Source organism: Canis lupus, chromosome 15, assembly GCF_011100685.1.
Source record: "Canis lupus familiaris isolate Mischka breed German Shepherd chromosome 15, alternate assembly UU_Cfam_GSD_1.0, whole genome shotgun sequence".
In the NCBI taxonomy this organism is placed as follows: Eukaryota; Metazoa; Chordata; class Mammalia; order Carnivora; family Canidae; genus Canis; species Canis lupus.
The window spans coordinates 12839074-13122114 of NC_049236.1; the positions used below are offsets into that span (position 1 = coordinate 12839074).

The following is a 283041-nucleotide window of genomic DNA, read 5'->3' on the forward strand; positions in this document are numbered from 1 at the left end:
TTTTTGTTTTTTTTTTTTGGTTCTAACTGGTCTGTTTTTTAATATAATATTTTATTTAAATTCAGTTTGCCAACATATAGTATAACACCCAGTGCTCATCCCATCCCATCACCTGCCCTCCTCAGTGCCCGTACCCAGTCACCCCATCCCCCCACTATCCCCCCCTTCTGCAACCCTGTGTTTGTCTTCCAGAGTTAGGAGTCTCTCATGGTTTGTCTTCCTCTCTAATTTTTCTCCACTCGATTTCCCTCCTTTCCCTTATATAGTCCCTTTCACTATTTCTTATATTCCCCATAGAAGTGAAACTATATGATTGTCCTTCTCCTATTGACTTACTTCACTCAGCATCATACCCTCCAGTTCCAACCACATCGAAGCAAATGATAGGTATTCACCCTTTCTGATGGCTGAGCGATATTCCATTGTGTATATAGACCACATCTTCTTTATCCATTCATCTGTCGATGGACATTGTGGATCCTTCCACAGTAAGTTGTTTTTTGTTTTGTTTTGTTTTGTTTTGTTTAAGATTTTACTTATTAGGACGCCTGGGTGGCTCAGCAGTTGAGTGTCTGCCTTCAGCCCTGGGCGTGATCCCAGAGTTCCAGGATCGAGTCCCACATCGGGCTCCCTGCATGGAGCCTGCTTCTCCCTCTGCCTGTGTCTCTACCTCTCTCTCTTTGTGTCTCTCATGAATAAATAAATAAAATATTTATTTTTTAAGATTTTATTTATTCTTTCATGAGGAACACACACACAGAGAGAGAGAGAGAGAGGCAGAGGGAGAAGCAGGCTCCATGCAGGGAGCCCGATGTGGGACTCGATCCTGGAACTCTGGGATCACGCCCTGGGCTGAAAGCAGTTAGTTTTGACCTGCCTGAAGGCACATGTGTCTGAGCAAAGGCTCAGACCCAGCTGTAACCAAATCAGAATCCTTTGTTCTTGACTGCTGATACATTCAAACCCTCCTGATCCTTGAGCTTCCTTTCTTGGGCCAGGTCCTTTCAAGCCAAAAAATGCTCTCACCACCTCAACCTTCCACCTGGGGAGGGGACTCGGGAACTTTGATCTTTTCTGATCCTTCTCTCTGCTGCTCCCTCCTGCCACCACATTTCAGGGGAGGGGACTGAGGCCACGTCTTTTCTGAGGGCGCACTGTGGTTGGCTTAGAGGGTCAAGGTGACTCCCGCTGTGTGGATGTCAGCAAGGGAGGATGTTTCTGAACCAGAAATCAAGACACGTAGTCTGAAAAACGACATGTTCTTTTTTTTTTTTTTTTTTTTAAGATTTTATTTTTTTGAGAGAGAGAGGAAGAGTGTGCACGTGCAAGAGCACAAGCGATTAAGAGGGAGAAGCAGGCTGCCCATCGAGCAGGGAGCCAGATGCAAGATTCGACCCCAGGACCCCAGGATCATGACCCGGGCTGAAGGCAGACCCTTAACCAACCGAGCCACCCAGGTGCCCCAAATTACTTGTTCTTATTTCATTCATTTCTTTCTCTGAAAAGTTTCATCAGAGTAATCAAATCATAGAAAGTTTTGTGAGTACATAGAGCCTTGAGGGAAAGACTATTACATAAAAATGATCACAAAGGTCAGCCCCAAACTGATCATTTCTGTTCAAATATGACCCAGATATTTTAAAGAAGAGCTCTCCCAGGCCCCCTGGGGCCGGTGGTAACCACGGTTCTACAGGAGCCCCACTGTCGAAGGCTGTCCCTTCTCCCAGGCCCTAGAGGATGCCCCTCTTCCCGGGAGCAGCCCCCACTCTGAGCCTCTCCCCCATTCCCTGCCTCCCCCTCTGTAATGGGCCACTTCAGAGTTGAAGTTGCGCCCACCCCACCGGTTTCAAGATTCTCAGGAGAAGTCTGGGTCATCTGTGTCTGCCTGGCCAGGCGAGTGAACAGCAGGTGAATGAATGAATGAATGAATGAATGAATGAATGCGTGGCCCTTTGGAGGGAAGGGAACGTGGCTTCCCAGCTGGAATTCATCTCGTGCTCCTGGCGTTCTCCAGTCTCGCAGCCCCAAGCGATGGTGGGGCCTCTGGCCTGTCCTCTCGGAGCTGGTGGGCAGGTCCAGGGTAGGGACAGGGCCTGGCCAGCCTCTTCAGCCCCCGCGCTTAACCCAGGAAACTGTGCCCAAGAGACCTACAAGGCTTACTGCAAGAGGAGGGATGGGGACTAAAGGGCTGGCGACCACCAGTGGGGCGGAGAAAGGTTACCCTGTAAGTGTGAGCACTTACAGGGTAACCTGAGGAAGAGGAAGGGAGCACCTCTTCCCAGTCCCGTTCCCTCCCTCCCCAGGCTGGGCCTAGAAGGCAGGGCCGGGTGGCCCATCTGGAGGCCCTGGCAGGGCAGAGGCGGTAGGGCCAAGTGACCACTGTCACCTGTGACTCCGTCCCCTGGAAGGAGAGGACTGTCCCAGCAACCAGACCTGCTGGGCAGCCCCGCCCTCCCCTGGGTAAGCTAGCTTCCTCAGGGGTCAGTCCACCCTCGGCCTTGGGGTCAGCAGGGTGGAGAGGAAAAGACCGGGCTCCTGCCCCGACCTTGCTGCCACCTCCACATGCCCGCGGTGTGAGATGGGGCAATAGGAGAGGTGCCACCTGCGGGATGAGGTTGAGATATGGGCACACTGGCCAATGAGGGGGCACTGTCGGCTGGCACCTGCCCCCACTGCTCCCAGAGGCCGGGACTGCTGCCGCAGGTAGAGAGCAAAATGGCCCAAAGGGCGGTGCCCTCCTGCCTTCGCACCCGCTTCCTTCCTCCCCAGAGAGCGAGGGCCCCAGCCTGCGTGACCTCCACACCGCGCTGGGCCCGTGCACACCGTGGACACCTGCACAGGTGCGGCGTTCAGAGGAAGGGTTAACCCCGGGGCAAACTGAAGCCTGAGAGAGCAAGGAGGCAAAGCCACGTGCTCCCCCCAACCTTGGTCTCCAATTTCAAGGCCAACCAAGCTTTGAAACTCAGGACACTGACCCCACATCATGCCTTCCCCAAAGCACAGCCCCCCTTCCTGCTCCTGGGCTGGGCAGGGGCCTCCTGTTGGGCCTGCTGGCATCCTACCCGCCCGCCCCCCCACCTCAGTGACAGTGGGCTCAGGCCCAGGCCCACCTCCTCCGCACACCCGCAAGCTGGGGCTGCTCTACTTGGAGTCAGCGCACTCCCGTGGATTGCAGGCGGCCACCTGTTGGAAAGTCGCACGAGTGGGGTATCCCCCTCTAGACTGAGACCCTTGGGACAACCAAACCCATATTCTATTCACCTCCATGCTGGTTGACACCACCGAGCCACATAGTCTGGTTCAGAGCCCCGTGCTGAGGAGGGACGCAGAGAAGGTGTATCTCCTCAAGCTCCCTGCTCCAGGCCTGTTTCTTCCCTAGATGGTTGGACTAAATCCATGGTTTAAAAAGGCCAGGCGATAAGCCCGACACAACCTGCCTGCCCTCACTGCCTCCCTGGCCTCATCTCCTATATTCCAGCAACACTGGCCTCTCTAGTTTTCCTTCAAGACATCAGTCAGCCCTGCCGCAGGACCTTTGCACCTGCTTTCACTTCCTGGTGTGGTCTTTCCCCAGGCTTCTCTATGGCTCTCTCTTTCGCTCCTTCAGATCTCTCATTCCCTGACCACGCTGTTGAAAATTGTGCTACCCTCCGCCTCAGAATTCTCCGTCTGCCAATTCTGCTCTTTCTCTGATGCATGTATTGGCATCTTATGTTTTTGAGCAATGCTAGGCTGTTAGCTACCTCAGAATTACCGAGGGAGCTGGTTGTAAAATGTAGACTCCTGGCCTCCACCATGCCAGCTACAACAGGATCTCAGGGGTCGGAACCAGTTATTTTTGTATTTTATGAGAGCTCTCTAGGTGTTTCTGAGGCACCGACAGGGTTTGGGAACTGCTGTGAAATATCACTGGAACAAACTTAGGTCGCCCGAGCTGGGACATCGTGGAAGTCCAAGCCTCAGCCTCACTGGGCTTTCATCCTCACTCTACAGCCTCCCCTCTAACCACACAGAGCTCTGCTCTTCTGTTCTCCCACCAGAGCATGCCTTCCGTCTTTCCGTTCGGCTTCTGTTCCGCTCTTCCCTCTCTTCTGCTGTCCTCTCTCATCCTTCCAGCTCGTCCTCTGAGCCACTGCTGGTGCCACCTTCTGTGGGAACCCCGTCTGCCCCCTGCCTCAACCCCTCACCCCACATCAGAGCCTGTAACGTCTGCGTCTGTGCCCAGAGGACCTGCACGGGTCTTCGGTAGAAGATTGTCATCAATTTTCAGATGCATGTCCTTCTTGTAGACCATGACTCTGGTTAAGGCAACGATTCAGTGGGATTCCTCGATATTCCCAGCACCCCGCGCGGTACCCAGCACGTGCCTAGTGCTTCATAAATGCCGAGGGCATGAGTGAACGTCATGGTGAAGGCATGGGTGCTTAGGTGCTTGCTTGGCAAGGTCAGAAGCTGCAAGGTTGGTAAGATCTGTCCTCAAACTGACCCACCATCTCCTGGGCATCTCAGCCCAGCTGACCTTTGTTTCCAGCTCAAGTCTGCTCCTACCACGGACCCTGACAGGCAACCTCCTACCTGCCTGTCAGTGAGTGACCAGCCGAGCTGGGAAGCCGCCCCTGCCAGCTCGCCTTGCTCTGTTTCAGGGACAACCCAAGCCTTCTGCTACAAAGGATCTAGACAGCAAAGCAGCCCCTGGGAGATCTTTTGTTCACGGGGAGGAATTTCTCTTACTACCCCCAAGTCAGGTGACAGACACAGCCCAACGCACCGCAGGATATAATGGGATTTATCCCAGAAGGCTTCCAAGCAGAAAGGAAAAACAGCATTCCCCCCTGCTCCCCCCCCCCCCCCCCCCCCCCCCCCCGCCACAAAGCAACAGGACAGCTCTGTGATTGGCACGAACTATCAGAGATCACTGGGTACAGCCTCTTAGCCCTTCAGGTGGGTGGGTGGATGGACGAGGAGGGCCAGCAGAATCCGGACACTTGCTAAGGTCCCAGGGCCGCTGCAGGACTCAACCCCTTTCAGTGAGAGGTCCTTACCCTGCCATCCTTCCCCACCTTCACCCCTTCCCTGCCAGAGAACGGCTGGACTTCCTCTTAATGAGAGGCATGATTTATGTCGGCTGGGCCCAATTAGCGCCAAGCTCTCTCGGGCCGCCAAGTGCCCCGCCGGCCAGCAGCTGAGGCCTGTCTGGCAGGACATATTTGGATGATGAAGCCATGCTGCGTGCTAAACTCGGCGCAGGAAAGAGCAGTTCGACTTGGATGCCCACCAAAGGCTGCCAGGCTTGGCTCCCATCCACGAGTTGGGCAACAAGGCTGTCTGGCGGGGGATGAGGGCAGTGCTTCCCTGGCAGGAGGGGTGAGGCTGGCCTGAGAGAGCACCACTCGGGGGCAAGATGCCTTCCCTGGGGCTTGGCGGGGCCCAGCACAGGCCTGGGGTGGGGGCCCCTGAGATGGGAGCCAGGGAACCTGCACTCAGACGCAGCCCCTCTATCAACTCCTTGATGACCCTGGGTCTTGGTGACCCCGTTTATCTTCCTCTCTAGGCCTCAACTTCTCCCCAGTACAGTAGGAAGGAATACTTGCCTGTGTCAGGAAGCACATGAGGAACATACGAGACAGCCAAACTAGCACCCACCCTTCTAGCCTCGGATTTCTCATCCACAAAATGGGACAAGCCTCGTATCAGCCTCCCAGAACTGGCTGGTGTAAGAATTCAAATGCAGGGCCAGGGAACGAGGGCCCCATCAGCCGTGACCTACCCCTCCTATAATTAGTGTTCCACCTCTGATTCTCACTTTTCTAACATGCATTCTTTGCCTCTGTTGGTGTGAAAATCAGATTCAGAAACTGAGGCTCTGAAAGTAGCTCGCATGAGCCAGTACAACTAAGAGGTCAATTTGGGTTCTGAATTTGTGTCTGCTTGACCAAAAGTCCATTTTCCAGCTGCAGGGTCAGCATCTACTCACCACCTCCTGGCTTTCAGACCCTACATTTCATGGTGGTTGGGTGGGGATGCAGCTGAGAGCTGGGCCAGAGCCATCAGGTATACCCACAGACACAGGCCCCGGGTGCCAAGACCCAGCTGCAAGAGAGAAGACTAAGAAGGCAAGGACTGGCATGAACTCCCAGTGAGCGATGTGCAGTCCCCAAGACGTGGCCATAGCCCCGGACCCTGTCCTGCCTGCCCACTTGCATGCCCACCCATCCCAGGCCACTCGTCCCCTGTCCCGGGCCATCCTAAGTCCTCCCTCTTGTACAGGGTGAAGCTCAGGCTGGAACAAAGAATACATTGACCAGCTCTGTCACTGACTTTCTGCAAGACTTTGGGCAAGTGTTTTCAAATCAGGGGCCCTCAGTGTCCCTTCTGGAAAATGGAAATGCCTCGCAAACGGATTGGCAAACTGATCTGCCTTGCAAACTGATCTCACAAAAGGATTTTTTGGTGCCTATAAACTTTCGGGCAGTCAGAAGGGCTGACTCCTCTTGATTTTGGGCTTCTTTCTGTTTCTTCAACATCTCTTTATAAAACAAAGCAAAGACTCTCCCTTTCAACTATTAATGTCTCTGGACACCGAGCTGGGGATATAGAATGCAAGTAAATGGTCGAGGAGCCCAGATACATCTGCGGCTCTTCATCTGCACTAGGAGGAGGGCAGACCAAGGCCCCGGCCAAGCCCTGAGAGCACCTGTGCCTGCAACTCCCAGAGAAATAAACACGCTCTGGAGAGGGAAGCCAATGGAAGTCGGTAAGCTCAGAGGGGCTTGAGGGATTTGTGGATATTTCAGCAGATTATCAATCCATTTGGGAGAAGTTATGGGTTGCTTGGTCCCAATTTGGCCTAGATATATAAAAAGCTGCCCATGAAATGCCTTAACTTTCTGAACCAAGCCTGCCACCATCCCCTGCTTCCTATCCTCTCTCCTTCTGAGGCGCTAGGACCCACATCTCTTGATTTATTCTAGTTCCACCACACGCTCCTCCCATCCCAGGACTGAGCATGCAGAAGGTGCTCCAGAGAAGCTCCATCTGTGATCCTCAGGCCTTGCCGTCAGGGCCCCAGGCGGACTCTGTAAAGCTTGGATCCTCCAGAGCCACTCCTGCTCTGAGCCAGTGGCAGGTGTCCACTTTGGCTAAATTCATATACTCTGCAGCCCATGGATTCCAGGAAGGCTGGTCAGCTCAGATGTGATTCATCCCAGCCACACAGCCTCTGGGTGTGACTTCCATAAGTATGTGCTGGAATGCACGGACATTCAGAACAGGGACATTAAGAAACACCCTCATCCAATCAACTTATAAATGAATACATGTCTGTTTATTAATCAGCAGATGGTGTCTTTCTAATCTCCCAACTGCTGGGCGTGGGGCACCCAGAGGAGCTGAGACAGAAGGAAGAGATATGTGAGGATGGAATGAACACCAGTTTACAAAAAAGTTAGTCAATGGATGGGGAAAAAAAGGTCAAAGGCAGAAAACAAATTTAACCCTTGGTATTATCATAAAGAATTAAAACACGAAGATTTCCTAATTCCATAAAAATTTCTTACTTTCCTAGACCAAATTTCACACTAACCAAGCCTCATCAAATAAGCCTTATTATGCTCATTTTATAGATGGAGAAAACTGAGGCAACGTGCAATAAGGTGACTTGCTCCAGTATCTTGTTAACAAAACCCTTAAAAGCCAATACGCTTTTGAAATCATTGAAGGTCATCAATTTGACCAGTTTTATTCCAGAGGGAAGATGATGTAAAAAGAATCCTAAAAAGATTGATTTTGATTGAATCATTAATTAAACTTCCTCCCAAAATGTCTTCATAGGAGATTAAAAAACTTTGTCTTATGAAACTAAACCTATGGCTATTTTCCTCTGAAAATTTTCCTCTCTCTAATTTTATTTTAAATGGCTCAGTCCCCAGGTTCTATTCTTAGTCTTCCTCTTTTGTTATTTTACACCTCTTTCTAAATTGTCTCATTTGCATGGTGACTTGAAGTATATCTCTCAGTTGTCCATCTCTACCATGGATTCTTCTAAGATTTACACCGGCATGTTCTTACTATGGGTATTTGGTTTGGCTATCCTGACAGCTTAAAGCTAGACATGGCCATTTACCTTCCCCAGGTAATACTGTTCTTTCTTTCACACTCAATCATGGAAGAGAAGGAAGGAAGGAGAGAGAGAACAAAGGAAGATGGATGGTGCTAGAAGGGTCCTAAGAGTTTGTCTAGTTCGGCCCTTTGTTCTAAAGATGAACAAACTGGCTAGATAGAAACAGACCTGGAGTTGGAAATCCTGGTTTCCTGACATCTGGTCAGGATCTTTGTAAGAGCAGAGAGGCAGAGCACTGAGAAATGACATAGGGAAGGCAGAGGGCCAGGGTAGAAAGCTGGGCCTTTGCTTTAGCACACTCTTCACAATGTGTGGTCATATTTGTCTATTTACATGTGTCTTTGCAGCGTCAGCTCCATGAGACCAGAGACTATGTCATGTCCACTACTATATCCCTAGCACCCAACACAGGACCTGCATACAGAAGGCACTCACTAAATATGTGTACCATTGGGATCCCTGGGTGGCGCAGCGGTTTGGCGCCTGCCTTTGGCCCAGGGCGCGATCCTGGAGACCCGGGATCGAATACCACATCGGGCTCCCGGTGCATGGAGCCTGCTTCTCCCTCTGCCTATGTCTCTGCCTCTCTCTCTCTCTCTTTCTGTGACTATCATAAATAAAAAAATATATATATGTGTACCATTCATAACAGCAGCAACATAGAAAGTATCTGGGGGTAAAAAAGGAGAAAAAAAAAGAAAGTATCTAGGAATTAAACCAAAAATACTACATAGAAAAGAATATGTAAAAGACTACTATATAAAAGAATATAACACCAATATAAAACATAGAAGTTGGGGATGCCAGGGTGGCTCAGTGGTTGAGTGTCTGCCTTCAGCCCAGGGCGTGATCCCAGAGACCCAGGATCGAGTCCCACATCGGGCTCCCTGCATGGAGCCTCTTTCTCCCTCTGCCTGTGTCTCTGCCTCTCTCTCGGTGTCTCTCGTGAATAAATAAATAAGATCTTTAAAAAAAACATAGAAGATGACCTGAATTAGTTGAGAGACATATATAGGCAGTCTCATAGGCAGTCTAACTTAGTATTAAAAACAAGTCCTGGGGCATCTGGGTGGCTCAGTTGGTTAAATGACTGACTCTTGGTATCAGCTCAGGTCATTATCTTAGGGTCATGGGAACAAGCCCTGCGTGGGGCTCTATGCTCAGCTGGGAGGCTGCTGGAGAGTCTTTCCCTCTGCCCCTCCCCGTGCTTACACTCATTCTCACACTCTCTAATATAAATAAAAAAATCTTTTAAAAAAATCCTTTCCCTGAAATCAATATGAACATTTAATACAAGGCCAATCAAAATTCCAGTTGATCTTTTGAGAAATCAATACACTCACTCTAAAATGTATATGGAGGAATACAAATGCATTTAACCTAAAAAACTTTAAGCACTAAAAAAGACAAATGAAGAGAGAAGAACTCACCTTTTTAGATATTGACATGTTACAAAATCATGGTAATTACTACCTTGTAGTACTGGCACAAGAATGGATAGACCATTGGTATAGAACTGAGAACTCACACTCACACATGTGTCATGCTTGATATTCTCTGTTTACCCTTCTAGAGTTTTTCTTGCTCTACTCTACTCTTGCTCCAGAAGTTTGGCCTCTGCATTAACCATACTCCCTTGCCCTGTGATTCCTCGTTGAGTTAGGCCATTGAGAGGCACTGGAGCGACACCAGAGAGGAAAGGAGATACCGGGTAGTTATGTCCTAGGTCTCTCCTAGCTAAGCTGCATGTAGCCTCTTTTAAAGATGAGAAGAGGAAAATTGGATCCCTTATGAAATACCACATACATACAGAGGTGGTATTATGAGGATCAAAAGGACAAATATGAAAGATAAAAAATAAAGTTAATAGAATAATGATAAAGTTAATAGAATGCAAAAATATAAAATTAATAGAATATGTTGAAGAATATTTTTGTTACATACATGGGGAAGAATTTTACAAAATGTAAAAGGAAAACACAAAGAACTAAGAAATAAGGGGGAAAAAGATGAATTGGATTTCATTATTAAAAAAAAGATTTCTGGGGTACCTGGGTGGCTAAGTCAGTTAAGCATCTGACTTCAGCTGAGGTCATGATCTCAGGGTGTTGGGATTGAGCCCCACGTCCGACTCCTCGCTCAGTGGGAGTCTGTTCTTTCTCTCTCTGCACATCCCCCTGCTTGTTCTCTCTCTTCCTCTCTCTCTCAAATAAGTAAATAAAAATCTTTAAAACAATGAAATAAAAATAAAAAGAGATTTTTTATCAATGAAAGGTACTATGGAGAAAATGGATGAATGGATGAATGAATGAATGAATGAATAAACAGAAGATTCACAATGCTTAAAACTGACAAAAAATTAACATTTAGGGGTGCCTGGGTGGCTCAGTCCATTATGTGGCTACCTTTGCCTCGGGTTATAATCTCATGGGTCCTGGGATCAAGCTCTGTGTCCAGCTCCCTACTCGGTGTAAAGGCTGTCTCCCCCCCTCCATTCCCATCTCTCTCTCTCTCTCTCTCTCTCAAGTAAATAAATAAATAAAATCTTTTTTAAAAAGATTAACATTTAGAAGATACAAGAAATTCCTGCAAATGAACAAGAGAAAACTCAAAGCAAAGGATATGCATGCAATTTTCAGAAGTGGAAATCTTCAAAAGATAAAAAGTATAGGGAGAGCTGCTTACAAGCATTAGTAATCAGAGAGATTTAAATTAAATATATAATGAGATATCACTTTCTATAATTTACACGAATAAAAATTAGAAGGCTGGATAATGGCAAGATTTGCAGAGATATAGGATTCCTTAACTCCTTCAGGCTGGCAGGATTATGAAGTGGTGGAGCCATTCTGGAGAACATTCTCTATCATATAGTCAAATTAAGTATATGCATATTTTATAATTCAGCTATTGAGCTCCTGAGTATGCATCTTCCCCCAAATTAATCCAAGTTTATAGGAGAATATGTATAAGGATGTTCACTGCAGCATTATTTGTGGAGTCAGGGAGTTAGAGGCAACTTGGAAGACCATCATTCAGAGAGAGTGAACAGGTAAAATGTATGGGATACCACCATTGCATATTATATAGCAGTCAGAAGGAATGGAAATTGATTGTAGAGTGTATTCTTTGGTGCAAAAAAGCAATCAGATTAACAGAAAGATACCATTTATATACATTAAAAATACATGTATACAAAACAGCAATGTATATTTTTAAGAACACATACAAATGAAAAATATACATTAAATTACTAATAATGAGGATGAAGAGGGAATATCATTGCAGGTCCATATGATCATCTCAATAGATACCAAAAAAAAAAAAAAAAAAAAAGGTGGGGGGGAAGGTTGTGGGAAACAAAGGCAAAATTCAATTTTTTTATATACTTGCAAAGTACAATCAAAAATTGAAAATTCTAAAGTGCTATTTATAAGAGCATTAAAAAGTATGAAATACTTAGGAAAAAATGTTATAAAAGATATACAGGTTATATATGCTGAAAATCACAAAATATTGCTGAGGGAAGTTAAAATGTAAAAAATGATAAGCCGTGCTTATGAATCATAATATTATTAAAGATGTAAATTCTCCCCTGATTGATCTAGAGATTCATTGCAATCTCAATCAGAAACTCAGTAGGATTTTGTGCAAAAATCGACAAGCTGATTCTAAAATGTATATGAAATGCAAATGATTAAGGTAGCCGAAGAAATTTGAAAATGTAGAACAAAGTTGGAAGATGTACACTGCCTAGCTTTATAACTAATTATAAAGCTAGAATAATAAAAGCAGTGTGGTGTTGCTGTGAGTATAGATATATATATATATATATCAATGGGACAGAATACAGAGTCCAAATATAGGTCCACACATGAATGACCAATGATTTTTTATAAAAGTGCAAAGGCAGTTCAATGCAGAAAGGATAATTTTTTCAATACATGGTGCTGGACAATAGATATTCATTTCAAAGAAGAAGAAGAAAAAAAAAGGAGGAAGAGGAGGAAGAAGAAGAAAAGAATAAGGAGAAGCAGAAAAAGAAGCAGCCACTGCCCTTGATCCTTACCTCACACCTCATATAAAATTCAACTAAAAACGGATTACTAACCTAATGGTAAAACCTGAAACTATAAAACTTCTAGGAGAAAACGGAAAGAAAACCTTAGTGACCATAGGTTAGGCCAAGATTTCTCAAGACACAAAAAGCACAAATTATAAAACAAACCAAAAAACCTGATAAATTGAATTTCTTCAAACGGCACTATTCAAGAAATGAAAATACAAGTCGTGTCCTGAGAGAATATATTTGCAAAACTATGTTTGACAAAAGATTTGTGAACAGAATACTGAAGAGGTTATCACAACTCAGTAGAAAGTCAAATAGCCCAGGTGTAAGTGAGCAACAAATTTGGACAAAGGATTCACTAAATAAGAATGTCAAAAAAGGGCATGAGAAGATGCTTAACATGATTAGTCATTGGAGAAATTCACATTAAAACCACAATGAGATACCACTTCACACCCACAAGGATGACTATAATTACAAAAATGGGCAAGGTCAGGTGTTGGTGAGGAGAGAGAATGACTGGAGCTCTCCTAACACTCACATCATGTAAAATGCCTGACACAGTGGAGATGCCCCACTATGTTATCAATTAATTAATCATAACAACCATTAGGAATATGAACTATGCACAAGGTTAAATGAAAAACGCAGGCACGATCTCCACCCTCATGAGGCTTCTAGCCATACTCTCCCCTCTATCTGGATAATCCTTTGAATTCAGTGTCTTAAGAACTGCTGTTTTCCTTGTCCTGAGCTAATGTTTTATGCTATGGCTGGGAACAGTGATTACTCCAGCTGCAGCAAGTCTGGAAGTCTGGAGGAAAAAGGCTCTAGAACTGTGAAGAAATGGTTGGTTGATTTGGCTAGACCTCTAGCATGAGCTGCTGATTTGAGAGGGGAAGAAAGAAGTGGGACTGCTGAACACTCTGGACAAATTAAGGAAAAAGCTCTGAGACAGAAAATTCAACTAAGAGGGGGCACTTCTGCCCCTTGTAAGACTGATGGCATTCAAAGGGCCTCTGCTTCTGGACGGAGGCAGCTGTGGTAGAGTGAAGGAAAAGATCCGGAGTAGAACAGCTTAGCACCTGTAAGATTCCGGACCAAAAATGTCATAGCCCTTAGCTTCCGGTCCCTTGGCACATAGATGGCAGATGAATGACTTGTAAATCCAAGAATGAGAAAACTATAGAATACTGGAAACAACATTGATTCTAGACACAAGGAATCTTTACATGGTGATCAGGAGAGTAGAAACAGGCACAACCTTCTGTATAAGGAATGGAAGAAAGAACAGTGAATCTATGAACAGCTATGATGAGGACGCTGGAGAAGACTGGCTCCATGTCATCCCAAGGGTGGAAACCAGAACCGAGTGGTTATAAGATATGTAGATGCACACCTCAGGCAGGCAGCTGCAGACTCGATTTATGGAAGTTTCTAAACGTTAAGAGTTGCTTAAAAGTGGAGTTGATTACCTCAGAAGGTAGTGAGCTTCTTGTCACCAAATGTCACAAGCAGCATCCAGGTAGGATTAATGAAAGGATGTATCAAACATAACAGACGCAAAGTAGAGAATCCAACCCAAATTCTGAATTGAGAAAAACGGAGTTTTTAATTTGAATATGATGAGTTTGAAAGGAAAGTAGGGCATGCAAGTCAAGGAGAGACAAGGGATACATTTGGAAAGTCATCATGAAAATGTCACTCGCTAAAGAAAGTCAGCAGACTCCAAACCATTACTGGTTTTGGTAAGTAAAGCCAAGGGATTCCAAATATTTACAGAAGCGTGCTGGTGGGTGCCCTCAGAGCCACTGCCAGCTTGTCTAGTGCCTCGTGGAACCCAACACAGACGCAGCCCCTTGCCACTGGCTGGATATCACCGCATGGTCACCTCCTCAGCAGAGCGCCCTTGTGCACAGCACAACCTGTCCAACTACTTCATACACGGGGCCTAGAGGCCACCATGCCCTAGACACTCACGGCTTCTTCATAAGGTGTCCATGTTGCAGATGACTCGTGCTCTTTTATAACTATTCATGTACTTATTTATGCATGTATTTATTTATTGGGAGAGAGAGAGAGAGAACATGAGCAGAGGAGTACGGGAGGAGGAGCGGGGGGCGGAGAAGAGAGACAATCTTAAGCAGACTCCAAGCCCATTGTGGAGCCCTACACGGGGCTTGATTTCATGACCCTGAGATCATGACCTGAGCTGAAACCAAAAGTTGCCCAACTGACTGTGCCATTCAGGGCCCCTTATAACTTTTTAAGAAGAGCATCAAAGTGTTTATCCTAGGAGAGGAGATACTTTAGAGTCCACTTCTTATTAGTATTATCCTATCTTCTTATTAGTATTAGTATTATCCTATTATAGTAATAACCCTATCAGTAATATTCACAGCCCTTTACATACACTAAGTGCTTTCACATCCATCAGCTTGATCTCCACACCAAACCTGTGAGCTCTGCATTGCTGTTGTTTTGATGAGGACACGGAGATCTGGAGGGATTAAGCTAGGAAGTGGTGAAGCTTTTTCTCATATGGCATGTATTTTGCAGTTACAAAAATTAGTATAGAAATACATTCACTAGGGATGCCTGGGTGGCTCAGCAGTTGAGCATCTGCCTTTGGCTCAGGGCATGATCCTGGAGTCCTGGGATCGGGTCCTGCATCGGGCTCCCTGCACGGAGCCTGCTTCTCCCTCTGCCTGTGTCTCTGCCTTTCTCTGTGTGTCTCTCATGAATAAATAAATTTAAAAATCTTTAAAAAAATAAAAAAGAAATCATACATTAACTTGCACAAACCACATTGGTCCAAGGGCCCCAATAAAAGGAAAATGCTGAAAAGTACGTGGCACTCCTAGATTTAGTTGAACCACCAATAACCCCACTTAACCCATTTATACTGCATTTAGCTCTGCTTGAGTCCTGTGGACAACCTCTGTAATTTCTCTATCCTGCCCCTGCCCCAATTTGGGTTGGATTCTCTACTTTGCGTCTGTTATGTTTGATACATCCTTTCATGGGCCTCTCATTCTGATGAATCCCAAATTTTGGCCCCTTTTGATGATAGCCTTTTGTTCTTGGCCCCCTTCTATGAAGACACTGCACAAATGGCTCTACTCTGAACAGCCCCCTCCTCTCACAGGGAGCTCCCCTCTTTGAGACTGTCTCGAAGGCAGCCCTCATCTGTTGACGGATGCTATTGCCGAACCTCTGCCTCGAGCGTGCTTTTCAGCTGTTCGGGTGGGTTACGTGGAGTCATCCACGGTCTCTCCCAGAGGCTCCCTTATGAACAGAGAGAGATGGTTAATGGGATTAGATATCCAGGCTACGAGGTCGTGCTCAGCCTGGACCGGTGCCCAGGGCTAGGGGCCGACGGTGGCTCAGGTGAGGGTGCCAAAGTTCCTGAGGAAGTACTTGCTTCACAATGGCTTCATTGACCATATGCATCACTCACATGCTTGCAGCCTTTGCTCCTGAACACAACAGCTGATACGTCCTGACCAGGATTCGCCTGTCCATTGTTCTTGGGCGATGCTTGAGAGTGACTTGCTCTCTCTCGTACTCCTCGAGGCCTTCTCTGGTGGAGCCCTCTCTCCCCGGGATCCCAGGTTCCCTGCTGCTCCAGATCCTTCACATGAGCAAGCCAACGCGCTATGTGACCCCTGTTCTAGAAAGCCTCTCCACTGCCCAGCCCGCTACTTTACCCTTTCCCACAGCCTGAGAAGGGGTTGCCTGAACTAGCTGTTTCTGCTTCCTCTCCTCCCTCTCTGTTCTCAATCTCCTGAGTTTCTGTCCCCAGCAGCCCACTGAAATGGCTCCTGTCAACCTCCCTGTGGCCAAAGCTAACGGTCACTTTCCTGGTTTCTTTCACCAGATTATCTTGCCTTCTCTCACCTGGGTTTTCTCCTACTTCTGTTGTTTGGGGTGGAGGCTCCTCTCTCAAACTGGAAACCATCAGGTCCTCTGGGCTTAGACACAGGCTTCCTTCAATTCTCAGTCTCTGTCTTTCCGATGGGCCCTTAGCTTTAAATAGCATTGCTATCAACGGAGCCCAGAGGTACCCCTCCAGCCCGGACTGCTCTGCTGGAACCCATGCTCACGTGTAAGCTGTTCCCCTAACACCCTCACGTGGACCCCAATAGGCAGCTCATACTTCACGTGACCTAAAACTGGATTCTTGTTACCCTCCCCTCTACTCCCTCAGCCTTCCCCTCTCAGTAAATGCAGCCAGTTGCTCAGGACAAAAACCCGAGTGTTCTCGATTCCTCTGGCCCCCTCACCACCACTCACATCTGCCACAAATGGTTCTAACACTGTATGATCCAAATCTGCTCACTTTCCTCATTTTACCACAACCTCCGTGGTTGGAGCCACCACCATCCTCACCCCCCAAGTACTGCCCTGATGCCCTGACCAGGCTCCTGAAGACCTCCCTTGCCACCTGAACAACCTCCACTTTACAATCTGATCCATCTTCTAAAGATGTAAATCAGGTCATTTCACTCTTCTTTAAAACCTTCCTCTGGCTTCTCAGCAAAGCTAGAATTCCAGCACCTTCCTTTGAACCACAAAATCTCACTTCATCTGGCCTCTCCTATCTCTCTGGGATCTCTGAGAATTTTCTCCCCTGGGCCCTACATGTCTGGCTTTGCTGGACTTCTGTCTGTTTCGCTGAACACACCAAGCTGGCTTTCTCTTTCAGGAATGCTCTTTCCCCAGACTTTTCCTGGCAAACTCCTCCTAGTTCACCAGACCCTCTATCACTTCATTGTGACCACTGGTAATGGTTACTGCTATATTATTTGTCTTCATTAAGTAGAAAGTAAGGTCTGTGTGAGCAAAGACTCCATCTCTCCTGCTCACTAATTCTTTAGCACCGAGCTTGATGAGACTCACAACACACGCGTTGCATGCATGAATGAATGAATCCTCTCATGCTCTTTCAGGAGCCACCATCACTCTACCAGATGCCAGGCACCGAAGCAGGCATCTGCTAAGCATGAGCTCCGTCTAGCACGGGGCAGGCTCTGGAGCCATACTGCCTTGTTTCAAACCTTGGCTCCGCTGATGACTGGCTGTGTGACTTTGGGCAGGGTTTTGGGCCTCAGTTTCCTCATCTGTAACCTCGAAACAGCAACTCTGTAAGACGGAGAATCTCAATCTCAGTATGATTGGTATTTTGGGTGGGATCATTCTTTGTTGTGGCAACTGCCCTACTCATGGGAGGATGCCTCACAGCATTCAGCCTCTACCCACTAGATGCCAGTAGCACCTTCCCAGTTATGATAATCAAAAGTGTCCTTGGGTATTGCCAAACGTTCCCGTGGGGGCAGAAAAGGCAAAACCATTTTCTATAAGGCATACACTTCAACTTCTACTGACAGATATGAAATTGGAAGTCCTCAGAGCTTATATAAATGGCTCAAACATTTTGAGGACGGAGCCACCACCATCCTCACCCAAAGCACTGCCCGAGGGTCCCAAGGGATACAAGGAGAGGGAGCAGGGATTCCAACTCCTGTCTTTCTGGCCCCACAGCACATGCTCTTTTCTCCACGGCTCCCTGTGCTCCTGGCCCAAGCCCCCCTTCCCTCTCCCTGGTCGGCTCCCACACTCACAGATCCGTGCTAATTACATAGCAATGTAAAACGTTATATGTGGTTTGTTATTTTATATCCAGGAACATGGGCTACAGCCTTCATTACATAAAGCAGCTGTGTGTATACATGGGGTCTAAGTGCTACTTAGTGGTCAGCTCGATGGGGTATTTTGTTTCAGGCATCACATTTCTTTTTCCCCTTTCCATACTCCTATTGAATCCTAAAAGGAGGAATACAGACTGGCACAGCCCGGGCTAGAGTGAAAGGCAAAAGCCTCCTAAGGGACAATCATCCCAAGCCCTAATTAGGTTGGGAGAGACAGTCCAGGATGTACCAAATGCCATGTGAAAGCGTCCTCCAGTGATTGTGTGTGTGCGTGCGTGTGTGTTCAAAAGGCACACACAGTCAGCCCATGCCACCTATACCACCTTCCCATCTGTGTCTGAAAAGAAGCAAGTGCTTTCCTCAAACTGTGTGACTGGAATATGCCATGTGTCCCCCCTGAGACTCTGTTTCCTCATCTTTAAAATGGGAGTAAAAATATCTGTCCCACAGTGTTGCTGATGCTTTAAATAAAGGGCCCTGCACAGAACTGGTCTACAGCAACCCCTAGCTGCTTTTCCTTCTGCACTTGCTAATACCCCCGAGCATGCCACCCAAGCCCCCACTCCAGCCCGCTCTCAGCGCCAGCCCTCTTCTCCAGCCAGGATGTTCTATTCCCAGGCCCACCTCTGTCCCCTTTGCTTTCTCTTTCCAACTATTTAAATGCTATCTTTCCTTCACCACCTCATTCAAATCCCCACTGCTCCTGGAAGATGTCCTTGACACTCCGGTTCTCACTGGCTTCTCCTGGACTCTTAAAATACTACATCACTCACCTGGCACTTAAATGCATTGTAACTAGTCACCTGAGTATTTCCATCTTATTCCAAAATTGCAAGTAGCCAGAGGTCAGGACTGTATTCCTTCATGCCTAACACTCTATATAGTACACGTGGGGACCCCATAAGCATTTGTGAATTAACAATCAATGCATAGCATTGTTGTTGTGTCACTGAGGCCTGCACACACATCTCCTCTAGAAGCTGACATGTAGTCGCTCTCAGCCAGCACCTGCAATTTATGCAGAGCAAGCTAAGAAGGTTATAACCTCTGAATGGCAAAACGAAGGGCTTTCCGCAATCATGTATGGCTTTTCCTGCTGTAGTCTTATTTCCAATCCTTCCCAACGGTTCTCAAATGCTAGCTCTCCCCCATCATCATTCACAGCTCCCCAACTACTTCAGACACTTGTACTTTTTCATGCCTCCGCGCTCACTTGTTCCCACTGCCTGAAATGACCTTCCTCTTCTCATCCTTTCTGCCCAAATCCTGCTCATCTTTAAAGGTCAACTCAAATATTACCTTCTTGCAAAGTCCTTTGCTGATTTCCTCTCTCCTAAGGCTGGCTTTCTCTCAAGTTGCTCCCCAAACACACACACACCCCATATGTCTCCCAAATCACACGATTTGCCTCTCTCTCTCTCCCTTACTGGATTGCAAGCTCTTTGAGGGCACCATCTGAGCTGATTCCTCTGTGCTCTCCATACCTCCACTGAACTGGACCACAGGTAGGCTGTTCATTATTTTTATTTTTTTAAGTGTGTTTTAATTTTTTTTTTTTTTTTTTTTTTTACAAATGCCATCTTGTACAGCAACTTCAATCCATATTCTACGACCCTGCCTCTATTTTCACACTTCCGTGAGGGAATGCCCTTTTCTTTCTTTCTTTCTTTTTTTTTTTTAAGATTTTATTTATTTATTTGATAGAGAGAGCACAAGTAGGAGAAACGGCAGGCAGAGGGAGAGGGAGAAGCAGGCCCCCTGCTGAGCAAGGAACCTGATGCAGGGCTCCATCCCAAGACCCTGGGATCATGACCTGAGCCAAAGGCAGACACCCAACCGACTGAGCCACCCAGGCACCCCAGGAAAGCCCTTTTCTGAATCATCTCGGTATCTGGTATCTACTTCTTTTCATCACTCCAGACTGTCTTAAGCACTGCTGACGCTGCATGGTCCTGGAATCTGCTTTCCTCCTCCCCCCACCTCACCTCTTAAGCAGTCCTGTCTTTCAGTCTTCAAGGATTAACTTCCAGACAAGGAAGGCTGGGATGGAGAACGCAGAGCTCTGGGTGAGTGAGAGATGGGCACACCTGGGACAGGAGTTGAACTGGAAGTCAGGCCAGGCTGGGCCTATTTGAAAACACCAGCAGGGCTAGCGACCCAGGCCCTGGCCGGCCACGGGGGCAGCCCTCAGGCCCAGAGCAAAGGGCCTCCTTTGCTCTCCTGCTCAGCTGAGCAGGGGAGCCCCTCATCCCCTTCCCTGAGAGACGCCCTTTGACAGAACCCGGGGCTCCTGGATCAGCTCAAGAGGCAGATCTTGTTGGTTTAGTTACGCTACAAGGCTTCTGTGTCTGCCTGGGCTGTTACAACCTACAGATTCCTGGTACCCATCTGATTGAACAACTTAATTAAATTGCAATAAAAAGAAAGTGGGCCGGATGTGCACTGGGAGAGGAGGCAGGTGGCTGACCATGGCCTGCTTCCTGAGCCCTGTGCCTTTCTCATCCTGCCTACAGGCCCCTTGGCAGCCAGTGGCCATGGGATTCTGAATTCTAGTGTTGGACACAGAAGACCCTTAAGGGTTATCGGCTCTATGGGCTTGTTCGTACCCACACGGGGAACTGAGGTCCAGCAAGGCCAATGGAACCCTCCCAAGCTGCTCAGTGAGACATTAGCAGAAGCACGGTGGATCTCCAGGATTTTAGGACTGTTCATCTAGAGCTGCTCTCATGACACTAGGTGGGGGAAAAATGTTGGAAAACACTAAGACCGTTTTTCTTTTCTTTTTTTTTTTTATAATATCTTTTTTAAAGATTTATTTATTTATTCATGAGAGACACACACACACAGAGGCAGAGACACAGGCAGAGGGAGAAGCAGGCTCCATATAGGGAACCTGACGAGGGAAGGATCCCTGGTCTCTAGGATCACGCCCTGGGCTGAAGGCAGACGCTAAACTGCTGAGCCACCCAGGGATCCCAAGACCGTTTTTCTTGAGGAGCACCCTCTCCTGGGGCCCCAAACTTGTTTGTTCTTTCTTTTTGGTAACAGCTTTATGGAAACATAATTCACATACCATACAAGTCATCCATTTACAGTATATAATTCAATGGTTTGTAGTATGTTCACTGCATTGTGCAAACTTTACCACAATTAATTCTAGAGTATTTTCATTATGTCCCAAAGCAACCCAGTAGCATTCAACCAAGGTCCCTCAAGCTCCCCATTACTCCTAACCCTTATCTACTACTAATCTACTCTCTGCTTCTATTATTGCTGCCTCTGACACTTTATAGGAATAAATCATATCATATATGCCCTTTTGTGACTGGCTGCCTTTATCTAGTGTCATGTTTTCAAGAGTGATCCGCACTGTAGCATGTCTCTGTACTTCATTCCTCTTTCTGGACAAATAACATTCCAGCATATGAACATATCACATTTTGTATGTCCATTCATCTATAGATGGACTTTTGAGTTGTTTGTCTCTTTTAGTTATTTTAAATAACACTGCTACTTTGTGAGGATGCATGTTTCCAATTTCTTTTCCACCTAGGAGTGGAAAAACCTGTTTGTTCTTGCATCTTATTAACAATATCAGTAATAACGCTGATGGAGATCCAAAGTATTATTGCACACATAGTCTCAGAAAAATCGGATAGGAGGAATGCCTGAGTGGTTCAGTCACGATCTCGGGATCTCGGAGTCATGAGATCGAGCCCTAAGTTGGGCTCCACATTCCACATTGAGGGTGGAACTTGCTTAAGATTCTCTCTCTCTCTCTCTCTAAAAAAAAAAAGACAAGAATGGAGAAAGAGAGGCACTGAGAGGTTAACTGTTTTGACGCTGGTCACACAGCCATGAAGGAAGAAGTCATAGCTGGCACTCATGACAAATAGCCAATGAAACTTTGATAATTTTAGAAAACAAGCCTTGGAACATTTTAAGAGTCACACACCCACATATTCACATGCACCATCATTCTAATTATATGGATCCATTTCGAACCTGACCAGGTCCTTCTTTATCTTCTGTCTGCCTGTGTCTCCTAATTCCCCTTGAAGACCATCACTCTCCCTCTCTGTGCAGTGGACTCCTCCTCCCACCTCCCAGCTGGTTCACCCCAACCTTAGGAAGCACAGTGGTGGCTCCGTAGGGAGCTGTGGAGCACCGAGGAGCCAGGCTCTTTAGCAGGCTTCTCTGGTCACAGTGAGTTCTCAGGCTCTGTGGGTGGGAAGCATGGAGTGCACCGTTCTCTCACAGCACCCGGGTGCTCTGGCCTGCTCCGCATCTGTCGCCAGATGTATGCTTGGCTGAGACTGAGGTTGCTCTGGATACCTCCTTGGTTGAACCCTCCGAGATTGCCAACATCAGTTATTTCTGACCTACGAAATGGCAATCTTGTGTGGTCCAACCTGCAAGTCTTTGGCGTTCCCCTCCTTTCCTTCCGTGTTTTGCCCAAAGGCCCAAATTTCACGCTCTGGAAGTCTTTCTGCTCCTCCAGGCCGGCCCAGCCCAGTCTTCCTTGCCCAATCTTCTCCGTTGTCCAGCTGTCTAATCTGGTGCCTGAAGACAGGAGAGCTCCAGAGCGGTGGGGAGGCACTGGGCCGGGAGTCAGGCCACCTCTGCACCGCCTGCCTGACTCTCTGAGCTCTCTGCCCCCAACTCACGACCTACAGTCATGTCTCTTAAGGGAGCACTTTGGCTCCCGCCAGACTCCCTGTCACGTAGGACATGTGAAGTACCGACTCTCCGCTGTGGCCAGAGGACACACAATGTCAGCTCCTGCCACCGGCCTTTTGTTCCAGGCCCGTCCACCTGCTTGCAGTCCCCTGTGGGCACCTATGTCCCCTCCTCTGCACCTTATCACCTGCTCTCCCTTCACCCTGCCGACTTTGTGCAGCTCCTCCACTCAGCTGCCCAGGACTGGGCATTCAAGACGGCTCCCAGGAGTCTTGCCTGAGCCTCTGAGCCCCTGAGGTTAGCAGACCTTCCTCTCTGTTCCCGTTGCACAGTGCCTCCTGGCACTCCATTGCCGGGTGGGCTCCTGACGATTCTCCCTAACTCGGACTCCAGTCTCTGCTGCCAGCATGGGGCGCATCAGTGAACTTCATCAACCGGAACTAGGGGAGGGTGCCTGGGACTCCGCTTCCCCACTTTCTGCAAATGGCCCAGAAGCCTGGGCCCTGTTCTTTGGTTTCTTCTAAGCTTCATTTGACTCTGGGGAACAGAAGGTTGCTTTTAAGGGCTCTTTCAGTTCCTACGGTGTAAGGATTTGGGGTATGACTCTTCCCTGTTCCCAGGCCATTCGCAGGCGCCCCGGGCGGGTCCGAGGAAGTCCCGCGAAGACTGTTGAAATGCAAGAGGCCAAGGAATCGCGAGGAAGATTGCCCGGTGTTTTAATGCAGCTAGTGTTGGCCGAGCACCTACTAAGCGCGAGCCAGGGTCAGCCCGGGGCGGTGAGACGCACGGCGGTAGCGGCCCCTGCGCGGCCTCCCTCCCCCGGCGCCTGCCCCTCCGCCGTCCCGGCCGCAGCTCCCCGGGCGGTGCGCACCCCCGCGCCCCGCGCCCCGCGCCCCGCGCCCCGCACCCCGCACCCCTGCACCCCGGCTCTGGGCCTCGGCCCGGGCGCCCCCTGGTGGCCGCGCGCGGGAGCTGCGGGCGGCGGGGCGCGGGCCGGGGAAGGGGGAGCGCGGGGGAGGAGGAGGCGCGGGCAGGGGCGGGGAGGAAAAAGTTGCGCTGGGAAGTTCGGAAAGTGGGGAAGTGGCCGCTGCGGGCCGCGCCGCCCTCCGCGCGGGGCGGCGGGCGGGGAGCCACGGGAGCGGGCGGGCGCCGGCCATGCCCCGCAGACCCCGCAGACCCCGCCTCGCCGCGCCCCGACGCCCCGCGGCCCGGCCCGGCCCGGCCCCCCGCCCCCCGCCCCCCGCGCCGGGTCCTCCCCTCCCCCGCCCCGGCGGCCCCAGCCCCCCGCCCGGCCCGGCTCCGCGCCGCGCTCCCGCCCTCCTCCCTCCCTCCCTGCCGGCCGCGGAGCAGCATGGCGGAGCCCGGGCAGCGGCCGCGCGGCCGCCCGCCGCCCCTCTGAGCCCGGCCCCGGGGCAGCCGGGCGCCCCCGCCCCGCCGCCCGCCCGCCCGCCCCGCCGCGCCCGCCGCCGCCGCACTTGTCCCGCCGCGCGCCCCCCGCCGCGCCGCGCCCCCGGGACCCCCGGGACCCCCGGGACCCCGCGCCCCCGCGCCCCCGCGCCCCGCCCGCCCCGGGACCCCGCGCCCCCGGGAGCTCGGCGCGGCTGCGGGGCGTCGGCGCGCGCTCGGAGCCCGGGGCCCCCCCGCCCCGCCCCGCCCACACGGCTGCCGGCGCCCCGCCGCTGCAGCCCCGCGCCCGCGAGGAGCCTCCGCGCCCCGTCCCCGGCAGGATGCTCGCCGCGCTGGCGGGGCCGCTGCTCGCCGCCCTCCTCGCCGCCGCCCGCGCCCGCCCGCAGCCCCCGGACGCAGGACAGTGCCGGCCGCCCGGATCGGTGAGCGCGCCCGCCCGCCCGGCCGGCCCGCGGGGACGGGGACGGGGACCGGGACGGGGACCAAGACGGGGACCGGGACGGGGACCGGGACGGGGACGGGGACCAAGGCGGGGACCGGGACGGGGACCGGGACGGGGACCAAGGCGGGGACCGGGACGGGGACCAAGGCGGGGACCGGGACGGGGACGGGGACCGGGACGGGACCAGGACGGGGACCGGGACGGAGACCAAGACGGGGACGGGGACCGGGACGGGGACCAAGACGGGGACGGAGACCGGGACGGGGACCGGGACGGGGACCAAGACGGGAACGGGGACCGGGACGGGGACGGAGACCGGGACGGGGACGGGCCCCCGGGACGCGTCCTCCCCGCGCCCCGCCTGCGCCCTCCGCCCGCCCGCCGCCCGCAGCGCACCCCGACCCCGGCTCCGGTCCGCCCTCCAGCAGCCCCGGTCCCCGCGCTGCCCTCTCCCCTGCCCGCGCTCCCACCTAAGGCACACTTTCTCCTCCTCCCTCTCCAGCCCAGGCCCCCGCACCCAATCCCCCAACTGCCCCCATTTCACCAAAAGGGGGGAAGATTCCAGAGGAGAGGAAAGGGAAGCGCCGGGGCACGCTGGCCTAATATCTCCTTCGGGGTTGAATAATTACTGGTTCTCTTAATTTTCCTCCAACTGCGGAATTCCTTGCCTTCTCCCAGTCTCCCTCCCTCAAAGTGCCAATGAATGCATTGAAAATGACACTGAGTCGGAGGCCAGGGAGCCCGAGAAGGTTGTGTAGGGTGCTCACCCGCTGCCCGGCAAGCCGAGAGTTAGTGGACCTTGGGCAAGGTGCACCTCCGCGTCCCCCTCCTCCTCCTCCTCCTCCCCCTCCTCCTCCTCCTCCTCCTCCTCCTCCTCCTCCTCCTCCTCCTCCGTGCGGAACAGGGAGGCGAGGGCCAGCTGGGAGCTCGGACTTAGTCTCTCTCCAAGGAGCTGGGACTCACGAGTTGGGGCTGTTAGTAAAATAAGGTACCGTCCCCACCCACCCGGCCACACACTTTTCATTTGCGCCGGAATCCGAATCCGGCAGAGAAATGTTATGAGTTGACCTCGGGCTTGCAGGTGGTCAGTGCACAGTGCAGGGGCTTTTCTGGTTGGAAACGGAGTTTGCCTGAGAGAAATGATAGCCTCTTTCTCATGCCCGGGAAGCCCTGGTCCTATGCTAGATCTGGAGAAAGGCCCCCCGTGTCCAGGACCCCTCCAAACGCCCCTCATCGGAGCTTCAGTCACAGAAGGTGACAGAGTTGGGGTTGGAGGCCAGGTGGAGCATTTCAGGGGAGCAGCCGGAAGCCCCAGAGTATGTAGGGTCCCTGGGACCAATTCTGGGGAATCTTCGCTCCCAGAGCAGGGCCTCGAGGCTGTAGTTCGCCTGCCGCTTTTAAAGCGCTTTCTCATCTGTGCTGGGGCAGGGTAGCCGACACCCAGACCTGCCCTCCAAACGGGAACACCGCATCCCCCCGATGAATGGGAAGTAGCTGTTTAAATAGGTGTGCTATTTTTAATAGGTGTTCTGCTTTCAAAGTGCTCTTGGCATGTATCTTCTAATGGTTGGATTTAAAAGTTATATGACTTCCTCCCTTCTTGCCAGAGCAGGACTCTCGGTCCCCCTCTCCCCACCCTCCGCATGAAACACCACCGGTGAAGGTTTGGCTTGGCCGAGGGCGAATGTTCTCAGGTGCTGAGGTCCTTGGCCCTCGCGGGGAAAGCTAATCCTGACTCCTTCGTTGCCTGCTTCCTCTGTGCCTGGCGCTGCTCTTAGGGCTCGCTTGTATGCGTAGTGTCTTTTCAGCCTCCCCTCAGGTGGCTGCTCTCACCCCCATTTCACAGGCAGGGAAACTGAGTCTGTGGGAAGTGGAACAGTGCGCCGAGACGGAATTTGAATCTGGATCTTTCGGCTTCCAGAGTCCTTGCTCTTTCCCTGCCCCACGTGGGCCCCTGCCTCCCACCCTGTCCCCAGCTGCTTCTCTGGCTGCTAACCCGGTTTCCCCCGCCGCCTTCAGCCTCACCGCCTGCCTTCTCTCCCACTGCAGCAGAGGGAGCTGAACTCCTTCCTGTGGACTATTCGGCGCGACCCCCCGGCCTACCTGTTTGGCACCATCCACGTCCCCTATACCCGTGTCTGGGACTTTATCCCCGACAACTCCAAGGCGGCCTTCCAGGCCAGCGCTCGCGTCTACTTCGAGCTGGACCTGACCGACCCGTACACCATCTCGGCGCTGGCCAGCTGCCAGCTGCTGCCGCACGGGGAAAACCTGCAGGACGTGCTGCCGCGGGACCTCTACTGGCGCCTGAAGCGCCACCTGGACTACGTGAAGCTGATGATGCCCTCGTGGATGACGCCAGCGCAGCGGGGCAAGGGGCTCTACGCCGACTACCTGTTCAACGCCATCGCGGGCAACTGGGAGCGCAAGAGGCCCGTGTGGGTGATGCTCATGGTGAACTCCCTCACGGAGACTGATGTGCGCTCCCGGGGGGTGCCCGTGCTGGATCTCTACCTGGCCCAGCAGGCCGAGAAGATGAGGAAGAGCACCGGGGCCGTGGAGCGCGTGGAGGAGCAGTGCCACCCGCTGAATGGGCTCAACTTCTCCCAGGTAGGCCCTCGGCGTCCCGGGGCCCGGGCAGCCCCTGTGTCCTCTCTTCTGATTGCCTTCCTCCTTCCGTGGCCAGAGCCCTGGCCTTCTCCCAATGGGAGAGGCTCTTTCGGGCAACGAGGCAGCTCTTGGGCTGCTTTAGTGGTGGGCGGAGGGCAAGCTGGTATGCGCTAGAACCTGGGGGTTAGAGTTGGGGTGATGGCTTCTGTCTCAGCGGTGCTACCTGTTGGGATATCCAATCCCCACTTGCCGTGCTTGCCTGAGCAGAAAGAATTTTCCCGGGAGCATCAGAGTGAGGAGAACAAGAGTGAGTTGCAAGTTCGCGACCAGCCATGCCGAGGCCCTGGGGTCTCAAGGGCAGGAGGCTGTCCTGAAGCTGCTATGTGGGTCACACCTGGGCAGCAGCATATACGTACGGGGGATGCATACAGGGAGGGCAGGGCAGGGCCAGTGGACCTGACGTCCCGTGGCTCTGACTTGCTGCATAAGGTTAAGCACTGCTGAATGGCCCGGGGCCTGGAGTGGCTCTAGGCGACCCTCGGACTGCCTCCCTAGGCCTAGGGAAAGTCAACAAGGATAGTTTTGGGGTTAATAATTTCAGAGAAATGTGTTCACTTAAAGGTTGACAGTTCTGATTTCCGAGCCTCAAGAATGGGGCCAGGGAGAAGGGAAGAGCTTCGGAGGTTGAAAGTCTCTGGCTGCCAGAGACCTGATCCAGCAAAATGTCATTAAAAGCCCTATCTCCATGGGCAGAGGTCACTTGCAACTCATTGGCCCCAAACTCCACCCTGAGACCCTGGGAACAATGAGTTCACATCTGTGCCTCGAGAACAGGCTGTCAATCCCGCGATGCGGGGGGCTCCGTGTCAGGGCTGGTGGCTCCTGCAAGGAGGCCTCAAAACGGGGCTTGGACCGATGCCCTGGGTGAGGTGCGGCCCCCGAGGCGGGCTTCTCCGTTCAGGAGACAGCCTCATAAGTTGGCCAGGCTAGAAGCTCTACCACCGGGACCAGACTTGCTTGCTGCTCCCGTGATGTTGCACCTCTTCCCCAGGGAAACAGCGGCAGAAACCGATCCCCCTTTGGAGATCTTCTGGCCTTTGTGTTTCCAGGGGAAATGCAATATTGTCCCCGGGGAGGTAAGAAGCCAGATTGATTTGCCGGCCAAATGAAAGGCGAGTTTGTTGGTTCTCCTGCTGGCTCTCCCATAATTGTGGAGTCCTTACCCAGAGGGCCCCGGTGGCAGGAATATTGGGGCAGTTAGTCACGCCCCGCAGGGTTCTGACTACGCCTGACTCCTTCTCCACGGGGGAAAATCCTGTGCATTCTCTGGCCCGGGCGCTGAAGCCTCTGAACATACCGGCTTTCCCCTTCTGAAGTGACTTTTCCCTTGCCAGCCTCGGGAGCTGATATTATCTGTGTCAGGCTCCCCAGCGCTCACCGCCCATCTCATTTTGGAGGCAGGTTTGTGGGAGGCCTCTCTGCTCAGAGACCTCACGTCTGGCCTGGATATCTTCTTTAGGTCGGGGAGGTGGGGCATCCAACATCACTGTCCACACCCTCTTTGTACCAACCACAGAGGAATCCGAGGAGAGCTGGAGGGAGCATAGAAACCCTCTGGTTAAAGAGCCCCTGGCTTTAATCTGTCTCTCTTAAAACAACAAAACTATCTTTCCTCGGTGTCTGGAAGCACTGCTGTTCAACCAAATGACGGCTTCGGTAGGTTGAAAACATTTGCTGGAAAGTGTGTGAAGTTATGTTTTAGGAAAAGTTCCTGAGAGCCATTTATCGGCCAGCAAGGAGCCCGCTGACAGTCTCCAAAGCCCATGTTTGAAGATCAAACGGACTCAAATCTCTGGTTTCAAAAACGCGCCCACCCCATCACCAGCCTGGGCCCGCTTTTAAAATTGTTCTTGGGTCTAGCTCCTCAAGAGGGCTGCAGGAAGCAAGTCCAGAACAAAAGAAAACAGGACTCCTCTCGGTTCCCTAATCTGCACACCCTTCACCACCTGCCAGAGTGTCCGACCCCGCCAATTTGTCCTGTTATCATTTTGGAGCGAGGTGCTGAAATCTCTCCTCCATCCCCGTGGGCAGCTGTGGGCTAACTGGGAAGGGAAGGATCCCGGAGCTTGGGCGGATGGGGGTGTTAAGGGTCCTCAACCCCAAAGTCAGAAATGAGCAGCCTTCTCAGGAAAATTGTATGTGCGCGTGCACAGTCTGATAGGAACATCTGTGATGCATTATTGTACCGAAATATCTGTTAAGTGCATCAGATTTTTATTTTTTCTTTCCTCTCAGCATTACTGTTATTGCAAAATATTTGGTGCAGGGAAACAATGAGAGAGGAAGGCGGGAAAAAGAAACCTTAAAAGTTTTAGAAAGCCGTTTTTGTGAGGAGCTGGAATTTTAGTTTTAATTTTAGTATTTCTCGAATTTTTATATTTTCTTCTAGGCAGAAATACCACATTTTTCCTTGCTAAGTGGAGAAAGAAAGTGTATATTTTAGGATTCCACGGGTAGCGAGGAGCCACTGAAAAAGTCTCTGGTCTCTGATTTCAGCATAAACTCAGAGTGCTGGAGCCAACATCAACGTGGGTTTGCAGTGTGACCTTGGGCAAGTCAGTTCTCCTCTCTTGGCCTGGTTTTTCCTGCCTGTGAGCTGAGATGCCAAGATTAGGTCATTATTCAAGCCCCTTCCAGTTCCAACATTCCACGGGACAGTTATAATCAATTCCACCTGCCGGGCACCCTGCACTCAGGAGGCATGCTTTTCCATTTGGTCGGATGCTCTCTCAGGTGAGCACTCAGAAAGGCTGGGTGACTCGCCCAAGGTCACGTGGCTAATGAGGACCAGAGCCAGTCCCCCTGGCCTTAAGCGAGGCCTTCATGCTTCCTGCCGCCCCATGCTGACTTCGTTTTTTCATGTCCTTCTGCGATTCTTGCTTCAGTCCTTTCTGCTGTTTCTTTCTCTCCGTTAGAGCCAGAGGGCTTAGATTTTTAGTTCTTGGAGAGTTTATACTTGTGGAGCAAGTATGTTGTTTGTCTCATACTGGAGCTGGAGCGAGAATGGCAGAGGCCTTGATGTATGAGACAGCTTACACAGTGGCTGAGAGATAGCCGACTTGCTTCTAGGTTTCAGTCCCTGCTCTGGCTCTAAAGCCAATGACTCATGCAGAACTTCATGTTGCCATCTATAAAATGGGGCAGCGGTGACCAGCCTTTCACTATTGAGCTGGGTTTGTAAAGCTCTGAGCAGACACTATTTGTGGGAGGTGATAGAACGTGTAAAATGCTACCTCGACGTAGGTCCTGGGCGTGGAAAACCGTTTGGGCCGGCTCCAGGACAGGGAAAGAGGAGGGCCGCAGGGGAAGCCTCATGTGTGCCCTGTTCGAACCTTCTCCACCAGCCATGGCCCCTGCCCATCCTTTGTAGAACAAAGCAAAGCTGGAGTGGGGTGGCAGCGGCCCCTGCCCTCAGGGACCTGGGGATGCCTGGGCCTTGAGTCCAGATCTTGTGACAATCTTGGGATCTGCAGATTTCAATCGGCTGTGCTGGCTGCCTCCCGCCTGAGACTGGCACTGGCTGCCACTAACAAGCAGGGCTGATGGAGCAGGGCTGATGGAGCAGGGCTGCGCAGGAGCTGTCTGTCTCCCTCTAGGGGGCCTCAGTCCCCCCCACCCCACAGTGGAGGCCCTGGATGAGAATATGGCTGAGTCCCATACTTCTCCCCGGCCTGAGATAGCAAGGGCCCTGCCATGCTGTACTTTGCTGTGGTTTAAACAGACATGGCAACATTACCCATCCCATGTGTGTAAAGCCGGAGCACTGGGGCACAGCTGCCAAGGGCATCCAAAATGTGTGTAACATTCTTCAGGGCCCTCACTAGGGAGTTAGAAACCACAAAACCATCATTGATTGAGCTCTGTCTCCACATGGGCATGCATTAAACCTGGTAGAAGTACATCCTCTGTGATCAAGTCATATCATCATGTCTCTTTCACAGACAATAAGTAAGAACGTTGTCATGTGGCTGTGCTTGCACAACCAGGCCAGTGGACTCAGGAATCCAGCTCAGGTGTGTCTGATGCTAAAGCCCAGGCTTTTCAGGCTTCTGAAAGATGAGTTTATTTTTGTTTTTCATAGTCAGATGGCATTATCTGGTGATGTGTGTGTGTGTTGGAGTTGGGGAGATCTTTTTTTTTTTTTTTTGCTAAAAAATGAGATAGAATAAAATACGGTAGAGATTATTGAGAAGTGCCGGAATGGATTTTCTTTTTGACTTACAAATTGGATCTAAAGTTGATTCTAAAATAGGAGTTCCCAAAGACATTCTGGGCATGAGTTGTTTCCTTGGAAGGAGTCCCGAGCTTTCCAAGGCACCATTGTGAAGACGTGTCCTTAACACTGCCAGTTGAATAAGGAAGGGTCTCCTTATAGTCAGAGTGCCTGTATTTATATCCTGAGGGGCTAGCACATGTTATTAGGTGCTTGATCAATATTTGGGGAATGAATGAATGAATGAATGAATGGCTGAATGGTCAGAAACCATGATATGCCCACTCCCTCCCTTCCTCCATCCAGCACTGTGGAATGAATGAATGAATGGAGCCACCGTGAAGAGTCTCCTCTTTGAACTTTAATAGCTCCATGCATTCCTACAGGGACACAAAATGTTGGATCAGGGGTGCCTGGGTGGCTCAGTCAGTTAAGCATCTGCATTTGACTGACATCATGATTCTGGGATCCTGGGATCGAGTCCCATGTTGGACTCCCAGCTTGGTCGGAGAGTCTGCTTCTCCCTCTCCCTGCTGCTCGCCCTACTTGTGCACGCTCTCTCTCTCTCTCTTTTTCACTCCGTCAAATAAATGAATAAAATCTTTAAAACAATGTTGAAATCATCAAGTGGAGAGTTCCCATACAAAGCAGGCTCTAGTCCTGACCTCATTCCTACCTCGCCTGTGACTGTGGGCTAGTCCTTTCCCTCTCTGGGCCTTGGTGGCTCCCTCTGTCCCTTGACCGTAGGCCGGATGATTTCCAGGATCGGCCCAGTTCTGACCGCTCTGGTGCTCATCTATGGGCCCCATATCCTGAAGGCCTGGGGCCGCCCGGGTTTTCTTGAGCCTGGGCGGGGCTGACAGTCTAATCTTCGGCAGGCCGCTGCTGATACCTAATTATCTGGAAGCCTGTTGGTTCCGGTGGGTGATCCTGCTGCCTCCCACTGCCAGTCTGCGGAGCGGGGAGCCCAGCCTGCTGTGGCACAGCCCCTGGACACCTGCCCAGCCTCGGAGCCTCTCCTTCACTGGGGCTCCCCTCCCTCCCTCGCTTCCTCACTTCTTCAGGTTCAGCCAGAGCACCTCCCTGTGCTGGGCCAGTGCAATGCTGGGGGCACACCCGGGAATGGCCCTAGTATTTAGCTGCGGAGGGTTCACTGCCCAGCCAGGGAGAGTGAGTATTCTTAGCCCCATGTTACAGCCCTAGCAACAGAGGCCTGTGCGTTGGTGTCTCCAGTGCCCTGGTTCATCCACACCTCACAGGGAGACTCACAGGGGCCATGCTGAGCCCTCTTCTCTCCAGAGGTCACCCAGAGAGCACGAGCCTCTCAGTCCGTGTTGGATCAAGCTGGCCCAGTCTGCACCGAGTAACCCAGATCCCAGACTGAGAAACACGGTTCTTCGGGCCTCGTCTCCACCCTGCGCTGCCGCAGCCTGCCACACCCGCTGTGGCTCCCACTGGAGCCCTGTGGTTGGGAGCTGTTCAGCAAATGTCTGTCGCATGGTATGGAAGTCCCTCTGGGGACCCCCTAGCGTTGACCCCTAGGCGTGCATAGTCTCAGATTCTTTGTGCGCAGGGAGAGAGCTGTTTGCAAAGAGCCCCCGCTGGCTCGGCAGGCCTGTCCGCTCTCTCTGACCTGGGTAACTCCGACTGTAACCGCTGAATATATTTTCCTAACGTTCAGGGGGAGGAAAACAAGCCCAGAAGCAGACACACAGGATGGTTTAGGTACCACCATCAAAGGAGAGTCAGGCTGTAAAGCCAGAGGTGACCAAGATGTCATGAAATATTCTAGTCTCAGAATCAGAAGCTCACAGCGTGAAGCCTTCCACACTTAGACACACTCTCTGAATCATACGCCAGGACTCCGAGGCTCAGGGAATCTAAGAATGGTGAAATCTTAGAACATTCGGCTCAGAGGCATTTTTTGACTCGAAGAATCTTCACATCATGAAATCCTAGCCTCTGAGCTTTGAAGAATTTTCAGCTCATAGACACAGACTTCTAAAATCTTCGAGCTGGACGGGACCAGTCTTCCAGAATTCCAAGAAGCCCCATCGGCAAACACATTGATCTTCCCACAACCCGCCAGCCCGATCCCAGGCCAAAGGGAGAAGAAAGCCTGAGCGGGGAAGCACTTTGGGACGGAGATAAAAATGGGAGTGTGCCTTTGTTAATAGTTCCCATTTGGACCTCTCTCGGAGCCAGGAAGAGGTCGCCTGGTAATGCAGCTTTCCGAGGGAGGAAACCGAAGAATGCGAGGAGAGCCACGGCCTGCCAGCCGGGCTGCCGACGCTCTTCCCCCCTCGAGTTTGCTTCTAAGTAGTATCCACTTCACTCTCTTTTATCCCCCATCACTGGCTCTCTGTCCGCCTACTTAATCCACAGGCAGCTGGTGGCCCGGCCTTCAGTCGTGCTCAGCGGCTGCCAAGCCGTCTCGCCGAGCAGCTCCTCCAGGATCACAGGCTTTTAAATCTGCGCAGTATATCCGCTGGAACACAAAACTGTTGCCCCAAGCTTGGAAACGCTGTTGCTTTGCTGAGCCCCCTCCCTCTCCAGGAATTTCCTCCCTTTCTCTTCTAATTCCGAATCCTGTGAGATTTCCAAGGCTCCGCTCAAAGCTGTGCCTCCTCCAGGAAGTCTTCCCAGAATGCTCCTCCATCTAAATCGGCCTGGGAAGTCAGTCCAGAGCTTTCCCTGATAACCCAGCCTCGTATGTTCTTTTCCTCCATGGATTTTTTTATGACATTTTATGATACTCTCTCAATATTTATGTATTTTACTTCATGCTGTAAATATTACTGAAACAATCTTTTCTTTCCTAATAGAGCCCGATTCAAAATCCAGCTCCACATAAGGCTCACAATTGACTATAAAACCAGACAGAATGTGCTCCAGTTCTGAAGTTGTGGCTTTGTGGGGTGTTCTGTGGCTGGGGTGTGGGCAGCTCTGGAGGCTGACAAGAGGCTGCTCTTGGCCTCTGTATTCACAGAAAGCCCTCAGACCTCCTACCTGAGTTCAGTCCTGCTGCTGGCCCATTTGGTCAGGATTTTGTGACATCCGTGGGCCCTATTGGATTTCTCTCTCTCCATCCTGGAACACTTTGTTTTCTCTTCCTCATCTGGTACTTGCAAACAAAGGCCTCTTTTTCCCTCCCCTTTACTACCCAGAGCACACATGAGCCTCTCCAGGCTCACCACCCTCCCACTTTATTGTCATTTTAAAATGTTTAATTTTACCCCTTATTAGCTCCTCTGGCTCTGGGCCCCCGTGATGCGGACTTCTTCTAGTCCTTGCTCCCCTCCCCCCCCATCCCTGGGCATGCCTCCACCCGTGTGCTGCTGCTGTTCCCTCTACCCGAGAACCCTTCCCAGTTTGTATTGTTTGGCCGTCTCTGACTCCTGAGGAGTGGTGTGGATTCCTGAGGGCAGTCATTTTAAAAGCCTGGACTCTTCAGATGCCCCTTCATAGCCAGACTTTTATTCGTGGTCACCAGATTGTACCTCGAGGGTGGATACCGTCTCATCCTAACTCAGCAGTTTGAGTTGAGGTGCAATGATGTGATTGGCTTTCAGCATTGTGGGTCTTTTTCATTTACTTATTTATGTATTTTCTAAATTGAGGTATAATTAACGTAACATTCAGGTATACAGCATACTGATTCAGTATTTGTATATATTGCAAATAGTTTCGTGTCTTAAAAGGATCAGTGGGTGTCTTAGTCTGCTGACTGCCGGAATTACAAAATACCGTAGACTGAGCCGCTCAAACAACAGAAATTTACTTCCCAGCAGTTCTGGAAGCTGGAAGTCTGAGATCCGGTTAGGAGAGGTGGAGAGAGCAAGAGAGAGAGAGAGAGAGAGAGAGAGAGATGAGTTGAGTTGAGTTGAAAGTGGGAGAGAGGTAGCATTCGATGGAGGGAGCTAAGCCCTCAGGAGGAGGACCTCACCTTCACAACCTCTTCTAAACCTAATTATCTCATGAATACTCTTTCTCCAAATGCTGTCATTGTGGGGGTTAGGGCTTCAACATATGAATCAGGGTGAGGGAGACACATTTGGTCTGTAACAGTGGGTGAGTTGCACCTGGGGCCCCCCTGAATGCCTGAGTGCCCTTGAAAAGAGCCTGCAGGTCATCAGCCCAGGCTTGTGCAAGTCAGAGCCCTGGGCCACAGCCTGGGACTAGTGGCACCTGCTGCAGGAGTCTATTCCTCCCCTGACTAGGCAAGGTGGGGGAACCTGGCAGCTTTCAGATCAGTACCTGACCACCTCCTCCCTCCCCTGCAGGCAGGGCAAACACTCCCCTGCCCTGAGTGCTGAGATCTTGTCACCTTTTATTTGTGGGGTTCACTCTTTTCTTCCCATTGGGTCGGGAAGGGCAGTGTGAAGTGTTAAAATCTACTTCTCATTTGCTGCTAAATTGTAAGCCTCTGTTTTTTGTATAAAGCTTCCTCCCTGCCTCCGTCACTCCGAGGAACATTCTGGTCTGATTCTACCTTTAGAAATAAGAATTAGTCTTTATTTACACAGCAGTGGCACAGACTGGGCTCGGGAACCCCCACCACTGCAAGCCTCCAGGCACTGGCCGGGGACAGCCCAGGGCTCCTTCAGCGTCCAGGATCATGCACTTCTTGGGAGTGTCGGTAACCTGGGCCTCGTTACAGGACCTTTCCGTGCCTCAGTCTCCTCATCAGTCAACTCCATCCAAGTGCTGTGAGGATTTATTGATGAGTGTGAAGCACTGTAGTGCAGTGCCAGACACAGAACTCTGCACTCGGTAAACACTAGCTCATACTTATTATTGGATTTTTAAATTAGCATGAGAAATGTTTTGTAGCTCCCACTTTGTGCCAGAAGTTGGGATCTGTGCTGGAGATGGAAATGGAAGCAAGGACGATGATGCCATTCCGGGCCGGCAGCTGCTTCCTGGCGGGGAGGAGGCTTGGGGGGAGCAGGGTGAGGGAGGTCTGGGGAGGTCGCCGGGTAAGGCGCTGGGTGGGGGCGCAGCAGACGCACCCTTCTCAGCCCTGAGGACCTGGGAAGGCTTCCCGAGGGCGGTCTCTCCGGAGTGCAGCTCTGAACGAGCCAGTGTGCGGCCAGGCTGCAGGGTGAACGCCCGGGGGCCGGCGGTGCCCCCCGGGAGCGGAGCGGGAGCCGGAGCCGGAGCCGGAGCCGGAGCCGGAGCCGGAGCCGGAGCCGGAGCCGGAGCTGCAGCCGCGCGTCCCACCGTCTGCGGGGCCGCCCCTCCGCGGGCCCAGGGGAACCGCCGCGAGCGCAGGGTGGAGCCCGGCCGTCGGGGAGCCGGTGCCCCGGGCTGGGTCCTGAGCAACCCCCCCCCCCCCCGCCCCCGGTCCCCATCCGGATCCCGGGAGTCCCGGTGCAGGTGTCCTCGGTGCGGGGGCGAGGTCCGGGCGCTGCCCCCCTGCACCTGCCCGGCCGCCTTGGGGGTCGGCACCTGCGGTACCTCGGGGCGAGCCCCCCTCCCCCACCCCGCCCCCGCCCCTTCTCCCGATCCGGATCTCCCAGTGCAGGTGTCCTCGGTGCGGTGGGCGCTGCCCCCCTGCACCTGCCCCGCCACCTGGGGGGTCGGCCCCCGCGGTACCCCGGGGCGGACCGCCCCCCGCAGGCCAGCCCTGCCCAGAAGCGCAGGGCAAAGATAAAAGGAGAGGCCTTTTTTATTCCTCTTCCACTGCTGCTGCTGCTTCTGCTTAAAGGACTTACCTGCTTCCTCCCTGTTAAGGTTATTGGAAGTTTCCCGGCCAGTGTCATCTCCTGGAGCCTTAATGCACCTTCTGGGCCGATCGTAATTCAAGTCTCAGTCCCATCTTAAAGCCCGTGTTGAAAAGGAAGATGCGGGCAGAGAAAGCCTTTTGGAAATCTCTCTGGCTCAGCCCTCAGCCTTGGGTCGCAGGGTTTCCAGGTCATGAACTGCTCAGCCTTGGGTTTGAGAGAAGACAAACCCATAATTCGAACCATTTGCTTGCACTTTGCAGTTCCCAGTCTTTGACCTGCTTTACCTCTCTTCCTCCCCTCCCCCACGAGGACGCCTCTGAGGGCCTGGAGCATCCTTTGGATTATGAGACGTTTTTGAGCACCAGACCTGCTTGCTTTTGCGGCTGAGATGTGTGTCTTGAAGAGCTGTGGCTTGCTCTTAGGAAGGGTAAACTGAGACACTTATGACCTCAGTGGTAATAATACTTGGTCCTTGTGCTTGCCCTTGACTGGGATGTTCAGTTGACCCAGAGTCACATAACCCCCATGCCTAGGCCTGCTGGTACTCTAGCAGGTGATTTTATATGACTCTGCTTCCGTCCGTGTAGTTTTGTGGGGAGGGTGGTGAGAAAGGAATGCAAGATTCTTGATGGAGATCTTGCGTGTTGAAGCGGATCAGAGCCATGGAGATGGGAGTGGAAAAAAGCCATACGGGGAAGAAGGAGGATTGTTAAACAGAAGTGCCAGGATGGGAAAATGCCGAGTGGGAAACAGAGACAGTTGAAAAAAATTATTAAATTTCCTTACTACTCACAGCCCACTGACGAGTCCTTGAAACAGGCAGAGTGACCTTCCTCTACGGACTCAGCTGCCTCCATGTGGACACCTTGCTGAGGGCAAAAGGCACACTTAGCCCCCATCCTGTAAGCCTGTTTTAACATATAAAAATTCCTTTAAATTGTCCTTAATTTCTAAACACTCCCCCCCAAGATATGTGTTGGCGATCATCACCCAAGCCTATGACCCATCAATATACATCCGAAGGGTCTCATGACTAAGGTTTTATTAGATGGTAATAAATGACCTTTTCCTAACAATAGCTAGCCCCCTCAAGGTCCTGGAAACCTTGTTTCCAAAATTCCTTAGAGACTTAAGCCATCCTTAACCCCCTCCCAACTTGTAGGTGTATAATCCCCACCCCTCACGACCCCATTGAGGCTCTTTCTGCCCATGGGTCCTGTCCGTGTGCTTTAATAAAATCACCTTTTTGCACCCAAGACGTCTCAAGAATTCTTTCTTGGCCATCGGCTTCGAACCCTAACATTCTTTCCTACATCACAGAGGGCATGCAAAGAACAGTGTTTCTACCCCTCCCTCCGTTAACTGCATTCTTCCCTTTCCTATCCCGCTCCTGAGACAGCCGTTGTTATTCAGTGCCCATTATGTGCTGGGCCTCTGGTGTATCACAGAAAATTCCTAAAACGGTCCTGAAAGGCAGGTATTATTTTCATTATTTTGAGGAAATTGAGTCTAAGTGCTTTGTGCAAAATGGTGGAACCAAGGATCTGTTCTTAGATCTTCCGATACTTTAAGGGAGAGACTGGACTGGAGTTGGAATTCCTGCTCTACCGCTTTGGCTGCAGAACTGGGGTATGTTTTCACACCTGAAGAAAGGGGTTCACATAGTATTCCACACCGCCCCCCCCCCCACACCCCCGCCGTGTGTTGTGAAGAGTAAATGAGGTAATGCATATAAACCGCCTCGCTGTGCGCCTGGCACGAAGTACGAGGTGATGAATGTTAACTGTGCTGGTTGAAGTCGTGGTCATTTTCGTTGTTGTGATTGGCTCATTTTCACACTGTCTTGAGGGGAGACCCAGCCCGTGGAGAAGATGGCCCTTGGTCCCTTAGGCTCTCATGCACTGAGCCACTGAGGGTCATCCAGAACAGGGATGGGTGTGCTTGGCTGACCTGATTGGAAGCGTGTGGCCCGACCACCCAGAGTGTGATCATTTTTTGCTGACCATCTGTGGTGTGTCATGTCTGACTGTATCCCTTCTGGTTTGGCTTCCCTGTGACCTCCCACTGCTTCCCGGAGTGAGGACACATCAAAAGGAGGGATCGAGAAGTTTAGGCTGGAGACCCAGGCTCAGGGCCCAGCTCTTTCTCGGGTTTGATCATGACCTGGGGAGATCCCCTATCTCAGTGTCCTTTCCCTCAGCGGTTGAATGTTAATAGCAGCAAGTCAGAGTTGTGGGGAGAATCAAGGGATAAAGCCTGGGAAGGACTATCTTAACCTCCAAGAGCTCTGTGCCCTCTGTGGTCCTTGGTGTACAAGTGTTTTACCTCCTCTCTTTCTCCCAAAGAGAACTACAGGTTTCTCCTGCGATCCAACGGGGGAGAGTTCCTGCGGTGTAAGCAAGGAAGCAACTATCATTAATTTACATGGAAACATTAGTGAGCCCTCCTAGAAGCAGAGAATAACCTCTCAAACCTTTTCTGATACCTAAGGACCCACCTTGCTAGTGGATTCCCAACATAAACTGAGATAAAGCAGTTAGATGCTCACAGGCACAGTCCGAAGCTATGGTGGCTTGGTGCTGAGATGCTGAGTGTGGGTGCAGGGAAGGAGCACGATGGGGCCTCTCTGGCTGCTGCTTTGAGTGCTCACCGCCTCTCATGCTATTTTCACTTCTTGCCCCTTTTTATAAAGAAATCCTCTCCGGAATTTTTTGTTTTGGGGGGGGGGGGGCGGTTGTGGAAACAGGTACTAATGTCGGTCTTCTGTAAAAGAAAGGTGGTATAAAATGAATTTTCAAATAGCAAAGGGATGCCCTACCCTGTAAATGCTTAGCGAATTGATTTCGTTATTATGAAGCTGTTCATCCATTCATCCATGCCTTCATTTGTTTGTTGGGCAAGTACTACTGGGAACTGCGCTGTGAGTCCCCGTTCAATATGCGACAGGAGCTGGACTGAATCAGCTCCTACCTGTGTGTCCTTGTTAAGCACTGACTGTGAGCCTCCACCTGCGTGGCACCTGGGCCTTGTGGGGGCTCCGCTACTCTGGAAGCATCTGCAGATGCTACCAGGGTGGAGGGACTGCAGCCTTGCTGTCCAGGAACTGTCTTTGCTGGTGAAGATGTTCCATTTGTAGACAGTAGGTGACCCCATCCTTATCGGTACCTGGCTCAGCTTTAGTATAATGCCGCCTGAGCTCGGTAGTGAAGGACCAGTGGTATCCCCGGGTTCAGGAGGAACAGCACGTCCAGGGCTGGCGCTGGTGGTGATGTTGATCCCACCGGAGGGACTACCCTTACTCACATGCAGAGCATGTTTGCAGGGGGCAGGGAAGACTAGGGAATTGGCTGGAGGCTCATGGGCCACATCATGGTGACTTCACAAACCAGTTAAGAAGCTTGGGCTTAATCCAGAGTGTGTTGGGGGGGGCAGTGACCCCCACTCCCAACTTTGCAATTCAATCATTCATCAGACAGGAGCCAGGCCTGCCTGGAAATTCTCAGGCCCCTTGGCTGGAGGAAGGAGCTGCCGTATGAGGGTCTTTGCTCTCATCAGATCCAGGATGTTCTCACTACTGAGCCAGAGGAAGACTCTCAGCTTCTGGAATAGGAAGGAACTTGGGAGTGTTTTCTCTTAGAACTAGATCCTAAAAGTACCTGGCAGCTGAATGAGACCATCTGTAGTTACATATTACAGGGTCTTTTGTGGGGGAGCCTGAGACCGTGACCAGCATTTCTAGGACAACATGTCCCTGCATTCCATGTGACCCTTTTGATGGCTGACTTTCGGGATTCCACGTGTTCAAAATAGGGATGGAGTGAGGCAAGTGGTTCCTGAATGCTCCCCAAGCAAAAGTGGGGTGTCAGGGGGATCTGCAGTCTACAAATGGTCCTTAAATAGTGAGAGCACTGGGTTAGGAGTCCAGCAGCATGACCCGGGCAGCTCCCTCCCCTCACAGACAGCTGTTAGCGGGTGTGAGCGCTTGGTAGACCATAAACCGCACCCCTGCTGCTGCAAAGCCACTTTCTAAACTAGCTCTGACCTCACTGGGAAAGGGCATTTTTAATTTTATTGTCTTTTATATGTTTATATGTCTGTCTCCCCCATAGACTGAAGTTCTTTGAGGGCAGGAGCCTCATCTAATGAGTCTGGCTTTGCCTAGGGCCGGACTGCAAGTGTGCACTCAGGGATGCTGTGTGTAGCTGTAAAATTACCAGCTACATCTACACATCATCGCCTGAGTATCCGGGTGGAAAACAGAAAGTCCCTAACCGCACCCCACATTGTTCCCAGATTTCCAGATGTTTGGTTCCAAGAGGCTAAGCATCTAGGCAGTGGCCTGCATTTCCCACTGCGGCACCCTGGCGTTTGGCACTCAGTGGTTGGGCCTCTGGCCCTCGTGTTAGGGCCACCTCTGGCCGGGCTGTGGTTTCCCGCTGGTCCTTCATTCCCACAGCGGCCCTCGGGGCTCCCACTGGGCCACCCCGTGGGTGAGAGCCGCTTCTCCCTGGGTTGGAGGGATCTTCCCACCCCCCCTTCCTCACACTTCCGTGCTTTTTCCAGGGCACAGAACAGAGCTTCTGTTTGCTGGTCATTCCGTGATCCTCACACAATATAAATGAAAGCTACTAACACCAATAAATTCAAACCATGTGTAGGCACCGGGGAGAGTGGGGATGTCAGAGGCCTGCCGTGTGAGGTGCCGTCAGCTCTGACGGCACCCGAGCTGATTTGTATATGGGAAAAGTAAATATCCAGAGTGGTAAACAGCCTTGGGTCTCTCATCATCGCTGCAATTTGAAGGCATTTAATAGGAACACACACTCTCTGCCTCTTATAAACAAAGTGAGAGTCTCTGTGTGTGCTGACCTAAATTCTGCATTTTTATCTTTGGGAAAGTGAGCCAGTCATTCTGATTGGGAGACCACAGGCGGTCTGGACTGTCGGGTTGAGTTCTTCTTTCTGGTTTTGGCAGTTGGTCTAGCACTTTTGCTTTGCAAAGGGCCACCTTTTCATCTCTCTTTGGCCTTAGAGCAGATGAGATGGGGGGCCATTCTCACTCCTGCACTCGTGAGGGCCGTGAGCCCAGAGGTAGACATCGACTTGCCCAAGACCACACAGCAGATCCAAGCTGAGCCAGGACACCTGCCTTCTCCCCTCCGCCAGAACCCTCTAGCCCTCCAGTCCTCTTTCCGTGAGTGATACTTCTGTTCTCTCTAACTTAGCGTCCCAGAGACCTCTCATCAACCCCTCCCTCATTTCCTCTGTTTCCCAGGGTCTGCTGGAGGCTGGCCTTCTGCTGGGCCCTTGCTTCCTCAGCTTTTCTATTCAGGCCATTCATGTGTTCAGGAGAGAGCCCAGGGACGGGACCAGACAGTCATGGGTTTGAGGTTCTGGTCTCTGCCTGTCACCTGCGTGGCTTCCCATACATACCTTCTCTGAGCACCTCAGTTTTCATGTATGTACAATGGGGATGGGAATACCTGCCCTCTTAGGACGGCCGTGAGGATTGAATGGAGCTCTCATATGTGAGGATGCCCAGCCTTCGCAGTGACCGGTGATTCACTTCATCCCACTTTCCTTCACCTCGGGACACTTCCAAGTGTCCTCCTCATTGTGCATTAAAAATGAATCCATCCTTAAAATTGCGTGAAACAACCTACGTCAGGCACCCCTACACAAGGAGTGTATGTCATACGGGTGAAGTCTGAGTCAGGTCGGTGGATTGTCTCAAGGCCACTTTCCTGATTTTGATATCGTACTATGGTCATGTAAGCTGTTGGGGGAAACTGGGTGAAGGCTATTAGCTCTTACAACTGCATGTCAATCTATAATTATGTCAAGATATAAATAAGTTTAATTAAAAAAATTAATTAACCTTCCCACACACTCGTTCCCTCACTCATTCGTCCGTGCCCGCTGCCTGCCAGGTACCGCTCCAGGTACTAGGTGTGGGTCAGTGAACACAGAAGGAAAGAATTCCTGCCCCCACCTCCCTCAGGCCTTTGCTCAAATGAGGTCTCCCCATGACCACCCTATTCAAAATTTCAAATCACTACCTCGAACTCCCCATCCTTCTTCCCTGCCTTTTAAATCCTGCGATGGCACCTGTCACCAATTGGCATTCGGTGTATTTTACTTACTTAGTTATTTTTTGCTCTTCACCCAATCCTTGGAATATCAACCCCTTGAGAATCGAAATCTCTTGTCTGTATTACCTGTATCCTTAGCACCTGGAACACGCGTGGCAGGTGGCAGGCGGTCAGCTAATGTTTATTGACTGAGGGTGACAGACAAGAAGCAGGGTCAGGGGGTCAGGGTGGGGTGAGAGCTGAGGGAAGGCAAAGCAGGGCTAAGGGTGGGCGAGATGATGGAAGAAGCATCTCCATTTCTGTCTAGCGTGGACCTTCTGCAGACCTCGCAGGCCTCCCCGCCGTGTGAGGGGGAGGGTCCTGATGTCTCAGACTGTAACCCATCATTAAGGCTGTCTTCCTTTTAGTCACGCTCCAGATGTTTCTTTGAGCCCTAAGTGCCGGACCCTCTAGAGCAGGTAGGGAAGGACCCTGCCCCGGGAGGCTTGCGGTGGGTGGGAGAGACAGACAGAAAGGCAAACCGCGTGTGAAAAGGAGGACGGAAGGCAAGTGCGAGAGCTAGGGGAGGACTTCCACTCCGGGGGAAGGCTTACTGTAGCCCAGGCCCTTCGGGAAGGAGGAGGTGTTGATTCCCGGCCTTAAGAGTCTGGGAGGATTTCAAAGTTTGTTCTGGTCCAGCTGGGCTCAGCTTGCCGAGTCCTCTTCCTTGTCTCTGCTGGGGGAAGCTGCAGCCCTCATCAGACTGCTCCCTGCAGGTGGACCTGGACACCCTGGCTCTGCTTGTGTCCTGATCTCTGCCCAGAGCGCCCTCTCTCCTTCCTCCTGTCTCTCTAAATCCTATTTCTTCTTCCAAATCTAGCCTGGCCTTTCCTGCAGGAAGGCTTCCTTGATTGCCCCAGCTCCCACGCTTGGTCCTCTCTGGACATCTGTGCCATTTGTAGTCCGTACCATACCATTTGACCCCCGGGGAGAGAGTTTTGTGTTGGGCCAGCTTCACTGTGGGTGGCACTTTGAACCCCCATCTAGGAGAGGAGCTCGCCTCTGAGCCCAAGTAGTACTTGCGGCTGGATTGACTTAAGAGCAGTGGGAAAATGTGATTCATCCTCAGAGAGGGCAGGATTTGTTATTTTTTTCATTGACCCTAACTTTCCTCATTTTGAACCACTGGAAGTTCAGTTAGGGGAGGGCTGACGTCTGCCGTCACAGCCTTTCAGGGTGTGCGGTTGGCAAAGCAACACTGTACACACGGTAGCCCCGGACCGTGAAACAGACTGCAGGAAATCCTCTCTTCTGACGTTACTACTGGCGTCTGTGTCAGTGAATTCTTACAAAAAGACAGGAAATACCTTTCCATGCAAGTATCTTAGTTACAGTCACCTGACATGTGCTTGTTAAATAAAATTTTTAAATTTTAGAGCAGTTTTTGATTTGCAGAATTGTTGAGAAGATGGTACCCAGGTGGCCCTGTTATGGAGATCTGACGTTAATATGGTACCTTCCTCATGGTGAGTGCACCAGTACCATGCGCTATTGTGAACCAAAGTCCGGACTTCGTTCTCTTTTCCTCCGTGTTCCCCTAATGTCCGTTTTCTGTTCCAGGATCCCAACCAGGATACCATATGGTTTACTGTCTGTCATCCTGCCTTTGACTTCTCTTGGCTATGACAGTTTCTCAGACTTCCCTTGTTTTCAGTGACCTTGACACTGGGTATTAATCAGACGTGTCCCTCAGTTGGGACTTGTTTTGGTGTTTTTCTTATTATTGGATGGTATGCATTCAAGGGAGGAGGACTGGAGATGAATAAGGGCCCTTTTCGTCCTATCATATCAAGAGCACATACCATCAACGTGGCTTATCATTGTTAACATTGATCTTGACCACCCAGCGGAGGCAATGTTTGTCCGGTTTCTCCACCGTGAAGTTACTCTTTCCACCCATCCTTCCGCGCTGTACACACTGGAAAGCAGTCACTATGGGCATCCTGTGCCTAAGGAGTGGGAAGTTTTGCTCTCCTTCAACTGATGCGTTTTGAATAGTTGCTATGTCTTGAGCCTTGAGCGCTGTTAGAGATGCTGAAAACATAACAGCGAATGAAACAGAAAAGATTTTTGTCCTACATGGGAACTTTTATTTGAGTGAGGATTTTTTTTTTATTATTATTTATGATAGTCACATAGAGAGAGAGAGAGAGGCAGAGACACAGGCAGAGGGAGAAGCAGGCTCCATGCACCGGGAGCCCGACGTGGGATTCGATCCCGGGTCTCCAGGATCGCGCCCTGGGCCAAAGGCAGGCGCCAAACCGCCGCGCCACCCAGGGATCCCATGAGTGAGGATTTAATAAGGAATAAATAAGTAAATAATTTCAGAGTGTGATAGGACTATAAAGGGAAAAAAGGCAGTAAGTTAGAGAGAGACCAGGGTGCAGGGGCAGAGGGAGGAAGCAAGAGAGAAATAGCTGCCCTGTTTTCTCGGGCTCTGGGAAGAAGGTGCCTTTCTCGCTGAATCTTGGGGGATGAGGAGGAGCAGCCATGAACGCCTGGGGAAAGCCCATTCTGGGCAGAGGGGACAGCAGATGCCAAGGCCCTCGGGCTTTGTTGAAGGAACAGATGGAATGTGGTGACCAGAGCCCTGTGTGCACAGGCCTGTCAGGAGGTGGAGGAGAGAGGAGGTGGGGTGAGATCTTGCTGGACTTTCCGATTCCAGGAAGGTGTTTGGATTTTCTTCCAACACTTGAAGCCATTGGTTTTGAAGCCGGGGCGAACCTCTTTGCTTTCGTACATAGAAGACAGCTTTGGCCATGGTGTGCAGAAGGGGCTCTCCCCGGGGGCAAGAGCCGAGGAAGTTGGGGGGCCATGTGGGTGGAGCCGAGGCAAAGTGGTGGCCTGGACCTGCCTGGAGCAGGTGACGGCGGGCGGGGCTCACGTTTGGAGGTGGAACTGACTGTGTCTGATGAGCCGCTGGGGGAGAGATCTGCACAACTGGTGCATGCTTGCACCTTTGGGTTCGTGGTAGTGCTGGAAACTGCAGGTGGGGGAGGCTGGGGAAGGAGCGAGTGTAGATGGTAGAAGTACAGACACTGTGGGTTCGCCAGAGAAGCCCCACTGGGATGCTGTTCCTGGGGACCAGTGCTGGCTGCACCCTGGGCTCATCGCGGACCTTCGAGGAACGAAGAGTGTTCTGTTACTGCCGACGTTGCCTTTCTCTGCAGCAGTTAACACTGGCGAAGCACGAGAAGCAGATGGCAGGTGTCTGGGTGTGGAAAGTGTACCGGTTCCCGAGGGGCCTGGCTGCCCGCTGCTGCCTGCTGGGCATGGGCCTGGCACGGTGTGCGGGGCCCTCGCGCCTCTCCCAGCGCCCAGCCCGGGGCAGCCCATCTTTTCCTGTCCCAGCTGCCCCTGGGTAAGCAGGTACTGGTTGGAGTTGAAGGACGTCTGCAGTGAAGCAGTCAGGAAGTATTTGTTCAACTCCAGCCACTGTGTGACGCTGTCTTAGGCGTGGGCTGTGGTCCCGGTGTGGGTGAGCAGGGAAGACATTAACGTAGTAAGGTGACAGAATGTGGGTGAAAAGTACACAACACGCACAGCTGGCCGCCGGAGAGAGTGCACATGTCCCCAGGACACCCGGAGGCATCAGGGAGGGCTCCCTGGAAGAGATGGAAGGAGAGCTGAGGGCACCTCTAGGCTGTGCAATCAAGGCTTCTGTTAGGGAATTGGAGGGAGAAAGGGTTGGAAAGGTCAAATTATGGCCCATGTACCAGGAGCTGAGGGCAGAACAGGTGCTCGAAGACTGTTGGATGAGGGAGTGTGTGGAAGGTAGGTCACGGCGCTGCCTGGAGGCCTCTGGCCTGGGCTCAGGAGCTGTCCCTGGGGGGCCGTGGGGAGCCAATGCCGGCTGTAACCAGTGTCGAAGAAAAGTGGAAGGAATCAGACCCTGAAGACAGACTTTTGAATTTCTAGCCAGTATTTAATTTATTATAATAATAATGATACTGCTCATAATAACAATAATTTTTATAACTACTTAATTAGCGTTATTTTTGCCAGGAAGGCACGGTTGGTTCCATGCTTGGCCCCGTCTGTGTGTGATTAGGGGTTATTGACGGAGACGACGAGGGGCTTTTTTATCTTGAGGTTTCGTTGTTTGCTTTCCTCTGGGCCTCTGCTGAGTCTGTCACACTGCTGGCTCTTTCATCTGTGTGTGTTCCCTGAGACACCACAAGGCGCATGCTCTGACGAGGTGGATATGCCAAATCCTCGCTGTAACACTTAATCACTTGGGGAGGTCTCACTCTGGGGCAGGGGTGGGGGGTGGGAATGGAAAGAAAAGTCCAGATTGCTTTCATTAACTGCATTTTTCTTTCTGGGGTGGGGTGGGGGCTTTGGTGGAAACCTCGGTCTTGGAGGCTGTCTCCAGGAAATCGTGAGAGAGAGACCGAGGGGGTTGCGGTGTCTTGGGCACCGGTAGGCGCTGACCACCTGTGCTGGGCCTGGTGCTGGGCTGAGTGCTGTAGGAATGCAAGAACGCCACCTGTCTTCCCGCTAGGAGGTAGTGGCTATGAGGGCAGGGGGTTGGGGCCAGGTAGGCCTACCTGGCCCAAGGTGAACCTCAATAAATTCTCATTGATTGGATGAGCCTTGAACCACATGGTAATTAGCTGTTTTAAGGATTCAGACTGGTGAGCGATTCCGTCCTACAGGATTCACTACCTGGGGCATCATGGACAAAATGGTGCTCCAAATAGGGCTTGCTCCAAGGCCACCTGCCTCCCACTGTTGCTTCTCCCTACCTTGTGGATGAGAGAGCTGGCATGCAGGGGGTGAAGAGCTTCATGCATACCACCAGGAGAGCAGGGATGTAACCGAGTTATTCACCGGTCTGGCCCAGGGTCTGCATGGTATTCCTACACGTATGTGTTCTCAGTGCACACGTACTGAATGGGTGAAGTGTTGGGGGGGAACCGTACTGGAGGTCCTCAGAAATTAGGGTATGTAGCCATGATACAAACTCAGGCCTTCCATTTCCAAAGCCTGATCTCTTTTACCATCTGCCCAGCTGCATTAGGCAGAAATGGGGTGTTAAATTAGATTACTACTAAAAAAATCACTCTCCAGGCTCCAGTGATGCAGGGTTTGGCCATGTGACTTGCTCTGGCTTCGTGTCGGGGAAAATATTTACTGGCTCCTGGACTTTGGGTTCTATCATGTAGACTTGCCCTGGCCAGGCAGATGTTAGTAGACATGAAGTGAGCACTCTCTCATGCCTCTACCACCACGAGAAGAGAAGGCCCCACGTGGCTGCTGCCCCTCTGGGTCCCAGAAGGAACACAACAGGTCTGAGCCCAACCCACGACCAAGATCCAAGACCAGGTGGATGCACAGCGTGAGCCTAGCCACACTCAATCCCCATCAGCCAGCTCCTAGGTGACCCACGGTGAGAAGAAGTGACTGTTGCTTTGAACTGCAAAGTCTTGGGTGTTTTGTTACACAGCAGTAGCCGGCTGGTACACTTGAGAAGGGCCTCTCTGGCAAGGGCTGGCCCATAGGTAATGGAGGGAGGGAAGGAGGGATGAGTGGGGGACCGGGGATGAGGCTAGACGTGGAGGTGTCATCTCAGTCTTGGAAGGTCTTCAGTGTCAGTGTAAGGAGCTTAATCATTTCTCAGGAGGCAGTAGGAGGCGCTAAAAGTTGTTGAGTATGGAGGGATGTGAGCCAAATCAACTAAAGACAGATAATTTGAAAAGAAGTGCACAAGGGTTAAAATGACGAGAAAAGGAAACCAAGGTCAAAGGGCGTGTTGGAAAGCTGCAGTTCTTTGCTGCCTGCTGTACCCAGAGCCTGGACTGTGCCCCTCCCATAGTAGGTACTTAATAAATATCTGTTGAGTTAATAGATGTGTAACGAAATTGCCCAGGGGTTTGATCATGAGAACTTAAGATGGGGGAAGCCTCTGATAATTCAACCATTGGCCCATTCATTTGTTCACCAGTGTTTGTTGAGGTCTTCAAGAGGACAGGTGAACCTGGGTCAAGGCTGGACCGAGTCTGAGGAGAGGCCTGCAGGATCCTTCCCCGTACAGTTTGCAAGAGGGGTGTGGCCAACAGGGAGGAAGGGCAGGGATGCAGGAGTGAGGAATAGTGGGGGAAGTAGAGTCAGGCATGGGGAGGGGTAGCTCCAGGGTGGGTGTGCACCCTGTTATTGGTGGTGAGGACACAGTGGGGGTGGATGACACCACTGTGGGCTTCCCCTTGACACCTGGCAGCGTTTGTTGCTTGTCCTGCTGAAACCCACGCCTGGTTCTGCAGGGACCACTAGTTTGTGAATTCTGATTATATTTGATATATAATTTCGGTCGAGATGGTCTGATCTTTTCAGGCTTTATGCCCACACCTTCATTCATTCGTCTGCCTGGGCCAGGCCCCAGGCTGGGTGTGCGGGAGGCCCCATGACAGAGACAGTGCCTGGCTTAGAGGAGGGCATAAGCCAGTCATCCACAAGTCCTTACAGTGTGACTTTACCAAACTGTGGCCCCCTCCCAGCCTGTTTTCTCATCTGGAATGGCCACCCCAGGCCTGGGTTCAAGTCCCAAGTCTGTGCCTTCCTGCTGTGTGACCTTGAGCAAGTCCTGATTTGACTGAGTCTCTGAAAGGTGGTGTGGTTCCTTTCTTGCACCGTGTGAAGATCTTGCGGATGGCATGTGTGACAGAGGTGTCCGCTTGTTAGAAAGTGCCTGGGCAGCCTGGGTGGCTCAGCGGTTTAGTGCCACCTTCAGCCCAGGGCGTGATCCCAGAGTCACAGGACCGAGTCCCACGTCGGGCTCCCTGCATGGAGCCTGCTTCTCCCTATGCCTGTGTCTCTGCCTCTCTCTCTCTCTGTCTCTCGTGAATAAATAAATAAGATCTTAAAAAAAAAAAAAAAGAAAGAAAGTGCCCAAGGCTGGTTGAGGTGAAGATAAGCCCATTGCTACCAGCTGCATCCTGCTTGTGAGAACAGACTCACCCAGTGACCTTTTCTTTGCACCTGTCCGGAGCAAGAGACATCAAACCCCCACCTGTGGATCTGTTGGGGCAAGAAAAACAAACAAGCAAACAAAACCTCCAGGCTTCAGTGATAATAGTCTGGCCTTGGAATGGTAAGCAGAGCCCATTTCCTATGTTAATGAGGAGTCTACAGTAGAGGCTGCCTGAGATCTTGGGTTGAGAATGATTGTGACTGGGCACTGAGGGGGGCACTTGACGGGATGAGAACTACATGTTGGCAAATCAAACTTCAATTAAAAAAATATATATTAAAAAGAGAGAGAGAGTGATTCTGAGGCTCCATTGCCCGGGACACAGGGCTGCGATGTGTTGATGGCAGACACAGTAGACACGGCCAGGGGCACACGGGCCAGGTGCTTGCCAGGCCTGACACCTTTCTTTTGGGCCCTCCAAATGGATCGGACACCCATTCATTTCTCATTCACTTAACAAATTATTACTGATGCGTCTGCTCTGTGTTGGGGAGCGTCCTGGGTGCTGCAATTTCCTCTCTGGAACAGAAGGATGTTCGGGGCCCTTGTGCATCTTACATTCTAGCAGGAACAGACCGGCAGCAAGTAAACATAAGAAGTGAGTAAAATAGTGGGCGGGAGGTGATATGTGCTGTGAAAATGGAAGTACCCTTGAAGCACCCCTATTCTGACCCCCAGAGCAGCATATTTCCCCTAACTGTGGCAGGTGTTTCTGCCTCTGGGGCTCATACATGCTGAGCCACGGAGGTGATTCCAAGGGATGTTGTTGTTGTCTTGGAGCGTGTGTGTGCACGAGTGTGTGCACACCAGAGTGTGAGTCTGTGTTCTTGAGCCCAAGATGAATGACTTTGGGCTAAACATTGTTTGGCATTGATTGTACTTCCCTGGCTGCCCAGATCACTAAGTTCTTGTTCCTTCGTGGGCACTCGTGCCCAAGTCCTGGCCCCTGGCAGCTGGCTTGGGGGTCTGGGGACTCCAGCGATGGAGGGATTAAAGCCACAATTACTGTCCTAGGAGCAGCCTGCAGCTTACCTCCTTGGGCTCTCTAGGAAAAGGGTTTACTGAGCAAATTAGAAATTAAAATAAATATGCATGAGGAAATGTGCATCTGGGTCGTGAACGTGGATTTATCATAAGGCAGGGATGTTATTTGTTTTGAATCAAATATTAACATGCTAATTTCAACAGTTCTTATCTCTCTGAGAGCAGGTCATGTAAGTGTCTTTTAGTCAAGTACTTTCCCTCCTAGTTCCAGTTACCATGGGAATCAGCCAGCCGGCGCGGTGACTGTGCATAGAGTCATCAGCATCACTGGTCCTTGAACACCACATTGCACACTGAGATAACACAGTGACACCTCACTTAGGCAACACCAGTTTAAACTGAGCTCTCCCACCCGAAGTGACTTCTCTTAGATAATGAAATCATGACACTTAGGTATCATGATGTTAGCTGACATACTCACTTTGGATGAGAAGATTTCAAAAGTATGTTTGTCTCATTCAACAGCAGATTCCTCAGTTGGAGAGGCAGGGTCACCTCTGGTGGCTCGGCCATCACATGAAGGGGTGCCTGTAGAAGGTGACCCCAGGCCACTCTCATTCCCTAGAGTCTCCGAGTCCTGCTGACCATTTCTCTACTCCCCCATCAGAGGCAGGCTGAATGTTTTGACTTCTTACTGGATTCAGCAGCCTTTCAACTTACTGGCTGCTTTTAATCTTTTGTGAACTAGGAAGCTGGAGAATCAGGTTTACGAAAAGTGAGTCCAAAGCTAAACCAAATCATTTCAGATGAGACTACAGAAGCATTCTTCTAAGAGTCAAGTGCATGAATGCAGCATGCTGTCAATTTTGTTGTTTGAATATGCATTCTGAACGTGGGGAGTTACTAGATATGCGACTTCTGGATACACAAATTATCATCGTGTGTGTGTGTGTGTGTGTGTGTGTGTGTGTGTGTGTGTGTATCGGGGAGGGTGGTGTTGGTAATGAGTTAATTTGGTTTCTATAGGGCCCTCTCTTGGCACAAGGGTCCAGTGTGTTTCTTCATGGCCTGATTAGTAGGTCAAAGCTTCCAGAAGGCTGATTTCAGCTCCAGAAAGGAGGAATTTGCTAATAGAGAAGTCTGGTCATAGAATGGTTGCCTTGGGGGGACCATGGGTTCGTATCACCAGAGGTGTTCTCACAAAGGCCAGGTTACTTATCCAAGCACATGGGGAGGGGGCGGGGGGGGGGGTAGATTTAAACATCTGTTGAATGACTAGTTTTCAAATCTTTAAAATTTTGTTAACTTTGTTAAAGTCTAATCAGTGTGTGCTAAACTGTATATATTTGAAGGGTTGGCCTGATTGGTTTTTTAAAATCTGTTTTTAAGGGGCACCTGGGTGGCTCAGTTGGTTGACCATCCAACTCTTGATTTTGGCTCAGGTCATGATCTCGGGGTTGTGAGATCGAGCCCCCTGTTGGGCTCCATGCTGGGCATGCAGCCTGCTGAAAATTCTCTCTTTCCCTCTGCCTCTCCTCCCCTCCTTAAAAAAAAATAGATAAGCAAAAAAGAAAGTCTGTACTTTAGATGGGCAAGGCTATGTTCTCCAGACGTAAGTCTTCGTGTCTGCTGCCTGCTACAGTTCAGGTTAGCGATGGTTGTGGACAGAGTGTGTCCTTCCAAAATTCATATGTTGAATTCTTAATCCCCAATGTGATGGTATTTGGAGAAGCCGCCTTTGGACCATAACAAGGTTTAGATGAGGTCCTGACAGTAGAGCCCTCATGATGGGATCAGTGCCCTTATAAGTAGAGACAGCAGATAGGCTCTCTCTCCCTTTCTCTCTCCCTCCGCCTCCCTCTCTTTCCCTCCCTCCCTCTCCCTCCCTCCCTTCCTCTCTCTCCTTCTCTCTCCCTGTCTCCCTCCCTCTCTTTCTCTCCTTCCCTCTCTCTCTCCCTCCCTCTCTCCCCTTCTCCCCCTGTCTTCCTCCCTCCCTCTCTCTCCTTCTCCCCCCTTCCTTCCCTCTCTCTCCTTCTCTCCCCAGTCTCCCATCCTCTCTCTCTATCCCTCTCTCTCTCCATCCCTCCCTCTCTCTCTCCTTCTCTCCCCATCTCTCTCCCTCTCTTTCCCTCCTTCCCTCTCTCTCTCTCTCCCTCCCTCCCTCCCTCTCCTCTCCCCCTGTCTCCCTCTCTCCCTTTCTCTCTCTGAGTCGGGAGGCCACAGCCAGAGGTGGCCATCTGCAAGCCTCACCAGAACCCAGCCCTGCCGGCACACTGATCTCGCACCTCCAGCCTCTAGAACTATGAGAAGACATACTTTGTTGTTTTGGCCACCTCCTCTGTGATCTTCTTTCTGGCAGCCTGAGCGAAGACGGTGACCCTCTTCCCCGGGTGTGGCCCAGTTACTGAGCTTCATGTGGGGCGTCCACCCTGCAGTCTAGGAGGCTCCTCCGTCTACCATTTTCACTGAAAGCTGAGTGTAGGTGTGCTTCCCCTGGCTCCTAAGGTGAGATCTTCATCTTAAACAATGAAAAAAAATGGATAACGTCTCATTTGCTGTCAGATGACAGCTGAGCAAGTCAAGTGCCCAGCTGTAAGGCCATAAATACTGACAAGCATGGGCCGCTGCCTTCCAGAAGGCTCTGGACTGTACGTGTCGGTGCTGTGGAGCAGCGCCTGGGTTCCCCTGGCCTGGCTGGAGCTTCCAGATGTCACAAGGCACAGCCCTGCCACCTCCCTGTGTTTGTGGCTGACTCAAACCCTCAGACCCTATGCTGATGTTCAAAAGGATTTAATAGGCCTCTTTGTAAGCCATGCCAAACAGTTGTTCAAGTGACACGTATTGCTTCATGTGGCTGTGATGCTGAGTGTGGCTTGGGCTTGTTGTTTGGTTGACTCCCCGCTCTGTAAACACTGAGGAGTGTCTGCCTGTAAAACCATCTTCTTGGTGGATTGGGGAGGGTGGAGAGCAGAGAAGGCTTCCTTCCCTGCTCTGTTCTTCAGGGCTCGAGGACTCTCCCAAGTTTCCAGATCTGTTTTGGAGCACCGCAGCACTCCCTGACCTCCCGTGCCCAGGCTTGGCAGTGAGAGGTGTGGGGGACTCCCGCTGACTCCAGCCACCCTGGACCACACTGTCAGGAAGGCAGGTGGATCCCACCTCCCCATGTACTGACATGGGGGGAGGGTGTGGAGTCACACGTAGAGATTGGGGGCCTTTGTCAGACCCCGCCCAAACAGACTGCCCCCCCACCCAAGGTCAATTTCTTTCCAGGGTTGGGGAGGGGTGGGGGAGGCCAGGGTAGCCAACCTAGGGACATGGGAGGGAGGGGACAGTCAGTGTCAGCTGTCTGGAGGTGAGCCCAGGGGGCATCTGGCTGGCCTTCTCTCTGGCCTAACATTCTCCACAGGAGTTTACAAGACTGTCTGGCCCCAAAGGGGATTTTTTTGTGAGGAGGGGGATGCTTAATTGAAAGCATGGGTCTCTAATCTGGTCCTGGACCCTGCCAGACATGTCCATCACTTTGTCATGTGGAGATGCAGCCTCCAGTTTCTGGGAAAGCCAGACTTCCGCCCTCGTTGGAACCCCTTACACCCTCCCCTCCGACAGGGGCATCTCCCCACCCCAGCAACTTAAAAACCTACAACATGGACTTGATGCTTGAGTTGAACCTATTTGATCAAGTCCTGGAAGTTAAATCAAAGGCCGTTGAGGAGGAATCACGTGCGGTGTATAAAGTCCCCGAATCCACGTCTAAACAAAAAGACTTATTCTTTGAAGACCAGGCTGGCTCAGCACCCTGAATGGCAGGAACGGTGCTAAAGAGTCCAGTAGAGCCCTGGGATGAGGGATATGGTGTCTGCTTGTGCAAGGGGCAGCAGCCTCCGGGGCCCCTGGCCCATGCAGTACCGGGTGGGGTGTTGTGGTCCCCTGTGCGTGGCCGCAGGTCAGAGGCTGTGAGCTGTGAGCAGCCCTGGCCCGGGCCCCAGGCTCCCCAGCTTGGTAGAGGATTCTAGTTGAAATCCTAAGGCTAGGGGAACCCTGGGTGGCTCAGTGGTTTAGCGCCTGCCTTCAGCCCAGGGCGGGATCCTGGAGTCCCGGGATCGAGTCCCACATCGGGCTCCCTGCCTGGAGCCTGCTTCTCCCTCTGCCTGTGTCTCTGCCTCTCTCTCTCTCTCTCTCTCTCTCTCTCTCTCTGTCTCTCATGAATAAATAAATTCTTTAAAAAAAAAAAAAAAGAAATCCCAAGGCTGTTCAGTACTAAATGAACAAGTAAAGGAATATTATATTTATCAGAAGCAAAACTGCAGAGAGAACTCAAATGGCACGTTTTTACCCCTCAAATATATTGATATTCATGGCTCCACCTGAGGTAACAACCTCTTTCCTGATCAGAAGCCTGGACTGGCATCTCAACAAAATCACTGGGGACAGGGATGCAGCTTAGCAGGGAGGTTTTTCAAAACATGACACTCTACCGGGTCTGGGTGGGAAGATCTTTGCTCAGTACAAAGTTTAGAAAGCGTGTGGCCAGCATTTCGGAACTCTTAATGAAGCCTGCGTCCGTCCCTCAGCAACACTAAGGGTCATCTCTGCCAAAGCCTCCAGCCCTGGAATTGCAGAGCGTCCAAGGCTTCGGGTCTGGAAAGCGCTCAGCCCGCCCCAGGAATCGCCAAGGTGCCCTGGGTGCCCTCCGCGCGGCCGCAGGTAGTGACTCCGCGTGTAATGTAACCAGAGCACTCGTTTTTCATCTGTTAATTTCCAAATTGGCTTGTTAAATCTATACATTCCAGAGACTTGGGCCAACATTCCAGGGAACCTTTCCACGGACACTCAGAGCAGGAGTTCTTTTCAGCAGGATTTGTTTAAGCAGAGGGAATGTGAAAAAAAAAAAAAATTCTCCGAACAAACGCTCTTCCTCTCGCAGAGGGAACCTCGGATGGCAGCGTCGTTACCAGGGCCCGCGTCTCTCGGGCTCTCTCTTGTCCCTTCGGCTTCCCGCGGGGGCTCGGGCCCCCAGCCCTGGGCCCAGCCCCAGCGCCCTACCTCCGTGGTCCTTAAGCTCGTGTCCACGCAGCCCCGCCGGGGGACTCCACGCAGGCCACTCCCGGTGTTTCCTTCCACGCAGTTGCTGTCGGGACACAGACGTGAAAGTGTGTCTGGAGCCTCAGAGCAGTGGCCTGGAGAGGTGACCGTCTTGCTGCCAGATGGGCACGTAATGCGCCGCACATGTGAGCGGGGCACCGGGGGCTTTAGCTGGAATTCACAACCGCGCGAGACCTGGAAGCAAATAAATAAATAACCCAAGTGTTCAAAGGCCGTTTATCAGCGCAGTTTATCTCCACCGCTGAATGCCAACTCTTTTTTCCCCCAACTTACCTCTTCCAGTCCTCTGACCTTCAGAATTCTTCCCACTTTCGGGCAAATTGGAGTTGCTTTGGGTCTTCCTGCCCTTGCTTAAAGGAGCGGCCCACTCTTCTTCTCCGAAGTGCTTTGGTGGGGAGATAATTTTCCTTTTCCCCCAGGAGGCACCTCTAGGCAGTGGGGAGGCAGCAGAGATGGGTCCTGGCACCCCTCAGCATTCTGGTCGATTTGTCACTTGTCACCTGGGGCAGGGGTAGTAAAAGTTGTCCAAGCCTTGTCCAGATGTTGCCTGCTGTCTGTCACTATTTTCAACAAGCACGTTTCGAACACTTAACAGGTGCGCAGAGCCGGGCACCTGTCTGCAAGGTGGTCCCTGCTCTAAGGAACCTGTTAATCCCCGCCTGGGAGAGAGCCCATCAGATAAATGCAGACCTGTGTTTTGATCCGTTCATGCTCACTGTCCTGGGATGGACGCAGTGGCAGGCATATGGTCAGTATTTATTGAATGATGGAATTGATATTGAAATTACAGAAATTTGGTTCCAACTAGGAGGTAAGACAGTGGCCAGGCTTACCTGTTATAGCTGGACAGTAGGCCCACCTGCATGGTGTGTCTTGTGTGGCAGGAATAGATACCTGCTCCTGAGGGTGTGCAGCCCTCCTGGCGGGAGCCCTTGAGCAGGAGCCAAACTGCATCGCTGTGTGCAGTGGCCACGCTTGGGGCGGGGCGGGGGCATGGCATATGGGGACACACAGGGGTGAGGAGCACACACTGAAGCCAGAGTGCTTGGGTTCATGTGCTAATGTCACCACGAGGTACCAGTGTTCCTGTCCCCTCATCTGTAAAACGGAGCTGTGTGAGTAACTACTTCAGAGAGTTGCTACGTAGCCGAAATGATTCAGTATGTGTAGAGTGTTTAGAACAGGGTCTGGTACATAGTAAATACTAATTACCTATTAGCTCTTTTTCATGTTTTTATTATGAGGAGAGGGACGGGTGTCAGGACCTGAGGGTCCAGGGAAGCTGTTGAGCAGCTCAGTTTCCGGAAGAGTGAAAGGGTGGGAAGAGGGAGAGCTGCAGTCAGAGATTGTTCTGTGGGCTGTGGTCAGTTTGAGTTGAGTCTCTAAGGCTGTAGCTTTCTGTGGCCCTCGGGTCTTATCTGGTGGGTGGGTTTCTACAGTGGTGGAGGCAGGGGGTCATAGGTGAAGTCAGGTGGCCAGCAGCCTCCTCCTGGTTCTGAGCAGCAAGTACCTACTTCCCCCCACCCACCCACCCACACACATGCACATGCACGTGCATGCACTGAATTGCAGGGAGTGTAACAACTGGCATCTGGCAAACTGGCAAGATCAGGCTGGGCAGTCTAGAGCCAACCAGGTAGGCCGGGATCCAGTGATTTGTCTGAGTGCCCGCTGGGAAGCAGAGGCAGAGGCCTGGTAGAGGTTGCCTAGTGTTTCTGGCAAGCACAGCTGAAATCAGGTGTGTGGCAGCCGACCACGCACCCTGCCCATGGCACGGCCGATCGGTGGACTCCAGGCCTGGCCTGAGGATCATGGGAGCAGAGCTCCCAGTGACCCACATCCGAATAGGAGGCAGGGGGAGAGGAGGCCTGGAGACATCCGAGGCTAGCTAGTCAAGGTAGAAGGGGCTCCGTGGAGGGTGTGAGTTGAGATGGCTCCTGGGGCCATTGGGACTTGGAGGACTAGAGCCGAAGCATTCAGGGCAGAGGTAGCCAGTCCAGTGAAGACTGAAAGGGCGTTGTGTGTGACGAGATCCAGAAATATGATAAAGTCATGTGCCTGGAGCAGAGTGATGGCCTGAGAACCTGGGGAAGAAGCCTGAGATTAGATTGAGGATCAAGGCTGGGGCGAGGGAGCCTTGGAAGCCAAGCTAGTGATGAAGAGCCAGTGGGCATGATGTGAGCAGACTTCTATGAGTCAAGTGGTGGCCCGGAGTCTCTGCTATTCTCTGTGTCTCTACTGGAGACACTTGGATCAGGAAAGAGAGGCAGGGCCCTGGAAGGGCGGAGCAAGAGCGTGGGGCAGGAGATGACTAGAGGCAGTTGGGGCAGTTATGAGCTTCATCTTTGTAACCAACACCTGCAAAGCAGAGGTAGAGGCCGAGGAACAATGAGGAAAGGAGAGATGAGTGAAAGGAGAAGCCCCCTCCAGGGGCTCATAAGCTACTTGAGACACATGGGTGGGGGCTGTTAGGAGGCGAGGCCTCTGTGGGAAGAAATGAATTCCCCTTCCCTCCTGCAGGACTCGAGGCAGGTGTGGAGGGCCCCACGGACAGGCTGCCCGGGAGTGCGGCCCCTGGGAGTGGGGTCTGGGCTGGAGATGAGGACTTGGGAAACCCCGCAGCAGAGCTGCGAGGCCATGGGCGGGAAGGAGAAGATGGAGAGAAGGAGAGGAGACAATGACAGCAGTGGCCATTCTCGGGGCCAAGCAGAGGGGAGGGGGTGCTGCAGCCCGGGAGGCCGGGTGGTAGTGGCCATGCAGCTCCTGCTGTGCCCTGCCTGGAGACCTTCTGCAGCTTTGTCCCAGCTGGCCCCTCTGCTGAAATCCCTGTTCACCGACAGACATGTGCACACGTGTGCAACACCACAGAGCCCACGGTGCAGGCAGGCACACAGCACGGCACTCAGCTGGTTGCAGAGAGTGACCCCAAGCAGGGAGCTGGGGCACATACAGGCCTGAAAAGCCCAGTGGGGGTGCTCAGCCATGGCCTCGAGACCCCTACCTTCATGGAAGGTGGGGGGACACACCCCGTGGTTCCAGCTTCTAGAACCACACCTTCATCTCCAGCTGCCCTACACCGACTGTCCACCTGTCCCCTTGCCTGCCTTTTCCTTGGTGTCTCTTGGTGTCTGCAAAGGTGTCTGTAAAAGGGGTCTGCAGCCTCTTGAAGCTGTAACCTGAACTCCTGTAGCTGGGCGCATGGTAGGCTCTCGGAAAATGCTCTCCGACTGCATTGTGGCATCCTGTAAAATGAGAGGTGTGGACAGAGGGGAAACTGAGGAAGAGCGGAGCTCAGGGTGTCTGGTTCTCTGAAGTCAACACACGGAAGGGAGGCCGAGCCATTGGGTGGAAAGCACACGGGAGTGAGAGGCAGGAGCCCTGGGTGGGAGCTTCGCCCCTACTCAGCCACCAACCCCAGGTGAGGTAAGAGAAGAAACTCACATTTCCTGAGGATCTTCTCAAGTTGAGCATGAAACCTGCCACTTCCAACAGGCTGCAGTGTATTTCATTAATCCACAGAGCAGCCTCATTCAGACACTGGTTCATGGTCTTCATCTTACTTAGGAGCATTGGGTAAAGTTCCAAGAGGTGAGGTGACTAGGTCAAGGTCACAGAGCCGGCAGGTTACAGGTCGCCTGGTCGTGTGTTTCCTATTTGCCAGCAAGTCTGATTCTCACCCCAGTGCGGAGCTGCATTGCTCTCTGATGCCTGGCCATCCGTGGCCCCGCGAGCTGCTGGACCTAGACGAGGTCTTCTTGTGTCAGAGAAGAAGCAAGAGTGCACCTTCTGGGAGGTATGGAGTGGGAGGGAGTCCCGGTCCTGTGGAGCCCTGTGATCCTAAGAGCCGGGACCGTGTGACTTGAATACGCAGTGTTTAGGCCCAAACTCTGTCTTCGATGCCTGGAAACATTTGACGTGATGTCATGAATTGCTATGAAAGTGTCTCTCCAAAGCTCCAAGGAAGGAATTAGGCTTTTGCACGTACGTATGTGTTCAATTTTCAGCTGTCCTGATTTCTCTCAAAAAGCCGCTGGTTATTCCTCGGAGTTGGTCCAGGTCCCTCTGTGTTTCATCTGCACTGGGACAAGCCTGCACGCCTGACTCCTCTCGTCCCATTTTTCCGGGCTGTTGGCGCCGGCCTCAATGGCATTTTTCAATCACGCGCTGTTAGGAGCTAAGACAATGAAAACACAGCAAACATCCCCCAACCCTGAGTGATAGCAGGGGGTTGCTGGGGTGCCTGCGGACTGAGCTGGAAGCTGGGGTGGGGTATGAACCAGGCAGTCTCTCCAGCAGAAGGAGGTTGTAAGAGGAGACCCCGGCTTTCCTCATGGGAACTAATAGCAGGAAAGGGCCAGCAGAGAAAGATGACACCTGCCTCAGGGAGGTCACTGTGTCCCCAGACAGGAGACAGGTCGTGTGGGAGAGCAGTTCTGGAAGCATGGAGGTAATTGGTCTTACTCACTAGGAGCTCAGCAACTATGAAGAGTGGGTGAAGGCACAGCTCCAGGAGCCCTGGGGATGGCTCTGCTCTCTGCAGTGTGCATCCTGCCCTTGACAGGCTTGATGGGCATGTGCATGAGTCTGAGAGTGGGTGATGGGTGTGGTCGAGGGCCTTTAGTGTTGGGGATGGAGTCTAGAGGAGGAGGAGTTTGACTCATGGAGAAGAGGAGAAAGAGTGTTCTAGACAGAGGGAGTACCAGCTGGTGGGTGGGACCAGTGTGAGGCAGCTGGTCTATTCCTGGTAGGGGGCGAGTATGGGCTCGGCTGCCTTCTGCACCCTCCTAAAGGTCGCCAGGTGCCTTCATCCAGGGTGTCCGTGGAACCCAGCTGTTAGGCTGGGTGGTGGCGGGTGTGAGGATGGCTAGATCTGCAGAGGCAGGGGTGAGCTGGGTGGCTTCCTGGAGGAGGAGGTATACCTATGTGGAGCCTCAGGGAAGTAGATGGTTTGGACGAAGTAGGGAAGGAAAGCAGGGCAGGAGCCCCATAAGAGCACAGAACCAGGGGCCAGATGAGAATGTGACGTGGAGGGTGGGCAGGGGCCGACTGAGGGGCACTTCACGGTGCCATGTGGCACAACGTCTGGCACCTTCCATGAGGCCGTAGCTCACTCCTAAGGGGGGCCGTGAATGCCGGGCATTCCTTCCTGGGTCAACAGTAAGCTCCTGCAGGAGGCTCTCTGGGCGGGCCACTGAGGACGCGGAGTGTCTGAGCCAGTGTCCGAAGACCCGGCTCCTGTGGCACCGGGCAGTGGCCTCCCCGCTCCGTGCCCCAGCTCAAGCTGGAAAGCAAGGATACTGGGGGACCTCTGGCACCCTGTGATCACCCCACCTCGGAACGTGCCCGCTGCTCCCGCGGGGAGGTGGGGCGCCGCGAGCTCAGTGGGCACCTGGGAGTGCGGACGGCCGTGAAGTGGCTCGGGGCAGAGCCCCAGGCAACAGGGGCCCCAGAGCTGCGCCTTCTCTAGCGTGGTGCTCCCCGGGGGCTGCCCTGGCCCCCCACCGCGTGTCCCTTTGATCTGGGGACAGCAGGCCCACCTGCAGGACTTCCCGAGGCCCAGGCCCGCTACCCCCGGGTGCCCGGCCCGGGGCTGCCCACGCGGGGCCACGGCATCCCGTCCGCCCTGGGCCCGGGGTCCTGGCTCCGCGCTCCGTGCTCGCCGAGGTTTATTTATTTATCATTTGTTTGGAGTGAAATGGGAGAGAATCGAATCCAGTGGGCTGTTTTAGCCGCACTTGGCGAGAAGAAAGGCATGTCTGTTTCTCCCGAAAGAATCCCCTGCATTGTGCCGGGCCCCTCGGTTGGCTGCAGACAATGCCCTCCTTTCTCCCGTGCGCGCCCGGCGGCCCTCGGTCGGTCCGGTGGGCCCGCGCTGCCCGCTCGGCTTGGCTGCCGCAGGGACACGCCGAGGCCCCGACCGGTCAGGCCATCCGCGCCCGCCTCCTGGGGCTGCCGCGCCCGGGGGCCCGCAGGCCGCTCGCTTGGGAGCCGGGTCCCCGGGCGTGTGTGCAGCGCGTGCCCCGTGCCAGGCACTGGGCCCCAGGAGGTGAAGGCGCCCCCGCAGCGAGGCTCACGTTCTGCGCCGCCGCCCGCCGCCGCCCCTGCGCCTTCCTGGCCCTCGTGCACACGGAGAAATGAGGTGCGGCGCCGGCGGGTGACTCGCCAAGCCCACACGGCCGGGGGGTCAGTGGCCGAGATGTGGGGCTGCGTCTTTTCACCACTTGGGTAAAGAATCGGTGGGTCAGCAGAAGCTGAGGGTGACCTCGGCGTGCCCCGTCTGCTTGTCCGCGGTCTCTCTTCCAACCCACTGGCCCAAGCCACTCACCTCACGCAGAACAGGATCAGAGTCTAGCCTGGCCTCCACGTACTCCCTGGTGGCCTCCTCAGCTTCACAAATGCTTCTACTTTGCTTTCCCCTCTTTGGTCTCCTTTCAGTTTTGCAGTTTCTCCTTTAGCTCCACAAACTCGTTTCTGTCTCAGGGCCTTTGCACTTGTCTCATCTGCCTGACACTTTCTTCTCTAATGTTGGGGGGGCTGGTCCTTGACAGGTAGGGGGAGTGCATTGCTCAAATTAAATAGTCTCCTCCCACCCACACTCCTTAACTCCTTACCTTTCTGTCCCTATCTTTATATCATTTGTCACTTTGTGAAATCACAGTACTTGTATACTTGTATTTCTTCCCCCCCCCCCCAACCAGGATGTAAGCTTGCCCAGTCCGTTCTAGGATCTTGGTAAATATGTATATTTTTAGAATGAATGAATGAATGACATCTGAAATGTGTCTTAATTTTCAGGGACTTTTTCTCAGAATATTTACTGTTTCCTTTGGTAAGTTTCTGGGACCTCGAGGACATAGATCTGAAGAGCCAGGGCCTAGAAAGGTCTAGTGATAGTGTAGGCTCACCAGGGGAGGCCAACAGAGTTGTGCAGAGAAGTTATGTGACCACGCTTCAGAGTCAAACCAACAGACTGTGGGACCTTGAACAATTTACTTAGCTCTCCATGCTTCCATTTTCTCATCTGTAAAATGGAAATAATAATGGTACCCCCCCCCCAAAGATGGTTTTGAGAGCTAAGTGACTTGATGTATAAAAAGTACTTAGAAAAATGCTTGGCCCCTGACAATATTAGTGTTATCTATAATCACTGTTATTGATATTATCATTCATTAGCTCATTTTATTATTAGTAGTATTAGTAGTGGCAGTACAGTTATTATTCCTAGTCAGCTCTGATATTTATAGCCCATGTACCCTTATGTTAGTCATGGGGATGTATTGAAAAAATACTCGTCATGTGCTCTGTGAGGTCATGGGAGCTGAAGACTGATGGACAGAAGGGAGTCTGGGGTGGGAGAGAGGAGTGAGGAGGCTTGGCTGGGGGTGGGCTGGGACCAGCGAGGGGAGGTGATTCGCAGCCAGGGAAATGGGGAGTGTGTACCTAGCCAAGAGAAAGGAAACATCTTAGAATTTCCAGGGAGGAATACAGAGATTAAGGCACCAAAAAGGAGGGGAGGGAGACAGAGCATCTGATTTTGCCACTTGGGAGGGTCTTGGAACCTTATGGAGGAGCAAGGAGTTTGTATTTCCCTTCCCAACAAGCCCAATGCCGAGAAAAGGATTAGGGGTGAGTCCTTTGAGCTGGGCTTCCACTCTGTCACCCTCCTGAAAATCCAAATGTGGTTCTGGTTTTTCAATCCAAGGAGTGGAGAGAGGCAGGGAGGTCTACGCACTCGAGGTCTAAACCCGAAGGCCTTCCTGTACACCATGTCCCCCTGCCCTTTGGTCAAGAGCATCAGGAAGTGAAACATTAATGGCCGGAAAGGTATGTTTACCTCCAGGTGCTCCAGGTGCTACAGGTTGGCTGGGGCGACAGGTTTAGAAGTTTGATTTGGACTCCAGCTTACCTTTTATGAGGCCGTTTTGCTTAGGGGTCTTTAGCTCCTATCTGCTCCCCCTAAAGGACATCCCTAGCACAGCATCATCCAGAGGATGCCCTGAGGATAACAGCGCCTTTGTCCCCAAGATGCCAAGAGTTCCTGTCCCCACAATCCCAGAGCCCATCTCTACTATTTCATGTGTTTGACCCCCAAATTGCAGAGCCTGTGTCATCAGCATTTCAGGACTTGCAGCCTCAAGATTGCAGAGCCCATGGTTAAGATTATCAGATTAAGATAGAGCCCGTGTCACCGAAGACCTATCAGGTCTCCTCTGTCCCTTGCCTCTCTGCCCGAGGAGTCCTGGACTAGGAAGCAGGGCTGACCCTGGGACTGCTTTCTGGTGGCTTGAGATGAATCTCCACCAAGTCATTCACCTGGCTGGGCCTCGGTGTCCTCACCTATAAAATACGGATGGCAGAGGACCTCAGAGGGTGCCTGGGAGGATGGGGAAGATAGAGTGCTGGGGAGGAAAGTGCTTTGCAGATGTGAGCTATTCCTGTTTTAGTGCCTGTCAGCCCTGCTCAGCGTCAACATCGTGACACTGGAAAATCCAGCTACGTGCCCTGCTTGTCTTGGCTTTCATTTGCTCCATGGGCCGTGTCCACCCTTTGCTGTTTACCCAGATTTTTAACTCAATCCACTCCTCGGCTCCTCCAGCCCTCTTGTCTGGTTTCACTGTTTGCCGGCTTTCCTGGGCATGTTCCAGGAGTGCCCAAGTCAGGATTAATCCCTTCTCTGCTTTCACCTCCTCCGTTCATGCCTCTGTTAGCGCCCGCTACAAAGCTGCTTTGTATACAGTTTATACACGTATGTGTTAATTATGTTATTATGCTAATTACCTCCTGCCTCCATCACTTGTGGGTCTTTGGTGTCTAATAGCGTTGACTGACCTTGGGCCAGGTCCCTGGTCTTTCTGAATCTCAATTTCCTGACTGCTAACCTGGGGAAAGTAACACATACCTCATACAGTTGTGGCGATTAGCGAGGAACAGAAAACCAGCCTTAAAGCATTTAAAGAAGCTGGCGGCACTTAGTAGGCACTCGTAAATATTAGGAGAAATGACAAAATAAAGTGGGAGGAACGCAAGCTTTGAAGCGGAGTTCAAGCCGCAGCTGTGCCCAGGCGAGTTGTGTGACATTAGGCAGGCTACTTAACTCTCCTGGACCTCAACTGTCTCATCCTTAAAATCCTTAAAAGTGGCGTAACAGGACTGCAGCAAGCGTTAGTACGAGAGTGAGTAAAATGTGTGGAAAAGAGCAGACAATTAGTAAATGGAACCTGTCGCTGTCTCGCTTTACCTCCTTGTGGAAGAAAGCTGGTCTTATTTATCTTTGTGCACCCGTTGGGCTGTTTGGACGGCACAGCTTAGTCTCCGAAATGGATTAATTAACAAAACTAATAACTCAGGTAAGAGACTGCAAAGAGGGAAGAAAGGGACAATATAACGCTGCATGAGAACGGAGGAGGGAACTCGTCCCAGCTCACTTCTCGACTTTATGAGACCAGCATCATCCTGGCACCAAAATTAGACAAAAACATTACAAGAGAACCATAGACTAGTATTCCTCATTAATGTGGGTGAATCAAAAATTCTCTTCTAAATATTAGCTGACCAGATCCAGTGATATAGAAAAGGTTACTCTTATCAGAATGAAACGGGGTTTTCCTGGGAATGTAAGGCTGCTATAATGTTCAAAAGTCAAACAGTTTTAATTTGTTTAAATTAACTTGACTAAAGGAGAGGAAACCCCTATGATGATCTCAGTAGATGCAGCAAAAGCCTTTGATGAAACTAAGCACCATTCATGATAAAAACTCTCTATAAACCAAGGTAAGAAGGCACTTTCTTGATCTGATAAAGGATGTCTACAAAAAAACCGACAACTAACATCAAACATCATGGTGAAGATTGAGTATTTTCCCTATGATCAGGAATAAGGCAAATCACGTATCTGATGAAGGACTTATATGCGGAATATATAAAGAACTCTCAAAACTCAATGATAAGGAAAAAATATGATAAAAAATGAGCCAAATAGTCTAACACTTCTCAAAAGAAGACACAAAAATGGCAAATAAGCACCTGAAAAAATACTTAACATCTTTAGTCAGTGGGCAAATACAAATTAAAACTGCAGCAAGATGTTGGCAAATTAAACTCCAATAAAAAAAAATGCAGGAGGATCCCTGGGTGGCTCAGCAGTTTGGTGCCTGCCTTTGGCCCAGGGCGTGATCCTGGAGTCCCAGCCTGCTTCTCCCTCTGTCTGTGTCTCTGCCTCTCTCTCTCTCTCTCTATCTCTCATGAATAAATAAATAAAACCTTAAAAAAAAACTGCAGCAAGATATCACTGCATACTTATTAGAGTGGCTACAGTTCAAGCTGACAATACCAAGTGTCGGCGAGTTTATGGACCAACTATAATTCTCATACGTTGCCGTTGGGAATGCAAAGTGGTACGACCACTCTGTCAAAACAGCCTTGCAGTTTCTTATGCTTGCCATACTTGGAAGTCCTACTTTCAGGTATTTACCCAAGTGGAACCGAAAGCTGTGTTCCCATGGAAACTGTATGCAAATGTTTGTAGTGGTCTTATCTGTAATGACCCCAAACTGGAAACAACACAGGTGTCCCTAACCTGGGACATTGATACGCTGACTGTGGTGCATCTGTACGATGGGATACTGCTCAGCAATGAAAAGGAAAAAGCCACTGAGCACTGCGGATGAATCTCAGATGCACTATGCAAAGTGAGAGAAGTCAGACGCAGAAAGCTGTACACTCTGTGATTCACTTATGTGACATCCTGGGGAAAGAAGCAACTGGAGAGATAGAAAATGGTAAAGCTGGTGGGGGGTGGGGATGGGCTCACTGCAGAGGGACACAGGCAAATTCTCTGGGGTGTGGGAACTGTTTTAGATCTCAATTTGGGTGGTTATGGGACTGTAGGTGTTTATCAAAATTCAGAGAACTGTACACTAAGAATATGTCTTAATGGTGAAAAGGGGAGAAAAAAATGATCCAGGAGCAGGTTAGTCACACTCTAAGGTCCTCGGTAGGCAAATGGTTTACTCCGGAGGTTCCTTCCTCTCCCTGGAACGTTGTTGCCTTCTACCCGTGGCTCCTGCTCCCCGCCTTCAACCCCCAGAGAGCTAAAACAGAAATGCAGGTGGAGCCCCTCCTTTCAGAGGCCCCCCACTACCTGTGCTGTGAGATGCGAGTCCATCCCATGGCTCACTAGGCCCTCTGCCATCTGTTCCCTGCCCACCTGGCTTCCCAGCCCTGCCTAAGCTCCAGAACACTCAAGTGCTTTGTATTTTCTGCCCAGGTCAGACTGGCTCCCACATCGGTGCCTTTGGGGCCCCAAACCTCTTATTTCTATCTTTTCAACCCGGGGTCTCCCTGAGATGCTTCCTCCTGGGGAGTCCTCCTGGTTCATAGCTGCATACTTCCTCCTTGCTGTTCCCAAATTGCTCTACTTGTCACAGCTCTGATGGGTGGCCGTGGCCACGTGCTGCTCACATCGCCCTTCAGGGGAAAGCCCTCTGCTAGGGAAAGCGGACAACTGCCAGCCTCCAGGCCCTCAGGCCTCCAGCCACTGCGCCCCTTTGAGCCAAGTCTGTGCTCGTCCCGGCAGCCCCAGCCAACGGAGCACAGCATGTGCGGGGACCTCGCCGTGCCTGCGCAACCCGCTCTGTGTGCCGTTTTGTTGGGCCAGCTGAGCCTTCCTCTAAAGGGCTTTGGTCTGTTGCTCCTTCTCTCAATCCTCCGTGGCTCCTCCACCCTCTCTCTTCACCGTGAACAACCCACACTCAAAGCTGTCCCCGGCTGCTCGGCGCCCCCTCCCTTGGCTGTGTGCAAGCATCACCTGCAGTAAGTCGCTCATGCATCTACCTCTGTCTTGGCTTCTGCTTCCTGAAGGACTTCTCATGGTTATTCCTTCTCCCGTGGGTCTTGACTTCTTCTTTCACTGGCTCTTAACTCATGCATTTGTTCAACAAACACTTCTCAAGGCCCAGCGTTCCCAGGGCCCACCTTCCACAGCTCTCTTGCCAGAGCACCCAGCCGGGTCCTGCTTATCTGCCTTTGCCTCCCGCAGCCCAAACACACACAGGAACTCCGTGCCCTGTGGCCCCTCCAGTCCTGGGCTCACGTACCCCTGCCCTGTCTTACGCCCTAGGTAGCTTCCTCCTTCTGGGCCTTCTGTGAATGAGTTCCAGGTGGTGGCACCAGGCCCTGGTGACTGCTCATGACAGTGCACAGCATATGTTAGGGTGCAGAAAGTACTAGTTGGGTGTCTGAGTGACTCTCATATGACTGTTGTCCAGATTGATCAGAAGAGATAATACAGGTAAAACAATAGGCATGTGGCCTGGCAGGCAGCAGGTTCATGGTAAAGGCTTATGGTCGATTTCCAGTAAATTCCACTTTATATCATATCTCACAAATTGGAGCTGATGTTTCCTTCTTTTTTTTTTTTAAGATTTTATTTATTTATTCACGAGAGACACATTGAGAGAGAGAGAGAAAGGCAGAGAGAGAAGTAGGTTCCATGCAGAGAGCCCGATGTGGGACTCGATCCCGGGTCTCCAGGATCACGACCTGGGCTGAAGGCGGCACTAAACCGCTGAGCCACCCGGGCTGCCCTGATGTTTCCTTCTATTGTGTTCTGTATTTTGTTTTGTTCATCTCGTAGGGTTGGAAAAGACAGTCGATGAAACCTTCTATGCCGTTTCTTTCCTGAGACACAGGACACAAATGTGCATGCCTCAGGCAGGGCCAGTGCAGCAGTCTGTAGGCTGGAGACCTAAGTGCTGGCTCTGCCAGGAGCTTATCCTTCTCTGGGCCTCAGTATCACTCACCATCTGTAATAGGGAATCAGACTGATGTTCATTACTCTCCCGGAGCTCAGGTTCCACAATAAAGTCCAGAACCAATAGAAATGAACTTGGATTTACTTTCTGCATTGAGATTATTTGTGCTTTTTCCATTCCACCTGCTTTCTCCAAGAAGGCTGAGAGTTCATCTCAATAAACACTTTATAATTTGGCATTAGTTGCATTTTATAATTTACCTGTGGGGGGAACAGAGGCTTTCACCTGCATTTGAGATTTCTTGTTAAAAGTGGGGAAAGCAAATCAATGTTGATTAAATATTAGCTGTGTGCCGATGTCCTTGTGTAGAGATTTTGTGTACATGCTCTCACTGAACCTTCGGAACCCCGTTCCAGGGAAGCCAATGTTATCCTCGTGTTTTTGACTGGAAAACCAAGACTCAGAGAGGGAAAGTAACTTTCCTAATGGCTTGGAATGACCCAGTGATTGAATTTTGAACCCACTGCTCCCTTGCTCCAAAGCCCATGCTCTTCTTTTGAGGTCAAGGGCTTTTGCCTTCAGGCTTTCAAAGAAAGAAAACAAAAACCCAATAGGTAACTCTAAACTAATTAGAAATGACAACTTAGTGAGTGCTTGGGCATCACGAGTAAGAAAGAAGCACGTGCCCTCAAGGAGCCGGCCTGGTTCCGATCCCAGCTGTGCCCTTACTGGCCACCTGCTGTTGGGCAAGTTCCTCAACGTCCTCTGCTCTCATCTCTTCATCTGGGAAATGGGTACAATACTAGGAACTACTGCCTAGTTGCTGTAAGTATTAACCAAGTTAGGATGCGTAGAGAGCTTATAGCAGTGCCTGCCCGGTACCTAGAAAGTGTGCCAGAAGCGTTGGGAATTATCATCAGGAACGTTATCATCATTGTGGGCGTGGCCATCGTTATTTTGATCCAAACCTGGGACTTGGCCGATATGTGCTGGCTCTTCCGTTCTGGAGGGCGCTAGGTGGGTGGCAAGGGATGTCCTTCTGGGGTCCGTCATTGCAGCTGTCAGGCCGCGGTCCAGCCCGTTTGGCTCATGGAGAGGGACGGTGCGGCGCCTCAGCCCTGCTTGGCCAGGGAGGCCCGAGCTTCCTGGAATACCGCTGGATGATTCCTGGAGCAGGACCCTGCAAATGTATAAACACCCCAGCTGTGGAGACACTGCCTCCTCTGCTCCGGCCCCGTCGCCCTGCCTGCCCCTTCCAGCCCTGGCCTTGCTCTGGCTGGAGCGCGCAAGTGCTCAGGCTGTGAGCCCAGGAACCGCCCTGCTTCCCCAGGAGAGCGGACGGTGGAAAACACGACCAGGAATGGCCTCCCCGGGCCCCTTGGCCTCCCCAGTGAGTCAGGGAGTCCGGGGGCAAAAGGGGCTGGGAAGGGTCGTTTCAGACCAGTTCTCCACTCCCAGGAGCCAGGGAATCTGGCGGCCTTACCTCCCGCCTGCCCCCCAGAGTGTTCATGCCGACATTCACTGAGCTCCCACGTTGCACCAGGCAAAATGACGTTGCCGATGAAGACAGTGGCATCCCATGGACTAATATTTGTCAAACGCTTAGATATTCTAGGCATTGTTCTAAGAACTTCACAACTGCACATTCCTTTAATCCTCACCCTAAAACCCAGGGGGACGTTCTGTATCCGAGTTTGTAGATGAGGAAGCAGGAGCACAGAGGTGGAGCAGATTCCCGGGGGCACACAGCCGGTGAGCGGCAGAGGGGACTGCAGCGCAAGGCCGGGCTTCATGCTGCTGCGCCGTGGGGCCCTCAAGAGAGCAGGGCAGGCTGATGAGCCCTTCTCGGGCTTGCTTTCCTCCCCCAGGCAGCCCTGGCAGGCAGGCAGGGACTATTAGCCGGTGGATAAAGGGGGGACCAGAGCTGTGAAATGACGTGGCCGGGTTCGCACAGCTAGTCTGTACTCAGATTAAATTGGACTCGGGTTTGCTGGCTCTTAGCTGAGTTTTTCCTGCACCCGGCTCTGTGTGTGTGTGTGTGTGTGTGTGTGTGTGTGTCCACAGATGTGCCCGCGCAGGTTTCTGTGTGCTCACAAGCACGCGTGTGTCTGAGTGTGCAGGCCGGTGCGTGCGTTAGAGGGGAGGCGGGCCAGTTGGGAGGGTAACGAGACACAGTGGAGGCAGGCGGAAGCTCAGAGATTCCTACCTGCAGACCTGGGCGAGCATCCTGGCTCTCCCCCCGAGGTTCTGGGACCCTGACCCGGTCCCTTGTGCTCTCCGCCGCCGTCTCTGCGTTAGGGTGAGGGATGGGCAGGGAGGGTCTCTGGCACGGTCTGCCGCCCAGGGGCTGGGGGGGGGACGGGGAGGTGCCCCAGGAACAAGATGTTTGGGACTGAATCAGACGGCCGGCAGTGGGTAAGTGTGGGCAGGGAGTGTCATTCATACGCCCCGACTGCTCTTCTGGGCCGGAGTCCAGGAATAGCTGTGGTGAGAACTACATTTTTAAAGTGGGTCTTAATGTTTTTCACTGCTGGAAAATATGCCATTATGGGCATTCTTCCCCTCCAAATTCCTGGACTGCATGCCCCCCAAGCTCCCCTCCCACACTGCTCACTCTCTTTGCTCTGACTGAAGCCTGTCTATTTATATTCATGCTTGCCGCCCTGCTTGCCGCCACGGTGTCCCTTGATTGCACACACGAGAGCCGGCTCGGGTCTCATTGCTGTCCGTGTCAGGAGCACGTGATTGGGGACGTGTGACTTGGTTCGTGACCGGGCAGCAAGGTCCTGCCCAGGAGGCCGGGCTGGCCGATGGGAAGGGGGCCCAGAAGCGGGGCGTTGGAGGCTTCCGGAGCTGGCACCACTGCTCTTCAGGTCACTGGAGGGATGTGTGGTGACCGTCCCTGTGGGTGACAGTGGAGACATGTGGCCTCTGCATCAGGTAGACGTGCTTGAGCTCAGTCCTTTCCAAGGTGCACAAACCTGGGTGGGCTCCTCTATCATTCTGTGCCTCAGTCTCCCCATGAATGGAAATTGAGATAATACTAGTCCCTAGTTTCCCCAACCTATGCCATCATCCTTTCGAGATGCTCATAGTCGGCTGGGGTTGGGGGGGGGACGCGTAACCACCTGGTGCCTGTGAGAGGAGGGGAGTGGGATCTTGCTGCACTGGAGTCTGGGTGCCTCAGTGCCAACATCTTTCATTCCATCTGGGGACCAGGAGAGGATTGCCAAGCCCGTTCCTTGAAGAGTCAGAGTCGGCAGGACAGGGAAGATGCCTCGGGGTGTTGTGAACAGAGCAGCAGAGAGTGTGAGCAGAGTCCCCCTGGAGAGGTGGTGCCCGGGGTGAGCGGGAGCCTGGTGCAGCTGGGGTAAGGGGCCATCTGGGGTGGTGTGGGCGCTCTGGCTGGAAGAGGAGTCGGGCCACAGTGGCCTTTCAGTGACAGGGCTCTTCCTGAGGCCAGGCACAAGGTTTTTAACTTTGCTCGGATCTCAGAGGGACCAATCTGGGTACCATGTGGACGGTGGACTTGAGAGGAGATGCTGGAGGCAGGAAAGTCAGGGAGGAGGCTGTGGAAGGGCCCAGAAGAGGGGCCCTGAAGTCCTGGGCTAGAGCAGGCCCTGATACATAAGATGCTCTGCATACAAGTTGGAGGGAAAGCCGTGGGAAGGAGGAGACCGGCTGAGTCAGGAGTGGTCCTCGGGGGCTTCAGGTTTTCCATCTGTAACAGTGACATTGAAATAGTCTCGTGATGAACATCAGAGCTAGACTCCCGGCCCACTTCTCACTCCTTGGACGACTGGGGTGAGAACGTCACCCTCAGTGCCGCTGTGATTTTGGTCCTTGAAAGGGCAGGACAGTGGTACCTGTGTGAGGGGCCTGTGAGGGGCCGAGGAAGAGATCCCGACAGCGCAGCGCCTGGCGGTAGCAAGCCCTCACGCCTGCTCCCCCTCGTTGCTGTGGTTTACTGCAAGCCTATTTATTGTTATTATTACTATCCTTTAAAATCTTCTCTTAGGGGGCACCTGGGTGGCTCAGTGGGTGAAGCATCTGCCTTCAACTCAGGTCCTGATCCTGGCGGCGTGGGATTGAGCCCCGCGTCGGGATCCCTGCTCAGCAGGGGTCTGCTTCTCCCTCTGCTCCTCCCCGCCCCTGTTCTCTCTCTTGCAAATAATCCTTTCAAAAATTAAAAAAATATAAAACCTTTTCTTGCCATTCCATGATTAGCGCAGTGTTCATGCTGCGCTCCCGCAGGAGCTCACCTGTCCATCCTTACCTCCTCGTCTCCCATGCCCCAGGCTGCTCCCCCAGTGCCTCTGTGTCACATTGGCTTCTCTTGGGTTTCGACTCCCAAGACTTCTAAACTGTCTGCCACCAATCCCATCTCCCCACTCCAAATCCTGTCTAAAGTGGAGTTGACTGGTAAACGGTAATGAGAGAATCTTGGGGGGCATTAGGATTCGGAGGCTCTTACAGCGTGATGTCCAGGTCTTGCTCCCTATCTTCCTCCTCAATGCAACTACCCCAGGCACGGAGCCTGCAGAGCTCTTTTCCGCCTCTCGATCTTTCCCTAAGCTGTTTCTTCCTCCTGACACGCTACGTCTGTCTGTCTGCCTCTTTCTCTCTCACATGCACAAATGCACACACTCTGACTTTTCCATCTGTGGGATCAGAACCTGTCAAAGCCAGCCTCTCATCCCACTTCTTCCAAGAAGCCTTCTCTCCTGCTGTGTGCACGCCCACCCCCCCCACCCCCCCACCCCCGCCAGTGCCATTTGCTTCATGCATGAGTTGAATTGAATCCAGCCCAACTCCGTTCCTTTACAGATAGGGACCCTAAGGAGGGTGGGAGACCCTCTGATTCCTTCCCCAACCCCAGTCCCAGAGAGCAGGGTTCGTGTGGGATTCCCCTGGGCTGTCAGGAACATAAAGTCACAGAAAACACTATTTCTTGAGGCAGGAAAGTGTCTTTTCCTAGTGGCTCCAGAGAGAAGACAGACCGAGGCACGCATCTTCGTGCACCCCCGTCCGCCTGCCGTTTGTGCTTAACCCAGGGTTCAAGACAGAAGGGACTGTAGTTTTCAGACAAACAGAGGAGAAGGCGAAAAGGTTTATGGACTGTTCCAGAGAGGGATGGCGCTGGGCCTAGAAGAGCCCAGAGCTTTTGTGGCTCTTTCATGCTGAGCTCTCTTCTTTCTCACTCACCCCTCCGCTCTGACCTCCACCTGCCCTGCCCTCCCTACACCTGTGGTGAACCCTCGGTGTAGACATAGCACCCCGAAGAAAGAGTGAGCCTGTGAGCGGGGCCATGTGGCCCTCTCTGTGTGGCTTCTGGTCTTTTCCAGGCCCGGGTTCCCTTTCGCCTCACCTAATTTCCCTCAAGCTCTGCTCTGTGGGCCCGTGCCCGGGGTTTAGTGGCTACGATATGTAATTTAGGTCTCGTTTGCGGCTGGCAAAAGACATAATGAGTGGTCGAGTCAGAGAATGGTAATCTTGTTGGAGACCGCTGTGGGGTTGGGGTGGGCGCTGGGGGGGGGGGTTCCCCGTTTCCTCTTGGAAGGGGACGTCGTGACAGATGTGTGCCCCCGTCAACAAGCCTTCTCCACGTCTGGGCTGTTCGTTTCCTCTCCCTGGTGTCTAGGTTTGAGATGTTGCCCTCCGTCAGCTGCAGATGGTGAGAGCTTCGCTCAAGGACAGTTGGCACCATAAAGGCGGGAGGCAGGAAGATGGGCCGTGCGAGGAGATGCCTCTGGGTAGACCCTGGCCCAGTCTCCCTCGCTGGGGAGCTCCGTGCTCCCACCGGCTGCAGGAAGCTTGTTTTTAAAAATCCTGTCTTCGTTAGAAAAATAAAAGTGCTGGGGCTGGTCTCTAACTCCCTCTAACCCCCCTCCCTCCTCTGGGCCCGTTTCCTCGTCTGTAACAATCCCTGCCCACTGATGAAGGTGTCGTGAGTGGTCTCCGTGCACTTATTCCTTACAGCCTTCCAGTGTAGTGGGTGCTCCTATCGTCCCCATTCCACAGATGAGAAAACTGAGGCGTTGAGTAGTTAACTTGGCAGGATCGCACGGCTCGTAAACGGGAGACACAGAATACCTTTGACAACGAGGGAGTGCGGTGGATTTTCTTTAAGCTCCTTCTGAATCTAAAATACAGCGACTGTCTAATTTGTAAATGATCTTTTCTCACGCCTCCTCCTTTGTCCGTGTGCCATCCTGCGGCCCCTGGAGTCACCCTTCCTGCCAGTTCTGCTTGTTCTTTAGGACGCGGCTCTTCCACGAGTCCCCACGGACGTTCCCAGCCCCAGTGAAGATCCTGGTTGGCAGCGGGTCCCTGTGTGTCCGTCTGTCTCTCCGCTCACACTGGCCAGCTCCCTGTTCTCCTTTCCTCTTACTTTCCCACTGCAGCTCCCGGTGAGCTCGGAGCTGGAAGGGGGCCGGACCATGGCCGTCCCTCTGGCTCCCTCCACCCTAGTGTCGGGCTGGCCTTAGGGTGGACAGTTGCTCGATCCACACTCTTCGTGAGTTTGTAAGTGATGAAGCAGCCAATCGGTGATCTCAGTTCCGGGGAAGCCCATCTTTTCTCCCTGACCCTTGGGCTGCAGGAGCGTCGCACCCTCTGCGTACAGCTGGTCTGTTGCTGGGAAGGGCTCTCTCTCCCCTGATGTCACCTAAGGGAGAAGGAGAGAGAGCTCATGATTTCTGAGCCCTCCGGGTGCCAGCGCCATCCTGGGTGCTTTCCCTGTGTTCTCTTCTTTGCTCCTCCCCATCCTGGGGAGCAGCGGCTCGCAGTCCCATGTTTGCATTTGAGGCTTGACGCTGATGTTCTTTTCTTCCGTGGCTTTAGTCCCCAAATCCAAAATTACAAGACATGGTGGGAACTTTGGGATGCCTCTTCTGGGCCTGAGAAATCATTCGGGAGATAATGGTTTAGATATGAAATATTGGGATTTTTAGGCCATTCCGGTGACATCAGTGGCTCGTGGGAGATGATATTTGAAATTAGGACTAACCCAGAAAACTCTGGTCTCTCAGTCCCCTTAGAGATGTGGCGTTTTTCTCTGCAGTCACGTCCTGCTTGCTCGTTAAGCGTGTGCTCCCTGCTTTTTTCAGGGCACCCAAATATGCTGCCAGTAAAAGGAAAAATCCTGCCAGTAATAGGTGTCTGCCCTCATTGTATTGCCTACAGCACGACTTTCTTCATGTGAACTGCACTCAGCAGCCAGGTCCTGAGCACCCACCTTGTGTGGGGTGGGACCTGCCCCTGCCTGCCACCCGCAGAAGCTCGATTCCAGAGAAGTGCGGTATGGGGCAGAGGTGTGGAAGCTCATGCCATGAGCTTAACATTTGGTGCGTGGATCTTCTTCTTCTTCTCCTCTAAGATTTTATTTATTTATTCATGAGAGACACACAGAGAGGGAGGCAGAGACACAGGCAGAGGGAGAAGCAGGCTCCATGCAGGGAGCCCAACGCAGGACTCGATCCCGGGTCCCCAGGATCACGCCCTGGACTGAAGGCAGACGCTCAACCGCTGAGCCACCCAGGTGCCCCGGTGCAGGAATCATCAGAATTCAAGTCTAACTCCGCTGCTTGACAGTTGTTTGACCTTCCATGAGTCACTTCACCTCTCTGAGCTTTTGCTCCCTCCTCTATAAAATGTGGATAAAGACAGTTTCTCCAGCCGCACAGGGATGGGGGTGAGAAGTAGGCAAGATAAGGTACATGGTGCACTCAGCGCGGGCTCTGGCAAAGAGCGGAGCCTCGGTCAGGAGCAGGTGTGATCATGGGGAGCTGTGCTGGAGAGGGCTTAGGGAGCAGAGTCACTAACCACCTGCTGGGGGCCCAAGGGGGCCTGTCACAGGAGATGATGGGAAAGCTGCCTCCTGCAGGCTGAGTGGGAGTCTGCCAGGAGAGAAGGGCATGGGCGGGGTTGGGCTGCCGTCTCCAGGTTTCACTAGGAGCCGCATCTTCTACTGCTCCCAACGCAGACTCTGCCTTCTATTTTGAGAGGAGGGGAGCAGGCTCCTGCGAGTGGCACCTTGAAGGCTCTTCAGGATGCAGGCGATGCCCGTGTGGGACTCTTACTGGAACCTCGGGCCACCAGGATGCTCCTCTGGCAACCCAACTCTGAGTCCTGCGTCTGGCTCTGAACGTCCCCCCACCCCCACCCACCTTGGAAATGTGGCCGATGACGAAACGGAGACATCAGTCCCGCTTGTGGCTCCATCCACGTTGGAAGCAGATCATGGGAATTTTCTGAATCTGGGCCCTGAGCCAGAAGGCATTTATAATCAGACATGGAGCAATCATTAGAGCAGAAACAATAAATTACAACAGCACCAGAGAACTCCCCAAAGCCACTCACGCGAGTGGGAATCCGGGGAGCAGGATGCTAGCAGGCGGCCAGGGGCCCTCCCGCCCCGCCGCACTCAGACCACGTCCCCTTGCACTGCGGGCCCCCGGGGGTGGGGGGGACACATGGGAATGGGGAGGGCTCGTCCACTAGAGCTCCTTCAGGGCCGGGCCCCGGGGAGGCGGGCGGTCAGCCCCGTGTGCTGGGGAGAGCCGGAGACATGGGAATCAGACCTGCTGGGCAGGTACAAAAATGGGGGGACGGCAGCAAGACACTGCCTCTCTCCAAGACCTGCTTCCCTCGTCTGTAAAGTACAAATGATACTTGCCCCATCTTCCGGGATCACTGTGAAGATGAACCTGTTACACCGAGCCCAAGGCCTGGCACATGCCAAGTGCTTCGTCATGTCAGTTCCCTGCCGCCCCTTCCTTCCACCCTCTATCTGTGCTGTGCTGCGGGTCACGATTTAAATTTAAACCTAGCTGAATCGGTTTCTCAGTTGCTCCAACACATGTCAAATGCTCCATACCACGCACAAATGTTGCGTGGTCACCGTATTAGACAGCTTGGGGGCAGACCATTCACATCATCGCAGAATGTTCTATTGGACGGTGCTGCCTCCACGTCCATCTGCTACTTGGGAAAAGCTAGCCCTAGCACATACTCATTGGAGCAGACCTTGGGGTTATTATATGTAGATTATTGAAACCGTCCTGTCCCTCAAGGAGCACACACGGTCTACCAACTGAGGTGTGCAGACAGCGCGAGCAATGCCAGGATGCTGGGCCCAGAGGAAGGGCGCCTAGAAAAGCCTAGAGGGAGGTGGGGACGGTTCTCTGGAGGGACAATACCTAAGCTGGTCTATAAAGGATGGAAGGTGGAGAGTGACATTCCAGGTAGAGCGGCCGAGGGCATTTCCAGACAGAAAGCTGAACACGTAGTGCGTACGAGCCCTGCAGTCACTTATTCCTAGGAAAGCCTGGAGTGCCAGGTGGGGACGGACAGGAGACAGGCCGCATCAGGAGGGTCCTGCCTGCGGACGAGGTTGCAGGCGGAGCCCAAGGGCCCTGCTGTAGCTGCCCCCCTCCCCGCCCCTGCTTGTACCGAACCACTAAGCTGAGACCCATAGAAGTTTGTGGTGTGACCCAGGCCTAAACTGCTAGAAGTATCCATCCTCTGGGACAGTCACTTGGCAGCTGACAGCTTGTGTATCCTTCCAACAACCCTGTTGGACAGGGGTAGTTAATCCCCACGTGAAGATGAGGAAGCAGTGAGTTGCCCAGTGTCGGCCTGCCATCCGGCGGGCTGGCCGCCTGGGACCTCTCCTCTCCAAACACCAGAACCCGCCACGTTACAGCTGCGCACCTGCTTGGTCACCTGGTCCCTTGCTCACACACACCTTCCCTTGCCCTGTGGATTTTTCTCCTGCGCATATCCTTGGTCTCCCCTGTATCAATCCCCCTCTAAGGGTCATTCGGCATGCATGGGTGTCACAGTGTCTCCCATCTAGAAACAACCCTCTAGATTCAACCCCACCCCCACCCCCGCCAGGCCCTGGCCCACCTCTCAGCTTCCCTCTCTAGCTAAGCTCCTCTAGTGACACACCTGCCCTCACTGCCCCTGGCTTACTTCCCACTCCCCACCCCTTCCCAGCCAGTTGCACCCCTAGTCCATCTTCACTGCTGCTCTGACACCACTTGGGTTAAAGCCACTAGAGGACCTCCGTTTTGCCACATTGAAGCATGCATCATTTTAGTCCTGTCCTTGGTGGCCCTTCTTTTCTGCATTCCACGGTCCTGAACACCGTGTTTGTACTCCCAGTTATGCCGCCGTCTCTTTCTGTCACCGACACAGGCAGAGGTCTTAGGGCTGATGGGGCCAGGACTGGTAAGGACCAGTAAGTGGTGGAACGAGCTGGCGCCATGCTGATCACTCCTGAGTTAATGTCTTTATTTTTATTTTTATTTTTTGAGTTAATGCCTTTAGCCCTGAGCTCTAGACTAGTGTGTTCAGCTGTTGACACGGCAACTCTCCCCAGATGCCTCTCAGGCATCTGGGATTTCACATGCTAGTAAAAGAATTCTTGATGTCAGGCACCCCTCCTGCACCTTCCAGGGCCCCCCAAGACTTCATCTAGGTGAATGGCTCAGGCCAAAAACCCAGAGCCATCTTTGATCCCTCTCTTTTCCTCTCCACTCCTGGATCCAAACCATCAGCAAGTCCAGGCAGCACTGCTTCTCCCTAAATTCTGACTCCTGTCTCTCACCACCACGCCCCGTTGCCACCCTCTACCCCGGCCACCTGGCATCTTAGTTGCAGTAGCCCCCCGAAGGGTGCTTGCTTTGTGCTGGTTTCCCTACCGTTTCTTCTCCTATGGAAACTATAGGGATCCTCATTCATCCCGGTCACAGTGCTCTCCTGCCTTATAAGCCTTCTGTGACTTTTTTTTTTTCTTAATTTTTATTTATTTATGATAGTCACGGAGAGAGAGAGAGGCAGAGACACAGGCAGAGGGAGAAGCAGGCTCCATGCACCGGGAGCCTGATGTGGGATTCGATCCTGGGTCTCCAGGATCGCGCCCTGGGCCAAAGGCAGGCGTCAAACCGCTGCGCCACCCAGGGATCCCCTTCTGTGACTTTTTAATTCACACTTAGAATACGTGCAAAGCCGTCTCCAAGGGCCTCCTGTGATCTGACCCTGCTGGATCTCACCACATCCCTACCCTCCCCCCCACCCCAGCCCCTCTGTTCGCCTACTCCAGTCTTGCTGGCTGCTTTGCTGCTCCTGGAAAGTTAAGAGCCAGCTGATCTCCTTCCCAGTCCAGGGCCCTTGTGCTTACTGTCCCCTGCCTGGCATTTTCTTTCCCTGGATCATTCCATGGCTGGCTCCCTCCTTTGTTAAGGCCTCTCTAATCAAATATCAACTTTCCAGAGAGGCACACCCTTGGAAGGTAATACCTCTTTCACTCTATGTGCCTTTATTCTGCTTTATTTTCTCCCCTGATGCTTGTCACTACTTGGCCATCGGGTTACCTATTGCCATATAACAAACCGTCCTAGACTTAGTGGCTCAACAGTCCTTCTATTATGCTCATGATCGGTAGGTTTGGGATTTGGACAGGAAGCAGCTACTCCAGATACCATCCTTTGAGGTCACCCAGGGGTGTTCAGCTGGCAGCGGGGCTGGTGTGGAGAATTCACAAAGGCCCACTCTAGAAGGCAGGTACAGTGGAAGGCTGGGTTCTCCCCACGTAGTCTCAGGCACTCTCCACGTGGTGTGTCCAGATTCACAGCTGCACTTCGCACGCGGTGGCTCCAGACTCCAGGAGTGAGCATTCTCAGACACAGGAGGTGGAAGTGCCAGTGTGCCTGAGTCCCGGGCCAGAAAACTTCCACCAGTGTCTCAGAGAAGTCACGGAACCCGCCAAGGTTCCGGGAGTGGGGCTGTAGACCTCACCTGTTTGGGGGGAGGAATGTCGAAGCCTTGGTGGCCACCCTCAGTTTGCTGCATCTGTTTACTCTTAGATGTCCCATGGAATTCATCAGGATGCAGGCTTCGAGAGGGCTGAGACCTTTGTCTTTTTTTTTTTTTTAAAGATTTATTTATTTATTTATTTATTTTAATTTATTTTTTATTGGTGTTCAATTTACTAACATACAGAATAACCCCAGTGCCTGTCACCCATTCACTCCCACCCCCCGCCCTCCTCCCGTTCTACCACCCCTAGTTCGTTTCCCAGAGTTAGCAGTCTTTACGTTCTGTCTCCCTTTCTGATATTTCCCACACATTTCTTCTCCCTTCCTTTATATTCTCTTTCACTATTATTTATATTCCCCAAATGAATGAGAATATATAATGTTTGTCCTTCTCCGACTGACTTACTTCACTCAGCATAATACCCTCCAGTTCTCTTAATTTGTTTCCTATAGTTAAAAGTGTCTTATGGTTTGCCTCCCTCTCTGTTCTTTATGGATTTTTTTAATTTATTTTTTATTGGTGTTCAGTTTACCAACATACAGAATAACCCCAGTGCCCGTCACCCATTCACTCCCACCACCCGCCCTCCTCCCCTTCTACCACCCCTAGTTCGTTTCCCAGAGTTAGCAGTCTTTACGTTCTGTCTCCCTTTCTGATATTTCCCACACATTTCTTCTCCCTTCCCTTATATTCCCTTTCACTATTATTTATATTCCCCAAATGAATGAGAACATATAATGTTTGTCCTTCTCCGACTGACTTACTTCACTCAGCATAATACCCTCCAGTTCCATCCACGTTGAAGCAAATGGTGGGTATTTGTCATTTCTAATAGCTGAGTAATATTCCATTGTATACATAAACCACATCTTCTTTATCCATTCATCTTTCGTTGGACACCGAGGCTCCTTCCACAGTTTGGCTATCGTGACCTTTGTCTTTTATTTTCTGCTTTACCCCTAGCACTTAAAGCAGCCCCTGGTGTGTAGGAGGGATCACAACAACTGAAGAGTGAACAAATGAATGAATGCATGGTTTTGTGTAGAATAAGCCACTTATCTCGTGTAGGTTTTGATTCATTATTTAAAAATATCTAGATGATTTTTCTTCCTTGGCTTTTTTGTGTAGAGTGTTCTAGAACAGGGGAACATTAGAGAGCCTCCAACTGAGCCCCATGAAGGTATGACCAGACCCTTCTCTTCCCCCACGCCTCCTGCCCAGACACACCTACCTTCTGTTTGTTCCAGTTGGACAGGTATGCTGACAAGACCCATGGGGTGTGGCCTTGGGGAGCACGTGAGTCCACAGGTGCAGGATCTGGTCCCAGCTCTGCTCACAAGCTGCTGTGGGATCCTGGGTCTGTCCCTTTCCCTCTCTGGGCTGCACTTTTCCTCTCTACAAAGTGAAGGACTTGAAGTGACCCTGAAGACACAGGCCCCTGAGTGGGGGAGAGACAAGACTTGGGGAACTAGAAGCCTGAAGGTGTTTTGGGGGGTTAAGTGATTCTGGGAGGGGGGCCAGGGGATGAACGGACATTAGGCTCATGTATATGCTCCATGTGTATGCTCACACAGCTGGTTTCGAGTCTCCTGCGTCCACCAGCAGCCCTGAGGGGCAGAGCAGGGCCAGGAGGGTGGACAAAGCAGGCCCAGTTACCATGGCTCTCTTCTCTCCCCCACCCCAGAAACGGCGAGTGGTGTTCCTTTTTTTTTTTTTTTTTAAGATTTTATTTATTTATTCATGCGAGACAGAGAGAGAGAGAAGCAGAGACACAGGCAGAGGGAGAAACAGACTCCATGCAGGGAGTCTGATGTGGGACTCGATTCCAGGACCCCATGATCATGCTCTGAGTCAAAGGCAGGCGCTCAACTGCTGAGCCACTCAGGCGTCCCTTCTTTTCTCTTTCTTTCTTTTCTTTCTGTCTCAGGGTGTGGAGCCGGGGAGCCGCTGGAGTCAGCCAGGAGCCAGGCCCTGATCCAAAGGGATCAAGGTGCAGATACCCAGAAAAATGCCACCGCCCCTCAGGAAGGGCTGCGCACTGTGCTCCTGCCTGCCCTAATCTCTGGGGCTCAAATTTTGTCAGAGCCAACACTTCCCTCATAAGTCACCTAGCCTCCTGGCCTTTCTCTTCTTTGGTGTCTCCTGTCAAATGCCGAAAGGCATTCAGAAAATTGAACCCTAAACGTCAGCAGACCGTGGCTCAGGGGCCATCTCTGGGAGGGAGGCAGAGAAGGTCTCGGTGGGGTTTGCAGGGAACTGGAAGAGTCTGCAGCTCAGCCTCTGCTCCACACCTGAGCACCTCCCTGGCCGGGTGCTAGGGGACTGGAGATGAGGGACGGTCGTTCCCCTGAGCATTGCGGGGTACGTGTATCTGGGTGGTTGGAGCTGGGGGCGGTGGGAGTGAAGTCCACACAATAAGCAGCTGCTTTCGTATGGCGTCAGTGCCAGGGATCCTGGGAGAGGGCCGTTGGCTCGAGGAAGACAGAAAATAAATACACAGGCAAAAAGCAGCAGGAAGAGCATACAGGTAGAGGCAACAGCACATGCAAAATCGCAGAGGCAGAGAGGCATGCGGGGGCAGGCGCCCGGGAAAGGAAGGCGCCCAGGCCGAGTCTGAAGGGGGGCCCGGGGAGAAGGTGTTCCAGCCAGAAGGATCAAAGTGGGCAAGGGCACAGGTGTGTGAACCACCACAGGGGTGTGTGTGTGTGTGTGTGTGTGTGTGTGTGTGTAGGTGAGGACGGGGAGCCGAGTGGGGCAAGGACAGAAAAGGCGGGCCATTTCGGTTGGCAAGCCAGTGGCGTAGGTATGCGTGGAGGGGGAGGGGGAGGCCTCCGGCTGGAGGGGGGGATGCCGGAGGGGAGGCACTGGTGGCGGTGTGCAGAGTGATCCAGGGTGATCCAGGGTGGTCTAAACTTTAAACTGAAGATGATCTTTAACGTTTAGAGCCTGGCTGCCTCCCTGCCTACCTTGTCCCCTCTTCTCAGTCCAGTGAGTGTGCAGATGTTATTGGGGTAAAGTGTTCAACAGGCGTCTTCTGTTACGGGTGGTCCCCCATTTCCCTAGTGGGGGGTTCATTGTGACAAGAAAGTAGCACCCCCTGTGGCTGCTGGGCAGTCGGCCCTCAGGGGGCGGCTGCGAGCATGAGGACGGGCTTCCTTGCAGCCCGTGTGGCCGAGGAGGATATGGGCCACATACCCTCCCTGGAGGCTCCCTGGAGGGGTGGCTCACCCCTGGGAGGCCCGTCCTCATGCCCGCAGCCGCTCCATGAAGCACTGCCATGCTCCTGCTCTCTGGCATAGCTTCAGGCTTGTTGACTTGGAAGGGAGAAAGCACTGGAAGAGGGAATGTTTGCATATGGCTTTACAGGCCTCGTATTTACCCGCATTGTCAGGGAAACGGGGCTGCAGGGCTGAGTCACCCTGGGCAGGAAGACTACACCTGGCACCTCTGGTGGTCTGAGCCCACCCAGCCCTCGGGGCCGCTGTGAGCTTGCACCAGGCCTCCTGGTGGCAGTTGAGCATCTGCCCCCGCTGGTTCCCCTGCCAGGAATGCCCTCGGGGCCTCCCCACCATGCTTTGCACCCACCTCCATCTTTCCTTCCCGTGACTTGGCCTGCAGCATCCGATCTAGCCCTTGCCTGACATCGCACCTTGTGCATATACACGGATGGCAGGGCCTTGTTTGTGGGTAGATTTTGGTTTTCATCCACTTCTTGAACCTAGGAGCTAGCACTTACAGAGCGTGTGCATCTCGCGGCTCCGTATGCAGGCAGCGCTTAGAAGAGGCTGTCCTCATGGGCTCTCTGAAGCAGGGGGGCCGGAGGAGGGAGGCGATGGGGCCCAAAACTTTGCACCAGCCTGCAGGACTGCACTCCCCAAAGAAGTTACCTTGGCTTCCTTCCTTTATAAAAATGTTTGGAGGCTGTGCCACACCCACCGTCCTCTCCCTCTCCCCGAGCCCTCTGTGCACACGGCCACTGGGCAGCAGTGGCTTCGCCTCCCAGCCGGGAAGGGACCCGCCACCCAGCTCTTAGCACAGCCTGTAGCTTCTTCGCACCACGATGGGGCCTGGGGCGGTCTGGGCGGTCTGCCAGGGGACAGCTCAGAGAAGGGACAGGCTGGCCCCTCCGGCTGCCAGGGCCAGCAGCCCCGTAGGCAGGAGCGCCCTGGCAGGTCGGGGAGGGCAGAGGCATGAGGACTCCTTCGGGGAGCCCTTGCCCCCTCTGGAGGCTCCAGCAGCCTGGAGGCCCCAAGACTGAGGCGCCGTAGATGCCGTGCTGCCGTGTGATGTCAAGTGGCACTTCCCCAGCGTCATCCTGGGCCTGGGTGCCTTTTCCTCCGAACGTGGTGAGCAGCCCATAGTGCGGAGACCCGTCTTCCTCTTCGGGCCCCCTTCTGCTGCACCATGGCGGGCTCCGACTCGGGGGACTCTTGCTTCTCCTCGCTCTAAAAAAAGATAACGCTCATCACATGACCTGATCCACGCCCTAAACAACATAACGCCAATGGCTTAGCGTGTGCGTGATGTAGCAAATGCTCAAGGAAGTGGTAACGCCATCTCTCGCTCCCCCAAGAAGAGACGTCATAGAAGCAACTGAGTGGCTCCGAGACTGTCTGTGGCCCCGAGATCGCATCGAAACCAAAGCAGGCCACGAGGCCCCGGCCTCCTTGCGCCCCGTACCGTGCAGCACACAGTGGGGGATCAGGGTCCGTCCGAACCAGAGCCGGTGCGTGCTCAGCCGTCGTTTCACCTGCTCTCAGCGCCCGGTTCTCGCCTCTCACGAGGGGAACTATTAACCAGGATTGTTCTCAATATAAAATATAACAACTCTTCTTTCTCTGTTCTTTCCCTGTTCTTTCTCACCCCCTTTTCAATTTAATTTCCTGTGGCTTTTTTAGTTCTGCTCAGTTTGAACAGGAGCGAAGGCTCCTTGACGTGCTGCGCCATCTCCAGAGCCTGTGCCGGTGCCGTTCTCACGAGCTGTGAGCAGGCCAGGGCATGGGGTACAGGTGTTTTGAGGGAAAGGAACAAGAAGCAGTTGGAGGTAGGACCAGTCACAACTGCGATCATGAGGGGTTTCTGGCCTGTTTTATGTTGTAGAGAGGCTGAGATGTCTGGACGGGGTTTCAGGGAGGTGTGGTCAGTGTTCTGGAAACATCAGGAAGAGGTGCGGTTACTTGCTGGGCTGGATGACTTCTCGGGAACCACAGACTCAAAGCCACCTGAGGTCACAAGCTGACATGTGACCCTGGCCCCAAAATGAGCCTCTGGTCACAGGCAGAGCTTTGCCATTTTCACAACTACGGGACCACGGCTGAAGAAGGGTGAGGCTGGCTCCCTGCACCCTTCCCGCCGCCAGGCAGGAGAGCACTGATCCGGTCCTTGCCACCACCCACAGGACCCCCCCCTTTTGTTGAAAGGAGGAGCTGTGCAAGCGGAACTGGGGGAGGAGGCCCTGAGTAGTTTATATATCCTGTCCTTGGTTACCCCTGTTCCTCTTTCCGGCTAGGTGCAGGCAGGATTGCACTCTGAAAATGCCATGCCGTTTGTCTGGCAGCCCAGCTCGGGGCCCCAGAGCACCCACCTCAGCGGGGGGCCACAGGAGAAAAGGCGAGGACTAGAGAGAGGACGGACGGGCTGGGGGCCTGCTCCCCCAGGGCTGCCTCTCTTGTTCTCAGGGAAAGCTGGCTGGGCTTGCGCTCCTTAGCCGAGCGTGTTCCAGGGTAGGAGTCTGCGTTCTGAACACGGACGTCAGCTGGAGCGAAGAGCTTCCCGGCTCACAAAGCACTGCTATGTTGTCTTGTGCTTTGATCCCCTGTCACGGTCACTGTGGGGAGAGAGTAAACAGGGCAAGTGTCACCCCTTCCGCCCATGGGAGCCCAGCCAGAGCGCTGGTGCAGGGGAGGCCACCGTGTATTCCACAGCACGTCCGTAACCCCACCTCGAGTCCTCGGACCCCGGGCTCTGCAGCTGCCCCTCTGAGTGGGAGTCTGAGGACTGAAGAAGGTTTGGGAAGTTCCAGACCATAAATCCCAGGCACCATGTGCATTAGTCAGGTTTTTCTAGAGAAACAGAACTCTGATGGTGTTTCTCTAGAAACAGAACTGATAGGTCTCCTTTTCCCTGGAGAAGCACACACACGCCTGTGTGTCTGCGGAGAGTGAGGAAGAGAGGTCTGTTTTAAGGAGTTGGCTCACCTGATTGTGCAGGTGCCAATCCAAAATTTGTAGCTTAGGCTGGTGGCAGGGGCCCCGGGAAGAGTTGCCGTTTGGGTCTGAAGGCAGCCGGCCGGCAGAGTTCCTTGTCCATCCAGGGAAATCAGTCTTTTTTCGTTTAAGGCCTTCAGCTGATCGGATGAGGCCCACCCACATTACGGAGGGTGATCTGCTTTATTCAAAGCCTGCTAATTTAAAGGTTGATCTCTTCTAAGAAAATACTTTCACAGAAATAAAATAATGTTTGACCAGGTATCTAGGTACTCAGCCAAAATCAATACACAAAATTTAACATCACATCATTTTACATCTGGAGAGCCAATGATAATGGAAAATACCTTTTCTCAACCTCCTTCCCCCAATCCTCTGACAACCTTGTGGAACAGGATTAATCAGTTCATCCAGTAAATATACCACACTGAGTCTTGACTTTGCACCAGGCACTGGGTTAGGCCCAGCAAGTCACCCTGGTCCTTTTCCTTTTGAAAATCCAGTGGTAAAGACAGACACGGAATGAGTAATTACCCAAATCTGTCCTCGTAGTGTCCAGAGTGGTGAGTCCCACAGAGCACAAGTAGGACAGGGTGTGTGAGGATGACTGGCATGGGACCTGGACTGGGGTCAGGGTTGAAGGGGGCTTCTATGAGGTGGTGACGTTCAAGCTGAGCCCTGAAGGACAAGCAAGGGGGGCAGGGGGAGGGGGAGGAAGAGAGGGTTTGGGGCCAAGGAGCCATGCAGGTGAAGGCCATGAGGTGGGGAAGGGTTTAACACATCTGAGACTTGGTGGGAAGCTGGAGGGTTCCACAGGTTGTGCGCTGTGCAAATGAAGGAGAACCTGTTTGAGGCCAGAGAGGAAGGCAGAGCCTGGCCTCCAAGCTTTGTGGGCCCATTTGGAATCCCTAACTGTGGTCTGAAGACCCAAGAAGCCCCTGAAAGGTTTGAGGCAATAGAGTCACATGAGCAGATTTGTCTTTTTGGGCAAGTTGCGCTCAGTGGACTGAGGAGGGTGGACTGGAAGGAGTCAGAGTAGATGAGGGAACCTTAGGTGGTAATTGCAGACCTCCAGCAGGGAGACCACGGTGACTTGAGCCGCGGAAGCGCCGTGGGAATGAGGAGCAGAGAAGACATTTGAGGAGTGTCTTGGAGCAGAATCAATAGGACCCCATGTTTGGACCCGGAAGATGAGGCAAAGGGAGGCATCAAAGCTGCATGCAGTTACCCCCCGTTTATAAAGTGGGGCACGGACAGAGACCTGGCATTTCGCCCAAGCTTACCCAGCCAGTGATGTGCGAAGCTGGGTGCAGCCGGGCCCACTGTGCTGCTCCTCTGGCACGTTTCTGGCCGGCTGTCTTCAATCCAGCTGGTCCACCATGGTGCTAATATGGCTAAAGCTTAGATTCCACGTGGTGACCCATCGTGTCCATTCTGAGTCCTTGACCGCCAGCTGGGAGTCCTTGACCTTCAGCCCCAACTCCGGGAGTAAGCTGCGGCTGCAGCCGAGGACCAGGCAATGCCCACCTGACCCCAAACCAGGCCTGGACCCTGTCACCCATTCAGCCCTGCTCTTGACCTCTGGTGACCTCCCACTCAAGGCTTCCTGATTCGTCTGGACTCCATAGATAGCTCGTGGCCGCTCTGTGCCCGGTGCTAGGCTGGGCTCTGCACCCCAGCTCTCTAGCTGGCTCGCACTGCTGGTCACCCGGGGGGCCAGAGGACGGGGTGTAGAAGCTGCTCATTGGCCAGCAGCACGGAGCTCTGGGGGCCTGCAGCAGCGCGGGCAGCAGAAAGGGCAGTGGGCAGCCCTAGTCTGAACCCCGGCCCTGCCACCTGCTAGCGGTACAGCCCCGGGCAGCTTCCCTGGCCTCTCTGAGCATGTTTGCTTACTGTCGGCTGTGGATCCCAGGACCTATCTATAGCTGAAGTATAGCTCAGAGATATTGTTTGTGCAGAACCTAGCATATATTAGGTTCTCCATAAACATCAGCTCCTTCGAGGTTTCTTTGTGCTCATTTATTGAACAGCCACTGTGTATATGGATGTGGGGTCCTTTACTGGATGCTAGGAGGTGACAACCGGAGCCTCCTGGCATCGTCAGAATTTCTAGCACACTCCGCTGCACGTAGTATATGCTTTGCAAATGAAAAGGGCCCAAGACGGTTTCAGAGGCAGTTGGCTTCACTGAGCCCCAGACTATCAATTTTTCGGGAGCATCTTTCCAGCATACAACAAAAATCCAATTTGTTTTAAAATGGAGTGGAGATACTGCTGCAGAGTGGGCGGGAGAGGCGTTGGTCTGGGCCCCTGGAGGGGGACAGTGGCTCTGTGTTTCCTCTCCTGTGATGAATGCCGTGCACGCCACAGTCCAGAGACTCCTTGGAAGCCTGGGGGGCGCTGGGAAGAGTCAGGAAGGTCGTAGGAAGCTTCCGTTTGGCCCACTGGCCACCCCAAGGACTTGCTTTCTTACCCTGCCAGCCCGTGCACTTCTGCATCTTCAGAGATCATCTGTAGCCCAGATATGCCTCCACTTCTGGGAATTCATAGGTCAGCCTGACCCAGCCATCGGTCCACCCCGACCCGGCATACCTGGGGAGTCTGGAGATGGGGTGAGACACCCCCTGGGGAGAAGTTTCCCCGAGCTCCGAGCACAGAAGAAATGCCAAGGTCCAGTTTGAAAGACGCTGGGTGAGTGAGGCTGGCCATGCGGGGTGCAGCATGCCAAGGATGTCCACCTCAAGGGCAGAGCTCATTCCTCTAGTAGTCTCCATCGTCAGGGCGGGCTGTGCAGTGGAAGGAGCACTGTACCTGGAGTACAAGAGGGTGGATGGAGGTTCTGGATGCATCTCGGACTCTGTGTGAACTTGGAAAAGGCCCCCACCCCCCACCCAGCTGGGCCATCATAAAATCAGACCAAGTGATGCCTAAGAGGTCCCCCAGGCCTCCCACCGTGTCATTCATTTGTTCATTCTTTCTTTCATTCTGAAGCACCTGTGACACACAGCCCTGGGCTCGGTGTCACAGAACATAGTGTCCCTGTCCTTCACCTTACAGCCCAAGCTGGGGACAAGCACTGCCGGGAAGCTGAGCCCAGGGCACGGTGTGGCTAAATTCTGTTTCTCTTTGCTTTGACTATGAGACTTACTTCCAGAAACCAGACTCAGAAGACCAGAGTTTACCTTCTCCAGAGCCATCCTGAGGGATGATTTTCAGCTTCCGAAATAGCTTCCAAAGAGGCGGTGGCCCCCAGGGCAGGGTGGGTGGGGAAGCTCCTAGACTGCCCCCCACCTTCCCATAGGCCACCTTCCACAGGCAGCACCCTTTTTGGATGGAAATGCTCTGACTCAGAAACACATGGTCTAGATCACGCATCCTTTTGCGGGGGGAGAGGGGACACTTATCTTAACCTAGGGCACTCTTGACCTCTGGTCTTCTGGCGACTAGGCCTGTGGGCCCCCAGAGAACTAGGGTTGGCTTGCTGTGACCTTGGGTGCATCACTTCCCCTCTCTGAATCTCACTGCCTTCACTGTACTAGAATGATAATAACACTTGCCTCTCCCTGCCCCTCCGGATGCTGAGTTCTTAGTATGCGCCAAGTCCTAGACATGCATTAAGCCACTGTCCTCAGGAAACCCTATAATACAGATACCATGGTTATTCCCATTTGACTATAAAAACACCGAAGCCTCACACACAACTAGAAAGTGGCTGACCGTGTCTCAAAGGCATTGGGCTTTCTGTCAAAGGGCTGTGTAGGGAGTGAGGGCCTATCAGCTTTGTTCCTGGATCCCTTTCCATCCCCTGTCCCCCATTAGCTGGGGAAGCATTCTCTCCGCAGGCACTGCTTGAAGCCTTCTCCGCACCTCTTCAGCCATGTAAATCCTCCATCCTTCCTGGCCCAGCACCAGCACTCTCCCCACCCCCAGGGATACCTATCCTCCCTCCTGAGCTCCCACGATTCTTGAGAAGCAGCTGCACACACTAACTCATACCGTGCACTCGGTGTGCCATGTGGAGGGACCGTTTACAGAAGGGGATGGGAGGAGTGACCCCACACTCCGAGCTCCACAGCTCAGGCACAGGGGCTGGCATGGAGATGTGGCCTAGCTTGAGGGGGGCCCAACATGGAGTTCCTTTCCCTTGGGTCATCCTCCCTAGTGCTCTGACTGTGCATTGTTCCAGGAGAAAGTCTGGAACTGTCTGATCTGGCCCAGTCCTCTCGTTTTTCAGATAGGGAGACTGAGGCCCATGGAGAGCACTGATTTCCCCCAGGTCACCTGGCAGGTAATGGCTGAGCTGACTAGCACCCCAGTTGCTTTCTCTAGCTTCCCTGGGAGGGATTTAAGGACACTCCTACCTGCCTCCTGCTACCTGCCAGAGGACTGCAGCCTCAGGCAGCCCCCAGGAAACTTCACTGTTTGGCTCACGAGAGATTGCTGGAGCTCCCTATGGCGAGAGATTGCTGTCTCTTTGGAGAGCTTGCTGCGGGAAGGGCCAGGTGCATGCCCCTCATTTATTCGCCCAGCCAGCCAGCCACTCACTCCTTTATTCACCCTTTCATTCTCTGGTCCATCTCTTTGTTTATTTACCTAAGTTTTTCACTTGCTCCTTTAATCATTTATTCACGGGCCCACTTAATTGTCGATTGATCCATTCATTTAACAAGCAAATGCAGAGCACCAAGCGCATGCTCCCTGGGGAGACTGATAATCAAACAGAATGATCCTTTCAGACAGGGTTGGGGGTGGGGTGGGGGGCAGCCTGGAGGCGGGCACACTCCCAGGTGGGGAGGACTTAGAGGAGCCTCCCAGCAGAGGTGGCATCCAAGCTGGCTTCCAAGGCTGAGCCGGAGTCCTTCTGGTAGGAGAGGAGGAAGGACTGTCCCTTAGCTCCTAATGAGGTTCTCTGGAGCCCCTGGGCCTGCACTGCCCCAACCCCTCAGCCCCCATCAGCCCGGGGAAGCAGGAAGCAAGGTGCAGGCTGCCGCCCGGCCGCAACTCCTGAGCTGTCCACCTCTGGCCTTGGCTCCGCAGCTGTGGTCGCTGGTTTTCCCCAGGCTGTGTGGGGGTGCAGGAGGTGATGAGCCTACTTGGGTGCGAAGAGCTTGATCTTCCTCTCCAGCCATATCTTGGCTTATGGCCAGTCTTCCAGATGATTATCTGGGGTGCATACGTCCATGTGGCCTCCTCTACTACTGCTTGTCTGCCTCAGAGGAAAAGGAAGGGAAGGAGAGTGGGAAGGAGGAGGAGTAAAGTCACCAACAATGTCTTTATCTGGTAAGGTAGCCGTGAAGGCCACTGTGTTTGGAATCAGACAGGCCTGGATCCAGATTCTGCTCTGCTGCTCACTGGCTCTGTGACCTTGGATGGGTCCCTATGAACTTGTTTCCTTCTCTGTAAAGGTGACGAATAGCATCTAACTGGAAGCTGGATTGCATTATTGACACGCCCATTCAGACACACCATAGGGTCCCGAAGCACGGTGGGAAATGTTTTATTATGCATCCACTTGCTGCCTGGTTGTCTAGCCCGTCCAGGGTGTTAGAAGCCCTCGAGGTGTGGGTGTCCACATAAAGCACTCACGGCCCAGCCATGAGATTGGCAGGCGAGCCTGCTCTTTTTAGGCAGCCCGAAGAGCCTGGGTCTGGGGCCCACTCGAGGCACTCTGAGTAGCCATGGAAGGCTCTGGAGACAAGGCGACATCCTAACCAGGCCTTGAAAGCTGAATAAAAAGGGTTTTCCTTGAGTCCACACTTCCAGGGGAGTGTTTGGGATTGGTCCTCTGTGTGCCGGACAGAGTCTGACACTTGGCTGTGTGGCTTCTGGATGCAGCTCCTGGCTCTGCTCTGCAGGAGCTCCAGGGTAGACGTGGTCAGATTACTGGGCCTTTGGAGCCCGTTTCAACCTCTGTGAGTTGGGAAAATAATACCCACTTCATAAAATGGTTATAAGTGTAGACCTTAAAGTGGGTAAAGTGTTTCAGCCAGTGCCTGAGACATAGTAGGAGCTTCAGGATGTGACGCTTATCATCACGGCTGCAAGTGGAGGGGGGGGGGAGGGGAAGCTTGCAAAGGGGATGGAGAGAAGGCAAATGGGAAGTGGGCTTGACTAGGGGAAGGGAAGAGGGCCGAGGGAGGGCGTTAAAGGCAGGGCATTAAAGGCGGGAGGAGAAGCCTGCCCTCCTGCCCTGGCTCTTGCAGCCTAGAGTCCTGCAGTCTCCCAAGCACCCCCTCCTCTAGCTGGATATAATTTCTTGCCATTTGCACCAAATTTTGTTCCACTTCTCTTCCTTCAGCTGTTGCTCCTCACGCTGTATGGGATGGTTATAGTCTCCCTTTCCACCTCAGCTTTGACCTTCCTGGCTCTGAAGGGGCCCCCTACTCCTGAAAGCCCTCTTTGATGGACCCTGTCCCTAGTAGCGAGCCCTTCCCTTCCTACATGCCCCCTCTTCACTCCTTTCACACGGGTGAGCAACCACCTTTGGTCTATTTGCTTAGCTTCCCCTTCACCAGACTGTGAGCCCCTTGAGGCTGAGAGCCTGTGGGGCTCATCTTTGTGTCTCCCTGGCTCCCAGCAGTGGTGAGCTCCTTATAAATGCTCGGTGGGTGTTTGAATGTTGAATGAATGAATGCACAAATGAATGAACAACTGCGAGGGGGACAGGGGAGCAGGGGAGGCTTCGATCAGGGCTTGTCCTCAGCACTTTCATCTCCTCTGTTGCTTCCTGTGCTCCCCCAAAGCCTGTAGCCCCTCTGCTGGTGAGGGGCTGGGTCTTGGCTGTGCTGGGGATGCCATCCCACTCGCGTTTCCCTTCAGGGCTATCTGCGGCCTCCTCTGCGACCCCAGGGCCTTGCAGACCTGCAGAAACAACCCCCCCCCACTCCACCCCCTACCCCCAAAACAAACACAGCCACTGCCAGAGAGCCACAAGGGCTGGCAATGAGAAACAGGTGTCTCCCAGAGACCTACGAGGCAGGCGGTGCGGCCGCTGGGGGTCACCACCTGGGGGCACAGGGTTGTGGGCATGGCAGTAGTCACCCGGAATGTTCGGCTCCCAAGGCCCAGCACCGGGTGCAACGGCCACCTCACACCCTTGTCACGGGAGACTGACTGACAGGGACCTCCCCTCCCAGGCCAGGAGACCCATGGTGCTCTGGGTCCAGCTGGGTCCTCACTGGGGACAGCTCGTGGGGGACAGCTGGGCATGGACAGAGGCCTGGCCCGCAGGCTCCTTCCACAGTCTCAGACCTCTGCCTCGCTCCAGGGAGAGAAAGAGCACGGGTGTCCTAGTCCCCTGGCCTCAATCCCTACTTCGCCCCTTAGAAGCTACGTGAACCCAGGCAGCTTATTTTTCCTCTGGGCATCTTACTCTACTCACCTGTAAAATGGGTCAGTAAAGACTTTCTCAACCGGTTGTGGGCGGGAACTAGGAGAGGTAGCTTACACACGCATGCGTGCAGATGACCTCAGTGCAGGGCCTGGGCTGTAACACATGTTTGCTAAAAGCCAGCCCCCATCCCTCTGGCTCCATCACTAAGGAAGTGTGTCTGAACTTAGGCCGGGCGTTCTCACCTGTCCAGGCCTTGAGGGAGAGTCTGTAGTTGCCTCTTCTCCCCTGACCCCTTGAGGCCCAGGCCTAGGGAGCTGCTTCTCATCTGCACGCAGGTCAGCCCATCAGCTGCACCTCCAGGCTTCTGTGTGTGACCGTCCCTCTGCCTGGAATGCCTTGCCCCAGTGGTCTCACTCCTTTCAGTCACAAGACCTGAGTCCTGAGCCCTCCTAAGGGCCAGGCACCGATCTGAGCACTTGGAGTACAGAGGTGAACCGGCCCTGCCTTTTGCTCCCAGCACCCCTGCCCCTTGCCCCCTGCCACGTCTGCCTGGGACATGTCATGGTACGGGGTGGGCTGTGTGCACATCTGTCCTCCCAGTGACTGAGCTCCCGGAGGGCAGGGAGCATGTCTTCCTGGGACTCCACCCACAGCAGCGGGCACGTAGGGCCGCGTCTGATTCCCCACAGCACCCCAGCATCCAGCTGGGAGCCAGGGAGGCTCAGGGCCCAGCCAGTGCCCATGGGCTGAGCAAGTGAAGGGTCCTGGCAAGCTCGGCCCCCCTGTGGCTCATACCAAAAGGGTAACTCCATCCACATGCCCCCACCGAGGCCAGTTTCAGATCTGCTGGCTCAACCTCACATGGGCACTTTCTCTCTGTGAAGGGGGCCGCCCAGTCCAGACACTCTGGAAGGTTCGGCCGTGGAGGGAGCGAGGCCAGTGGGTGCTGGAGTGGTCTTCTGTATTTGTATTGGAAGCAGACTCCTTGCACGCCAGTGCTCGCCCCTGATTTCAATTATCCAATTGCACACTGCTGCTAAAATTGCCCGTGGGCAAAGGAGCTGGCTCCAGGCCCCTTCCTTCATTAATTCCAACAGTCCATCATGCTGTGCCCAAGGAGGCCCGCTCTCCTCCCCAGGTCACCGGGACGGGAACCTGAGAGAAGGAGCCGAGGGGAGGAAATGTCCCAAGGAAAACATTGGTGATGGGGAGAGCTTTCAGGTTGGACCCTTCCCTCCTCCTGACACTGTGGAGTGTGTGGCACGCTTGCACTCTCCGGGCTGGTTCTGGTTTTCAGAACCCAAGTGACAGTGAGAGGCGTTTGTGGCTGTCGGCCTGGCTGTGAAGATGAAACCAGGGATAGCTTGCCCGTGTGAGCGCACAGGAGGTTCTTTCTCTACCTCCCCAAATTCCTTTATTTACCTGCTTATTGCTCTTCCTGAAGTTTCAATCAGAAAGGACAGATCTGCTTCCTCTCCTGAGGTCAGGTGGGATGGGAAGGGAGCAGGGACGCGGGAACTGCTCTATGCCAGACAGCTTGATAGGAGTTCATGGTCCTAGTGTGCCCGCCACTCCATGTGTTCCCGTGTTGCGTCTGTGCCGGGGCCTCAAGAGACCCCCCCCCCAAAAAAAAAGCAGCCACGTAGAGCGTCATCAATGAAAGTCCAGTGGGGAACGGTAGACACCTGACCTAAGGATGAAGGACAGACTAGATGCCACCTAAGCCACCAGCTGGATCTGCCAGAGACAGAGCTTCCTACTGGGCATCCCTCTACCATTGAAAATGGTATCATTTAGGCCACTCCCAAGCATCCCTCTTCTGGTGGGATAATCACTGGAAGCCATACCGGCTTATCCAGCCAAGTGGGTTTATTCCAGCCGAATCCTCTTTCCAGCTGGCAGGGCAGTTGGAGACAAGGCTGTGCCCTCCCCATTGCTTGTGGGTGCTAAGGGGTGAGTGGGCCTGTGTCTGGCCGAGGAGGTGGGAATGGAGCAGAGGAGCCTCCAGGGCTCACGGAGGAACAAACCGCTTTCCCCAAATACCTACAGGGGGCCTGGAGCGGAGGGTAAGATTGGCTGGCTCTCTCCGAGGGAGCTGGGCCTGCTGGGGAAGAACTGAAGTGAGATCTGGCTTTCTTGCAGCCGAGAGCTGCCGGGCCCTTGGGGGTTAGTCAGCAACGGGCGCAGTGGGCAGGGGCCTGGCCTCTGCAGGGGCTGCTGGACTTAGGAATGCTGCCCAGGCTTGTGGCCCGGACAGGTCATCTGCCTCTGAGCTCTGGACCTCCACGCTGCCCCTCGGGGAGGGTAACGGCTAGGGTGTGTGAGATGCAGCACTCCCCGCCCCGACAAACACAGACATCCGTGCCTGGGAGGAGGGACTTCCCCTGTGGCACAGGCCCGGGTGCAGAGAGGCCACCTTGGAGGCAGTCAGCCGAATGACCGGATGAGACCCAGTGTCCCATCTCCCCAACCTTCGGCGGCCCCGTCAGCCCTCCCTGCCTCTGGTAAATACCCTCCCCATGAGCTGGAGCTCTGCTGCTCCAGGAAATGTTGTTACAAATTGTTTTTCCACCAGAGCACATACTGGATTTTCCATGGCACCCCCAGCACATTTTCGGGAAATCCCAGGTGGTGGGGATGGGGGCTGAGACCCTCCAGAAAGGCCAAGGTCCCGGCAAACCAGAAAGACGGCTGGGTTTTATTTAATCATAAGTGCATATACGTCTCAACCTTTGAATACTGGAAAGGAAAGGAAAAAAAAAAAAAAAAAAGCCCAGCAAACCAAAAAAACACACACATCGCTTTGCTTTGGAGGGTAATTACTCTGAATTCAGTTAAACCAACTTGCTCTAGCTAACTAGATTAGTTTACATCTTGTGGTAGAAAAAGAAATACAAATTACTTAGATTGCAATAAACCATGTTTTTCTAACTAAATAGATTAGTTTATATCTTGTGGCAAGGAACAAGAAGGAGAACGGCTCAGAAATGCCTGTCGCTCGCTCCTGCCCACTCACTCATCCAAAGAAGCGTGTTTTCTGCGTGACCTCTGGCCCCTGAACCCTGTGCCTGCCTCAGCCCCCTCCTCCAAGACGCCTAAAGAATTGAGGCCGGGCAAAAGAAAACAAAACTACCTCCAGCCCAGTCGTGGTGATGAGGAGGCCAGACGGTTCTAGCGTCGGCCCACCCGCACAGACTGCAGTTAGGCCAATGAACATGGGCTTGCTGGCTGCCTACCCTATGCAGGACAGAAGGCTGGGCACCGAGGGGCAGGACAGTGGGCAGGTGGGCATGAAACCCACGTAGCCGCACAGGGCTCGTTCTGATGCTCCGCTGTCACCATCCTGCAGTTCTTAATAATTTAGGAACATGGGGCTCTGTGCTTTCACTCGGCCCTGCAAATTGTGCAGCAGGTCCTGGAGGGGAGACAAGGGAGAGAAGAGACTAGGACCTGCCCTCCCAGGAGTGAGTAGCCTTGTAGGGGACAGGCCATGTGTGGTTAGTGTGGAGGAGGGGGTATTTGCCTGTAGGGAATTGACAGTGCATTGTCTTAAGTGATTCCAGAAGCTGCAATGACCTGAGGGGTCTTTGGCCCTTTTTCCCCTGCAAGGGCAAAAGACACATTGCTCCCAAATGTCTGTGTCTTTCTATCCTAAGATGCCTGGGCACCAGCAGTTTCTAAGGAGACTTGTCTTGGTGGGTGTCTCTCCCAGGCCGGTCCAGAGTGGTTCTGCAAGGGGCGCTCCAGTGAAGAAAGTTCCTTTTAACCATCAGGATGCAGGCTATGTGCCTCACTGAGGTGTCCCCCACCACGCATCTCTCACTGGGTTGTCTCAATGAGCTTATAAGGCCATTGGGAGGAATATGGACTCAACCTAAGAGTAGAGTGGCTTTAGGTGATGCAGCCCTGTCTTCTCCTGGGTACGAGTCCTAGCTGGGTGGTGGCTGCCCCAGGAAGGACGCGGCCTCCTTCTACTTCTCCGCCGCAGGAGCACGGTCTTCCACGCCGGGGGCTGCACGCTGCTGCACTGGCGTTCCAGGCCGGGGCAAGGAGAGGGCCAGGCGGGGAATTAGACCCATCATACTGTCACATCTTATCAGCCACAACTGGAAACTTGTCCACGCCACGCCGCAGGGGAGATGGCAGGGGGGTCTCTCCCGGGCGACCGTGTGCCACGTGCGGTGTGGATACGTGTGTCTCAGTTTTTGGAATGAGACCGCAGGCTCAGGAGAGAAATGACTTGGTCCGGGTGGTGTAGCACATGGGGCTGGGCGTTCTCGAGTACCCACACTGCTTTACTGCTCTGGCAGTGTGAGCCTCAGGAAGGAGCCTCGTGGACGCCAGGGGAGCAGGGGAGACAGCGCATCACCCCCCGCCCCCCCGGGCAGGGCCACCGCAAGGCGGTACATTCTTGTACTCCCCGAGGGACGGTGTTCTCACTACTTCCCCGGGCCATCCTAGAACCTTGTCAGCTATTAATTATTACTCTTCCAGTTCAGGGGATAATGACAGGGTGGTCCTGGGCAAACAGAGCCATAGCGGCTGATTGGTGGGGTCCCTGACCCGGGCTGGGGAGTCAGGAAGGGCCTTCTGAGGACATCACACTTTGGGGAAGTCAGCCTTGGTGAATGAATTGGAGTTATTTCCTAGCCCTTTGACCTTGAGCAGGTTATTTAACCTCTGTAAACCTCACTTTCTTCATCTGTAAAATGGGCATAGTAGGTGTCCCTACTTCATGCAGCTAACGTGAGCATTCTAACGTCTCTGTAGGTATTTAATAGATGCCAGTTATTGGTACGAGCACACCCAGCAGAAGCTCTGGCAGGAGCAAAAGCAGAATGGTGAGAGATGCACAGGCCACTCAGGAGGCTAGACAGGGAGATGGGGGTTGGGGCAGCGGAGGAGACAGAGGGTTTAGGAAGATCTGCCCCCACGTCAGCCCTTCTGCAGGCCTCTATCAATGTCCCGGGGCTCTGCTAAGCAGGCTTGCTCCTCCAGTCTGGATGGAGAACGGGCTTGTGTGTGGCGGAACTGGCTCCTCGTGAGCATGGGCTGGGGCAAAAGCCAGAGAGGCTTGGAGGTGAGCTCTCCACATAGGATGGAGGGGGACAGGGATAGAGATGGTGGGGGGAGACTGGAAACAGGAGAGAGGAAGAGGTGGGGGGACAGAGAGTAGGAGCCAGGACAGCGACCGCCCCACTGCCCCATTTGGGATGAGGAAGCTGGGGCTCTGAGGACTTTGTGGCTTAGTTCACCCAGTTCGTGATGTGATTCCGAAGCTTTCTCTTTCTCATTTTCTTCTCTTAAAAAAAAAAAAAACCTCACGCGGATGGGTCTGTATTATTATAGAGTATGTAATCTTTATAAAAGGCATAAACAAAGAATTATAAAATTCCACCATCTGGTGGGATAACCACTGTTAACATTTGATGAAGATCCGTCCTGACATTTCCCCCATGCACATCTACGTCTCTCCCGATATATGTGCATGTAGATGAATAGGTATTTGTGAAAATGGGATCATCGCTGTACACGCCGTCCTTCATTCAGTTCACTGTACATCCTGAACATTTTCCCACCGCACTAAAAACGTACCCATGCCCATGCTATCGTTCCTAGTGGGCACAGAGCACGCTGAGAGCACTTCCAGATCTCCATAGGCACATGGAGAGAACACTGATCAACATGACTTTTTAATGAGAAAGGAAAAGAAATCCAGAAACTTTGGCGCAAAAAGGCAAAAACTAAGCAGCCTTCTTTTCCTTCTCCCGTGCCAGTACCATTCACCTGGATCTCCTCTGCAGGGCGGTGGGGAGCAGGGGTGGCTCTAAGCCATTCCGCCTCCGCTGAATCTTTTCAATCACCTAACTTATGGCTAAAAGGATCCCCAAAGCACATTTCTTTAAGTCAGCTATTACACAGAGGGGAAAAAGGTCAAACAAAACATCGTGAGGGTTTTCCTGCCAACTTGCTTTCTGGAACAAGGACTCCCTCTGCATTTCTCGTGGTCTCCAGGTGCCTGGGATCCTCCTCCTTCAGGTGGACCGAGAACGAGAGTGAGCATGGGTGCACCCTGGGGCACTAGCTTCTCCCTCCTTGATGTGGTGTGCTGGAAAAAGCACCAGACCCAACAGTGAGACAAGTCAAGTCCAAATTCTGGCTTCTCCCCATATTTCCAAGATAACCTCAAGCCCTGGTTCATGTCTGAGCCTCAGTTTCCTATTTATTAAGTGGAAGAGATACAGGGAACGTGAAGGATGGTTGGTGGGGGTGTAGGGCAGGGAACAGAATGGTGCTCAACAAATAGCTTTTGAAACTCTTGTTAGTTTCCATTCTCAGAGAATGTTCTTTAAGAGAGGTGGGCCCACCTGTTCTTGGTTAAATATTCTCTTTATTCAGTGGCTAAAGAGAGCTTGGAAATCAGAATCCAGTGACCATAGACTCCCTTGTAAAAAGCCGTGTTCGTGGCACAGCCCAACTAATGGACAAGTTCCCCATCATGAAAGCGTTTCCAATAAGCAGGAAGCGTATTTGCCAAGGTGGCTGGGGCCTGGCGCCCCAGCAGCTGGACGTTATGGTGGCCTTGCCTGAACGGCCACGCTCTTGCCCTGGGAACTGATGTGTTATTGGAGTCAGCGCTGGCCAGTACGCACATTGCCGCCTGCCATGTGCAGGCGGGAAGCCTCCAAGCGTCCTGCAGTGGACAGGCCCCAGTTGTCTGCAGAGAGGGCTGAAACTGGGCAAGAACTGAGTGTTCCTAGGGCACATCGCGCCTGTTGCCAGAGGGGACCAGCAGCACAAGGGATTGGTGCCCCTGCCAAGCTCTTGGCTACCCTCAAGAGCCGGGCCAAGGGACCTGTGTTTCTTTTTGCTGCATTATTAAGCTGTCTTTTGCTTTGAAGGTTCCTGGACCTGTCATAATGCTGGCCATCCTAGCCAAGATTCCGGGCCCCTGTTCCTTTGAACTACAGGGACAGCTTGGAGAAATCCCGCTTTCCCTGCGGGGCAGTTGACAGCCGGCTGACAGCCCCCAGCCAGGCTGCTACCGAGAGGGGTTGCAGCCGTGCAGGTCCAGACTTGGGGAATCGGTCTTGTCCCCACGGGGAGGCCCATGGAGCCTTGCTACCTTCAGACGCTATTAGGGGCAAAGAGAGCTGAGAGCAGGGGACGAAAGGCACAAGTAAGACTGCGATCAGAACTCCTGAGTTCTCGGAAAGGTCTCAGCACCCCTGGGAGCGGGCGTGGAGCTGGGTGCTAGGTGGCCTCCCTGCATCAGCTCTCCAGGTACTCGCCGCTCACCTTCAGCATGTTCCTTCATTCCATTGAGCTTCCGTTTTCTCCCCCACACAGTGGGGGAAATAATGGTGCCCTCTTAGGGTTTGCCATCAAGATGAAACGAGTTAGGAGTCTCCTCGATGAGTCCTGAAGGCACTGAGCACCGTGCCCAGTCAATGGCAAGCGCTGCACTGGGGATGCTGTTCCTGTGCGTCTCACAAGGCCCCCCCGAGCTGCATTGGAATGGGGGTGCTCACGGCTGGGAGTCAGCAAGCCTGGCTTTTGGTCCCTGCTCCGCTGCGGGCCTGTGGTATAACTTCAGGCAGCTCCGTGCCCCTCTCTGAGCGGTTATTGACTCGTTTCTCGGCCCAGAGATGGAGGATGGGAGTAGTGCCGTGAAGGCCTCTAAGCCCAGGGGCATGGTGCCCGGGTCTGAGAGGCAGGGGCAGGGGGTGGGGGCTGGTAAGATCCCAGGCAGGATCAGTAGGCCGGCCTTGCCCAGAATTAAAGCCTCTCCTTTTGTCCCTCTTCTCTTTCCCCCTGAGACTGGTTTAGGAAGTTGCAAACATGTGAGGTGACTCCTCCCAAATGTGTGTGCCATGTGCTCCCAACGTATATGCCAAAGAGACCAGGGGCTGGGCGGCTGCTGGCAAGGGGAAGGATACAGGGGAGGGCGGGGAGCAGAGGGGGGATGGAGAGGCAGACAGGCAGAGAGGGAAGGAGAAAGGTGAGAGAACTCATATAGCATAGAGCCGGAGACAGCCCTAAAGAAGGTAGAGGGACACATTTCCCATCTGAAATGGAAGTGCAGGCGGGGGCAGTGGGTGGCTGGGGAACCGTATGGATGCAGGGTGCTAATTCGCTGCTGATGTGTGGGAGGGGGAGGTGTGGGCTTACTCCCTAGAGAACTCGGACTGAAGCACCCCAAAGAGCACCAAGGAGAGCAGAGATCTTCCCACCCAGACATGTGGCTAGCACCTCCTTCCCTGTCCCCAGCCACCACGGGTCTGGCCCGGCCTGCTCCTCTGGGAAGCTGGTTCTCATTGCTCCTCCCACCAATGTTTTCCCCAAGACTTGGAGCGTTTGAGAAAACCAAGGAGTGGCCTTTGAACTTAGCAACCATTTACGGAGAACCTACCGCCCTCCAGGCATGAGCTGAGCACTTACACATGTGTTGCCTCACTTAATTTGATCTTTCAAGCTCCTCTTGCCTGTGAATGTCTGATCTGGCACTTTCTCTTTCTCTCTAGGTCCATACTTGTGTCCCCTCCACCTTGACTGTGAGCTCTTCCAGGGCAGGCTCGGCCTTTGGCCTACCTGTGTGTCCTTCAAGACCTGGGCTCTAGCTTCAGCGTGTTGACTCGCTTCTGTTGAATTAAATCCAGGGGCGCGTGGGAGGCTCAGTCAGATAAGCGTCCTACTCTTGGTTTCAGCTCAGATCATCATCTCAGGGTTGTGAGATCGAGCCCGGTGTTGGGCTCTGCTCTAGGCTCGGAGTCGGCTGGAGATTCTTTCCCCTCCCTCTCCCTCCCTCTTCGTCCCCCTTGTCCTCTTCCCCTCTGCAGCCCCCAACCCCGGTCCCATGCACATGTTCTCTCTCTCTTAAATAAATGAATAAAAACTAAAAAAATTAATTAAATCTAATTAATCTGCAGGCTTCCTGAATTCAGTTTATATGATTTGCAGCGTTAGGAGTCAGCTATATTGGGAGAGGGGGTGGAGGAGATCATGTTTTGAGGCAGAGTACATGGTATATGGAGGACGATGCCTGACTCAGGTGGCAGGACGGCATTCACGGTGGGATTTCTGACACGGGGGCAAGTGCAGTGAGGAGTGATGGGGGCATTCTGGCAGAGGGGAGGGCGGGGATGCGTGTTGGGAGAGAGCCCTTCACTGTTCACTGGGTGGTGGTGGGTTTGGCTTTCTGGGGCGCTCCTCCATCCTGTGCCGCTGCGCTGGAGGAGAGAGGTGACAACACAGTCTCCTAGAGCACCTGGTCACACTGTGAAAGTGAGACTCGGCTGAAGAGTAAGGGTCCTGGGATCCTAGGCACTTGGTTAGAGGACCTTCTGTCTCCACTGCTGTAACCACAGTAGCATGGTTTCTTGCAAGGACTGGGGATTTGCTCCAATCAGAGTTTGCCTGAAAAGGGAAAGGACTCACAGTATAGACATCTTCACCCACAGAATAAAATCTAAACTTCTCTGCCTGGTGTCCCCAGATGTGGACCCTGCTGACCGTCCTACCATCACCTCCTGTGCCTCCTTCCCTCCCCCTGTGCCCGCCTTGCTGCTTCCCCTATACTCTGTGCTCTCCCATCCTAGCCTTCGGTCACCCTGCTCTCATCTCTTTTAATGGCCTCCCTGATCCTGACCCATTACCACATCCTTCCCATCCATCCTTAAGGTCAGGCTCAGATGGCTTCTCTTCCAGGATGCCTTCCCTCATTTCCTTGCTGCAAACAGCAGCCTCCCTTCAGTACCCTGTTATAGCTTCTGCATGCCTCACGTTATTTGTTACTCAAGTTAGGTTTAGGGGGAAGGTGCTCATCATTTTCTTTTCCCCAGAGTGAACTCTTGAAGGAGCTCCAAGGCCCGTAGGGCATGCTCAGTGACTGTGGGTAAGGGAGAGCCACTAACTCAAGGAGGCAGACAGATCCCATAGCCTAACAGCCTCTGGCACAGCAGGGGTTAACCAAGGGTACATGTGATCAATAAATATTTACTGGGTGTTAAGTGTTTAGCCTAATGCAGGATTTAACAGCCATTTTCATTTATGGTAATGGGAGGCATGTGCGACCTGGGGGATTTGGGGAGGGAGCTCCCTCCACCTGCCTTCAGACCAGTTTCAGAAACCCCTACCCCCACCCCAGACTCCAACTGCCCTCTGGAGGTGGAGTTTCAGCTTCTAATTCTTTTCTTGGGTTCTCAAGCCCTGACTACACACCCCGGGCAGCTCCCAGTGCCTCATGGCTCCGTCCTCATGGGATCCTCACCCCTGGCCTGTGCTTGGCTCTGTACTGGGCACTGGGGACACAGAGGAGAGGCAGACACAGCTCCCTCCCCCAGGGAGCCCCTCATTTCTCACCTCTGCCCCGAGAAATGATTGCTAGCCCTTTCTCTTGCACTGCAGTTCACAGCTGAGTCAGAAGACTTCGGGCTCAGCCTTGGAGGAGGATCAGCAAAGCTGGATCTCCAGGGAAGAACAGGGCATAGGGGTGTGCAGCAGCCCTTGGTGCATATGTGCAGAAGCCGTGGGTGTAGGGTTGCAGAGCCCCCAGGTGCAGGTGTAGAGAGCCCCCAGGTGTAGGTGTGCAGCAGCCTAGGTGGAGGTGTGCAGAGGCCCCAGGTGCAGGTATGTAGAGGCCCAGATGTAGTTGTGCAGAGGCCCCAGGTAGAGGTGTACAGCAGCCCAGGTGAAGGTGTCCAGAGGCCCCAGGTGGAGGTGTACAGCAGCCCAGGTAAAGGTGTCCAGAGGCCCCAGGTGGAGGTGTACAGCAGCCCAGGTGAAGGTGTCCAGAGGCCCAAGTGGAGGTGTGCAGAGGCCCAGATGTAGGTGTGCAGAGGCCCCAGGTAGAGGTGTGCAGAGGCCCCAAGTAGAGCTGTACAGCAGCCCAGGTACGGGTGTGTAGCAGCCTAGGTGGAGGTGTGCAGCAGCCCAGGTGGAGGTATGCAGAGGCCCAGGTAGAGGTGTACAGCAACCCTGGTGAAGGTGTGCAGAGGCCCAGGTGGAGGTGTGCAGAAGCCATGGGTGTAGGGTTGCAGAGCCCCCAGATGCAGGTGTACAGAGCCCCCAGGTGTAGGTGTGCAGCGGCCCAGGTGGAGGTGTGCAGTGGTCTAGATGTAGGTGTGCAGAGGCCCCAGGTGGAGGTGTGCAGAGGCCCCAGGTAGAGGTGTACAGCAGCCCAGGTACAGGTGTGCAGAAGCCCAGGTGGAGATGTGCAGTAGCCCAGGTGGAGGTGTGCAGCAGCTCAGGTGAAAGTGTACAGCAGCCCAGGTGGAGGTGTGAAGCCGTGGGTGTAGGATTGCAGAGCCCCTAGATGCAGGTATACAGAGCCCCCAGGTGGAGGTGTGCAGCCAGGTGGAGGTGTGCAGCAGCCCAGATGTAGGTGTGCAGAGGCCCCAGGTGGAGGTGTGCAGAGGCCCCAGTAGAGGTGTACAGCAGCCCAGGTACAGGTGTGCAGCAGCCTAGGTGGAGGTGTGCAGCAGCCCAGGTGGAGGTATGCAGAAGCCATGGGTGTAGGGTTGCAGAGCCTCCAGAAGCAGGTGTACAGAGTCCCCAGGTGTAGGTGTGCAGCGGCCCAGGTGGAGGTGTGCAGCGGCCCAGATGCAGGTGTGCAGAGGCCCCAGGTGGAGGTGTGCAGTAGCCCAGGTGCAGGTATGTAGAGGCCCCAGGTGGAGGTGTGCAGAGGCCCCAGGTGCAGGTGTGCAGAGGCCCCAGGTGCAGGTGTGCAGAGGTCCCAGGTAGAGGTGTACAACCCAGGTGCAGAAGTGCAGCGACCCAGGTGTCGGGGTGTGCAGACCCCCAGATGATATGATGTACACCATCAGAGTGTACTCTCCAATACACGGCACAGGGCTAGAAGCTGAGATAGGCAGCACTCGACTGGGGGCTGGACCAGAGGAAGCCTGGGGGCTGTGGGAAACAGGGGGACATCTCCCTCCGCCTGGGGACAGCGTCTCGAGCTGAATTGTGAAACCAGCCGGAAAAGAGGGAAGTGACATTTTAGGCGGAGGGTATGATGCATACCAAGGCCCAGAGACATGGAAAAAAAATCGGTCATGTGAAAGACCATGATGAATTTGTGACGAGATCTGTGCCTTCCTCTGTGGTGGCCACGAGCCGCATGCACTATTTAAATTTAAATTGGTTACAGTTTAATTGGTTAAGTTAGAATTAAGATTCAGTGTCACAGTCACAGTCACACTAGCCACATGTCAAGTGCTTGCCGGCCTCGTGGGGCCAGAGGCAGAGCTGCATTACAGGCTTTCCAGCCGCGAGGCAGCTGGAGTGTCCGGCGCCGGCCTGGGATCGGAGTAGCTGCGGGTCAGCGGGAGGGGCCTGCAGCGGCCCGGGCTGTGGAGGGTCTTGAGTGGCGTGAAGGACTCGGGCCCTCCGGGGGAGGGAGGGCAGCGGCTCTTCGCTCCCCCTCCGTTTACGCAAACAGGGAGGCTGCTCACTGGTGCCCCAGCGGCTTTATGAACTGGTCTGTGCCCCAGGTCCCTGGTTACCAGGTGGATACCGAGGACCTGGCCCCTGCAGAGGGGTCAGAAGCTTCCCCAGTGATGTATGTCAAGGGCCCGTGGGACCGCAGCAGCCTCCCCACGCCGGCCACCAGCTCTCAGAGAAGGCTGGGCAGGGCACAGGAGGGTGCAGCCTGCCGGGCCAGGGGAGCCGTGGGCAATGGCCCACTGAAGGGCGTGCTGGGTGGTGGGAGCGGCCGCCTGGTCCTGGGGTGCCCTCCGCCTCCTCGCCCCCGAGATCGGTTTCTCCCCGTGCCGTGCTTAGCTCCAGCGTCACCTCCTCAATGAAACCTTCCCTGATGGGCTGAGGAGCCTTCCGGGTTTCAGCGGGAACTGGTCCCGCAGACGTCTCCAGCGCCTTAGCCAGACTTGGGTCCGGGTGGGGCCAGACCTGCCTGTCACCCTTGCACTCCCTGGCCCCAGCCATGCTCCTCCTCTCTTCCCCGTGAGTGTACCCCTGTTGTCACCCCTCTGCGTCCAACTACCTGTTTACATCTCCGTGTCCACCGTTAGACGGTGAAGCTCTGCTGTTCCATTCCCACGTCCCGGAGCGAACGAACGAGCAGCGGTGGGAAGGGTGGAGGCAGTTCTGTGACCCCCCGCCTAGAGGCAGAGGATTTGCGGGGGGGACAGAACCGGGAGGGGACCAGGAGGGCTTCAGGGATGTGAAGGAAGGCCAGACAGGTGCCTGGCCCCGGCTCCCCACTGCCGAGCCGCGAGGTCTTCTCCCCTGCATGTGACCTGCGTGGTCCCCTGCCTGCTTCTGTTGGGCCCCGGCCCCGCCTGCTGATCGACTGTTGCCGAGAGGATATCAGCAGATCCCTTTATTTGTCGGGCTGGCTTCTAGGCAGAAGGGTCTGCTCCAAGTGCCACTTGGTGACTCGTGCAAATTGTTCCTGACAGCCCCACAGAAGGCCAGGCCATCTGCCTTGCCCTTTCGCAGGGCGGAAGGGGCTGGAAGGAGAGATATTAGGTTTCCACTTCAGTCAATACTTTGATGTTCAAAGCTGTTTAATATTCATTAAACCAGCCCTTCAGTTGTAATTGCTGTCATTACCCTCCCTTTTATGATCGACTGTAAATGTTATGGGACAGACGGGCACAGCTATCTTAATGATGGAGGGTTTTGATGATGGTTAAAAGGTTGAATAGAACCCCTTCAGTCTGTCTCCTTACTCTTCGGTGCTCACTCCCACCACTTTCTGCTTTCTTTTGCTCTTAAAAGATGCTGTTTGGGACGAGAGAGCAGGACGGCTCCAGCAGGGTCATGGTTAGTTAATTTTACAGAGACAAAAATCAGGTCCTGTGGTCTCAGACTGAACCCAAACTCCCCCCCACACCTGGGCCCAGCCCCCAGGTCAGGCACTGAGCCCTGACCCCAGCCTCGGCCTTGACCCTCGCCGTGTTCTGAGCATCAGGAGAAGGAAACTAGGTTTTCAGAACAGGTTTGGACCTCAGAGACATGGGGGCTTTTGCTCTGCAGAGGGGTGGGGCCTCTGACGGGGACACTCACAGGCTTTGGGGTCAGACCTGCCTTCAATGCCAGGCTCTAGCCTCATGATCTGGGCAGTGGCTGAGCCTCTGCAATGTTCAGTTTGTTGATCTATAAAGAACAAGGAGTTATACTACCTACCAGTAGAGTCACCGTGGGGACCCCACTCCCTAACAGGTGTGCAGCTCCTGGCAGAGAGCACGTGTTCAGCCAATGCCACTTCGCAGCACTCTCACCAGCCCCTCGAGTTCCCACAAGAGCAGGCTGGCCCTTTGCTAAGAACCCCACGCCTGCTGTGAGGGGGGCCAGTGGACTGGCCGGCTCCTATGACATGAAGGGCAGGGTGCCTCTTCCTGCCTCCCAGCTCTCAGGCTCCAGCAGTGCCCTCAGGCACCCTCTTGGGAGCTTCTCAGTGTCACAGGTTGCCATCGCTGGCAAGCAGCCCCTGAGAGAGGTTCGTGTGCCTAGTGTTTATTAGCGAGGCCCTTGGGATCAACACCTCTGTCTGGAAAAGGGGTCGGAGAGGAAGCAAATCGGGTGGAGGAGATGCAGGTCTAAATTGCCTTCCACGGGGAAGCTTGGATCTGAGATTGCTGGTGGTGCCTTTGTATACCCGCCTCGGTCCGTCCTTGGCTGCGGGGTGTGCTCTGGGAAGGCCAGGACCTGGGCGAGCGGGCCCTGTGGCTGAGGCAAGCCCCAAAGCCTACCTTCTGACAGCACTGCCCGCAGCTGGGGCAAGTCTTTCATCAAAGAGGCATCTGGGGTCTGCATCTCCCTTGACTTCCACAGCCAGGACCCATGATTATTCCCAAGTGCTTCCCTTGGAACACTATCTACCCACCACACCGCGTCTGGGCAGTTCTCTGGAGGATCTGCACATACATGCATACATGAAACACTCTTCCTTCCACTGCACAAACACGCAAGGCTTATCCAAATCCTTTCTCTCTTCAAAATGCTGCAGTATTTCCTTCTCTAGACAGCCTACCTTGGTTAGGAAAGACAAAATCCGTCTCTCACTTCTCCAGAGATATCTGGGAACAATGCCAGGAACACAGATTTCCTTTTCCCAGGAGTGGGTTATGGAGTGGTTCTCCGGGATGTTCAGGTGACCTCGGCATAGCCTTGGTTGAGGAGACCAAAGCACTGGAAGGAGCTGGGCTAGAAGCAAAGGCAAGTTCTTCTTGCCCTGCTGTTCTGTGACCCCTGCGGGTCCCACTCTGGGTGACCTGCTTCTCTAGGTGTGCACGAGCACGTTACGGAGCACGGCCCAGGCCTTCTCTGTGTCTTAGGAGGTCCCTGGGGACACTTGATTTGCTGAGGCCTGTGTGCTTGCCCAACTTCGTCGGGCAACGTGGGAGATGCAGCCCTGTACTCATAGGAACCCCAGCCTGGAGTGGAGGCCAGATGGAAACAGAGGCCTGTAGCCCAGCGGGACAAGTTCAGCAACAGGCAGATGTACAAGGTGAGCCCCTCTGTGCCCAGCTCCGGGTCTCACATCCAGCATGGTTAGTTACATCACGCAGTCACATCAAGTAAGTGGGGGCTTGCCAAGGGGAAAGCAGATGATCGGAGCTTTCTTCTCCAGCAGCAAAAGGAGAAATGTAGGTGATGAAGGCAGTGAAGGAAGACTTGCTCAGTGAATGAGCAAAAGAATAGTGAGTGAATGAGTAAATTAATGAATGAATGAGTGAATGAGCGAGTGAATGAACAAACAATTAAAGAAATCTGCAACTGGGTAGAATGGATCCCCAATCCTTTGTCTCAGAATGCAGTATTCTTTGGGTTTGGTTTTATCTTATTTTAATTTAATTTAATTTTAAAGATTTTATTTATTTATTCATGAGAGATAGAGAGAGAAAGGCAGAGACACAGGCAAAAGGAAAAACAGGCTTCCCTGCAGGGAGCCTGATGCGGGACTCGATCCCAGGACCCCAGGATTATGACCTGAGCCAAAGGCAGACGCTCAACCACCGAGCCACCCAGGTGCCCCATTCTTTGGGTTTTAGATATGCATATCCATCTATCTTTTAGCACCCCCTTTGGCCTGGGAACAGCACCCATAATCAAACACATTAATGGTTGTGCAGCAAAACATGCATATCCAGAAAAAGTAGGATAGATCAAGACCCCATATAGTCTTTTGTAGATTCAGGTCAGGTTACCAATGACCAGTGGTTCTTCAGAGCTTCTTGGCTGCTGGAACTGCCAATAAGGGAGTGAGGGCCAGGGTTGTTTCTGGCTTCCTAAGTCCCCTTGAGGATGTAGAGCACCTACCAGACCCTGACTGCGCTGCGCATGCCTCCCTGGCTCCCTGCAGCCCCTGAGCTGGGCCCCAGCTCCCTGGGTCTCTCCTCCTCTGCCTCCAGGACAACTGAGATCACTGAGATGGGAGTCTCCCATCAGGTCTAATCACACGTCCTTAGCATTCTAAAGGCACCTGCTAAGTGAGAGGGTAGTGACTCACAGTACAGGCAGAGCCAGCCTGGACACAGGAATTGGGGTGGCCACCTCCTGGGATGGGGAGGTTGAGCCTGTCTTCCCAGTCTGTCCAGGCTCAGGGCTCCAGGACTGCCGTCCACACTGACAAACGGCCCTTCCGCACCACTCTCCAGAACCACGTGCCCAAGCCAGGGGCTGCAGGCTGTTGTGCATGGGCCCTTCCTTTCCCTCATTGGCTCATTCGTTCACTCAACCAACACCATTCTGCGCATGTACTATGTGTCCACGGGACTGGGTGGTGGTGGTATGATTATTCAGTGACTTGGGCGGTATGGATACTGAAGGAAAACCCTTTAAGGATCAAAGTAAATTGCAGTTATTTTTTTCTCGCATCGAATCAATATCTAATTCTTGTATTTGTATAGGATGCTGTGGTTTGCAAGGCATTTTTTCAAGTGTTATTTAATTCTTACCAACAACTGGTGAAGGAGATGGGGGCAGGAGGGTACATGGGAAGAGAAGCAGTGGATGCAGGTTGTGATAGGGTGGGCCCACCTTGCCTAAAAGGAGAGCTATCTCTTCCTCGGATGCAATGTGCTGTTTACCAAAACTTACATCAAAACCCTTCTGTCCCGACAGCCTCCCTCTGGGGGCCGTCCACCTGTGGAAGAGTCTATTCTCAGGACACACCTCTGAGCCTCCCTGCTTCCTGGCTCCCTCCCTGCTTCCTGGCTCCGTGAGCACCTCCTCATCCGCCAGGGGCCATCCTGCAGGTTACTGCTCAATGATGGTGTAAGAAATAGCAGAAATAGCCGTACAGCTGCCTAAAGGCCCCAAATGCACAGCTGCCCCAGCTCTCTGATCTTCCCCCCACGCCCACCCCACCCTCCAGCTGCGCTGGCTTCCTCGCCCTGTCTGGCCTTGGGGCTTCGCACCGGCTGTTCCCCAGGCCTCAATGCACTGTTCCTGCCCCACCTTGCCCCCTTCTCCCTGGTACCTCCCCTACCCCCACTCAAACGGGGTACATATGATTGATGTGTCACGTCCTCTGTTTACTGTGTGTCTCACCCCCTGACACACAATAGACTGTAAGATCCAGGAGAGCAGGGATTTGGGCCTGTGGTGCACTATTCCAATACCTAGAACAGCATTCAGGGGTTCAGGATACATTTGTTGAATTAATATGCGATACCTTCCTTGATGCCTGAGAAACTTTACTTAGTGCCTTCCTCCTCTGTCTGTGATGATTTTATATATGTGTGTATATATAAAATATTTATGTTTATAAACATTTATAAAATTCATCTTTATAAAATTTATGTTTTTATATATTATATATCATATATTGTGTATTACATAATTTATTATATTTTTTATTTTTATTTTATTTTTATTTTTTAATTTATTATATTTCTAACACAATATTAAATATAGTACATAAATTAAATCACATAACTATTTATAAATATTTGTATTTATGAAATTTATAATACATATTTATTATAAACATGAATAAATATTTTACATATCTTTTAAATGTTCCTTTCAGCCTTTCAGCTCCAGGCTGGGAGCTCTGGGAGGGAGCTCAGTTTATTTAAAAATCCTGCTACGTGGTGGAGCGTAAGGAAAGAAAACCAGTGTGGAGTGCCTCCTGAGGACACTACTTTTACTGGCACTCTCTTGTTTAACCATCATGAAAAATCTTTTTAGTTCATTGCTGTGGTCCCCACTTTTCAGATGGGGATATTGATGCTAAGGAAGGGGGAATTTCTTACCCAAGAAGAGGCAGTACAGGGCTGAAAGGGAGAGCACCTCGGAGAGGGCAAGCCCAGCCCGTGCCTAGGATGCAGACAGGCCGGCTAACCCAGGCACCCAAGCCCCAGTGTGGGCTGCAGTGCCCACTCTTGCTACAGCATCTCTGGGAAGCAGGTGTTGGCATCCGACACCTCTTCTACCCTCACCTCCACACCAGGACCCCTGCTTGCTTGAGGCCGCGTAGACCATGGCAACAGGAAGAGGGCGAGATTAGCACTGGCCAGAGGGAGCCCTGGCCTGCCCCGTCAGCGGGCCTGGGCCATCCTGCCTGCTGGAGGCTCGCAGCCCATTCTGTGCCTCCCGAACCCGCCCTCCTGTCTGTAAGGCCAGAGCCCTGAGCTCCCCATCCTCGCTTTCCTCTGGGCCCTAGGCCAAGCCTCCCCTGGCTCCCCTCTGCCAGCCTGTGAATGTCCCTTTGTGCAGCAGCCCTGACGCAAGGTCCTTCCTGGGGAGGTGTTATTTTAATATATTAAGGGCAGTCATTTTATTTCATAAAGATAGCTTGTTCAGAGGGGCTTGGCGGTGGCCCGGGAGAGGTTGCACTTGACATGCAGGGGACAGCCTGTGGTCAGGGGCTGGGGATCACCACGTGCGCCTCTGTAGCCTTGTGCTGGGTGCTGTGCTCCAACAACCATTGCTGGAGTGGATCCCGACGCCTGGGGCCCAAGTACCAGGTAGCTTTCCCCTCCCCCGGTGGGGCACGTCCTAGTGCCAGGGAATAAGGGCAGGCCTGAGGGAAAGCAAACACTGGTACGATGAGGCCGGGCTGCAAGGTGGGGGAGCGGGCTCTCTCCCAGCCCGCCTCCCCACGGTGCACCCTGAGCATGCCTCTGCCGTGGGCCCCCAGCAGGAAGGAGGATGACCCTAGGGCTACTGCCATTCCCAGAGACTCACTCCAGCCTTCCCAGGGAGGAGTGCTGAAAACAAATGAGGAGTGAACGCCACCTCCTGCCACTGCAGGCCCCACAGCCACGCCAGGGTGATGGACAGGGTGACATAGTCTGAACGAGGTTGGTTCCAGGACACCCCTGGTTTGCTGCCGAGCAAAACACCTGGTCCTTGAGGGCGGGAGACATAGAGGGAGCCTCACCAGCTCCTCTCCTCAACAAGGAGCCTTTCTCCGACTGTGGTGGGAGGGGGCAGTGGGGTCCAGGCCCGGGCAGTCCCAAGGCACCCTCTGCCAGGTAGCGGGGTTGTTGAACTTGGAAATGTGAGTGCTTCCTTCTGCTCAACAGGCCAGTCCACAGCTCTCTGCAGCACTCACACAGGGTGACCAGATACAGGCCGTGCTTTGTGGTACCTTCAGTGAGAAGCGGGTGCTGGGCTGGGCCCGCCAGCTGGGGGTGGGGGAGCGGGCCACACAAGGCCATCCGCTGTCCCTGAGCTCGTCCTCTGCACCTCAAGCTGCAAGAAGGACTGTCCCCTGAAACCCCAGTGTTCCTCTCCTGGGAAGTCCCTGGAGAATGTTAATCAAATCCACATCCTCGGGGTGGGACATGGGCTACGGGAGCTGATTGTGTCCCAAGGGACCTCTGAATACCTGTCAGCCCTTGAAGATGCACTTCTGTTGGCTCTTCCCTTGCCCTGTCGTGGTTCTTCACTTTTCTGCCACCATTCCTGGGATCACGTCCCAGATTGGCTGCTCGAGTCCTCATCTCGGGGTCTGTTTTGGGGGAAGCCAAAGGAAGACAGACTAGACCTCTGTCTTCATTGCTTATATGGTCTCCTCTTAGTGGATCTCAAGAAAAATCTGCTCACTGACTAGAAAGACGTGCTCCTTTTTCTAATTCACCACATCCCACCTGCCCTTCCTGGAGAAGCGGGCTGAGACGATGGCCGGCGTGCCTCCGTGCTCCTTCTGCACACCCGCAGAGCTCCTCGGTCCCCCATCTCGTGCAAGGACAGCATGACACAGGACTTCAGATATTCCCAGCGTCCCACCCCCTGAGCCCAAGTCCCAGGGGAGGGAACTTCCCACGTCCCACAGGCATGGGGTCGTGTTGGTAGAGGCTGGGGTTCCCAGCATCCCATGACAAAGGGAGCCACCCGTTGTCCTGATGTTGCCAATTATGTCAAATGCTACTAATAATAAGAGCTGCTAACACGCGCGAGGCTCTTTGTAGCTCATGAAGAAGCACTTCCCACGCATTTCAGTTCATCTTTACAGCAGCTCCAAGGGCCTGCGTTACAGATGCTAAGGTTCAGACTCAGAGGTGAGAAGTGACCAGGGAGGAACACACAGCTAGCAGATGGTAGGGCTGGATCCGGAACCGGAGCCTTTGACCCCAGGGTCCTTTTATGCAGTAATATGCCTCTGGTCCAGATGGCCTTTGAAGTGTACGCCGCCCGTCACGTTTGTGGCAGATGGGAATGGGCAGTGTCGTTCTTATCAGTTATTGGCTAGTCTTCCTCTCCCTGGGGCAGGAGGAGCAGGGATCACCATTGCTCCCATTTTTCAGGTGGGCACATTGAGGATCCCAGTGGCTCACACCGAATATCTGGTGGAGCTGGGATTAAAGGTCAAGACCCCGGCCGGAGTCCTGCTTCTCCTGCTGGAGATGTGACAGGGGCCTCTCTGAGGTCCCACAAGGCCTGGCATCTTAGGCACAGTCCAGATGCTCAGAAAATACCCGTAGCAACACCATAAGGACCAGCCAGCCCATCCCTTGCGCTGGAGGCTTTTCCTGGTGCCGATTGTCCCCAGAGCCTTTCCCCTCCATGTGAAGCTTGCCAGGTGATGTGGCTTCCTCCAGTCCCGGGGTCTGTGTGGAGGACGACTGCAAGTGACATGCTCTTCCTGGAATCCACTAATTGTGCTTGAGATCCATTCTGTGCCTGCTGCCAGGACCACCCCAGAGATCACAGAGCCATGAGTCCTCATGCTGCCAGGACGCAGCCCCCTCCATTCACACATGGGAAAAATAAGGCTGAGCAGAAGCCCAGGGGCCAGGCTGTGGGCCCTCCACCATTGTGCTGTGCCATGACCAACACAGGACCTCCCCAGGCTCGGGGAAGAATGACGGCAGGAGTGGGAGCCAGAGGATAGCAGCGTGGGACGACAAGGTGGGCTGGAGTAGCAGGCTTTTCCCCGGTCCCACCCGTCCACAGTGGCACTCTGTCGAGGAGGAGAAGGGGACTATAGAGGAAATGCAAGAAAGGCATGCGTCCTGCTGTGGATGGGCCCGTGGGCCTGGCGGTCCCCTCCCCCTGGAAGCCTCGCTCCCCTGACAGCCTTCCTGACCACCATGTGTCCAGGGGCTCACGCTGGTCACAGTCTGTTCCCTTGTCCTGCCCTAGTCCTTGTGGCTCTTGTTGCTAGTGGGTATTATGTAGCTCAGGGACGATGTGCTGGTAGGTGTCTGCCCTGGAACGTTGTGCTGTGAGGACAGAAAAGGTCTGTCATGTTCTGTGCTATGAGAACGGCCAGCGCTTGTTGAGCACCTACTACTGTCCATAGAACTCCATCTGATTGATTCACTGAATCCCCTTAAACCAGTGGGGTATGTATCATTAGATCTCCATTGCACAGATATGGAAACTGAGGCACAGAGAAGTTAAGTAACTTGCCCTAGATCTCGGGACTAAGTTGAGAGCCAGGATGTGAAGCAAGCAGTTTGGCTCTCAGTTCTAGAATCTTTGCTCTTCTTGCTATGTGTGTCCACAGTACCTTCACCCCATATTGCCTGTTGCCGCATCCCTGCCACGTAGAACAGGGCCCCGCATATACTAAGGACTCACTAATATTATTTGAATTATCAAAGCAAAGAAAGAATATGAATGAGTGGATGATTAATGAATATAGGCTGAGCATACAGGAAGGGCATAATTAATTCTCTGAGAGTGGATCCATGGCATGCTACTGGGGATGGCTGGGGTATGAGAGACCTGTCCTCAACTGTGAAGACACTGCCATGCCTGGAGGATCATTGTCTCCCCAACCACTATCGGAACCTGTCACCCAAGCCAGGACCCCGGAGCAGCCCTCCCAGAACCCAGGAGGTCCCCCTTCTGATGGATCCCGGCAGTTCACGAACTGCTGAGCCCCTGGGGACTTTCTCATAGCTTTTCTCCTGTAGTCCCTGAAACAACCCTAGGCAGGTAGCGACAGGCCTTGAGCACTTATTGAGCACCTATGTATCTGGTGGCTTCTCTGCAAGGCACGTGCCGTGACACACTAAACCCGGGTGCTCCCCTCAAGGAGCTTACAGTCGAGCTATCGACATGCTATTGGGTAATTAAAATACAGGTGGAACGTGGTAGGAGCCAGGGAGCAAAGGGAGCCTAAGCCAGCCTGGGGCTGGTGCACACGAGCCGGGCTTCCTGAATAGGCAACAACCTGGGGAGTCACCTCCGCGAGGCTATTCCTCATCCCACATCACGCGGCCAGGAAGCGGTGGAGTGAGGATGTACCCTGGAGCCTGACTTCAACGTGCTGGGAGGGGAAGGGCCTGGGCAAAAGCCTCCGTCCCAGGCAAAGCCAGGAGTGGGCATGAGGAGCACAATCCCTAGAAAACAAATCCTTTTTTTTTTTTTTTAAGGTATTTGAAAATTGTATATATATGATCAATTGAATCAAATTGTGAAACAAAATAATAACAAGAGGTCAGTAACTGTGTCCACTCCACTTGGTAACCCCCAGGGAGGTGAGGCCCACCGGCTGAGGGGCCAGCCATCTGGCCCCAGTGCCTCCCATGCCACCCACACCATCCCACGTGGACTCCATGGGACTTCCTCCGCTGACCTCCCCATGCCTTTCACAGGGTGCCTGGAGCCACCGGCGCCTTTCATGTAATTCCACAGCGAGCATAAATCAGTCCCCACCAGCTCACCTCTTTTCCCTTTCTTATTCCTCTAGGTGCCCTCATAAAAGTTTAAAAGCTCTGCATGTCAGACTGCACTTCCCAGGGCCCTAAAACTACAGACCGGGTTCCTACCCGCTGTTTCCCTGCACTGGCCCTCCAGGAGCTGCTGGAGGAGCGCTTGTTTCCTCCAGATTCTGGGCCTCCTCCAGCTGTTATCACCTCCTCGTCCTCCATTCACATGAGGACTGCGGGGGTCCTTACCCCCCTCAACCTATCAGCAGCCTTCCCCAAAGCACGTCCTCTCCTGAGCATCACCTCCTCCCCGCTCTCCTCCTACCTTGCCAGACACTCATGCTGGTTCCTGTTCATCCTCCTGACTCTAAACTTTGCAGGGTCCTAGGGCCCAGTCCTCGGCCCTTCCCACTGTTGTCCCCATTCTTGTTCTGCACCCAGGGTGTCTACATTTCCCGACCTGAGCTCCAATGCCCATTTGTACGGGCTGCCTCACTCTCAGCCCCGCCTGTGGGCTAGAATCTCCCCTGGGGGCAAGTGCACGTCTCAAGCTTAACCTGAACCCAGATGGGTGGTGCCCCCGCCACTGCATCCTCGGGGCTCCTCGCCTCAGCAGGTGGCAGCTCCATCCTGCTGCTCCTTCCGGCTGGAAGACTTAGGGTCATCTCGAATGCTCCTTCCTCCCATATCCCGTGCGCACAGTCGACCAGCAGATTCTCTCACGGTCACGTTCTGAATATGTCCAGACTCCACCGCAGCTCACCGCCTCTCTGCGCTGTGACGCAGCCACGCTCACCAGGCAGTAACCAGTCTCCTAAACGTCCCCTCCTGTCCCTCTTCACCCAGCCTGAGTTGGCGCTCCCCACAGAATAATAATCAGAATAATCCATCAGAACTTTACGTCTGATCCATTCAGCTTCTCTGTCCAGAGCTCCCCGTGGCCTCCTGATTTTACTCCTCACCGAAGCCCTAGGCTCCCTGTGGCCTGAGAGCTCCTGCCTAATCCGATCCCAGGATCATCTCCTGGTCCTGACCCCTTCCCTCCATCTCCGGCCACACTGGTCGCTGCTCCTGCTCAGACACACAGAGCACAGTCCTGCCTCGGTGGTTGCACTAGCCTTTCCCTCCCCCAGATCCCGTGGGCCCCAGCTGGTCACGTGACCCACACCTTCAACCCAAGCTTCTGTTCAAACCTCACTTTCTCAGGGAAGCCCTCCCTGCCGGCATCCCAGGCCCCGTGATGGTCTTATCTCTGCACCTTGCCTATGGCCCCTAGTGCCTTTTACTACCTGACTTGCATATTTATGAGTTTATCATCTGTTCCCCCACTAAAATGTAAACTCCAGGAGAGCTGGGACCTGGTTCTGTGCATCCCTAGGTGACCAGTGCCCGGGCATGGTCCTTGACCGTGTTCCTAGCTGGCACTTCTGTAGCATGACTGTGTGCACTGAGAACTATTCTAAATGCTTTAACTGTGAGCATGATTACTTTAGCCTTCTCAACGAACCTCTAAAATAGGTACTAGTGTTTCCCCCACTTTCAACTTTGCAGTTGAAGAAGCTGAGGCAGAGACTGAGGAATTTGCCCTCTCGTCCCACAGAGCCGGGCCTGGGACTCCTAACCACTGCACCCTCTGCCTCTTCATGGTGGCTGACCCAAAAATAATCTGTTGGATGAAAGAAATCCAGCCAGTGAGCATCTGCTGTATACCAGGCTCTAAGAATATTGAGGGCAGCCATGTAAGCGTCCCTAACATAGCAACCCGCTTCTTGGAACAAAGATGTACTTGAGATTCCTCGCCGGACCGTAGCCTTCTAAAGCTGGCCACAAGCATTTTGTTCTCCAGGGCCCACAGTAGGTCCCCAGTGAATGTTGACTGAAGGAATCCACAAGTGTTAAAAGAGACAGTGGGAGGCGAGGACGTCTAGATTTGCTTAGGGGATTCCCAAAGGCTCCTCTGGGGGTCCGTGTGGGGTGAGGGTTGGAGGAGGTGGTTGGCCTGGAAGTCAGGCCCATCGATCCTCTGGCAGCACTGTGGGTGCTCGGTCACCGCACGCCTGGGCTCCCTGAGCCGCAGGAGCCTGAGGGAGGGCCTCCCCGCTGTCTGCTCACACTGTGGAACGTTGACCTCAGGGAGGACCACAGCCACACGGCAGGTCCTGGGACAGCAGGCTGCGAGGGGCCCGGTAGCAGAAAGGAGGTCAGCAGGGCTGGTGCACAGTGGACGCTGGCGTCACCTCATCTGCCACCAGCCTATCCGTGGTTCCACTGCTACTGTAACTGCCACCCCCGTGACCCCTGCCATCACCCTCATGCCATGCTGGCCAGCAGTGTCACCCACAGCACAGTGACCGCCGCTACTTCCGGGGCTCTCGCTGCCCTGACCCCTTTCTGTCACTCCTGCCAGTCCATCCGTCGTGAGCACAGCGCCCTGACTCCTGACTCTGTCACCCAGCTCCGCCGCACTTATGTCTCCCATTTGCAGCCACAGCCTCTGATGTTCTGGTGACCACCTGCTACGAGCTGTGGCTTATGAACACAGGTGGCATGTCACGCGGCTTACAGACAGACTGGCGCTGTGCTTGCTGTGAAGGCCGCAGTGGGTTGGCGAGGTGGGCAGGGAGTCTTGTACTGCCGATGAAAAGGAGACTCACATCCCGTGAGGCAGAGCCATTCGGCACCTTAGACGGTGCCACCCAGGAGTAAAACACTCAGAGGACAGGAAGAGCCAATTGTCGAATTTACAAAGGGCCTCCTCCAGGTCGGATTCTGCACCTGCTGCGTGTGCAAATTCGCCCATTTAATAAGACGTGAATGTTGTCACCCCCAGATTTGAGGCTCAGAGGGTAAAGGTTGTTCCTGAGGTTGCCCAGCGGGACATTGGCAGGGCACCGTCTGGCTCCAGAGCCCATGCGTCAGGGGTCAGGGAAGATGCGTCAAGGTGGAAGCATTTCTAGTCCAGGATTCTGGAGACCTCCATAGTCATGCTCCCACCTAACCTTGGTCTCCGATTCTCAGCAGCTTCGGATCTCTGACCTCACAGTAAACCTCTCTGGGTTTTATTTGGACCATCTGCTGGACCGTCTGCCTCGCCTCCTGCACGTTTGCTCAGGGGGAACCGACAGTGGCCCGGGTCAGTGTTAACACTGTAGGGTTCCATCCACCCCTGGCATTCTGAAGTATCAGTACCCACCGCCGATGTGGCTGAGTGTTGACACGGCACGCACCACACTGGGCAACCCCACACGCTCTCCGGCCTTTATTCACCGCCAAGCCCAGGATGTGAGAGTATTAGCTGGTCCCAGTTAACAGATAAGGAGACCCGAGCCTCAGAGAGGTACCGTGAAGTGAAGGAGGACACCCCACTCCTGCAGGCCAGGGCTGCGGTCTCAGGCAGGCTCCCGGTTTCACATCCTGGGCAGCCTCCATCCATACTTCCACTCTGATCGATACTAAGCAGCATGGTGGCTCTCAGAAGGATCACCATCACCTGGCGGTCATCCTACGCTGTGCACTGGCCTCTTGCTGTGACAGTCTCCGCCCTCAGGTAGGACGCTGTCTCCTGGGAGAGACAGCACACAAGTCACTCCAGAGAACGAAATGGTGTGAAGAGTGCTGAGCACACCCAGGAACAGGAGGGACCAAACCTAGGGGAAGCCAAACAGTGTGACAACAGCCCCCACATTTGGGTGGCTTCACGGCTCCCACATGGATATTTCTGGCTGCCCCGGGGAAAACTCAGGGCACTCATGTGGACAGAGTCTCTGCCCTGGGCGGGGACACCTGGGCAGCCTCTGTGGGAAGGGGCGGTGGAGATCACACAGGGGATGGTCTTAGGGCCAGGTTTGCAAGTAGCCTCATGTTCCTCTGACCAGAATCAGTCACGTGGCCTTGCCCACCTGCCAGGGAGGCTGGGAAGGCAGTCCAGCCGGGTGCCAGAAAGAAGAGGACGGGCGTCTGGCGGGCAGGTGGCAGTCTCTGCTGCACCCAGTTTGGAGGTGGTCAGGAGCGATTGCTTTAAAGGGGAGACTAGGGGATCAGGTCCAGCCTCTCTCCGGGCAGCACCCGGCCCTGATGGGCGAGCAGCCCCAGCCCCCTGCTCCTCCCAAGGTCCCAAGGGGCACAGTGCCTGTGGCTGACAACTGGACCTTCAAGCCCAAAGTGGGGGCCTCCTGCAGGTGGAAGGGCCCCTTGCTCTACTTTCAACGTGTCCGAGGAGGAAATCCTCCGGAGCTCTCTCTGGAGAGAACCCAGAATCCAGATGATCCTCCCCAAGGGTTTTAAGGCTCCTTTGCCACTAGAAGCTGCCTTTCATACCCGTCAGGCTAAAGATTTTAACCCGAGATTTAAAAGGACCAGAGATCAAAAGCAGATGCTCCTGGAAGACACTTGGGCCTGCCTGGCCGTCTGGGGACGTGGTTGTGGAGGAGAAGACAATTCATCACGGAACCCCGCAAGCCCCCATTCAATAATAAACAGATGTATTATGGGGGGAAAAGAAAGGGATGGGTGTCAGCCCCTTGATTCATTTGTCTCCCTCTCAAAATCACCTCCGTCCCGGGCTCCGGAGGGCAGGCGCGGGTGCTTTGAAGCGGAGACATCATGTCAGGGAAATGGAAACATTTCACGTTGTAAATCCTTGGGGTTGTCAGAGAAATCCTAATGAGAGAGGAAGCTGCCGGGGGTGGTGGGGAGCACCCAGGACTGGCTTGAGGGGAAGGGCCTAAAGGCAATTCTGGGAGACAGGAACCTGGCCCCTTCCCTCCTGATTGATCCTCTCAGCGCCCTTCTCCAGCCTGAGAAGAAGCAGACGTGTTTCCCCAGGGTGCCCCCGCCTGCGGGACTACCACTGGCCCTCGGTGCCCTTGGCAGGAGCCACGTGCTATGCTCAGATTAAGGCTGTTTTATTGGCTTTATCGTGTAATCACTTCCCCCCGCCCCCAGGGCTTCCACATCTTTACTTACGGTGAAGAATCTGAAGACACTGTGACAAGTCATAGGTTTAAGTGTGATTACCTCCTAAGACAGGGTATCTCTTGTCTCTGTTGAGGGGAAACTGAGGCATGACGCTCAAGCCGCACCCCACTCAGAGCCACAGGTGAAGGCTCTAGTCATAGTAAGCACATCCTTGCAGACAGCTGACAAAATGTCAAGGGTTAAGACTTGGGCTCTGGGGTCAATCAGCCTTGTGTGTGGAGTCCCAGGTGTACGGCTTGGAGCTGTGTGACCTGGGAGGAGCCACTTAACTTCCCTGGGCCTCAGTTGTCATATTGCAAAATGGGAACAGGGGCAAGAGGAATGGCTGCCCACCCTAATCCTGGGAGTTCCTGTGTGTAATGATGTGCTCGGCCTGTTGAGTAAATCATTCCTATTATTTCTTCCAAATCTGCCCCCAAGGTAGACCCACACTGAAGTGTGGATCATTAGCACACTACTTTTATGGAACCGAAGCTCAGACAAGGGAAAAACGTATCCACATTCACACAGGGAGCCAGAAGCCAGCCCCCCGAACCCCCACTCGGGGCATCTCCTCCCTCCCCCACTCCTGCTTCTGTGGTCTCAAAACTTGACCAGGTGAGATGGATGATGGCTTGGAGGTGCAGAAGGCTGCAGCAGGGGACCAATTAGAGGTCTAATAGGTAGGTAGAGACCCAGACCAAGGCGGTGGCCTTGGGGAGTGCAGAGGAGAAAAACCAATTTGAACAACTATTTAGAAGGTAAAAATCCCCACTCAGCCATTTCTGGCTAATTCACCACAATTTGTCTCTGGCCCCGAGCACATGGCCTGGCAGTGAGTAAGCAAATAATACATTTTTTTTTTGATTGTTGAAGAAATGGAAGAATGAATGAATGGGTGAATGAATGAATGGATGGGTAATTCAAAGAGGCAGAGGGAGGACTCACAGATGACTTCCAGGTGTCTGGCTTGGCGTAGTCACTGAAATAGGGAGCACAGGGAAAAGAACAAAATTTGGAGAGTGATTTATAATAGAATCAGATAACTTTTAAACCCCCTTTGTGTGCAGGGTCCAGAGGCTATAAATTCAATTCTGTCCAATCAAGCGGACTTGGACTAACACCACCAGGTGTCCAGCATGAGCACTTGGAGGGCCAAGCAGCAGAGTGTCTCGTCTGGGTGGATGGCCAGGACTTCGGGGGTTAGGTGGGCCTGTGGTGGTGGACGGACAGCACAGCCCCCGGAGCTTAGGGGAGAGGAGCTCCCTGGAGGTGGGTTGGTCACAGAGGGCTCCCTGGAGGAGGCAGGACTTGAACTGCTGGGTGGAATGACGAACTGGACTTGGGAGGAGATGGAGCACTTGAGGGCAAAGGTTTGGACCTGAGGATGGGTCCTGGGCAAGAAAGAAGTGCTTTGTATTCATCGCAGCATCTCTGACATCCAGGAGGGCACGTGGCATTGAGCAGGCAATAATGCACTTCAAAGTTTCTTTAATTCAGTTCTATACTCTTGACCAGTAGCAGCAAAACAATGATTCTCTTCGGCTGTATGCCTGAAGGTTGAAGGCATTCCAGACCCATAAATATTATTTCCAAAACCAACTGGTGCATGAAACTAGACTTTGATTAAATATTACAACCAGCATTTGGTAATGGAGCATGAGACTGTCATTTATCAGCAAGAAATGTGGACATAATAATTCATTAGGCCCCTTTGAGCTCTCTCTGAGCGGAGCACTCGGGACAGAGGGGTCCTGGAGAGGTTATGTTTTGTTTGGGCTGTTTGTGGGGCTCCTGTCCAACTGCTCCTGAAACCGTGTGCTCCCTAGGAGCCCCCAGGCTGTCACCCTCCAGGTGTTCCGGCCACTCAGCCACATGGAAGGCTCCCATTCGTCACCACGGGCTCCCAGCCTTCCCCCTTCGAGGGTGATTTGGGGGTAGGGTGCGTATGGAAGCTTCCCCAGCTTCATTAAACCCTGTCCCCTCCTGCCATCAGAGGACCTGTTCTCAGACGGACATGTCGTCCGTTCAGTCAACAGTACTTCACAGCTATCAAGTGGCCAGCGCTGTGGTGGGCACTGGGGACACGTGCAACAAAAGAAGCACAGCCCTTGCCTTCAACAGACCCACTGCCCAAAAGGGGGTCTGCGAGTAGGTAGACAGTACACAGTGCTGCAACATGTAAGAGCGAAGGCACCACGATGGCACCACGCCTGGCACGGGAATCAGGGAGGGCTTCCTGGAGGAGGTGGGCACTAAGCCGAGGCCCAAAGGATGTACGGGAGTTGGTTAAGCGATGGGGACAGAGAAGAGTGTTTCACAGAATAGCATGTGACCTCTCTGGAGTTGAGGGGAAGCATGGTGCCTTTGAATGGCTAAAATAATTCAGAAGTATTAAGTTTAAAGCAGGAGCCAAGACTGGAGAGATGAGCTAGGGCTACTTCCATGAAGTCCTGGAACCTTATCCTGTTTGGGAGTGTGGACTGGCCGGGAGGGTCGACGGCCCTGCTGTGATTAGGTTTGGGACTGCAGAAGACGCCCCTGGCCGCCGTGTGGGACGGGCAGTAAGGACTGGCCCGGCCGCCATCCGAGCGCCTGGGATGAGCCAGATGCCTGTCACACCGTGCCCCTGGGGACCACCGGCAGGTGCGTGGGTGTGGGAGCTGAGAGTCAGGGTAGCTAGGGTTTGCTTCTGGAACTCCGGGCGGCTTCAAACCATGAGAGCTGACTTCTCGCCCATACCATGTGACTCACAAATCAGCCGTGGGCCTCAGAGAGCTGCTGTGTAGACCAAGGGGAAGGAATGAGGACAGGCAAATGTCATGCTGATTTTAAAGCTTCACCGGGAAGTGACACCATTATCTCCATCACATTTCATTGTCCAAAGCCATGGCCAAGTCTGTTTTCAAAGGGGGCGGGAAAGTGCTGCCATGCTCGGGGAGCCTGGAGAACCAGACTATTCGTGGACGGCCCTAATGAGCAGCACCATGCAGCTTTCTCATTACGTAACCACCACAAGCATCACTCTGCTGCTTTTAGAATTTATTTCCGTGTACCTGGTCACGTTCCATCCTCCCACCAGCCCAGAGAAGCAGGCACAGTCGTCCTTTCCAAGCCACCAGGCTCACTGTCCTAAAATCCCCACGGAGCAAGAATTCCGTTTCAGAAACATCAGAGCTTCTGGGAAAGATGGGCTGGGTGTGGACCTCCCAAATGCTTTGTGCATATTTGTTACTTTCCCTAAAATGAGCAATTAAAGCAACTTGCTAAATAAAGAGAAAGTCGATGGCGTTTACACATAGAAGTGAGACCCCGTGGAGTCCAAACAGGGGGTTTGCATTTGCCACCCCCTGTCGGAGTGGTTGAAGCATCCACCTCCCTGTAGTTGGAACAAGATGACTGTAAATGCGTTTGGCTCTGGTGCAGATGCTACATGTATCCTGGGGCATTTTATTTTTTCGGGGTCTGGTTAACCAGCCAGATGTCCTGATCTTGTGACACAGCTGAGGGCTTCAAGCTCCTGGTCCCTCCAGGTTTGCAGACACAGACAGCCCGAGCCACCTCCCCATGAGGCCCCCAGGCCCAGGGCCACGCTCCCTTCTCGGCACCGAGTCTCCTCCCCTCCATCTTCTCTCAGTTTCCCTCTTCTCCTTCCTGGCCCCTGGTTACGTCTCCGTCTTATTGCCAACAGGTCTGAGTGTCAGTGGAATTAAAATTCCTAGATGACTTAAAATGAGCAGGGACACGGAGCCCAGAAGTCTCCCGGTTGGAGCCGGAGAACCGAGGCCGTGTGGGATTCGGGCTCTGGGAGAAGCCGCAGCAGGGGCTGCATCCCACCTGGGGCCTGGCCTTGCAGCAGGTAGATGACTCCCTGACCCTCCGTTCTGTCCCGCACGGCCTGGGCACCGAGACGTGAACGTGAGCCAGGTGAGGTGCAGGAGGCACTGTGGCCTACGACGCAGTGGGAGCTGCGCCAGCGCCAGTTAGTATGTGTCGGTGTGTAAAGGCACACTCACGCCTCGGGAGGGAGGCCGGGCTACCAGGTGACTTGCCTTTGGCTGCTCTGTGACCACCAACTAGAGCAGCTGCAGAAACAGCTTCTTCTCTGAGACCCCCCTCCCCATCCCCGGGCCCCTACCTCCCTCTGGGGACCTCCTGAGAGCTGCCTCTGCTTTGCACCCCGCCCCCAGGTGCCTCTTTCTGCACCCCCACCTGCCTCACTCCTGGAAAGAAAAATTTTCCCACAACTACCCCCTTATGGCTATTTGGCCACAACCTGATGGGGGGTCTGCACACCGCTGCCCCCCCACAGCAGGTTGCTCAGCACATTAGCTTTTGCGGAGCTGTCGCTGGTGAGACCTGCGTGGGCCCCCATGTAGGCGTCCCTGTGTCACACGCACGCAGACGCCCCACGTGCACAGCAAGGCCAACAGGCTGTTCAGTCTGAACCAAACATGGGACAGGCCTGCATGGTCCAAGCTGGGTCCCTGTGCTGGGGGGTGGGGTAGCCGAGGACAGACGCCCCCCCCCCCCGCCCCGCCCCAGCCCCGCAGGACTTCTGTAGGGGCGCGGGGAGAGCGGGTGAGGCACGAACCTGGGACGTCCCCGCGCGGTGGCAGCCGCAGGGGGTGCGAGGCGGGCGCTGGTGCCTTTGGAACCGCGTGTGAGCTGGTGTTCGCACAGGGAGTGGAATTAATTAAGCGCCGCGGGCCTCCTCCGTGGCTGAAAATAACCCAGCCAGGCCCCCAGCAGCGCGGCCTGTCCCTGCCCGCCGCGGCCCGGGATTCGTGCGGCCGCCACTCGCTCCCCACGGGCAGCGGCTTGGACGGAGCCAGGTGTCCTCCGCCCGCACACAGCCCACCCAGGCCCCGGAGCCTGCGATCGGGTGGCGGGGGGGAGCCCTGGGGAGCACGCGGCTTGCTGGCCCCGCTGCGCTCAGGCCCCAAGCACCTGGTCACACACCCAGACTCACAGGGACCTGCTCCGATGGGCTTTCGGGAACTGCCTCTGTCTGCTCCTGGACCGACCTTTGCTGGAAGCGTGACCTCAGATTTCTTTTCCTTCCATCCTTTCCCATTTGCCCTGTCCACCCCTTCACCCACCCCCACCGACCCTTCCCTTCTTATATCCTGATGGGGGTGGGGCAAGGTGGGAAATAGGATCCACAGACTTGTTCAACCCCACATTGGTTTCTGTCTTTCTTTGTTCCTTTTTCTTCTTTTTTAAGTAGGCTCCACGCCCAATGTGGAGACCAGTGTGGGGCTTGAACTCACAACCCTGAGATCAAGACTTGAGCTAAAACAAAGAGTTGGACACTTAACCAGCTGCACCACCCGGGCCCCCCACTCTTTCTTTCTTTTTTTTTTTTTTTTAAGATTTTATTTATTTATTCATGAGAGACACAGAGAGAGGCAGAGACACAGGCAGAGGGAGAAGCAGGCTCCATGCAGGGAGCCCGATGTGGGGCTCGATCCCAGGACTCCAGGATCAGGCCCTGGGCGAAAGGCAGGGGCTAAACTGCTGAGCCACCCAGGGATCCCTCTTTCTTTCTTTTTAACTGAAGTATAATGGACATACAAACTTGTGTCAGTTCAAGGTGTAACATGTTGATGTATTTATGTATTGCAATACGATTATTACCTTAGCTAGTGAACAATTCAGATCTAGTCTCCCTGCGACTTTGAACTCTCATTGCCATGCTGTGGGCTTCTTTATCGACGAGTTCCAGCTTGTACCCTTAAACAACATCTCCCCAATCCCCGTCCCCTTCCTCCCCCATCACCCCCCAACAATCACCATTCTACTTTCTGTTTTTTATGAATTCGGCCTTTTAGATTCTACATATAAGGAATATCGTATGGGATTTGTCTTTCTCTGTCTGACCTCTCTCTTGGCTTCGTGTCTGAACCTTTTTGCCATCGTTGCCTCAGCTGTAAAGTGGGATGACAGCCGTCCGAATCTTGTGGTGTCCTTGTGAAGACACAAGTGAGAAAGCAGTCATAAAGTCCTTTATGGACTTTCCAAAGCTCTTCTGGAAAAATGGGACATTCAAATATATCCGGACACACAGAGACACACAAGGACCAAACGGCGCAGGGGAACACGCAGGGACCACAGATCCCTAAGCACAGGGGCTTGCAAACAGACCTGTGTGTACCTCACACGCATGCCCCCTTCTCACACGCATGCAGGCACATGACCGAACCATGCGGAGCTGAGGGGAACCAGAGACGTTCTCGGCCAAGGAGGCACTACTGTGCGGCGTGGTTTCTAGCCACCTAAACACACAGACTCCTCTGTAGGTCATGGGCCTACAAGCCAAGAACCAGCCTCCTCAGCCTAAAGTTAACGACCTTCCGTGCTCTGCCTCTGCCCCCTTCTCCCCCTCATCGTACCCCCACACTGCTCCAGGGGGTCCCCCACACAGTGCCACTTGAGTTCTAAATGATTGAGAAATGAAATGATGGCCCATGGGGGCCCAATATAACCTTTTTGCTGAGAAAGTTCAGATTGAGGCTTATAACTTCCTGCAAGATGTGAGACCTCCTGATGATTCCAGAATGGGAGAGATTAACCACATAGTTCCAGACAGTGCCGCAGACAACAGGCACCCCACCCTGAAGGTCTGGCCAGGTAAGTCTTGGGGCCTGGAAGGCACAGAACATGCGCACATGCTGGCCCCCGTGACCTTCCCCATGCACCACCACCTTCCAGCCTTCCCCGAAGTCAGAACAGCTGCTGCGCCCTGCCCTGCCCTGCCCTCCCATGGCCCCAATTCTGACCGCGCATCAGTCAGTGGCTTCTGCTGAGTAGCAATGTGGCCTCAACTTGAGGCTTAAGACAACACTGATTATTTCCTAGCCCCCATGTGATTATTGTTTTCCAATTTAAAAAATAAAAATAAAGGCCTTCAGGTCCAGGGCGCCTGGCAGGCTCAGTCCTAGAAGCATAGGACTCTTGATCTTGGGATTATAAATGTGAACACCATGTTGGCTGTAGAGATTACCTGAAAATAAAATCTTAAAAAAATAAATAGAAATAAACAAACCAATGAATAAAAACCTTCCCCCAAAAGGAATTTTGTAGTTATTGATTAGTTGATAGATTTATTCATTTCTTCAAGGGGCTCCTCCTCTCTAGGTGTTTGGGGAAGGGAATGGGGAGAGAGGGCAGATGAGGAATAGATGCTGATTTCTGAAATGGGAGCTAAAAGGTGCAACCAGCCCTTAGTCTGACGTGGGGGTGGCCTCCCCATGGTTCTCTGCCCACATCGGGGTCACAGGAGCACAGCCCCATGCCATGTGGACCTCAGGGTCCTTCACCATCTGACACCTGCCCCTTTTTGGGCTCCCCGAGGAGTTATAGATAACATTTGAATTGGCCATCTCTCTTTGTTTTGTTTTGTTTAAGAGTTTATTTATTTATTCATGAGAAACAGAGGCAGAGGGAGAAGCAGGCTCCCTGCAGGAAGCCCAATGTGGGACTCGATCCTGGGACTCTGGGACCTATCCCCTGGGCCGAAGGTGGTAGGCTCAACCACTGAGCCACCTGGGTGCCTCTTGGCCATCTCTCTTTAAATCCAATTACAAAATATAAATTTATTGTAGAATTAGAAAAGTACAAATATAAATTTCCAGTATATCTTTTATATTATACTGACCAGGTCCAGTCCGGAGGCCTCTTCACCACTTGCAGGAATCTCGCTCTTCACCACGTTGTCACCACCGGTCTGTGTTGGTTAGACTTTCTTTTGTGTTTGTTTTCTTTGCAAATAACGTAATAAGCAACTATGAACCTGCCACTCAACCCAAGAGCTAAGATATTACGAGTGACTCGCGTCTACCTATGTGTTCCTTCTCTCCTGGTCCCTGTCATCCCAGAGACAACTCTGTGTTATATTTTGTTATTTATTATTCCTTTAATTAAAAAAATACAGTGTCATATAGATGCTGTGCGTTGTAGGAGTCTACCTGTGTCTTTAAACTCCATCACAAAAAATAAAATAAAATAAAATAAAATAAAATAAAATAAAATAAAATAAAATAAAATAAACTCCATCACAAAGGGAATGACGGGCGCCGTGCATATGTTTCTCGGACTAGCTTTGTCATTCAGTGTCCCAGCCCTGAGAGCTGCCCCGTGTCCTTGCCTGCGCCCGCGGCCGGCCTTCCTCCCGCCGTGGGGATGCTGCGTGATGTGCCGTGTGGTCATGATTGCCTCCTGCTAGCCTACTCACTTCACACATTTCACAAACATGTTCCTAGCAGCTGTGTCATTATTTTATTTATGGAAGACTATCCTGTTATCACTTCCCTCTTACTGACTTTTGGATTACATATAATTTTTATCTATGATGCTCCCACAACATCCCTTCTGGTAATTTCTGCATGCCTCCCAGGCCTTTCTTTTAATGGAAGAAGCCTTTCCTTTTGAGCTGCACAACTGCTGGTTCAGAAACTATGCATGTTTTAAAGGGTTTTAATAGGAATGGCAAAATCATGCCCAGAAGGTTTCTGCTAATCCCTGATTTCCCAATGCCAGCCAACTCCGGAGCATTGTCATTTATTAGAAATGGGCAAGGGGGCGGGTGACACGTGTCTCTGTCGTTTTCAGAGGGCCCACAGCCGTTGTCACTCGAAGCTGGATGTGCCCTGAGAGTGGAGCGTGCACCCAGACACCACTGCCCCCTCTCTGCCACCTTCACCCTCCCGGGGCCAGACTGGCCTTCTGTGAGCTCTTGCAGCACGCTGAGCTCCGTCTCCACGCCCCCCCCCACCCCCCAGGCCTTCCCAGAGGGTCTCCTCCACCAGAAGCCCCGCCCCGCCTCGCCCACACCGATGATGGGGAGCTGAGTTCTGGTCCTTTGTGCCTTTCCTTGAACTCTACCATCCAAGAGTCCTTTGGGGAGGTCTGTTCAGTGTGTCTTGCCTGCACCAGGATTATTGCTGTCTCTGATTAGATCCCTTTGTGACACTGAGCACAACTTGTAACCTATATTTATTTGTCTCCCTCCCCCACCTGCCTGTAATCTTAATGTGAACGGAGGCCGTGTGTGATTCATCCACTACCACACCCACTTAGCTCCTGGCACAGAGTCAGGGCTCCACACAGGCTCGTTACTGGAGGAATGATCGACGAACGAATGAATGGACGAATAACCTAGCATGTAGCACAGTGCGTAGTGCGCAGTTGGGGTCGTATGTACCTCTTTAATGAGAAAGCAGAAAAAAGGACTGAGCACCACCCCCAGAGCTCTTGGGGTAGGAGGCAACACTGCCTGCCCTTTGAGACCCCCAGCCCGCTAGGCACCACGGGCCAGCGCTGCGCTGGGGTGATTTCCGGGGAGCAGGCCTGCAGCGTCCGCTACATGAACCGGTGACTGTCTCCAGAAGGTCCCAATGCTGGGGAAGCAGTGGTTTCTCCTGTCTCGTCCCACCACCCACACGGCTTCTGTGCACTTAGCCTGTCACCCACGCACAGACCACTTGACCTGCTGACATCATGACTGAGTGCTCCGGGGATGGGATGGGCTGGCCAAAGAGAGTCTGCCCTGGGCCGAAAGTCGGGAATAGGTACAGTTCCTGGGTGGCCTGGGTGGGGGTCCCCCTCTTGGGATCTCCACTCTGTGCTCTCAGGCTCATGGCAATTGTGATGTCACGTGGTTCGGAGTTGGGGTTCACAAGGCTCCTCGTGAGTCATTTTATTTGCTTCTTCCAGCAGCTCTAAGATCTCAGGGCTATTCACCGGGTTGAGGCTTAGAGAGGGCAGCTGACTTCAAGGTTACGCAGCTACTCAGTGACAAAATCAGGCTTGTCCGAACACAGACTCTTCTCTTCATTCCTGTTATAGCAGGAGTAGTGCAGTGGATGGACTCAGTGCCTGCTGACCTGCTGACCTCTCGGGGGTGGGGGCCCCTACGGGGCTGGGGGGACACCGTGGCCTTCTGCGTGCCATCAGTCCTGCTTTTCCATTGTGGAAAAGTATACCCATCTCTCTTGGATTTGATTTGTGACATTATTCGTTCACGTATTCGTATTTCATAAATATGTATTGACTGAGTGCCCACGTGGTGCCAAGCACAGTAGAAGGTCGGTGGGCGGCACAAACGTGAATGGGTGTGCACGTACAGAGAGGCCAGGCCTGCGGCCAGAGTTGCTTCTGGGCTGTGACTGGGTTCAGATGCCAGCCAGGCTTCAAGCCCAGAATTCTTGGGTCCTCGGGGCACTGAGTGTAGTGACCTCCTCATGGACCGTATCAGTCACGCTGTTCTTAGCTGAAGAGCAAGCCTGGTGGCGTCTAAGCTGTAAGCTTTAGGCCTTATGGGCAGCGTTTTCAGAGCCGTGTGTGTGTGTGTGTGTGTGTGTGTGTGTGAGGGGCGGGGAGCGGGGGCGTACTGGACGCTCCCTGCCCTCACCAGAATAGCAGACACGAGGCTTGCAGGAGACTCAGGGAGATGTCTCAGTGGAGCACTAACGAGCCTTTAACAGCCTGGAACAGAGTGTTTCCTATGGGGGTGCTGACCTCCCTTTAACATGTAAGGTTCGGTCCCCCCAGAGACACATTCCCAACTCCCAGTCTGCACCCACGCGTCCACGGTGTGACCTCCCTCGGCGCGCAGAGCCCTGGGTGACGGCACTAACTCAGGCGCCTGAGCCCCCAGGTCCTGAGAGCCAGATGCACAGGTGTGGGTGGCGCAGCTCCTGGGCTCAGAAGCAGTGAGCGAGGAGTCGAGAACCGCGGCTCCCTCTGGACCTCCGTCTTAGCTCTCAAACGGGAGGGCACGGAGGATTGAACTGTTTTCTCCCTGGGGTCCCTTCTGGTTTTCAGTTACCCTGTGTCTCGTAGACCCCGAATACCCAGGCGGGGACGTGTTGCCACGGTCTCCCATTATCCCACGTGTGTAACCAGTCTTCTGTTCTTTCTGCGAACAGTCTTCTGTTCTCATGAGCGGCGTTTGCTATGTCGGGGAGATGCAGGGCTGGGGACAGAGGGGCTATTCCCATTCTGTGGTTGGGAAAATTGAGGTTCTCCCTGGACCACGCAGCTCCTTGAATAGCTGCTGGGCTCGAGCAGGGCCTCCCACCCATCCCTGCACTCCACGCTCTGCCGAGCTACCCGGGTGCCAATCTGAAGCATCCAGGAGGCAAGGGCCAGCCGAGAGAATTTGTGGGTTTGTCTCAACCCAGCCCAGCATTAAGCCTACACGAGGTTTCTCATTCAAGGGCGGGCCACTTTGTGAGCGGACCGTCCCCCTCCACCTCGTGCCCCGCTGGTACATCCCTCTTGTCTTTTATTTTTTTTTAATTTTTATTTATTTATGATAGTCACACAGTGAGAGAGAGAGAGAGGCAGAGACATAGGCAGAGGGAGAAGCAGGCTCCATGCACCGGGAGCCCGACGTGGGATTCGATCTTGGGTCTCCAGGATCACGCCCTGGGCCAAAGGCAGGCGCCAAACCGCTGCGCCACCCAGGGATCCCCCTCTTGTCTTTTAAAGTCCAACCCACAAGTCCACCTCTTCTGACCTCCTTTGGCCCATGAGTTGCTCCCTCATCTTCCACGTTGCAAGTTGGAAATTTAGCCCCGTGCCGCCTGCCACAGTGCTAGACAAGGCTCTTTCTGCAACTTTCCGGTTTTACAAGCTGTGCACCCTCCCCTGACCTCTTGGGCTGGCAGTCTTCTTTCTCTATGAAAGGTCATAGCCTGGCCATGCCCTGCTCTGAGGCATGTGACAGAAAGCTTTCCTGTCACTTTCCCCCTGGCATCAGCATCCTCTTGTAGCCCGTGTCCTTATGTAGAAACCCAGGGCTTTATCTTCAGAAGGAAAAAATGCAAAGACCAACTTGATTTAGGATCACAACGGGTCCCAGGCTCGCTGCTGGCATTCCCCCCTCGCATTCACTCTTGCAGGCCTGACGTAGTGAAATAGCATCCAGGCAGCTTTCTGGTCCCCAGGGCCTGGCACACCGTAGCTGGTTGGTGTGGCGCTTTCCCAGGCTCTGCAGGGCCATGGAGGTCCTGCATTATTTGAAATGTGTTCGGACCTTAATAGTTTTCCACTTCTAGTGGGAGATCAGTTGCATGGTCTAGACAGGGGAATTTGGTGGTGTAGACACGTCTGGAAGATGATGCTGTGTTCTGAATCCCAGCCAGCACCCTGCTTCCTTCGCCCTGGCCCCGTGGGTTTGCTGCTTGTAGCACAGTCCCTTCTCCCCAGCCATGCACTAACTGCTGCCCCTTCTCCTTTTGGTTGTAAAGAGTGTGTGTTTGGAGCTCTTTGGATACTGAGCCAGAAATGGATGCATCCACCCAGTAATTCTGGTGAAGAGAAGCCAACAAAGGCTATGCCTGGTATCAACGTAGCAGGCATGTTGGGTAAACCCTTTTGTGGCATTTAGGTAAACCTTGTGCTTCCCTCTTCTCCATTCTGGATCCTGGGCTCAAACATGGGAGGCATCATGGTGTGCCAGGTGCAGGAGCCTTCAGCCCCACTCCCAGGCTGGATGTCTCAGACCCGCAACCCTGTACTGCCTTCCTTAGACCTTCCTTCTCCAGTCTTCAAGCTTCTCAAGGGTTTCTCTAATCCCTGAGGGATCCAGGCTCTCCTCAAGACACATCTTTTCTTTTGAGATAAAGACAGTGGCTTCTAGGGCAGCCTGGGTGGCTCAGCAGTTTAGCACCGCCTTCAGCCCAGGGCCTGATCCTGGAGACCCGGGATAGAGTCCCATGTCAGGCTCAGGCTCCCTGCATGGAGCCTGCTTCTCCCTCTGCCTGTGTCTCTGCCTCTCTCTCTCTCTCTTTCTCTCTCTCTCATAAATAAATAAATAAATAAATAAATAAATAAATAAATAAATCTTAAAAAAAAAAAAGTGGCTTCTAAGGACCCGTTGGCAAGGACCTCTGTGACACCTTTCTGGGACCTTTGCAAATGCACCTTCACCCTCTGCCTTTTATGGCTCTGCTGCCCTCAAACAGTTCTCTTACCTTGCAAAGCCTCAATTTCTTCTTGTGTAAAATGACACTTCGTGGGGCTGCTGAGAAGCCCGTGGGGCAAAGGGCAGAAATGCCTGCAGTCTCACCAGGTGCTTGTCAGAGAGGAGGCAGGTGCGGGCAGCCCGGCCACCAGCACAGCCAGTCGTCAGGAACACGTCCCGGGCTCCCGGGATGCCCACTAGGGCTGGAGCACACGGCAGGTACGATCCCTTCCCAGAGCAGTCCATGGGAGAGGGTCCTCAGAGAGGCAGGGCTGCGGTGCTGGCCGGGACCTGGTCAGCACCAGGATAACTGCTGTGGGCCAACATCGTATGCACTCGCCGCGTTCGCTGCCTCAAGGAGACACACCACTGGATGCTCAGCTCCCCATAGTTAATCATGAGAGCAAACGCTAATATGGCCCAGTAGGCCAGGCTCTGTCTTACTCCTTTAAAATGTATCGCCACATTTAACCTCATCAAAACCCCATAAGGGAGGCCTCGACATTGTCCCCAATTTACAAATGAAGATGCGGAGGCACAAACAGGTCAAGGCACTTGCTAACCACCGACTAGTAAGTGAATCTGCGCAGGCAGCCTGGCTGAGTCAGATGTTAACACCAGGACAAGCGGCTTTAAGAATATTCTTAGCGGACACGTCAGTCCTTTGACTCTCTCCCTTTGCTTGTCCCTTAGCCTTACCCTCTTTTACCCCACCCTGCACCTCACCCCAGCCAGACTGCCTCCCCTTCCACCTCTGCGCAGCTGCCTCCTGGGGAGCAGAAGCAAGTACCTGGGCGGGGAGTCAGGATCCTTGGGGTCTAGCTCTTTCTGGCCCTGCTTCTAGTGGGGCCTTGAGCCTAGCGTTTATCTCTTCATCCAGCCACTCGTTCCTCCAGACATGATTCTTTCCGAAATCCCTGGGTGGCAGGGACAGTGGCAGACAGTGGGCTCCATGAGGCCAAGGGATGCAGCCGCCTGGTCGAGGTCATCTGAAACTATAACAACCTGAGTCGGCCTGGAGGTGGAGCGGAAAGTCATCCAGGAGGCCGGACGCGGGGCCAAGGGACTCAAGCTAGATAGCGCACAGCAAAATAGGAGCCGACGGAGTCAGGGCTCCCCGGAGAGGGTGGGAACAGCACTGCTGTGACTCCTGGGGGTTACGCTCCTCCTTGTGGTGGGATGGCATCAGGTGGTGGGGACGTCATCTGGTGCTGGGGATGGCAACGGGTACTGGGAATGGCATCTGGTGCCAGGAATGGCATCAGGGCTTTGGTGACAGCATTGTATGGTGGGGACAGCATAGGGTGCTGGGGACAGCATCAGGTGGTGGGGATGGCATCAGGTGGTGGAGACGGCATTGGGCGCTGGGGACGGCATCGAGCAGTGGGGCGGTATAGGGTACTAGGGATGGCATCAGGGCTTTGGTAACAGCATTGGGTGGTGGGGATGGCATCGGGTGCTGGGGTGGCATTGGGTACTAGGGATGGCATCTAGTGTTGGGGATGGCATCAGGTGGTGGGGATAGCATCGGGTGGTGGGGACAGCATTGGGGCACTGGGGACAGCATCAGGTGGTGGGGACGGCGTCGTGGCAGTGGGGATGGCATTGGGGCACTGGGGACGGTATTGGGGTGATGGGAATGACATTGGGGTGGTGAGAACGGTATCGGGGCGCTGGGGATGGCATCGGGTGGTGGGAATGGCATCGTGGTGGTGGGGATGGCATCATGGTGGTGGAGACAGCATCGGGGTGCTGGGGATGGCATTAGGTGATGGGGACGGCATTGGGCATTGAGCACGGTATCAGGATGTTGGGGACAGCATCAGGTGATGGAGTTGGCATCGGGGTGCCGGGACGGCATTAGGGTGTTGGTAATACCATTGGGGTGCATTGGGCTTACACATCTGGGTGTCACAGGTTGACATGCACCTGGACATAGAGCTGCCGTGCTTTCCAGGAGCCCATAGTCCCAGGGGTCCCACGTAGACACTTGCTCCCCCCAGGGACAGACGTGGAATGCCCCGTATCCCAGATATCCCTAGAGGCAGTGCAGTGCACAGAGGCAGAGGCACCCAGGGGCCCTCTTGGGCTCTTCCCCCACCTCAGAGAGGCCCCTGATTACTACAGAGACCATTTTGCCTGTGAACCGAGATCCAGGCCTTGCTGGTGCAGGGAGCTAATGACGTCCAGAGGCCTGGGAGGAAGGGAGTGAACAAGGAAAGAGAAAGCAGGGGTGGAGGCTAGAGGCCAGGACCCTTGCGCAGGCCCTGGTGCTAACCTGCCTGGGCCCTTGGGCACCACCACCTTCTGTGGGCCTCATTCTCCTCATCTGTGGAGCAGCAAGCAAAGGGGCAGGACCAGCTCCCCCTGACGCATCTTCCCAACCTGCCCTGACCTCCCCTCCCAGCGTCTGAGCCGCCTCTGTGCGTCTTGGGTGACCAGCCCACCAGGGTGCAAGGGCCTCACCCCAAGGAGGCCAGCAACCTTATTCTCTTCCGGCCCATCAGGGTGGAGGGGGGGTTCTTTTCCTTTCTTTCTTTTAAACAACAATATAATTTTTTGGAAAGTGAGTGTATTTCCTTGCTGCCTCTAAGCCATCTTGCCGCTCAGCAGATTTCAGACCCCATCCAGGTCGGGTCCTGCTTAGGGAGGGAGAGTGTACAGGAGAGGGTCTGGGAGGGGCCCTTCTGATTGGCAGGTGTGCAGGGGCTTCCTGGGCCTCTAGGATTTCACGCCCCTCCCCCCCAGCTCCTGCTCCCTATCTGGCTTCAGCTCTGGTCACCCTCTGCCCTTACTATGGGTGGCCTTGGGCAAGGCACCTGGGCCTGATGTCACTCAACCATCCCATGGGAATAATGGCACCTACTTCATAGCCTTGTTTGTGAGGATTAAGAGCTAACCCACCTAAGCACTGATGATCTTGTCCAGCCTGTGAAGAACGACGTGCAGAATGTGAGTGCGGCTCTGGGCGCCGCGGCTCTGGGTGTGGTGCTGCTCCAACCCTGGGAGCGTCCCCCCGCTGGCCTGGCCCAAGCAGGTCAGGTCAGTGCCTCCTCGGCTTCCACATGTGCCCTCCCTGCCTCTACGCCCTTCCTTGTGTCATCTGCCCGGAAATCCCTACCCATCCGTCAAGACTCCATTCAGGCGGCTCCATCCTCTTGGACATGAGCAGCGCATGGAGGGTGTCTCCTGCTCTTTTGGAGCACGCATGGTGTCTGTCATGCTGTCCAGTGTCTCTTCACGTGTCCGTCTCCCCCACTAGACTCCGAGCTGCTCCAGGACAGGGCCCATGAGGGACAGGACACCTGTCGCGTGTCTCCCATATAAGCACAAGGCCTAGGGCAGGGGAGGCAGGCGATATTCACTCCTTTCCTCCCATGTGTGCTGGAGGACAAGAGGGGAAGGTGCATGCAGGTGACGCCCATGCATACAGGTGATGCTGTGCACACAGGTGATACCCGTGCACGGTGCCCATGACCATGGTGAAGGGACAGACAGGGGCGGGTACTGGAGAGAGGGAGTTGTGCGGATTGAGCGTGAGGAGGGTGGAGGTAGGAAACTGAGGAAGACGGCAGGATGAGGCTGTGGCATTCAGTTCCTTATGAAAGTGGTTCGGAGGTCTAAACGAGATGCCGGGGCAGAACTCCCCTCCGTGTGCCAGTCATCACCTGCCCCAGGCACCGTGGCCTCTGTCTTGGTCAGTCCGGCTGCTGTTCCAGGCTACTGCAGACTCGGGGGGCTTACAGGCAACGGAAATGATCTCTCACAGCTCTGGGGGCTGGCAGGCTAAGATCGAGGCACTGGCTGATTCCACGTCCGGTGAGGGCCTACTTTCTGGTTCCTAGAAGGCTGCCTCCTGGCTGTGTCCTCCAGTGGTTGGAGTGGCAAGATGCCAATGCCAATCATGAGAGCGCCTCCTCATGACCTCATCACCTCCAAATACCATCACATGGGGGATGAGCTTTTAACATTTGAACTTGGGGGGAGGGGTGCACTCAGTCTACTACAGCTTCTGTCCCCCCATCGGACACCCACTGATAGACTAGGGCCTCCAGGATCCTATTGGTGTGATGGGCTGGATCTAGAGAAAACTGCCCCCTCCACAACCCTGCTCTCCTTCCCTAGAACAGCCATGGGGACCCAGCTCTGGTTACCTCTGTGGCCTTCAAGTGCTCTTTGGTTTGCCTTGATTTCTCAAACCGTATGTGACGGGGAGGGAATAGATGCCATGTGTTTCTGATTCAGCTCCCTTGTGTTCAAAGGCAGTGTGATTCTGAGTGATATCTGATGGCCTTTGAACCTCAAAAATATGTTCTTCAAGCCTTCTTTTCCTGCCCTCTCTGCCTTCTCTTTGAGAAAGAGGAAGCAGCCCCAGCCAAGAATTGGTCAACTCAACAACCCCGGGAGACCTTGCAGACCAGTTCTTGCTGCACCTTGCTGGGTCGCTACCCCTGGGAGGCTGTGGGCATCCAAGACGAAGACCAGAATGTGAACCAACACAGCACCACTTCCACTCACAGACTCTAGTGGCGCATACCTGCCTGTCCTAATAGTTGCGACAGGTTCACTCTCCAGTGCGTGATGGGCCTATTGCTCAAAATCAGAAAATATTTTGTTGTGTTTTATGTTAGACAAGTCTTGAGATTTTTCCTTTTATTTCCCCTGCTTATCATAGTGATATCGGCCCATTCTTTTAATAAACTAGTCCTGAGACCCAACTACATGGTAGGCGATGGAAATGTGAATATGTGTAAAAACAGCTCCCATCCTTCAGGTGGAGGAATGGACACTTGAGACAATCCCATGACGTGGGGCTCTTGGGGATGAACATGGATAGAAGATGAACCGAGCTCACTTGGGGGAAAGATAGAAGGAGGGAAGACGAAGGGGAATCAGTTGGGGAATCTTGCAAGAGGCATTGAACTTCCCCTGCCTACTGGGTGAGGCTCATGGGCAGCTTCTAGAGTGAGGCCCCAGGAAGTAAGGATGGTTGGGATTAAGAGTTCTCTGGTCACCAACAAGTATGAAGGACATCTTGATTTTTACAAAAATGACCAAGGATGTCTGCCCAGCTGGGGAAGGTGAGGCCTCACAGTTCAAAATCCCCATCTGCTTCTAGGCTGATCACAGCTGAGCGGAGTGACGTCCCCCGATCTGGGCCACGCATTCAAGTTTACATTCCATGATCTCAGTTCTTGTTCCTGCCAGCATTCAGAAATGTGTACGGAGCACCAGCCACATGACAGGTGCTGTGCAACTCTGGGAATAGCGATGTGCAAGGTCAACAGGCCTTGGCTTCCTAAAACATCTTGTTCAGGAATTCATGTTATTTTAAGGAAAGAATGATACAATCCCTCTAGATACCAAATGCCATGGGGTTTGGGGACTGCTGGGTTTCTCCACATTAACATTTTCTGTAAAATGGTTCTGGTCCCCATTTCATATTAGGAAGGAATTCAAGAGAAAGGGACAAGGAAATGGTGGGTTGTTTTTGCCAGTTCGCCTCCTATCCCCTTCCGATAAAAGCATTTCCTCTTCCTGCCCTTGAGGTACTTAAGGAAGTCCAAACCCCATTGAGGGCCTCCAAAATTGGAGCCTCCCAAGTGTTTTGCCCCTGATAAAGCATCACTTTCAATGGTTCATCTCCAAAAGTTTTGTTATTGATTCCAGCCACATTTTGCAATACTCTTGTTGGTTGCTTGTATTCAAAAACAGGACATTTCACGTTGGCTTTTTTTTTTAGCCCATTTCTCATTGTTTCCCACATATTTCCAGTGAATGAAGAGATTAGTTAGTGCATCGTTTTTGTTTTTGTTTTGTTTTGTTTTTTTTCGTGAAGGACAAAAGTTAAACATCCTGTTCTGACTGCAGAGAAACGTTAAGGTTTCTGGAATCCATTAAAATCCAACATGTCACAGGAAAGTTATTCTGCAGCCTGCAGAAATGCAATTTTACACTTCAGATGTCCATTGAGCATGTTTGCCTGTCCTTGGAAAGGATCACCAATTTCTTTCTTCACTCCCTCTGTCCGTCCCTCCTTCCTTCCAGAAAAATGGAAGGGAGCCAATGTATGTCATGCTAAGTACTTTACAAACATTATCTTATTTAATCCCCCCGAACAGCCCCTTCTGAAGCTTAGACAAGCTGACGAACTTGACCCGGGTCGCCCAGCTAGGAAGCGCCAGAGGCAGCCTTCCTCTTATTGCACCTTTAGCCGCCTGCTCCTCCCTCCGTGCCACTCCCAGAGTCACACCCTGATGCCACACTGGGTACCCCCTCCCCTGTAGGGAAAGATGTGGATGCAGGAGCCTGGACGTTGGTGCAAGCCAGAAAGGGACTGACATTTTTGCCTTCCCTCTCGGCAAAAGACCGTGTTTTCTCATTTGTAAGCGGATGTGCCACTGCAAACATTACAGCCAAGAATGATTTCAGAGCATCTGGGTCCACACTCCAGGGCAGCTCTGTAAATGCAGTTGTCATTACACATTTTACTTCCCTGCAGGAGATAGGCAGGTGGCTCTGAAGTCTGACTCTATGGCTGAGTGTAGGGAAAGCTCCTACCAGCTGGCGAGGGGCAGATTGGCTGTGACAGGGCCTGAGAAGGAGGGTCTAGCTGGCTGCAGCTTTGCAGTCAGATCTGGGTCTTTGAAATCCCCTAATAGCCTGTGCCTGGACGTAGAGGCCCCCGGGGCCTTTCAGCCTGCCTTCATTTGGGCGCTTGTTAGAAAGTCAGGGAATAACAGGCCTGGACGGGAAGGGTGGGGTGGAGAGGGGTCCACTGAATTGCATCACAGACACAGCCAAGTTCTAAAGCAAAGGAGGAACACAGCCAAGGGGCCTCCTGGCTTATCCTTCACCCTCGTCCCAGCACGTGCCTTGGAAATTTTCCAGGACTCTCCTGGACTGGGAAGGGTTTGGGAGGTCTGTGCTGGTGATAGTGGGGTTGGCAAACAGGGAGCCCTGTCCCAGCTGGGCCACTCACCATTTTGCAAGCTTCAGAGAAACTGAGCCGATGTCCCTCTTCCAGAGCACAGCCTCGTCCTTGGGAAGCGGGCGGGGGGGGGGGGGGGGGGGGGGGGGGGGGCTCCCTCTTTGCCCCCACAGTGGCCCTGAAGGAGGTTGGGTGTAGAGAAACAGTCAAGGCTTCCAAAGTCAAATTATATCTCTTGAGCCTTCTCTGATTTCCTAGGGATTCAAGGCCCGCTTTGGGGACTTTCACTGAAATGTGTTCTCTCTGCTGCTGACGATCCTAGCCAGCCCTGAGCTGAGACACTGGCCCCTGCACCCACCTCCCGGGACAGTGTCTTCTGAGTGACGGAGCACCGATGTCAGGAACTAGTTCTGTGTGGCGCAGTTCATTCCCTGAGGGTTTTTTTTTTAATGTCAGGGCTGACCTCCTGCCACCCTGGAGGCTCCCAAGCATGTGGACGAGGCTCACCGTCCTGTTTGCACACAGGGCTGAGGACAGGGTCAGTGCGAATGATTTCCTTGACCTGTGATGACAACTAACAGCAGCCGTAGTAATAATATGTACTGTGCTAGGCCCTTACAAATGAGGAGACTGAAGGATAGGAGAAGGAGGAAAGCTGCTAGGTGACGGGTAGCAAGTGGAAAGTTGAGACTTAGCCCAAGCCCCTGGGATTCCGAATCTGCCGCATGCACAGCAGAGTCCCCCAGCCCCCCAGTGCCCCGGCCAAAGCCTGTCTCTCTCTCTGGTCTGCATTTTAAACTCACAGCGTGAGTTTAAAAACTCACCTCTGCTGGCCAGAGGTGCCACTGCCATTCACAGGCAGTGACAGGAGCCCGGGAAGCAGGGCTGGAAACAACTGGTCCAGACTCATTACAAATGAGAAAAGGAGGCTCAGAGAGAGGCTGAGAACTGGAGCCGGGCAGAGGACCAGTGTCTCCTCAGTTTCCACAGCTGCATTTCCTGGACCCTCTGGGGCACAGCCCGTGTCATGAAGTTTTCTTCTTTTCCATCAAGGTGAACCATGATGTGTGTAACAAAATCCCCCCAAACTGTGAAAGCTCCGGTGAAACTTTGTCATGAGCACTGATGAGCTGAGTCAACCAAGAGCCCACCAGCAGGCCATCTACCAGCGTGGGGTGGAAGGTCAGTAGTTGTCAAGCAGCATTGCAGGAAGGAGAGACCGTGAGCAATGACAGGCCAGGCACCGGAGGGAGGGCCACCCCGAGGGGGACTCTGGGCCTCTTGCCCCACTCCTGCTTCCTGGTCCCAGCTGCAAGCCAAGGGGACCCCCACTTGGGGAGGGGACCTGGGCTGGAGGGTGATGCTGAGGGCAGGAGTGTCGCTCACTAGAGGTGCTTCTGAGAAGGGAGCAGATTGCTAGACCATACACCCAGGCTGCCCTGCACGCCCCTCCCTCCCACCAGCAGCCAGGCCTTCCTCTAGACCCAGCCTGCACCCCAAGATCTATGAGCAGTGGAGGCCACAGCCAGGGGTCAGCCTGAGATGGGATGCCTGGGGCAAAGGGCAGTCAGGGTCCTCCTGCACATCCGGGGTGGGGTTCAGGAGGGGCTATTTGATAGGAAAGGGGAGGCCTGGAGGCTGCTGGGGTAACTGAGTCTCACTTATTCGCTGAGTCTTATGCACTGTAGACTGTTTTAAACCCCTGGCCTCTACCAACTTGATGCCAGTAGTGTACCCTCCTCCATTTGCGACAACTAAAAACACCCCAGACATTGCTGAATGTCTCCTGGGAGCAGGAGGATGGACACCACATTGCCCCCAGGTTGAGAACCACTGCTGTGGATAATCAAAGAATTTCAGCCTAGAAGGGAGTGTTGAGGTCACCTAGGCCGGAGCGACTAGAGTCCTGGTTCTGCCGGAAGCAGCAAACCTCTCCAGGCCCGGTCTTCTCCCTGTAGCGCAGGAGGGTAGAAAGAGATGCTCACAGGGCTAATGTTCCACTGATCGATGATCGATGACCGATGACAGCCTCATTTGACTAACCCAGGCTGGGGCCCCAAGGCGAGAAGGTGCCTGCTGTCCCTTGGGGTCCAGGGCTCATCCGTTCTCCGTGTCAGTCACCAAGGTCCAGCAGTTGGCACTGTTTCCCATGCAGACTCACCCGCCCCCCGCTGGTGTGTACGGCATTGTGTCTGGGTGCTCAGCGCTGTGCCAGGAGGCGCTAGTTAGGAGACAAGGGGGAGGAGGAGACAGGGCTGTTCCAGCAGGTTCCACTCACCGGGGTCTCACGGCTGCCATGCATGGCGGGGGGCGGGGGCGGGGGGACTTGCGTAGCTGTGCTCGTCTGGAGGGAGGTGTGGGTCTCAGTAGAAAAGAACTCTCTGCGAAAGGCGACTTAGCTGAGCCATTGGGAAATAGGAGGGGAGTTTAAGGAGAGGGAAAAAGCGGGAGTGAAGGCACGAGGCAGCGATCTGAGCGCACCTGCGTTCAGCTCGGAGGCAGCTCAAGGCCCGAGGGCCAGCGTCTTTTTTTTTTTTTTAAATATTTTATTTATTTATTAGAGACACACAGAGAGAGACAGAGACAGAGGTGGAGGGAGCAGCAGGCTCCATGCAGTGAGCCGACATGGGACTCGATCCCGGGTCTCCAGGATCATGCCCTGGGCTGAAGGGGGCGCTAAACCGCTGAGCCACCCGGGCTGCCCGAGGGTCAGCATCCTGCTCAGCGTCACGCCCCGGCTCGGGCTGGTGCTCAGGGGGTGCCATCCCACAGAGCAGACTCCCATCTCCATCCCCCAAGCCCCCAGCTGGGTTGCCCCTCCCCGAGCTGCAGGTCCCCCTGTGGGCTGTCCCCCCAGGTCGTGTGAGGGCTGAGTGAGCTCCTGGGCACCTTTGGGTTGGGTCATCTCAAGGTGCTGCCCGGCGTCAGGAGTGGGTGTTGCCATCCCAAGCGAGGTGGGGTCGGCACCCAGAGGGAGGTGTTAAGGCGGGAAGGTGCGGAGGACTTCAGCCTGGGGCGCGGCTGGGCGAGCCTTGCCTATTCAGGCAGGTGGAGGTGACAGGGAATGTGCCACTCGGGGCAGGGTGCTGTGACCCCTGCCTCCCCCACCGGCACGGGCAGCAGCCGTGGTCGGCCCCCTGGGGCTGGGCCTGCGTGCCTGCTGGTGCACGCAGAAGCTCCCCTGACCCCAGGGCCAGGCCAGGAAGGGGCCACTGCAGGGACACTTCTGAATTCCTTGACCCAAGCTCTACAAGTCGAAACCAAGACAGGGAACGCCTAGGGGCACATGAGCCTGCTCTCAGCCCCGGTTGTTGGGAAGAGGTGTAGACGGAGGGTAGCAGGTGGAACGAGCTCTGGGCTGATTCTGGGTGTAGGGGCCAGGGTCTGGCCAGAGCTCACCGGGTCGGCTGGGCCCCTGGTTAGCCATATGCGTTTCCCAGGCGCGTGTCGGCTCTGGGTAACCGCCAGACCACAGCATTGGCCGTGGGGGGGGAGGGGCTTCCCTGGCAGGGAAGAGAGGGCGGGAGGGGGCAAGAGAAAGCATGGGCCTGCAAAGCTGGGGTCTGCCGAAAGGCAGTGCGATGCCAGCCTCGCGACAGGCAGCCCCACGTCTCCAGAAAGTAGGGACCCCCCAGCAGGAGCCCCCGTGTTCCTCACCAAGTGGAGCAGAGGCCATGGGCTGCTGGACTGCAAAGAGGGCCTCCTCCCGGGGCCCAGGAAGGATGTATGAGTGGGTGCGCATTGCAGGGAGGGTAGCTGTGGCTGCGTTTGGTTCAGAGAACAGACCAGGCTGCCCCCTGAGCAAGCCACCACGGTGCCCACGCCCAGGCAGGAGCTCCCCCCGCTGCTGAGCCCGTCCACCTCTCTGGTCCCCCTCCAGGCCACCAGCCTGAGTCCCACCCCAGGGCCAGGGCAAGCCCCTCCTGCCTGGCCAGCTTCCAGAAGAGGCTGAGGCACCTGCCATCTGAGGCAGAGGGAAGACACCAGGGGCTTAGGGGGCAGGGCGGTCACGTTTGAATCTGGATGCGCACAAGCCATGCGACTTTGGCAGTCTCCTTCCTCTGCTCAGGCTGGCCTCCATTGTCTGACACCGGGGATAATAAATCTTACTTTGCAGGCTGTTAAGAGTATTAAATGAGATATAAAGTGGCTGGCGCAGTGCCTCACACACAGAAACCATTAGCGGCAGTTACAAGTTCCTGAGCTTTCGCTGTGTGGCAGAAGCAATGCTAAGAGAACTTAAGGACCGTCCCCTGTCCAGGAGGCCGGCCACTCGGGGCAGGGGCGGGGTCCCAGAAGAGTTCTGTCCCTTCATGCCTGGAGGCCGTCCCTGCACACGGCCTGTGCCGGGCGGGCCCTGGCACCCCGACGTGGATCAGACCCGGAGTCGCTGGAGATCACCTGAAGGGACAGCCGGTGAGCAACAGGCTGCAGGCAGAGTGCCAGGAGGACTCTGGGGAGATACACACAGTAGGTACTGAGAAGGGGCCCTTGAGCCTCCCCGATGAGGGGCATATGGCCCACACCTAGGAAGATGAGTTGGAGGGTTCCAGATGGATACGTGCCGTAGGGCAGGGCCAAAGCTGCAACGGGTGCTCTGGTGCCGAGCGTGTGCCCGGGCCGGGGCACCTGAGGAGGCCGCAGCCTGGGGAGGTGAGCACTCGGTCAACAGCCCGTGGAAGTAGCTTCGGGAAGGAGGCAGGCTCAGGACACCACAGGCCGCAGATTACGGAGCACCTGCTAAGGGCCCAGGTCTGAGAGAGGGAGAGGCCACTTCGCCTGCCTCGCGCCGAGATGCAGAAGGTGCCTTTTCAGCAGTCCTGTCCGAGCCCAAAGTCCGCAGAGAAGAAGCAGTACCGCCGCCGTGCTCACAGCAAGCTGTTGAAACTTTGCCAAAATGTCCAAACTCTCCAGTTCAGGCGCCATGTCCCAGCCTCAGAGCTCCGAGTGACAGTCCCTCCTGAACTTCAAGAGCCGAGAGCCTCTGGTTCTTTCTACTTTTCCTTCTCCTTTCCAGGCTCCCAGCTCCGCCCTCCTCTCTCTGTGCCTGCAGGGCTCAGGCCTCATCATTTATCAAGATAAAATCCATCAAAGTCTCTGGGAAGGAGGAGGATAAAATGAGTTCGTGGGGTAATAAATCTCCTTTACCACAGGTGGTGAGCAAGGCATTCATCCCAGACTGTGCTCCTGAGAAATGAGAGGGTGCGTGCGGACAGTGCACACCCAGGCCTGCGGGTGGGGGCGCGGGGCAGGGAGGCGGCCCCGGCATCGCCCGGAACCAGCACATCATGGCTTGGTCCAGCCAGGAAGACCTCGGGAGCCTCTCCGGGCTGTGCCGGGGAGCGCACGTGGCCGGCGGCGGGGCTGGGCTAACAACCAAGGACGGGCTCTCAGCCCGCTCCGAACTGCCTTCCCGAGGTCGAGGGAGTTGGCTCCGGAAGCCCAAAGTGACCCTAAACTCAAGAATCAGTTGCACTCATCCACTTAGCCCCTCATCATTCACACACATTCATGGTCACTTCGCTCTCTTGTGCAATCATCACTAGTATTTCCCCAGCACCTACTGGGTGCCAGGCACCCAGCCTCCATGGGTGGCAGAGTGGGGAGCCTGGGTCCACGGGGAGCACCGGGGGCAGAAAGAACGGAGGAGCAGGGGCGGGGAGCACTGCACAGTGCACACGGGGGAACTCCCGGGTCCTCGTGCAACAGGGGCAGGGGTGGTAGAGATCCCCTCCGTATCCCCACAGAGGAAGCCTGCGCCCCTACTAACCAGAGGAAGAGACACACCTGTGTGCTCACCCAGGCGGGGCCGCATCTCAGGGCCTTCCTCTGTTTGTCCAGCCTCGTGCTCAGGGAACTGCTGGCCCATCCTGCAAGGAAAGTGGCTTCTCTTCCCCCCTCACTCTTCTTCACCGTGGTTTAGTGGAACAGCATGGGCAGGGGCTGGGGACACGTCCGTCAGAGGAGGGAGTAAAGCATACGATAGCCCTGCGACGGAACATGAAGCTCACCCAGAATGAATGACCTACCTGTGTCAACACAGGTAAATCTCACGTAATGTCAGGTTAAAAAGGCAAATCGTCTTCTACCACTTATGCAAATTGAAAACCAGAATAATATTCCATGTTGGGTATATGCACATATGCATGTAATAAAAGAAAGGGAAATGCAGACAAAAGATACACCACAGCCTCAGAAGTGGTTGCCTCTGGAGGGGAAGAGAGGTGAATGGGATCAAGGAGGGGGCAAGGGGACTTCTGCTGCTACAATTTTATTTCTTTTAAAAAATATGTAATGCGAATATGATAGAAGACAAATGTGTGTTAGATTTCAGTGGTACGCACATAGGTATTTGTTAGAGCGCCCTGTTCTTTTCTGTTGGTTTGAAATATTTCATTCTAAATAAAGAAGTTTAAACAAAACCCAGACAGTCTGACTAGAAAACCCACATGAACCACATGTGTGAGGGCCTCTGAAGTTCCAGCCCTGTGCAAGGTGCCCTTGTTGAACCTTTTTTTACATGGAATCTTCCTGTGATTCCAAGAACAAGGCCGACTACCCTCATTTCACAAATGAGGAAATAGGCCCAGGGGTGGCAAGCAACTCACCCAATGTCACAGAGGTATTTGGTGGAAAATCTGAGTTTTAAACTCCGGTGCCTGTAACGTTAAAGCCAAGCTCTCTCCTCTATGTCTCACCACCTACACGAGCTGCCACTCTTCATGAAGTGGTATCGACTCAAACACGAAACCAATTGAAAACCACCAGCTCAAGGGTGAGAGGTTAGAGGCTGACGTTGAATCCTGCATCTGCAACCAACTGGCTGTGGGCTTTGGTGAGTTCCTTTCCCTCCCTGAGCTTCACTCGTCCTCATTGCAGAATGCAAACTGTGGTGTGGCTTCCCAGCAGGGCCTCACGGGCCTTGTCCATGTCATCCTTGCTAACGTGATCGTGGCACCTAGCACCCAGCTCAGACCCTCACTGTCACATTGTAGAGGGCGGTGGCTTCTTCCAGGCCATTAGCAGAGTGATTCAGTTTCATTGCTGGAGTGAGCATTTCTGCTCCGCTTGCATCTGGATATGTGTATGTCCTCAGAGGAAGGAAATCTTAGACTCCCCAGGCCTCATCCCCAGTCTTTTCCTTCCCTGATCAAAATGGAACTAGACGCTCTGGAGTGGAGAGATCAGAGGAAGGAAGGGGACAGGGGCAATGAAAGCCCTGGGGGGGAGGCGGGGATACTGAGAGCAGGTGAGGCATCCAGACACCTTCCTGTAGCCCCTCCTGATTCTCTGGGTTGTAGCGTGACTCATCCCTGCCAACAGGGATGGTAGACATTGGGGGTGGTAGACATTGTGCTGAGAATTTGAAATACATTTTCCTGGTTTCATGCTCAAGAGCCCACCTGCATTTTACAGAGGCTTGAAAATTTAAGGGCCTTGCCCAAAATGACATAGCTCGTAAGTGGCAGGGTCGAAAGCCATGTCTTTCTGACTCCAAAAGCCCTGCTCATAAATGTTACATCATATTCTTGTGGGGAGCAGGGGGTGGGGGGGTGGTGTTCCAAGCGAGGCCAAGGGAGAAGGAAGCAGCAATGAGATCATTAAAGTCTCTGTGAGCTCTCTGAGTTGCTAGGTGTGGTTCTGCAGGTATGGAAGCCATGGCAGGGGAGAGGCATGATCCTCTTTGTGGTTTAGGAAGTGGGCTCCAGTGCAGCCTGGCTGGAAGTTGCTATAGTGTCCAGGCAGGAGGAGCTAGGGTGTACTTAGGGTCAATACAGTTGAGAAGATAGGCTTTCAGGCTGTTTGGAGCTCAATAAATATTGGATGGATGGATGGATGGATGGATGGATGGATGGATGGATGGACCGGCGGACAGACAGGAGGGTGGTGGGATCTGGAAGGAGAGAAAAGGAATCAAGGATGACCACAAAATAACCCATATTAATTAGCATGGTCTGCACACAGGCCTGAAGCTAGGCGCCCTGACATTTTTTTCAGACTCTTTATTACATGATTTCCCTAGTTTTGATTTACGGGGAAGAGTTAGAGGTCAGACTATAGGAAATCCCACTGGAGTTATCCCCAGTTCTGGGGCTTGAGTCTAGGGACCACCCTCCTGTGGGGACCTGGGGGGCCCAGAGCACATTTGAAGGGGATGCTGGGGAATGGGAGTCAGGGCTGTCCAAACACAGATGCCGCTGGAGGTGGGGCACAATATGTACCAGCAAATATTGATCCTGCCCCTTTGCCCAGACCAGACCCCTCCAGACAATACCAAGGCACATCGGTGGCTCTGGGCCCTAGGCTGCAGGCCGAGGAATGTGGACTCCACAGCAATCTGTTTGCTCATCCCCCAGAGCCTGACATTCCCCGGCTGAGCGGCCCCGGGCCCCAGTACCAGCCAGGCCCCCCATTCCGGGTGTTTGTGCAGGGGCTGCTCTGCTTAGCCAACACTCATTAGAAAAGGCTTTTCTCTGCGAGGCTTGTCTCCAGGGTGTGAGAGGCGGCCTTCCTGCCCACCCCCCTTTACCTGCCCCACCCAGTTCCGGCTGCCTTTGGGAACCCATAGCAGTGGGGCTCTTAAACGTCAAAGGGAATATGAGAATCCAGCGGGGCCTCTGGAGAGGTATTAGTCGCCATCACCCTCATTGTAGTGACGACCAAGAAAAATACACTTGGAGTCACTCAGTTTGGGGGCAAGCTGTTTGTTAAGAGCTTCTGAGTCAGACTCGGGAAAGTGAAGTTGGACAAATTACTCAACCTCACCCCCCAGCCGCCCGGCCTCCCCATCGGCAGGGTAGAGGCAACAGCAGGGCCGCCTCCTCCGGGATGGAGAGACCTGAGGTCTAATGAGCGCCTGGAACACAGCTGGTGCGCCCTAAGGAGAGGCGGGTTGACGCAGCGGGAGTAGGGGCAGTCACGGCGAGCTGGGGAATTTGCCGATTCCGCCCTGAGCCGACGTTCCCGAGAGTTGTGGCTCACCTGTCCACAGTGGTGGCCCCGGGAGCTGCAGGGGTGGTTCATATCCTTGGCGCTGAGTGGACACACCGGGCCTGTTTCCAGCTCTCTCCAGCTCACACCATTCAAAGGGGATCGTGAAAATGGATCCTGTAGTGGGTGGGGAGGTCGGGGAGGTAGGGAGCCCGAGACTCCATTCCATTCATGGTCCATCTGACTACTTTGACCTGGAATTCTGGGCTTCTACGACTACAAAGGTGGCCTGAGAGTCCTTATGAGTGGGGCTTTTAGGGGCAGGGAGCCCCCAGGCCTCCCCAAGCAGCTCTGCCCTCATCCCCGCCCTCCCTCCTCTGTCCTGGGCCACAGCATGGGCCCTGGTTCCAGAGCCCCTGAGGTTTCTTGGGAGCTCAGCCATGCCAGGGGCCATCATTGTGGCTTGTGGGTGTTTGCGTTTGGGGTTATTTTTTGGACAGTGTCTGTCTTCCTGTTTTGCTTTCTCAGCCTCAGCCTTCAGCAAAGAGCTCTGACATGGCTCTTGACATCTTCCCCGGCTTTGGCTTGTACCGGCTGCTGGCTTCTCCTCTGTCGTTTCAAGGACCTACTATGTGAATCACATTGATTCAAAGCACAGATTCTGGAGCCAAATGGCGTGGGTTCAAATCCCACCTCTGTCTGGCTCATACTAGCTGAGTGATCTTGGGACATTCACTCGACTTTTCTGAGCCTTAGCCTCCTCATCAATAAAATGAAAATGCTAATAGCAGGGTCAGTGGGAGAATTTAGGAAAGTGATGCATGTGGAGTAATTTGCTCATGTCTAGTACTTAGTAAGTCAACAACTGTGAGATGCACACACAAACGCACACACACACACACACACTCGTCTCATTTAATTTTCACCATGACCTTGTGAAGTTGGGATTATCACTCCCATAATAGTTGGGGATACTGAGTTCCATCACCTGAGCTCACTCACCTGGCAGGTGAACAGAAGCCTCCAACTCTAGAAAACTATTTGATATTTCTTCAGCTCGAGTATAACTCAAAAGAAGATCTAGATTTCTTACTGAGCATAATATCAAAACTCTCTCTCTCCCCCTCCCTCTGCCAAATTTACTTCCCCAACTCCTTGGTTTAGGTCTCCAAAAAACATATAATGATACTCAAATCCCTCCAGGTCTGCAGAGCTGAGTCATAGATCAGAGCTGGGCAGGGGGCAGGGGGAGGACAGTCTGCTGGGATAGCTGGGAATGGTACAGGCCATGTGCCTCAGAATCATCCACCTGTGAGTCAGGGGAGCTGCGGTATTGATACTCCTGTTCTTATCTGTTGTCGTCGTCCATCCAGAGGGCAGTGTTCACCCCCAGGACTGGCCTGCTCAGGCAGAGTGGGATCTCATGGTTAGAGGAGGCCTCAGGCAAAGAAACGCAGGTGGTGGCAGTTGAAAGTTGGCTGGAGTGTTTAAGGGGAGGGGACATGGGTGGAGCAGGGGCGGTGTCGAGGAAGTATCCCGGGCATCCATCTGTCACTTCACACATGATTCTGGACTGTGGTCATCTGTTTCCTGCTCTCCCCTCCAGCTCCTCAGGGCAGGTCTCCTTTGTCACAACACAGGGTGCATAGATACACGGAATGGATGAATCTAGATTCTCAGACTACTACCCTCTGAGGGCAGAGAGAGGCCTTTGGGTCAGTTTGGTCCACCTTCCATATGATGTGAGAGTCCTTTCCTCACCTTCCAGCGGCAGCCTTTCTACCACCCCTCCGGGTAGGCTCAGCACTGCTGGGCACAGCCTGTCCCATCACGTGACAGTTCTGATTGTGAGAAGGGACTTCATCACCATCACTGTGTCCACTGATTCCGTGTCCAGGCTTTGTCCCTACGCCGGGTGACAGAACCTAGGCCAGCTCTTGGGACAAGTCCTCAGCATCCTCCAGGGACTCGTGGCTTGTGGAAGACTCCCTCGGAAGCCACACCTCTTGTGCTGTACCCGAATGACACAATGATCTGTGTCCAGCTGCCTCCTTGCTGAGGGTGGGAAATAGATTTTTTTCTGCATAAACAAGTAGCTCAAAGACCCAAGGAGAGGGAATTTGATCTGGGGTGAATGCCTTAGTTTTGCAATTCTCCTATGAATCTGTGGGCCAGCGCTGGCTGGGTCTGCAGCTTCTTCTGGAAGGAACAGGCCTGTGAAATCCTGGGTTGTGCCAAACGTCCTATCAGGGGATTCTTCTTTTGGCTATAAGGGGTGGGGACCAAGCAAAAAAGTGGTTGTGTAACCCCGGGTGCTGACCGCAGCTGTAACAAAGGCAAAAGCACTTGGTGGAGGCCAAGTTTGCCTTCAGAGGCCCACGTGCCCTGTGCCCCCTCCCCTCCTCCTGCTCCCAGAGCAGCCCCATCCATCCCCTCACCCAGCAAACCAACCTCAGAAGCTCACTCATGGTTCCATGAAACAGCAGAGACTCACAGCACCCCCACCGCTGGCCAGGCGATGGACACATGGAGGCCCAGATGCAGTTTCTATCACCTCGGGATTCTAGCTCTCCGGAGCTTTGGGACATGCCCACTTGTTGGTGGGGAAGAATCAGAACTAGGAACCAGACACTTGGGTTAAAGTCTCATCTTGGTAGATTTTTTTTTTTATTTGAGAGAGAGAGAGAGAGAGAGAGAGAGAGGATGTGCATGGGTGCATAAGTTGGGGTGGGGGCAGAGGCAAAGGGAGAGGGAGACTCCCCGATGCAGGGCTCCATCCCAGGACCCTGAGATGGTGGCCTGAGCTGAAGGCAGACGCTAAGCCCACCAAGCCACCCAGGTGCCCCTCTCTTGGTCAATCTTGGGCAGACCACTGTCTCAGTCAGTTCAGGCCGCCGTAACAAATATCACTGGGCGCTTCCACCACGCACGTTCATTCTGCAGTTCTGGAGGCTGGGAGCCTGAGGTCAGGGTGCCAGCAGGGCTGGCCTCCTCCACTGCCTCACTGGTGGCTTGCAGATGGCTGCCCTCTTGCTCTCTCTGTGTTGAAGGCCCGGGGCCTGTGTCTCCTAATCTCTTTGTGTGAGGACACGGGTCGGATTGGATTAGGGCCCTCCCCGAAGGCCTCGTTTTAGCTTCATTACTCCTTTAAAGTCCTATCTCCAAATATAGTCACGTTCTGAGGACGGGGTTAGAGCTTCAGCATATGAAGTTGAGGGGCTTGGTCACACGACAGCCTGTAACAACCACCCAACCGCTCTGCCCCCCAAATTTCTCATCTGTCACCCGGCCGGAAGGCTGCTGTGGAGCTCAGATCAGGCAACGTGCACAAAGCCCAGAACGGCCACACCGGTGTGAAGGGTTGCTAACAGGGGGCCCCCAGGCAGAGGGCTACTGGGGCATCTCAGGAAGCTGTGGCAGTAGAGGAGGTGTTCGGGGGCACGTGACTATCTCAGAAGACAGATGAGCTCCCCTTTCCCTTCTGTCCTGGGGCGGATGGTCAAGAAGAGCCAGGACATAGGACTGGGGGCCTGGCTTGACTGCTGTGATTTATCATCATTCCCTGCTGCAGAGGAGGTGTGGGCGGCCGGGACCACACCAGGGTGGGGGCTGGGGGGACAGGTGGCCTGGACTCACTTTCCCTGCCCGTCCAGGTCACCCTGCCTGCGTTCCAGGACTACTTGCCAGCCCTCAGTTTCCTCATTTGTGTCGTGGGCAAGGACAGGATTTAACCTAGAGGATTTCTGAGTTGTGCAAGCCTGGTGCTGACCGCAGCCTGTAACAAAGGCAAAACCGCGGGCCAGGAGCCAGCTTCGCTTTCAGGGGCCAGGCCTGGCTGGCTGCTCTCTGGTGTTATGACCGTGACTCTAGATTCTTGGATCCTCTAAGGGCCTGTGACCAAGGTCTAGTCCTGCCTACTTGGAACAGCCTGAGCCCTGACCCTGGTCACGGCCTGAGTACAGACCCTGGTTATAGGCTGAATCCTGACCCCGGTCGTAGGCTGCGCCCTGGCCCTGGTCACAGACTGGAGGACAGATGGCATAGTGCATGCCGCTTCCATGACAGGAATCACACCTAAAATTTGGAGTGCTATGTGGATCCTCTTCTCCTCAGCACTTCGTCTCCCATTAAAGGAGCTGATTTATTTAGCATTTCAGGTTGGGCCCTCATCAGAAAAAAAGTTAACCCCCACCCTCCCCGCCCCACTGTGTTTTGTCTGAAGGCTGGGGGGCCGGGGGGCAAGGGGAGCCCATCGTCCCCTGCCTTGCTTCCTTTGGGCACCGCAGGGGCAAGGCAGGGTAGGAGCATAGAAGCATCGAGAGATCTGTCGCTCCGCTCCAAAGAGTTTGTCCCAAGCTCCAGAGCCCTCAGGTAGCTGGAATTTATGGTGTCAGCCCCACCCCATGTCATTAATAAAGGAAAATTAGCCCTCTCTGGGTGAGGACATTTTTCACTGGAGTCTGAGGGCTGTAATGAGGCGCTATCAAAGCCCCAACGTGCCGTATGAATTTTATATGCCCTGTTTCCTACAAGTTCTGAACAGCTCGGCCGATTTATAAGGTAATGATTTTTCCATCCATAATTTCTTTCGTATGATTTTTGTAATGTAGACATTTCCCCCTCCTGGCTGGGCTGTGCACAGCGTGGTCGAGTAGATTAGGGCAAGGCAGGGAGGGAGAACTTTCTTCTGGAGCCCGGGCCAGTGTGCATGGGCCCACCTAGCGCCTCAGTGGGAGGGAGGGAACTCTGAATTCTGTTCCACATTGGGTGCTGACTCCCAGCAGCCACTTCAGGCAAGTGATTTCCTCCTTCTGGGCCTTCATTTCCCTACCTTTCCAGTGAGAGAGCACTGTATAGATCAATCTACAGGATAATGTCAAGAATGGTTCCGTTCTGGGGGATCCCTGAGTGGCTCGGGGGTTTAGCACCACCTTCGGCCCAGGGCGTGATCCTGGAGACCTGGGATCGAGTCCCACGTCGGGCTCCCTGCATGGAGCCTGCTTCTCCCTCTGCCTGTGTCTCTGCCTCTCTCTCTGTGTCTCTCATGAATGAATAAATAACATCTTAAATAACAACAAAAAAAGAATGGTTCTGTTCACTGCAACCCCACACTTGTTTTGGGTGCTGTGCCAGGTGTTGCAGGCATGAGGCTGAATTATCTAAGAGGAGCTGGATGAAAGAGTTTGCATGTTTTGAGAATACAGAAGCGACTGGTCCTTTTGGAGGGTTGCAGGGAAGGCTTCAAGGGGGAGGTGCTTACTGTGAAGGAGAAACCATTTTGCCTGGCCAGGAAGGACCCATTGCAGAGTTTGTCAGTTGAGGTGCTGTCCCCCTCAACCCCATCTGGGGCCTTGGCAGTGGGCCCAGCTTCCCCGAGTGCAAGACCACCTTCAAGTTCCCCTAAGACATTCCGGACAAGCTGGCTCCAGGAAAAGCCCTTTCCTTTCTCCCTTCCAAGGCCAACGCCTCCTCTCCAGATGCTCCAGTGGGGCGGGGGTGGGAGCAGCAACACCTGGGAGGGGCCCCTGCACGCCCATAAATCTGCCCCTCTGCATCCTTTGATGTGGACACTCCTATCTTCCGAGGATCACTGCCCAGGAGGTAGCTATTGAACCGAGGGTCAGAGGGCACCCAGCCCTCATTTTTGAGTGAGCGTGTGCTTTAACCTCACCTGGCCTGCATTATGTTAAGCCGGAATGTCTTACAAGATGTGCCTCACTCCTGGTCTAGGCAGGCACGGCAGGCCCGCATGGCCAACCATGCTCCATGGAGCTGCTCGGCAATGGTTCAAACTGCTGAAAACCCGGTGAGTCCCACAGACGCCCAGCCTGGATGACTGGGTGCACCCCCACTAGGATTCTTCTCGTTTGTTCCCTGAATTGACCAGATGTACAGGTGCCCCTGAGACCCGGCCTCCCTAAGCCAGGGGCCCCACTCCCTGCCTCGCTCATCCCCGCCCCCCCCACCACTTCAGAGGGAGGGGCCGTTACCAGTTCTTTTCCCAGGAGCGGAGACCGGAGACCGAGGCCAGAGCATTTGCATGCCCTGCTGTGGGCATGCAGCAGATTGCGAAGCAGGATGGGGAGCTCGGGCTTTGTGATTCCTATGCGGGCGCAGGTCCTTTCTGCCAGGGCAGTGCCTTCTCATGGCCCAGGTGCAGGCCGAGGCCCCCTCCCGTACAAACTGGACTCCCGGCAGTCGGGCAAGTGTCAGCAAACCCAGGGGAGAGCAGGATGGAAATGATGATGTGTCAGCCCTTGGCATGCCTCTCTCCCACTTCTCAGAAGTTGGTACGTTTGCCTTGGAAAGAAAAGCCACTTCAACTTTCCTGTAATAAAGTTTTCTAATTAACTGGAGGGGGAAGCACGTTGGATGTATGAACCACATCTTAGCTGTATGTTGGTTCTTTTTTTTTTTTTTTTTAAGCCCCTGCATCAAGAGGCTTTAGGAGTCTTTGCACAACAGCTGTTAAAGTATTGCCAGAAAACCAGACATGGGAACGTTCGCAGTGCCTGGTCAGTCACCCAGACCCCCTTTGCAAATGCGTGAAGACGGTGCACCCCCTCCATCCCTGACGTGCCCAGTATGCAGGTCGGCCTCGGAGAAAGGAGGCCCACTGTGTGAGTCTGGGAGGATGATCAGCCTCCATAAGCACCTGCTATGTGTCGAGCATTATTCTGGGGACTTCATGTTCAATAAAACATGTTCATTTCCCTGGTTTAATGAAGGCTAAATACACTGGGAGGAAATTATTCAGATTATAAAAATATATTCTTCGCTACAAAAAAAAAAGAAACAATTTCTCAGCAGCCACACCACCTCAGGCCATCTACTCATACTTTATATCCTAAACCCCTAAAGACAGACTTTAAACACTCACTCAGACAGTGAATTTGCTGCGTGTCCTCCTGGAGAAGGCTGGTACCTTGTTATTCGTATTATTATTATTATTACTAATTCCCAATGCTGTTAGTAGCAGGCGCTGGAGTCAGACTGCCTTGGTCCTGTCCCAGCTCCACCATTTACTAGCTGGGTGATCCTGGGCAAATTGCTTTACCTCTCTGCGCCTTAGCCTCCCAACAGGAAAGAGGAGAAGAATAGTGCCTATATTGTAAATCGCTTAGCAGAGATCATGCCTATAAAGCGCTTAACCCAGTGCCAGACGCTCGGTAAGAACAGAACAATTGGTCACTGTTGCTATTGGGATACTAATATTAAAGAAGACGAAGTTGTGGCTTAGGGAAGTAAAATAAGTGAGGGTAAGGCTATGCCAGAGACCAAAATCTTAACGGAGATGCCGGACTGCCATCCGTCACTGGTGCGCCGGCGGACTGGGCCCGGTCTCTGACCCGCAGCAGAAACGCCATCGCGGTGGGAAGGGGAGCCTTCAGGAGGGAGGAAGGGGCGGCCGGGGCTCTGGAACACAGGGGCAGAGCTGGTCACCAGCACGCACCTGGTCAGTGTCTGGAGATGGATGCATGGGGACAAAGCTGCGGAGCAGGTGCCTCTGGCCATCCCATAGGGTGCCAGCTGTTGGTGACTAGTGCAAGGGTCTCCTGCCCCCCGGGGCGGAGGTGGGGGAGAGATTGGACCAAGTGCTCCTCCAGCTTGCTCAAAGAGCTGGAATTCTTGCATTCTATAGTCTCAGCCACCTGGGGGTCTTCCATTCTGTGTTCGAGGCAAGGGGTCTACGCTTCTGCGAGGGCCCCAGCTCAGAACACATTCAAGCCCCTGGGCCTTTGCTCATGCTGCTTCCACCACCTGGAATTCCTTGGTCCCCGGGGCCTGCCTGTTGAAATCTTATCCTTGTAGGCCTTGCAGGCACAGATGTTCCAGAATCCGTCATGCCCTCCTCGAGGTTCACACTGCATTGGGGTTCAGCCTCTCGGGAGGTACTCAGTTCATCCTGCCGCGGCGTCGGGGCAGACTTTCGGCCCGTCTTTTCCATCTTCTCTGTCCGCCTGGAGGACGGGGACAAACCTCGGCTCACCTGGGTTCTAGGCGCTCAGCACCCGGCCAGGCCCCGCGGATGTTTGTGATGCAGATTTGAGTTGGAAGCTTGGGCGTGGGAGAGACACATAGCGATGATGTGCGCAGAGGACACAAAAGATGGATTTCTCCCACCTCCTGCCCAGCCACCGCCAGCCCTGGACTGGTCCCAAGTCCTGTGGCCCTTGTCTAGGGAAAGAGCCACCCTCCCGCCCCAGCACTGGGCGGCCGTGGGCCCGCACAACTCCTGTGGGCTCGGGAGAAAGAGGCCCATTCAAAGGGCGGCCTATAAAACCTCTTAGCTCGCACTCAGAGGCTTAGATCACCCTTAAAAGTGTGGTCAGCACGGTGTTATTGCTCTGCAGCTGCAGGGGACGGGGACATGATTTACCTGCGTCATTAACTGCTCGCTGCACCCAAACTCTAAGCAAACACAGTGCACTTGGCTAAAATTACCTGCTTCCGAGCTCCCGCTTTTCCTCGAGGGGTTCAAAGGCATTCCAGGAGTGAGGGCTGAGGTCGGCCCCTCTCAGGGCTTTCTTCCACAGCCTATGGGCCTGGGGCTGGGAGCCCATCAGGGAGAGTCAACGACTCTGGCCATTCCATTTCCAGAAAGACCCATTCTGAGTTAGCACCTTGGGGAGGGCAGGGCGGTAAGCGATCCTGTGCTGGGTTCCCTCTGCTTTTCAGGTCCTGCACGCACCTAATCTCTCTTCTCCTGTGAGGCCTCATCTCATTTTCAGCAGCTTCTGATGGAGCTGGTCATTTCTTCTCCTCGAGAAAATGTTTACTAGAATTGCAGGCCCCGCTCTGGCCACTCCGTCGCTGCAGCCCTGCTGGCTCCCCCTCGTGTCCCTGACGCCCAAGCACCAAGAGCCGTGGGGACTCCATCCTCAAAGCTCTCCCGCCTCCCTCCTCACAGCCCATTTTCAGTCATGTCCCGATGTCTGTGTCCACGCTGGACTTCCCTCCTGACATCTCCATCTGCTTGTCTAGCAGGCGCCTCAATGTTAGCAAACTCAAAGCCAGACCCGAGTCTTCCCTACCCCTGAACTTGCTCCTCCCACGTTCTTCTCAGACTCAGGAGATGGAGCCTGTATCTGACAGGTGCTCAGGCCCTAGCAACTCTCCTCGTTCCCGGCTCCTTTTTCCCCTCATACCCCACATCCGCTGGTCAGCACATCCTACTGGCTCTACCTCCACAGTGGATCCAGAGCATCACCATCTCTCCTCCACCTCCCTGGCCCCAAAGCCACGGCCATGCCCCACCATCCCCGCAGGCGCCTCACTCCCGGGCTCCCTCCCCCTGCCTCTGTCCCTTTGCGAGCTGTTCTCCACGCAGCAATCATTCAGCTTCCCAACAGCCCTCACTCTGAGGAAAAGCCAATGTCCTCATGATGGCCTGAGATTGTCCGTGGATCGTTCTGCATCCCCACCCTGTTACCCCTGGCTGCCAGCAGCCACACCGGCCTCCGTGCTGTTCCTCAGCCATGCCACCATGCTCCTCCCTCAGGTTGGAGACTGCGTCTCCAGTGCTCTCCAGGAATCCCCCATGGCTGCTCTCCAGCCACCTTCAGATCTACACTCAAACGTCCCCTTCTCAGTGAAGCCTTCCCCAAGTAAAATAACACACACCCCCCCACACACCCTCGGATCTCCCTTACCCTGCCTCGTGTCTCTCCATAGCAGTATCACCACCCAGCATGCAAATATGTTTACTTGTCAAGTCCTGTCTCTTCCGCTGGAACATCATCTCAACATGTCAGAGGGTTTGTTTTGTTCACTGCTGTATCCGTGGAATCTAAAACAATTTCTGAATGTAGTAGACACGTTCAGATGAGTGAATCATCCAGTTAACCATTTAGGAAGGGCTGCAGAGGAAGAAAATGAAGCTCAGAGGAGCAAACCAGTTGCCCAGGTTTGCACGGCTAGCGTCTGGCCATGGTCGGGGCTCAAGCCAACTCTGGTTGCCATGTCCTGTCACAGAATGTGCTTTTTCTTTCCTGGAGTTGGGTCTTCCAAACCATGTCACTTGGCAGCTTTACCAAGGCCTGGTGCTGAGGGAGGAAGGGAGGACATCGGTAGGGGCAGTCCTCTCCCTCCGGGGGGTCACAGCCCCAGTGGGGGGCCAGCCAGAGTGAGAAACCGAAGCAGGAGGCCGGGAGATGCCCTGGGAGGGTGGGTCCTACAGCCCGGGGATGTGTGATACCTGAGACAGAGCTTCTGACAGGTGAGCCAGACTATGACCCCGAGCCCGCCGGTCGGGGTAACCAGGACTCCTGCTTTTCATCCCAGTGTGCCCAAAGCTTTCATTTCCCATATGAGGCTGGAAGGGAAGAGACTTGGGAAGGGAACCCAGATCAGAAAGCTGCATTGCGCCAGGCACTTTCTACAAACTTTTTGTTTACATTTTCACGACAACCCACTTTGTTATCAAGATCACAGGGCAGAAAAGAAAGTGGGGTAGGCCCTGCAGGATCCGTCCAGGAAGCCCAGCTCAGGTCGGGGCTGTGGCTCTGAGGAACCTTTCCATCTGCTCAGCCCTCCCCAGGCTGAGGTGGGTGCCCCCCGTCCCTCTGGGCTGCGGACTCCCTGAGACAGGCGCAGCCGCCCTCCATCCCCACGTGGCACGTCTCAGGGAGCCTGGCAAGCAGGAGGCAATCCGTGCTACTGAGTGAGGGGGAATGAATGAGTGCGTGGGGACTCAGTGGTTGGTGTGGCTCGTGCAGCGTTGCCCGCCTGTGGGTGACCGTACCGGGACTCGGCCTCTGACCTGCGCACTCCCGTAGCGTCCTGTCACCCAGGGGTCCTGTCCCGTTGCTCCAGCATCTGGCTTGCACATGTCGTGCTGAGCCTGCCTTAGGAGATGAGACGCGTACAGCGGACCGCTGTGGGCACCAGCAGGAGAGCCCTCTGAGCCCGCCTGTCAAAACCAGTGCAGTCCTTCTGCTGTCACGCGGCTCTGGCAGCCCAGGGTTAGGCCTCGGAAGGCTTTCTGGACTTGGGAAGATGCGACTGGGAGGTGGTCCATAACCACAGAGCCAGGGGAAGATCCCCATCCCTACAGTGGAACACTGGTTTTTTTCTCTGCTTCCTAATCGTGGAGAAATGTCATCAGGCCCCAAGTGGCTTCCTCCTCGCTGGGCCCCGATTCAGGCAGAAGCACAGGACTGCCAACAGGGAGTTTGGAGCTCGTAACTCAACTGTGGGCAGGGCCTGGGGGGCCTGATTCCAATTAAAGATGTCAAATGTATTTATGGATTATGCAATCAACAGGTATGCAAGCAGCCTCGATGGCCGACCAGGCCACCCTGGAGATAGGCCTGTAATTAATTAATCCCAGTGGGCCTGCCAAATTCTGTTTCAAACATGAGTGCTCCGGGGGATATTGGGGACCAAGTCTGGGGCCTGCTTTAGACCCTGCTTTGCTTCAGGGAGGGCCGAGAAGCCGGGCTATAAGGTCTGTCTGAACAGAGACTTGGGGGATCTGGGTTTGAATCACGGCTCTACCACTTACTGGCTTGACTGGTGTGACCTCAAACGTGTTATTGAAGCTCTCAGAGCCTGGCCTCTGCTTCCGAAAAGCCCTGGTGTGGGCAGCGTGCTTCACCTTCTCATTCCCGACCTTGTTGTTCCCATAGATGGACGGACAAAGCAGCCACTCCTCGCAAGGAATAACTGCTATGGAAAGCGCATGCCCATCCTAAACATTTCTGAGCCTCACTTTACGCCTCTGTGAAGTGGACTTGCCACCCTGCCCTCTGGTCCCTCTCTGGTCCTTTGAGCTCTTACCAGCTGACAGAGATTCAAACAAGATTCTCAGCAGCCTTGGGCTCTGGCCTGGTCCTCAGTTGTACCCCAGGGCCCAGAACTGAATTTAAGGAGGTAAATCCCTCCAGGAACTCACAGTCCAAGGGGTGGGTTGGATGCCTGCACCCACCAGGATTTGTAGGAACAGGGGTGGCAGTGACGCCACAAGCTGGGCCAGACGCGGAGCTGCCCGCTGCCCACGGTCGGCTCAGCTCCCTCACCTCGACCAGGTGGACAGGGCCTCGCCCTTGCAGCTCGCAGTCTCAGAGAGGTCAGTGGTGCAGCAGGTGGTGAACACACGGTCCTCCGCCTCTGGTCCATACCGTGTTGCACCGCCGGCCATCATGGTCCTTGGGGTGGGGCCACTGCCAGCGTTGCCGGGTCACCACACACTCCACCTGGGCGCTGGGCCTGCTCCAGAGCTGTTGGGTCTGAACTCCTTAGTTCTTCTCTCTTCCCTTCCCCTCTGAGGTGTGTTTGCATTTGATCAAATTCCCCCAGCTGCAGGCTGGATGGTAAGGATCTGGAGAGCAGGTGATAGGCCAGGCCAGGTAGAGAGCAGTGAGGCCCCGAGGCAGGTGGTGTGAGCTCGGGGCAGAGAGGGCCATGGCACCTGGTGCTGTATGAGAGGCCTGCTCGGGGAGACTGGTGAGGTTGAGTGTGTGCACATGTGTGCATGTATATATGTGAATATGTTGGTATGCACACACATGAGTGTGTGTGCATGTGTGCATGCGTGAGCGTGTGGTGGGCAACAAGGTGGCAGAACCAAAGGGGAAGCTGGACTCCCTGCACACGAAGTCGGGGATGGTCCAGAGGAAGCTGACCCCGTGTGTCCCCTACTGCTCCACCCCTTAGATGCCAGTCCTGGCCCTACTCTCTCATTCTGTGACATGGCCCTCAGTCATGGCTGTGACACAGAGCCCACCCTTGAGGCAGAGAGCTCTTCTTAGAGAATGCGGTCTGTGCTGGGGTCGTGGCCTCTTGGGCAGCACCAATTACCTTGTGTAGCATGTCCTGTCATGAGAATGCTTTGTATTCATGATCTGACTTAACTCCACTCTTTGGGCCCGAAGCTCAGAATGGCCTACTCACCGTGGAGGGCAAATGCTGGCCAGCATCCTCCACCCCCCACAGGAGACAGTACTGGGGGCTGATGGAACCTGCCAAGCCCTAGGCCAAGTGCAGCTCTAGCCCCTGGTCTGCTACCCTGTTTCCTTTTGGGAGTACTTGGGGTTCAGTCTTTAAAAAAAAAAAAAGAAGATTTTATTTATTCATGAGAGACACAGAGAGATAGGCAGAGACACAGGCAGAGGGAGAAGCAGGATCCCTGCTGAGAGCCTGACATAGGACTCAATCCTGGGATCACAACCTGAGCCGAAAACAGATGCTCAACCACTGAGTCCCCCAGGTGCCCCTTAGGGGTTGGTCTTGACCCTCTGCTGGAGGCACCTATTCCCCTGTCTCCTGCCCACTCCCGGGGTTGGGGCCCTGTCACACTGGATCTGCTGCATGGCCGTCCATTAGGCACTTGTCCTCCCAGGCCCTGTTCCCACCCGGTCGCTCCAGCTGACAGCCATGTTCCTGCCAGCGCCAGTGGCTCCCCGTCTACCCTGCACCTCTTTAATAGTGCCACCAAGGGTACTTCTTCTTCCCCAGGGTATGGCTTGGGGGTGACTGTCTAAACCTGTCAGCTATAACTACCCCTGAATTTCTAAAGCTTTGCTCCACAGCCCTGTGTTAGTGAGCAGGACACGGGAGATCCAGAGATGTGAATGAAATCCCCACGGACGCCCGGTGAGCGATAGGCACTCAGCAACTCAGAGAGCCAGCAAGAACCCCCGAGATGACTTGCAGCCCATTGCTTAGACCCCTCCAGAGATAGGATGCTCACCCTCTTCTTGGAGAGCCCATCCCCATGCTGGATGCTTCCCACAGAGGTCTCAGCCTTCCTCACACATGCCCTATCATCCAAGGAAGACAATTGACACTCTCTCTTGCTAGAACGTCTCCAGGGCCCTGGGTGAATGACTTCTAGGAAGGTTGCCCTGGCTCCAGAGCCAGCCAAGGACGTCTGCTAAGTGAAGCCGGTGTCCTCGGCAGGGTGTCCTAGGCAGGAAAGGGAGGATGATGCCAAGTCTGATGGCAAACAAATTGCACCCCCTCCTCTCTCACGCTGCTTTCTCCTGGTATTGCTTTCATTGAAGCTGATTGTTTTCCTGAAATCCAGCCCCAAATTGTGAATTAGCCCTAAGTTAAACAAGGGCTGGGGCTCTGCTGCCCTCGTGGGCATATGTCCCACCTTGAGAGCCCAAGTGGGTTCTAGTTAAGGGCGTGACATCTCCCCTTAGACTGCTTAGATGCCAGTCTTGGCCCTACTCTCTCATTCTGTGACTTGAGCACTTTACTTAATCTCTCCGTGCCTCAGTTTCCTCATGGGATCAAGTAGGGGCCATAATAGTATCTGATTCACAGTAAGCAATGTGATTCCTACTTCCCTGCTCACTGGCTGAAAGTATGAGTCTTAGGCAGTAATAATCCTCTGGATTGTTTTCACTCATCACTCAGACTTTTCAGAAGGACTCTCAAGCCATGGGAGGTGTGTTCCCCAGAAGCCCAGTTAGCTTCTCTCCAGGCCCTGCAGAGGCCTGAGGGTCCAGGTGATACAGTCCACCAGGAGGTGAGTCCAAGGCTCTGGGCTTGGCTTCAGTTGCAAGGAGGCCTTGTGGGGGTCAATTTGTGCAAGAGCAGTGACAGAGGAGGAAGACACCATGGCCCAGGCAGCACAGGGGACGTTGGGAGTGGAGACTGTCAGGAAGGTTGGCTGTGAAGGAGAAGTGGGTGGTGCAGGGCTGAAGGAGGCTGCGGTGGTCCCTTTAAGAGATTTTAAATGAGCCTAGTCACCCTTGCATCCCAAACATCTTTCATGGCCAAGAACCCATTCTTAGCAAGATGTCCTAATGTGGGAAAAACGCAAACCAGCCCCGTCTTGGTGCTGAGGTTATGACATTTCCTGCTAAGGAGTCTACTGTACTGTTAGGCCTGACCATGGACTCCCAGAGCACAGCAGGGGACAGAGATGGATCCCACCAGCGACTTTCTAATTCCAGCCCTGGCCTTCTGAGCCCCAGGCCTCTCCCCTGTGGTGTGAACTTTCACAAGATCTTAGACTTCCACGTGGATGATAAAAGAGATAGCAGACTTCAGTTTAACAAACACTCCATCTAGTGGACAGCTACTCTATACTAGGCCCCAGGGACCCAGAGATGATTAACGGGGCATCCCTACCCTTGCGTTGCTCCCAGTTCAGAATAATCACCAACATTTATTGGATACTTACTATATGCCAGGCCCTCTGCTGGATAGGGACAATATATATGACCCCATTTAATTCCATACAGACTGTTTCTTTTCCCACTGTACAGAAGGAGAAACTGAAGCTCTGAGAAGTTGGATAACTTGTCCAAAGTCACACACATAAAAAGGCTGAGGAGCAAGATTCACAACCAGGCTTCCAGTGTGGCCCCTGTTTCCTTCAACATGCACAGTACATAAATGTCCTTATAGGGGATATGGATAAACCTGTGGGCTAATTACAGCCATTTGACTGATGGGGACACTAAGACACAGAGGGGAAGTAGCTTGCCCAAGGTCATCTAGGAATGAAATGATAGCTCTGTCATGTGAACCCAGGTCTGACAGTACTTGCATTTTGAGTTATTTATCTCTGTGATTTCCCTGGGGAGTATAATTAACATCTTAATCTGTAGAACATTGGTTTAATATCAACTTAATTACAATAGCGTATAAAACTTTGTTCCTATATAACTTCTTTCCCTCCTCTCCCTCTGTGCTGCTGTGGTCTTACAAATTATACCCTTAGGTATTACAAAACCCACCAACCAAGAATTATAATTGTTGCCTTATAAAGTTGCCTTTTAAATCAGGTACTTGAGGGATCCCTGGGTGGCTCAGTGGTTTAGCGCCTGCCTTTGGCCCAGGGCATGGTCCTGGAGTCCCAGGATCAAGTCCCACATCAGGCTCCCTGCATGGAGCCTGCTTCTCCCTCTGACTGTGTCTCTGCCTCTCTCTTTCTCTCTTTGTGTGTGTGTGTGTCTCTCATGAATAAATAAATAAAATCTTTAAAAAAAATTAAATCAGGTACTTGAAAAAAAGAGCTGCAAACAAAAAACATTTATACTGTCTTTTATATTTACCTATAAAGTTACCTTTACTGTTCCTCTTGATTTCTTCATGTGGATTCAAGTCACTGTCCAGTATCCTTTCAGGTCAGCCTGAAAGACTGCCTTAGTGATTCTTGTGGGAAGGTCTGCTGGCAACAAATACTCTTAGTTTTTGTTTATATGAGAATGGCTTAATTTCTTCATTTCTTGTGGGATAGTTTTGCTGGATATAGAATTCTTCATTGACGTTCTTTTCTTTCAGTACAGTGATATGTCAGCCAACTGCCTTCTGGCTTCCATGGTGCAGGCTGATGAGAAATCAGCTATTAATCTTATTCAGAAATATGAGTCATTTCTCACTGCCTTTAAGGCTCTCTCTTTATCTTTGGCTTTCAGCAGTTTGATTAGGATATGTCTCTGTGTGAATCGTTTTGAGTTGATCCTACTTAGAATTCATTGAGCTTCTTGGATGTGTAGATTAATGCTTTTCATCAAATTTGAGGAGTTTTCAGCTATTCCATTGTTAATATCTTTTCTGCCTCTTTCTCTGTCTCCTCTCCATCTGGAACTCCCATTGTGAATATGTTGATATACTTGATGGTGTCCACAGGTCTCTGTTCATATGTCTTTATTCTTCTTTCTGTTCCTAATACCATCTAATGTCAGTTCACCTATCCCCAAGTTTGCAAATGCTTTCTTCCTGCTCAGATCTATTCTTGAGCATTTCTGGTGAATTTTTCACTTTATTTATTGTATTTTTCAACTATACAAGATGTGATTGTTTCTTTTTTTAAATAATTTCAGTCTCTTTATTGATAGTCTGTATTTAATGAGACGTCACTCCCACACTTTAGTTCTTTGGTCCTCATCTTTTTAATTCTTTCAACATATTTAAAATATCTGATTTAAAGTCTTTGTCTAGTAAGTACAACTTCCAGACTTCCTCAGAGACACTTTCTACTGATTGCTTTTTTCCCTGTTTGTAGGTCATAGTTTGTTTCTATGCATGTCTTATAATTTTTTGTTGGAAACTAAGCATTTAAAATAATATAATATGACAACTCTGGAAATTGATTCTCCTGCCTCTTCAGGTTAAGTTGTTGCTATTTGTTGATATTACTATTTGCTTAGTGACTTTTCTACACCAACTCTGTAAAGTACATATTCTTTGTCATGTGTGGCCACTGAAAATTCTGCTCAGTTAGCTTAATGTTCAGCTAATGAGCAAGATCTTGTTTGCCTCAACTTGTATACACTATCCCAGACTGCTTTGATAGTAAACTATTGCCTCTGACTGTTTTCAACAAACACACCAAGGACAAGTCTCTTAGCACTAGGTGAGTACCAAAGACAGATCAAATATAGACAGATAACACTGACAGTGGGATTTTCCAGGGAATCACCAGGCAGGTCATAGGGTAACTGTTCTCTAGAAATAAGGCTCTAATGGAGCTCTGACATGGTTTTGTACCCTCCAGGGGCTGCTGGGCTACTGATTTTCACTGTGATTATAGGCGTTGCTTTTCATAGCTGCTATGGTGAAGTGTAGAGTATGGGAATAGGACAAGTTAAGATGCCACAAAATTTTCTACTTTTACTGAGATTCAGTTGTTTTTATTGAATAAATGCTCCCTGGATTGCTGCAAGCCTTTGATTAACTTCCAGAGTTCTGAAGAAAGTTTATTCTAACTAGTTTTTCCAGTGTCCTTATTGCTTTTATGGAAAAGAGAATTTTTGGGAGGTCCTTACTTCACCAAATGGTTTAATGATATCCATGTCCTTGCACTTTTGCCTGGAGGCAGGATACATAGGCACGAAGGGCAAAGTTGGGTGTAGGACACAACACAGAAGGCAATTTGCTGATGGTTTACTACGTGCCAGAGGCCTGGTTATGATAATAAGGGTCATAGGAATCCCCAGGAGAGACAATCAAGGTACATGGAGTTATAGGTAAATGTTACCGGAGAAGGTGAAACCCTGGATTGCCAGGACTGGCAAGAGGGAAGGTACATTCACTCAACCTGGCACCTTCTGTCGCTTGACAGTCTCTTATGCGAGTACTCAGTCATTCACTGGCCAGGCCTCTGACTAGGATCTTTTTTTAATCTGAACTAACCAAATGCCACTGCTCCATCTGGGAGATTTGTTTTTAGTTTTAAAATTTCAGCCTCTCTCCCAGGCTGTACCTTTTGACTTACTCAGCCAGGTAGGACCTGAGCCTTTATCTTGAAACCTAGCACCATCTTCTCCTCATTCGTGATGTGTCCTTTCCCCTGCTGATCAGAGCTTAGGACCAGGTAAATCTAGTCTCATATCAGGACTCCCCATGTCAGAACCTCTCTGCCACCATCTCCCACAGCACCTGGAATTCCACCATCATCACTAAATTGTTGCCTTGTCCAGTCATCTGTATTTAATAAATTCTGATTTCCTGAAATACAAGTTCCAAGGGGTTACTAGCCTGGAAGTCACACCTGGTGGATTTGCCACTTACCATATGTATGCCCTAAGAATATGAGTTATATGGTCCTAATTTTTAGACCTGTAAAATAAGGGGGAAGGTCTGTAAGAAGGCTTTGAAACTTGGGAGTCCAGGACTGTGACAGCTGGGTGGGGTGGTTCCTTCAAGGAGTCACAAAGTCTTCCCAGCAATTCAGAGCAGAGTTAGATGGCCCCCTGGGCTCCCAGGAGCTCTAGTGCCTCCCTCTGTCCCCTACCTACAAATATCCACACAAGGTGCCTGTCTGAAGCTGGGTCTCCCCAGCCACGTTGGATATAACAAGAGCGAGAACTTCCCAGATTCATCTCTACGTCCCCAGCAGTCAGACCCAGGACCTATATATAGCAGGTGCTCTAGCAATGTTGGTCTCCACTATAAAGTTCTTGGGACTTGCTACAGTTTCCTGATAGTCTCACCACAACCTGTTAACACGCAGGCTTAACGTAAGTGCAGAAGACGTTGAAAGGGAGAGAGAGAAGGAAGGCTTTATGGCCCTTTAAAGTTTACAAATGTTTTCACCTCTTCATCATTCACCAACAAATATTTCTTTTTTCTTTTTTTTTTTTTTTAACCAACAAATATTTCTTAAACGCTGTGCCTATAAAATCATCCCACCAAAGAGTATCACTCTTGTTATCCCCATTTTGCAAGTTGGGAAACCAAGGCTCAGAATGATGTTGTGCCTCCTCTGTGGTCACAGTAAATGTCAGTCTGACTGGTCCTAAGACCTGGGGCTCCCCATCAGTGCTTCCACCTTCCTCCTCCAGTGAGTCTGACTCACTCCACCCCAGGACAGGCAAACACAAATGATAATAAAACATGAGGGGATCCTTGGGTGGCTCAGTGGTTTAATGCATGCCTTTGGCCCAGGGCGTGATCCTGGGGTCCCAGGATCGAGTCCCACGTCAGGCTCCCTACATGGAGCCTGCTTCTCTCTGCCTGTGTCTCTGCCTCTCTCTCTCTCTCTCTCTCACACACACACACACACACATGAATAAATAAATAAAATCTTTAAAAAAATAAAATAAAATAATAAAACATGAGCTTCAGAGGGCAGAAGTGTTTCACTGTAGCCCAGTGCCTAGAGCAGCACCTGGCACATAGTAGATGTTCCATCAATATTGGTCTAATTGAATGAACGAAGGAGTCTTCTAAAACGCGGGTAAAGGATGAGTGATGACAGCCCCCAAAGAGGCCTGGCATGAGGAGAAAGAGCCACGGGTCTTCAGTACCTCAGTGAGCCAGGCGTGGTGCAGGCTAGTGAGGACTCTATCCTGCTAGCAGCTCCGTGGGGTGGGAACTGTCGCGGGGGCCCCAGGGAAGGAACCGACCTGTCCGGTCCCCTAACCAGGGATGCGATCAGCTAAGGCCTGGAGCTCAGGCCTGTGCAGTGCGGGGGCCAGGTTCTTCCCATCCTCCACCACCCTGACTGTTGAAGTTGGAAATATTCTGAGGGCCGGCTAATCCAGTCTCCTGGATTTATAGAGAGAGGTGAGTGATTGCCCCGCCACGGCAATCCAGCCCCCAAGCTGCCGTTCCTGGCACTCAAAAGTTGCCCAGAGCACACACCCTGTGCAGCTGAAACCCACGGCAAGCTCCTGGGAGCTGACAAACGTCTCCAGAACCCAGAGGTGTGCGCACACACACCCACGAACACACAAAGACGGTCATGCTGCGCCCGCCACAGCCAAGGAGCCCCGGGCTCCTCTGAGTGTATTTTAAATCCATTCTGACTCCCCAGAAAGTCTGTTTTTGTTATTCACGCTGACCTTTTAAACTCCACGCAGTCCTGCATTTTTCCCGGGGCCTCGGTAGGACCTATTAATAATTCCGCTCTCCCACCAAGGCCCTGGGCTACAGCCTTCTCTCTCCTGTGCTGTAAAAGCCGCCCCCCCGCCCAACTGCTGGCGAGTTCGCCCTCCTCTCCAGACACTAGAGGGGGAAACACAGCGCCCACCCCCAGCCGTGGGGAGAGGAGGTCATGCGCACGGCCGCCGCCTGTGCTCTTCCAAGGTGAGGACAGGTGGTCTGGCCCCACCAAGGCCAGCATCGGGGCACTGGATGGCGGGGGGAATGTGGCTGAGTCGGCCCCCTGCCTCCAGCCGCTCTCTCCTCTCTCTGAGCAAACATCTCTGCAAATAAATCTCCTCTTTCTGCCTTTCTCTCTCTCTGCTGGGTTACTGCTTCAATTTCATTAAAGACTCTGGAAACATTCTTCAGGCCCGACCGAGATATATAATACGGAGAACAGAGATTTGCTTCATAACCCACAAACTATTAAAAATATTAGTGTCCCCCAGAGAGTCTCTCTTAAAGATTCCTTCTCCCTCTCTGCCTCCCTCTCCCCCTGGCGCACAGTGCCAACAATAATGCAGGCGGGCTGGTCTGAGCCATTTCCTTGAAAGAAAATAAAGAAGAGATAAGGCCTTGGAGAAACCTCTCTTTGTGCCTGAATAATATCCGTCATCCTATACGTCTAGCTAGAGCTTTGTACTCATCAAAGCCCCTTTCACCACCGTTATCTTGTCTGATCCTCAAAGACACACAAAGTGGGGTCATGTCCTTTATGTTAGGGGGAGAAACTGAGGCCCTAGGGAGGAGAAGAGATTTAGTGTTGAGGCAGAGCTGGGCCTAGAACCCAGCTTCTTCTGGTTCCCAGCCTGGAGGGCTTTCTCATTCCAGTGAGTGTATTAACCTGCTTCATTCCTCAGTAGCAAAGCCCACTCCCCATGTGTAGGAAACCCCTGAGCTTCCTCTGGCCTGACTGCCTACCAAGGATCTAGTACTTGATGTCCCTGTAGGTGAGCTGGCTGTCTTGTGTTTATCTGAGACACATTGAGGGCACCCCCGGCTAGGCTGAGAGCAAGGCCAGGAGTGAATGAGGGTGCCATGCTGCTGCTCTCGGGGAGGTCCCATCCAAGGGCAGGGCGGTGAGACCCCAGGAAGACCAGTCAGAGTGCCCAGAGCACAAGAGGACACTTGGCCAGGTAGGCAACGGCCCCAGGAGTGATGCTCAGCTGTGATTTCTGAGGATGGACAGAAGTTAAGCAAAGGAGATGGAAGAGAGAAGCAAGTTTGAGACCCAGAGGCCAGAGATGTTTTAGAAGAACAGAGACATAACCAGCAGTGATGAAAGATGAACAGGGAGAGGCCAGAGGCCCTGATGCTCAGTAACGGCTTGGCTTTGTCCCTAAGAACAATGGGGTCTTCAGGGTCGCGTGTCTCCAGGGTGTGTCTCCAGGTGTGTCTCCAGGGTCGCGTGTGAATTCATCCATGGGATAGTCACCGAATACCCATGGGTACTTGTGTTCTGCTTGGGATCTCAGTGTTGATGGAGAATGAAGTGAAGGGGATGGGGACAAGGGGCGGGGGGCGCAGAGAGATGGCCTGAACAGGGGAGTGGGGGCAAAGAGGCGTGGTAGGTTGAGGAGTTGGGAGGTAGGCTCAGGGATCCAGTGCAGGGTGGTGGCCAGGACATGGATTCCAGGCTGACCCCGGGACCAGGGCAGCTGCTCCTGCAGGCGGATTGGGGTTAGGAGCCCTCTGTGACTCCTGAGGAAACCGAGCCCCAGTGGAGTGACATGCTAGCTCCCCTGAGTCACCGTGGCACCGAGCAGAGCCTCAGCTCCCCATCCCTCAGGCAGCAGCTCCTGAGTTCCTCCAGCACCCTCCTCCCTGAGCCCAGCTGGACCCTTCCCCAGGGAGGGCGTGAGTGCGACTTCAGGGCTCCTACGGAAACAACCCAGAGCCTTCTCCAGGCCAAATAGGGGCCTGTGGGCAGCCTCCAAGGTCTGAGAAACCAACACATTCCTTGGGGCTTGCCCTCTGGGATATTTAAAAATAGCTTCTTATAAGAATTTGAAAAGCCAAGGCCAGGCCCTTCCTAATGTCCAAGCATAAGGGACAAGGCTGGCACAGGCTTTCTGTGGGTCACCTTGGACTGGTCACTCCTCGCCAGGCCTCAGAGACCACCCTCCCTGTCCCCGTTAGGCATCAGATGAGAGCACTGTTTTCTGCCCACAGTCCCCATCAGCACTGTTGTCCTGTCAGTAACATGTTGCCTAACAGGTCACACAGGATGCACGCACAAGATAGAGGCAGCCTGCTGTCATCGAGGGACCAGCCCCTTGATTAGAGAAATCAAACAGCCCACTGGTGCTGTTCACGTTTCTGGAGTCCTGAGCTAGTGCTCTAGAGAGTTCCCTGGTGCCTCCTCCATCACGTGCCTCCCGATTCTCAGGGGCCTGAGGCTGGCTTTGGGGAGCCTGCTGGGATGGGAGCTGCTAAAGGGGGCTGGGGAGCCTGGGTGACACCCTGAGTAGCCCTGGCGAGGGCCCCTGAAGTGCCCTCATCCTCCCAGCCTGCAGTCACACCCCCATCCTGCCTGGTCTGGCGTGGAGCTTGGACCCGTTGACACAGCGGGATGCTGAGGCCCCAGACTTTCCCCATCCTTGCCCGGGCACTCCCAGCATGTCAGGTCACTACAGAAGGGACTCGGGAGCCCTGCCCAAGTACTTGCTGAATGCTGTGTTCTCTAGAATGTCTTCCTAGAAGTATCTTGTCACCCAGGACAGTGCCTCCCAACTCCGAACACCACGGCTCTTTCTAACTCAACATGCACATCTCAGACCCTCTTTTACCTTTTCAGAATAAATATATATTTTGAAATAAGTTATATATGTAAAACACATGAGATACGAATTCAATGTATTTTACATTAAATAAGTTACATATCATGAGTTAAACCAGAACCAAAAGCCGTGATAAAATTACCAATGTCCCTTCCACCCAACCCCCAGCCAGTCTGACACCCACCCAGCCCACCGAGAATCACTGCTGGTGGGTCACCAAGCATTTACTGAACGTCCAGCATCTGCAAGGCACAGAGCGTACATTGATGAGCACACAGACCAGTACTCTATCCTGCTGGAGTCCTCTACCTCTCCCCATCGGACAAGGAATCCAAGACCTAGCAGGGGTGGAGACGTGCCTCGTGCCACCCAGAAAGTCAGTGGTGAAGGCGGAACATGAACCAGGCTCCTGACTCCCAGCTCCAGACCCCACATGCTGTCATAGCCTCAGAGAGTTGGCTTGCCTTGAAGGGGTGGGAACTCGGCCGTGTCTTGCCACTTAGTGCCCACCTGGAGGGTCTGGAGGGTCCCCTGAGCTCACAGGAACCCTTCTTACAGAGGTTGAGGGGGTGGGCGCCTCCAATGAGGATAGCTGGCCAGCGAGGATAGACCGTGGTCCCTGAAATGAGAGACTGGATGCTCAATCCAGGTGGAGGAGCAGCAGAAGGATCTTCCAGGCCAAGGGCATAGCCCAAGCAAAAGAGTGGAGGTATGAAAGAGAATGTTGTCTGCGGGGACTCAGGAGTAGTTAGGTGACTTTTCCGAACCAGGATATGGGTGAGTAGGAGAGAGATCTAAAGAAGAGGGTAAGGAGGCAGTGGGGAGCCACAGTAGGCTTTGGAGCAAGACCGTGTGGTTGGTGTTGCTGTGGGAAGGTCATTCCCAAGGTCGGCTTTGGGAGAGACTATGGCTTTCTTCTGCATTTCTGAGATGGCTAGTGTGACGACTGATGAGAACCCAGGGTAAGAAGTGCTCGGGAGGGCAGCCCGGGTGGCTCAGCGGTTTAGCGCCGCCTTTAGCCCAGGGCGTGATCCTGGAGACCCGGGATCAAGTCCCACATCAGGCTGCTTCTCTCTCTGCCTGTGTCTCTGCCTCTCTCTCTGTGTCTCTCATGAATAAAGAAATAAAATCTTTAAAAAAAAAAAAAAAAAAAAAGGAAGTGCTTGGGAAACCACCAGTGGGGTCAGCCTTTATTCCCGCTGATGTGCCTGCCCCATCCGCCTTCCACTCTGTGACCCTGAAGAAGTCACCCTCTGTCCCTGGGCCTGAGATCCCCAGGGGAAGCACTGGGCTGGCCATCCACCTTCCTCATGGGAGCCTGTGACCCAGGTGAAGACGTAGCATGGCCAGGGCCCACGCTGGCCAGCCTGGCCTCTACTGTGGGTAGCCGTGTGCACGTGCCTGTGTGTGCTGGGGGCACTGTCTAGCTCTGTGGGTGTGAGCTGAGCCCCCACCAGGGCTTTTACAGACTATTGATGATGTGCCACTGTGGGCACGGTGGTGGTAACCGGGCCCAGAACAATGAGGGAAGGTCCAGGAGCCTTGACTGTGACCCTCAGTAATTTATCTGGTGCCTTGCACCTGTGCTGTACCTGTTGGTCTCAGGGCCCTCTCCCACAGCCTTCCCCACCTGTGTCCTCTGCACCCAGCTTGTTTAAGGAGCAGAGTGAGGAGGGCATGGACTTTGGAGTTAGGCAGACTGAGTTCTAGTGCCACTTCCTCCACCTACAAGGTGAGCCGTGTGCCCGGGCATGTCACTGCACTTCTCCGGGCCTTAGTGTCCCCATCTGTGAGATAGGGAGGGCAGCCCATCACCCATAGGATCATGTGAGGACCAGTGAGAGCATAGCATGGGTGGTCACTAGAGCCCAGCATTGAATCTCCCACACGTTGAGGCGGAGCTGATAACCCTCCAGGTGGAGGCCTCCCCCTGGCCCTGCCTCCGCAGCCTGTGCAGGGATTGGGCTTACGGGTCTGTGTGGCCTGTAAGGAGGCCAGCCGCCCCAACAGGTGAAAACACGGGAGTGAGGGAAGGGGAACACAAGGAAATGCTGGTGGGGCCTGGGCCTCCCATCAGTGAGTGCAACTGTGGGTGGCCGCTCCCCTCGCTCACAGGCCTTGACGCCACACCCAGATGGGGAGTCCCAGCCTGAGCGCCCGGCACACCAGCCCTGGGCCAGGTAGTTACCTTGAGTGGGGCTGAGTCTCCAGGTGAGACAGGTACTAGCAGCCTCCGCTTACCCGTGAGGAGATCCAGGCCCGGGACGGATGCCAGAATGGCCAGCATGGCTCCAGGGCCGGCGGTCGGGAGCCCAGACAGCCGTCTGCACCACTGGGCCTGCACCCCCCCCCCCGAGAGAGGGGTGCTGTGCCTTTTCAGCCGAGCCCCGGGGTGCCCTCCCGAGGGTGAAGGTGGTTGCTGGAACCGCTCCAATCCCATCCACACATGGCTTCCCAATAGGAGTTCTGAACCTGAACTCGCAGGCTTTGGGTCCTGGCCTGGGTCCTGCCTTGCGAAAACCCAGAGGGCAGACCTGCACAGGCCCCTGTGGCCTTGACACTGTGGCTCTGAAGCCGGGCCTCCGCTGTCCTGACGGCAGGGCCGAGGCCTCTCCATCACCACCCTCCTCCCAGGCCAGCAGCCCCCTACTCCCCCTGCATCTGCAACCACACGCGGCTGCACCCCAGAGCCAGGCCTGCCTCCCGGAGCGTGGACCGTGGGCCACCCTGAAACCCTGGGCCTTGTGAGCTCCCCATCACCAGGCCACCAGGGCCGTGCAAGCAGGGGCAGGTGTTCCGGGTCAGGGACACCAGGAGGGGCCTGCCTGCCAGGCCTCTCCCCGCCGTGCCAGCGCCTCCAGGCCCAGGCAGTGACCCCGGCATGACCTGCCGGACAACAAGGCCCCGAGGCTCTCGTTCTCACTTGGGTCTGACGACGAGGATGGGCTTCTCGGTGCGTTTGCTCCCAGAATGTGCTGACGCCACAGCAGCGTGGCGGGCTTTCTGCCGTGGGCTGCCTCTGTGCAGCTCTGTGTCCCGTGCTTCTCGCTTCCCGGCTGCCACCCAGTGTCCAGAGAGCAGTCCCCGGGGGAGACCACAGTGTCCCTGGGCAAGACCACAGTGTCCCAGGGGATGCACGGGCAACAGCGAGACTTCCATCACAGCGATGGCTTCCCCAGTCCCTGCTCCCTCGGGGAGGAGGAGTCCACCTGGGGTGAGGGGCCTTCAAGGCAGAGGCCCGAGCCCCCGGCTCCAAATTCCCAGGTGTCCCCAGGCCCGGCGCTGGAGGGGCGCTTCACTGTCTCTGCTGAGATGCTGACTGTACAGCCCAGGGACATCATCAGGGCTTGTCGGCTGCCAGACACTCGTGATTCCTCACACGCCCTCACGCTGGCTCAGGGAACTGAGGCCCACTCCAGGGCAACCAGGGCCCGGGCTGGCATTGGCTCCAGGACCCAAGGGTGGCGGGTAGGGTGCCGCTTTCTCTATGTGATGCTTTCGATGGGGCCATGGACTTCTCCAGCAAGACCGCCTTGCTCACGAGCGTGTTCTTACTGTTGGCTTCCTGACCCTCCGGGGCCAGAACAGAACCGTGAAGTCATCTTGGGAACGGGTGGTGCCACAAACAGGGATCACAGCGCTGTGTGCCCATAACGCCTCTAGGCCTCAGCTTCCTCAAAGTGGTGACAACACCAGCAGCTACCTTAGGATGTTAAAGGAATCAAAAGAGTTTAAAAAGTGAAAGCATCGTGTGTAGGTTATCTCCAGCCTCCCCAGCAGCCCTGCAGGAATGCAGACCCTGTCTTCCAGGTGAGGAGGTGCCCTGGCGAGACTGTGTGCGTGGGCTTCGAGTCCACAGCCAGGTTCTGGTTCTGGTCTGTGCTCCGGCCACCCCACCCGCCGCCTGTGCCCGGGGACAGTGGGGGTGTACCAAAACCTGCCTGCTATCGTGGGCTCTGCACTTCCTGCCACAACCTCGGGAGAGCCAGGGCCTGGTTTCTGGGTTTCCCAGATGCTAGGAGGAGGACTGGGGTGGGGGGGGCTCTTCCCACGGTGAGCCTGCTGCATGGGGGAGGAAGGGAGCCCAGAGGAGCTCGAAGTAGCTGGTTGTGCTTCGGGAGAGAGGATCTCCACTGGAGGAGAGGGTGTCTGTGTGTGACTGTGTGTGACTGCGTATGTCCGTGTGTGTGACAGTGTGATTGGGTGTGACTCTGTGTGTGACGGAAAAGGCCTGGTATGTGTGTGTGGAACTCTGTGTGTGAATGTGTGTAAGTCTGTGTGTGGCTGTGTGTGTGTGACTGTAACTACGTGTGTGGGGCTGTGTGTGTGTGTGACTGTAACCACGTGTGTGGCTGTGTGTGTGTGACTATAACTACGTGTGTGGCTGTGTGTGTGCACACACGCACTCTGTGTCCATTCCGTGTCCAGGGGACTGCACAGAATCTCGGGGCTGTGACTTGGAGTAGACTGTGAGCAGGAAAGTGTCTGGGCTCGTGTGCGCGTGACTGCTCGTGTGAAGGTGTACGAGAGAGAGCACAAGAGCCTGGGATCGGGCAGGGCGGTCAGCCCCCTGTCCTGGTGGCTCACAGTTCGTGAGCGGGCCTCGTGGATCCGACCCTGTAGGTTTTCTTCCTCTGGTGCCGCATCTGCTGTTGAGGGGGGCTGACGGCAGCCTGAAGGGTATTCCTAGGGCGTGACCAGGCTTGGCGCATCTAGAACCCCTGCTAGCCCTGAGACATCTGACTCTTGGGGGGGGGGCACAAACCCCCAGCAAAGAAAGAACACTTCCCGCCATGACATCTGTGACCCAGGCAGGTTGTTTGACCTCCCTGCGCCCTAGTCTTGTGGTTTTTAAAAGTGAAATATTCATAATTACAGGATCGGGGGAGAAGTAAGTGAGATTTTCTACGTGGGCACGTGTATAGAGTTCACAGCTTGAACAGACGCATTATCCGTGGACTTACGGTCCTTCCTGCATAGGGAGGGGGCAGGCCGGGCACGAAGCAGGGTGGGCAAGACAGCCCGGCAGCCGAGGCCTGGCCGAGGGCTCCCGGTCCTCCTTCCCGGGGGGGCTCTGGCTGGAGACCCCCGTGAGCTTGGAGTGGGCACCATGCTCCAGCACCGTGTGCTCTCGGGCAGGCCTCTACCCCTCTCTGAATTTGTCTGCCAAGGGGGTGCCACCTGGCGGCACGTAAGCCCTTCTCCCCACGCGCCAGCGCCTGGGCTGCGGAGAGGGCGGAGGCTCAGGTCCCGGACTGGCGCGGGACGACTTGGACACGCTCCCGGCCACGCACTGCCGCCAGCTACATTCAGTCGTACGCGTGAAAGACTTACGGAGTATATTTCAGATGCCGGGGCTGGAGAGGTGTTCGTGCACGGGACAAACGTCCGGGCCCTCGGGAGTGCCTTCCCCTCTAGCGGGAGGAGACGTGATCAACGAGCACCTGGCATCGTGTGTTAGGAGGTGAGCGGACGCGTCCAGCAGGGTGGAGGGCAAGGGGGCGCTGGGGAGGGGCCTTAGCGCTTTAACTTGGGGGTCCGAGTAGACCTCCTTGAGGAAGTGAGCCTTCCTGCCGACTGTGTAGACGCAGGTGTCACCCCCGCCCCGCCCCCGCCCACCCTCCCTGGGCTCTCTCCTGGGAGAATGAACCCCGGTGTCTCTGCTGTGTCTCCTGGAGGACGGCACCTCTGTCTTGTGTCACTTCCACTTCCTCGCAACCCAGCCAGGGTTCGGCCCACACAGGGGGTCCCGGAATCCTTTATCAGGAGGATTGATCCAGGGTCTGGAGCCGCAGCCTTGAGTCTGGGGTCCAGGAGCCGTGTCACCCTCGCTCCCCGGAACGGGAAATCCTTGCGGGCACCGGCCTCAGAGGGAATACCGGCCCCTCCAGCCCCGGCCTGCGCGACGTGCCCAGGGGCGACAGACCCCGCTGTGTTGATTGCCCGGCACCACGTCCACACCAGGCCCAGAATTCCATCTGCTGCCAAATTCCAGGGCTGGAAATAATGAGGCAAATTGTCCCTCACCGCTGATTGACTTTCAAGTTGCTCTGCTAAACTGGGTGCAGTTGAAGTTTTAGCAAGTCTCCCGGGGACCCCAGGCGGCTTCGGTTTCAGCCTTGTAAAGAACCGTTAAGATCCAATCAAAATAAATAAAATCAGATCCAGGAAAGCGATGTGTTTGTGACTGCAGACGAAACACTCAGGATATTCATGCTGAAGCCCAGCACCCCGCTTTTCGCAGGGATTCCTTACACTAGACTGGCACGGCCCCATGATCTCAGCCACACGTGCTCTCAGAGGCTTGGGGCCCTTGTGAGCCTCCTGCCCCTGTGCGCCCGGAGCGGGGAGTGCAAGGCTTGAGCACCGACAGTGTGCCCCGGAGGAGGGTCCCGCGGCCCTGGCTTGCAGCGTGGGGCACTGTGGCCCTGGACGCCTGCCTGCGGGGCACTCGCTGGCCCGCGGGCCCCTAAAAATCGGGGAAGCAGCAGCCCAGAATCATGTGGCGGAAACACGGAATCAGAAACTCCAGCACAGAAGTGACACCGTGGCCTGGTGTCCGAACCCCCGAGGGACAAAGCAGGGTCGCTAAGTCCCAGCTCTGAGAATCCCCACGCGGGGCAGCCCAAGGCACCTCCCCAGGAGGCTCGCAGCCCACCCCCTCGCTCTTCTGGACATACCGGGAAGCAGATCAGAGCACCAGGGGGCTCTACCCCCCGAGGGGCTGCTCCTGACACCAGCCCCCTCCCTGGGGCCAGGTACGCCCCCGCCCCTGGCCTTGACGACACCCTCCGTTCCATGCTTTGGCTGGGACTGTTGCTGAAACCCTAGAAGAAAACTCGAAGTTCTTTGAGAGAAAAGTCCCGTGCAGTGCCACGAACCACGTCCCCACCCCCCGGGTTCAGGGAAGTCAGTAGAGAAGCAAGCCACTGAGCACTCTGTGCTCCTTCCTGCTGTGAGACGTGTGCGACCTCGGAGATCACGGTGAGAGAGGGAGCAGCGGTCCCCAGCAGGAGAGGGGTCACGCAGGGCCGCCCCAGGGCAGCGGCCTCCGGCCCCACTGGCCCACCCCGCCGCCTGACCCTGCCAAGGGCCGTACTCATCCCTGCCCGCCTGGCGCCCTGTTTCCATTCGCCAGGCCTCCCCCGGTCCAAGCCGGGGGTCAGAGGGGCCCGCGTGCGCCCGCCGGTGCCAGGCCGTGCTTGCAGGCCCGGGGCCGGGCCCGTCCGTCGGGGGCCACGCGGCCCCCCACACCCGGCGCTGAAAGGCCCCCTTGTGCGGCCGCCGTGCCTCCCGCCGCGGCGCGCAGCCCTGTTCTCTTACCTCATAAACGGCTAATTTGTTACATATTTTCTGACGCTGTAAATGGGAGAACAAAGGCCTTTTCTCTCTCATATTTTCGTTCAATTATGTTTGTGGGGGAACCTGATCCCCTTCAAAGGGGGGCCGGGGAGCGGGGGGAAGCCTCCCAGGCTTGCTGACCTCCCAGGCCTGCTCCCGGGCCCGGACCCCCAGGGCCAGCGGCGGGCTGCTCGGGCCTGGGTGCAGCGTGCGGGGAGGGGGGCCGGGGCGCCCCTGGTGCTCTGTGAAGGGACCGGTCCTCACCTCCGGCGCGGAGGCCAGTCTCAGGAGCAGCTCAGCGGCACCCGTGGCAGAGGAAGCTTCCAGGAGGCAGACATTAGGGCTCTGTTAGGAAGGCCCTCTCCACAGGCCACATTCGTGCCCTGAGATGGCGCGGGCCTGCGGTGGCAGAGGAGTTCCCGGCCACTAACCAGCAACGCCCTCTCTCTGTACCTGTGGCTTGTCCCCCACAGAGATGTGGCACCTGGAGTGGGGTGGGCTTGGAACAGAAATCCTGGGGCTGGGGACGCCTGGGTGGCTCCGCGGTTGAGCGTCTGCCTTCTGCTCAGGGTGTGATCCCGGGGTCCTGGGATTGAGTCCCACAATGGCCTCCTGTGGGGAGCCTGCTCCTCCCTCTGCCTATGTCTCTTCTCTCTGTGTCTCTCATGAATAAATAAATAAAATCTTTAAAAAAAAAAAAAAGAAAAGAAAAAGAAATCCTGGGGCTGAAGCCTCCAGACTGCACCACTTATGAGGCTGCACCTCATCCTGAGGCTCAGGTACACGTTTGGGCTTTTGTCCAGCTCTGGCTCCACGTCTGGGTTCCCCAAGCTCCCTCCATCCTATTTTGAAAAGGCATTCTCGCTGGCTTTGAACAGTTTCTCCTAATTTGGGAACCAGGGGGAAGGAAGACGTGGCCTCTGGATGCTGCTCCTGGAGAGCTGGCTGCCCAAGGACTGCTTCCAAGAGCTGGCACCCCAGCCTCCCTGTCCCTCCTTCCCTTCTGTGGGGAACTGACAGTGGCAAGTTCTGGAGTAGGTACTAGGGATGTAGACACACCTGCTTCATTGTGTCTACACAGCAGTAGTAGTCTACACAGCTGAAGACCGTTTGGTATGTGACTAAAATGACCAAACTATCTTGATTCCTCTAGTGCTCACTTGCTGTGTGACCTCAGACAAGTCACTTAGCCACTCTGTGCTCCTTCACCTCATCTATAAAGTGGGATAAAAATTATAAGTACTTCACAGGGGTGTTGGGGGCTTCAAAGAAATAATATTTGAGAAGAGTTTTGGGCAGGGTGTGGCGCAGAACAAATGATCCGTCGGTGATAGTTAAAACTCCTGTTGGGACAAGCAGACGTCAAACAAATGGTCATATACATAGATACATGAAGACTGACTATTATGGACCAGTATGTGCAAAGGCCCTGCGGTGGGAAAGTGATAGCATGTTCCCACTCTGTGAAGGCCACATGGACAACGCAAAGCGAGGAGGTCAGGGAGTGAGAGGACTCCCGGGAGCAGGCAGGACCCCTGTAGGCAGAGCCGAGTGGGACCTGCTCGAAGGAGTCAATCATTGTCCCTACAGCAGAGCAGAGCCATGAAGGACATAAGCCTAGGAGTGCCGTTCTCATTTAAGGTGGGTTTTTTTTTAAGCTCACACATACACACACCATCCCTTGTCCCTGGTTGGCCCAGAACCAATAGGCCCCGTGTCGGGTCAGCGGTGCTCAAGGCAGAGTCTGGAGGATGTCCCTGTGCAGCAAATAGAAATAGTCGTGAAGTGGGGAGGCAGAGACATACACCTAGCGGGGCCGGGTCTAAGCCTGGGCCGTGGAGAAGGATCGATGGGACTGTGTGGCACCAGGGAAGGGGAACCGCGGTGGCGCTGATGGCAGTCTTCCCGGGGCTGCTGCCCAGCTCCGCACCCAGGGAGATCTTTGTGACGTGTGCAGATGGCAGTCTGGGGTCCGGCGTCCTCATGGTGTGGGCCAGCACGGGGTGGGCTACGCCGCTCCCGAATCCACGTGTCATCTGTCGTCTCTCCATCGTCTACATATCTATTTTTATCCCCATCGGCCACGCTCTCCTCACACCCATGTGCACACACTCACTCTTCCACAACTCCTGCTCACGTAGAGTCTCTGACACCCCAAGGCAGAAAGCAGCTCTGGCCTGCTCTGCAGAGTCCAGGAATCCCCCGGAAGGTTGCAGGTGGGGAGCTAAGAGGCGGGAGAAGCCCTCCCTCTGCCCCTCACCCAGCACCTGTGGGGTCCTTCTCTGTTCCCACGGGCCTGCCCCGGCTGCTCCGAGGGGCACAGAGTGAAGCCTTGGGTAACCCTGAGCACTTCCCGTCAGCGGAGTAAGCAGCTCCTTGCTCCTCCAGAATGTGTCGGACTTTTCTGTATTCTTTTCCCAAGACCCAAGGCTCAGGTTTCAGTTTCGAATTCTTTTGCCTCGGGTCTAAAAACATTTTTCTTTTCTGCGGTGGGGGAAAGAGGGGACAAGGGGGCAGAGGAGACCCGAGCTGCCCAAGTGAAACAGTCGGATGGCTGGCTCCGGCCATAGTCTGCATCCCCTTCTTGCCGGGTGGCCCTGGGCGCCCTGTGGCCCTCTCTGGGCCTCAGCATCCTCTCCACAGGGTGAGGACCCCCTGCAGGATCGAAGAACCCTCCCTCGCCTGCCCTCAACTTTCCCTTCCTGCTGCCAGGAAGTGGCGCCTGTGACTTTAAACAGGTGAAAAGCGGGAGCCGTTGGGACTGCATCTTAGTTTCGTCTACAAGGCCAGTTCTGTGCGGCTGTCTCCTTTGATGTGCTCTAGCAAGAGGGTCCATCCCTGGCTCTGAAGGCCACGGCCCCTTGCCAGCCTCACGCCGTCTTCTTTCTTTCTCGCCATTCTTAGCTGCCCCTCCTCTGCCCAGCTGCTCCCCTGAGTGGGGCTCCAGGCTTCCTCAAGTGGAGGAGGGCTGTTGGGGAAGGCCAGTGCCCAAAATTCAGAGCAAGGGAAAAGGGGCAGTGGTAGGTGAAGAAAGAGGCTCAGAGCCCTGAGCCGGAGGGTTCTGGAACATCTAAACCAGTAAAGAACTAGAATTCTATAGCCTGCATTTCCTTCCTCTGGGCATCCCCCGGCCCCAGGTCCAGGTGGGACTCCTCACCTGTCCTCCTCACCTGTCCAGGCCCACAGAGGGTCGACTGCCTCCGTCTGCAGTCCCTGCCTCTCCTACCTTCTCCACGAAACAGCCAGAGCCTAGCTTCCCAGTGGAAGGCCAGCCTGGCCCGTCCCTGTTTCGTCACTTTGGTGGCGTCCCGCCTGGCTGAGCTCCAGATTCCTCCCTGCACCTGCTCCCTCCCGCCCTGTGCCGCCCTGTGCCCCTGGCAGCCGCACCCCGCGCTCTGCCCTCCACCCCCATCATCCATGCTTCTCCTCCGGGCCTCTGCATGGACATTGACAGCACCCGGAAGCCCTTTTTATTTCTCTTCTACATGACAAGGGTCTGCGCCCACAGACACCACTGCGGATCCGGATCAGATTGCCTCCCCTGAATCCCGGATGCAGGCCTCCCCGGCAGGATGAGTCCCTCCTGCTGCCCTGGGTTTATCCCAATGCCCAGTTTTCACAGGGTGTGTTAGCATCTTGTTGCAGGGCTTCCTGGGGCCCCTCCTTGCTTGCTCCTCCCCACCCCTGACCTTGAGGGCCTTGAGGATAGAATCAGTGCCCAACACGGAGCCTGCACTGACCCATATCGGACACTGGGGAGTGAATGAGAATCCAGGCCACACGTGCTGGCTCCTGCCCCTCCTCAGAGCTGCCCTGCTGCTGCTTAGGGAACAGAAGTTTCTGAAAATGCCCTAAGGAAGCACAGTAATGTTTATGAGGTTTTTAGGCGGCTAGCTCACTAGCCAGGGGGGACAGATCTTATTTATTCTCCCCACTTGGCAGATGCGTAAACTGAGGCTCAGAGCGAGGAGGGCCTGTCCCCCGTTCTCGTAGCGGCCCCCCACCAGACAAGCCAGAAAGGAGCTTCATGCAGCCTGCACCTAGCAGGCCCCACATTTGAACCTGGGCCAGAGCCCTGCCCTTCCCGCTGCTCCCACCCTCGGTCTCTGAAGCTGTTGGTAGCCTGCGGCGTAGCCGACACAGGATTTCACTGGTCAGCGCTGAGCGCCCCCAGGGCCAGCCCTCGGCCCCGGGCCCACCCGAGGGCCTGCTCTCGCGCCATCCTCCCTGGCGGCTGCCCGGGCCCCCGAGCGGAGGTGCCCACGCTGCTGGAGGGCCTGCGAGACTGCCCCCTCCTCCCTGCACATTGGTAATTGCCGTGTGGTCAGGCCAGAAGGAATTAGACAAGCCCTCGAGGAATTTCATACTGATTTTGCAAATGAAAATGGAGACTTGCCTTTTGAAGTCCAGGCAGCTGTGTCAGCAGGCAGGTCTGAGACAGCAGGGAAAAGCAAGCTCCGGCTTCCAGCCCGTGGATCGGCCACTTCACAGGCCTCGTGGTGGTGGTGGCCACCGTGGCCACCGCTGACCGCCCGCCCGCCCGGCACACCATTGTCCCCGGTGGGTGTCGTGTGCTCCTCGGCGGTCCCCACCCCTGTCGGCTGCCGGGCCGCGTCTGAAGATCCAGCGGGGAAGGGCCGAGTCCGCCAGCTGGGTGGAGCGCGGAGCCCGCGGCCTGAGGTGGAAGGCCCTCCACCCTGGACCCTCTGCGGGCTCAGCTCCTGACACATCTTTAAGGACACCGAGCGCTTCTGGGCCGCCTGACCTTGAACACGTTTCCCTCCCCACCCCACCCGTCCTGCACAGCCCAGCCTGAAGCTGATCCTTCACCCATGCCCAGGCTGTGTCAGAAACCCTCTGAGGCCCCAAAGGCCCCAGTCTTTCCCTTTGATCATGAATTTACCACTTGGCTTTATAATTATCTGTTTCTCTGTCCATCTCCTCCAACACCTTGACGCTCCTCAGAGCTTTATGCGTGAGAATAGGTTGGCCTAGGTGACTCTGTGGGTCTTTCTGATACATTTTGCTCTCTTTTTCCTCCACGTGCAGTATGCCTTCGACTTAGGACATCAGAGGGGGTGACTGGGGACCAAAAAAGATTCATGGCAGAAAACTGACACTGGGGAGGGAGACTTCAGCGCCTCACGCCTGGCCGAGCTGAGGCCCTGGTCCGCATGGACCTGACAGCAGGGACACATGGATGTCACTTCCTTTTCTGAGCTTGGTTTCCCCGTCAGTGAAATGGGATCACTAATGGTGGCCTCACACGGCTCTTGCAGAGAAGAAATGAGCTTCCGTATGCAAAGTGCCTAGAATCATAGACTGTTGTTGAAATCCTGTGGTGGGGGTCGGGTAGCACTGTTCTGAAACGCTATGCTCACAGAACACGACTTCCAGAGCTGCAGGCTCACACTCTCGTGTTTCAGAGGGGGACCCTGTGACCCGGAGAGTGGGTCCCACGATTGATCTGGGTCAGAGCTGGCACCCCCAGAATCTGGGTCTCTGGTCTGCCTCAGGCCCACCTGCACCTAAAACCCAAAGCCAGGGGACCCCTTTGCCCTCCAGTGGAACAGACCCCCTATCAGCTCCCTTCCTGGAGACCCAAGCATCCGGGCCTGCCTTTCCCCCATACCCAGCCCGGTATCAGCCTCCCTACCCAGCAGAATGCTAATCTCCTCATGTGGGTGGCTCCGGATTTATGAGCATTTCCTGGCATGACTTGAAGGACAGAAGAGGAACGCAGGGATCTTGAAGGGTGGTCTTTGGGTGGAGAAACTAGGCGTTCAGAGAAAAGAAGGAAAGAAAGCAAGGGTGAGTCAGCCTCCGCTGCCCGCCCCGGGAGGCAGAGGGCTCGGCCGGCCCACGCCGCAGTGCCGAGGGCGGATGTGGCTGGGACCTGCTGGAGGCCAAGTCCCCTTTCTTCTCCTCGGGTCACGGGATTTGGGATGGGGATGGTGAGGGGAAGGGCCGAGTGGGCTCCGTTGCTCCCCCTTCAGGAGGACGGCAGAGCTGCCTTCAGCTTCCCTCCTGGCTTCCCCCCAGCCCCCCCAGCACTCCCCCGCTCAGGCTGCAGGCCTTCCCAGCTCACTCCCCGGAGCCAAGGCCGCCAAAGCCCACAGACCTTCTGGATGTGCCCCCCTGCCCACGCCGCCTACTCTGACTCTGTCCTGCAAACCGCCTTCCTCTCCAGAGGGACCCTCTCTTCGCCCCACGCTGAGCCCAGGGCCCATGGGACATCACCTGCCTCCCTCATCCTGACGTCAGTGGGAAGGGCTGGCAGGAGAGGTAGGCGGGAGGGGAAGAGAGTTGGGATAGTTCGCCCCTGCCCGCCCCTCCTCCCTGCCGCCCTGATGGCCCAGGCCATGAAGGGGTAGCCGTGCTGTCCTCCAACATCCAGGCCTCTCACCCCTCCTTTGCCTTTAAGACCCAGGGGCAGGAAGCCTTCCACCTGCTTCTCTCCAGTGCTCCCCAGCCCCTGTCTGCACCTCTGTCTATGTTCCCATCAGTTACCCTTGCAGTTGCACTTACCTCACCAAAGCTCACATGGTTGACCATGCGCCATCTTGTTTTCTGTTTGGTCCTGAGCTCAGCTACCTGTTCCCCCTGGCTCACTCCTCTCCAGCCACACTGGCCTCCTGCCTGCCTCTCACACCCAGCAGGCCTGCCTCTGCCTCAGGGCCTTTACACGTGCTGCCTCTGCCCCACACCAGTCTCCTCTCGGTGTCCACGGGACCACCTCCCTCAGCTCCTTCTCCGTCAGATCTCTTCTTCAACCTCACTTCTCTTTGTGCCTTTACTGGACATCATCCCAAAAATGTCAACCCCCAGTGCCCCCCACACACACTTCTTATATTCCTTGCCTCGTTTTCTCCTTAGCTACTGTCACTCTCTAACATGGATGTTTTGCTGGTTTTGGTTTTGCTCATTGTCCCTCCTCCCTGTGAGAGCCCTGTTGGGGCAGGGATCTTTACTTGTGTTCACGGCTGTACGTCTGGCCCAGAACAGCATCTGATACAGAACTTCTCCACACATGCTCCCTCAATGAATGTGTGAGTTGGTCCTTTACAAGAGTGGGTAAGCCAAGGCCCAGGGAAGGAAAGTGATTTACCGGGGTCTCCATAGTACAGACTCAGACGGAGCCTGCACCTCTGGTCCTACCTGCCAGCCCAGAGCCAGGCCCTGGCTCCAGGAAGCCCCGTGTTTATTTGGATGCCGGCTTCTCAGTAGCCCAGTGTCCGGAGACAGGATTCTGTGCGGGCGGCCCAGGGGACTCAGAACACTGAGCAGGAAGCAGGGACGTCGTCGGCTCTGGTGCTGTCGATGGGGCCGGGAGCATAACACAAATAAACCTCAGCAGACCCCGCTGGGCTCTAACCTTTGAGGAAATCTTCCCCAGGCTGGAGAAACCTTCCCATGAGGCGGAGCTCCCCTCCACCCCAACCCGGCGGGCATGGGGGGCTCGGCTACCCCAGCTCTGTGCCCTGGGGGGTAGCCGTCAAGGCAGGGAGCTGCTCCACGGGGGGTTTCGGGACAGGGGGTTCCGGGCTGGCTAACTCACTCAGCTTTCTATTCATCCTCCAAGTATTTCTGAAGCACTTACTGGGGGTCAGGCACTGCGCTCTCTGCTGGAGAAACAGCCGCGACCAAGTCAGACGATGGGCCTGCCCTTGGCGCGTCACCCCGGAGCACGCAGACCCAGCATGGAACAGTCATGAAGCTGGGGTAGCATAAGCGTCCAAGAAGCGCTGGTTCCCCCAAGGAACCTGGCCGGCCCCTGGCCCAGGGATGTCCCATGTCCTGAGGAAGGAGCCCAGGCAGCCGAGTGAGAGGCGGGCGGGAACTAATAGGTGAAAAGGTGGTTTCAGGCAGTGCAGGAGCAAGGGGGACGGTCCCGAGGCCGGGAAGAATGTGGCACGAAAGAGACTTGCACAGGCCAGGGCAGAGAGCCATAGTGCAGGAAGGCCTCCCCCGGCGGGCTACCTTGGCAAGCGTGACCTCTCTCCTCTGCTCATGTCAGCTCTGACCAGGCCTGTGGCTATGGTTCTAGCATCCCTCCTTCCCAGCTGACCACTCAGACGTGGGGCCTCCCACACAGTCCCTGTTTGTCTCCTTATGTCTGTTCTTCCTGCCAACGACTGGGTGGAGATAGCCTGGCAGGTCAGGCCCAGGGGTCGCAGAAACACCCCAGTACCTGTCAGCTGGACCTGAATTGGAATGCCAGTTCCAGCTCATCAACTCAAGACCCTGCGCAGATGACTTCACCGTCCTCAAGGCCTATTTCCTCATATGTCACATGAAAGAACAATCCATTCTCTGGAAGAATTATGGTAGAGGACAGTTTCTCAATATCCCTACAATGGCCCATGGAGCCTGGCATACTAACCAATACTGACCTCATCTCCCATCTCTGTCCTCCTTGTTTACTCAGCTCCTGCCACCCTGGCCTCTGCTGCTCCTCATGTACGCACAGGGCCTTTGCACCTGCCACCCCCCCTTACCTCATCACTCCCTGCCCCCTTTCCTGCTTTATTTTCTCTCTGTAATACATACTGTATTTGTTAGGGTTTTCCAGAGAAACAGAATCAATAGGATGGATGGATGGATGGAAGGATGGATGGATTTTTTTTTTTTAAGGAATTAGCTTACACATGGTGAAGGCTGGCAAGTCCAAGTCTGCAGGGTAGGCTCAGGCTGGAGACCCAGGGAAGAACTGATGCTACAGTTTCAGCCTAAAGACAATGTGCCACCAGAATTCTCTTTGAGAAAGGAAGTTGGTCTTTTTCTACGAAGGCCTCAACTTACTGGATGAGGCCACCCTCAACTAGTTATTCTGGAGCATAATCTGCTTTACTCAAAGTCTGCTGATTTAAATGTCAATCGCCTCTAAAAAGTGTCTTCACAGGAACATCTAGAATAATGGTTGACCAAATCTCTGGGTAGCTTGGCCTAGCCAAGTGGACAAATGAAATCAGCCATCATAAGTGCATCCCTTGTTAACTTGGCACCCACAAGTATCTCCTTAAACCATTCTTCATCTCCAAATAAAGACAATAACAAGTTCATACTTCCACCCAACGTGATACAATGATCCTGCGCGCGACCAGAATATGTCAGCGCCTTCCCCAGATGAGGCAAAGCCTTTGGGTAACGTGTACTCTTCTCCTTGATATACCACAGTTTGAATGCTATGATGTAGCGTTAATAATACTTAAATGCTATGACATAAAGTCAGTTTGTCTTATGCTACATACCTGGGGAGAAAAAAGAAAGAGGAGAGTGAAGAAAACATTTTATACACACACAAATATTCTTAAACTAAGGGAGAAATACTCTTGACAACGAGTCTTCTGTTTCTGCCTGCCCGTCATGTGCTCACGGCTGCTGTTTAGAACTACCTTCCTCTCCTTCCACTATCACTACTGTAATCCCTTTATCTTTTGCAAGCACCTCGGCTGGTTGCGGGTCCCACCTGGTGGGATGACCCACAGCTTCATTCCTGAAGGATCTGGGCTACTAGTAGTCCTGCCTGGATTGAGTTGTTGTGGTTTTCCATTGACGTTGGCTAATCACCGGGCGTGGTGATCTGAGGAGGCACCCTGAGGGATCTCGTGTGCTGCAGACGTCCTGTGCTCCCCCTCCCTGTGGGGCAGCAGTCCATTTTCCCTGCCCATCAGGACCAGTCATGCCAGCTAGCACAGTGACTCCCTTCTTTACCTGTTGACTCAGAGGCATGAGGAGCTCTAAGTGGCCGGAGGCCGTCTTAATCCCCTCTTCAATGGAATCATTGTTGTGTGTGTTTAACATGCTAGATACCAATGCTTCACTAATCATTTGTTTATCCTCTGCCCCCAGCACGTAAGCTCCATGAGAGCAGGATCTGGGTCTGTTCTGTCCCTAACCAAACTGCCAGCATCTAGAACAGTGCCTGGCACATGGCAGGTACTCAGTAAGCAGGGCTGAGTGGGTTGGGGCCCTTGCTGTGATTTCCCTGTGTTTCGGGTGGGTGAGAAGGGCTCATCATCCACCTCAGAACCCCAGCCCGAGAGCCAGGCATGGCCCACGGAGCCCTGGGTTGCAGCATGTTCTCTGACAGAGGGGTCCTGCTGCCTCTCCTCACTGACAGTGCTGGGCCAGCAAGTGAGCACAAGGCCTTGGTGTTCACCACCCCAGCCCATTCAGGACTGTTTACTAGACTAATCTGGAACAATAAACCTGCCCCCACCCTCCTGGCGCCTGCCTCACTCCATCCTCAGCCTGCTTTGAAGCTGTGTTTAAATTCTGGGCCTACACTCAGCAGACACCGCGGGCCAGCTCCTGGCGGGCAAGCGCTGGCAAGGGGGGCTGCGCCGGGAGGCTCAGGTCCTCCTGGTGGCTGGGCCTCCTCACGTGGTTATCCAGGGGGAACAAGGGGACTCTAGCCTCCACCCAGCGTTTGTTATTCCATGTCAAAGCTTTATCATAAACATTATCCCAGAGTGGGCCACGGAGGCTCTGGGCGAGGAGGGTTTGTTATTCTAAAGTGGCCGGGAGCAGAAGACGTGAAGGCCCGGGAGTCTGTGACCAGCGCCAGGCTTGGGAATTCAGGGTTGAGTAAGGGGGAGGCAGAAATCAGGGCGAGGCTCTTCTGTGCCTGTGCACGGGGCCTCAGAGGCCCCACTTACCACCCTCTACCGTCATGGTCAGTTGGGATGTCTGCCTCTGAGATGAGCCCCCACAGAGGTGGAAACTAAGCCCAATTAATCCACCGACCCCAGATCTCTGCAGACGTAACAAGCAGCGTACTGACGTGGGCAATGGGGCCCTTGGGAGGTCAGAGAATCAACAGAAAGTAAATGTTTGTTGATTGAATGAATAAGTGTAGCTTCCCTATATCTGTTGGAAGCACCAAGAGTGCTTATGAAGAAGCACATATTATTTTGAAGTTCCAGTCATGGGAACCTGGTCTGGAGCCAGACAGACATCCTTCCAAAGCCCAGCTCTGCCCTTTACAAGCCATGTGGCCTTGGGCACTCTCTGCTTTTTTGGTTTCCCATCTATGAATCAGGACACCACCTCTGCTGGCCTTCTCCCAGGGAGAGCAGAGGGAGGCCCCAGTGGGCAGTGGGCAGTTAGGAGGATGGGCTCCAGGGCTGGCCTGCCCAAGCCCAAGCGTGCGTCCCATCCCTGTCCAGCGGTGTCACCTTTGGTGAGTTGCTTACTGTCTCTTTGCTGTAGGGTTGGGTTTTCTAAATCTATAAATTGAAGCTAATACTAGACTTACCTCAGAGTTGCTGTAAAGATTAAATAACATGAGCTTAGAAGATGCCTGACATAGAGTAAGTGCTCAAAAAACATGACAACCCTATAATGAACCGCTGAGGACCTCTTTATGAGTTCCAAAGGATGGCTAGGAGGTGAGAGCTGTAGGGAAAGGGCATGTGACTCGGAGTCCACAGTCTGCCTTCCAGAACGGTTCCCGAAAAATCTGTTTTGCTCCAGCAGTGACCCATGAACAGAGAGGCAGGCTTCCTGCCCTTACCAAGCTTTTGGTCTATACAGGCAGGGAACAGGGAATCACTTGAGATGGACACTTAACGGGATAAGTGCCAAGACCAGGGGTGGGAGGCATAGACCTCACCCAGGGGTCACGAGAGTCCAGAATGATAGGCGTGGGTTTCCACCCACGCCCCACCACACTGCCTGTGCCACACTGGGAATGCCTCTTAAATGATCTGGTCTCAGTTTTCTATATGCAACACGCTAATAATAAATACTCTGTGGCTATTTCTGGCTGTATCATAAGGCTCCAGAGGAAAGACGTGTGTGGGATGAACCTGGGCTGTGCCAGTGAATATCCAGACATCCAGCCCCAATCTGTAGCTCCACAAAGGGTGCTGGGCTGGGCGTCAGACTTGGCTTTGAGTCTGCTCTGCCCCCAGCTTTGCTGCGTGGGCCTGGATGAGTTCTCTCTTGCCCACTTTGGGCTTCTGTCTCCTGTCTCTTTTACATGATGGGGGCACAGGATGAGATCAGTGGTTCTCAGACTGGGCTCCAGGAGACCCATGGGTTCCACAAAGGAGGCTTGGGGTCTCTGCTGCAGGTCTTCTCCCATCAGTCACAAAAAGTTCCACTTTTTTTTTTTTTTTTAATCTGCTCCACATATGGAGTTCTAAGTCCTTTGGAAAACAGTAACAGTAAAAAAGGATTCTGTGGCCAAGAAACATTAAAAAGAAAAAAAAAAAAAACACTGGACCAGATGACCTACAGGGGTCCTTCCAGGTCCAATCTGGGAAAGTTCAAGTCTTATTATTGACCAAGCATTCTCTGACTACACGCCAGGGCCGTTCCTAGCACCCTACAGATTGTAACCCAACTCCTGGGAACACCTCCTAGCTCCACGAAAGCCACATGACTGCAGAAGTGACTCTGTGTGTCTAGAAAGGCCCAGGGGAGCCATTTCCCCTCCAGTGGGGTCTTCTGGGCACTTGAACAGATGACCTCACCAAGGCCAGGTGGTGCTGACACTGAAGAGCAGCAGGTGTATGCAGTGGCAGGGTGTGGTCACAGGAAACCTGTGCATCCCGGCCCCCGCCCCCAGGAGAAGTGGAGCACCCCAGCTTGACGTGGATGCTTTCATGCGAGGCGTGTTCTGTGTGGGAGGAAGTGCCTGTTGCCTTAGTGATGTGCACACCAACGGGCCACAGCCTACTGTGATTCATCCCAGCCACCAAGCTGCCATTGACACCCTGCACCAGGTGGTCATGGATTGAATTTCAGGGTGCTCGCCAGAGCTAGGAGAAGGCTCAGAGGTGGGGTCTGACCTATCTCCAGCCAGCTCATTACAGGGTGCAGCCTGGGCTGCTGCACCCCAGCCCTATCCAGCTCTCTGCCTACCAGAAACAAAAGTGTGGGGAGGATGGGCAGAGGGGACCTCCCAAGGGCCCCGTTGCCCACCTCAGTACGCCCCTTATTACCTGAGCTTTTCTGTTCAGATCGTGTGTTCTGGAATCATGTGGCTGATGCCACTGGTGGAAACTTATGCCACGTGGAAGCAGCATGCCCCAAATGCAGAGTGCCAAAGTTCTGGGGTCTAGTCTGAGGGGCTTAATGAGGAGCCTTGAAACCTGAAGTGACTGACCACAGCAGGTGGCACTAAGGTGCTAGGGAAAGGATAGAGTGCCTCCTCTCTTCCCTGTGCAGAGAGCTGCAGATAAAAAATGAGTGAGATGCCAGTCTGATCTTCAAGAAGCTCAGAGCCTAACGGAAGAGCCAGGCGGCTAAATAGCAGGCACAATGTCATGTTCACACGGGGCGGACAAAAGCATGGCGGGTCACTCGTCCATCACCTCAGCTGTGCTGGGCAGCACCAGCACTGAGCATGTGCTCAGGTATCTGAACCCGGTGGCAGGGGGCCCCCGCTGGGCTCAGCTGTCCTGACTCACATAGTCTGGGATTCCACTGCTGGCTGGACTGGGATGGCCTTGGTGGGACAACTGAGGCAATTCGGCTCTGCCCACTCCTGGTGGGCTAGCACAGGCTGCTGTCAGGGCCCCAGAGGTACAAGAGGCAGCAGCAGCCCTGGCCTCTGTGCTTGTGCGTCATGGTTACTTATACCCAGAGTCAGAATGAGAGGGAGCCAGAGTTCCACGGCCAAGGGCATGGATACGTGGACAGGTTAAAGTTTGGAGCCACTACTAGGTCAGTCTGCCACACAAGGAGACTGTGGGGGACCCCAGGGAGAGGCCTGACTCAGCCCCCAGGTGCTCAGAGAAGCTGCTTCCCAGAGAAGACATTTGAGCAGAGCCTGGAAGGCCAAGTCTGAATTTGCAAGTGGAGCGCAGAGGCGGGAGGTTCTCGTGCACAGAGAACACCGTAGAAGCAGCCCAGAGACGGAAGAGTGCTGAGTAGTTGGGTATTTGGAGGCACGGAGGGCTGGGTAGGAAGTGAGGTCATCACCACAGCAGGGGCCAGGTCACCGCCTTGCAGGCTCTACTGAACAGCTAGGCCTTTATTTGGAGGGCAGGAGGCACCTGGGAAAGTTTTGAGGGGGTAAAAAAAAAGAAGGAAGGAAGACGATCAGATTTGTGCTTTCGAAAGGTGACTGTGGCAGATGACTATGGGACGGGGCAAGTGGGACAGGTTGCACTGGGCCCAGTGGGAGATGCTCAGGACTGAACTGGCGGTGAGAGGCCCGCCCGGGACTGTGGTCCAAGATGGCAAACAGATGATGACGTGCAAACAGCACGAGCAAGGCCTGAGGACTGGCACGCTGGTGGCCAGGCGATGACAAGGACAGGTGGCTTGAGACTGCCTCCGACCTTCTGCCCAGACCCGCAGCAGCCTTTCCTGCACCTGTGCTGAAGAATCGACATCATGGTCAGACTCCTCCCATTGGTCGGCCAGAGGGGTCTGGGATAGTTCCAGCCCCAGGTGTGCAGAATTGAACAAGTCCCTTCCTCTCAGGAGCCTCAGTTTCCCCATCTAAAATGGGACATTTGGGATCATCTCTCAGGGCCCTCATACCTGGGGCAGGCCGTGTTCCATTAGAGCGGTGGTCCTCATTCCAGAAGCAATCAGACCACTAACATTGTTCCCAGGGAGCCTGTTAAAAGTACACATCCTGGGCTCCCCCTCGGAGATTCCGGTCCCGGGCGTGGGGACAGGGCATCTGATACTGTGTCCGGTGCTCTACGTGATCCCCATGCCAGGCAGGCTTGGAGAGGGTGCAGCTGTGTTCCCAGGGCCCCGCAGAGCGGCCCAGAGTGGAGGAGCTTGAGGGAACGTGCCAGGCGCCAGCATGGGGATGGTTCAGAGAGGCCTGGCTCCTCAGGCCTCGCCTGGGGGTGAGGGGGACCCTGCGAAAAGTGGTCTTGGTGGGGGCCTTGACATCTAAGTGGTTCTCTGTTTTGTTCGTTTGTCTTGCTTTGTTTGCCATGCTCCTGATTACAGAATTAGTCTGTGCTCACTCGAGAGCTTCCCTAGCACAGGAATAAGACAAATTTAGTCAAAAGACCAACTCACCCATCATTCCAAAACCCAGACACAGCTAGGTTCTCATTTTGCCACATTATGAGATCGGATGTGGAGGCCTGCGTGGGCAAAGGGCTGCAGATGAGAACAGAGGCCAGCGGAGGCTTTCGGGCTGCACCACTCAGGCCTAGGCCCCACGCACCGTCTCCGTTTCAGGGTCCGCTGCCCCAAAGTGCAGAGTGAGGCCAGCCGGGCCTGGAGGTGTCAGGGCCCTCGGCTGATCTAGAATCACAGCCCTCGTTCCTCGCTCTTTCCTCTGCGCAGGTGCTGTTTGCCCTGAACCAGACCCTGCTGCAGCACGAGAGCGTGCGGGCGGGGAGCCTGCAGGCGCCCTACACCACGGAGGACCTCATCAAGCACTACAACTGTGGGGATCTCAACGCTGTCATCTTCAACCACGACACAGCCCAGGTGAGACTCCCCTCCTCCCACCCAGAGAGCCTTTAGGTCCCCAGCTCCACAGGCCCGGCCCGTATGAACCCACATGGCATTTATTAGACACCTACGATGTTGTGCCAGGTGCAGGCAATCTTCTCTCCGCAGGTATTCCATTTTACAGTCGGGGAAACTGAGGCTCAAAGACACAAAGAGACTTGTGCAAGCCCACACCACTTAATTGTTGAGTTCCCAAGTTATCCAGAGCAGCACTTGAGTCTGGCGTGTGTGGGCTTAAGGAGCTTAGCCTTGTAAGAGCAGGGAGGCCTCTGATTCAGGTCAGCCTCTGGGGAAATTAGAGGCCTTGAGGAGACGCTCGTGGTTAGAGCTTGGGCTGGAGTCCAGCTGAAGGTGTTCTGCCTTGAGTCAAGCCACCCACAGGTGGGGCAGAGAGTGAGGAGCACCCCGAAGAGCTGAGCATGACTCTGCCAGGCATCCACCTCGCCCTCTGCTGACCATGTCCTGGCCCAGGTGCCCTGCCGCGTGCACCTTGCTCTGCTGACCTGTGCCACCTGTAGCCTCCCCCACGCCATTCACACGTTGATGCCGCTGTGCCTCTGTTCAGGCTCCTCCCTCCTCTTTTCCTCCTGCTTGGCCATGGCCCATTGTTACTTCCTCCGAGAAGCCCCCCCAGATACCCTGGATGGAGTTAGATGCTCCCCCCAGGCCTCTCCAGGTCCCTGTGCCTTCCGTCATGATGCTTGGTTAACCACTTATTTAAGAAGCAGTTGAGATAGAATAGATCACTTCCTTGCTCAGGACAGTTCAGTGGCTCCCCACGTTTCTCAGGGTAAAAGCCAGTCTATGTAATGACCTGTGTGGGCCCTGGGTGTTCCCCCACCCCCAGCCCCATGTCCTCTGCCCTCCCCTCACATGCACCACTCGAGGGTGTGGGCCTCCGAGCTGTTCCATGGGCCTCCTGGGGGTGCTTCACTTTTGCCCTTTCCCAGGTATCAGCAGGGCTCACCCCCATCTTAACCCAGACACCGTCATCCAAGGGAGGTGGGCCCCAACTCTCTGATGGAGAATTGCAGCCTGGCCCCTGCTCCCACACCCTCAACTTCTTTATTAGGCTCTGCTTCCCTGCTGAGGTCTCTATCATCTTCTCACATACTTTCGTATTTTGATTCATCGATAAGTGATTATTTATTGTTTGTCCTCCCCACTAGAGCATAAGCTCCCTAGGGACAGGGATTTGGTCTGTTTTATTCATCTGTAATCTGACTGGCTGGGCCAGTGCCTGGCTCAGAGCAGGACTCGGTAAATAGGTGCTGAAGGAATGAATGAAACTGTTGGTAAATACCAGGCACAGTGCTGTGAGAAGGGATCTGGGGCCGTGAGGGGCAAGGCAGCCGGAGAAAGCGGCCCTTGTGGGGCTCCCAGTCTCCTAGGAGAGAACGGGACATTCCCCAAGCAAAGGCACCCAAGTGTGACCTTTGCTCCGAGAGAGAGTACGGGGTGCAGCTGGGGCCTGTGGCAGGAGCAAGAGTTTATATGGACTTGGGACAAAAAGGAAGGATGCCTGCAAGGTGAGAGGTCAGGGAAGAACCCCACTTGGCCACGGACAGGAGGAGGAGGCATGTTCCAGCAGAGGCAAGAGGGAACAGGGGAGGAGGTGGGTTTGGGCTGGAGGTGTAACCGGGGACCAGGCTGAGCGTGCATGCTGCCCTGTACACCCTGCACCTTTCTCTGTCCTGCTGCCCTGCTGCTCCCTCCTGCTGGGACAGAGGGAGGATCAGGGAACGGCTATCCAGGATGCCATGTGGGTGTGCTCCATGCTCCATGCAGTGTAGACAGTGAAGGAAGGATCTGGAGACCCTGCAGAGGAGGCCCAGGACTCTGAGAGCTCTGACTCTGATGTACCTGTCTGAGAGCTCTGGGCCAGAGCCCCGCCCTGTGTCATTCGCCGGGGGAGAGGCTGGTGAGCTCTGTGGCCGAGGGGACCCGGTCAACACTCAGGGTAGCCTGGGCATGAAGTAACCGGGCTGGGGGCAGGAGTGTGCAGGACAGGGCCCTGCCGGGGCCGGGGCTGACACTGAGCTGAGAGGCGGAGGAATGGGATGACCTCAGCAGATAGCAAGCTCAGGTTTCCTTTGAGCCTGATTTGCCCCTGGCAGGTGAACTGCACTGGGTCCCCTGGCGGTGTCCAGACTTGAAGCAGGACAAAGGTACAGGTGCAGGGTCCAGGATGGGGGCAGGGGCTGGGTGCACCTCAGCCACGATCTCTCTTGCCTCCCCACCCCTCCATCTCACCTTCAGAAATGGCTCGTGCCCCAGCCTTCCAAAGCTCCCAGGTCCCTTGCACCATCAATGGCCCATCATCAGCAGGGACCCGAAGGCCGCTTCCCCAGGAGGCCCTGTCTGAGCCCTCAGCCTGTGTTAGGTGTACAGTAGCCATATACTTGCCATCCATACCCAGACACTTTGGAGAGTGAAAGGTCAAATATAATTAGGGGTCAGAATAAGTAACAGGCATGGGGCAGTCTAGCCTAGCCATGAAACTGGACCGTCCTGAACAAAGCAGACACATGGTTGTCTGTCAGGGGCCAGGCTCCAAGCTCCCACATCCCTCTCAAAGCACGGATCCCACAGTGCTCGGACTCCTCTCTGGGCTGTGAGCCTCATCCAGGGCAGCAGACCCAGGCTGAGGGTGCTCTGTGACCCCTGGCCTGACACGGGCCTAGCTAGACCCATGGAAGTTCATGGAAAGTGGCTTTGGGTGGATGGGCCAAAGAGCAGGGGTGAGACCATCGAGGTCAATGACATCAGTAGACCGGAGCACTTGACCACCAGGCCTGACCCTGTCCTGGTTGTGTGCCCGGGGAGCCTACACTGCAGTCACTCCCCACCCCCCGCCCTGCCCTATCTCATCACACCACCTCCAGCTCACGGCTCTAGCACCCCAGGGACCTGACATGTCCTTTATGGTACATCCTGCACTTAAAACTTGTCGCAGGAGATTTAAGGCTCCTGACAAGTCTAATGACATCACTAATTTGTTTCCATCCCAGCCTGGGCCCAAACCCAAGTTCCATCCTTGGCATGGAGCCAGGGCCCGTCAGCCTGAAACGTGCAGAGAATGGCCACCAGCTGCCGGGCAGCCCCGGAAACCCTGGTGGCTAGCCTAACTCCGTCGTGGCTTTGACATCGACCTTTCTGGTTCTTGTCCTCGTTAAATGTCTTTAGCTCCCTAAGGAACAAATGGAGATTTGTCTTTCCACAAATGCACATTCATGGTCAAGAATCAGAGGAGGAAGAGCCTCTGCCGGGACACTTGGTGGGAGGGAAGGAAAGCAGGATGCTTCCTTCATGGCTCTCTGATGATTCTGAAGGCTTCTACTTGTTGGACCTGCCTCTACCCTCTGCCCAAGGCCACCCTTCACTGTAGCCTCTGCCATCGTGGGGGAAAGGTGACGAAGCCCGCTCCGTCCCCCAGGCGAGGTGTAGAAAGCTGCCGTGTAGTCAAGACCTTCTTTGTGCTGTGTGCTGTGCTAATAAGCACTTTCCAAAACTGACTGTATTTAATTCCTACAACAACATATATTACTCCCATGTCACCAATTTGGACACGGAGTCTCAGACAGCACAAGGAACTTGCTAGTTACAGACAGGCAACCCAACTGGTAACTGGGAAAGGAGGGACCCCGTCCCAGGTTACGCTGGCTGTCTGACTCCAGAACCCGCGTCCATAACCACCGACTGCCTCTCAGCTCATTCCCTCACGCACTTGTTCACCGATTGAATAAATGTCTATTTCTCGGTACACCATCATCCACATTCTCTCCCCTGCCTGAGGCCTGAGGAACAGAGAGGACCACATTTCTAGAAATAACCCTCTAAGCCACAACTCTTCCCCCATTCAGGAGCCTCTCCTGGAGCTGCATCAAGCCCAAATGTGGCCTGCTTTGTCGGGGCTGCCAATCATCCCTCCCCGTCACTGGTGGAAGCTCTATTCCTCCATTATCTGTTTACCAAACAAACCCCAACTTTGATTGGGCACCAATCTCTGATTGGGCACTGGCAGGGCTGCTGCACACAGCCACTCGGGTTGTGCACTGAACAAGTTTAGGTTTCATCAGTCATATCATTGCCTTGTCATCCCAGAACAGTGAATCAGGAGTTTGTGGTGGAAAAGCCCCTCCCCTCCCACTCTGGGGAGCACCCTGGTGCCTGGCCAGTAGATATCAGAGACAGATGTCCCAACAGATATCAGAGACAGATGTCCTGGCCCCGTCCAAATCCTTGAAGGTTCAGCCTCTGCTGACGTCTCCATTTTCCTCAGAAAGAGTGTTGACAACTTGTCAGTGGCTCTAAAAGCCATGTGGCTGGGTCACATGACCCTTGGGAGCTAAGCCCTGCAGGACCTTGTCTCTTGCCAGATGCTCCACCTAGCTAGCCCATCCGTCAGAGAGGCCTCCCGTTCTGTGCATTGGCCTGAGTTGACAGAGAGAGAGATGGAAGAAGAGACTCCAGATGCAAGACATCCTGTGGACAAGAGCTCGGAAGGTGGAATGACAGTGAGGGGTTGCGGGAAATAGAGAGTATGTTCTGACTCATGCCTCAGTCTCCCCCGTGGCCCCGTGGCTTCTTCTCAGGCCCCATCCACCATTGGAGGCCAGGGTGCCAGAACCACTGGGCCAGACATCCAGGCCAGGAAGACAAAATGTTGGGAATGGAAGAGCCCAGGAGGAGGCAGTGCAGTGGGGAAGGACAACACGACTTTATGTTCGTGGTTCCAGAAGCCTTGCTGGGCAGCTGCCCTGTGTGGGGCCCGGGGGCCAGGAAGGGCAAGAGCTCTGTCCCTGGACTCAGGGAGCTCTCTGCCTAATTCAGCAACGTGTCAGTGATGCTGCCCCCACACCCGCCCCCGGCCACAGAACTGGGCGTGGACAGTGGGCCTGGAGCTGAGAAATGGGGAAAGTTCTAGCCAGGTTGTAGACTCAACCATCATAACGGGAGGCGGCCGTGGGCCCGGAGCTGCAGTGTTTAAGGAGGGATGGAAGGGTTCCCCTGGGAGCCAAGGGCCTGGGGAGGGGAGGTGGTGGCTGCCGGGGCTCCGGCACTGGGGGACTAGCCTGTGACCTCTCCTGTCATCTCTGTAGGGTGCCCTGGGCGTAGCTCTCACATAATCCCCGTCTCACACACGAGGAAACTAGAGCCCAGGAAAGTTAAGTAACTTGGCCGAAGTCGCAGAGCGTCAGAACCGGGCCTGAGTCCAGGTGGGCCTGCCCCTGTCACCTGCGGCCTTTCTGCCCCGCCAGGCAGCTCCGCTGACCCTCCACACCCGCTTGCTGACCCGAATTCCTTGCACTCCAGGCTGGCGGCTGACGGGAGGACAGCGAAGGAGCTGAGAGCCGTCCTGCCTTGCGGACCCTGGCGTCGGGAAGCTGAGAGTCCACAGGGCAGAGACGCGGGAGCCGTACGTGCGAGGCGGCAGCCGGGCTCTCCTCCCCGCGCTGCTACCTCAGTGGCTGTGTGACCTTGCTCAGTCTCTGGATCTTTCCACTCTTGCTTTCTTCATCTGTAAAACTGGAATGACCACACTCCTCTCAAAGCGTTTTTGGAATTGATGAAAAACCCAGACCAAACGTGTAGCCCGCCGCAGGGGCACTTAGGCTCCGCTGCCGGGGCGCGTTTGCGTAAAGCCCCGGCCACCCTGGCCCGGCAGCACTGAGGGCGCCTCTGTCTTGCCTTTGCAGCTGCCCAGCTTCATCAACACCACCCTCCCGCCGCACGAGCAGGTGACGGCCCAGGAGATCGACAGCTACTTCCGCCACGAGCTCATCTACAAGAGGAACGAGCGGATGGGGAAGAGGGTCATGGCGCTTCTGCAGGAGAACGAGGACAAGATCTGCTTCTTCGCCTTCGGAGCAGGTTTGGGCCGGCGTGGGGAAGGGCCTGCTTGCAGAATCCTGGGGGGCTGGGAGGTTCGTAGACCCTGTCCTGGTCTGTCCTTCATGCAGGAGGAGGCGCAGGCCGGACGGAGCAGGGCAAGCCACGCGGCCCACTCCGCGGTTTCCAGCCAAGGCTTCTGCCGCATTAGGCCCCGCGGGCCGGAGGAGGGGCCGAGCCAGGGCCGGGCGCCTTCGGGAGCCCCTCACGCCCCAGGAGGCCGTGCGGAGGGCTCAGACGGGAGCCGGGGCCCCTGGCAGCCCAGCCTCGAGCCCACCCGGTGGAGCCGGGCCACGCCTGCGAGCTCCGATGCCCCACACCCCGACCTGTGGCCCGGCCCGGCCCGCTCGGGCCGCGTGACCTTGCCCGGTACATGCGAGGGCTCAGGCCCCTCTTCCGTGCGTGGGCGGTGATAGCAATGATCATCTGACGAATTGAAAACCGCTATCTGGGGAAGCGTTAGATTAGCGGCAACATTTCAATTACCTAATGGTAGGGACTCAGGCTGGGGCTCCCTCACCGTCATCGTCAGCACCCTGAGTCACTACAAGCTTGATCACCCCGCCGCGGGCCATGAGCCTGGTGCTTCTCCTCTGGCTTCTTTGTGCAAAGGGAAGCGCGATGTCCAGGTGCAAGGCTTGTTGGCCCTCCGGTCTCTTCCTCCCTCTCCTCCCTCACTCCTTCCTTTCCCTGTGCTGTCTCCCGTGATGACAGCGATGTCTACCATGGGACCAGGGGATCGCATTTGCCTCCTCTGTCGGTCAGCTTTGGCTGCAGAGCCACAGCATAGAAATGGATCTCTTGCTCACGTGGGCGCCATCCACCTCCTGCTGCCTGACAATGAAGGGAGAGGGGCCGTGCCTGGGGTGCTGGGGCTGAGCCCTCACGGCCGCTGCCTCTCCGCCCTCCCTCCCCTGCCTGCCCACTCAGGCCGCGCGTCTCTGTAGCCCAGGACCGTGCTAATTCTGCAGTGGGCATGTCCACTGAGTGAGGCCTGCCTCCCCCGCTCTGCATTCAACCTCATACACTTTCGAGGGGAGAGCCAGAGCCTGTGCCTGTCTTCCCTCCTGGGGGGCCCTCAGCACAGGAGAGGCTCGTGGGACAGCCTCTGTGAAGCCACATCTGCAGCTGGACCAGAAGACTCCCAGATTGTGTGAGAGCACTGCCATGGCCTCCTGTCCCCTCTGGCAGCCTCAGTTTCCTCATCTGAACAGAAGGATTCAGAAAGCACTTGGGCCATTAGTGATTCCAGCAGCTATTTAAACAGTTTTCAGAGAAGAGAGGGGTTCCCGTATGGGTGTCCGGAGAAGCCAGCAGGAGCAGGACCTTGGCTGATGGAGAGGGCAAGGCTACTCTCCAGGTGCAGGACACATCCTGGGGACAAGGCGTGAGTTAGGACAGCTTTGTGGATGGTGAGGAGAGTAAGTGCTCCCCAACACACCCGGTCAGCATCCAGCTGCCTCCCTCCATGGGCATCTGGGCAGTGCTCCTGCTCCGAATGGCCCCTCACTGACTATAAAAAGGGAGGCATTCTGAGCCAAGCCAGCCGCCAGGCTTCTCTCCAAGTGTAAGAGGGGCCCCTGGTGAACCTTGTCCTTGAGGGAGGCCAGCAAGAGATCCAGCATTGCACATGCCCCACCTGTCCCAGGGCCCGAGACCAGAGCCACCAGGGTCCGAGGCTAGCTCTTCCCTGCGGGTGAGGAAACAGGAGAGCCTGGAGATGAAAATCACAGCAGTGTGGGCTCTGGGCACCGGCCTGCTTCTCCTGAAACTCACATCCGTGGAGACACAAATGTCCACTCAGGGACCATGCCCACCTCCACTTTCTTCCCCATCTTTGAAATCCAGCTGGTCCCTGGCTGGTCCAGTTGACAGACCCCTGAAAAGGCTCATATCCATCTACTCTGTCCATCCCCAGGGCCACTGTCCCCATCCAAGCCTCCATCAGCCCCAGCCCAGCCTTCGTTGCCTGTAGGCTGCTCCCCACAACATAGCCGGTGACCCCTGCTGGCTCCGTCTCCCACCCCGCCTTGAGCTCTGGGAGGGCACATGCCACGTACTCACCCTGTGTCTCTAGTAGCATGTAATAGGTTTCAAGCTTGATGAGTGTATGAAAGAATGAATGAGTGGAAGGACGAACAAGTGAATGAATATGGACCAGATCCTCTCCTCCTGGTCTCAGCTGGGCCTGGTGCACAGGTCAGGGCAATGTGAGCCCTGCCTCGGCTCTCAGAGGCCTGCTGTCCAATAATAAGCCCAGATCCCTGCACAGATCTTGCCGGCAGCTGCCACTGGAGGCCCAGCCGCCCCAGAAACAATGGTTTACACTGCGCTGCACATCTACCCTCAACCTGAGAATTTCAAAGCTGGATGCAGCCTCCAAACTCAAGCCTGCCCACCTCTTCCAAGCCCGGGACACGCTGAGGTCCCTACAGGCCAAGATATGGGGGAAGCTCCTGGCAAGTCAGGGTCAGAGGCCAGACTGGAGCCCAGGCCCAGGAGCTCTGATCCAGGGGGTTCTGTCGTCAGGGAGCCAGCTTAGGTGTCGTCAGGGAGCCAGCTGTGCAGACGTGTGACAGCCACTGTATTGGCATGGGACACGTTCACACGGCCTGCAGCCAGAAAAGCCCACACCTGCCTCATGGCGTTCTTACGGCCATGTGGCTCCCACATCCCACATCCTATGCCCAGCCGAAGATTTACGTGCCCCGCCAGGATGAGCATCTTGGACAGCATGCAGCCTGCAGACAAGCTGCAGGTACTCCAGTCCTCTACACGCTCCTGTCTGGGAGTCCCATCAGTCCCATCCCCGGCACCCCTAGACCATCGGGCACTGACCCTTACTCCACATTCTCTGTCTGGTCCTCAAACAAGGCCCGGATCCCCCAAGGCTATGAGAAGCAGGGGAGGGCCTCTGCCCCTGGAAACAGGCCTACCCATCCCCCGGACGTGGCTGCTCGTGCAAAGGCCTCTCAGATCCAGGTTCATGGTGTCTCTAGGAAAAATGTCAGAAAACAGAAACGTGATGCTGAACCAGGCCCCTGCTGAGCTTCTGCTGTTCTCTGACAGACCAGCCTTAGAGGCCAGCCTCGGGCTCTGCGGCTCTGGAGAGCCTCCCCTGTCTGCCCTCCCCTCCCACAGTGCCCGTCCAGACCCTTCCCCAGCCCACCGCTGCTCCAGAATCCTTCCTGAATGCCCAGGGGCACAGACTGGGGTTTCCAGTGCTGATGGCAGTCGGCCACTCCTTCTCTGTTCTGCTCTATGGAGACATTTGGGACAAAGAGTAGGAGGTTTGGTGTCAGGATGCCTGGGTGTAAAGTGTGCCTCCACCACTGTCAGCTAAGAGACCCCGGGAAAGCCATTTCGCCTCCGAGGGCCTCAGTGTCTTCATCTGCAAAATGAAGATACCTGCCTCATCAGATTGTGCTCAATATGTTCATTATAGATCACAGGTTAAAATTCTCAGCCACGGTGGAGGGATCTTTATAAATAAAAACTCCTCCTGCAAGCCAGCCACCACTCCACGCGAATGGGGTATCTTACCTTGGATCCCCGCAATGACTCCATGAGGTGAGGTTTATGATACTCCCTTTGCAGATGGAAGCTTAAGTCCCAGAGAGGAAGAACGGCTTCCTCAAGGCCACGCAGGCGGACTTTCAACCTGAGCCCTGGTTTTAGGGTCCCAGTCCTCGCGGTTTCCTCCATGCATGGGGCCCTTGCTCTAGAATTCCAGAAATGGTCACAATTGTGGGAAGGGCATCTTTTTATCTGGCACATCCCACAGAAGAGTAGTGTCAGTGATGTCAGTGTCGGTGGTGTCAGTGATGTTTCTGTAGCAAGGCTCTATATGACCCCTATTGAAGGTTATTCAGTGGGTTCAGGGGCACCTGGGGTGTGAACATGGGTGATAGTTCTCAGCAGTCCTGGGTGACATCTAGGGACCCAGACGGAAGCCCTGCCACTCCAGGAGGTGGCTGCGGCCAGTGTGCAAACCCAGATGTTCTGGAGCGACCTAGACCACGGCCATGGAAAGGAGTGCACGCCCCGGGGGAGGGAAGGCCTGATTCTCCACTCTCAGGCTCAAGGACAAGCTGAGCCTGCCGGGCCCCCAGAGATCTTGTGCAGGTTCTTGGATTTCTGTTCCTCTGTAAGTAGCAGAAAAATAGGTATGAGATAATGAGTTTTTATTAGCTAAATGTCTTCAATTTACAAGCTCATCTAATATTCTGAAATTATCTCCTTTCTACCATGTTTGAAGTTAAACATCTTTTGCTTTAAAAACAAAACAAAACATGGTAATATAAAGCAAAGGGAGCTTTCAGAGGCCTTACTTGACCAAAGAAAAAGTTGGTAACTGTACTGTCCCCCCTGCCTACCCCCTTTTCTTACCATGGGACAGAACTGAGCATGCCTGAAATGTGATGGAAAGAATGCCATAGGAGGGGTGAGGCTGCTCAGCGGGGAAAAATACTCACCCAGGCTTCCAAGGAGGCAGGAAGAGTGGGGCCAGAGCTCAAGTAGAGGGTCTGGCCACGGGTAAAGGCCACCTCCTTACCTGCAATCGAAGCAGGAAGGAGGCCGGCAGACTGGTACTTGCTAGTGGGAAAGTCACCCGATGGCTCTCTAATCAGAGCTCCACTTTCTAGGGGGGGCGGAGGGGGAGTCATCTGCAGAGAATGAGGAAGCAAGTGGAGGAGGGTTCTCGGTTTAAAAAGAGAACATTGGCGTAAATGCAAGCGAGACCGGCCGTAAGAACTGGCATGGACAGGAAGTTAAACAGGTCTCTGGGCCGACTGCGATCGATGCGTGGTGGCTGCCTGGAGCCTGGTGGCATAGAGGATAATAAAGCCACATCCGGGCTCAGCACAGAAAAGGTCTTGATTGACTAGTGATGTCGGCCCTGGGCCCCGAGATCTGCTCCGACCGCTAGGAGCACAGACGCTGACCGGCAGCGAGGGCCCGCCAACCTGTGGGGGCTCCAGTCACAGCAACACCGAACGGCCAGGTTGTAAATGTGAATGCTGTGCCCCGGGCCTTCTCCTGATTTTGGCCAGCACCCCCTGCTCAGTGAGCATCCCACTGTGTGTGAGCTACCCCACGGCAGGGCCCACGCCTTCGCAGAATCGCCAACACCCAGGAGACGTTCTACAAAGACCAAATGGCCCAGAATCCGAATCAAGTTCATTAGGTGTAGTCACACGGTATCGCCTGGGCCCCGCAGAAGCGGGGAAGGAAGTCTGTGTCCCGGGCACTAAAAGAAAATTGTAATTTTGTCCCTAGCTCCGGGGAACTGGGCCTTCTTGAGATGTGTTTACTTGTCAGCTATCCCAGAATCTGGAATGGACTAAGTGATGTAGAAGTTGGCAGAGCTGGGCTGGAGATGCAAACCAGACCCGAAGGTGGACCACGTAATCACTAGGCCCCATTGCCCCATTCACTTCAAACGCTAGAGCCGATAGTTACCGTACTTTCCAGAACCCTGAAGTGCTACAATCTGAATATGGTTCTACCTTCTGACCTTCCAAAGCCCTTTGATCCTGTTGTTCTCGGGTGGGGTGGCGCTAACACCCCAGCAGCCTATCATCTGGGCTTCTCCCGTTCTAGTGTAGTTTGCTTCAGTCACCCTTAGATTCGTGGGAGGGTGTGGGAGCTAAGATCCCTCCCTGCGGGGCTGCTGCCACCTGCCCCACCAGGAACAGAGGTCCAGATGGGGAGTGGGATTCGAAGAGCCCTCAGGCGGGCTGTGTGGGCAGCAGAGAGAGGTGCCCCAACTGCCACCAAGTGCCCGCACATCCAGCTCACCCAGCATCACCCAGGGCCACAGGCTCACACTCAGAAGCACGCCGGGGGCCGGGACACAGGCCGATTGAGCTGAAGACCTCTGCTTGAGAGAAGGGCTAGAAGCCCAGCCTACCGACCACCGTAACATCTTTCATGTTAATAGCAGCGGCCACAGCTCCCTGCCAGTGGCATCTCCTGCCTGAAGGATGTCCATATGACCCTTGTGTCCTCGAGTCCTCTTGGAGGAGGCGGGGTGGTATTTATTATTCCATTTGGCAGACGGGGACATCAAGAGGCAGATGGCAAGTGAGAGAAATGGAACTGGAGTGGAACGATGGTCACGTTGATAGGCCCTTCTTACTGGTGGCCAGTTCCCTCCCCCAAAAAAAATCCAGCTGCCACTTGGGCCCTCTGTTCTGCTGATGGTACCCTTTTCCTCTCCTGCCTGGGCTTTCCATCACCTCCTCTCTACGCTCCCACAGCCCTGCAGGATTTCCCTATCACAGCCCTGCTTGTGCCGAGCACATTTGTCGTCCCCATTCTAGGAGGGAAGGTAAGTCAGAGAAGGCTTCCTGGAGGAGGTGGAAACCAGTTACATTTTTTCCTGATGCTGGTCCAGCTGCCTTCTGGTTCCTCACCATGCCCATGGTCCTCAGGACAATACTCACACCCACCTCCCTCCCACCTGGCTTCTCCACTCGGTAGCCTCAGGGGCAGAGCTCACAGCTGAGCACAGAAGAGCAGCCATGTCCCACGTGGGGCCTTTGAACCTTAGAAATGAGGGACCCAGCAAGCAGGCAGCCCACACCCAGCTGCCTTCTCCTCTCCCGGGGGAACGCCCATGGCCTGCCACACTCCCCACGCTGGAACATGAGGCCACAGCGTCCGGAAGTGCTTCAGAATTTCCAACGGAGCTTCAAAGGGCCCTGCTTCCCACCATGTTCACATCTGGCAGCTGGCACGCTGCTCCGGGCTGTGATCCCTGGCCAGAGTCACCCTTCCTTTTTCAGCCCAGAGCAGCCAGCCAGCCAGAGGAACATCCCATCTGCTGGCTTGTCCCCCACTGGAGCCAACCCTGCCCTGTGGGTGGGGGACAGTGGAGGATGGAGGGCCATGTTCTAGGCTGCATCTGTGAGCCAGGATTTATGGACCATCGGCCATGGGCTCGGCACTCTTGCTGGGCCGTGAACAAAGGCCGGAGAAGAGAGTAGTCTAGATTCCGAGCATGGGCTTTGGAGCCAGACCGCCTGAGTTGGAAACCTGGTGCTTCTCCTTAGAGGAAATGGCCTGGGCAGACCAGGTACTTGGCTTCTCTGCCATCAGGTTCCTCCTCTGGACAAGGAGCCTGAGAGTCGGGGGGGTTGGCACTGGCCTCGCTCAGGCCCCAGGGCAGCGCCGTCCCTGGATAAATGTGAGCTCTTGGTGTCCTAAATACTTCCGAGTCCTGGCCCCTCAGAGCCCACAGTCCCCCAAGGACGGGACTTCTGTGGCCTCTGAGGCCCCGGCAAGGTCACTACACGGAGACCCCAGAGCTGGCCTCAGCTCCAAGTGACAGTGAGGCTCAGGAGCATGTTGGCCAGCAGGGAGCTCTCCTGGGGTCCCGGGTGCTATAAATCTAGGAAAGGAGCATCTGGATGTTGTAGAGCGGTGAGCCCTGGGCTGGGCACCACCCCCTGGGTCACAGAACCCATCACAGGCTCTGTCTCTGGGGCTCCCCCCCGGCGCCTTGCCATGACCTTGAACCACTCTGCCTGATGATCGCGTGGGTCCCGAGTAGTGTCAGGCCCCAGGAGGAAAGGCCACTGTGTCTGGCCAGTCTCAGCGTCCCCAGGGCCTGGCACGTGCCTGCCGGGTAGGAGGTCCCTAACAGTTCGCGGAGGAGCCTCTCCTGGCTCCAGCCCTCAGGGTGCAGACTGGCCCAAACCCCAGGGCTTCTGTCCCACCGATAGGGTGGGGTGCAAGGGGGAGGCCTCCTCACCTCTAACCGGTAATAATTGAAAGAGGATCTGGTCCAAAGAGAATGAAAAGGCTCAAACCCTGGGGATTTTAGAAGAACCAACAGGATTGGTGTAGAGGGATGGGCCTGGAGCGAGGAGGTAGGGGCATGCTTCTAAGAGGAAGTGCACAACTGGGGGAGGTCCCGAGCGGGCCCCCAAGCTGGGCAACCCTCGGACAGGTGCCAGAGGCCCAGAAGCAGCTCCAGCCCCAGAGGGGGAGGGCTGCCCGGTGTCCAGGGAGCCCCCACCTCAGCAGCTGCCCCCATGAAATGCCCTTTAAACACACACACTCCAAGCCCTGAAGGGGCTCAGGCGAGCCCCAGTTCTGCTGCCTTCCACCTGTGTGACACTGGGGAGTTCTGGCCTCGGAAGCATCATAGTGGCATCAAGTGACACTAGGAATCAGTGTCCACTTCAGGCTGAGTTCTGGAGAAATGGAGGGTGGGGTTGCTTTTCTTGGTATTTGTATCCATCCTCCTGTTATTTAACAGCAGAGCTGAGCTGAAGGCTCAGGGCTCTTAGCTTCTGACGTCCTGGGTTCTGGCAGCGTCCGGAGCAGAGCAGATGGCTAAGGGGGAGAATCAGGTTCCAGCCAGATATGCCCAGCTCCCTGGAGGGTATCTGAATCTCGGATGCGTGGGCCTGACAAGCACTCCTTGACTCTCTGCCTGCACTCCTCCAGGGACGGGGCCCCCACCCCCTTACAGAGCTGGACAGTAGCCCGGGACAGTGTTCTTTGGCCCAGCTGAGACCTGCCCCCTTAGACTCGTCCTGCCACGGTTCAGAGTTCCCTGGCTTGTCCCACTGCCCTGACCCTCACCACAGCCCACCTCCCCTTTCACTTCATATTCCAACCACCCGGAACCACACCCACACCCTCTTTTCCATCATGCCCCCCGCAAGCGCTAAGTCCTCCTTCAGGAAAGGCCTTCCTTTAGCCGCACAGCCCCTGGCGGCCCTCCCTCCCTGCAGGGCCCTCGCCGCCCTGGAAGGGTTTGCGTGCCTGCCGCCCCCAGCCCACCCCTCGGCCATCTCCTCTGGGGCGCGGGCCAGGTGTCTCAGCTCCTGGCACAAGTCCGGGTGCAGGGGAGGCGTCCTCTCAGTCCTCACTGACCTAAAAATGCCCCCGCCCTGCCCCGGCCTGGCTGGCAAGACAGAAGGGAGGAAGCCCAGCCCTGCCAGTTTCCCAGGCGGACCTTCCTTGGGCCACCAGAAGCCGCCTGGTGCCCCCAGGTGCCCCTGCACCCCCAGATCCCCCCCACGCAGCCTTCTCCTGTCACTTCCTCAGGAAAACAAACACCTCTGTCCCTTCACATCCGGCCGGCTAATCCTGGCAGCTAGATTAGCATTTGAAAGTTTCCCTGTGCATTAATTTCAGACAGAACATAAATATGAGCTTGGGATTCCCCTTCCAGGAGAGAACACTGGAAACCCAGCAGGCCCACTGGAGAGAAAACACGTGCGCTGGCCGAGGGGAGCCCGTGGGACTTTGGAGCCTTTGTGGGAACATCTGGTTCCCCCTCCGCCCGGCCCCCCAACACTACCTTGATGTTACCCTGTTAATTGTCGCATTCTCCTTGTTGAGCACTCACGCGCCCCTCTCTCCAATCTGGTGAAGGCTGAAAGGACACACGTTGCTGACAGTTCCCTGCCCCCCGAGTGTGAACTCAGGATCCTTCGCAGACGCTAAGACTTCAGAGCAAATGTACCAGAGCGAGCGGTGACCTAGGACATTGCTGGAGAGGACTCGGAGCTTCCTGCCAGCAGTGCCACCCACCCACGGCCTTTCCGCCCTCTGAGCTCTAGTGCCTGGTCTGTAAAGTGTGGTGCCATGAGGATGAAGTGGGATGACATGTGAGGAGCACCGCGTACCCAGGAGATTCCCAGAGCTTGTGTTGAGGTGATCCGGTGATGGACTCCTAGAGGTGGGAAGGCCCATGAGACCAACTGAGGCACAGAGAGGTGAAGGAAACTGCCGGAGGTCACACAGCCAGGTGGCTGTTGAGCCAGGTTCTCGGTCCTGAACCCAGAATAGGGTTCCGCGCTCCGCCCTCCCCTGCCTCCACGGGGAGGGTGCTATGGCCAGCTGACGGGTAGAGGCTAGCTCCAGCCTCTGCTCTTCTGTGGGCCCGTTGCCCTGGCGCACGGCTGCTTACACCTGGAAGAAGGGGAGCCTTGTCTCTGCACCGGGACATCAGGAGGCTGTGCCCACTCAGCACAGGACACCTCCCGTTTGCATAGGAATGTCCTTAAGTGGTACCCTGGCTTGTGGGGCGGGAGACAACCAGCAAACCAGTCCCACCATTTGTAAGACCAATAATCCCCCTCCTCCCGGCCTGCCCGACCCCACCCGTCCTGGGAGTCCTGGCTACACGAGGCCCTCCTCTAGGAAGCCTTCCATGATATCCTCGGTAGACTGGTCTTTCTGCTGCTGTGCCCCAGTTTTCATTTCTGGGTTCTTTGTCTCTTCTCTCCTCTTTCTTTCTCTCTCCTTCCCTCTCTATCTCTGTCGCTTCGTATCTCTGCTCTGTTTTTGTCTTTTCCTATTTCTCGCTTTGTGTTTCAGTGTCTCTCCCCTCCCCTCTCTCCCTCCTGCCATCTCTGTGTCTCCCAGCCCTTCTCCCCCCCTCACCTCTGTCTGTCTTCTCTCTGTTTCTCTGTGTCCTGGCGTTCTCTTCCTCTGCCTGGCTCTCCCTGGGAGTGTCCCTCTTCTCTCTTGGGCCCTCTGTTGTCCCGTCTCCTCTACTCTCTGTCCCTGTGGCTCTGTGCGCCCTGCCCCTCGCTCTCCTCCCTCTCCGCCCTCCTCTCCCCATGCATGTAGCCTCAGCAGATGAAATGGAACGTGCCTTCCTGCAGAGAGCTGGCCAGAAAACAGCCGTCAGTACTGGAAAGGAGGTGCTGCGCAGTGGCCAGGAGACCCCAGGAGCCTGGGCAAGCCTGCAGGCTAAGCCCCAACACTGTGGGGCCCCTCTGGAAACTTTCCATCCCTTTCCTCCAGGCTCCAGGATGGGCGTGGTGACTTTTTCAGGATTTGTGACCTTGGAGGCAAGCCTAGGCCCTGTCTGCCAGCCCCTGGGGACAGCATGCACCGGGCCCTGACTCGGGCTGGTGCGAGGCCCAAGCTCCGGGATCAGTGGAATCTGCAGGAGCATCACCAGGAGGCGGGGTGGGGGCTACAAGGGAAGCGGATCTGCTAGCACAAGCCTTCTGGGGATAGGATGAGATCACGGCAAGGATGTGGAGTAACAGGTCTTGTCACTCATTCATTCAACAAACATACTAAGCCACCGCTGTGTGCCAGACATGGGGCCAAGGATGAATCAGACGGGGCTCCTCCCCTCGAATGGCTTGTTGGGAACATCCTGACGGGCATCTCGGGGGTAGGAAGATCATTCTCGCTGCAGAGAGAAAACAGGGAAGAGCGTGTGTGCAGTGACTCAGAAGCTGATGGTGCCCTGGGCTGGTCAAGCATGGTTAGGGGGAGAAATCGGGGCCTTCGGTCACTGATTGGGCGAGGAGGAGGGGAGAGACAAGACAGGGCCCATCTGACTTGGATAACCAAGCCAGTTGAGACACATGCTAGGAGGGGAGGGTGAGCTGGATTCTGTAGGCTCTGGAGGATGTCAGGTGGAGACGTCCAATGGGCTGCCCGACAAAAGGTCTGGGCCGGGGCAGTAGCTCCAGAGTGGTCCGTGCTGTATGGTAATTGAAGCCACATGGATAGACAGTTTGTCCACAGCTTGTGAGGGAACAGAAGGCTATGGACAGGGTTCTGGGGGCCCCACGTTCACAGGGCAGAAGGAGGAACCCACCAAGAAGGGGCCTTGGGCCAGTGAGAGGGCTACAAAGAGAAGCGGGACAGCACAGGGTCGTGGGGGCCTGTGCAGGAGGGGGGCTGGGCGGGGACATGGGCTCAGGCCGTCCTGGGGCATGGGCTGCAGGGGAGGGCGCCCCCCAGCCAGGCAGGAGCCCCGTCTGCCCCGATGGCCTCTCCCTGCCCACAGGCAAGGCAGTGAAGGTGGGTGAAGACCAGGACAGCTGGGGCCTGAGAAAACCCTTCTGATCCCTTCCAACTTCTCGAAGCATCTCAAGTCTTCTGTTCGGGGTCCTGAGCTGCACAGTTAGAACCCGGAGCTGCTGAGGCTGAGGACACGATGGGCGCCGAGGGGCCTCCGGATGGCTGTCCAGCAGCGCTGGGACCCAGCTGGAGCTCTGGCGGCTGGGCCCTTCCACACAGTGCCTCCAGAGCATCGGGAACCTTCCTTGCAGAGTAGTCGCACAGCCTCAGCAAACAGACACTGCGGCTCGTGCGCTGCCCCCTCCATCCCCCCGGGGGCTCCTGAGATCTGCAGGCAGATGCCGCTGCCTGTGCAGGGTCTCCAGGGAGGCAGGGAAGGAACTGCCTTGGCTGCCAGGACTGAGTTCCAAGAACGGCCAGCAGGGCGCTCCTGCCACCTGTGTGCCCGGGTCCCCCCCAGCTCGTCACACTCCAGGCAGGGCTCTGCGGTCCCTCCTGGCCGAAGACTGGCTTAGCTCGTCACCCGAGTGCACACTGGGCTTTTCCAAAGGACAGCCACTCCCCCTGCCTTGTTAGGACCCTACGGCCCTCCAAAGGGATGGATGCCCATGTGACACTCAGGAAAACTGGGGCTGGGGGCAGGGAAGCCACTCGCTCAGCAGGATCACAGCCATGGCAGGAGCTTGGGCCTCTATCCCCACCAGGACCCGGTGGAGGCCAGAGCCCTGGGAGGGCGTGGGTGTCTCCTGCAGTCAGCTTCCCAAATGAGCCTCGCGTATCCCCTAGCCCTCCCCCTGGCGCTCCCCTGTCGCAACACCACCCACCATGTACCCAACTCTCATTGTCACGGGGCTGATTCTCACCCCACCCTTCAGCTATCACTGCCTCCTCCAGGAAGTCTTCCCTACTTGAGGTTATGTTTCCCTTGGCAACGTCCTTACTTAGCCCAGATCAAGACCTTGATTCTGAGACTGAGTGCCTGGAACCTGCCCCTGTCGCTTCACCACTGGCTCGCGCGGGATGGGCACTCGTTTGGCCTCTGTCAGATGACTGAACTGAATAGGTACAGAAAGGGAGAAAGGGAAGCAGGGCGGAGAGTACATCTTCGAAGGGGTCTTTGGAGTCAAACAAAAGCCATGGATCCCTTCCTTGTACAGAGACATCAAGAGCATTTGAACCTCATGGGCTTGCCGGGTGGGCCTTGGACTAGAACCCGGGTCTCTCATTCCCAGGCCCACGGCCTTCCGCAGTGATCCCCAGGTGGAGTCAGGCCGTGGCCAGGCAGTGTAAGGGAGCCCAAGCCAGCCCAGAGGTATGCAGGGGGCCCAGGGGTGCTGCAGGCCCCGCCCTCCGACCCCGGGCTCCCCCTGCCTCCCAGCCTCACCCCCGCCCAGGCTGGAACCTCTAGTTCCCACACAGCTTGTCCACCCTCCGTTCTCCTCAGACCTCCCTGGGGCTGTCAGCGTGCTGACCTTGTGGCCCCCCACCTGTCACCACCTGTCATAGGCGATTAGAGTAACAGGACGGGATTTTCCCCCAGGTTCTGGGATGGATGGGGCGCCGAGGGGAACGGCCGTCTGAGCAAGGGGGGGTCGCAGGGTGGCAGGCGGCTAGGAGGCCACCAGCGGCCCCTGCCACTCTGCCTGCAGCCTACAGGTGGGGAGACCGAGGCCTAGCGAGGGCTTGCCAGGCTGCGGCCCCCCAGCAGGTCCTGCCTCCGGAGACTCCTCCTGCCCAGAGCCCTGGAGGGCCTCCGCTGTGTTCCCAGACCTCAGGCCTACGTCCTGCTGAAGGACGGTGATTTCTGGGATCGTCTGGGGCTGTGCCTCTCTGCAGTCTGAGCCACCAGCACAGGGCGGCCACAGAGCGAGTGCATCATAAACATGTGTTGAATGAATGATTGATGGCTCGGGGTGAGATGAAGACCGGCCCCCCAGCAGGGGCCACCCCTGTCTGTGCAGCTCTGGCTTCACATCTCCTCTGGGTCACTGCTGCTGTCTGCTGGACCCTGCAGCCGGCACAACCATGCGCTGCTCTCTCCTTCCCCGGAATCGTACAGCTCACGGATCTTCCCGAGCCACCCAGGGGCCTGGGTTGTTATGTGTGGTCCATACACATTGGATAGAAGGTGAACAAATGAATCCATGAAGGCCCAGGTCCAGCCGGCGTGTACAGGGTAGTGGTCTCTGCCTTGTGGGGCCTAGTGGGGAGACAGACGTGGACACCAGAACCCAGCCCCGTGCTAAGGAAGGGAGCCTCGAGCTGTGGCGAGATGAGCCACAAAGCTCTTGAGGGCTGGAGGGCTTCTTGGAGGAGGTTTTCTCAGAGCTGGGCCTTGCATGACCCCTGTTGACTGTTTCTTTTTGTTGTTTGTTTGTCTTAATTCACTTCATTTTTCTGGTATAAAACTGCGTGTGGCCCAGCCGGAGAGACTGTGCTGCGGGTCATCACAGTCTGGGGCTGGGTCAGCCTAACGGTACAAGCCACAGTGATGCCACCTGAAACACTTGTGAACCTTTGCCACAAGGCCAGCCGCCGTCCCCGCGGTCCTCACAGCCCCATAGGCTGCCACTACCATCATTCCCACTTCACAGAGGGGAAGGGGACGCACAAACTGGGGCCAGGGGAAGGATGATGGGTAGGCAGCAGAGCCTACGCAGGGAGCAGCAGGATGGCTTCCAGATACATTTTGCACTGCCTTCGGTATGGGTCACCAAAGCTGTCCCCAGCCACTGGTGGCTTGGCATGTGGCTGAGCCCTCTCCGTCTCTTGTGTTCCAGGTCATTTTCTGGGAAACAACACAGTCATCGACGTCCTTCGGCAGGCAGGGCTGGAGGTGGAGCACACACCTGCGGGGCAGACCATCCACAGGTAAGCAGCTGGGCAGCTGGGGCCACGGGCCTGGCTCACCTGCTGCCACCATCCACGAACCACACCTGACCCCGTGCTGCATGGCTGGGCTGCACCCTGTCTTCCTGCTCGGGCCTGCAGGGTGCGTTATGAAGAAGCCCTGTAGGGACCGGCTTTGCCCAGGCGGCTGGGAGTGGAGGGGCTGGGCTGGAGGTAAGGGGCCCAGGAAGGAAGCTGCCCTGCGTTCTTGGTTGGGGGTTGGGGCCGTGGGAATGGGAGGGTCGTCAGATTCTGAGAGATGCTCAGGATGTAGAGCCTAGTGAGCGGGTGGGGTGGGAGGGCTCTGCAGGACACCTGGGGTGCTGCCCAGTGCCCAGAGAAGGGGGGGGGGGGGGAGGACGCCCAGCCCCTCCCATACCTGGTCCTCACCTTTCTCTGACCACACCTCCTGGCTGGGCCCTCCTACCCTGCTTTCCCACTGTGGACCCACCTGGGCTGGGGGTGCCCTGAGGGCAGGGCCCAGCTGGGTCCACAGTGCCAGGGCAGGCATGACAGGGTGTCAGCACATGCTGGGCAGCTCCGGGAGGGGGGTAATGGCAGGGTCCTCGAATGTGGGGGTTCCATGCAGCCCGCGCTCCAACCGTAAGGCAAGACTCTCCTTCACTAGCCCACAGAGGTGACCACAGTGCAGTTTCAGCCCTTGTCTCTGACATTAAAATGAGCCAGAGTCAGAAAGAAGCTTGAACAATCACAGCGAATATTCACTGATGGTTCACCGTACTCCAGGCTCTAAGCATTTTTAGCTCGTTAGATCCTCACAACAGCTCCATGAGGTGGGAACTATGAGTGTCCCCATCTGAAAATTGACGAACTTGAGGCCCAGAGAGGTAAAGTCACTTGCAGAAGGACACACAGCTCACGTATATGGCGGTCTGGCCCTAGAGCGTCCTTAAGCCCTAACCAGTCCCCGCCCCCTCTCTGGGGACTGGAGGTGGGCTGGGGGCGTGCGTGCTCAGGAACACTGAGGCTTTGCTCCTTGCTCTGCAGAGATGAGGCTTGCCCCCCATGCCTGCCAGGAGCTTGGAGCCTCTGGTCTCCTAGCCCTGGGCCATTGCTCTCCGCTGTCTCCGTGGCGCTTCTAGAGGAACTTAAAGCTCCCTCACATTGGACTCTTTCCTCTTCTGAGTCAACCTGATGAGACCATTCTTCCTGAATATTGGAGTGCAGCACAAAGCAGTCCACCCTGGGCCAGAGCAGGGGTGTGTTGGAGGAGTGAGGGACCCAAGGCAGCATCGGGGACAAGGGCATTCCTCACGCTCCCCTTCACGGCCCCAAGGACTTCATCTCGAAGCCCATTGTGTCTGTCCAGGCCAGGCGGGGTGGGCAGACGGGCAGGTGAGGCTGCCTGGGCTCCTATTCATCTCAGAGGAAGGCCGCCCCCCTGCCCGGCCCTGCTCTGAGAGCTCTCAGCCCGAGCCTCCAGCACACGCTGAAATCCTGCGGGTGGGGCCAGGGGCAGGGATGCTGAGGAGGCCCCAACAATAAAAGCCATCATCGGCCACAGGTGCTTCCTGGATCCATCTTTTTGTCTGCCTGTTTTGAATTATCTCCCTAGCAGCTGCAACATCTCCTGGACCCTGGGAATCTGGGGTTGCTGTGGGGGCTGGGGACGGGCAGGCTCAGCTGATGGCCTTCCCTCCTTCAAGGAGAGAGAAGCCCCTCACCCCATGTGCACACGGGAGTGGAGGAGGAGGAGGACTGGCTGCATGCCGCCTCGGGTGCCACCGCACCTGTGTGGTTCCCCGCACCACGTCCAGCCTTCCTCGGGGTCTCATGTCCTCCAGGGAAAGTGTGTCCGGGCCACAGAGAGGAAAGAAGAAGAGGGACAGGAGCAGAGGATGTCCCCAGGCCAGGAGACCTGTGTACATGGCGCTGTATGGAACGTGAATTGCACAAACACACACCTAATCAGTGCTTCCGTGCCCACCCAGCCAAGTCCCTTTATTTGCCGGCTGACGTTAAAGAAATGCTCACTATGTGCCAGGCACTGTGTTAAGACCTCGTGTCCTTCATCCTCGTGACAAGCTTATGAAGTAGGTGGTGGTATGACTACCGCCGGCGTCGAGCTTCCTGTTACTCGGGGCGACCATGGCACCTGCCCTGGGCCATGCAGCCTGCAAGCTGCGGAGCCAGGATGCGAACCCACGTCCATCTACATCCCCCCGGAGCTCTCACGGGCTTCACGCTGCCTGGCCTCCCCAGAGAGGTGTTCAGGAAGTTGATGTTGAACGCATGGATGGGTGGTGGTTGGATGAATGATACACGCGACCACATCCATACTTAATGATATTGAATGAGTGATGTAAGTTCCTAAAACATTTCGGCTGCTGACTGTTCTCCGGTCACTGTGTCAAGGGCTTTGCGTGTGGTAACTCAGGAAACGCTCCTGATGCCCCCCGGAAGTGCAGGCTGTGGCATCCCCATTTTGCAGAGCAGGAGGGAGGCACACACAGTTAGGTCACTTGCCCCAAGTTGCTCAGCCAGTGTGTGGGGTGAAAGACCCTGACGGAGGTCAGATATGTCCCCCCAGAGACCTGCCTGCGGCTCGCTCCCTCCCCTCCCAGAGTCTGGGCACGAATGTCACCCGGTAGTGACCAGACCCCCCCCTGCCTGGCACCCTGCACCCCCACACTCCCTCTCCTGCCTCTCCTGCCCTCCGCAGGGGCTCTCAGCATCTGCCACTCTTACTGTCCATCTTCCACTTCTGAGGACAGGGACCTGGTTTGGTTACTGCTTTTGCCCAATTGCTAGAAGAGTGCCCGGCGCCTGGAGTCCCTCAGTGGGAGGACTCAGACCTCCATCTCTCGACACCCGACTTGATTTTCCTGGGGCTCCCGGCACCCTCTCCTGCGGCGACAGCCTTCCCACTGGGTGGCATCCATGTCACGCGTGAGTGCCCAGCCCACAGTCCACCTCACGTGCTCTTGTTCCTCCCCAGCCCCGCCACCCGGAGCCCTGCACCCCCACCCGAGGGGACCTCGGCCAGCCCGGCCCCAGCCACCCCCGCCGCCGCCGCCGTCCCCACCGCGCCATCGACGACCCCCACTGTCCCGCCCGAGGAGGAGGACCCGGCCCTGTCCCCACACCTCCTGCTCCCTGACAGCCTCAGCCAGCTGGAGGAGTTTGGGCGGCAGAAGAAGTGGCACAAGAGGCAGAACAAGCAGCAGCGGCCGCGGCAGTTCAATGACCTGTGGGTCCGCCTCGAGGACAGGTGAGCGGGCACGGCGCTGCCTGTCAGGGCTGGAGGCCTCTCCCAGCCGCCCCCCGCCGGGCCCGGGCCCCCTGCCCTCCGTGGGCCTAGCTCCAGGGGAAGTGGGCCAGCTGGGTACTTGAGCAGAAACTTCCAGCATAGCTTGACCGCATCCCTTCACAAAGGCCCCTCCCGTTCCTCCTGCAGGGTTTGCAGAGCATGCTCGCGTCTGATTTTTCATTTTTTTTCTCAAAATGAGAGCAAGTACATTTTTTTCCATTTCGAAAGGTAAGAGAATAGAAAGTTCGCTCAGGTGCACTAGACAAAAGTCTACTTTGCCTTTAGCTTCCCTGGATGCACCTGGGGGGCAAAGCAGCCTGTGTCTGCCCCCCCGCCCCGGGGCCAGAAGGTGGCACTAGGAGAGCACAGAGCAGGCTGGCTGCATCGGAAGGGTGTGAGCTCCCTGTCTCCAGAGGTCTGAGTGGCTGACACCCGGGCAGGGAGGGTGCAGAAAGAAGGCCGGTGATGACCTTCATGCTTGGGCCTCACCTCAGCAGCGCGTGGGGGATCTACGGTGAGCGATGTTGAGAGTGGGCATGTGCAGAGATCATCCTACTGTGCCAATACCTGTCCGTCCCCTTTCTATGTGCACCTGCCACCCCTTGTGCCACCCTCTCAACCTGTCTGTCACCAAAGCTCCTGCTGTAACCAGGATGCCATCTCCCAGCTTCCGCCGGCAGGGCCATCATACAGAACAGTCTCCCTCAATTCCACTTCAGGGTAGGAATCCCCGCGCTTAGTGAACAGTGTCACCAGAACAGCCAGGGTGTCCCAGGGAGTGACCTCGTGTCCCAGCAGTAGGCCTGTGGAAACTCAGAGTCAGAACCCTGAATATTATCATCTGGGTTTTCGTCAGCATCCCCAGAAAGAATCATCTGGGGTACTTGTAAACGAGCGGCCAGGCCCCACTGCAGACCTTGTAAATGTGACCCTGCCCTGCACGGGCCTGGGAAGCCGTGTGTTGAGTCCGCCCTTGGGTTGAATGTGCACTGGAGAGTCGTCTCAGTGGCTTTGGGAGATGTGAAGCCAGTTCTGCGTTTACGGGCTGGGGGGGTGGGAGTGTCTGTCCAGGGTCACTCAAGCCACCAGGGGCTGCCTCCTGCCCCATGGATTTCATGGTCCTCCTGCAGCCAGGTCTCTGAGTCAATGACAAAAAGCTGACATAGTGCAGTCCACTCTCCTAAGGTTTGGGATGTGTGCTATTCTAAAAAGACTTCCAGCAAGTAGGAGTAGAGCCCATTGCTCCTTTGGGCTTTGGTTTCAAAGCATCTGACTTGGGTTCCCGGGAAATGGACTTCTGTGGAGCCCAGGCCAGCCTGGCCGGCCCAAGGCAGAGGCACCGCCGTAGCTACCTGAGCTGTGACATATTTGGGTCCCATGCCCAGCACGGGCCGCCCCCTCCAAGCCGGGAGCAGAGGCATGCAGTCACGTCAGAGAGCCACTTCAGCGCTGGGGAGGGCCTGCGGGCTGCGGGGGGAGCGGGGCACATGGAGGCACTGGCAGCCCGTGAAGAGCCCCAGGAGGGTCACTCAGGACCCTCGTCAACCTGATGGGACAACCATGAGCCTCAGCCAGCGGTGGGCCTGGCCCATGAGGTGACGGGAGGCTGGCTGTGGACTCCAGCAGCGGACTCCCAGCCCTAACCACTTCTGAAAGATAAATTTTGTCAAACGACTCCAAGCAGTTTCCTTTTCAGAACACGTAGCTCTGAAACAGAGCCTGGCTTCAGGAGAAGAAAATAGCTTTTCTTTGACAAGAGGGAGCTCTTTCTCCAACCTAACAGGTAAATTGTGGTTGGATGGCTTTCTTCCATCTGGTTGGGTTGGAGAAGGAAGCTTCCACGGATGGGCACCCTGTCTGAGTTCTCGATGTTTCTCAGGGAAGCAGGCCCTGAGCTCCTCGAGAGGCCTAGGGAGGGCACAGCTTCTGTCATTCTGGGGGGACTCACCTGCCCCCCTGGGGTTTCCCAAGTTTTGGTTCTCTGAGAGGGAGCAGAGGAGAGCTCTCCGAGGAGCAACCCAAGGCCCATTTGTGGCCCCTCTAGCCTTGGAGCCATGATTCCACTCCAAGTTTTCTCGTTTCCTTGCCCCCAAATCCTGCCGCAGCCATCCATCACCTCTCCGGCTCATCCTCCCCCTGTGACCCTGCAGCGGGCGCAGCCCCAAGCGCACCTGCCCCTAGCAGCTTGAGACTCTTCACTGCTCCCTGCCCCCGCCAGTGAGCGTCCCGCTGCTCAGCCTGGATGCAGAGCCGCGGCCTCTCCTCCTGCCTGAGGCTGCCCCTCCTGCAGGCCCGGTCCTCGCCAGGCTGTGTGCTGCGCCTCCACCGGCCATGCCTGGCCCACCGCCCACTTTCATTCTTGCTTTTCCCTCTGCCGAGGGTGGGCATGAGAGCACATGGCTGAGCCCCCACTCTGTGCCAGGCACCGCAGCAGGCTCTTACGTCCCTCATGCCCCAGGGCCTGTCAATAGTCTCAGAAGTAAGCTTTGTTTGACAAACAAGGAAACTGAGGCCCAGCAAGGTCAGGTAACTTGTCCAAGACCACACAGCAAGTGAGCTCTGGAGTCAGAGCCCCCACCCAGGTCTGACTAATGCTGAGGGTCACAGTCACCCGTGACCACACAGATGCCCCTCCCGCCCCTGCCTCCAAGGGTCCCCTGCATCCTCACTGGCTGTGCCCCTTCTCTCTCTCCTACACCCCCCAGCCCCCAGCCAGTGCTCCTGTCTTAGCACAGTTCCTCACTTGTGTTCCAAAGCCTGGAGGCTCTGGGCACCAGATCTGGGTTGGGCTTCTCTGGCTGCCAGGGGCCTCGCTGAGGGTTTGCTGACCGCATGCATGAGTGAGACAAGGCAGGAGAGCACTGGGGTGGAGGCCACAAGTGCCTGGCCAGGACACCGCCTGGAACAAGCCGGCCTCCCTTTGCCCCTCATTACCCAAGACAGAAACACAGAGGAAGCTTAGAGAAGCAGCAGCCCGTTGGCAGGGTGATTTATGAGGACCCGTGGAAAGGGCCAAGCGTGTGTCCGCAGACGGCTGTGTAGCAACGGCACAGAGCTCTCAGGGAGCCCCACATCTGAGGGCCAGGAGCGGGGGTGGCAGGACAGGGTTCCTTCCCAGGTCACGAGATGTGGGACTTATGACCATCCTCTGTCTCTCTTTTTGTGCAGTTAGGGCCTTGCCCGGTCTCTGAAGGTCACGCCAGCCCTGCTGCTCTCTCAGAGCACAGCTGGGGTGTGTGAGCATGTGATGGGGGCGGAGGGCTGGAGAGACGGGGGAGCAGCGTGCTGGGCCAGCAGGACAGAAACAGTCTCGAGGAGGCAGGTGCAGGAAGTGAGCTCCTTCCGAGGGCTGGGCGTGGCCGGCAGCAAGGCATAGGTTGGCGTCAGTCTAGACAGACCCCGGGCCTTGTGGGTGCTCCGTGCAGAGGAGGGAGGGCGGCACACACACAGTGTGTCGTTGTCCTCCAGACCTCCCGTTCCCCGAGGTTTGAGCAGATGTCCGGGGCCCCCTCGAAGGGGAAGAAACACCACGTTCCACCCCCTGGGCCCCCGTGTGAGCTCTGCACACCTCTCGCTGGCCTGTTCATCCTGCCTGAGGCTCCCCAGCTCGTTTCTCCTGGCAGAGCCAGACCTTCTAGGAGGGCCCGGCGTGCTCAGCATCTCTGTGTGAGGCCAGAATACCCTGAGACAGAGCTAGACGATACCCTGTGAGACATGGGAAACAGGACTGCTCCGAGAATGAAAGCACAGCATGCAGGCAGAGTGGGCCTCAGACCCCAGCCCTCCCTGGTGCTCACTCTGATGCCTGGAGAGTAAACGAGGGAGCACACGCAGTGCTGCACTGGTAGGTGGCCCTGGTGACCCTCGGTGGCCGTGGTCTCCAGAGTTGCTGGGGAGGCTTGCTCTGGTCTGAGATGCTGTCCCCCTGCCCCCGCCCCCGCCCCTGCCCCCGCCTTGCTGGTGCTGCTCATGGGCCCTTAGCCTGTCTTAGGCTTCGAGCCTTGAATGAGCCACTGGGGAGGGAGGGCTTCTGGGTCCCACGGTGAGAGCCGGGGGGACAGAGCCTGAGAGGCCTAGATCATGGCCAGGCAGAGACAGCTCCCCGGCCCGGTGTGGTTGGAGGAGCCCTGGAGCCCCAGCCAGCGTTCCCGTGCCTTCGAAGGAATCGGTCAGCCAGGGCTGCGGGGATCGGGAGGGCCTCTCCGGCGGAGAAGGCCGTGAGGCCAAAGGCAGAGGCAGGCGTGGGCCTCGGACATGGGGACATCGGGCTGCAGGCGGGCCTGTCGCCTCAGATCTCTGCGGCCTCTGGCCCGCTTGGCTCAGAGAGGCCGAGGCCAGACCAGACCCACAGCGGGTCTCCTCCAGCCGACCGCACCGAGAGCTGCACCCCGGGCAGCAGGACCACCCGCCAGCCGGGCCCTGCACGCCAAAGCCCCCTCTCCACTCCATCCTCCGCGACCCCGGGCACCCAGCTGCTGGAGACCTTCTAGGTGCAGAGCGGCCTGCGGGCTCCAGGAAGCCCCTGGAGGGCCTCAGTGGGCTGACGGCCGACACTGTGTCAAGCCCCAGCCTGCCTTCCCCGGGCCGTACACCTTGGGCCTCTGCCTGAGATCTCCCTCTGGCTTCGGCTGCCAGAAAACATTTTAAAATGCAGGGGTCTGCTTCTGCTCCTTCCTCGTACAGGCGGGGAAACCGAGGCCGAGAAGTCAGGACTCGCCCCAAAGGCACGGCAAACAGGGACACAGGGCATGCTAGAACGGGGCTCCAGCCTTCCACCCAGGCGGCGAGGCTCGTCCCCGTGCGAGGGGCCCGGCGGGCTGGGCGCAGACTCGGCCCGAGGTGCCAGCCGCCCGCGGAGCCTGGGAACACTCAGTGTTTGCTTTGGCTTTGAGGCCGCTTCGCCAGGAGACGGTTTCCCCCGTATGCGCCTGGGGGCGAGCGGGCAATCTGGACCCGGGGACTGAGCTTTGTGAGCAGAGGGGGCCGGGAGGGGGGCCACTTGGGAGGGCTTTCTTCCCACCCCACCCCATTTCCCTGGGACCCCTTCCAAGCAATAAAACCCCCGCTCAGGCTCCAAGGGGGGGTTGGTGAGCATCTTTGGTTTTCAAAGTGTGAAAGCAAAAGCCTTGGGGCTCTGTGCGAGACATAATTTTCATAAGTCCAACTTGATGGTCCCTCTGATGGCGGGGCTGGCTGAGCCAGCCTGGGTCCCCGCTCCGGGCACCCCAGGCGGCCGTTGCCTCTCTCTTGAGGCCGGGGCCCCCAGCCTCCTGGACTCTCAGGCTGGAAGGACAGGGCAGCCGCTGGGAAGGGTCCGTCATGGACTCTTTGTGTAGAGTTTGGAATGTCTCTCATCGTTAGAAGAGAAAGGCAGGGAAGGGGCTCAGGCAGAGGCATGGGCACAGGAACGCCCCCCCCCCCGCCCCTGCAGCCAAGTGGGCCTCGCCTCCCACCCTGGGGAGCCTCCACACACAGGTTTTCCAGGTCTCAGCAGGAAGCGCCAGGCTGCACCCCGGTGCCCTCTGACGGGTATACATCTGTAGCCTGAGCCCCTGCACCTGTCCCTTCATCCCAGAAATGGGGAGAATGAGGTGACAGGTACAGGAGCAATGTCTGCTGGCTCCCAGGAGGCGGTTAGTGGGAGAGACACGGACAAACAGTGATGCTGGAGAGAGCCAAAGCCTGCAGGGCTTGCTGCCGGGCCGGGCACTGCTCTCAGCACTTCCCACGCAGGAGCCCATTCAAGCCTCGGATGCAGAAATAGGTATGACGCAGCTCCATCAGGGACACACGTACAGGGTTTGTGGGAACCTTAATTCTCCCTGGAGGCCCTGGGGGAGGGGGACCCAGCAAAGAGGCCTCCAAGCGAGGAGACGCTGAGCCAGGCCTTCAAAGGCGGATTGGAAATGGCAGCAGGACCGGCAGTGTGACTGGACAGGGTGGTGTGTGCGGGCAGAGCCAGGAGAGGTGAGGCCGGCCGGCCCCAGGCTGTGGGGGGTCCCGGTGCTCCACAGGCTGGTACAGGGTGGGGCGTCATCTGCCGGGCGCTGTGGCTCATCGGGCGCAGTACCAGCCACCTGGTGGCTTCTGTTCCGCAGGCACAGTGTCCCCCCCAGGAGCATCCTCCCTCTGTCCATGGCGCGTGACATGCTCCCTCTCCTGATCGCTGCTTCTAAAGATAGAGGAACCCAGTACATGGCAAGTGTAGGTGCCAGGTTGAGAAGAACCTCGCGTGTGGCAGGTTCTTGTGGCTGGAGCATGACCAGGAGTAGAGAACGAGGGACAGGCCAGGGAGCAAGGAGCTTCTCCCTGACTGGGGCGTTTGGACACCCACTCGCAGAGCAGAGGTCCCAGCCTGCTTGGAGGCAGGGGTGTGCATGGAGACCCCAGGCTCCCCCGTATACCCTCCCAGCCTGAGGCTGAGCCGGGCTGTGTGCGAGGTGTCTGGCCACGATGTCAAGGGGCTGGACCTTGGTGGTGATGAGTACAGAGCTCCCACGGGTTGTGGCCATTGTTGAGACCCTGTGCCTAGCACATGCAAGTGTGGCCCAAGGTAGAGGGGGGCCTCCAGGAACCCAGCGAGGGAGCCACCTACTGGGGAGGGCTGTGTCCCACATGGAGGAGGCTGCCCAAGCACAGCACCCAGGGAGGGACGAGTTCGTGCCCGTGCAGCAGCTGCTAGCCAACACCTCTGTGTGCCTGGTTCAGATCCCAGCCTTCCTGAGTCCTAGAGCAAGTTACTCCACCTCTTCCTGCCTTGGTTTCCTCATCAGTAAAATGGGCATAAGAGGCAGACCTGCCTCATAGTGTTGCCATGAGGACGAGGGGTTAACATCTACTACGTGTTGGTGCAGAGCTGCCGCAGGCTGGGTCTGCTACTTCTCTGGCCACCAGGAGCACTCTCAGCACGTGCAAGGTACACTCTGTCTTCAGGCTGACTGCTTTGTCACCTCTTCCAGGAGGCCTTCCCGGCCCTGCCCTGAACAGGGGCCCCTCTGTGTGCCCCCTGCCCGACTTCCCCTCCTACCTTTGCCCCTCTGCTCTGATGGGACTTGTCAGGTGCTCTGTCTGCATCTCCATCTGCCTCCCCCGCCCAGGGCTCTATGAGAGCCCGTGGGGCCCAGCACCCTCCTGGAGCCTTCTACCCCCGAGGCCTCTTTGGGTTATTCCTCTGTCCTTGTCTGTCCTTACCCCCTCTTCTTCGGTCCCTGACCCTCTCTTTGTTGATCATGCCCTTCTCTCTTTCCAGGACTTGAGCCGGTCACTGGGTCCTGCACCCCACCTGGCCCCACCCTCTGCAGCTCTCCATGGCGCTGGGTGCTGTGCTCAGCCAGCAGGCTCTCCTGCACTCAATCTCCCTACTTCTCTGTCTCTCCCTCCCTCTTTCTCTCTTTCATAGGTTCTCTTGAGCCAACCATCCATTCCCTCCAAAACCGGACTCTTCTATTATAAGTTCATCGTGGCTTTCTCTCAGCCTCCCTGTGCTCACGTAAAGGGTGGCTGTCCCGGGCCTCCCAGGACCTGGGGCATTTAGCCTCCCTGAGCCCCGGCTCTCTCGTCTGGGGAAGGGGGTGATGAGACCCACTGTGAAGGTTTGTTTTGAGGTCAGAGAGATGACGGTACCTGGGAGCCGTGATCAGGAGGGAGGGGACAGTGGAGGTGGCTGTGTAGTTTGTTTCCTGTGGATTCGGGCTGGGGCGGGGCGGGGATGAGGGATGGCAGGGGAGCACCTGCGCACACAGGTGCAGCCGACTGCCACAGGGGTGACCCAGGTCCAGTTCTTCCACGGCCCTGACTGCCCGGGGGTGACCGGGCCAGCTCCTCCACGGCGCCCTAGGTATTCCTGCCCCTGGGGCCCGTGTGCGCGGTAACACGGGCGCCTGGCCTCGGGGGCACAGTGGGCGGCTGCGAGGCTGGGGGCCGCTGGCTTCCGTGCCCAGCTCCTTGTCTCCACCCCGGTTTATAGGCACACAGATCCCCTAAGGCCTCCTTGAGCCTCAGGCCCGAGCCCAGGGCCAGGCTGTGGGCGTCACCCGGCCGCCCTCTGTCCCCCCGTCACCGGCCGCCCTCTGTCTCCCCTCACCCATCCACCCTCTAGCCCCCTGTCACCCGGCCGCCCTCTGTCCCCCCGTCACCTGGCCGCCCTCTGTCCCCCCGTCACCGGCCGCCCTCTGTCCCCCCGCCACCCGGCCGCCCTCTGTCCCCCCGTCACCCGGCTGCCCTCTGTCCCCCGTCACCCGGCCGCCCTCTGTCCCCCCGTCACCTGGCCGCCCTCTGTCTCTCGGTCACCCGGCTGCCCTCTGTCCCCCCGTCACCCGGCTGCCCTCTGTCCCCCCGTCACCGGCCGCCCTCTGTCCCCCCGTCACCCGTCCACCCTCTGGCCCCCCGTCACCTGGCCACCCTCTGTCTCTCGGTCACCCGGCTGCCCTCTGTCCCCCGTCACCGGCCACCCTCTGTCCCCCCCGTCACCGGCTGCCCTCTGTCTCTCAGTCACCCGGCCGCCCTCTGTCCCCCCGTCACCGGCCGCCCTCTGTGTCCCCGCAGCACTGCCGCGTCGCCGCCCCCGCCGCCCCCGCCGCCCACGCCCAGCACCCGCCCGGCCGGGCCCCCGCAGCCCTCGGAGCCGCTCCAGCCGCGGGAGGAGCCGGCGCCCACCAGCCGCTCAGCGCCCGGCCGCCTGCAGCGAGCCCCGGGCCTCCTCCGCGCAGTCCTGGCCGGCGTCGCCGCCCCCCTCCTGCTGCACAGCCTCGGGCCTTCCTGACCCGCCGCCGAGGAGCCCAGGAGCCCAGGAGCCGCAGGAGCCGCAGGGGACCGCAGGGGACCGCAGCCGCCCCCACTGGCCCCGCTGCCACCGCCGGGTGCCCGGCCCTCGCGGGCGGTCCAGGCGGGATCCTTAGAACGGTAGAGCTTTACTGTACCCAGGTTACATCTTCTTTTTTGTAGAAGGATCTTAATTTCCCATAGTGCTATGGGGCTCTTTTGTAAAATACGTGTCCATATTAAAAAAGAAAAATGTATTTATTCTACCGATAAAACTATTTTTATGTGGCCTATGTTAACCCTTTAATTAGCCCCAACGCCAACCCAGGGAGTGAACCCAGGCTGCCAGGACGCCTGCAGCCTCAGGCAGACTGTGGCTTGGAGCTGGCTTGCTCCTAGACCAGCAGAAGCCTCCGTGTCTGGGTTTGGCTTCTCCCACCACGGGACCTCAGAGACAGGGGCAGGCAGACAGGCTTAGCTTTTGTGAAGCTGGATCTGGGAGCCAGAGATGTGAACGGACGATCCTTCCTTCCCCTGGGTGCATCCGAGGGCGGGAAGATACTTTAGGAAAGAATGCTGCTATTTCGAAAACCCGGAGTGTCTGTGAACTGGCCCTCCAGAGCTCTTGGTAAGTGTTTGGACCAAAGTATGGGGGTAGGGGGCGCGGCTGGTACTGAGGGAGGTCATCCCCCAGCCCTCGGTGACAGATGGTTAAGTTGAGATCCAAAGAGAGGAATGTGGTTGCCCAAGGTCATGCAGCAAGTGGGAGACCCCGGGTGTGAATCCATGAATCCAGACCCCTCTGTTCTGGCTTCATTAATCTTCTATAAGCATGGCTTATCAAAGAGCTTGTTGAAGTCACGGCCAAACAGAGTGAGCTGGGCCAAAGGACAGGAGTGGGCACAGAAGGACAATTTTAGGGACAGGGGCTCTAGGAGTCGCATAGTAATAATCTTAATGTAAGCCACCGCCAGTCCAAAGCCTGCAGCGTGGCAGGCACTTTGCACACTCACTTTATCACTGATCCTCATGACGTTCTGTGAGATGTGTCCCCATTTCACAGATGAGGAACTGAGCCCCCCACCCCAAATAGATAAATGGACTTGTTCAAGGTTACCTAGCTGGGACGCGGCCCCAGGTCAGTGTGATTCAGAAGCGATGCTCGTCCCCTGGACCATGTTTTCCCATGTTCTCTCCACCTGGGAAGCTCCAGGGAGGCAGATCTCACCCGAATGGACCAGCACAGCCTCCTTGCTCCAGCCCAAGAGGCCACTGGGCCACAGTCCCTCATGTTGGTCCCTATGAACGAAGGGCTCAGCCAGCAGCCTGTGCCACATAGTCCCACGCCCCAACTTGTCTATCTCGGAGCCGATGAGAGGCTTTCTTATCAAATCAGTGGCTGGCAGCTGGGGCAGCTGGGGAGGCAGAGCAGCCAAACGGAGGCAGGCAGGCAACTGAGACTCAGAGAGACTGACCCTACTCCTCCGCCTCCAAGGCCATAGCTGAGAAAGCAGAGAGTCCCGGCTGGCTGCCTCCTGGCCCTAAATCCTCACTGGCTGGCAGCTCATCAGTCACAGAGTTTTGGAACCCAACAGTCAAAAGGGCCCCTCATTTGACAGATAATGACAGTAAGAGAAATAATGAGGCCCAGAAAGGGGAGGCACCTCCCCAAGGCCACACAGCTGGGCAGGTCTGCTGACTCCCAGCCCAGTGCTCCACAGCATCAGCACGCCGTGGGTTTCCCTGGCAGGCCTGGCACTGGCTGATTGGACCCAATGCCACTGTGCCCAGCCCAGCAGCTGTCTCCCTTCTGAGACAGAACTCTGAGCGGCTCTGGATGGTCAGAGGTCCTGTGAGCATCTTGGCCGGCAGCTAAATTCTTTTCATCACAGCCCTGGACGGACATGTTTGAGCTTGAGACCTGGCAGGAGCCCTGAGATCTGTTCAGAGGGTCCAGCCAGCCCCATGGGCATCACGTTGTAAACTGAACTTGACCCCCACCAGGGCTGGAGTCCGTTTATCTTTGGCAGAGATGTGACTTCCTATTTCTGAGTGGGAAGGGGCTTAGCTGACTTATAAAGCAGGCTCAGAAGGCCTGTTGGACATCAAACAGATCGTGTGGAGCACTCTGCGGATGAGATAAGTGTCGAGGAATTAGAAGCGCACAGGCCAGATTTCTCTCTGTTCGGGGCAGAGTGTGGCATGAGATGCACTCAGACCAAGCTGAGGTTAATTAAAATTGAAGCATTTGGGTGAACAGCCCAGGTACCTGACTGCATGCCCAGATCTGTGCCAGGCACGGGGCCAGAGAGGTAAAGCAACATGGTGTGTGCCTCTTGAGCACCCGCGGTGCCAGGCTCTGTGTTGAGGCCTCATCCACGCACCATTGCTGGCCGGGAGGAACTCCTCGTCATCGAGGTGGAACAAGCAGCCCAATCGCAGGTTCCTGGAAGGAACCTTAGAGGTTCTCCTACCCAGGCCCCTGACCACAGATTCAGCCCTCGTCTTCCCCAGATCCCTCCTCTGGATAGACTGAGAGATTCCAAAGTTCCCCTCCAGCAAGCGCTCAAGTGTTTAAAGAAAGATGGAAGGCTGCAGGTGGCTGGGCCGGTTCATCAGGTAGGCATGTCCGAGGGGACGGCCTGAGCCATGTGGATCAGACATCGGCAGCCTGGGTTCGGTGACCCCTACGGCCCCCTCACTGGCCGGGGCCGGAAACAACGGAGCTTGCTGGTTCACGTCCCAGAAGACCAGCGGCACGTCAGTGGAAACCTGCAGGGCCGGGGCGCTGAATCCTCTCATCCTGAGCCAGGGAACCACCACACCATCCATTCCCACTTACACCCTTTGGATGATCTCTCCACCACTGCTGACATATTTTCCAGCATGTTCTATATGCCTGGCCTCATAAAACGCCCCTGTGGCTCTGAGAGCATCGTGTACTTTTCTTAGGGCTTTCATGTTAGACCTTCAGGTGGCAGACAAGATAGAAGGATGAGACCCAGCAGGCTGAGTGACCTGCCTGAGGTTAGGCCTCATGTTAGTGGTGGCCCTAGGTCTCCTGTCTCAGGAACACTGACCCAATGACCCAGGGACATTCTAGAAGCTGCCAATATGGTCACGTCCTTCTAGTCTTCCTCCAGGCTGTTCTGCAGCAGCAGAACAAGGTCCCCTCCAGCTGAGATGCCAAGGTCCAGAGCCAATGACGCGTGGAAACTTGCACTGACTGGCAAATTTGCCTCGACGCCAAATAACCATGAGCTGGTTTTTCTCATACGAAATGCTCTGCTGTCTACTGCCTCGCCTCAGCTAGGCCTGGGCAAGCCCCAGGGCTCGGGACCCTGATTCCACCTGCCCAGTCTCCAGCCTGGTGCCCTCATCACAGTGGATCCCAAAGAATGGTCCTCCATCGAAAGGAAAGTCTATGCACACCACCATGTAGGACAAGGGCAGTTCTGCCTGGAACTGCAGCCCTGATGGCATCCTGGGTGGAGAGAGCAGAGCTGGGGCTGCTGATAGTGTTCCAGTGCCTGTGGGATAAGAACAGAAGTCCTCAGACCCTCCGTGATCGGGCCCTGCTGACTTTGCCAGCCCATCTCCCATCTCCCACTCTGTGCCTGACCAGACTAAATCCTGTCATTTCTAGAATAGATAGGATGTTTCTACTCCCTGGACTTGGAAACTCCCTTCTCTTTCCCCAAGTCCTCATTTTTTGAAGATTAACTCATATAGCACTTCCTCCAGGGAGGCCCCTGTGATTCTTTTTTTTTTTTTTTTTTTTTTTTTTTTGCTTCTTTAACATCTATCACAGCACCCACTGACCAGTGTTGGGACTGTAATAGCATATCTTCCCTCCTATCGGACCGTGAGGTCCTGGGTGGCAGGGGTCATGTAAATTCGTCTTCGTATCCTCATTTGATACACTCAATAGACGTGTAGAGAGGGAAGGAAGAAGAAAGAGCTGGAGAGCGGAAAGGAGAGACCAAGACCTTAGCTCTGCTAGTGGAATACTCCCTGCAAAGCCAAAGCTGTCCCCTGCAGGTGGTGAGTTTCCTGTCGCAGGAGGTGTGAGCAGGGCAGTAGGCCCGCTGGCTGGAGATGTGGTATGAGAGCTGAAGTCTTGGCAGGGGACTGGTGTAGATGACATCGAGGGTCCCTCCTGGCTCCGTAATGCTCAGGTTCTTTGAACATTGTTATTTTAACAAAAATTCATCTATGCAGCCAAAAACATCACCCGGGCTGGCTGTCTCAACAGTAGGGTTCAGGAATCTCTCCAGCCTCACACCCCCGTTCTTCAACGGCCCAGCCAGGCCTGACGTCAGTTGGCAGGCTTGCCTGCTACCCTGAGGCAAGGGGGCCTCTGGGTGCTGGGGGAGGGCTGGAATAGAACCCAGGGCCCCCGGCCCCAGCCCAGGACTCCTTCCCCCGTGCCCCTGACCTTGGGGGCCGGTAGGGAGGGGTCACGAGGACTGATCAGCCCCCCTCCTGGCCCTTTCCGGGAGTATCAGCATACCCTCCGATCTCCTCATGCTGTTTCCAGCTGTTGGCTCCTCCTCTCCAGAGGCACTCTGGATACTCCTTCACTTTGCTGGGTGACCTTGGGCAAGCCCCTGCTCCTTCCTGAGCCTCCACTTCCTCATCTGTTAAATGGAGACCTTGTTTCCTGCGTGAGCTGAGCTGGGGGCTGGAGGAATGGCATGTGCAATCGCAGGGCTCTGTAGAGGTGAGGCACCACCCCTCTTCGGGCTCAGTGCTCGGCTTTCCTCCCAGGCCGGGAGACTTCCCCGGGGTTCGGAGCATGTGGCAGACAGGGAAGGTGACAGACGGGCAAGCCTTCAAGGTTGCTCCATCCCAGACCTGCTGCAGGGAAAGTGGGCTTTGGCAGAGCCCGAGTCTAGGACATCGGTGAGGCCCTGTGGCATCTTGGGCCCCAGTGGCCCAGGCAGCGGGGGCTGACCCTTGGCCAGGGGAGGTTCTAGGCCAGAGCAGGGGCAGCTGGAGCTCCTGCCCCATTCCTGGGCCTCAAAGAGATTGCAGAAGGTCCCCAGTTGACTCTCATTATGTGACACAAGCTTCAGATCTTAATGTATTTGAAAGATATTGGTGACGTTGTTCGTTTAACCACCTCCTCCCTTCACCTCTGTGAATTATCAGGAAGAGTCCTTTAAGAATATAGAAGACAAAGAAAGATGCTATTAATGTTATTTTGCCAAAAATATTTTTGTAGCATAATATATTAATAAAAGACATTATGAATTCCATGGGACGGTGGCTCTGTGTCCTGATGGCTCCCCCACCCCTGCCAGGGAACATTTGGGGAAATCGCCTTTGCTGGGAGGTCCACGACCGACGCAGTGGTTTGGAGGAACTGGACGGGGCCCATTTTCCATGCGAAAGTGTGGGTGGATTGGGGGGGTGGGGAGTGGCTTAGGCAGGGGTCCAGCGACTGGAGAGGCGTCATGCCAGTGGGGATCCAGACAGGCCTGGCCAGCCAGAATGAGCTGGCATCTGGGGTCACCATCAGAGCCTCCTTCCTCACCAGGACCAACTAATTCTTCTTTACCCACCTTCCACTTCTCTCCATCGCCATTGCTCCTGCCCCGGTCGAGGCCTCCTCGTCTGAACCACGGCCACCTGCAGCTGTGCCCCCCACTTCCCTCCCTGTCCCACCCCCGCGGCCAAAGCGAGTTCTGTAAACCACCAAATGGCCCTGTATCTCCTCTGCTTTGAAATTCCATCAGCGTGTCCCCACTATTCCCAGGGCAAAGGTCAAGGTCACACAAAGCTCTCTGCAGCCCGGCTCCTTCCCAGCAAGAAGGATCTCCAGCATGAGGTTCCCGGTTTTCCAGCTCCTCTTCTCATACCCAGCACTCCCATTACCGCCTGCCTCGATGCTTCCTTAGGCCTCCCACCCTTCACCCGCCGTCTCTGCACCTGCTGCTCCCAGCACTGACCGTCTTCCCGTCTCTCCCCTCCTTGCTTCCCGCTCTGTGGGGCCCCTACACCCCCGTGACCCAGCCCCCGTGACCTAGCCCCCATGGCATCTGCTCCATGAAGCCCAGGCTCCTAGGACTTGGGGGAGGGGGCAGGTCGCTGAGGGGTTGGGAGTAGGCGAGGCCTCCCTGGTTCTGAGGCCACAAAGCCTTCACCAGAGGCGATTTGTTGGCCATGGTTGACGGGTTCTTGGTGGCTCCCATCCAGACTGACGTGGGCTGCCCGTGGCGGGCCTGCCTCCAGACAAGCGTGCGCAGAGTGAGCACTAAGGATGCACACACAACGTTCTGAGCCTTTGCGAGCCTGACCGATGTCACCCTCAAGGCTCCTCTTCCCCATCTCTATTTTCCAGATGAAGCAACTGACATGCGCACAGGTTGACTTGACCACAACCATAGCTTGTAGATGCTAGAGCCAGGACGGAAAGCCAAGTAGCTACACTCCAGGATGACTCTCTTAACCTTTACTTGGCTATGCGGCCGTGCGTGGGCTGTGGCCTGTGAGGAGGGCAAGGAGGTGTCCCCATCCCATCCCCATGTCACAGGCCAGGTAGGCTAGGTCAGTACCCAGCCATGGCCCAGGGAAATGAGCCTCTTCCATGTCAAGGAGCCTGCCCAGACCTCTGTCCCACCCACTCGACACTGCATGGAGGTGCCTGTCCCCCGCCCCGCACCGCCACATTGGTCTTAGACGGCTGACTCCAATGGTCTGGGAAGTCCTGTTGTGGCCTGTGACCCCGGTGTTCTCTGCCCCTCACGCACCAGCTGTTTTCAAGAAAAAAGGCTCTTGTCATCTCCCTTTCTAGAAGCTCAGTGAGAGTGAGCCCTGGCCCTTCCTTGGGAGATGCAGTCCTCAGTTCAAGTGGTCCCTGGAGAGAAGCTACGGCCAGGAACAGGGTCTGAGACGTGATGGAATGGATGAGGGCAAGAGGGAACACTCAGGTGTTTGTACCTGGTACACTGGAGTGCCTGCAGCTCCTAACTGGGAGCCCTGCCCCCTCCTGCCCGGGCAGATCCGGTCCCTTGCTCTGAGCGGGCTCCCACTGTGGTGCTCTACCGAGAGACACTGGAGCCCTGCCTGATGGTCGGTCATTAGATTCCAGGGGATCCCAAATCTCTGTAGGGCTGCCCCGGACCGGAGGCTTCTCTGCACGGATACAAAGCTCAGAGCTGAAAAAAAAAAAAAAAAAAAAAAAAAAAGCTCAGAGCTGAGCCCACAGGGACAGCCACAGGGGAGTGAGGAAGTTTCCAGCTCCCGGGAGTGGCCCGAGTGGCCTGTACACCCTGCCCCACCCCAACCCCCACCCCCAGCAGGTCACACTGCTGAGGAGGTAGTAGGTTCCCTGACAGGGGAGCTGTGTGACGGGGTAGCCCAGGGGACAAGAGATCCCCGCCACATGGTAGGGGCTGGCCAACTGGCCATCTATCGCCCTCTGTCTCTGTTGCTCTCTCATACCTCGGCGCCCCTCCTCCTTCTCCCTCTTTCTATGCTCCTTGATGCCCTCCTTCTCACCCCGAACCCTTACCGCCCAACCCCACAGAGCAGCATCAGACAGCGTGCTGGGCACATGCCCACCCCATCCTCCGCCGCAAGAGGACCACAGCCTTGAGCTCCAGCCGGCCCTGCCCTGGACCGTGGTGTGGCCTGGGCCAAGCTCTCCCCTCTGGACCTCAGGCTCCTTATTTGCACAAAAGGAGGAGCAAGCTGCATTCGCTGATTCCCTGTGAGGAAGAGCAGTGTCTTTGGAAGACGGCCTCCGTGGGGGCTTGGAGTAGCAGGGGCCACCACCCTCTCCCTCCTCCTGGGGGCCCGAGGGAAGATACTCCTGACCAATGGAGGCCTTTTGTCACTTTGTTCCTGAAAAGGAGGGCAAGAGAAGGAAGGACTCATGAGAAGGAAGGAAGGAAGGTGAGGAGCTGGGAAGATGGGGAGGCCCTAGGACAGGTGGGGTACTCCTCGGTGGGGAGAAACCCTGCAGACAGTGGGCGCTTGCCGGCTGCGGTGGGGACCTGGCCCCAGTGCTTAGGAAAGTCTGGGATGCGGGGTGTGAGGTGCGGGGTCAGGGGGCACGACGGGGCTGGTCTGCGTGGCCAGGTCAGCATGGTGGGAAGCAGACGTGGCAAGGTCAATGGCAGGGAGCTGGAGGCCAAGATGATGGTGTGCACCCTCGCCCACAGTCACACACACGCACCATCACACACACACACACACACACACCATCTCACACACACACACACACACACACACACGAGGGAGTGAGGGGCCCCGGGGACTTCACGACTCCGGGAGGGCTTGGGCCTCTGCCCCATGGCTGGCTGGCCAGGCCCTCCGAACCTGCTGTGCCAGAGCAGGTCACTGAGGCACACGCGGCCGCAGACCTTCAGGGTATGGGAGCTCCGGGCTCACGAGCCGGCCGGGCCAGCCGGGCCCACACCAGCCCTCCAGGGCTGCCACGGCGGGAGGCCACCCTGACCCGCTGACCAGGGCCGGGCAAGCTGGGCCGCCAGTTACAGCACCATAAAAAGAGATTCTTTGCAGAAAATGGTCATAAAACCCTGTTAACCTGGCGGCTCTGGGCTGACCAAACAGCTCCCATGGTTTCTTTTATCCTCCTTTCCATTTCTTCCTCCCTGACCAGTCACAAGAAAAGGACAATGACATCTCCGACCTGGAGACACAAGCTGCCAGGCAAGCACCTGCTCGGCTCCCACCCCCCGTCCCCCCGCCCCCGAGACCCTGGAAGGGTGGAAGGGGCTGAGCGGGGTGGCCACGAGGGGTGGCGGGTGCAGGAGGAGCTGGAAAGACAGCAATATGCAGAAGGACGGAGCCAGGGGCCACGGGGAGACGGACAGACAGACGGTGCCAGAGACACACAGCAAGGAGAATGAGCAAGCGGTGAGAGAGAAGGTAGAGGCAGACGGTCAGGTGGGGTCCCCGAGATGGAAGACAGCAGGGTCTCCGAGGAGCCTGGCGCTGAGACAGAGGCTGGGGTGCGGGGTGGGGGGAGGATGTGCGGGCCTCTAGGGACAGGTCACCCCCCGCCCCCGCCACTCCCTGCACAGAAGTGGTGCAGGCTCTGCCAGGGTCACGGGCTGGGCACCAGGTACTGCTCTCTTCTTCCCTGAGTCTTTTTCCTCTTCTCTTTAGTGGGGTTAATAAAAATATTTCTGGCACAGCTGGTAATGGAGGTCTCATGAGATACGCAGTTAAAAACGCTTTGCATGGGCAGCCCGGGTGGCTCAGCGGTTTAGCACTGCCTTCGGCCCAGGGCGTGATCCTGGGGTCCCGGGATGGAGTCCCATGTCGGGCTCCCTGCATGGAGCCTGCTTCTCCCTCTGCCTGTGCCTCTCTCTCTCTCTCTCTCTCTCTCTCTCTCTCTCTCGTTATCTCTGTGTCTCTCATGAATAAATAAATAATAAAATCTAAAAAAAAAAAAAAAAAAAAAAAGCTTTGCAAACAAGTCCCAGCACCCAGGGAACTGTCATTGGCACCCTGGAGGTGGCAGCTGGGAGCCTGAAGATGCCTCAGCCTGGAGGGGAGCAGGCCAAGGTGGTGGGCTCTCCGGAGATGATTTTCAGGCGGCTGGCTGGGCCCAATACTCATTCTGAGTCTGAGTTCTCGGGAGAGGTGGGGGTGGAGGAGACGTGCCCTTTGTCACAGGGATCTGAACCCCGACTGACTTCAGGCCTAGAGCATGCAGGGAGGTTTCCAGCAGGAGGCTGGGCTCAGGTGTGACGGGCTGTCGCCTACCGGTTGAGACACCGGACTTGCCCTGCGGGTAGCGGGGAGCCCCAGACAGCTGACTACAAAGTGGGGTGAAGTAGCACAAAAGCTTGGTGCCCTGGGCCCAATTTCTTCTTCCCACCGACTCTCAGTTTCCCCTTCAGCACAGCCCTGATGGGAGGGGACAGCCCTGAACCCACAGAGTTACTGTGAAGACTCAGGGCATATCAGTCTAGAAAGGGACGTTATAAAATATTTTTAATTGGGGGATCTCTGGGTGGCTCAGTGGTTTAGCACCTGCGTTCGGCCCGGGGCATGATCCTGGGGTCCCAAGAGCGAGTCCCGCATCGGGCTCCCTACATGAGCCTGCTTCTCCCTCCACCTGTGTCTCTACCTCTCTCTCTCTCTCCCTGTGTGTCTCCCATGAATAAATAAAATCTTTAAAAAATAAAATAAAAATAAAAAAATATATATTTATAATAAAGTGAGACTTTGGACCTGGAAGGGTTAAGAGACCCTGCTCTACATGTATCTTTCAACCTTGAAAAAAGATACTACATGAGATCCCAGGATCTGTAGCTACAGTCCTTATAGCTTATTTTCTCCTCCAGCCTTTAATGCCTGATTTTCCAAAAGAGAATAGCACCTTCCAAGGAATGGGGGTGCTGAGGGATGTATTATTGCCAAGAGCAACAGGCCTGGGCACAACATTCTCTTTGGCTCCTTACTGGTCACCTTTGGTTGTGCATGTCACTTAACCCTCGTCCCCTCTTTCCTCATCTGGGGAATGGGCACCAGGATAACTTACTTTATAGTCTGTAATGGTGACTGAGACCGTGGGCCAGAAGTGCTTCGTTTCTGCAAAGTCAACATCAACGCACATTATTACGGTTGTTGAGGAAAAGGGCTTGTGCCCTGAATTTCCCCAACCCCCCAGTCTTCTCCTGGGGCCTTCAAGTGGTATGAGTAGAAGATTATGGCTAATTCAAGCCCCAAAGTGGGTTCCAGGCCTGCTTTGCCACTGACTCCATCATAACACTAGGCCAATGACACCTCCTTTCTGAAGTTCCGTTTCCCCATTTGAAAAAAGCAGGACTTGGAGCAGATGATCTTTAAAGAATCTCCTAGCTTTTACAGGCTGGGATGTCGAAATCTTTCTCCACCCTCCAAGCTCTTAACTCAGCTTCGAGGCTTTGAAACACCCGCTCAAAAATGTCGGTTTGCGCCACATGCTAAAACTCAGAGCCTTGCGGCTTATAGTGCAGCAGCCTGACTGTCTTGTAAAAGGGCCATTGGCCTCTCCAGGGCAGCAGGAGCTCGAGCTCCATGTCGATCAAATCCAAAATGCACAGGAAGGAATTCCAGGTTGTGCTACAGCCCCCTGACCTCCCTCAGCCCCACGTCCTTAAGACCACCTCCTCGGGGTGCCTGGGTGGCTCAGTCAGTTAAGCATCTGCCTTTGGCTCAGGTCATGATCTCAGGGTCCTGGGATCGAGCCCCCTGTTGAGCTCCCTGCTCAATGGGGAGTCTGCTTCTCCCTTTTCCTTTGCCCCTCCCCCTCACTCATCCTCGCTCTCTCACTGTCCCTCTCTCTCAAATAAAAACATAAAATCTTTAAAAATAAAAAATAAAACACCTCCTAGCTAGTAGTCTTTGCCCTCCCACAGAAGCCTCAGCTGCCACTCCAAACACATTTGAGCAGCACCCATCTTTAAACAGAGATCCAAAGACACACCCAGGTATGTGGTCGGTGGTGGCCTGGAGAAAGGCCTCGAGGGGTGTTGAAATGGGGGCAGGGAGAGCAGCCATGGGAGCATGAGACGTGGATAGGGTGGGCAAGAAGGAGCCGGTAGGAAGGATTTTCCCAGAGAGATGGGTCCAGACCTCTGCTGGCTGTGTACATGGCAGGGAAGGAGGGCATGGGGAATGTGCTAGGGGATGGATCTGGCCCCAGTAAAGGCCATCAGCTAAGGGGCGGTCTTAGGGGACATGGGGCTGAGGGACGACAGGGGCCTGGAGCACTATTTGGAAGTCCCTGCTGTGGATTTTGGGTATGATCAACAACTGTCACTAAAAGTCTTTTATCCAAGAAGATGGAAAAAATCTTGTCTCTCTGGGATACGGAGGCTCGTGAGGAATGCAGCGGGGGTAGCTGGGCCAGGGAATTCAGGAGGCTTGGAGGGCTGAGCGACGCTCACAGCGGGCCTGGGCCCGTCAGCCGGAGCAGGAAGGAGCGGGAAGGAGGAACAAACACAGGCCGCCGGATCTGGAGCAGGCACGAAGCCCCCACTGAAGGAACCCCAAGTGTGCACTGTTGGCCTCCGCCTTCGGGGGGCCGCTGCTGGGCAAGGGGTTGCCAGCTCAGACCCACAAGAAGAGCCTCCAGGGAGCTCATCGCCCGCCACCTCTTCGAGCACCCCGCGTCCCAAGCTTCCCGGGGACGCAGGCCAACGAGAAGAGGTGCCCTGCCTGCTGTGGGTTATGCTCCACGAAGCCGCTCCCTCCTTCTAGAGACAGCTGCCCAGCCCCGCTCTGGCTCCAATATAGCACTTCCCTTTCAGCTTTTGAATTTCAAAGCAAACCTGACTGCAAACAGATGGATGGGGTCATAAAAATCCCCCAAGCAGGGAGCAAAGAGGCTCATGGTCGTAAAAGAGAGGCTCCTTTGGAAGAACGAGTCCCTGCACCCTTGCTGGGTGCCTGCCGCTCCAGGCACCCACATCCCCTTGGCCGCCAACACACCAAGCATGCTGTCTTCCCCCGCACCTGTCCAAATCGCACCTGGTTTTCAGGGCTCAGCACCCGCCCAGGTTCTCCCGGGCAACCTCTTACGACCTCTAACCTCTCCAGCCGCCAGCCCCCGGCCTGCTCTTGCCTTTGAGCTCCTAGGGGGGCAGCCCTTGTGTGCCTTCACCCGCTACACGCATCTTAGCCTCGCTGGCAATTTTACACACACATATATCTCTTATCTCTCTAAATGGATTTGAGGCATAAAATCAGAAAACAAATGACCCTTCATGACTCATCCAACGTTGGATCCGAGGTTGATGCTGAGTCAGTGCTAACCGGACACTTTTCATGAAAATGCAAGCTTACGTACTGGCAGGCAGACTGTGGATGGAGACGACCCTGCCTGTGACAGCTGCAACTTGGGAAGCGTCATTTGGTGGAGCGGGGGGGGGGGGGGGGGGGGGGGGGGGGACCATTTCCGGGGTCACTCCGGGCCGGAAGTGACTTCACTCAAAGTGATGCCCCGTTAGGTCCAGAGTGAAGAAGAGCCGTTGACACAGGGGCACGAGCAAGAAGGCCAGGGAGGTGAAGTGAGGGACCAGACAAGCCTGGGTTGAGTCTGTTGTGTTCCTTGTGCAAGGGAGTGACGATGACAACATCAGGGTCCTGCAGGGCCCTTGAGGTGTGACTAGGGTGCTGGGGCTCCAGGTGGGCTCCAGGTGGGCTCGGCACTCACCGAGAGAGCCCCGCGGGCCCCGCACCCGGGCAGGACCCAAGGACGGTTCCAAACTCCCCGGATGATCCCTCCTGTCCACGCGGCTCGCTCCAGGCCACCTGACGCAGGGGCAACAGTCCAGTCTCCACAGTGTCCCTGAGAGTAAAGACCATCGTCCCTGCGAGACAAACCAGGGAACGGGGTTTCCAAGAGGTCAGGTTATTTGGCCGTGGTCAGCTAGCCAATGCTGAACCCCAGAACCCGCACTGTGTTTGAGACCCAAGTTGCGCAGTGGAGGGGACAGAGCTGGAGTCTGACCCAGTGTTGCTCGGACTTTTCCTGGCGTCTCCAAGCCACAGGCCAGGTCCCAAGGATAAACACAGCGTGGCCCCGCTCGGAAGAAGGAAACCAGAGCAGCCCTGCAGGATGCACCAAGGGTGGGAAACACCCGCACACCAGTCACCCAGCACACAGGAGGGGTGAGGCCGGAGGAGCAGATCAACAGGGTGGGAGCTGCGGAGGCAGTGGATACACCAGCCAGGGAGGCCTTCGCCCGCAGCAGGGAAGGGCCCGGTGTCCCTGAAGATGCCCACACATACGTCCCCAACCCCAGGAACGGCCAGCATTTGGACATCTGCCTCCCGGAGGGCACTGCTCCCTCTTTTTCTTCATCTCACCATCCTGCCCGGCCTGGCAGCAGCCGTGGGCAGCCTCCCATGACGCAAGCGGGTGACTGGGCTTACTCTGAGCGGCGCTGCGGCCAAGATTGGAAGGAGGAGGGAGGCACACACTTTGAATTTGTGAGAAATTTAGACTGGTTTTGATCAGATGAGAGTTTTTAATACCAGAAAAGGAGACCCATCTAATGGGTGTTGGGAGCGCTATTGGATCCCCGCAGGATGTGATCCAGGGGCGGTGGGGGGCCACACAGCCAGCTGAAGGGAGTGGTTGGGGAAAAGAAATTAAAGTTGTTCTCTCTCTGAACCCCACAGAGCCCAAGCAGATCAAGCAGGTTATATTTGGAAACCAGGCCAGTGGAGTTGGCCGAGTGCGCAGCATCAGGCAGCACAAGGTGAACAAGAATCCAAACCAGACCATCGCGGAGTCGGCTCCCGGCCACCCTGGTAACCGGCTCACATGTTCATTTGTCAAAGGGCATGGGGGCCCCATATCAGAAGCCACTCCCGTGGGCTTCAGAGCCAGTAGATCCAACTATGATTGTGTCAACGGGCCGTGTATCATCTTCATCTCAGGATAGGTTCAAACTTTCTCAAAATGAGAGTCCACGCTATAGATTTTTTTTGAACTCCTAGAGATTTGACTGTGTGGACACATCCAAACAGGGTTAGAGTCCAGGTTCTGGAGCCCCCCTGAGAGAACCAAGGCATCACCCAGAGGCACCACCTCGTGGTGAAGCATCGGCTCAAAGGACCCTTCGCCTGAGACCCTTGACAATGTCTCCTCTGGCCTGAAACGGGATCTGGACTCACAACCGTGGTGCTCAAGCTCCTGTCTCTCCTGCAAAAGGCCAGTATCAACCATCCAACCATTACGTCGGGGCCTCGTTTTCTGGGCGTTCCCACACGGGCGCTGGACGTGACCGTCTCCCGCGCTCGGCCTGCTGGGGCTCTGAGAAGTCAGTGCGGCCAGCCCTGTTCTATAGGCGTGGACCCTGAGGTTTGGAAAGATGAGGGAACTCTTCTGGGACCTCACAGCTGGGAAGTGGCGGCAAGAATAAGAATTAAGGCCCATAAGACTCTAAGTCTGAGCTTTTCCAACACCCTACGTCAGTCTGGTGCAGCCTCAGCCCCTGCCTTTTGGAGACTCCAGCTCGGTCATGCCCTCGTCTTACTCACTCCTGGCCCCTGGCCTGACCCCATCTTTCAGAGAACTGTCCCTGGATTTCCAGGCAGAAGCGTCCTGCCCCTGTGACCCCCATCACACTACGCCGCTTGCCCCTACGGCCCACGTCACTCTGACGTATGTAATCACATTCGTAGGTAGCCAGCTATTTTTTTAAATGGCTCCCTCTGCTCCAGACCTCTTCTCTGTCTCCGCTCACTCCCTTGGTGACCTCAGCCAGTGCCACGGCTCGAAATAATCTGTGATGGGTCCCAAAGCTACACACCAGCCTGTCCTCCGCCCTGACATCCAGCTAATACCGAAACCTCTGCTCTTGGATGTCAGAAAGCATCTCCACGTCTCAACATTCAAAGCAAAACTTGTGATTTCGGCCCCTAATCCCATTCCTCCCTCCACGTCCCACTCAGTGTACGGTGCCACGGTTCCCATGGTCCCTCAGAGCACACACTGCGGAGGTGACCATGATTGCTCTTCCCCTCATCCCCTATATGCTTTCCATCCTGTTACCATCAGAATATATGCAGAAAAAGACTCTCACCCCCACTACTACCCTGGGCTGTGCCTCCCTCATCTCTCTAGCCTCCCAACCAGCTTCCCTGTTGCTGCCGACCCTCGTCTACACTCCACAAGGTCATACGATCCTTTTCAATGTAAACGAGATCATGGCAGTCCCCAGCCCTGAATCCCCAAGCTCTCTCATCAGACTCTTCTGTGAAATCACAGTTGCTTACCCCAGCCAACCGGGCCTCCCGGCCTGGGCCCCGCACCACCCCCCACCCTCTTCTTGCTTGCTCCAAGCTAACCATACTGCTCCTTGAAGACTGGTAACACCTTTAAGTGTTAGGACTTAGTGCTTGCTGTTCTTCTGGCCCAGAATGTTCTTCCCCCATATCTTTGTTGACTTCCCCTCGCCCCCTTCACCTCTCAGCTTACATGCCACCTTCCCAGAGAAGCCCCCCTGGTCATCTGTATGAAGTATTTCCCTACGGCTCTCTACCCACCATCCTGGAGTACTCATTTTCCTCATACCACTGCCTACCGCCTGTCATTCTAGTTCAGGTTTCCGTATGTGCTTGATGGGCCCACTGACTGGCTCCTCGAGACCCAGAACTAGAGCCCCCACAGCTCACACCTTCTCTGCGCACTCCCTACCCCGTCTCCACTGGTTGACTCAGAGCTCGTGCTCAAAAAATATTTGTGGAGTGAATGTTGAAAAGTTCTGTTTGTGGTGAAATTAGAGTTACATATTTTAATGAGAGGCATATAATTACAGGCAAATTGGAGGTCTCACCCCAGACCTCAACTCAGGGACTGATCCATTGGCCGGATCTCAGATGCATGCTCCCGTCTGTTCCTGGTGGACCCCAGGGACCCACATACTCCTTGGGATAGGACTAGAGTCTGAGGCAAACAACTTTCTCTCTGGCCCCTTGTGAGGGCCCATCCGTTAACAATAGGGTTTCCTTTCTTTTTTTCACTTTTAGTGAATAGTTTATTCATGCTTTAAATTGGATACACAGTGTACATAATAATATACAAAACTGCTCCAAGACACAGCAGTTATTAAATTTTAAATAAGGTACCTGTGGTGACACAAGCAAAGTGAATTTGATCAGTTACATCAGGCACATCTTATGTGCTTTTGGATGCATAAGCTAGCCCCTGATAAACTCACTCGTAAGGTTTTTTTAAGATTTTATTTATTGATTGATGACAGACACACACAGAGAGGCAGAGACACAGGCAGAGGGAGAAGCAGGCTCCCTGCGGGGAGCCCGACGTGGGACTCGATCCCGGGACCACAGGCTCATGACCTGAACCAAAAGCAGATGATCAATCACTGAGCCATCCGGGCGTCCCTAACTCACTAGTAAGTTTTAACAAAAGCAGCTTTTAGATCAAAATCTAGCACATATTTACAAGCAGTAGTAGTAAGTTCCTACATGGTGTTTGCTGAGCTTACAGAAGTCCCAAATCTCTGTCCACTTAGGTGATCTGACTTTCTTTACAAAAGTTTCGCTCAAGGCATCAAGACAGCGTTCTTGGGGTGGGATGTAGGACTCAGGGTCTGCATACTTACACAAGACTCTTCTGAATCACTGGTTAGCCACTGACTCTTTGGGAATCAAGTCTCAGGTTCTGTGCTGAGTATACAGACTATAAGAAGATTTACCATGTTTTTTTTTGTGGAGGGGAAGAGTAAGGACGGCATCTAGAAGGTTTCTGTCAATCAATATTTCTAATTTTCCACATTGAGTACACATTTTTAACATCCATTAGGTGAATGCTAAACCTCAACATTTATCAATGAAATCCCATTTTTTTTTGAAATTCATAACATTAATTAGGAAACTTACATTTCCTGATATTTAGAAAGCAGATGTTTCTATCTTAGCCAACCTCTGGCACGGTGCCAGTCCTGGGGTGTGTGTTCTTTTTTTTTTTTTATTCAATTAATTAACATATAATGTATTATTGGTTTCAGAGGTAGAGGTCAGTGATTCATCAGTCTTGTATAACACCCGGTGCTCGTGATATCTCCGATCTGCCTACCTTGCAGAAAGTGGTCACTTTTCTATTTGTAGGGTTACAGCTACTCTTTTCTTAGATCTCAGGTTGAGTGTGCAGGTGTTTAGAGTGATTTAATAGCTATCTAGCTGAATTCCTGAGACCAGATGAAACTAAGGTCTCCTACTCCTCCACCATTTTGGACTCCCTCTTTTCTTTTCTTTTCTTTTTTTTTTTTTTTTAAGATTTATTTATTTATTTGAGGGGGAGCAGAGGGAGGGCAGAGGGAGAGAGAAAAAGAGAATCTGGAACAGGCTCCATGCTGAGGGGATAAGGGACTGAGTCCCACATGGGGCTTAGTCTCAGAACCCGAGATCATGACCTGAACCAAAACCAAGAGCCAGATGTCCAACTGACTGAGCCACCCTGGCGCCCCCATAGGAGGGCTTCTTAACCAGGGACTACCACCCCACCTTTGCACTATTAAGGGCACAGCTCTGGGTTATAGTGACAGGAGCCACCACAGAAACAGTAATAGCAGCCATGAAAACTGACATCGATGGAGTTCACCTCTAGGCTCAGCTCTGTGCTCAGTATTGGTGATTTCCACATGGGAAGACTGAGGGCCAGAGAGGGAAACTTCGTGCAAATCAGTGACAGCGTCAGAGAACCACACCTTGGTAAGGGGGATGAGAGAAGGCCAAAGTTGGCAGAGGGGGACCTCCATTTATTTGTGCCGGGCTCTGGGTTTTGTGCTCCACTTGGAAGGCCTCTAATCTCCCCATAATCCTAAATAGGATGTGTTACTATCCTGTGTTACAGATGGGAAAATTAAATCCCAGAGGGAGGGTAGAGGAAGCCCATGGGCTCCTCTCAGGAGTGACGGAACTCACTTCCTCAGAAGGCCCAGGAGAGATTCAAGGTAAGAAGAGAAGGAAGAGACAGGGCCACCGGGAGTTAGGGCAGAGAGGGGGTGACAGGCAGGAAAGGAGGACTGGCCCTGGGTCAGTCATTTAGCCTGAGTCTGACTGGGGGAAGGGGAAGCTTATGACCTCAGCCTCCTCATCTTAATTATCAAGAGCCCCGGACAGACCCCACATGTATGGTATGTCCTACATGGTCTGAGGATACAAAGAAGGAAGGCTGCAAACTCAGGGAAGGTTCCCAGCAGAAAGAACCCCTCAGGGCTTCCAGAGTACCCAAGAGGGGCCCCACTTAGCCTGGGCAAACAGAGTAGAATTAAGAAAGGCTTCCTGAAGAAGTACTATAGGAGTAAAATCATGAAGAAGAGCATTTCTTAAAAAAAAAAAAAAAAAAAGATATTTATTTATTTGACAGAAAGAGAGCACAAGCAGGGGGAGTGGCAGAGAAAGGGAGTCACAGGCTCCCCCTGAGCAGATAGCCTGACGTGGGGCTCCATCCCAGGACCCTGGGATCATGACCTGAGCTGAAGGCAGATGTTTAACTGACTGAGCCACCCAGGTGCCCCCAGAAGAGCATTTGTGAAAGACAAAGTCACACAGTTGAGCAGACAGGAAGGTACAAATTCAGTCAGCAGCATCAGGACACAGGACACCCACCCCCACCGCCCATCCACCCCACCTCCTACCCCTGAGCCTCTGTCAGCCCTGGTCCCTGGACAGTCTTCTCGTTCTGCTGCCCTTCCCCTCACCATTCTCTCCCACTGCTGTGGCCTCCACTCACAAGGGCAGACCTTTGCCTCCTACTTCACTAAGGCGTTTGGTTGGAAATTCCTCAACCTTCTGCCCTGCCAACCCCAATATGCCAGCCAAACTGTTTCCACGTCATCACCCCCAGTCTCAGCTAGATCCCTCTTCCTTTGCAAGGCTGGCCCCTCCTCTCATACACAACACCCTACCTTCTCCCTCACCTCCTCCAGGGCCTCGACACTTCAGTTGACCCTCTTTCCTTCATCTTCAGACTCTACCTCTTCTTTGGCTCTTTCCTTCAGAATAAAACAAAGGTGAAATGCCTTCCACCCCATAACAACACCCCCTTCAAGCCATCAAGGATAATAAATAAAACAACTTGACCCTAAGATGTTGAAAACTTTATCAAGCATCTTCTGAGTCCTCCAAAGCGCATCTGTGCTTTCATAGCCAATTCTGACTTCATAAAAAAAATTTACTTTCGGCATTGAGTATTAAAGTCACTACTCATATATCTTAATAAAATTTGTCTTTTGGGCTCCCCTGTGGAAGGCACCATCAACATTGGGAGGCACTCACTGAGGTGAGGTGTTCTCAGTGAGTGAGCACATGCAGTGGCCTGGATACAGGCTCTCGCTCCCCGACTGCCCCACTCACACAGCTCTGTATTTGTCCAGTGGACTCAACCCTCCCAAAACCTCATATTTGGCTGAAAAGTGCTCCAAGCACGTTTTAACATGTTTTCATAGACATCATCATTATACACTGAGCAAAACAAAACAAATAAAAAAGAAAAATGGCCAAATCATTAACATCCATGTTTTCATACAACTCAAGGGTAAAGAGTCAAGTTAACCTCATTCATTAAATCAGTTGTTTGAGTCCATTAAATGTGTTGTTGGATGGTGTCATTCAATAAAGGCGCCTTCCCAGCTTGGATGCCTCTTGCAATCATGAATTAGATCCTGCCATTGGTACGCTGTATGGATTCGGCAGCATTTTTTTTTTAACCTGTTGACTTTGCCTTTCAAGAATAGTCTAAGGCTGTCCGTAAAAAACACATTTAGAAAATTTGTATTTGCCTCTTTGATTGAGATAGGAATTTTAGGAATTAGAATTTAATTTAAAAATTATCTCAAGTTATACCACCCCCACCCCCACTAAACTGTGAGCTTCAGGGAACTGAGATGGTGTCTGATTCATCTCTTTAATTCAAGTCAGCACTTAACACAAGATCCGGTCCTATATCAGTCAGTAACTGCTACAAATATTCTATATACCAAACTGCCCGAAACATAATGGCTTAGAGTAATAGATATTTATTACCCTGCCTGTGAGACTGCAGGTCAGCTTCAGCTTTGCTTTTCTAGTCTAGGTTCAGCTGTGTAGATTTGCTCAGGCTGACGGCCATCCAGGTGAGCATCAGGCTACAAGGTTAGGTTCAGGTCTAGTCCATGTGTGTTCACTTTGGGGCAGTCTGAAGGTGGCTCTCTAGGCCTGTTCTTCTCATGGCAATCACCAGAAGCCCAGCTCCTGTAAGTACTCTGCTGTCATAGTCACCAACTTGCCACAGGCCAAATCAAGTCACATAAACAAATCCAATGTCAGTGTGAAGAAAGTATGTTCCCCTCACTGCAAAAGGATATAGCATAAAAAATAACACCAATAGCCCTCAAACTCTTCCCAAAAAATAAAATAGGAAAGAACACTTCCAACCTTATTCTATGAGACCATCATTGCTCTGATACCAAAGCCAAAGATACTGCAAGAAAAGAAAACTACAGACCAATATCCCTGATGAATATTAATGCAAAAACCCTCAACAAAATACCAGCAAATGGAAACTATAACCAAACGGGATTTATTTTTAAAATGCAAGGTGATTCAACATATGAAAATTAATTAGTATAATATACCACATTCACAGAACGAAGGAAAAAAATTTAATTAAAAAAAGCGTTAACTTAAAAAGAAAGGAAAAATGTTTATAAAGAACTCATACAATTCAATTCAATATTGGCAAAAACAAGAACAACAAAAGCAATCCCATTTAGAAATGGGCAGAGAATCCAAACAGACATATTTCCAAAAAACTCACAAATAGCCAAGAGGTACATGAAAAGTACTCAACATCATTCATCGTCAGGAAAATGTGTACTACAATGAGATATCCCCTCACATCTGATAATGGTTATTATCAAAAAGACAAGAAATAACAAGTATTGGCAAGGATGTGGAGAAAAGGAACCCTCGTGCACTGTTGGTGGGAGTGTAAAGTGGGCCACTGCAGAGAACGGTCTGGAGTTTCTTCAAAAAAATTAAAAATAGAACCACCTCGTGATCCAGCAATTTTATTTCTGGGTATTTATCCGAGGGAAATGAAATCACTATTTTTAAAAGATACCTGCACCCCCCAGGTTTGTTGCAGCATTATTTACAATAGCCAAGGCGTGAGAACAACCCAAGTGTCTACCGGCGGATGAACGGATACAGAAAATATGGTGTGTGTATGTATATTTCAACCATTAAAAAGAAGGAAATCCTGCCATTTGCAACAATATGGGTGGACCTCGAGGGCACGATGCTAAGTGAAGTAACTCAGACAGACAAAGAAAAACACTGTATGATCTCACTTATATATGAAATCTTTAAAAAAAGAAAAACAAACTGAAGTCATGGTACAGAGAACAGATCAGTGTTGCCAGAGTAGGGAGCAGGGGGCAAGCAAAATGGAAAAGAAGAAAAAACAAAACAAAACCACTCGGACAAACTAGGGATAGAAGCAAAGTGCCTCATCAAAGCAAAGGCCATATATGGGACACCCGCAGCTAACACCATACTCGATGGCGAAGGACTGAACTCGTTTCCCCTAAGATCAGGAACAAGATCAGGGTGTCCAGTCTGGCCACTTGTATTCAACATAGTCCTAGAAGTCGGAGCCACAGCAATTAAGCAAAGCAGTAAAATAAAATAAGCAAAATAAAAAAGCATCCAAACTGGAAAGGAAAAAGTAAAATTATCTCTGATTATGGACAACATGATCTACCATCTTTTTAAAAATATGTATTTTATTTATTTATTCATGAGAGACACAGAGAGAGAGGCAGAGGCAGGCAGAGGGAGCCCGATGCAGGACTCGACCCCAGGGCCCCAGGATCACGCCCCGGGCCGAAAGTAGACGCTCAACCACTGAGCCACACACGTGTCCCTCCATGTAGAAAATCTTGAAGATTGCACACACCCCCACCCACTCACACTCACTCACACGCACCCCTGCCCAAACCCGAATCTCCACGGGGAAGAAGGTGCTGGATGGCCTGGACCGCCGTCCCCCCTCCAGCGCCCCTCACAGCCTGTCTCCCTCGGCCTGGTTTGGCCTTGATTCTCCTCCCAGTGCCTCAGACACACTATGTCCTCCGGCCACAAGCTTGTGCACATGTTGTCTTCTCTGCCCAGAAGTTCCCTCCTTCTCCTCTCTCCCCTCCTTCACTCCGGGCCACCTGCAGTACTGCCTCCGTACCTCCTCCCGGGGCGCCCACAACGCAGGCCATCACAGGCCTTCCTAGGTCCTGGTTCCCTTCCTCGGGGCCCACGCACGTGTGCCACTATTTCCTCACGGTGGTTTGATTAATGTTGGTGGCTCTCACTTTTCATATGCAACAGGACTTGGGAATGAAGCTGTTCAGCCCACGTCCATCCCCATTTCCTACCCCAGTGCCAGGCACAGGCTGGGCGAGGGTCAGGGCTCGTGGCGGGAATGAATGGGTCCTCGGCTTATTTCATCTCTTGGGGACCAAGCACACCTGGAGCATCTCTTTCCCCCTTTCTGTCCTTCTCTAACTGTTCTCTCTCTCTCTCTCTCTCTCTCTCTCTCTCTCTCTCTCTCTCCTGATCCCCCCAACTCCTTCCACTCCCCCCTACTCCCCTTCCCTCCGGCACACTCTTGCTCCCTCTTTGCTCCTCTGGCTTCCTTTCTCCCTCCTGGAGTCCTGACAGCTTGGCCAAAATTTCTCAGCCCAAAACTTTTGCAGCCACGGCGCCACCTAGAGTCCACCTCTGAGATGGGCCAACCTAGAGCAGTGGGCCGCTGTCCAGCCCTGCCCAGCCCGGCCCAGCCCAGCGCTACCGTGTGTTCTGGGCACATCTCTGGGTCCTCACACCTGGCCTTCCTGGCCTCGAGACCTCACCATTTCTACAACCCTCTAAGTGTCTAGTGGAGACTTTAAGAGAGACAACTACAGCAGACAGCAAGGGCCGTCAATGTGGGTCAAGGTGGGAGCTTCCTCTATCCCTTGGTCTCCCTGCCTTTCCCCTCCTCTTCCCAGCTCTGTGGCTCATTATCGAACATTAGCTGTGATTCCAATCGGTATAACAATGCATCAAACAGTCCATGAGTCCAAAAAAAAAAAAAAAAGGAGTCTATGAGTAACAACAATAGGAATTTGCAGAGCTACTGAGGTAACCATGTGAATGGAAGCAAGTCTTACACTTAGTCTTAGCTATCATTTCTTTGTCTCTAAAGACATGGGCTTCACTCTGGAAGTTTGGACCAACTGCCTTTAAAATTGTTCCAGTTATTCTATCATGTGTACAGAGCTTTATGTCCAGGATTCTGGGTGCAACACTGTACGTAATGGCAAATATGCAGAAACAACCCACCTGCCCAACAATAGAAAACCGGCTAAGTATGGCACATCCTCTTGTTTGCATAGTATGCAGCCACCAAAAATAGTGCACACCAATGCTTTCTCGTAACGTGAGGACATACTTGTAAGCTATTGTGGGGTAGAAAACAGGTTATAGCTTGTATAGGAGTGATCTCAATCACATAAAATACAAATACAAGTGGGGAGAGATTACAAGAGAAGACCCAAAGATCTTTTGTGGTTGTTCCAGGAGATTACTTTTTTCCTTTTCTCTATTTCCTAAAATATTTGTAAAGACCTTGATTTTTATTTTACAATGAAATATTAGAATTAGCCCCCAAATTACCAGAATAATCTGAGAAAAAATTAAAAATAGGAAAACCTGGATAAAAATTGTTCTCAAATAGTCTACAAGACTCCTCACCAGAGGCTGGGAAATCTCTAGACTATTTCTTTCCCACAGAGTTCTGGGGTCTTCTGAGACCCACCTGATTTAAAGTCAAGAAACACAAGCCAGTCTGTCCATTGCATCTCCAGGTGTTTAGCAGCTGTGCACATATTCTGGGTGGTTCAATCTTTGTGGCGGGGACTGTATCTTAGCCACTGTGCCTGCCACATGGCACCACAGTCTACTGAGAGGAGCAAGGCAGACACAGGAGGCAACACCCGAGATAGCGTCTAAATGGATCAAAGGTCTGAATATAAAAACTTAAAGTACTATAAGAAACATGGAAAGAAAATAATGTTATAGTCTCATGACGGGGATGGCCTGTCTAAATACGATAACGATAACGCTAAGAAGCCACAAATGAAGGAAACTGAATAATTTGACTATAAAAAATACAAATTTTACTCATGGCAAGAAACACTCAATAGAAATATCTATAGAATGGCGGGGTGCAGAACTATACAAACTCTAGAGTTCACATTGAAAAGTAAATAAACAAAAAATATTCATAATATAATGAAGGATAAATCATGGGCTGCGAAAAATACTTTCAACTTATATCACAGGCAAAAGTAAATTTCCTTTAAAATATAAGCATGGGGGTGCCCTGGGGGGCTCAGTGGTTGAGTGTCTGCCTTTGGCTCAGGTCATGATCCCAGTGGAGTCCTGGGATCGAGTCCCACACCAGGCTTCCCCTGTGGGGAGCCTGCTTCTCTCTCCCTCTATGTCTCTGCTTCTCTCTACGTATCTCTCATGAATAAATAAATAAGACCTTTAAAAATATATATATAAGGGTGGAAAACCAACTAAAGAGATTAACACTCCACTCCACCCTCCAAAATTAGCGAAGGATATAAAACAAATAATTCAGAGAAAAGGAGATACAAATAGCTCTTAAACACGCGAAAAGATGCTCAGAATTGTAATAAAAGAAATGCAAATTAAGACTTTCTAAGATCCTTTTTTTCATCGACCAGACTGATCATGACATTATACTCTGTTGGCAAGGATACACACACGGAAGGCAACAGCCCACATCGCAAACTGGCTTGAGTCCCTTGGATGGCAGTTGGCAATGTCAAAGTCCCCTGCACGTACCCTGGGTCTCCACCTCTAGGAGTTTATGCTGCAGATGCAATAATACAACAATACCCGAGCTACATGATGTATGTACAGAAATTGGTAAATGTAGCATAATTTGTAACAAAGAATTAGAAACGAAGTGTTCATCAACAGGGGACGTGGTTAAACATACTGAGGTATGTTCACCGTGGTTCTCTGGCTCAGAAAAGAATAAGAACATCTTTATGAGGTGCTGTGGAATGATCTGCAAGATACATTTTTAGGTGAAAAAAAATGAGATGCAGAACACAGTGTGTAGTGTGCTCTCATTCATGTTTTTTTTAAAGGAGTGGAAGAAGACCATGTAGCACATTTATTTGCAAATGCATAAAACATGCATTTTTTGAAAGAGGGAAGGGGTATAAGAAATTGGTGGCTTTGGATCCTGGGGCAGCAGGAGGTGGGGTGGCAGGTTGGAGACTTTTCATTGTGTATCCTTTGTAATTTCTGAAGTTGGAGTTGTGAGAATGCATTACATTTTTTAAATCTACATATGATATTTTGGGGAAAGGATACCATTTATTTTGGAAAAGCACTAGACCCGGCCCTTTAGTCACATCTTATAAAGCAAGTCCCATCCAATTCCTCGTGGGGGGAATGTCTGAATAGCTTGAAGCAGATATTTGGCCACGTAAATTGGCACATGTAGTTGTGGTGAGTGCTGTGTTTCTGTAGATTTTGTCCTTTTTTAAAACAGAAAGGGGGATGCCTGGGTGGCTCAGTCAGTTAAGCACCCAGGTCGTGATTTCATCTCAGATCATGATCTCAGGGTCATGATGTTGAGCCCGGCGCTGGGCTCCATGCTATCACAGAGCCTGCTATGGATTCTTTCCCTCTCCCTCTGCCCCTCCTCTTGCCTCTCCCCCTCTCCTGGCCCCCTCTAAAAAAAAATTTAAAACAAAAAATAAAATAAATTTTTTACAAAGGAAAAGTAATAAATACTTCTTTGCTCTGTAGGAGTTAGACTTCCTTGTACTTGTATGTGCGCACATGATTTTTATTTATAACTAGTCCACCGAGTGGTCTGAGCTAAGAACCTAGAACGAGGTCCAAGCATGATCCTTGAAGGACCACTGGTAACAACCGGCTAGGCCGGACTGGACAGAGCTCAACTGAGGTCAGTCCTGGATGTCTTACAGTCCTGCACAGGCCACTTCAGCTATGTGACCTGGACTCTGGAGAGGTGCCACTGGATGTTCAGTTGTTGCTTTCCAGCATGGTAGTCATTGGGGCACTTAGGACAAAGTCTCATTCTTGTGAGTAAGGATCAGGACGTCACATTCCTATTGCCCACCCTCCAGGCAGCTCTCAATCCAGATCCTGGGAAAAGTGGACCTTCCCTGGGAATGAGAGGAAATTCCTTCTCATTAGTCCTGCTGGCAGTTGGTCTGAAATTCTGATGGAGACATCCTCCGTGGATTCCTGGCTGGGACAGGGGTGGGTGTCCCCTGCAGGGACAGGCTGGGAGGGAGGCAGAGAATGCTCTGAAAGAGATCTTAGAGTGGATTTAGATGTTAGGGCTCTTAAGGAAGCCACAAATAGTAGTGATGGTTTATTCTCTACTAAATGCCACTCCCTTGTCTCTGAGCCTTCCAATCAAAGGAAGTAGACTGTGTCTGCTCTTCTGGAGAAATTAAGGGGATGCTAGGACAGCACGGTGGAGGGGAGAGCAGTGTCCACCACTTCCCAAGGCCAACGGCACATCCTAACAGAGCCCTGTGGGTCTGAAGCATGACCACTTCTGGTCCTTTCGTGGGAGCATCACATGAGACCCAAAAGGAAAAGCTAGAGCCACAGCATCAAGACTATGTCTGCCCGCCTAGAGCCCACACCAGGGTCTCTGATACCATTCTCCATGGAAAAGAATCAGTATGTTTTAGAGGACAGGTGGTTCTACGTCCCGGAGGACATAGAGGAAAATTACAGATGGATATGGGGCATCCTGCTGTTCCCAGAAAACAACAGTACCTTTAGGATATCAGTGTATTAAAAGGTGGAGAGGGCAGTTTAAAGCACCTTCTACTGGCAAAGTTGTGATCATCTGAACATCAAAAAGAAGGAAGACAAAAAAATAAAAATAAAAAATAAAAAAATAAAAAAAAGAAGGAAGACAAGGAGGAGGACAGGAAAAATGATGGTTTATTAGACAAAGTAAATTAATGAAAGACTGCCACTTTGTAACACTTAAAAAAGAAGTTGGGGATCCCTGGGTGGCTCAGTGGTTTAGCACCTGCCTTCAGCCCAGGGCGTGATCCTGGAGTCCCAGGATCGAGTCCCACATCAGGTTCCTTGCATGGAGCCTGCTTCTCCCTCTGCTTGAGTCTCTCTCTCTCTCTCTCTCTCTCTCTCTCTCTCTCTCTCTCTCTATATATATATATATATATATATATATCATGAATAAATAAATAAAATCTTTTTTTAAGTCAATATAAAGCATGCAAAAAGGTGGTTGTCATTAAAAGGTAAGTGTAAAAGGTAAAGGTAGAGAGGGCATTTCACCAGGGGTCCCACGGTGATGGATCAGCTGAATGTCTCAGGGAGGAGAAAACTGACACAGCCCCAATCCTTCAGCTCCTATCAAACCTCTAGATGACCTCACTAATTATAAGACAATTAGGTATCTAGAAGTCTTAAATAATGCTCCTGGACCAGATCCATATGTCACAATGGCAGGACAATGGGTTACATGACAGTGATCAAGTAAAATTGGCAATGCATAAAGTTTGGGGGAGAGACACCGAGGCTGCTATAAAACTAATAATTGTGTGAAAGGCCTGGACTTACAAATTTTAGTGATGTAACATGTGAAGATTAAGCCAAAAAAGAAAAAAAAAAGAAAAAGAAAAGAAAGGTAGTTCAGTCTGTTGACCAACAGCTCTTGTTGGAAGCCCTTGGGAGAGACAATCACGTTCCATGTCCAACCAAGAACCAAATGACTGTAACCCAGATCTTGGTGTGAGTCACTCACTTTTCTTTTCAATTTGGAAAGTTATTGCAACCCTAGCTGAGTATTAAAAAAAAAAAAATCAAGGGCAACCCTGGTGGCTCAGCGATTTAGTGCCGCCTTCAGCCCAGGGCCTGATCCTGGAGTCCCAGGATCGAGTCCCACGTCGGGCTCCCTGCATGGAGCCTGCTTCTCCCTCTGCCTGTGTCTCTGCCTCTCTCTCTGTGTCTCATGAATAAATAAATAAAATCTTTAAAAAAATCCAAGAAACAAAGAAGGTATAAGAATAATGAAGAAATAACCCAAAGACAAGATGCTTAGGATAAGTATAAATGTCAACATAGTCTTGAGTTTTAATAATTCTGTTTTGTATGTTTTGCCTATTTGTTTCATGAATTTGGAGGATTCAAAAGCACATTATAAAATGTGTACTTGAAAAAAATAAAATAAAATAAAATTTGTACTTGTAGTTTAAACTACATAAAGCAAGATGTTTAAGTTTACATATAACATTTAAATATTTGAGAAAACTTTAACATCTTACTATTAGATGTAATTACTAAAATTAAATATTATTAAAAATATTATCAAATATTTTTAAAATACCAGTAGTAGAGGTCTTTCTCTGCAAACCCAAACACCCCTTGGTCATTAATTCAGTTATCTTTTTTTTTTTAATTCAGTTATCTAATGCTACATACAAATGGTCCCCAAACTTTTAGTGGCTTCAACCGACAATTATTTTATTATTATATCTCTTTGATTTCATGGGTCAGGAATTCAGGCAGGGCTTAGCAGGACATGTCTTCTGCTCCACACAGTGTCAACTGGGCCACTTAGTAGTTTTTGGCTGATGCCTAGGCACACTCACTCAGATGCCTAGTGTCTTGGTGGGCATGGCTGGAGATCTGGCCTTAGCTGGACCCCCTTCATGAGGTCTCGGGGTCTCTCTACATGATCTCTCCAACAAGATTGTCGAACTTGCCACAGCGTGGGCCAAGGCTCCCTAAGACAAAAGTGATTCTTTAAAGGCAGGCGGGACACCAGAGAAGCATCACTTCTGCCTCTTGATCAAAGTAGTCACAGTCCACACCACCCTGAAGAAGACGGAATACAGACTCCATCTCTTCAAAGAAGTAGGACCAAAGAACCTATAGCCATTTTGAATCTACCTTGACCATTAAATATTCAGGAGACTGTGAAACAGCCGAGTGAGTTAAGAGAATGGCATGTAGCTTCATAGAGAAGGATTACGGTGTCAGGTGATGATGGTGATGGTAAAGTAGTATTTACTGAGCGCTCACTCTGTGCCAGGCAGCATTAAAAGCATTTTACTTGTGCATGTTTGGAGGGCTGGTTATTGAATCTTTGCAGCAATCCTACAAAGATGCTTCTGTTATTGTCTCCAATTTGTAGATTTACAGGTTGAGTAACTTGACCAAGACCATTCTGCTCATAGCAGTGAGGCTAAGATTCTAGTCCAGGCTTACTCTATCTGCAAAGGAACCAGAAGAGAGGGAAACCTAAGAGGCCAATAGATGTGGGTAAGAGGGGCCTTCTCACCCCCAAAAGGGACTGGAAGCTGTCCTGAGAGCAAAGGGAGGGTTCTCAGTTACACACTGCCCGCATTTGTGTGTAGAGAGAAGGTAAAGGAGACAGGACACCAGTGAGGAGACCTGTGCCCTCTTCTAGGTATGAAATAATGAGGCCTGGGTAAGGGCTGAATGGGAAATGGCGTTAGGGTGAGAATTGTGGTTGGGGGGAGTGATTAAGGAGGAAGGTAGGCAGGTGACCTTTAAGTATGAGGGAGAGAGTGAAGCCAGGAAGAGCCTCCGAGCCAGGGGTCCCCACGGTCACAGGCAAAGCCCATGCCTATGCCGGACATGCCTTCAGGAAGATGGTGACAACCCCTGTTAGAGAGGCAGCAGGACCCCTACCCTGGGCTCTCCTACACGCATGTGGGCTGTGGAGATAGTTGGGGGTGGGTGGTGGGTGGGAGAGAGGGGAGGCAGCACCAGAGGAGCCTCTAGTGATGAGATTTGGAACAGAGAGGCGGCTCACAGGAGTCTGGGCTGCCCAGGCCAAGACAGCCTAAGGATAGAGCTGAATTCTGAGTCACCGGGCCTAGAAGAAGACCAGTTGCCTTGATCAGCCTCCGAAGCCAAGAACGAGCCTGGAAAGAGCCGGGTGAGCCCGCAGAGGGGAGGCGTTTTCCAGTACAGCCCATCTTCCTCGGGCCGCCCGGCCTTGCACATCCACAGAATCCACGCGGCCTCCGTTCCTCAAAGGTCTACACTGCGGTTACCTAAGGCCCAACCCCAAAGCAGTGGCACATAGAGATTAAAAGCAATGGCTTTGGAGTCAGAGAGACCTCAGTCCAAATCACCTCCAGAATGGAGCAGCTCTGCGACTTTGGCCAAACTCACCCCTCTGAGCCTCGCTTTGCTCATACGTCCGCCCCATAAAATTACGTGAGGTTCCGTGTGAGAACATGCCTCCCATACACAGCGCAGTGTCCAGTGTGTACTAATTACTTAACGATCAGCAGCACACACCTGCGCGGGCACACACACGTGCGCACACGCACAAGCCCCCCTTCTGCTTTCACTCCCTCGCGGCCCACGCCGGCCCCTCCCGTCGCTGCATCCAGCGTGGAATGGCATCCCCAGGGCCACTTATGTGTCTTGCACTGACTCAGCATCTGCGCGCTCTTCCCCAAAGGAAAGCTAAGCAGCACATTATCAGGGATGGACATTTGTGCTCCCCTGTCCTCTCAGCGGGGCACAGGCTCGTACTGGTTGGGTGCCCGGAGGAACGCAATCATGACCCATCAGGCTAAATGGCCAATTTATGGCTTCTCTTTGAACGGGCCTTAGATGATTACCTTTTATGAGGCTTACACTTTAGACTTAAGATGTAAAACAGAAGCCTGGGTTAAGAGGCAAATAATGGGATATTTTATGTGCTTTCTGGAGCAAAAGTCCACAGCTTTATTGCAGTGGCTATAAAAGAACATGATTGGAAAAGCCTTGATTGAGAAACCCAAGGTGGAAAGAATGCTGGGTCAGGAGGTAGGAAGCCCACACTTCCCACTCTGTCCTGCACAGCCAGCCAGCAGCCTGCCCTACCAGAGGGACCCCCATGGACCAAGGACCCTCCCCTGTTCCTACCCATGCACAGCTCCTCAGGCCACAAGTCTACGCTGCCCTCTTCCCAGGATTTCATGATTCCAAAATCGTAAGATTCCCCAAGATCCTAATACCCTCTGATTCTCTGACACTAAGACTGTGAAATCTTAGACTAGACTATCTTAAGGCTCAATGGTAAGATATGGTGGTTAACGGCCTGGGCGTGGAGCCTAGAGACCCGGGGTTCACATTTTAACCCACCGCTGACCATAGTGTGATTTTGGACAAACTGCTTAAGGAAGATCTCATTTTTCTCACCCACGTAATGAGGACATGACTGTTGCCATGGGATGATGCTGTGGAGAGGATGGAAAGAAAGACAATTTACTGTAATTTCTGGCACAGAGCAACCTGCCTGGCAGTTATTATTGCGTTCTAAAACCCCATGCATGCAATACCCAGGCATCTAGAATTCCCCAATCCTAATACTGTCTTGTGATTTTAAATCTGTGACTCTTCAGAGGTTGAGCCGGAGTCTAATTCCCAGGGACTGGGGCTCCTCCATCCTTTCGGGCGCAGGGCTGTGAGCCTAGCTGCGGCCACCAGATGGCGGGCTCGGGTTACAGGTCCCCGCGGAAACCCGCCAGGCCCAAGCTCAGCGGTGGGACCAGAACCCGTCTTCTGGGGAATCTCTCCCTTTAAAAAAATGTCTTTCTCTGATGGGAACAGAGTGAAAGGCGAGGGAGGAGAAATTGCGATTACTACGTGCTTCTTATCAATCCAAAGATCCACAGCGCAAGAATGAAAGGGGACCTGAGCAGGGAGGTGGTTTTATTGTCAAATGAGCTTAATACAATGCCATATAAACACCTAATGGCACAGGCTGGAAAGGTGTAACTGCAGCCAGGGAGCCGTACCCCGCCGAGGCCACATGTTCCCAGCTTCTGGGCTGTCTGGAAGCTGTGCGGTCTTCACTGCCCGCCCCCCCACCCCAGTTCGGACATCCCTCGGCTTGGGAGGGCAAGAATGATCATTGCCACATTTATAGGACACAGAGCAGAGGATCTAAGGGGTCAAGGATTTGTCTCAGCTTCTTCTGTGGCGAGGCCAGGACTCAGTTGCAGAACCTTCCAGAGCGTGCTGGTCCATAAGCAGAAACAGGCTGGGGGGGAGGGCTGCGGGGGAAGCAGACACCTCACCACCCGGGCCGGCCCAGCCACCGGGCAACCGCCCCTGCCAGTCGCTGTGTGCTGGGCCCTGCCTCACACCGTCTCTACTGCCACCCTTTCAACAGCCCTTTGGGGAGGCGTTTAAGGGTGCCAACTCGGGCAGCCAGGGTGGCCCAGAGGCTTAGCGCCGCCAGCAGCCCAGGGCCTGGTCCTGGAGACCCTGGATCGAGTCCCGCGTCGGGCTCCCTGCATGGAGCCTGCTTCTCCCTCGGCCTGGGTCTCTGCCTCTGTGCGTGCGCGTGTGTCATGAATAAATAAATAAAACCTTTAAAATAAAATAAAGGTGCCAACTCCGGGGGCTCAGAAAGGTGAAGGGATGCGCGCGCAGGTACAGAGACGGAGCCAGGCGTCACCCCGGGGATCCCAGGCCAGAGCCCCTGCTCCTCCGCGACCCTGGGCGCCCTTGGGCGAGGCCGGCGCGGGCCGGGGCAGCTGGGACCGCAAGGACGAGGCCGTGGCAGCCCGTTCGCGCCCCGGGCTCGGGGAGGCCAGGGGTCCCCCGCGCCCCGGCCGGGCGCCGCGGCCAATATTGACTTTGGTAAACACCATTTTGCAGGGAGCGCGGGCCGGGGCGGGGGCGGCCTGACCCGCGGGGCGGAGGCAGCGGCTCCGCATTTAGACGAGGCCATTAGCCGCGATCGATGGCTGCGCGCGCTCCGGCCGCCGCCGCTCCCAAATGAAGGTTAAGTTTGCTCTGCGCCCCGGCGCGGCCGGCCATGCGCCCGCATAATGCGCGTCCCCGCCCGCCCCGCGCGCCCGGGCTCAGGGAGGCCGAGGCCGCTGCGGCCCGAGGGGGCGGGGGCGGGGTGCTGGGGCCCCCTGCGCGGCCCCGGGACGCAGGGCCACGGCGCCAGGCCTCTGCGCCCCAGGGCCCCCCCCCCTGAATGCGAGGTCTGCCTGCGGGGTGCCCGGGGTGCCCCCTCGCCCCCGGGCCGCGGGAGCTCCCTGCAGCTCCGGTTGTGTCCCTGCCCTGTGCCGGCCGAGCCTCAGCCTCATCTCGGGAGCAGTGGCCCCGGGGAGCCGGTTCGGGCCCGCGGGGCTGCGTTCTCACTGCTCAGGGCTGCGCGCCTGGACCCAGTGCCCCAGGCGTGCCTGCCACACGTGCCCAGCGCAGGTCCGAGTAAATCGGGGCAGTTCCCGGCTGGGAATCCCCGGGGCGGGGGCTCTGCAGCTCGTCCTGCCGCCCGCCTGGCTCCTCGGCCTATTCCCACCTGTCCACTCCACCTGCACCATGAGGACACTTGCCAGAGAGCACATTTAATGACTGCCTGGAAGTGTCCAGTGCTGCAGAGATCACATTCATCCCCACATCTATCCTTTTCTCCGCTTTTTACAAATGAGGAAACTGAGGCACAGAGAGGGGAAGCAAGTCCCTTGACCAGAATCTCAAAGTCAGGAAGTGGAGGACTGGGGTTCAAACCATGCTCCCCCCACCACGCCCTGCGGCTGCTGCCGGCCCTCTGGAAACAGGTAGCCTAAAATGCCACATCCACAGCAGGTAGGGGGTGATGGGAATGCTGTGTCAACCCCCCTCCGGTAAAGTAGGCTGACCCCTTTTGAGCTCCTGTTTATCTCCCACCTGGCAGCGGAGCACAGAGGCTCCGAGAGGGAAAGGCCTGGGCTCCTTCAGCAAATTAGCATCAGAGCAGGAATTAAACACTTGAGCAAAAAAAATAAGAATAAAAATAAATTAAATAAATAAATAAACACGTGAGCGGCTGGGCCCCAGCGGTGTGCTTCTTGCCCACTGCCTGGCTGCCTATGGCCTGTGTCCTACGGGACACCATTAGAGTGGGTGTGACAGGGGAGGGGACTGGAGGGGAAAGAGACCAGTCTCCCCACTGGGAAATGTGTGCCTTGCTCTCCCTTGCACAAGACCCTGGCTCCTTTGTGGCCCAATCCCTAAGCAGTACACCAAGCACACGGACTCCTGGGTGCTGAGCAGAAGAGGTGATGGGGTGGGCCAGAAGTGTTTGCATTCCACCCTCGGGGGCATTAGGGGAATGTATGGGGACATTTTGCCACATGTGGATGACCCTGGGATGCTAATGTCCTGCATGAGAGACCTGCCTACACCAAATGCCAGCCTTGTCCAGAAGGAGTTGACCAGAGGTTCTGAGGAGTCAGGGAAGTGGGTGGCCTTCAAAGAAGGGGGTGGCCTCCTTCCTTCCACTCCTCCCTCTACCCCTAGCCTCTGCTATCTTGATTAGATAAGATCTAAGAGGCCCAGGCCTGTTCCCATGATACCTCCGCCCTGGTAAATGAGTGACAAATGTCTGAGCATGCAGGAAAGGGGCTTGGCCATGAGCCCCATCGGTCACCATGGCAAGGCCGTGCCACGCAGAAGGCCCACCACACCCAGAGTCAGAACTCTGGGAGCTGAGAGTTCACCACCAACACTCTCACCTGCTCTGCCATCTGGTCCTGACCCTTTGCTTTCTTCCCATCAGGGCCCAGAGAAGCAGGTTGACTTGCCAAGTCACAAACCTGAGTCCATGGATCTAGAACCAGGGATCCTGACTCTCTGCCCGGGGCCTCTGTCCAGAGTACCTGCCCCCAGGCACCAACGGGCCTGACTTACCAACCAGCAGCTTCCTGAACATTGCCATCAGATGGCCAGTCCCAGCTCTCTCATCTTCGCCTGGCTGTGTGACCCTAGAGTAACAATTACCCTCTCTAGGCCTCAGTTTACCCAACTGTAAAACAAAGACGATAAACCAGCTACCTGAGATAAAAATACAGGCACGTTAGTAGCAGTGCTCACCTCTCTGGGGGACCAAGGTCCCCATCTGTCACCACTGTGAACCTTTTAACACAAGATGTAACATCCTCTGTCCTAACGTGACCTTGGAGGTGTGTGGGTGAGTGCTAGCAGTCGTGGAGAAGAGGGTGGAAGGGAAGGTCGACTGCTGGCTGCCTTCCCATGTGCAGTGGGAGCAGGAGCAGGAGCCCCTTGGGCCCTGAGCGCCCACGTCTCCCACAACCTCAAAATCATTCTAGCCTCTCCAGAGGCTTCTAACCCAACCCCTTTGCCACCAGCACCATGCAGCTTTTCAGTTTGGAGTCATAGGCTGAAGAACACGGTCATGAGTCCAATCCCCTGAGTGATTTAAGGCACAGAGAGCTCTTGACACAGGAAAGCCAGTGGGGAGGCCTGAGTGTGTCTACTCTGAGATATAAGGGTCAGTGACAGATGCAGGGCTGTTCTCAGGTGGGTTTAGCACCTCCCGCTAATCTCAGCCTCAGCCTGCACCCACAGTCACACCTCCAAACCATACCAGATCCCGGGGGTCTGCCCTGGCTGCTGCTGGCCCCCGGCCTGGGCTGGGCTGGACACTGCGAGCAGGACAGAGACGAACCCCACATGGCCCTGCCCGAGGAGCCAGCAGTCTAACAGGGGAGAGAACATGACCAGAAAGAAGACGGACTCGACTGAAAAAAGAGTTACTGTGCAGGCACTGGGGACAGGCCGGTGGCCAGCAACAGGCAAGGGTCTGTCTCCTGGAGAAACAATGTCATTTTGAATTGAATATGTAATCACAAACGGATAAGTGCTACCAAGGGAAGTCCAGGGGACAATGAGCGCATCTAACAGGCCACGGCGATGGACTCTGAGGGTTGGGGACGCTTCCTGAGGTGGTACCGTCTGGGATGGAACCTGGCGAAACCAGGCACTCCCTCCACGGGGACCAGCTGTGACTCGGAGTGGCCTTCCCAACAGAAGAATCTGTGCACTCGGAGGCTCTTGGGTGGGAGGCAGGCGGGCCATTCACAGAACTAGAAAGCACCCCATCCATCTGATGGTCCGTGTGGTGGTCCCAGGGGTCCCAGGGTGAAAGGTAAACCTGGAGAAGTCAGCAGATCCTGAGAGCCACGAGAAAGAACTGGAATCTTATCCTGAAAGCAATAGCAAGCCACGGATTAAGCAACAGCATGGCCTGTGGTTTTAAAGAAGCCCGTTGGTGACTGTGCTGGGAGGGGGTGTACCGTGAGCAGGAGCGGAGAGGGCACCCAGCGAGGCGGCTGGTGTTCCAATGGGATACCACGATGGTACACAAGGTGGAGGGCTGCAGACGGCAACGCGGGTGCAGAGAGGATACACAGGCTTTGGTGACAGCGAGGCTGGGAGGTGACGGGGAACGTGTCAGGCTGACCGTCCTGGGGATGGGCCGCTGGCTGGCTGCTGGGGCTGGGCACTGAGATGGAGCCGTGGAACGGGCCTTGTGTTTGGGGCCCATTTGCATTTCAAGTCCCTTCATGACCCTTAAATGAAGAGGTCAAGTGGGCAGTAAGGTGCATGGCTCTTGGCTGAGTGGAGAGACATGTCTTTGTCAGAGAAATGGCAGCTGAAGCTGGGGGCATGGTGAGGCCTTGTAGGGAAAGGGGGTTGAGTGGAATAAGAAGCAGGATAGGGGTAAAGGCCTGGAAGGGATGCCTGGGTGGCTCAGCGGTGGAGCGCCTGCCTCCGGCCCAGGGTGTGATCCTGGGGTCCCGGGATCAAGTCCCACATCAGGCTGTATGCATGGAGCCTGCTTCTCTCTCTGCCTGTGTCTCTGCCTCTCTGTGTCTCTCATGAACAAATAAATAAAATCTAAAAAAGAAAAAAAAGAAAACCCGTGGCTTGAGGCCCCTGAGTGGCTCAGTGGTTGAGCATCTCTCTGCCTTTGGCTCAGGGCATGATCCCAGGGTTCTGGGATCAAGTCTCCCATCGGGCTCCCCGCAGGGAGCCTGCTTCTCCCTCTGCATATGTCTCTCCCTCTCTCTGTCTCTCTCATGAATAGATAAATAAAATCTCTTAAAAAGAATAAAAATAAATAAAAATAAAACCTGTGGCTTGTAATAAGGACTCATGAAATAGAAGTTGCCATCTTAGCTTGGGCCGTGTTGTCCTGACTTTATCTGACTTTGTCTGTTGCTCCTGCCCAGCCCATGAGTGATCTTACCCGACAGAGTATGACCCTGGACCCAGCATCAGCGGTGCCCGGCCCAGGGCCCCGCATACAGTAAGTGCTCACTGAAGTCAGTGAAGGGGCAGGAGGGGCTTGGTGGGGGCAGGAGAGTGCCAGGTGGACTTCCTGCAGGAGGAGGGCCTGGAGGCAGGTTCAGGGGGTCCCCAGGGTCCCCTCCCGCAGCACTGCAGGCGAGCCACAAGAGGAGGGGAGCAGGATACCCGGAGCGGGGAGCAGCCTGCACACGTTTTCCCAGCTAAGGGCACAGGGAACCACATCTTAGGCGAGCCACGACCTCCAGCCATATAACCTTTTGGACCTTTGGAGGCCCCCAGCCCTGTCACTCTCCATCTGAGCCCGGCACAAAGTGAAACTCAAGCGCTGCCCTAGAGCCATCCCCACGAGCCCCAGGCCGGCCCCACACCAGGGTTTATTTGTGTGGGGTCAGCTGAATCTCACAGCTGAGGCTTCCCTGCCTGGGGCCTGCCTGGGCCAAGCAGACAGGTGGCCTCCTCCAACCAGAGGTCCCCTGTGGCCCCTCCTCCATCCTGGGTGGTTGGGGGTGGGGGTGCCGCTCCCCGGGGCAGAGCCTGGACTCCAGAGCCGGGCTGGAATCCTGCTCCCCACGACTCACAGTAGGTCAACCTGAGAACCTGGGGTGTTTCCTCCCCTCTCTGGGCCTCAGTTTATCTGCAAAATGGGGGACCGACCAAGTAGATCGTGGAGGGATTAAATCCTTACCTCACTCAAGTGCACAGTTCACAGGAGGCCCAGAGGATGGACACAGAGACTCGCACGGCAGGTGGTTTGCTCCTTCTGACCAACGAAGGAACCGTGGCTTAGAACGTGGTCCAGGAGCACAAGCACCTCTGGCAGCAGAGCCAAGGTTCAAACCAAGGGCCACCTGACTCTCGGGCCCACGGCGGCAGGTGGCAGCAGGAACACAGCGGTTCCCGGAGGTGGGCATCCCACCCTCTCAACTTGCTGCCACCCCGTTCCCAGGAAGTGCCAAGCTCGTGCCCTCTGGCAGGTCTGGGGGCTCACTGCACCCCCACTGGAAGTCTGGAGGCCTCCCCGACTCATGGGTGAAACCCGGAGCTCATTCCTGAGCATCAAACCAGGGCCTGGCACCGGAAGGTTCAATGAGTGACTCAATGAATGAATTTCGAACTCTTTCTAGAGTCCGTATGAGAGCTAGAGACTGAGATAAGTAAGTAAAAATAAACAGAAGATGGAGGGAAGTACAGGTAAAGGATTCCTCTCTGTCATCTGCTATCTTTTCCTATTCCCACACCGATGGGCCACCTGCCATGGCCCGGGCCTGTGTGGGCCCTACAGGTACAAGGATGGTGATATTTAACACTAATTTAGTGCTACCATGTGACTAGCACCGGCCCGAGCATTTTACATAGATTTTCTCACCATAACAATCCTAAGAAGTAGAAACTGTTATTATTATTCCCATTTTACAAATCAGGAAACAGAGAAATTAAGTGCCTTAGTCAAAGTCACTTAGGAAGAGGTAGAGACCAGATTTATATCTGGATACTCAAATTTCAGAGCCAAGGGGGAAAAATGTTCTCTGCCCCAAGTAGCTTCCTGGCTAATTGAATAAGATACGTGTGTGGCTGAAATGAGACAGAGGACTGAGATAAAGTATGGAGCATGGAGTCTCGCACAGACAAAGTGCTTCCTGGATGTGATTACTATGAGCATGAATTTTGTTGTTGAAGCGTTAACCACAAAAACAGTAATTTTGTTATCGGCACTTCCTCTCTTTCCCTTGGTGTCTAATGAAAAAGAAAAAGAGAGAGAGGGAGAGAGAGAGAGAGAGAGAGAGAGAGAGAGAGAGAGAGAGAGAGAAGAGAAATGAAAGAAGAAAGAAGAAAGAAAGACAGAAAGACAAGAAAGAAAGAAAGAAAGAGAGGGAGACAAACGAGCCAGGAGAGGAAGGCTAGACTACTGACATCAGGCTCTGCGAGACAGTTTGCTTACTTCATTAGCTCGGCAGTCTCGCGATCATGAATGTATGGTTCGTCATTTCTGTCTTGGGATGGATGAAGGAAGGAAGGAGTCCGTTGTATCGACGGTTAGCTAAGGCAGCCCAAACTTGACTAAGGAGGGAAGTAAGGGCAAGAAAGGGGTGGGCACCCCAAGCCCCCAGGCCACCAAAGCTAGAAGCGTCAGTGTTGGTGAATGTTTTACACCAGCTCCAGGCAGGATAAAGCCCCAGGTGCAGCCTCTGCCCATTCCTGTGGAGTAGAGACCGGCCGTGGCCGACTTCCAGCTCCCAAAGTGAGGCCACCGAATAGTGGGGCTGGACTGCGAGTCCTCTGGGCACAGGGGCGCGGGCGCCAAGCAGCTCTGCACTCGGTGGTGGTGGGGTGGACCGTGGGGTGGACCGTGGGGTGGACCGTGGGGTGGGCAGGGGTCCCACGAAGGGTGGGGCCCAAAGGCGGAACCCCCGGCGATGTCCCCTGGAGACTCTGCAGGATTCTTCTCATGCTCCTTTTGAAGCACAGATGGCCTTTGGCCTTAGCCTACCCATCCTTCTCCAGAGCAAGGGTTGCTCGGTGTGCAGTCTGCGTACTAGCGATGACTCCGAGAGCTCAGACGTGGTGGGGCGGGGAGGGAAATGGTCCCTAGTAACCTCCCTGATTATTACAAGACTCTGCTGTGAGCTCGATTCTGCTTGCTTCGCAGTCCCTGAGGGAAGAGAACCAGGGCTAGGCTCAGCTGCGCCCCCGACCAGACAGGGGGACCAGGTGGGGACTTGGTGAGTACTGCACGGATTTATTTCTGTTTCACGCTGGTCCTTTTCTCTGCATTTCCTTCCTCCTGTGGCCTGGTCTTCCAGTGCTTTCCAGGCAACTACTCCGAGGCCCAGATTCAAACACAGGCAGAGCTGGTGATCTTTGCGGAGTACCCTCCCCATCAGAGTGCCCTAAACTCCACCATTGGCTCTTCCACTGTGTTAAGCAGATGGTCTTGTAGTAAAATTGTCCTACTCTTAGTGATGGTGGGGGAAAAACAAAACAAAACAAACCAAAACAAAAAAACCAGCTTCATACACACACACTAAATAAATAAATAAATAATAAATAACTTCACTTATTCTAAAACCTATGAACCAATTCTTCATATTAGCTTATTGCTATCCCAAACCAAAAGTTAAACCCTACTATGTGCTATGCATGTAATGTGTATTATACTTAGCGTTCCAAGCAAACTGACCGGGAAAGTCATCATCTTTACGTTTTGCTGATAAGTCAAGTTCTCCTGAGAAGAGTTTCATCACTTAGCTGAAGTCATGTGGCTTGCAGGGGCCTGAGCCAGAACTGGAACGCAGGCGTATTTGTGTCCAATATTCTATTCTCCAAATCTACAGGAATTTATTCTTCAGCTTGACTAGGAAAAAAGTCATGAAAATTCTGAGAGCTTGGAAGTAAGATCAGCACACTTGTTTTCTGTTGCTATGTAACACATTACCACACACCTAGCAACTTAAAGCAACAAGCTTTCATTACCTCGCACTCTGTAGACCAGAAATCCTAATGGGCTCATCTGGGTCCTCTGGGCAGGACCTCACAAGGCCAAAACCAAGGTGTCAGCTGGCTGGGGTCTTACAGGGAGGCTCTGGAAAAAATGTACCTCCAGATTGTGGGCAAAATCCAGGTTCTTGAAAGTATGACCTGTCTCCTTGCTGACTTCATCTCCCTAAAGGTCAAATGCATCATTTTCACATGGCCTCCCCCATTTGTGAGGCCAGCAGCTGCAAGGCAATTCTCATGCTCCCATCACCTCTAACTTCCACTCTTCTACTCTCTGGTGGAAAAAAAATCACTGCTTTTAAGGGTTCGTGTGATTTCAGTGGGGCCACCCAGCTAATCCAGGATAACTTCCCCAATCCAAGGCTGACTGACCTATACGACATAGTACGATCACAGGAGTCACATCTCATCATATTCCCAAGTTCTAGGATTAGGACAGGACATCTCTGGAAAGCCATTGTAGAAATCCTGCCTACTCCAGAGCGTAGGCTTTGTAGAAGTAGAGGTCCTAAGGGCCCTCTCCAGGAGGGTGAGACTGGGATGGAGAGGCTTCCCTGGGAGGCCTAGAACACCCAGAAAGTACTGTGGGACCACTGGGTGGCCAAAGTGGATGGACAGACAAGGAGGCAGGGTCTGTGGTGGGGAGTGTGAATGGGGGAGAAATAGGGAAGAGGGAGACAGAACAGAAATGCTAGAGAATGCAGCCTTATATCTGTAGGGAAGTTCAGGTTCACTCTGTTCCCTTGTGGTGGCTCCCAGAGGAGACTCAGTAAACATGTGTGAAGGTAAAGGGCTGTGCTGCCCAATTCACATGGAATGGGTTGAGAGTCACTGGATAGGTTGGATTAGGACTCAGAAGGACTCAGTTGGGATGAATTTGGGACCATACTGACCGAGTTGGAAATAAATGACTGAAGGGAGTTAGCATAGACTGACCGGGACAGGTTGCATGGTATCTAGATGGGCCGAGGTGGAAGGAAGTGAGGGGGGTGCACATGGGTAAAGGCTGAGTTCAGCTGGGCCACACAGATCAGGGTCAGGCGGATTGAAGAGTCTTGGGTGGGTTGGAATGGTTTGGGGATGGACTAGGTTAGGGTAGGGTAGGGTAGGGTAGGGTAGGGTAGGTCGGGGATTGCTTGGTGATTAGTTGCAGAGACAGACTCCGCTCTGCATAGTTTCAGCAGAAATAAATGTATGAATGGGTTTTTAATGGCTTACAGAACTGCTTGAAGAGCTGGAGAAACAGATTCTAGGCTGCATCTTCAGGACCAACTCCCAAAGCAATGCTGCAGAACCGGACCACCAAGGCAGCCGCTCCTTTTACAACCATCAGGAAGCCATCTGCCAAGCCAGGAAGCCGCCCGTTGAGCTTCTGGCTCCAGAAACACGCTCCTCTGTATGTCCAGACCAGCTAAATGCACACCTCAGTATGAAAGCATAGACAGGTTCTGTCTTCAGAAAAAAAAAAAAAAATGTGATTGGGAAAATTCTTCAGGAAGATAACAACGAAAGTGAGAAAACGTTCACAATTGTTGAAGCCGGGTGACAGGGACGTAGGGTTCACCACGCTGTCCTCTCTGGTTTTGCATATGCTGTTTTGGCAAATACCGTTTTGAGTGGATATCTCATTTCCTGACTTTCTGTCCATTTGCTTCATTCCTGAGTGCGTGGCATTTGGTGAAACCTGCTTCACGTCCAGTCCTCTAGCCGCAGGGAAGTCTGGGAAATGTAGATTTTAGCTCCTCAGCTGCTGTGGGACAAGAAGGCACACTGGACGGAGAGGGGACCCCAGGCTGAAGGAGCCAGTCTGCAGTATCTGCCACCACTGGGCTAGGCCGGGAGGGGCTGGAATGAGTGGGATGGGCGAGGTTGGCCGGCATTGGGGAGAGGGGTTGGACTGGGTTGAGTTGGAAGGTTTGGAATGTGTGGTGGAGCCACACTGAGCTGGGCTGGGCGGTGTGGGCAGGGGTTGGACGGAGCTGGGTGATTTGCACTGGGAGCCACTATGACGCCGATGCTCAGATGCCAGTGCCAAGCCCTTTGTGTCCAGTGGAGTGCGAGGTTTTTCAAAGCCAGTGATAGGGAAGGAACGCTTGGAGGAGGTCAGTTTGCTCTTTCCATGCCCCTCGCTGGGCTCTCTCTCCACCGCCTGGGACCGGCCTCGCATCCCCTCTCCCCAGGCACAGGGCACTCCCAGAGTTCAGCTCCCCGTACTCTGCCCTCCTTAAAATGAGACCTGTTAGCACAAGGGGCTTGAGAAACACACTCTCAGCAGAGAAACTTGCAGGGTGTGTTGTCTCTAGGCAAAACCAAACCCAAAGTCAGTGTGTCAGAGCCATGTGGTTTCCTCCCTTCGTTTCTGGTGGGAGGAGTTGTGGGTTTTATGGAATTCGGGACCAGTTCCAGAGTCCCACAGGTGCTATATTCACCGAGCCAAGGAAAACAGGTGCTGGCAAGCACAAATGTTTACACACACCCAGAGTAATGCACATGAGCACTGGGCTTTCGAGTTTGCTACACATTTTCAGTCTATATATATTCTCTCAGAAATGTACTGTGAGGCAGGAGTCCTTATGTAATATCCCAAATGGAGATGCTCATGCTCAGAGAGGCCAAGTAGCTTGCTCAGAGACCCACAGCAGAGCTAGGATTCATGATTTTTTTGTTCACGTGAACGTTGTCTGTCTCCCTAACTAGAATCCAGCCTCCATGAGGTTTGCTATTTTGCCCATCTTGTTCATGGTTTCAACCCCAGCATCTAGAACAACCCTAGCACGTAGTAGGTGCTCAATATACGTGTACTAAATAAATGAGGAGAGAAACCCAAGCCTCAGAAACCACGTTCTTTCCACAATGATACACATACCCACACACTGGTGCATGTGCACGCACGCATGGCTCCTGTGCCATAGGCCACTTGTTTTTTGAAGTCTTATCCCATCTCTGCTCCCTGGGGTTGCCTGGATGAGGTCATGGATTCATGCACCTTCTGACCCACAGATTCAGTGTCAGGAGAAGAAAGGCCTCTGGACTCAGACTTCCAAGCACACCTGGCCTCGTACTGGCATGAGAGGCACACCGCAGACGTCAACCACGTCATCACTGGCCTTCACTTAGACCCTCTTTTGGAGTACAGAGCAGAGGAGACACCAGGCAATCCCATTGGGAAATGGGGCTTGTCCTTCCAAGAGAGGACAGGACGGAGTCTGAGACTGTGTCTCTGCTCAGGTCCACCAGCCTACATCTTCCCACTCCCTCAGTGCTCAAACTGCACCCCCTTCAGTTTGCACAGGTAGCTCTGTGATGGCAGTGTCATTGTCCCCATTTTGCACTCAAGGAAACTGAGGCTCATAAAAAAGAAGTAATTAAATTTCGCCAGTCACGTGGCTAGAGAGCACAAAGCCTGGATCAGAATCTAAGTCTGTGCGACTCTAAGGTCCACGGGTATTAGTAACAGTAACCCCCAGGCCATCCCCGAGGGGGGTACATCTCTCCTTTATCCCTGGGTTCTGAGAAGGGCAGGGGCCATGTCCCCTCTTCCCCGCATCCTGCCTTTGCTCTCAGCCTGGGTCGGCAGAGGGTTGGGGGTGGGGGAGACGTTTCTTACCACCTCCAACCAGTATTGACGGACGGAGTGACTATTGTAAATGCTACGGTGTTGTGTAATCAGTAGGAAAATGTGACTCGGTCCCAAGAGATGCCAATGGCATTTTGGAGAAAATCCTATCCTTGATTTTCTGGGCCTGTTCAGCTGAAATGTCTGGGTGACAGGGACAGGCTGGGGGCTCTGATATGTGGGGCCTGGGTAGGTCGCTCACTGCTTGGGCCCCTGCCGAGGAGAGTAGGGGCTGGAGGAGTGCACGCCCGCAGCACACAGAGGTGTGTGTGAATCCGGGCGTGCGCGCACCGGAGCAGGATAGCATGGGGCTGGAGCTCTCGAGTCATACTGTGGACTCAGATCTCAACTCTGTCACTTGGTCTGTCCTCATCTCCTCTACTGTAAAATGGGGATGGGAAAAGTGCCCAGCTCATCAGTCTGTCAGGAGAGTGAGGCAGGAAGGTGCAGTCAGCAGGTAGCACCTAGCACAGGTCTGGCCTGTGACTGATGCCCAATAGATATCTGTGGAGTGAATACATGAATGAATGAATGAGGGCAGCCCAGGTGGCTCAGCGGTTTAGCGCCTCCTTCAGCCAAGGGTGTGATCCTGGAGACTAGGGATCAAGTCCCACATCAGGCTCCCTGCGTGGAGCCTGCTTCTCCCTCTGCCTGTGTCTCTGCCTCTCTCTCTCTGTCTCTCATGAATAAATAAATAAAATCTTTTAAAAAAACGAATGAATGAATGAGTGAACAAAGGAATGCACGTAACTGCATGGAGGAAGGAGCATGGGGCGGCAGAGGGAGGACAGCATTTAGAGTCAGGAGACCCAAACTGGAGCATGCCTCACTTACTAGCTGAGTGACCTTGGGCAAGTCACTTAACCCCTCCGAGCCTCTCTTAATAATAGCAATCATCTCTGCCTCTCGGGATGTCGTGAGGACTCAGCGTCAGGGCATGGTGGAACTGCTCTGTCAGTGGCAAGGCACTGCGCAAATGTTAGTTCTAATTATTCCCCACAATTATGACTGCTCTGTGGGAGGCGTGTGTGTGCGCCAGAGGAGAGAAGGGCTGTGCGTGAGGGTGGGCCTGTGACCAGGCTGTGTGTGCATGTGTATTGTGTGTGGATGTGTTTGGAGAACTGGGGCCATTAGAAAAACCATCATCCCTCTAAGTTGTTCTTTCTTTTGCTAAATTCAACCTGCCAGGCTGACATCGGAAGCAGGAATTAGTGGGAAGTCTGGAGGGACGGGATTAGTGGCTGAACTTTCTATTCCTGGAGACCCTCTTTTCTCAGGAGGTCAAAGCAATTTCCATATATTATCCTGCCGGCAGCTTGGGAAGGTCAGGGAACCGGCAAACACGTGACGCGTTCCTCAGATGGAGAAACCAAGGCAGGCAGGGCAGCCGCTGAGCGCATTGCGGCCCGCCCCTGGTGGCACCACCATCCGAAGGACTCTGCGGCCACCCGGGCTGCCACGGCCAGACCACCTGGCGACGGGACATTGGTTTTCGTTCATCTGAGTGCTTCCTGCGGCCCCCCTCTCTGTCGTGGGGCGGGGTGGGGTGGGGGGAGCGGGTACTCAGAGGAGGCCCCCGAGTCCCTCCCATGTCACACACAGCCATTGAAGGGTCGTACTCTATCTCCATCCCCACCCTTTAGCCTCTGGCCAGCTGTTGCCCTAACTCCCCTCCAGCAGTCCTTCAAGTTCAGTCTGCCTCTTCCAGGGAGCCTGCCTGACTGCCCCAACCGGCAGACAGAGAACTTACTCTTCTTTGAGCCATTGGAGTGAAGGGACCCAGAGAAGGGCTTGGAGGGCCCATCACGTTGCACCTCTGCTGTTGAGGGCAAGGCCAGGACGTGCTCCCTGAACTTGACCAGAGTAAGAGTGACCCGGACAGCTGTGCTATTAAGATGTGGAGCTGGTGAGAACTTCCAGGGAGTTCTCTGAAGCATTAGAGCAGTGATTCTCAAAGTTTGGTCCTCAGACCTGCAACGTCAGCACCACCTGGGAACTTGTTAGAAATGCTACTTCTAACCCCAAACAGGCCTCAGAAACCCCGGGGGGAGGGGAGGCACCAACCCGCGCTTCAGCAAGCCCTCCAGGTGACTCTGATGCTCCAGAACCACTGGGCTCAAACTGCACTATCTCCTTGCACTTGCACCCAGGGCCCTGTCTCCCCAGCCAGGTCTCAGGAAGCCCTACCTGCACCAAACAGGTTTTGGTTCACCCTGAGTAGGGCTCCTGCCCCTGATCGCAGTCGTGCAGAGGCGGAGGGGTTACAGCTTTCTTTCCTGTTCTCATCACTCTGCCGCAGATAGGCCTCCTGTCCTTGGCCCTTCCACAGGGTCCCCTCTAAGTGCCCTTGGGACCCTGCCTCCCTGCAAGGTTCTCGAGTCTTATCTCTTTAAAGCAAGGATCCTACCTGGTACCTCCTCCTTTCACCCCCAAGACCTAGCCCCTCATAGCCTCAGCCCTCCCTGCACCCCAGGTCTCTAGAGCAAGGCCCAAATCTTTCCTGTGGCCCTGGGGAAGTGGCTGCTGTCTCAGGGCTGTATGTCCCCCCCCCATAAGGAGGAGGAGGCCTCCCTGGGGTCCTGGACACTGTCACTGGATTTCAGGGCTGTGGGCATAGGCAACAAGCTGCTGCTCAAGTGCCAGCAGCTGCCAGCCCCCTGAGATGCTAGGCTTATGGTGGCCCCAGGAAAGGTACAATCCTCCAAGCCCTGACCCTCCCAGTCGCAGCAATTGCCACCCCCCTGATGAAGGCACCAACCGCGCCAGCACGGGTCACCGTCCTCCATTCTCTGTACATACACCCCCTGAGCCCCATTAACCCACCCCTCCCCCAACAATCTTGAAGGGTGCCATCAGTCCGGTTTTCCAGATTCACAACTGAGGCCCAGAGAGGTTCTGTGGTTTGCTTGAGGTCCCACAGCCAGCACGAGACGGAGTATCTGAGTACATGCGTGACTCCAAAGCTCTATCCCTTGGCCTCGGAGAGGGTCCCCGCGGGGACGGAGGGCAGGTCGTGTCCGGGTGCGGACTCCCGTTCTGGCCAGTGAGTGGCCCCGGGTGTGGCTCGGCTGCCCCATCTGTGTGCGGGGAATAAGGATTCCCGCCTGCCAGGCTCCCGGGACTCCTAGAAAGGACGGGAAGTGCAGGGGAACCGTGGAGTCCCGCCCCTGGGGCCTGGCGCGCACCGTGCTTCACGGCTCCGCAGCGCATCCCTCCCGCCCTCCCGTCACCCTCTCCCGCGAGGCAACCGAAGCAGAGGAATCCGACGCCTCAGCAGCGGTCGCGCAGGACGGCGGGGCCCGGCCAGGCCCCGGCAGGTGCGCCTCCGGCCTCGAGCGCAAGGAGGCGCCAGGGGCCCACGCGAGCCGGGCCGCGCCACCGCAGCCGGCGACAGCTGTCGGCGATCTGCACGCGGCTCCGCGGCCGGCTCCGCGCAGCGCCGGAGGTGCCCGGGCCCCAGGGGCGCCGGGCGCGGTGCCGCGGGCGCGCAGAGGCTGAACCCGCGAGCCCACGTCCGGAAAACCGGCTGCGTCGCCCCGCTGCGTGACCGCTCATGAAACATTCGGCCTCTCTGAGCTTCACCTATGAATCTAGAAATAAAATTCCCTCCCCTTCGCCACTCCACCCCAGTCGGCCACCCAACCCAAAGCTACAACGGGAGCCCGCGGGGAGTGGCCCGGTCACCCAGGAGGGACCCCTTCTCCGTCCCCCCGGCCTGCGCATCCATCCGAGGCCCCTCCCGGCTGCGGGCGCGCACAGGAGGGCTCAGGGAGGCCGCTCTTGCCGGGCCGGTGGCTCCTCCGGGGAGGGCCGGCGGGTCCCCGAGGCCAGCACCGGCCCCACGGCTTTCCCGCCCCGCAGGCACCGGGGGCTCCGAGCCCGGGGACGGAGTGCCGAGAGCCGCCCCGAATCTGCCACGGAGACAGGGACGCCACGGAGGCGCCGCCACCAGAGAAGCCCAAGGGCCCAGATGCTCGGACCCATCCCCCGGGCCCCCCAGCCGAGGTCACGGGTGCTCGGACCCAGTTCTGGGCCCGGCTTCTGAGCCGGCGGCGCCCCCACAGCCCCGGGCCCCCGGGACCAACCGCGCCGGAGGCCGAGGCCCCTCCGTGCGCCCCTGTGCGCCCCAGGCCGCGCCGCGCGGCGAAGCCCCTCCCCTGGGGCGGGTGGCGGGCTCAGGCCGCGAGGTGCCCCCCCCCCGCACCCGCACCCGCACCCGCGCCCCCGGCGGCCGGCGGTGCGCACCCCGTCACCAGCGGCACCCAGGTCGCGGGAGAGCCGCCGGGACCTCGGCCGTGTGGCCACTGCCCCTCCGCGCCAGCGCCGCGCCCGCCCGCGCCCCCAGCACCTCGCATCGTGGGTCGGTGTGCGCCCCCCATCCCCGCTCACCGCCACCACGTGCGGGCACATGGGCGGCTCTGCTTCCGCGGGGCGCGTCGGGGGGCCAGGGGAGGGAGCGCAGGACCCGGCGCGGAGGGGGCGGGGTGGGGCGGCGGTGGCTGCGGGGAAGCTGCGGGGAGGGGTTGCGGGGCGGAGGGGGGCTGCGAGGGAGGGGCGGTGGAGGGACTTTGGGGGGCTGCGGGGGAGGGGCTGCGGGGGTGCTCATGGCGGTGCTCAGGAGCCGGAGCGCTCCTCCGCTCGCCTGGGCGCCGTGTTCCGCGTGGACAGGAGCCCCCCGGGGAGCGGCGCGGCCGAAAAACCCCCGGGACTCGCGGCGACCGCGGGCCGAGGCGTCACGGAGCTCGGTTCCCCGCCGCCAGGTCCCCCCCCCCCCCCGCCGCCCCCCGCGCCCCTCCCACAGGTGGCTACGGGGCCCAGAGAGGTTAACGCCGGCTGCAGGCGGCGGCAGGCCCCCACTCGCTGCGCTGGGAACCCCGAGGCCTGCGGGGACGGGGAGGGGGGCGCCCCTGCCCCCGGGCCCCCTCTCTGGGATCTCGCACCCCTAGCCCTCGGCCTCCCCGCTCCTGCGCACCGGCCGCCGCCGCCGCCGCGTCCCTCCGTCCCGCTCCCTGTGGCCAGTTGAGCCTTGTCCGCGCCGATGCGACTCAGCGCGCACCCCAGGGGCCTTAGTTGGAGTGGGGTGTCCTCCGGGGCCCCCCAGCACCCACGCCCTGCCTCTAGGGCCTGTGTCGCTCCCCTCCCCCTCCAGAGTTCTGGGTGTCTCTCAGTCCCCGCCTTTGGGGCATCCCTCACTCGCTCTCTGACTCAGTTTACTCAGTCCCCGGGTCTGGCTGAGCCTTTGCCCCTGTCTCTGCCTCTCCTCGGATATCGGCCTGCGAAGCACACAACCCACCCCCCCTCCGCCGCCCCCGCAAAGGAACACACACCAGCAGAATCCGCCTTTTCAATAAAAAACGACAACTGGGAAACAGAGTGAATTAAAAAGCATTAACTTAAAAACAATCCATGTGTCTGCAAATGCGTTCCAAATGGCAGTCCTTCGGCGGGGGTGGAAGGGGGTGGGGGGCGTGCGGCCACATGTTCTGGGTCCCCAGACACAAAGTGTAGGGGGCTCAGGGCCCGCGGTGGACCCCTCCCACTAGCCACCTGGGGCGCAGGGTCTGGGGAAGGGGTTTTGTCGATGCCCTCACTCTCAAGGACCCTCCCAGTGGTTCTGGCATCTGCTGGTCCCTCCTATTCCTTCAGTGCCCCTAAACCTCCCTATGCTGACCCCAACTCTCCCTCTGCACCAGCCCACCCCAACCCTAGGGCAGATTCTGCCCTCTTCACCCCCCCCACACACACACCCCCAGCCTTCGACCCCATACTCCTGGCCTTGCCCTGCCCCACCCCCACTCTGCCCTCCTGCCCGAGACCACCCAGCAACCCTGGCTCAGTAGAAGTGGTTAAAACAAAGCTTCCCTTGGCCTGCAGAGACTCTCCTGGGAGCTGCCGCAGAAAGGGCGCTCCCAGTCCCAGTACCTGCAACTGCTCTATCCTGCCAGATGCTAATCAAAGTTGTGCCTTTGAAGGCCCCCACCCCCCAGAGGTAGAAGGAGGATGCTGTCCTCTGAAGCGCCTCATAAGAGGGGGCACTCCCCTCCCCCTCCAAGTCCATCCTACCACCACCCTGTCCACTCTCAGAAATCTCCCTTTGCTCCCTTCCCTGGAAAGTGGAAGAATTGGAATCAGGACATAATTAGAGAAGATGGGACTGGGCGGGGTGCCCAGATTTCTACTGCCTCAGTGTCTTCTCAACTGGGAAGGCAACCCTGACCAGAAACCAGATGGGAGGAAGACCTGGATTCTTAGCCTTGCTCGGCTAATGAGAATGACTAATGATAGAACAATAATCATAATAATATGGCAGAGAGCACTTATGGAGCTCTTGCTGTGTGCCCAAAGAAATCACTAACAGCTATATGACTTTCAGCAATAGGATGCCCTCCCTGGGCCTCAGTTTCCCTCTCCATGGCAAGAAGGGGTGGGACCTTCCAGTTTAGATAGTCTGAAACATCTGTGATTGAATGAAAATCTGGACATGGTGTGTGTGTTGTCATTGTTCCTATCTGTTTAATGAAGATACAAGAAAGCCAACCGGGAAAAAGCTGGCTCCCAGTTATTCTGTGTTCTTGAAACAACAAAACAAAAAAAAGCCATTTTAAAAAGTCCTAAGAGTTCTCACCCAATCAAATTATTCTTCCTCCTAATAATCAGCCATAAGCCATTTATTTTTACTTTTATTTTTGTTCATGAAATGGTCCTGTGTTCATTATACAAGGGAGGCTTTCCCAACTCTCCCAGCAGCCACTCTACTACAGGCCTTACCGATGGCTTATCAGATTCTGGGGGAACCCAGTATGAGGGTTTACACTGATGATTCTAACCCGAGAATTCTGATTTGCATATGATTTCTGAATCTGATAGCAGATATCTGATATATCATTCTCACATCCGATTCTGATGGGAGACTGTGACTGGGAATCACCGAGGCTGGGTTCTGAGAATTTTTGTTTCTCTAGATTCGTTTGAGAGTTTCTCTGGCTCCATCTTGCCAGATGCCTTCACTCGCCATGTGTGCTCTTACACGCCCGTTCCAGGGAGGCTGTGGAGGCTGTGTGGGCTACTGTAGGCATGTACGATCTCTACGTGTCTCTGGGGGTCTCAGGGTATTTGTGTGAGTGGTTGTGCTGGGTGAGGACCTGCAACTCTGTTCACATGTGTGGGTCTCCGAGGGTGGGTGCCTGTACCACTGGGCGAATTTGTGTGCCTGTGACCTTGGTCATGTTTATGTAAGAGGGGAGATATTCATGTCCGTTTGCAGACATGTCCTGGGTGCCTGCACTGATGAGCCTGCTATTTTCTGAGGCCTGCAACAGGGCAGAAGTTTCTATGGAGAAGGCCTTCCATCCAGGCCCCCGAAATGCCAGTTGAGCAGTCTCCAGGCTCCAGAGCTAACAGCCAGAGCTCCTCTCCTGGTTGGAGAAGAGGAACAACAGATTTTGAGCATCAACACACATCTCTGTGCTGAGCATTTTAATTCAGTAAGTCAAGTAGAAAGCCTGGGCAGCCACCTGCTAATTAGCCACCCTGGGGAAAAAATTGCCTGTGTTGGAGTGGATAATGTGTTTGCCTGTTTCCGTGGGATCCTTGACCACCTGAATGCCCCCCACCTCCCTCCTACCCTCTCCCCTGGGGCTGTGTCCCTGCACTCCCAGCTCAGAAAGATGGTGCAGTGTTTTGCTCTAATACATCGGCTTTTTCAAACAGGCCAATTGCTAAGCAAATGTCATTTGGGCTGAAGCTCGGAAGGCTATAAATGAGATAAATGATCCATTTGAATAGATGAAGATGGGTCCCAGGCTGGATGAAGATGAGCTAATAAAGTTCCCCACAACATCAAGGACAGGTTCCATATCCCCTCGCCAGGAAAACTGCTCTCAGAAGCTGGGGCTCCTCTGCAACATAGAACACAACCTCCAGTACATGCAGCTGAGGATCCAGGCTCACCAGATCCCCCATCCCAGAGAGCCTCAGAGCCCCTCTCCCCAGGTCCCTCCAGCAGCTGCTGTGGGCTGGTGGGAACAGGAGCCCCGCCAGGCTGGGCCGAGGGACAGCTGCCTACTGTGGTTGGAGTCATGCCCTGCCCACACTTGTACACACATATGTATGCACATGCTACACATGGATACACTCACGCTTGCAGCCTAAGCCCATGACTTTAACCCGTGCTAGGCTCTCTTGTACACGTCAGGTCTGACGTGCATCTCAAAAGATTTGTATACACCAAATTGACAGCCAGCCTTTAGTTAGATCTTGTGGAACCACCTGTGCATCAGGAAGGCCAAAGCAAGTCTCCCCAATCCTGGCCTTGATGGGCACATCTAAGGCATGTATGTTAATCTCTTAGGGGGGCTGGAACACATAGCTGCAAGAGAGGCTATTGAGCAAATATGAACAAGATGGAGAGCCAAAGATGGAGTCAGTATTGTCAGTACTCCTACATATACGTTGAAGCCCTAACCTCCCACGTGTTGGTAT

At 54.5% G+C, this 283041-nt stretch overlaps 2 protein-coding genes and 2 long non-coding RNA genes across 4 annotated transcripts; 3 read left to right on the forward strand and 1 right to left on the reverse strand.

Annotated features, from left to right (window-relative positions):
• The first annotated feature begins 24306 nt into the window (after positions 1-24306).
• TRABD2B (TraB domain containing 2B) lies at positions 24307-234985 on the forward strand. Its single transcript, XM_038558110.1, has 7 exons — positions 24307-24408; positions 26478-27038; positions 196946-197092; positions 202816-202990; positions 217585-217675; positions 220653-220925; positions 229509-234985. The coding sequence occupies exons 1-7, from the start codon at positions 24307-24309 to the stop codon at positions 229723-229725; spliced, it is 1566 nt and encodes a 521-aa protein (XP_038414038.1). The 3' UTR covers positions 229726-234985.
• LOC119868377 lies at positions 193754-208603 on the reverse strand. Its single transcript, XR_005370248.1, has 3 exons — positions 207484-208603; positions 206552-207153; positions 193754-195681 (listed from the first exon to the last, which is right to left on the reverse strand). It is a non-coding gene; the product is annotated as an uncharacterized LOC119868377 (long non-coding RNA).
• Positions 201344-202798, forward strand: LOC119868381. Its single transcript, XR_005370249.1, has 3 exons — positions 201344-201622; positions 202219-202335; positions 202433-202798. It is a non-coding gene; the product is annotated as an uncharacterized LOC119868381 (long non-coding RNA).
• Positions 234986-263173: 28188 nt separating the features above from the next.
• On the forward strand, positions 263174-279583 carry LOC119877005 (basic proline-rich protein-like). Its single transcript, XM_038557636.1, has 4 exons — positions 263174-263558; positions 277766-278034; positions 278422-278572; positions 278691-279583. Exons 1-4 carry the CDS (start codon positions 263174-263176, stop codon positions 279581-279583), a joined length of 1698 nt encoding a protein of 565 aa, XP_038413564.1.
• The last annotated feature ends 3458 nt before the right edge of the window (positions 279584-283041 follow it).

Excerpts from the sequence above, each read along its gene's own strand:
- TRABD2B (XM_038558110.1), top strand. The coding sequence starts at position 24,307 with ATGCTCGCCGCGCTGGCGGGGCCGCTGCTCGCCGCCCTCCTCGCCGCC. Across the intron at positions 197,093-202,815 it reads TCAACCACGACACAGCCCAG|CTGCCCAGCTTCATCAACAC; the intron begins GTGAGACTCCCC and ends TTGCCTTTGCAG. Across the intron at positions 217,676-220,652 it reads GCGGGGCAGACCATCCACAG|CCCCGCCACCCGGAGCCCTG; the intron begins GTAAGCAGCTGG and ends GTTCCTCCCCAG.
- LOC119877005 (XM_038557636.1), top strand. The coding sequence starts at position 263,174 with ATGCGCGTCCCCGCCCGCCCCGCGCGCCCGGGCTCAGGGAGGCCGAGG. Across the intron at positions 263,559-277,765 it reads GCCACACGTGCCCAGCGCAG|CGCATCCCTCCCGCCCTCCC; the intron begins GTCCGAGTAAAT and ends ACGGCTCCGCAG. Across the intron at positions 278,035-278,421 it reads CCCCAGGGGCGCCGGGCGCG|GCACCGGGGGCTCCGAGCCC; the intron begins GTGCCGCGGGCG and ends CCCGCCCCGCAG.